This window comes from Hoplias malabaricus, chromosome 14 (assembly GCF_029633855.1).
Source record: "Hoplias malabaricus isolate fHopMal1 chromosome 14, fHopMal1.hap1, whole genome shotgun sequence".
NCBI lineage: Eukaryota > Metazoa > Chordata > Actinopteri > Characiformes > Erythrinidae > Hoplias > Hoplias malabaricus.
In genome coordinates, this window is record NC_089813.1 from 36,282,747 (window position 1) to 36,571,104 (window position 288,358).

The 288,358-nt window shown below is 43.3% G+C and overlaps 5 protein-coding genes across 11 annotated transcripts in view; 2 read left to right on the forward strand and 3 right to left on the reverse strand.

The window, feature by feature from the left end:
• Positions 1-4,914: 4,914 nt before the first annotated feature.
• Positions 4,915-92,144, reverse strand: kcnd1 (potassium voltage-gated channel, Shal-related subfamily, member 1). Its single transcript, XM_066643693.1, has 6 exons — positions 90,558-92,144; positions 25,774-25,936; positions 23,966-24,049; positions 9,526-9,621; positions 8,952-9,190; positions 4,915-6,860 (listed from the first exon to the last, which is right to left on the reverse strand). The coding sequence occupies exons 1-6, from the start codon at positions 91,670-91,672 to the stop codon at positions 6,653-6,655; spliced, it is 1,905 nt and encodes a 634-aa protein (XP_066499790.1). The 5' UTR covers positions 91,673-92,144; the 3' UTR covers positions 4,915-6,652.
• Positions 92,145-130,685: 38,541 nt separating this feature from the next.
• On the reverse strand, positions 130,686-189,019 carry gripap1 (GRIP1 associated protein 1). Of its 3 annotated transcripts, none has more exons than XM_066644099.1 (28): positions 188,774-189,019; positions 186,970-187,036; positions 185,508-185,569; positions 184,026-184,052; positions 183,442-183,549; positions 182,627-182,783; positions 181,746-181,912; positions 181,485-181,533; positions 179,933-180,003; positions 179,634-179,681; positions 179,508-179,539; positions 178,364-178,411; positions 177,997-178,096; positions 176,456-176,533; positions 174,043-174,135; positions 172,132-172,266; positions 170,969-171,064; positions 168,830-169,042; positions 168,031-168,144; positions 167,661-167,738; positions 166,746-166,841; positions 164,888-164,944; positions 164,192-164,291; positions 156,496-156,629; positions 152,900-153,016; positions 152,224-152,317; positions 136,970-137,136; positions 130,686-133,364 (listed from the first exon to the last, which is right to left on the reverse strand). In XM_066644099.1, the coding sequence occupies exons 1-28, from the start codon at positions 188,813-188,815 to the stop codon at positions 133,284-133,286; spliced, it is 2,631 nt and encodes an 876-aa protein (XP_066500196.1). In that variant the 5' UTR covers positions 188,816-189,019; the 3' UTR covers positions 130,686-133,283. The 3 variants fall into 3 exon arrangements, with proteins under 3 accessions (XP_066500196.1, XP_066500194.1, XP_066500197.1); XM_066644097.1 differs by having other exon boundaries at positions 174,043-174,141; XM_066644100.1 differs by lacking the exon at positions 174,043-174,135.
• A 608-nt stretch (positions 189,020-189,627) lies between these two features.
• On the reverse strand, positions 189,628-196,771 carry mon1ba (MON1 secretory trafficking family member Ba). Its single transcript, XM_066644505.1, has 6 exons — positions 196,460-196,771; positions 196,016-196,064; positions 195,209-195,730; positions 193,077-193,869; positions 190,064-190,211; positions 189,628-189,819 (listed from the first exon to the last, which is right to left on the reverse strand). Exons 3-6 carry the CDS (start codon positions 195,585-195,587, stop codon positions 189,631-189,633), a joined length of 1,509 nt encoding a protein of 502 aa, XP_066500602.1. The 5' UTR covers positions 195,588-195,730; positions 196,016-196,064; positions 196,460-196,771; the 3' UTR covers positions 189,628-189,630.
• Positions 196,772-199,507: 2,736 nt separating this feature from the next.
• Positions 199,508-231,789, forward strand: ptpn18 (protein tyrosine phosphatase non-receptor type 18). Of its 4 annotated transcripts, none has more exons than XM_066643680.1 (17): positions 199,508-199,740; positions 215,216-215,324; positions 215,890-215,963; positions 216,174-216,260; positions 216,345-216,383; positions 216,624-216,692; positions 218,352-218,414; positions 218,688-218,830; positions 219,272-219,338; positions 219,444-219,521; positions 219,598-219,687; positions 221,506-221,603; positions 224,604-224,902; positions 227,502-227,527; positions 228,889-228,916; positions 229,381-229,470; positions 230,233-231,789. In XM_066643680.1, exons 1-17 carry the CDS (start codon positions 199,651-199,653, stop codon positions 230,304-230,306), a joined length of 1,524 nt encoding a protein of 507 aa, XP_066499777.1. In that variant the 5' UTR covers positions 199,508-199,650; the 3' UTR covers positions 230,307-231,789. The 4 variants fall into 4 exon arrangements, with proteins under 4 accessions (XP_066499777.1, XP_066499778.1, XP_066499779.1 ...); XM_066643681.1 differs by having other exon boundaries at positions 228,892-228,916; XM_066643682.1 differs by having other exon boundaries at positions 221,512-221,603.
• Positions 231,790-258,563: 26,774 nt separating this feature from the next.
• plxna3 (plexin A3) overlaps positions 258,564-288,358 on the forward strand; it is a 587,367-nt gene continuing 557,572 nt past the window's right edge. For both annotated transcript variants that reach the window (XR_010795288.1, XM_066643219.1), the window contains exons 1-3: positions 258,564-258,725; positions 272,095-273,390; positions 279,048-279,230. Coding sequence is in view for 1 of the 2 variants with exons in the window: in XM_066643219.1 (XP_066499316.1) it covers positions 272,200-273,390; positions 279,048-279,230 (1,374 nt within the window). In the remaining variant the exon portion in view is untranslated. The remainder of the gene's footprint in view (positions 258,726-272,094; positions 273,391-279,047; positions 279,231-288,358) is intronic.

The window sequence follows — 288,358 nt, forward strand, 5'->3', positions numbered from 1 at the left end:
AAGTGCAAGGCTTTAACTGTGAGGTAAGTTACTTACGAGAAGTTTGTCAGCTGAACATGGACACAGTTCTGCTAAAAATTATAGCCATTAACTCTGTGTTCACGTGGGTTTTATTTACTATTTATTTGTTCGTTTTGGTTTTTATTTTTCTTTAATGAGAATGTAACCTGGACAGGAAACTCATTCATATTTTTCTTTGTAGAGAGATGTGCAGAATTACACTTGAAGTTATTTTACTGTGTGGCCTATGTTTTTTTTTCTCTTCCTGTCTTTCTTTCTTTATTTATTTTTGGCAAAATTGTTACATATTTATTTTGTATTTTGACAAATATAAGACTCATCAGTTGTAGAATTGTAAATTGTTTAGTTGTTACATTCTTGTAACCTAATTATTGACATACTCTTGTGAATGGTTTATTTACAATTGTCCACAATATTTGACAACAAAAACAATACAATATGCTTCTAATGTAAAGAAAATGTATTTATTTATAATAATTAACATTATTAATTTAGTCTTTTCTTGATAACATCACAGTGCACCCAGAAATATCAGATATTTCCATATCACGTCCAGTTTCAAGAGTGTTTAAACTGCAGTAAATATATATGTAAATGTGGAGATGGTGAATGAGCAGCAGTCAGAGACATATGCTGCATCTTTTTTTTAATTTTCTTTAAGATTCCAGGATAACTTGGTACACCACCAATGCTGCCCCCATCAGATAAACATCATTCATATCTTTCATCTTTTAGAAGAAATCAAGCAAAATCCTTGCCTTTAAGAAAAGAACCAAAACATGTGTTTCTAGCTACATCCCACTCAACTTTATGGGTCTGAAAGAATGTGGTTATGAGGTCAATAAGCTGTTACTGAGAAAAGGAAAATAGGGACAAAATAGAATTTGCATTACAGCATCGAAACTGGATATATACGATGTTAAGGGAGGTTTTATGGACTGATGAGTCTAAATCGTCTGATCGAATTACTTTGGTCATGAAAAGCAGAAACTGAGACTGACATTTTAATTAATATTTCCTTAGATTCCTTTGAAAAGCTGAAAGCATGACTTCTAAAAAGTGAAAGCTGTAAAGTAGTCTGTAGACCCAAACTGACTGTTATTATTGTGATTAGTACCCTTGAATTAAACTGCTAAAGCAAAATGATGTGATGAAACAGCAAAATAAGTAATATTTACTCAATTACTTGTGATTGTTATGTATAGTATCTGACAGTGGCAGAGTACTGTTGATACAGGACAAATACAGGGTGGGCCATTTATATGGATACACCTTAATAAAATGGGAATGGTTGGTGATATTAACTTCCTGTTTGTGGCACATTAGTATATGGGAGGGGGGGGGGGGACTTTTCAAGATGGGTGGTGACCATCAAGAAAAGCTTCAAACCCTGATAGCAACACCGCAGGAGAAATGCTAGCACAGGCTTCCAGTATCAGGTGCTGCACATCTTGATGAAGTGGTCAGAAACTTGTAAATAACTCATGAAAGAATACAGTTACGTTAAAACAAAGAACACCATTGTTTTTCTTGTGAAATTCCCAATAAGTTTGATGTGTCACATGACCCCCTTCCCATTGAAAAAATAAAAGTTGGATCCAAAATGGCCGACTTCAAAATGGCCGCCATGGTCACCACCCATCTTGAAAAGTTTCCCCCCTCCCATGTACTAATGTGACACAAACAGGAAGTTAATATCACCAACCATTTCCATTTTATTAAGGTGTATCCCTATAAATGGCCCACCCTGTATATTCAAATATATGTATAAAATACACAGGTGCAGCCTCAGAAGTGTATGTGAATATATTGTATGGAGATACTGCAGCAGACATATGTAAATGTTTATGCAGGCAGCAGCAGAAAGCAGATTGAAAACGTTTCTCCTCAAGGTTATGAGTCTGAAAAGGGCTTTTACCTCATAAGTGTTGCTTCCTCTACTTTTAAAGGCAATAAAGTGGTAGAAATAGCAACTGGGAGCTTTTTAAAACCACTTAACGATAGCCATGATTCGCAGCGTTGATATACACTTGCAGCCGAGAGGAAGAGTTACTAAATATTTCTGTAAAACAAGTCTAGTGAGATAAAAAAAAAAAAGAGCCTGTCCATATTAAACATGTGAGCACACTGTGGTTTTGTGGTTTCTCTGAATGCAGAGAGAGAGGGAGGGTAAGAGCGAGAGAGAATATCATAAACGCTGAAGTATTAAAACCAGTATTAGATCTGGCAGTTTCTCACAGATCTATTTCAGGGAGGTCACCTTACAGGGGGAAATGTGTTTTACTGAAGCAGCATTTCAGTAAACAGAGTGGGAATGGTTTAAACTTCACGTCAAATATTTGTGAACAGCTGAAATGAAAGCTATGTTTTTTTCTGAATAGAGAGAACACTTCTCCTGCAATCTAACACACAATTCAAACTTCAGTCATTATAGAACTCTGCAGAACAGTGCACTGCTGTTGTGAATTAATTATGTTATTTGCTATTTTATTTATCATATGTCTGTCGATTGATTCCAATACATTTGTGAGAGTTACAGACATCAGGTGCTTCGTATATAGTACAGTATATATGTTAATATGTTGTGTAGGGTGACAAGATCTGAGATGGTGAAAAAGAGGACACATCTCGGGGGTATGCTTTGCTGAACCTATGTGTGCTTTTAGGTCTTTTAAACCTTTACTTGTGACACAAAACATAGGTATTTCTTTTTTAATTCATCCGAGAACTTACATTTACGTTTCGGCATAGCTGCTCAAGATGAGGGTAGGTACATGAGCTTTGCCTGACGTAAACAAGGACTACTGACGTGCAGACTGACCAATTAAATGTTTACAGAGAAGGTTATCGACCAATAACGGTAGCTCTACAGTCAGACCGTCCAATCAGAAGATTTTAGGCTACTTCACCACGCCCCCTTCTCACTCAATCCAACCAATCGGAGTAGGGGAGGGCGGGACTAGTTTGTGAATGAAACGCTTCTCGAAGTTCTATGTAAGCTCTAGAAAAACAAAATCCCAGACGTTTGTGAAATTCCGCCTGGACATTTATGAAGTCTATAAAAGAGGACGTCTGGTCACCCTAATGTTGTGTAAATGCACATGTTGATATTGAACCTCTTTCCAAGCTGTGCTCAGATTGTATCGTGTAGACCTTCACCGTTTCATTTCACACAACTGAACTGCGTTGTTCTGACAAATCAAACTACCTTTGTTGTGAGAATACAGAAGCCTCTTTGGTGGCCGTCTTTCGACTCTACACTTCCAGTAGATTTAAAGGTCTACATACTGTAACCTGCACTGAAAAGTTAGCACTAACATTTTTGTCCTCTGTCTATTGTAAATATAGGGCAATGCACTGAGCCGTAGACGTGTCAATCACGGTCCTTACTTTTGGAGTGGTAACAATGACAACAGGGTGTAGATTGTGTTCCTTTAAATGAGAATGAGCCACAGCTCAGTTCAGCGTGAAGCCCCAAGCACTTTTGCATGGATGAGTTTGTTGTGTTTCCGTTTCTCGGTTTAACCTTGTCTTTGCGCTCTCACATAAACGTCGGTCCAGTGCTGTGATTGGACAGACTGCTAACAGTTTATCACAAACAGACTGATTACATTGTTGTATTTCAGTCTGTGTGTTGGTAGGCTCCATATCCCCAGATACACATGCATTTAACAGATGTTATTTTTATTTTATGTCGCCTGTAGAATGAGCCGGTCCCCACTTTGACAAAGTAACAGTCTGCAGTCCTCTAGAGAGACTTTACACTATGAGTAGGATCTATGCTGTAACACGTTGAGGGTTGTGAAATAAGTACCGATGTTGGATGATTAGTTCTGGATCACAAAATCCACTCCAGCTCATCCCAAAGATACTTAATGGTGCACCATCACCACTCCACAGCTCCAATGCTGTCCAAGGCATGTTCAGGCTTGGCTTGTTAGTTTTAGACAATGTGCCTTGTGCTTACGTTTTTTTCTGGATGTCATGTAGATGTGTCGCAGCAGGTAGGTGTCACAGTCACACAGCTCCGGGGGCCTGGAGGTTGTGGGCTTGATTCCCGCTCCGGGTGACTGTGAGGAGTGTGGTGTGTTCTCCCTGTGTCTGCGTGGGTTTCCTCCGGGTGACTTCTGTGAGGAGTGTGGTGTGTTCTCCCTGTGTCTGCGTGGGTTTCCTCCGGGTGACTGTCTGTGAGGAGTGTGGTGTGTTCTCCCTGTGTCTGCGTGGGTTTCCTCCGTGTGACTGTCTGTGAGGAGTGTGGTGTGTTCTCCCTGTGTCTGCGTGGGTTACCTCCGTGTGACTGTCTGTGAAGTGTGTGGTGTGTTCTCCCTGTGTCTGCGTGGGTTTCCTCAGGGTGACTGTCTGTGAAGAGTGTGGTGTGTTCTCCCTGTGTCTGCGTGGGTTTCCTCCGGGTGACTGTCTGTGAAGAGTGTGGTGTGTTCTCCCTGTGTCTGCGTGGGTTTCCTCCGGGTGACTGTCTGTGAGGAGTGTGTGTGTGTTGCCCTGTGTAGTTCTGGCGCCCCCTCCAGGGTGTATTCCCGCCTTGCGCCCCATGATTCCAGGTAGGCTCTGGACCCACCGCGACCCTGAACTGGATAAGCGCTTACAGATAATGAATGAATGAATGAATGAATGAATGTAGGTGTGTTTTCATTTAAAAAATGTGTCATTTTACCCAGCATTCTCTGAAATTAGGCAATTAATATATAAGCATTTCATATAACAGTTTCTGATGGAGACGTCTGGTTCCCGTCATCAACACCGTGAACAATTCCGTTTTTTTGATGGTGTATTTGACATGACATAACTCCAAAAGGCTCCATCTAACAAACCCGTGCACAGCCAGCATTGTGGAAAAACTGGACACACTGATTTTTGTTCACTTTATTTGTGGAATAGACTATACACCTCTGTGCTTTTTCATATCTAACTCATTCATCCTCCTACTGTGCTGTCCATAAAGTTTCTGTATGCTGAAACCGACCAGGTGTCCGAGCCCATCCCAAAACACAACAGGATGGAAAAACAAACAAACAAACAAACAAACAAACAGAAAAAGAATTGGGAACAATGCCCGTAAACAGAGTTACATAAAAATCCATATCTCAATCACAGTCAAGTGCAAAGTTTACGTCATTTTCATGTAAAATTAAGTTAGCTTTTGAGTACAACATGGACATGTTTATTGCCGGTTTCTGCGATGTGTGAATAATCAGAAACATTGTACAAATCAGCAGAGAGACGAATGAAAACAGAGAAAATAAACGTCTGGCAGCACTGATGATAAAACCAAAGCAAGGCCAAAGTGACAGGCTTCGAATAAATTAATCTCACAGTTATGAGCTTGGGTGAACTGAATGACAGTGGTCAGTCACGTTATCCACCTCCGATCACAAGTAAGGATCTGTAAAATCTCTCGTCCGCGAGTTACGTCCCCAAAGGAGCGAACACTTTTTAAAAAACTAACCGAAGTAAAATAAAAACATACCTACAACGGTATCCATGCATATTTGTGATCAATGTACACAAGTCCTATTCACCAACCTCATACACTCTTGCTCTGGCTCTCACACTCTCTCACACTCACGCTCTCTCTCTCTCACACACACACACACACACATTGCATACACCGGGGCTGAAAAGTTTCCCAAAGAACATGCCTGAATGTTTTTTATTATTTTTATTTTTTAATGTTACTGTGCACTTACTGGTGCAGCGAGTTTGATCAGTAGTATTCTATAAATGATTTTCTCTTCTTCACCAATGTCAGGAAAGGAAACAGAAAGAGATCCAAAGAAAACCAGAGGGAAAAGTATTACCATGCAAAAATAAGTGGGAAAGCATCTTTAGCTGCTCCATTCTCTGCAATCTACTGTACAATGACATGCATGTCTGAGAAAGGGAGGGGAGGAGGGGGTCCAACAAGTCGCTGTCTCCATCTCTCTCTCGCTCTCCTGGCTTTTGTTTTCTGGCAGGATTGGAAGATGCATGTGAAGTATGATACAAATTATGATACATATATACTGCCGCCCTCATTTTCTGTCCATTGTTTACGCGAGCACTTATATTGCGGAATACAGCATTCATACGCCCTTCTCTCTCTTCCTCTGTGTATATAGGAATATAACTTTGTACTCTTTATAATCTCTCCCTGCAGTTGTACGTACACTAAACATATAGGCAATGATTCCTATTTGCATATCTGGTAAAGAAAAAGGCCTTCAGTGCCACCAGGACTGTGTATGGATAGATCGGTTTACAATACAGTGTAACTGACCATGCCATCTTACTTATGATTTTGTTTCTTTTTAAATCCCGAAACCAAAATCCTTGTCCAGAATCGACAGTGGTGGTCTGCGAAAGAATCTCCGTCCAGTGAACTCCCAATAGTCTTTCATACACCACACAGAAAGAGTTCCTACACTCTTGGCCGCCATTTTGTGTTCATCGTCTTCGTCACTTGGGAGCTCTGCGTCTGGATGAAGGATATTGTTTGTTTATTTGAGTTTGAGGGGGGGGGGGTGTATCTTGACGTCTGTCAGGAGAAGCCCCGCCCTCTCTCCCTTGTTGTGCGGCGAGGGTTAAGCCCGTGTGCTTTGGGGGTTCAAGGGGCAGGTGGTTGGAAGGGGTGGTGTTATAAGGAGGAGACCTTGAAGGTCTCATGGGTGAAGGAGGCGGTGCTGCGGGAGTTGCGGAGGATCCCCGGGACGGCGGGAGAAGGAGGAAGGCTCTCGTCCGGTGTGTTCGCAGGGGGAGTGGGTATGCTGATAATGGCCGCAGTGTAATCACGCTGGTCACAGTTTAACTTCAGGTCCTCCGTCCTAGCGTTCAGACTGGAGCGGCTATGGGAGAGAGGACACAGTTGGGGTTACATTCTTTAAGCACGTTAATAGTTATACGTAGGTTTTATTCGTTGTTTCCTTAGTAAACAGATCAACAGTTGGGTATATCCTTTATTTAGCTTCCTACTGTATGCCAGCATTTGGACACATGTTGACAGTGTTGAGGGGTTATTTTAAAAATGAATGCAATGACAAAATACATGCTCAAATAACTTATTTGTAACATATTCCATTAGATATTGTAGTGTGAGTAATACTTGGGGATACTTCAACATTTTTTACAATATAGCACTTGTGTTATTTTACTGTAGCAACAATGCAGTTTTCTTTTTCTCCCTTAAATAAATACCATGACCCAATATTTCCTCCATTATTTCCACTGCTATTGGGTGTGGAAAATGTTAAAAAATATAAAATTATCTGCTTTTGTTTAGACTTTATTGTTACTATTGCGGTGGCACGGTGGCGCAGCAGGCAGTCACACAGCTCCAGGGGCCTGGAGGTTGTGGGTTCGATTCCCACTCTGGGTGACTGTCTGTGAGGAGCTGGTGTGTTCTCCCTGTGTCTGCGTGGGTTTCCTCTGGGTGACTGTCTGTGAGGAGTGTGGTGTGTTCTCCCTGTGTCCGCGTGGGTTTCCTCCGGGTGACTGTCTGTGAGGAGTGTGGTGTGTTCTCCCTGTGTCTGCGTGGGTTTCCTCCAGGTGACTGTCTGTGTGGTGTGTTCTCCCTGTGTCTGCGTGGGTTTCCTCCGGGTGCTCCAGTTTCCTCCCACAGTCCAAAAAACACACGTTGGTTGGATTGGCCACTCAAAAAAAAAAAAAAAAAAAAAAAGTGTCCGTAGGTGTGAGTGTGAGTGAATGTGTGTGTATTGCCCTGTGAAGGGTGTATTCTTGCCTTGAACTGAATACCCTGAACTGGATAAGCGCTTACAGATAATGGATGGATGTTATTATTGCAGTGTTAGCAGTTAAATAACAGTTCAGCTACTTAAGTGCATTCTGTGCTGCAATCCACTGAAAATAAAAGCAGCACCAGAAAAATAACACCAGCATTTTCCTTTACTCTTTTCTGCACATTATGAGAGGTTTGTTCATTTCACAATTTGCGTGGGAATGTGTTTAAATGTGATTTAAGTGGAAGTTTGGAGTGGTAAATGTCATACTTTTCAGTATTTAAAATGGCAAAACCACACAAATATAATTGCAGCACAGTTTAAGGTGCATCCGAGGGCCTACAAATAAACAGCTACACTTTTTAAGGTGGAATGGAGCGGTGTCTAGAATGTATTTTTTTCTGTACTAGACCTCGTGTTTTTTGTTAAAATTACACGAAACCACTAAACTATCACATTTGCAGACCCAGTGTCTAACAGCCACACCAAAAGGTATATTTACGAGTGCTTATTTTTCACATCTTCAGTTTCGAGATTCAGTTCATCGCATAAATTTGTGAAATGAACCACAAAGAAATGAAGGCTATCAAACACACTGCAGACAAATTTAGCCAGGACAAAAATATAACTTATTCAAAGAGTCTATGGACAGTAACAAATAGAGATTGTACCGTACAATGTTACTCTCTCATTTTTCTTGCTTTTATGTGGAAAACTGTTCGAATTTTCTAGAAAATGAACACACTTCTCTCCTGTCTGTGTCAGTTTCCGTTTCCTGTAGTGAGCAGGCGACTAACGGAACTGCAAGCGTTGAATGTTTTTAAGGGCTTCTAATACAGAGAAAATAAACATGTTAAACAGGTAAATCACACGAAAACTCACAGTTGTGACACGCCTCTATATTTATTCCGTTATTCCCCAACACAGTGGGTTAAATATCTTTGAGGAGTTTGAATTTGCGAAAGTGACCAGTAGAGGGCGGCATTGTATTGCGCTCTGACACTTCCGGTTACAGCTGCAGTTTACAGACCTCTTACTACATTAAGATACAGTGAAGCAGTTTATAATTTTCAGGCCCCACCACATCCTGATTTCTCTGTCTATCACGACACTAAATAACATGCATCACACCGTATAGTGAACTGTGTATAATGACATAAACGGTGATTGATGAGTGTTTAATTCATTGTTATACTGTACCTCTGAGGGCCAGCTGTGCTTTTCTGGATCTGCAGTGTGTCCAGCTCCTGGACGCTGCCGCGGCTGACCGACACTGTGGAGTTGGCCAGACGGATGGCTCTCCTCTTGGCCCGGCGTGGACAGCAGGATGAGGACACTGCCTGCTGGCTGGATATAGAAGTGCTACGGCTGGTGCGGTAACCCACTGACTCGGTCATACACATCTCACTGTAGGTAAGCTCATCCGTGAACTCATGGTTCTGCGAAGAAATGGATATCAGGGACATAAGAGTAAGAGATCTAAGGCTCTTTCACTCCAGGGCAGACCTTAATTGGTGATTTCTAGGTTAAATCCCCACTGAAAAGGGGAGCTGGAACCTCACTGGAAGCAACACGTGGACTACATGAATTCACACAAGCTTCAGTTCCACCTTTTGTACAGATAATCGGCTAATGAGGTGATTCTGAAGCCACTACTGATCTTTTGTGTACATTCTGGCAAACTATGTCACATCAGGTCTGGCCTTTTGTAAACGTAGTGGTTCCACATTAGTCGCCTAAGGCTGCCTCGTGGTCTGTTAAACGTAAACCTCACCGTGGTCTTCTCCAGGCAGTGTAACAGATGGTGGTGTTGGTGCTCGAAGGACGATCTGTTCTTCAGACACAGAGCAGCACTGTCACTGTCGTGATCCTGGAGAGAAAAATAACACACACACACACATATATATATATAAACCCAGACTCATGAGTGTTAATGAGGCTAGTACACAACTAAAACACAGTCATTTACAGCAGCTCAGATTAGCTGAACTAGCCTAGGGTTGGTTTGCTGTTATTTTTAAAACATACGCAGATAAGATTCTGTATTCTGCTTTAAATAAAACTCCACTGCCTTCGCTTGATTCAGTTCGGTTCATTGATGGAACAGGAATCAAAATCTCTTCACAGCAACAAGTGTTTACGTGTTTTAGGTTCTGTGTGCTGTTTATACGCTAGAAGACGTGTCGTGAGTGAAATAACTGTTTCCACTTAGTCTCACATAGGTGATTTCAGACAGCCAGGGTTTCTTACATCATAAACCTAAGCAACCAATGCAGTCAACTTTAAGGTTGGGGCTCTTGAACTGGAGGGGTGTGTGGAGATAGAGGCCGGGATTAATTGCATATTTGTGGGTGTGCGCATATTTAATTAGATGTTGAATTACATCTAAACCACCTTTAAGGCTTTTTTTATCTCTTGAATATAACTTCTACATATGGTATTTGTTTCAAACAGATGAGGTTTTAGGGTTTAAATCAATGCCCAGGGGATATTTACTATGGTGGAAATGGGTGATTTTGAGGAACAGTGTTAACAAACAAATAGGGTCTGCTAATTACATAATTGTTCAAATAGAAAAGTGATGCCTTTAGTGCAGGGCGGCATGGTGGCGTAGTCACACAGCTCCTGGACACAGGGACCTGGAGGTTGTGGGTTTGATTCCTGCTCCGGGTGACTGTCTGTGAGGAGTGTGGTGTGTTCTCCCTGTGTCTGTGTGGGTTTCCTCCGGATGACTGTCTGTGAGGAGTGTGGTGTTCTCCCTGTGTCTGCGTGGGTTTCCTCCGGGTGACTGTCTGTGAGGAGTGTGGTGTTCTCCCTGTGTCTGCGTGGGTTTCCTCCGGGTGACTGTCTGTGAGGAGTGTGGTGTTCTCCCTGTGTCTGCGTGGGTTTCCTCCGGGTGACTGTCTGTGAGGAGTGTGGTGTTCTCCCTGTGTCTGCGTGGGTTTCCTCCGGGTGACTGTCTGTGAGGAGTGTGGTGTTCTCCCTGTGTCTGCGTGGGTTTCCTCCGGGTGCTCCGGTTTCCTCCCACAGTCCAAAAACACATGTTGGTAGGTGGATTGGCGACTCAAAAGTGTCCGTAGGTGTGAGTGTGTGAGTGAATGTGTGTGTGTCTGTGTTGCCCTGTGAAGGACTGGCGCCCCCTCCAGGGTGTATTCCTGCCTTGTGCCCAGTGATTCCAGGTAGGCTGTGGACCCACCGCGACCCTGAACTGGATAAGGGTTACAGATAATGAATGAATGAATGAATGCCTTTAGTGCCCCTTCCTTACACAGATCACCAGGTTAGGTTTCTACCTCTTTGTGTTCTAGACCCTGTCCTGTAGTGTAAACTGTAAATCTGAGAGAAAAAGCCACAACAGCTAAGAGAAGTGTGACTACTGCAAACGGTCACTGATTTTCAGAAGTAAATGAACCTAAAGGCAACCGTGACGTCGATGTGCTGTATTTCAGTAACGTGTAAATGGCGTACACATTTAGATAAAGCAAATTCCAACGCTTCCTTCAGCGTACATCAGAAGTCGGGCTCTGAAGCGCTTTAGGACGTCCAGCTCTGATCTATTAAAAGACGCCTTTATCTATTTGGGGACTTCAGAGGATTATTTCCACCGTTTGCAGAGATAAAATTAGCTGACCTTTTCTCCACAAGCACCAAAGGCAGTCAAAGAGAATACATGCATTTAAAAATACATCCAGGGTGTTGTACTATTTGTTAGACTTGCTTTTCCGGCTCAAGATACCCACCCCTAATGTGACTAAATAGTCAAAAAATCATACAAGGTATATATAATTGTATTTGACTTTTGTAATTTAATAATAGACACTGAAAGTAGTCAATGCAATATAGTTACCACTAAATGGAAATACACTACACTCACACACACACACATATATATATACACAGGGGATAGACAATGAAACTGAAACACCTGTCATTTTAGTGTGGGAGGTTTCATCTTCATTAACTTCACATTGCACCAGTAAGACCATGTGCATCCAATGGTTCAAACATTGTGTCCTGAAGGCGGTGCCGTGTATCAGGACGACAACGCACCAATACACACAGCAAGACTAGTGAGAGATTGGTTTGATGAACATGAAAGTGAAGTTGAACATCTCCCATGGCCTGCACAGTCACCAGATCTAAATATTATTGAGCCACTTTGGGGTGTTGTGGAGGAGCGAGTCAGGAAACGTTTTCCTCCACCAGCATCACGTAGAGACCTGGCCACTATCCTGCAAGAAGAATGGCTTCAAATCCCTCTGACCACTGTGCAGGACTTATCATGACGTATATGTCATTCCCAAGACGAACTGACGCTGTATTCGCCGCAAAAGGAGGCCCTACACCATACTAATAAATTATTGTGGTCTAAAACCAGGTGTTTCACTTTCATTGTCCAACCCCTGTATGTATATATATATATATGTATAGCAGTATGATTGGAGAGTTAGAGTGGTCTCTAACCTCATCAATCATTATACACATTAGCTTCCATCAAATTCTCACAGCAGTGTTCCGACATCTAAGGTCAAGCTTTCCCAGAAGGTTGCTAAGTGTAGCACTCTAGAGCAAATCCATGACTGAACAGCTTCACTTTGAGCACCATTTAAAAGAACTGTAATAATAACAACAGTTAACACATTGATTTCTCAGTTTGCTCAGGCTTTGGCAGAGTCTTGAGCATTGGAATTGAAGCTTGTAGCCTCCCTTTGCTACAGCATGTGCTGATGGAAAAACTGTTAGTAAGCATCACTGGTAGTGTTTGTACTGTCACTAAATGCTAAGTAAAGAAGAAGGAGGGTTTAGAAAGGTAAGGTTGCCAGTCCGAACCCCTCATCCATGAACCAAATGAGGGTGGGGGACTGAAGGAACAGTGCTGTCTCCTCCTACAACATAGGAGGCACCTGGCCCCTACTACACTTTGGGCTCTGGGATGTGTGTGTGTTCACTGTGATGAGTGTGTTAAATGCAGAGTCACAGTTTCAGTCTCAAGACAAATAATATTGATTTCTAAATGCAAATATTAAAATGTGACGAGGTCTAAACACAGGGACTTTGTTTCTGTCTGTGTCAGAAGAGCACAACAAGGATTCAACATCAGGCCTAAAATCTCCTGTATTTTTTTTTTATCCCCCAGATAGAATCTGCCCGAAAGCGCCATGTATTTTATTTTTTTCAGGTCAAGGTGCTTCATCATGGCCAAGAGCAGCCCTAATCAGAGGCCCATCTTATCTGGGATGTGGTGGATGGTCCTCTCAGAGTAGTTCCGGCAGCCCCTCCACTCCTCAGTGGGCCTCAGGAAGTGCCTCGTCAGTGGAAAAACACAGGCCACCGTTGGAGGAATCGCACTTTGGCCTGATAACATCATCAGAAAGTAAGCTTTCAAAACAATCAGGCTGTTTTCGCCCGTTTGAACACTGGTCTTCCAGGAATGACGCGGTCAGGAGCTTCCTTAAATTCCACATAGCGTGGGAGACGAGCAGGAACTTAGATTAATTTCACTTCCTAAAATCAGAGGCAGAGACACCTTAATCCTCTGCAAAGTCCAGGTAAACAAATGGAGAGGTGGTGCCGTGATGGAGGGACACTCAAGGAATACCAAGCATCTCAGGGCTGACGTTTCCGAAGCAGATGTGCTCTAAAAGTAATCTTGATCTGCTCTAAAAGTGTTTATTCTGCACAAAGATTCAGGGTAGGCTCCAGACCCCTGATGAGGATGAAGCTATTACACAAGATGAATAAATGAATAAAATGAATGCCTTCCCATTACACTGGACCAGATTTAATAAGTTCGAAAGCGTGATTTATATTTAGTCATTTATAAGATAGCATTACTGTACTTCATCAAAATGCAATAACTTTTACCTTCACCTGTAATTTCTGAGTATTGATTAGTTCTTCATGGACCATGCATCAGTAAAAATAGTAACTAATAATATGCTCTACCTCCCCCACAGCCACCCCAACCCCAACACACACACACACACACATATATAACAAAAACTCAAAGCTATAAAGGTTATAAAAGGCAGGAATGTGTACCCAGGAAAAGCCCACCTGTAGACAGAACCTGGCTTAGTGGCTGTAAAACACCTACCTCCTTTAAGTTATTTAGGTACTTATTTCTTGTTTTAGTTTTTGTGATAAATAATAATCACAATATTAAAGTAAATATCAGTATCGGAGGACAGTCTCACAACTTTGAGTTAGGGTCTGATTTAGGGTTGTGGTTAGGGGCCTTTTTTAAGCTCATATTTTTTTTAATTGGCATTAGAAATGTACAGGGTGGGCCATTTATATGGATACATCTTAATAAAATGGGAATTGGTTGGTGATATTAACTTCCTGTTTGTGGCACATAAGTGTATGGGAGGGGGAAAACTTTTCAAGATGGGTGGTGACCATGGCGGCCATTTTGAAGTCGGCCATTTTGGATCCAACTATTGTTTTTTCAGTGGGAAGTGGGTCATGTGACACATCAAACTTATTGGGAATTTCACAAGAAAAACAATGGTGTACTAGCATTTCTCCTGCGCTGTTGCTATCAGTGTGTGAAGAGTGGGAGAAGAGGGTTGCATTGACAAAACAACACAATGGGCAACACTTTGAACACATTTTATAAGTGGTCAGAAACTTGTACATAACTTATTAAAGAATAAAGTTACGTTAAAACCATTGTTTTTCTTGTGAAATTCCCAATAAGTTTGAGGTGTCACATGACCCTCTTCCCATTTGAAAAACAATAGTTGGATCCAAAATGGCTGACTTCAAAATGGCCGCCTTGGTCACCACTCATCTTGAAAAGTTTCCCCCCTCCCATATTCTAATGTGCCACAAACAGGAAGTTAATATCACCAACCATTCCCACCAACCATTTTATTAAGGTGTGTCCATATAAATGGCCCACCCTGTATATATACATTCTTAAAATAAGTATTATATGTATGCATTCAAATCGAGGCAATGCTGGTTAAAAAGCTTGCACTGATTGGTTAAACTGCTGGAGACAGATGTAGTCTAGGTCCAGGTTTGACCAGTGCTGGTTTATAGGATCCCCACAAGATCCCTAAGAACTAAGAACATTAAACTGAATCGTCTTGCAGCATTGTTTGCAAATTAAGAAAGCCCATTTCTGTTTGTCTTTTTGTACTTTCCTGAAATCATTAGTGCAACAGCACAGAGGGGAAAGTGCGGCCTTCAGCACAAAACAGGACTGGAAATTAGAAAAAGGAAAGTTATTTCTATTGGTCGTGACCATCATTTTTCCGCCTAATCGGGAACCTGTGGCGGCCTGTGCTGCCCCATAATTGTAATTACTTTGGTAATAAGTTCAGTTTCATTGCCAGCCACTACAGGGTATGTTTGAGACGCCTAAATGCCTCTGCAGCAGTGGGTACGTCCTCCCTGCAGCAGATCCTCCACCAGAATTAACCCATCAATCAGCTGCTCCATTGTTAAGAAGTGCTGATGGGGATGTCACATTAACGACACTATTTTCCCTGTAGAGACAAGAGATCTAGGCCGAGGACCAGAGAGCAAGCGATGATTAACATTTCCACAGGTCGGGGCCGCATTTAAAAATGTATGCGTCAAACTCAAACGGCTGGTCTCCGCTGTGCTGCTGAGATACAAGGGTTTAACTCCATAGCTGGAGGTTGTGCAGGGTTTCGATTCATTTAAGACAGCAGCAGTGTGATTAAAGGAAAAAACTTGGGTGAATAATCTGATTTACACCACCACCCCCCCACCCAAACCGGTCGGCAAATAATGATCTTTATTAGCCTTCCCAAGTAGCACTGTGGAAAACTACGTACCCAAAGCATCACATGTGTTTGTCGACACGTACGTTCCTAATACAGATACAACTCCAACCCCCATTTGCAGTAAAACACTTGCAGGAAGGTTACACCAAATATTATAGCATTTCTAGTAGGATTTGATTCCATTCAGCCACATTAGTCATTTTTTAAGCTCTTTTTTTTTTTAAATTGGCATTCGAAATGTACAGGGTGGGCCATTTATAGGGATACACCTTAATAAAATAGGAATGGTTGGTGATATTAACTTCCTGTTTGTGGCACATTAGAATATGGGAGGGGGGAAACTTTTCGAGATGGGTGGTGACCATGGCGGCCATTTTGAAGTCGGACATTTTGGATCCAACTTTAGTTTTTTCAATGGGAAGGGGGTCATGTGACACATCAAACTTATTGGAAATTTCACAAGGAAATCAATGGTGTACTAGCATTTCTCCTGCAGTGCACGTTAGTCTAGTTTTTTTGTCATTTTACCACCACAATGGGTTTAAAACAAAGTAACCAAGAAAGGATAGAAGGGTAATAATAAAATAATTTCATGTACACATTAATTGGCGAATCTGGAACCTACTAGTCTCAGACACAGACACTTCACCTACAAGTTGACAGAGAGTCTTATACTTCCAGTGTGTTAAGCTGGCCTCACTCCCTGTTGCATTCTGATTGGCTGCCTCTTCCTACACGTCGTTCCCAAAAAGCAGACTTGTGATTGGTCCTTTAGCATGTCACTCGCATTCCTTTTCCTGCTGTTGTAAGCTGTGCTTAAGAGCTGAAAGGTACCAGACTCTCCCTAAAGGGTCTGGCAGTTCAAGACTAGGTGCCTACCAACCCACAAAGACCACCACTCTGTTTCTTTTGAGCTATCAGAGCCTGAAAATCAGAAAACGTGAGATAACAGGAGTCATTTGGATTTTGCTCAACTCCACGGATCAAGCGCAGGGTTTCGAATGGCCCCGCCTCCTTGTCCTAGTCTCTCCAATCACAGTGCTAGAACTGCGCTGGTTAAATATGAAGAAGACCAGAAAAGAGAAGAAAGAGAACCAAGCAAAAATGGCTAAAAACCAGAGCCTCTGCTCCTCCCTCCTGGGAATTACAAGCGCAAACAAAACTGGAGAATGAACTGGAGTTCATCAGGTGTGGCCTTTTCCCTTGTTATTTTAAGGCACATTAATGAGGTATAAAAGGTCTGAAGCTGATTCCAAATATTGAATTGGCATTAAACTGCATGGAATCTCTCAAAACGTGAGTCATATATGTGTCGGTGCAAATGAAGGAGACCATCACTAGACTGAAAAAAACCTCATGTCCAATGACTTCTAGACTGCACTTGTTTATTATGGGATGGTGATGGTATTTAATGCAAATCACTTCCACTGGGGTTGCATTACTGAGAGGACTGAGGGCCAGGGTGAGATGGTAAAAAGAGTAATGTACTCAAAGAGGGTTTTATTCACACACAGTGACTTTTTCAGAGCGTATATCTTCTGAAACTGAGGCTGCAGAGCTGGCTATAAGTCTTCATAATAAATCCACAGCCCAGAACATGTTCGAACAGAGAGAATCCAGCACAAACACAATAGAATCATATAAAACAGGTCGGGAACTACAGAAAATTTTGTAAACGAAGCTGGGCAGTGGGGACTAAGGAGCTGAGAAAAATACAGAGCCTTGATAGACTTCAAGAGAGGGGAAAAAAATCCTTGCATGGGTTTATAAATAGCACTGCAGGCCTGTTTGTAATGGGTTTATAGATCCAAGCTGGAAAATACACAGTAACACACAGTGTCTCTCTCTCTCACACACACACACACTCACATGCATACACCTCCACTCTGGGATTGTAAATATTGGATTATAGTGGCTTTTTCACAGGCTTAGAAGAAACAGAACAAAGACTGCAGCCAGCTCCTCTGGTCACATTTATCAGGATAAGAATTCGCAATGTCTTTCTTCCTCCATCTATCTCCTTTCCTCACTCTCCTCCTTTCCATAACTCACTGTTTAATGTGTTTCTTTTTCTGCTGCCCCTTTTTTGATGTGTCCTTTGCAGAGAGCGAACTCCTCTCGTGATTCAAAAAAAGCATTTCACGTGAGTACAATACATGTCTTGTACATGATGCATGTGCATAGAAATAATCAATGAAATTCAAGTGAATTAGAGCAATCAGGTGAAAAGGGAGAGGGGGGTTTCTATTACAGTCTACAACAGACAGTGTGTCCTGTCTCTGAATATCAGTTCATTAAGTGTACCACCGGGCGGCATGGTGGCGCAGCAGGTAGTGGTGCAGTCACACACTTACAGGGACCTGGAGGTTCTGGGTTCAAGTCCTGCTCCAGGTGACTGTCTGTGAGGAGTGTGGTGTGTTCTCCCTGTGTCTGCGTGGGTTTCCTCCGGGTGACTGTCTGTGAGGAGTGTGGTGTGTTCTCTCTGTGTCCACGTGGGTTTCCTCCGGGTGACTGTCTGTGAGGAGTGTGGTGTGTTCTCCCTGTGTCCACGTGGGTTTCCTCCGGGTGACTGTCTGTGAGGAGTGTGGTGTGTTCTCCCTGTGTCCGCGTGGGTTTCCTCCGGATGACTGCCTGTGAGGAGTGTGGTGTGTTCTCTATGTGTCTGCGTGGGTTTCCTCCGGGTGACTGCCTGTGAGGAGTGTGGTGTGTTCTCTATGTGTCTGTGTGGGTTTCCTCCGGGTGATTGTCTGTGAGGAGTGTGGTGTGTTCTCCCTGTGTCAGCGTGGGTTTCCTCCGGGTGACTGTCTGCGAGGAGTGTGGTGTGTTCTCCCTGTGTCTGCGTGGGTTTCATCCGGGTGACTGTCTGTGAGGAGTGTGGTGTGTTCTCTCTGTGTCTGCGTGGGTTTCCTCCGGGTGACTGTCTGTGAGGAGTGTGGTGTGTTCTCTCTGTGTCTGCGTGGGTTTCCTCCGGATGACTGTCTGTGAGGAGTGTGGTGTGTTCTCTCTGTGTCTGCGTGGGTTTCCTCCGGGTGACTGTCTGTGAGGAGTGTGGTGTGTTCTCTCTGTGTCTGCGTGGGTTTCCTCCGGATGACTGTCTGTGAGGAGTGTGGTGTGTTCTCTCTGTGTCTGTGTGGGTTTCCTCCAGGTGACTGTCTGTGAGGGGTGTGGCACAACCTTGAACTGGATAAGGGTTCAATGTATGAATGAACGTTTTGTGAGAGACTCTAGTTCCTTGATTAATTTGTACACTGCAATGTGCCAAACAAGTCGACTTATCCATCATCACATTGCCACTCTCCTAGAGTTTGGGGAGTGGGGGCAGTATCCGCCACTGCTTATTGTCATTTTCTTATTGTTTTTATTCTCAAAACATGCATTATATACAACGGTAATGGTGATACAGATGGGAAGTTTAAATGCAAGTGCAGGAGCCAGTAATAAAGAAAACAGGTGAAACAACACGTGCTATGAACAGAAACGGAAGCGTACACAAAGAACACTGTCAATACAGCTGAAGAGAGACAACCCTAAACAAAACACTGGGAAAACATAGGGAGTATACACACGAGGAACAGCTGGTTGCCATATGTTACTATGGAAACAAACTGCAATCAGGCACCACTGATGATGAAGGGCGTCAATGACCAAAACACAGGTGTGATGGGTCTGAAGCCTTAGACAGGACACCATTCCAGTCTAGTACAGCACACACTCGTATATGAGTTTTACACACTCACTCAATGTCTCTCTCTCTCACTCTCTCTCTCACACATATATAATGCAACTATCTACTCTAGACTGAATTTGGAGGTGTTGACAATACATTTTTTTCTTATTTTGAAAAATTGAAATAAAGTCTTTAAGAGACAAAAGAATGGAGGCAAAGTGTAAATAAAAAAAAATTCTGTTGAACTTGCCTTCCGCCATTTAGCTGATGATAAAGATCTCTGACGCACAGTCACTTTTCCGAGTGGTACACTCCCTAAAACACTTTTCCTCATGTACTACTATCTGTGGAGTTTATGCATCAGCCTTTGAACAGCCTTGAATTTTCCATTAGGCTAATGGGAAAATCCATAGCCAGTATTATTCCTCCAGTATGTCTTCATTTTGGGCCCTTACCCATGGGGTGCACTTTGTGTTCAGAAAAATATTAACAAAGCAATTCCACCAATGGCAAAGAAACGAAAAAAACAAAAAAACAAATCAAATGCTTTGGAGCAAAAGGATACGCCACAGTATTAGGATGTTTACATGGGATAAAACCATCAACAGAAAGAGCACTCCTGAAGGATTTGCTTTTCCCTGTAATGCCAATTAAGTTAGAATAATGTTAAAGTAGAAGTAACTCCGGGAGAGAAAAGGGTGTGATTTACCACAAAACTAATATAATCACCTCTCTCAGGAACAGAAACATGAGCCTTAATATTGTTAAGTTCTACAATCATTTCCAACATCTTCAGTTAGTCTTCAAAATGAAATACTCATTAGCCTCAAATTCCTTTCAGAAACATCCAAGCACATTGTACATTTGGGTTTAGTGCCTTAAAAACAGTCAGAAACTTAAAAACAACCCCAATTCCAATTGGACGTTGTGTAAAATATATATAAAAACAATACGACGATTTGCAAATCCTTTTCAACCTACATTCAATTTAATACACTACAAAGACAAGATATTTAATATTTAAATGGATAAACTTTGTGGGTTTCTTTTGCAAATATTCACTCATTTTGAAATTGAGGCCTGCAACACGTTCCAAAAGAGTTGGGACAGGGGCAACAAAAGACTGGGAAAGTTGAGGAATGCTCAAAAAACACCTGTTTGAACATTCCACAGGTGAACAGGTGAACTGGAAACAGGTGAGTGTCATGACTGGGTGTAAAGGGAGTGTTTCATAAGAAAGGTTTCTCAATGTACAATTACAAGGAATTTAGGGATTTCATCATCTACAGCCCATAATATCATCAAAAGATTCAGAGAATGTGGAGAAATCTCTACAAGTAAACATTGAATGCCCGTGACCTTCGATCCCTCAGGCAGCACAGCATTAAAAACCGACATCATTCTGTAACGGATATTACCACACGGGCTCAGGAACACTTCAGAAAACCATTGTCAGTGAACACAGTTCCTCACTCCATCTACAAGTGCAAGTTAAAACTCTACCATGCAAAGCGAAAGCCAAATATCAACAACACCCAGAAACACAGCCGGCTTCTCTGGGCCCAAGCTCATCTGAGATGGACGCAAAGTGGAAAAGTGTCCTGTGGTCTGACAATTCCATATTTCACATTGTTTTTGGAAATCATGGATGTTGTGACCTCCAGGGCAAAGAGGAAAATGACTGTCTCTGATGGTATGGGGGTGTGTTAGTGCCCATGGCGTGGGTAACTTGCACATCTGTGAAGGCATCATTAATGCTGAAAGGTACATACAGGTTTTGGAACAACTTATGCTGCCATCTAAGCAACGTCTTTTTCAGGGACGTCTCTGATTATTTAAGCAAGACAATGCCAAGCCACATTCTGCACATGTTACAACAGTGTGGCTTCGTAGTAAAAGAGTGCGGTCCAGACCTGTCTCAGATTGAAAAATTGTGGTGCATTACGAAGCGCAAAATACGACAACGGAGACCCCGGACCTTTGAGCAAATGAAGTTTTACATCAAGAAAGAATGGGAAAGAATTCCACCTATAAAGCTTCAACAATTAGTGTCCTCGGGTCCCAAACAGTTACTGAGTGTTGTTAAAGGGATAGGTGATGTAACACAGTTGTAAACATGCCTCTGTCCCAACCCTTACACACACACACACACACACACACACACACACGTGCATTAGAGCTCATGAATTTCTAAAAAGATGGAGCAATTGTTAGCCCAGGAAGCCCTGTCCTAGAGGAAAAGTAAACCATACACTAATGACTTCAGCTACACTTTCCCAGCATAACTCAGGCTCTAGTGGACTACTGATGACCAGTTAAGTGAGAGGACCTCATTGTGATGAATTTTTAATCCATGTCCAACATTAAGCCCAGCTCCTCTGAGCTCCTTATGACAGAAGACGTGTCTGTGGTGCCTCTGATTATTTTTCCCATTCATACAAGAGTTCTCAGAGCTGTCGATCAGTCCAGAACCTCCCAGGAGGGCGCGTGCTGGCTTTAAAATGGATGAAAGCAGTGACAGATAGGGGGGAAACATGCACTAAACATAGTTTCTCGGTTGGAAACACACGGCTCAGAGGCAAAGCCATTCGTTTGTTGGTAAGGTGCTGTCGATGTGGTCATTAGTGCGCGTGCAGAAGCTACAGATGGAAGCTCACGTAATGATGGAGTCTCATCAAAGCTGCCTCCCTGCATCCCCACAAATGATAACGCACCAGAGGCTTTGTCTCCACTACACACTGCGATACACTCTCGAAAATGATGTTTCCAGCCCCCCTGGGGCTTCATGCTAACGTTTGAGGAGGCAACACATTTAAACTCATTAGCTCTGGAAAGCCTCTAAATGTCAGACCTCCATTACAACCACAGCACTATACGATGAAAAAGCAGCATCAGAAACGCCAATCCGTCACTGCCTTTGCTTTCTAGACGTCTCCTATTAAAGTCATGCTCCATTGTTTATTTAGGTTTGACGGTGTATTACAGTATTTATACTTTTCTGCGAATCCCTCAGCCATGGGGAATACAGCATGAGATGTAAACAACATCCTTCAATTTATCCAGACATGAACAAGCACACGGGTGGGCACTATAGCCCCCAGGTAGAGAAGAAGATATCTCCTACTGATATTAATTGTCTCTGATATAAATCTTTGAATCCAAGTGTGACATTAATCTCAGTTTCTACATGGTGTATGTCAACATTTGCAAGTTGTATCTCAAAAGAATTACTCGCTGTGTCCAAATAATGACGTGTTTTCCAAGCTCAAAATTATCTACAAAATAATGACATTTCAAGGTTGTAGGGGTTTTTATTTGTGGGGGACAGGGGTTGTATATTTTTTTTAAAAACAGCAGAAATAAATCAGTGCACCTCCATCCTAATCCTACGCCTAAACCCAACGTTAACCATAACCCTAACATTAGAACTAGGTAGTACCCTATGTAACATCGTTAATTACAGATTCAAAATCATTGTGGGGCGGCACGGTGGCGCAGCAGGTAGTGTCGCAGTCACACAGCTACAGGGACCTGGAGGTTGTGGGTTCGATTCCCGCTCCGGGTGACTGTCTGTGAGGAGTGTGGTGTGTTCTCTCTGTGTCTGCGTGGGTTTCTGCTGGGTGACTGTCTGTGAGGAGTGTGGTGTGTTCTCTCTGTGTCTGCGTGGGTTTCCGCCGGGTGACTGTCTGTGAAGAGTGTGGTGTGTTCTCTCTGTGTCTGCGTGGGTTTCTGCTGGGTGACTGTCTGTGAGGAGTGTGGTGTGTTCTCTCTGTGTCTGCGTGGGTTTCCTCCGGGTGACTGTCTGTGAAGAGTGTGGTGTGTTCTCTCTGTGTCTGCGTGGGTTTCCGCCGGGTGACTGTCTGTGAAGAGTGTGGTGTGTTCTCCCTGTGTCTGCGTGGGTTTCCTCCGGGTGACTGTCTGTGAGGAGTGTGGTGTGTTCTCTTTGTGTCTGCGTGGGTTTCCTCCGGGTGACTGTCTGTGAGGAGTGTGGTGTGTTCTCTCTGTGTCTGCGTGGGTTTCCTCCGGGTGACTGTCTGTGAAGAGTGTGGTGTGTTCTCCCTGTGTCCGCGTGGGTTTTCTCCGGGTGCTCCGGTTTCCTCCCACAGACCAAAGACACACGTTGGTAGGTGGATTGGCGACTCAAAAGTGTCCGAGTGTGTGAGTGAATGTATGTGTGTGTGTCTTTGTTGCCCTGTGAAGGACTGACGCCCCCTCCAGGGTGTATTCCCGCCTTGCGGCCAATAATTCCAGGTAGGCTCTGGACCCACTGGATAAGGGTTACAGATAATGAATGAATGAATGAAAATCATTGTGATGCTTCCCTGACTTTAAGCTTAGTTTTTACTCTGACCCTAAACTTAAATCCAAGTAGTGAAATATGTGTATTACACACTTTATCTTTTAGTGTGGGCTGAATAAACATGTAAATATGGTTTTAGAAAAGTATAAATAAGGAGACTGTAAGGATTTGAAGAGCATCACTGATGTCAGGTTTTGATGACGGATGATTAGCTCTTGATCACAAATCCCACTTCAACTCGTCCTGACTCATAAACCCCGTCATTTGTGGCCCTGCTGCATTTCTCAGTATCAAGCCAAAGACTGGGTTTACTGATAAAAGTGGGTGTGGGTTGATGTTCAAAAGGGAAACAACAGGATCAGACGTATCTGACTTCAGTATTGATCCAACCGTCCCTATTTTCTAACACATTTTGGGTACTTTTCTTACTCCAAAGCCACAGAGATATTGAGTTTCATCAAAGTGCACAGCCAGACTCTCTTACCTGCAGCCCCCCTTCCTCTTTGTACTGGAGGAATGCGTTGGTGGTCCCTTTCTTAGCCAAGCGAATCCGGGCAAGACGCACTTTCTGTAAAACAGAAGACACCTCATTTCAAACGGACTGCGTCAGCACCCGTGTGCAGTGAACAGGCAGCAGAGCTGTTGTCTCTGGCTGCTTTAAAAACAGGATACTGTCTGCTGCAAAGCAGTAAAATTATATCCATACTACAGTGCATCAGATTAGAATGGATGGTATTCGGTTACTTTCCTCAGACTCTTTTACATGCTGCAGAGAGACACCTCAGGATTGCTTAGCATAGCTCATTACATATGCACGACACTCAAAGACTTTATTTCTTAAATTGAAAGCTTTGTATTTATCTATATCTTTGTATTTATCACAGTTTCAGCCAATCACATGACGCTGAGCCAGCCACTACTTCATATAGAACTGCTACATAACATAACATCATTGGCTTCCTCAACACGCTTGGAGGAGATCACTATGTGAGGTACTAATATTGTGATGGGTGATGGGCAGAGATAAACTCCCCTCACCAGGGATTGAACATGATTATAGGGCCCCACCACAGAAGGCATCTTAGTGGAGGAAGTAAGAGGATATGGTGCCCGTGTTATCAAAGAAATCGCATTAGTGTCTTGGTTTATAAATGGGAGCATCCAAGTGGAGCAGAATGTATGGTGAGTGGAGATCAAAGGCAACAGTCCATTAGTACTTTCTTGCTATCAGACCATCTACAGCAAACCCACAGCACTGTTAAAGAAGAACATAGCCAGAAGGACAAACAAACTGACACACGGTTCAAAGACTGGTGAATCTAAGTCATCTCCAAGTCTTGGGCGGCCACAACGTCAAACCTCTTGACCCAATGGGAGATTGTTGCCCTGAGACTGTGGTTGGTAACTTTGATGACTAATTAGAGGGGGTATTTATTCAAACACACAATCACGTGTCTATGTTTTGTGGGGACATTTTGTAAGGACTTGCCATTAACTTTTAAAAAAGTACTACTAGATTAACCCTAAAACCTGTTCGCTTTATAATGTAGTGATTTACGGTGTGGGGACCATTTGGGGTCCCTACAAGAATGGGTATACAAGTTTGTGTGTGTGAACTAGGATTGGGCGGTATAGTGGTATATCTCATAACGAGGGCGGTATTTATTTAATTTCTGCATTTAAGAGAGCCACTGGTAGGGGGCGCTGTGGGAGCTCACTGATTGGTGATGTCACATTCTGAAAATGAGTTGAGGGAAAAAAAATCCACAAATCCATTAGCTCACCGAAGTTGTGAGTTTAGCACTGAGTTTGGGTTAAAAGAGAGAGGGAGGAAGCTGGAAACCCACAAAATACCCTTCAGAAAAGCCATTCACTATTTTTTGACTTTGTGCTCACAGGTATGAGGCTTTAACTGATAAATATGTGTGCCCTGAACCTCAATTAGCTGGAAAACCGTCTGCTCTGGTGTGCTAAACCACAAGTGCCTGTTAGCTGAACAGTGTAGAACCATCTTATTTGGCTTATTTTTAAACGTTTCCGTACCTCCAGCACCAGATGCTGAAATTGGCTCTCTCAGAAATTGTTTTTTTATTGCAGCCCAACAGCCACCCCCTCTCCACACCACAGTAATATTGTATACTGTGTTAATATGTTGAGACTCTATGACGGTAATAAAATCGTGGGATACCACCCATCCCTAGCGTGAATACGATTTGGTCCCCACAATGTAAAATATATATTCCTGGTACAACGCAAACACACACACTGCAACATACATATTCCTCTTTGTACCTGCTGTGCGCGCATCTTGTCTGCCCTCTGGTTCTGGTGGTAGATGCGGCTGAAGTTGGACACTATGACAGGAACGGGCAGAGCTATGACCAGCACTCCACTCAGAGAGCAGATTGAGCCGAAGATCTTCCCAGCGATGGTGTTAGGAACCATGTCTCCATATCTGCAGAACACAAACACACACACACACATTAAGACACAGGTCAGTGCATCACATGACTTTAGTGGATAATGAAGCAACACAAATATATTGATGATAATGTGATTAAGCTGAAATGAGAAAGTGATAAACCAATTATGAGGTGTGTTATACACTTCATTGAGTCTTAATGATAGGAAGAGAGTCCCATGTGTGTGTGTGTGTGTGTGTGTGTGTGTGTGTGTCTATATTAACACTGCATGTGGGTTGAAGGAGAAGTTCATCAGTTTCTGTTTCATTCGACTGTGAGTCACTGAGAGTGGACAAACGTTAGACAACTCGGTAAAAGAACGTAGCCAGTTGCGAATGTGGTAAAAGGAAACAGGGATTTGAATGCCTATGTCTTAGTTTTAGTCCAATACCAATAGTGAACCTGCACTATATCTTGGCTGTGGACTTATGCAGAAATTGAAAAAGGATTGTGGAATTGGGCTTCAGTTCTAGGATCAGATGACAGTGTATTAGTGTGTGTGTGTGTGTGTTGTGGAGGATCCCAGGAGTGCTACTACAGGTTTTTTCATAAATGGAGAAAAAAAAACTCCTTTGCTGAAGCATTTCAGCTAATTGTGTAAATTGGTTTGGGAAAGTATCTATTGGTATTTGAATCCACAGGGCTCCAGAACTCATCTCTGTAACACAAGGCACCCTCATTTAGCACAACTCATTTACCACAGAGAATCCTCTTTAATAGCCCTCTGATGTTGTTCGTCATTCTGTAGACACCATCATGCTCATAAAAGGCTTTCTGGTCTTAGCTGCCCACGTAGCAGACATATCTGAGCCAAATTCGAAAACACCAGCCCAAGTCACCACACACTCACCCAGTCACTTACACACTCACACCTGTGAACAGCTTCACACACTCACCCAGTCACTCACACGCACTCACCCAGTCACTTACACACTCACACCTGTGAACAGCTTCACACACTCACCCAGTCACTCACACGCACTCACCCAGTCACTTACACACTCACACCTGTGAACAGCTTCACACACTCACCCAGTCACTCACACGCACTCACCCAGTCACTTACACACTCACACCTGTGAACAGCTTCACACACTCACCCAGTCACTCACACGCACTCACACCTGTGAACAGTTTCACACACTCACCCAGTCACTCACACGCACTCACCCAGTCACTTACACACTCACACCTGTGAACAGTTTCACACAATCACCCAGTCACTCACACACACTCACACCTATGGACAGTTTCACACACTCACCCAGTCACTCACACGCACTTACCCAGTCACTTTACACACTCACACCTATGGACAGTTTCACACACTCACCCAGTCACTCACACGCACTCACACCTGTGAACAGTTTCACACACTCACCCAGTCACTCACAGACTCACCCAGTCACGTACACACTCACACATATGGACAGTTTCACACACTCACCCAGTCACTCACACACACTCACCCAGTCACTCACACCTATGTACAGTTTCACACACTCACCCAGTCACTCACACACACTCACACCTACGTACAGTTTCACACACTCACCCAGTCACTCACAAACACTCACACCTATGGACAGTTTCACACCCAGTCACTCACACATAATCTCCCAGTCACTTACACACTCACACCTGTGAACAGTTTCACACATTCACCCAGTCACTCACACATACTCACCCAGTCACTTACACAAAATCACCCAGTCACTTACACACTCACACCTATGGACAGTTTCACACACTCACCCAGTCACTCACACGCACTCACACCTGTGAACAGTTTCACACACTCACCCAGTCACGTACACACTCACACATATGGACAGTTTCACACACTCACCCAGTCACTCACACACACTCACCCAGTCACTCACACCTATGTACAGTTTCACACACTCACCCAGTCACTCACAAACACACACACCTATGGACAGTTTCACACCCAGTCACTCACACACAATCACCCAGTCACTCACACATAATCTCCCAGTCACTTACACACTCACACCTGTGAACAGTTTCACACATTCACCCAGTCACTCACACATACTCACCCAGTCACTTACACAAAATCACCCAGTCACTTACACACTCACACCTATGGACAGTTTCACACACTCACCCAGTCACTCACACACACTCACCCAGTCACTTACACACTCACACCTGTGAACAGTTTCACACATTCACCCAGTCACTCACACATACTTACCCAGTCACTTACACAAAATCACCCAGTCACTTACACACTCACACCTGTGAACAGTTTCACACACTCACCCAGTCACTTACACACACTCACACCTATGGACAGTTTCACACACTCACCCAGTCGCTCACACACAATCACCCAGTCACTTACACACTCACACCTGTGAACAATTTCACACACTCACCCAGTCACTTACACACAATCACCCAGTCACTTACACACTCACACCTGTGAACAGCTTCACACACTCACCCAGTCACTCACACATACTCACCCAGTCACTTACACACTCACACCTGTGAACAATTTCACACACTCACCCAGTCACTTACACACAATCACCCAGTCACTTACACACTCACACCTGTGAACAGCTTCACACAATCACCCAGTCACTCACACCTGTGAACAGCTTCACACACTCACCCAGTCACTCACACAAAATCACCCAGTCACTCACACCTGTGAACAGTTTCACACACTCACCCAGTCACTCACACCTGTAAACAGCTTTACACACTCACCCAGTCACTCACAAACACTCACCCAGTCACTCACACCTGTGAAAAGTTTCACACACTCACCCAGTCACTCACACACACTCACTCAGTCACTTACACACTCACACCTGTGAACAGCTTCACACACTCACCCAGTCACTCACACAAAATCACCCAGTCACTCACACCTGTGAACAGTTTGACACACTCACCCAGTCACTCACACACATTCACCCAGTCACTCACAGCTGTAAACAGATTCACACACTCACCCAGTCACTCACACCTGTGAACAGTTTCGCACACTCACCCAGTCACTCACACACACTCACTCAGTGACTTACACACTCACTCAGTCACTTACACACTCACACCTGTGAACAGTTTCACACACTCACCCAGTCACTTACACATACTCACCCAGTCACTCACACCTGTGAAGAGTTTCACACACTCACCCAGTCACTCACTAACAATCACCCAGTCACTCACACCTATGGACAGCTTCACACACTCACCCAGTCACTCACACACAATCACCCAGTCACTCACACCTATGGACATCTCCACACACTCACCCAGTCACTCACACACAATCACCCAGTCACTCACACCTATGGACAGCTTCACACACTCACACCTATGGACATCTCCACACACTCACCCAGTCACTCACACACAATCACCCAGTCACTCACACCTATGGACAGCTTCACACACTCACCCAGTCACTCACACACTCACACCTGTGAACAGTTTCACACACTCACTCAGTCACTCACACATACTCACCCAGTCACTCACACCTGTGAAGAGTTTCACACACTCACCCAGTCACTCATTCACAATCACCCAGTCACTCACACCTATGGACAGCTTCACACACTCACCCAGTCACTCACACACAATCACCCAGTCACTCACATTTATGGACAGCTTCACACAGTCACCCAGTCACTCACACACACACTTTCCAGCAACATACACACAATCAAACACACATGCAATATGTGTATATATGTTATAGAGTACATGTAGTTGCACACATACACACACATTCATCCAAACAGAGTCACGCACACTCAATCGCTCTCTCTCACACACACACACTCCCAACCCACAGCCCACAGCTGTGTTCCCGCTATAATCATGCTTGTCCTCCTACGCGCTGGTGGCTCATTAACTTCCTCGCAGGGCCAGTGCTGCTTTAGCTTTAACCCATAAATCAGGCCGGCGAGTCGAGAGGCAACAGAAAGAAAGGAAGGGAGAGTGGAATCAGACAGGAGTAGCCGAGCCGCATTACCACTGCAGCAATCACGATCAGCTTTGGGCTCAGATGTCTATCTGACGACTTTTTAATAGTCACTGCCATTTTTAATAATGCCTTCCCACAGGGTGCTATTGCCAATGTTTGTAAATAGATCTGAGAGCTGTCTAGTGATGCAACAGTCCTGATATATTTGGGAGGCTGCAAGAAAAGTCTCGGCAACGGCACCAAAATCTTGGACTCCAAGAGAGCATGAGCAGCCCCACTCGCCTTTTCATCACTCAGCATGATGCTAACCAATGCATCTTCAGTCAGATGATGAATTACAACAAGCAGTTAGTGTTCTCCTGCAAATGTGTTAAAATGTTGGTCCATATGGCATTGGCACTGCACACGAAAGAAAGAAGATCATCAAGCATCAACGGGTAAACTGCAGAGTAAATAGGATTAAGGTTTTGTTGATTGTGACCGTGGGCTTGTAACAGTGCTCTGTTCATGGTGATGAAGGGGATTGTAGAACCCATATCTGACTCATTCCTATCACAGTGTTTTACGGGACAGTGCTCATATGTGTAGTAGCACTTTCCCTGCATTTTGCCTGCCGTTGTAACACGTCTCCAGCTTGGGTTGCCAGATCCTGTACTCATTATTAACCTAACAATGTGCAGAGAGATGAAAATGTGATTGTTCTGCTCCAGTCCGTCCAGAAGGCAGCGGTGTTTACGACACTTATGAAATGTTAGTGTTAGCCTCCGACGTTGCTCTGACAACTGACTCACTCAGCACTTTATACGGCAACAGACATACAAGAGCGAGAGAGAGAGAGAGAGAGAGAGAGAGAGAGAGAGAGAGAGAGAGAGAGAGAGAGAGAACTTAGACATTTAAAATGGGTGCTGCAGGTTTGCTGGAGAGAATGTGCATGTGATTGAAATTAAAGCGGTATTTGTCTCATTGGTATTCTGAGTCTCAACACCCACACCCCCACACACACACACACACAGACACACCAACACACACACACACTAATATACATTATCTAACATTTACATTAGCTACGTTAGCCTCACCCAGTCACTCAAACCTATGTACAGTTTCACACACTCACCCAGTCACTCACACCTACGTACAGTTTCACACACTCACCCAGTCACTCACACACACTCACACCTATGGACAGTTTCACACACTCACCCAGTCACTCACACACACTCACACCTACGTACAGTTTCACACACTCACCCAGTCACTCACACACACTCACACCTATGTACAGTTTCACACACTCACCCAGTCACTCACACACACTCACACCTATGTACAGTTTCACACACTCACCCAGTCACTCACACACACTCACACCTACGTACAGTTTCACACACTCACCCAGTCACTCACACACACTCACACCTACGTACAGTTTCACACACTCACCCAGTCACTCACACACACAATCACCCAGTCATGTACATGTACATTATCTAATATTTACATTAGCTACGTTATCTAATGTAATTAACTAATGTAGTTCCAAGACAAAAATAATTCATCAAACATGAAGTGGTTCATTTGCTACATTTGGGTTAAATCAGAAATAAGGTATAAATAGATAATTAGATCCTAATAATGCTACAGAGCTGAAAAAATTAGCTTCACTTAAAAGTTCAAACAAAAGCCTAACTCTTCATTTTCAAGCCTGGATTACAGCCCTGGACTGAGGCTATGCTGGAGAGACTGCGCTACAACGTCCAGTAGTTCTTCTCTCAGAGCTGTGGGGGAGATTAGGACTCAGTCCACAGGAGAATTAATGGACTTTCACTGGGCAGAACAAACGGTCAAACATCTCTCCTCATTCTGGAAGTGTCCACTGGTCTCCGAATACAAGAAAACACCAGCACCAGGGGGTCATCTTATGGACTTAACCCAAGGCCTGGTCTATTTGATCTCTCCCAGAGTAGATTTGGGGATTTGGGACAGACTCCACCACATCACTCTCCGACATACACACTCACACACACACACTCACACACACACACTTTTGCAGGTTTTGCAATAACAAGGAAATTCATTAACTTTAAGGTGTCTGCAACTTTGTAGAAAAAATTTAATGTAACATTCTCAATGGCAACTGGTGACACTTCTCTCTCTCTCTCTCTCTCTCTCTCTTTCTCTCTCTCTCTCTCTCTCTCTCTTTCTCTCTCCACCTTTGTCCATCATCCCTTCAGGGGGCATCAAGATCTCAACATCCCTGGACCAATTTCTATCAGTGCAACTCCAAATCTCTTTCTGAGCTGGAAAAGCTCCAAATTATGGAAAACTGGGCGATGGACAGATGGCTGGAGGCTTGTAGATAAGGCCGAAAACAGATAGAGATTTCTATAATGATGATCCCCCTTATCTTTGCTTCGCTCTCTGCTGTGTTCTTTGTGCAGTGTGTTCGTTAACGTTACAAAGCAGAAGCAGAACCCTGTGAAGTGGAGTTTGTAAAGTCCCTCAGCAGATCTTCTTCACAAGTCTGGATGACTTTAAAACACTCATTACTGCAGTCTGCAGAGAACACAGACTGTGGGTTGTCTTTCCCTGGCTTTAACAATGAAAAGCACTGATCTGGGATCAGGTTTGAGCTTTTTACTCAGTTGGATTTGACTTAAATTCCTGCTCTAAACAGGTGGCTATCTGTTAGCGTTTGCTTGTTAGCTGTAACAACACACACTCATGTTTTACTTAGTACGGTACTGTACTGTTCTCTACTGTAGTATAAAGATAAATCTGCATTCCCAGTGATTCTGGGTAGGTGCCGGACCCACCATTCATTCGCTCATTCATTATCTGTAAGCGCGTATCCAGTTCAGGGTCGCGGTGGGTCCAGAGCCTACCTGGAATCATTGGGCGCAAGGCGGGAATACACCCTGGAGGGGGCGCCGGTCCTTCACAGGGTAACACACACAGTTACACATCCACTCACACACTCACACCTATGGACACTTTGGAGTCGCCAATTCACCTACCAACGTGTGTTTGTGACTGTTGGAGGAAACCGGAGCACCCGGAGGAAACCCACGCGGACACAGGGAGAACACACCAACTCCTCACAGACAGTCACCCGGAGGAAACCCACGCGGACACAGGGAGAACACACCAACTCCTCACAGACAGTCACCCGGAGGAAACCCACGCGGACACAGGGAGAACACACCAACTCCTCACAGACAGTCACCCGGAGGAAACCCCCGCGGAGCTGTGTGACTGCGACACCTACCTGCTGCACCACCATGCCGCCCCCGGTTACAGACAATGAATGGATAAATTGAAGGAACACTTTGTAGTTATTGGAGCTTAACATTACAGTTTCAAAATGATTGTAATGCCTCACTGACTTGAAATAGGGAGAACAGAGTCTCTGTTGTTCGTACTTCAAGATAAGCACTACAGAAACGGCACTATGTAACTTTTGGAGAAAGATAGGAAGCTGAACTTTGACCCCATCCAGTAGTTCGGTCAGTTCAGAAAATGGCCAAAACTTAAAATAAGCCGCACAGTGTTCAGCTTAAAATATCTCCTGAGCAACGATTACATCATTCTGCACCATGGGGTAATGAAAAATAATATGAAGTAGTTAAAATTAATGCATTAATGCTTCAGTAAGTTACAGTCTACTGTTTATACTAAAGTTGCATTCAGAAGATAGATTACATTTTATTTTTACTAAAATATATCATAAATTATTTCACTCAGTTCCTCCTCTGTTTCTCTCTCACACACAGGCAGAGCTCCTGTTTCATCATCTACCTCCTTTAACCCCTCCATGTCTGAGCTGTCATGAGTTGTGCCATAGCATGAATTTTCCCCATTAAAGATTCTGTGTCCGATACTAAAGCTCTCCCTGAAACATTTCCATCCAAATAATAGATTCCAATTTTAAAAATCACTAAAACTACACTGATATATTACAATAAATTAAAAAAGAATGGGTGGGTTTCCTCCGGGTGACTGTCTGTGAGGAGTGTGGTGTGTTCTCTCTGTGTCTGTGTGGGTTTCCTCCGGGTGACTGTCTGTGAGGAGTGTGGTGTGTTCTCCCTGTGTCTGTGTGGGTTTCCTCCGGGTGACTGTCTGTGAGGAGTGTGGTGTGTTCTCCCTGTGTCTGCGTGGGTTTCCTCCGGGTGACTGTCTGTGAGGAGTGTGGTGTGTTCTCCCTGTGTCTGTGTGGGTTTCCTCCGGGTGACTGTCTGTGAGGAGTGTGGTGTGTTCTCCCTGTGTCTACGTGGGTTTCCTCCAGGTGACTTATATCCTTATTAAAAATCATGAGAAAGGATAATGCAATTCATTACATTTAATCAAAGCAAATACTGCAATGAATTAGTTCATCTTTTTATATAGATTGACAACCCTAATATGAAGAACATATGTCATATGCCTCCTCCCCCTCCCACGACCTCCAACCATCATCGAGGCAATATTTCTACAAAGTCTAGATAGCCCCCTATTGTTATAGAATTCAGTTATTTTGACTGTGCACACACAGCTTCTATAATCTCAACACAAAAGCATGGAATTAAATTAAATTCTCAAAGCCAAGTGTTGTCTAGAGGGGGGGGGGGGACCCTGCACTGGGCTGTGGAGCTGTGAAACAGTGTGTATTCAGAAATGATGGAGCACCAGTCAGCCCCCGTGGGATAAGCTGAAGTGGCGTTTGTGAACCAGGACTAATCATCCAACATTAACATCTGACCCTGCTAATGTTCTTGTGGCTCTGTGCCATCAAATCCACTCAGAAATGTTCCAACACCTAGTTTAAGTTCTTCTCATGAGCTGGGAAGTTAATGCCAAGTGTAAACAGGGCCTCCAGGGGCATTCAGAGCTGTAAAATGGCTGTACTCCCATGTATTTTTTGTTACTGCATCACTATACAGTCTACCTGTCTATCTGTCTCTCTGTCTCTCTACCTGTCTTAAGTCCAGACACATGGACTTCACTGCAGATCAAAGCTCGTAAGCTGAGCCACAGCTTGAAGCCCTGCAGCTCAGTGCAGTAAAGCTGGGGCTGTAAAGAGGAGGATGTGCAGGTGACTGAGGAGTGTGCTGTAATGTTTTATTACACAGCATTAATCCACACCCTGCTGCAGCTCATCTCTCTCTCTCTCTCTCTCTCTCTCTCTCCGTACGACCCAGCCCCTGCCACTGCGATGGCTTCCTTTAATAGAAAAAGACCTGAACAGACACACTGTGGAGAGGAGGAAGAAGACTGACCTAGATGCATGTCCAGAAAGGGGTCAAGGAATAGAGAGAGAAACAGAGAGAATATTAGAGAAGGTATACACAGAAGGTGTGAGAGTTTGTGGGACAAAGAGCAAGAGTGAGAAAATCTGGGACTGAAGCTGAGAAATAAGAGAAATTAGCAAAAAAAACAAAAAAACATGGTGAAAACAAAAGTGGAGATGAAAAGAAGTGAGATTACTTTCTTGTTTCTCACTGCTGCACACACAGGGTGTGAGGGGGGAGCTGTATATGGCTCATTCTCATTTAAAGGGACAGGCACGGGGGTGGGTGATGTTTGATCCTTGTGGTATTGTGTCCCAAGCACATCACTCTCGGGGTAATATCTGATACTGAGCACGGCTGAAAGGTGCAATTAAGGCCACACAACTGTTCACTTGTGGAGGAACTGTGTAATAAGTCCCCTATAAACATATTCAACTTAGTAGAAGACAAGATAATATATACCCTATCAGAATTCAGAGTGAAACGACAGTAAATTGCGGGCTGTGTTCAATGCTGGTGGACTGCAGGTTAGTGTGTGTGTGTCTCCTGCTCTCACACACACGACTGAACTCACATAGAGCTTCATAATGAGATAATGAGATAACTGAGTGGGGAATGCAGAGAAATATGCGTGTGTGAACTGAGGAACTCTTTCAGAGGCCAGAAAATAGCTAATTGCTGTTAACTCTTTCAAAGCCAGGCAGAGAGCAGCGATTTCGGCCTTTTAACCCTTGGGATGCCTAGATTTTCCTGAGGATATTTTGCTACCGTTCACGTTTAAACTCATAGTGGATGCAGTATGCTATTGCTGCATGTATTAAGTGTCTGTGATACTGTAAAGCACAGAGTAAAACCACTTGAAACACACTTTAGGTCTTAAACCATTGGAAAAAGCCTTACAACGAGTCGTAATGTAACATGATATCACTTCTTTAATAAAGAAATATGTGAGGAAATAACATATAGCTCCAACTCTAGTGCAGACCTGTTGTTTTATAGTTTATTCTATAAATAAACTATAGCAGGAGCGGCAACACACACACACATTCACTCACTTTTGAGTCGCCAGTCCACCTACCAACATGTGTTTTTGGACTGTGGGAGGAAACCGGAGCAGCCGGAGGAAACCCACGCAGACACAGGGAGAACACACCACACTCCTCACAGACAGTCACCCGGAGCAGGAATCGAACCCACAACCTCCAGGTCCCTGGAGCTGTGTGACTGCAACACTACCTGCTGCACCACCGTGCCGCCCTTTTATAGTTTAAATAAATGGAATTAAATAAAGAGAAAGCCCCCTTCTCCAAGAGACTAATATGTGGAGTACATCCTCATAGCATTTTAACGACAATAAATTTACAGCTTTTGATTAGCTCCCAGTGTCATCCAGGGCCCAACAGGGCGTACATCCCTCGTGATTAACCTCCTTGTGGTCATGGGTCATGTGATGTACCCTATTGGCTTTTATATTGGTTTTGACATACAATGTGGTTCAGAGAGACGGCTTCGTTTTAACCTTCATAACCTCTGGCATTCCATAGAAAACCATCTCAGACCCACCCCTGAACGGATCTGATTTAAATGCATCTTGGGTGTGTTTACATATGTGGAGGTAATCCTGATGCATGAAATGAGTACGTGTAAACAGGCTCCAAATGTAGCACTCTCGTAGTGACATTATAGAGTGTGTAATTGCAGTCGCAGAAGGATTTCTTGAAATAATCACAGAAATAATTTCTAAAAATATCCTTCATTCGCACCTCTCTCTCTCTCTCTCTTTCTCTCTCATTTTTGGACAGTAGAATGAAGAAAGGCAGAATAATCAGCATCCTCAGACAGGGCTATTTTTGGCCTCTGTGATTCTGATGAGATCCTATTTCTCTCGGCCCTGAGTCTGTTCTCTAACATTTCCTTTAACACTCAGCACTTTTTCTTATTTATAGCAGCAGCAGTAGCACAACGGTTAATCCGCACAGACCTTTTAAAGGTGGCCTGTTCTCACGTGTGCAGCAGTGGAGGCTGAAGGGTTAAAGGGTGTGTAAAAGGTGTGTGTGTGTGTGTGTGTGTGTGAGAGAGAGAGAGAGAGAGAGAGAGAGAGAGAGAGAGAGAGAGAGAGAGAGAGAGGAGTGGAGGGGATCACACTGTGGAAACTCAACACATCACATCTATATGGATTTCTCAGAACTCCTATTTCAGTTTCAGATGGGCATTTTGCCTCCCACCCATCTCTCTCTCTCTCTCTCTCTCTCTCTCTCTCTCTCGCCTTGTGATTTATCTCTCATTCTCTTTTCTATGTTTGGCTTGTTTTTCTCTTCCTCTCTCTCTATTACTCTCCCTCCTTTTCCGTTGCATTCTCGCTAACATTTTCCCTTCATTTTGTCTATTTACCGCCCCCACTGAAAACACCACCTATTGCCTCTCTGTGCTTCTATCAATGAAATCAATGCGCTGGCAGAGGGAGACGGTCCTGAATGCTGATGCAGGCAGAAAAGGGACTTCAGAAGGAAATGATAATATTTACTTCCTTAAGCCTCTGAGCAGTGGATGAAGAGTCTGTTGTTGTAGAGTCGCTGCTCAACACCAAACTCTCACACAGCCACATAAGGATTAACAATATGTTGTTTATGGAATCATAGCTTCACAGATATCATTGTCACCTTTCTATAAGAGCATGGTTTTAAAGCCTGTATATTTTTGGTGGGTGGACTATTACCAATCCTGCTGTGACTCTGAGGGGTTTCAAAACTCAAGTAGCAATGCTGTGTCTGATCCAATCGCATTAACACACTGCCACTACATCAGTGTCACTCAATCTATCAAGCAGCTTTACAGAGATCCGAGTTCAAGCCTCCTCTGAGCGAGCCAGGGTCAACAGCGGCAATGAAAAACTCCCTCAGCACACGAGGAAGAAACCTTGGAAGGAACCAAGACTCATACGGGGAACCCATCCTCCTCGGGTCGACACCGGAGACACGACAGAGAACAGAACAGAAGTTAAAGTGAACTGATGACAGATGAAGGGGTTGTAGTAATGTGAATGTAGAATATTAGTGATGTATGAGTCTGAGGAAGGAGGAGGTGGTAAAAGAGATGCAGAGTTAATTTGAGATAAATCAGCATGGCCAAGCACCTACTGTAGGTGAGACAAGGCCAGGATCTTGTACAGGACACACAGGGTCAGGGGCTGGATCAGGGCAACACCTGGAGAGCAGCAGGACATCTCAAGGCATGAGAGAGACAATAGAAAGAAAACCAAACAAGGGTGAAAAATACAGAGAACCCAGCAAAAGACAGTGGGTGAGAGAGAGAGAGAGTGCAGTCTGGTTGGCGGCTACCAGAAAACTAACTAAAAGAGCTGTAGCTATGGTCGTATGACCGAGTTAATGTGAAACCAGCTCTAACACCAATAGAGAAAGAGTAACCTGGAAGTGAGTGATTAACCAAAAGCTTGTTTGAAAAGCATTCACAGGGCAAGCAAGAGAACCCAGCAACAGACAGTGTGTGTGTGAGAGAGAGAGTGCAGTCTGGTTGGCGATTACCAGAAAACTAACTAAAAGAGCTGTAGCTATGGTCATATGACCGAGTTAATACAAAGTAGTGATAATGTGAAACACCCATAAAGAAGGAGTAACCTGGAAGTGAGTGATTAACAAAAAGCTTGTTTGAAAAGGTATGTTTTTAATCTAGATTTAAAGACTGAGAGTGTTTCTGAGCCCCGAACAGTAACCGGAGGCTATTCCAGAGTTGAGGAGCTTTGTGAGAAAAGGCTCTTCCTCATGCAGTGTTTTTCTTAATGCGAGGAACTAAGAGTAGACGGGCGTCCTGTGAACGAAGTGTACGTGACGGGAGCCTAACCCATTTAGAGATATATAAGCTAAGAGGAGTATTTTATAGTCAATGCGAAATGTTATGGGTAGCCAGTGTAGGGACGAGAGAACTGGGGTTATATTGTTGGATTTTCTAGCTCTACTGAGCACTCAGGCTGCTGCATTTTGAACTAACCGGAGCTCTCACTGCAATACTGAATTTGGGCTTAAAAGGATGCACAGCAACAGCCAGACTACAGTCTGTAATTGTAGTGCTCCAGTAGCAGAGGTCATATTAATGCTTTGATTGATAGGTGTATATGTATTTATATTTATAGCATGAAAGAATTGCAACATAGAGAGTTATTGACTATGCTTCATCAGCTATCAACCATAACAGGCCATGTCAGCATGACACAGAGCATGGATTAGGTATTAAATATTCATGAGATGCTATTTACTGCCATTACTAGTTTCCTTAAGATGGAGGATAGGGTGCACACAGTAGCCTCACGCAGTAAACATAGTGAGTGTGTGCGGAAAATCGATGCGATTGTGTATGACAGTCGTGATTAACATGAACAAGTTGTTTCAGGCTGACAGGTTCTTCACCAAAACTGCTGCTGGACATGCCTTCCGTCTCGGTCTACAGCTGTTCGATCATCCGAGACCTGGCTTCATCTCACTGGGGTAATTACTGCTCGGGTAATGAATAGGTGTCAGTGTTGGAAACTAAATGAGGTGTAGATGGTCCAGCTCAACGATCAAAGGACATTTACCGCCACGCTTTATCACACCTGGTCAACACAGCATTAGCCACGAGGAAACACTAGGAGTCAGCTCAAAGGAAACCGGGATCATGACTTTTCATTTGATTAATAGGTGTGTGTGGGTCTGAAGACAGGGGTGGACTTTGCTTTTAAAATCACAGCTTCAAAATCAATGTGAGATTCTGTCCGTATTACTCCTAGTTCAGCACCGCACAAACTGCACTGTGTAACGTTTGGAAGAGGGTAGGTTTCAGAACAGTGTCGGAAAAAAGTGAATTACACTCTGCAATTGTTGGAAGACTCCAGGGGCCTGGAGGTTGTGGGTTCGATTCCCGCTCCGAGTGACTGTCTGTGAGGAGTTGGTGTGTTCTCCCTGTGTCTGCGTGGGTTTCCTCCGAGTGACTGTCTGTGAGGAGTGTGGTGTGTTCTCCCTGTGTCTGCGTGGGTTTCCTCTGGGTGACTGTCTGTGAGGAGCGTGGTGTGTTCTCCCTGTGTCCGCGTGGGTTTCCTCCGGGTGACTGTCTGTGAGGAGCGTGATGTGTTCTCCCTGTGTCCGCGTGGGTTTCCTCCGGGTGACTGTCTGTGAGGAGTGTGGTGTGTTCTCTCTGTGTCTGCATGGGTTTCCTCCAGGTGACTGTCTGTGAGGAGCGTGGTGTGTTCTCCCTGTGTCCGCGTGGGTTTCCTCTGGGTGACTGTCTGTGAGGAGTGTGGTGTGTTCTCCCTGTGTCTGCGTGGGTTTCCTCCAGGTGCTCCTGTTTCCTCCCACAGTCCAAAGACACACGTTGGCAGGTGGACTGATGACTCAAAAGTGTCTGTAAGTGTGAGTGAGTGAGTGAGTGAATGTGTGTGAGTGTGTCTGTGTTGCCCTGTGAAGGACTAGCGCCCCCTCCAGGGTGTATTCCCGCCTTGTGCCCAATGATTCCAGGTAGACTCTGGACCCACTGCGACCCTGAACTGGATAAGAGCTTACATATAATGAATGAATGAATGAGTACATGACACACAGTTGGGACATAACAATAATTGATAATCGAAAAATAATCAATATAAACAAAACTATGTCGATCAGAAGTTGTGAATGTGGTTTCGATTAATTTTTGATTAATTGCCCAGCCCTAAGGGCATGTGTTTTTAATAGAGTGGCCATTACCTCTATGGATAAAAACATGCCCCAGACAAGTAGTGCATGCCCTTTGTCTTTAGTATTCCACCAGGCTGAGACCCTGCAGACCTCCAGGTTCCTGAAATAGGCAGAAACTCCCAGTGGCAATGAATCGAAGCCATTCCAGTCTATTTTAATGGCTTGCCATTGACTGTTTGTGCCCTCAGCGGACCGAGCTCCTCTCTTGTTGTGAAAGTGAAGGAGACTGGAGCTAAATCGTTCTAGTTAATCAAGCTGTTTCCAGTGGTGAATGACAACAGTTCCCTACGAGTGCTTTTTATTTATTTACTTTCTTCACCACATGCTGTGGAGGCCTTTCCTCTGAGTCCTCTGAGAAAAGTGATGCCTTTCTCTCTCTCTCTCGGACAAACACACAGAGTCCTGCCCGTCACACAAACACAGTCTTCCCTCTGCCTGGAGAAGTGTGGTCAGCAGGGGAAGATCGATTCCTAAATATCAATATACACAATCGATAACACTTTCTAATTTCCATTCGATAGTGAAATACGAATATTTATCGTTTTGAATTTGATCAATATAAACCAATCATCAGCCCTAATATTAAAGCAACCTCCTTGTATCTACATTGATTTTTAATTTTACCAGCTCCACGGCCCATGTAGGAGCACTTTGTAGTTCTAAAACTAGAATAAATATTGTTCATCTGTTGATTAGACACAGCTCCAGCAGCACTGCTGTGTCTGATCCACTCGTACAAGTGAGACACACACTATCACACCACAGCAGTCACCCAAAACATCAGTGAGAATGATCCACCACCCAAATCATACTTGTTCTGTGGTGGTCCTGTAAGGGTCCTGACCATTTAAGAACAGGAGGCTAACAAAGTATGCAGAGGAACAGATGGACAACAGGTTGTAACAGACAGTGCCAGGCAAACAATGACATGTGACTGCTTTGCTGTAAGGAAATTATTTCATGTTCAATTGAGCACACTCTTTGTATAATCCCCACAAAATAGCACTGACCAATAGAACGAAACACATGGAGCAACTGTACAAGAGCGTAATGTCACAATACTCAAAGCCAAGCATGGGAAAGGGGACCATAAATCCCCCCGGCACTGGGCTGTACAGCAGTACACCTGCATTTTTTCAGGGAAGGAGCTTCATCCAATAAATTTGGGATGAGTTTGAGTGGTGTTTGTGATCTCAAACTAAATCGTCCAGCATCAGGACTTGATAAAACACAAAGAAAATCCCTGAGCAGTGACCTCTGTATCAAAATAAGAATCGGTGCTCTCAGTGGTTCGAGCCGAGGAGTGTGCGCTCTAGTGAGAAGCCGGTTTTCTGGGCTGTTAGGAAAGCAGCGCTGCAGTGATCTCTGACACTGAGCAGTAAATTACAGGGTTATCAGCGGAAGCCATGCGCCTTTTCTCCAGCAGCTCCCTGCACTCCTTCTCCAACTGCTCGCAATCACCTCCAGCACATTGATCGAAGGGGTGGGGGCTCGAGGAGTCAAAGCACGAGGCCCGTTTTCGCACCACCCGTTTTTTACGAGCCTCTTTGGAGGCGCGCGTTATTGAATTCCTCGACGACTTTACACAAGTGAACAGAGAGGCAGGTAAATGTTCGTCATTGTTGGTGCTTTAATGGTCTCCAGGGCCATGTCAGGGCCAAACTCATAAATCCTGAGCGTAATATGAGGTGCGTGAACGTAATCACCCTGATTTCTCGGTTTTCTGCGAGGGGAGATAAATCACCAGCTTGCAAGAACGCTGGGAAGGCCATCAAGTTCCTGTCACAGAGCCACGTATAGAAAGCCGGGACCAGAATGGAGCGCTGAAATAGTGCGAGGTGCTTCACCTCCATGATTACAATTGTGTAATGGATTCGTTCTTGCTTCATGCCAAAAGGAATGCCTCCAAACCCATCCGTCTTTGGAACACTGAAAAGGAGGAAGTCCCCGATTGAGGTCCTTTTATTTTGGGTGAAACGGTCAGCTTCAAGCTTTCAAAATAAAGACCAGAATGAGAATAAGGCCAATGTCTGCGCAGGTAAATATATAACGTTAGTAGCCAAATAAGCATTATTACTAATGATCCATGCCAGACGATGTTTCTACACTCATTGTCCGTTCACTCAGCTCCACTGGCCGTAGTTACAAACTAGTCCATCTGTTGCTCTGCATACACTATCTGCACCCTTTCATACTGTTCTTCATTGGTCAGGACCCCCACAGAGTACATATGATGTGGCTGGTGGATCATACCAAATGCATCCAGTGACACTGATGTGGTGGTGATAGTGTTAGTTGGTATTGTTTTGGTATTAGTGGATCAGACACAGCAGTGCTACTGGAGCACTGGGTCATTGCAGAGCACATTTGTCACAAAACACAATCATGGTCAGAAGAAAAGTGTGAAAATGAGTGAGCAATGGCTTTAAAATTGAATTGAGGATATATTGATGTTTTATATAGTTGTTTTTTAATATCAAATATTACTACTTAAAAGGCGATGTTCATGACTATAATCAAAAACCCCAACATTTGCTAGTTCTCCAATCTGTTTGCGCGCTGGAAACTGATCTAATGATTTTACAAAGCCCCAGTGTCTGTATAAAAGTGGAAAAAAGAATGTGTCTCAGTCAGAAATGATAGATTTTCTCTCTCTCTCTCTCTCTCTCTCTCTCTCTCTCTCTCTGCTCATGGCAGAAAAATAGTAAAAACCCTGCAAACATTGAAGATCATGAAAAGAGATTAGGATATTGCTCTATTTCTCCGGGTGACTGTCTGTGAGGAGTGTGGTGTGTTCTCCCTGTGTCTGCGTGGGTTTCCTCCGAGTGACTGTCTGTCAGAAGTGTGGTGTGTTCTCCCTGTGTCTGCGTGGGTTTCCTCCGGGTGACTGTCTGTGAGGAGTGTGATGTGTTCTCCCTGTGTCCGCGTAGGTTTCCTCCGGGTGACTGTCTGTGAGGAGTGTGTTGTTCTCCCTGTGTCTGCGTGGGTTTCCTCCGGGTGACTGTCTGTGAGGAGTGTGGTGTGTTCTCCCCGTGTCTGCGTGGGTTTCCTCCCACAGTCCAAAAACACACCTTGGTAGGTGGATTGGCGACTCAAAAAAGTCCGTAGGTGTGAGTGTGTGAGTGAATGTGTTACACTGTGAAGGACTGGCGCCCCCTCCAGGGTGTGTTCCTGCCTTGCGCCTAATGATTCCAGGTAGGCTCTGGACCCACAGTGACCCTGAATTGGATAAGGGTTACAGATAATGAATGAATGAATGAATATTGCTCTATTTCCTGCTCTATAGGTGGGTTATATCGACTTATTTTTGCTGCTTCTAATTATTTAGGTAGGAACCTTCTTTTAATTTGGCAGAATGCTAACATACAAACAACAGTAATTGTTCTCCTCAAACACACAGTTCCACCTTTTAAAGACATGGAGCTTCTGAACGTGAGCAATCCAGAGAGAACTGCAGTTTCCCACAATCGTAGATGGTGCCTTTAAAACCACTCAAAATTGTGTGTAGATTTCTGAGCCATATCCTACACTGCCATTAGAGATCGGAAAGGTATAGTAATAAAAGATAGCACCTAATAAAAAATAAAACAAAGCCTTATGCAGACACAGATATCAGAACTATAAAGCTGGCCAACTGATGAAACTGGTGTGTTTCCCAGTGAGGGATAATTCTTTGCATGTTTGGTGTCTCAGACCAAAACACAGGCTCATTTTAAAATCGCCCATGCTTGGTCTTTAATGCCAAAAACCAATGTGCAGTGTGTTTATTGAGGTGTACAAAAGCTTTGAAGCAGCGTGGCAGATCACAGCTCTCTTTTAAGTGACTGATTGTTTTAAACTTTCCTTCGCGGCACTGGCTGCACAAGAAAGGGAAACAAATGTTGGATTACAGCATCCAAGCAAAGCCAGAAACACAGCCAGGAGGAAGAGCGTCTAAACAATTCTGCTTCTTTCTGCACATGTCTACACCCACGTGCTCCCTCTTTAGCTCCGCATGCTCACCACCGTTAACTTTCAATTAGCGAGTAACCTAGCGCTGCACAGCAAAGCAGGCTGCGAGCTACCACAATCTGAGGGGTCAAAGGTCACCTTTACCGGGCGCAGAGCTATATTTGTCGTCCTCCTTCTTGCTCCAGCCCTGGCAACGAAAGCACATGTTCATACCATAAAAGTCATTCTACAGTGACAGACAATTACTGCCTACAGGGTGAATCACATTCAGTCGTTTACTGCACCATAACAGTAAAACAGCGGCAGTACACAGGGACTTCACACTGACATGGAGCACTCTGATTGGCTGCATTTTGAGGTGCTTTCATTCACAGCATTATTACAGTATTATCTTTTTAGCAAAATACAGTTTAATATATAATTCAGAAAAATGTATATGAAATTTAATGGGAAAATTAATACATTTTACACCCACTCATTTTACACACACTCCCAGTCACTCACACACTCACACCTGTGGACAAATGCAGTTTGTTTACCATCATAGCACATGCCTGAGGCAAACTGTGAGGTCACAAACACTGACTCTAAGAACCAGTGAACTTTTATCCTTTTCATCCAATGGCATCAGAGCTATTTTAAACCTTTACATGAAATTAATTCTCACAGTAATTCCCATGGGAGTTGAGCGTATGACACAGTAAAGCTCTGTATTTACAGAGAACAGAAGGCAGACTCTATAGATCGGAATACGGTGTTATGCAGTCACTTATTCCAGTCCTAGGCCTGAATAACTGGACGTATCTGTGCTTAGATACAGCGCCTAAAAGGGAGCAGGAAGCTCCCTGGTCTTATAAGATGAAAGTGATATGTATTAGCTATGTATATTACTGTGAGGATTGTGCGAGGCTTTACAGTGAGCCGTGAGGGAGGTGGTGATAAAGCCAAGCTCAACGGTTTTCCATATTAATGTGACAGAAGAGGATTGTCTGGATCCTGTCTTAACACAGCGCAGACAGAGTTGTGTGGAACTGCTGGAGAACTTTCAGGGGATGAGTACTTTGAAAGTGCTCAGAGTTAACAGCTCTCCACTGGCTCGTATACACCCCGAAGAGTCTGTCTACACTGAACAACTCGCACAAAATATATTCAGTGCACGTGAACACATGCAGCCTGTGCTTAACTGTGTATATATGTTTGATAGAAGTCATGTCTCTGAGTGTACATTATGAATTATTCGTGACTGGGTGAATGTACACCATAACACACTCATTGCTGTGGACGGTTTCACTTGACTTTGTTCACTTTGACAACTACACACGGCCAGTCCACCTACTAACATGTTTTTGGACTGTGGGAGGAGCCAAAGCACCCAGAGGAAACCCACACAGACACAGGGAGAACTCACACAACTACTGACAAACTGTGACCCAAGACCAGAATTAAACCCAGGACACAGTGTGGTCCAGTGAAGTATATATATATATATCCATCCATCCATCCATTATCTGTAACCGCTCATCCAATTCAGGGTCACGGTGGGTCCAGAGCCTACCTGGAATTACTGGGCGCAAGGCGGGAATACACCCTGGAGGGGGCGCCAATCCTTCACAGGGCAACACAGACACACACACATTCACACCTACGGTCACTTTTTGAGTCGCCAATCAATCTACCAACGTGTGTTTTTGGACTGTGGGAGGAAACCAGAACACATGGAGGAAACCCACGCAGACACAGAGAGAACACACCACACTCCTCACAGACAGTCACCCAGAGGAAACCCACATGGACACAGGGAGAACACACCATGCTCCTCACAGACAGTCACCCGGAGGAAACCCACGCAGACACAGGGAGAACACACCAACTCCTCACAGACAGTCACCCGGAGGAAACCCACACGGACACAGGGAGAACACACCACACTCCTCACAGACAGTCAGCCGGAGGAAACCCACGCAGACACAGGGAGAACACACCACACTCCTCACAGACAGTCAGCCGGAGGAAACCCACGCAGACACAGGGAGAACACACCAACTCCTCACAGACAGTCACCCGGAGGAAACCCACGCAGACACAGGGAGAACACACCAACTCCTCACAGACAGTCACCCAGAGGAAACCCATGCAGACACAGGGAGAACACACCAACTCCTCACAGACAGTCACCCGGAGGAAACCCATGCAGACACAGGGAGAACACACCACACTCCTCACAGTCACCCGGAGGAAACCCACGCAGACACAGGGAGAACACACCACACTCCTCATAGACAGTCACCCGGAGGAAACCCACGCAGACACAGGGAGAACACACCACACTCCTCATAGACAGTCACCCGGAGGAAACCCACACAGACACAAGGAGAACACACCACACTGCTCACAGGTTTATTACAGTTCCTCCAAGTTAATTGATCAACAATTCAATGGATGCATTAAACAAAAGTAAAGATTGTCTTTACTCTCTTCACTGTATTGATACAGTACAACCCAGTATCCTATGAGTAGAGTCATGCTTATTTCACATTGTGTTTGTGCTCACAGCTCAGTCCGACCCAAAGTCCCACAATGCACCAAAAGAAAAAAAAAGGCCAATGAAGAAAAACAATTGGCCTTGTTTTGTTGCGCTGGCGGTCCTCAACTTCTTGGTCCAGCACCCATAACCATTGCATTAGGGCACTTCAAATACCTCCAGGAAGTTGATTTTCTCGGAATGTGTGCGTAAGCTCAACTGTTCACATTTTCCAGTGTTGGAAAGAATCATAACTCTTGGGAATGGCCCCCTTAAACTCATTCAATGCTCGAGCGCTTCATCAGATTGAGGGCATAACTCAGCAGGTTCCTCTGACACACCTTTACACCTGTTTTTTGTGTTTCTTTTTTTGTTTGTTTTGGGGTTTTTTGGTTTATAATTCTTTGCAACTCCACCATCAACGTTTGCACATCCTTCTTTTCATCTCCAGGACTTATATATTATATATTATATTCTTCTAACTTACACAGTTCTGTAATAAACGATTATAAACATTCTCCTCTCCTTCTAAAGAAGAGAATGTAATGTACCTTTAGGGAGCAAATCAGTAGCAGAAAGTTTTTAACAACACTGTTGTACCTTTTCAAGGTACATTTACACTGTTTGTACATTAAGTGACAGTAATGTTCCTCTACCGTTCTCCCTCTGCCCTTCACTGGAAACTGACAGATGTGAGAATTAAGCCTTAGGTCACCTGTTTGATCCTCAAGACCGACTGGAAAGATGGGGTGGGTTTGGGGTGGGGGTGATGGTGAGGGAGTGTGAGTAAGTTAAGATTGCTAAATTATTAGCTACTGTTTTTTTTTTTCCTGCAAATAAAGCATCTAATGCTTGCAGATGGCAGGGCATTACAGCAGATCTCTGGCCTTAATAATCACCCCAGTCCTGCCTTAGAACACATCATCCACCTTGTTAAGAACCAAATGATTTTGTGCATTGCTAATCATAAATAATAGATGATATAATGCAGGGCATTCGGTGGCTTTCTTTGAGCTTTTAGCCTTGCCCCTCTGGCTACCCCCAGCCTGAATGGAGAAAACGCAACCTAAGCCCTCAGACAGAGGCTCGGGGGCTTGCTTGGCCGCCGTCCCAGAACTAACGGCGATTGCAGTGTTAGAACACACCAACAAGCCACTTAGAGTGAAGGTCAATTTACATATGTAATATGTTAGCGACAAGAAGCTAACAGCTGATTTAATGTTCCAATTACGGCGTAATGCCTGCTAGTGACGACCTATCGAGGTAGTGGTCTTCCTGAACAACACACACCTCTTATCAAGCGAGACAGATCATCTAAATCTACCTGAGAGTGTCTGTGAATAATGTAAATAATTGTGATATACTCACATTGTCATAATGAGAAATATTAAATATATTGACTACACTTAAGATGTTTTCACTTCATAAGAGACCTGTATTTTTTTTTGTTTTGTTTTTGTTCTGTGCAGCCTGGCAGGTGCCAGAGGGAATTCAATACTGGAACGCATTTATGGAGGTGTGGAGGCTCCAAAAGGAAGTGAGCATAATGGACTCCTTCACAGAGGGCAAAGTAAAGGAGAGAACAATTACGGCCGGGTGGAAGCCGGGATCGAGACGATCCATCAATGCCATAAGTGCATCGGAGCCCTGTGAAGTACAGCATTCAGACAACAGGACCCCACCCTCACAGCTCTTCTCAAAAACTTACTACTCACACATTAAGAGTGACACACGAGTGAGGCTGGGTTGTCCAGCGTCCATCAACCACAACCCTTCTGTCTTCTTCCTCCCCAGGTTCAGAACTTCCCACAAAGCTCTCTTCACCTGGAACTGTCTGATGTGTGGCATTCTATTATTTAAAAGCCCCACCCTGAAAGTTGATGGAATGGGTTCCTTAGGTTTGTGATGTAAGAAACCCTGGCTGTCCAAATCCAGGTTTTTTGACTGTCCTCTGGAGCATAAACACCACCACAACCACATGCCAACAAGGTTAAACACTTGAATTTCCCTGGAGGGGGCTTTAAGGTTAATGACTAGACCACACAAATATCAGGTTTATTAAACACTTTTAAATTCCGGCAAATGTAGTCCATATGGAGGCTGACGCTCTTAGAATAAGTCAGGGTCAGTGGTCATTAAAGACTAATCCAACCTTATGAGCACTTCTCTATAAAAAGCCAACAGTGTAAACCATATAAATGACCCATTGGTAGGTGGATTGGTGACCGAAGGTGTGAGTGTGTGTCGCCCTGTGAAGGACTGGCGCCCCCTCCAGGGTGTGTTCCTGCTTTGCGCCCAGTGATTCCAGGTAGGCTCTGGACCCACCGTGACCCCGAACTGGATAATCGCTTACAGGAGTGTTTTATAATCTGTACTTTGGACAGTTTCTGGGGGTTAGTTTTGATTATTCCTGAAAGTTTCACACAGTCAATAAGGCAGCTGTTATATTCAGACTGTGTGGAGATGTATGGCTTGTTCAAATGGTGGTGTGTATTTTCATGCTCCCCATGCCCCCATTCCCAGAACCCTAGTCAGTGAACCTCACACAGAGAGTGGAAGTGTTGAGAAGCTGGCTCTTTGCCACAGTACAGTGTTTAATACAGGGTTCACCCGGGCATCCCCACCCCTCTTTACACTAACTGTAATACTGCATCTCTCATTCTCTCACTCGCTGTCAATTTCTCTGTTTGTCTGGGTGTGTATGATTGTTTGGGTGTGCTCTCTCTCCACTTCTCTCTCTCTCTACTCTCTCTCTCTCTCTCTCTCTCTTTCTCTCCACTTCTCTCTCTCTCTCTCCAGTTCTCTATTTCTCTCTCTCTCTCTCTCTCTCCACTTCTCTATTTCTCTCTCTCTCCCTCTCTCCACTTCTCTCTCTCTCTCTCTACTTCTCTCTCTCTCTCTTTCTCTCCACTTCTCTGTCTCTCTCTCTCTCTCCACTTCTCTCTCTCTCTCTCTCTCTCTCTCTCTCTCTTTCTCTCTCTCCACTTCTCTATTTCTCTCTCTCTTCCTCTCTCCATTTCTCTCTCTCTCTCTCCACTTCTCTCTCTCTCTCTCTCTCTCTCTCTCTCTGATACTGCAGGGCTCTGTCAATAAGAGAACAGCTAAATGACAGGTTAGAAGAGAGTGAGCAGTGAAATCACTAGCTATGCCTTGTATCAGACCTGGAACAAAAAAATCGCACCAGACACAAGAAAATGAGAGGGGAAAAGAGAGAGAGGGGAAACTGAGAGAAATTAAAACGCAGACTAAGGGGAGAGATGATCTGAAGGCGGAGACATGAAAATGAAAACTGACACTGGCAGTCCATTAGTGACAGATAATGAGATGCAGACTCTGGGAAGGGGAGGATGGGGGAAGTCAGGATGGTGAAAGGGAGGAAAGGAAGGACAGAGAGGTCAGCAGAAAAGGAGAGAAGGACAGAGTGAAAAGAGTAGTGAGAGAGAGAGAGAGAGAGGGGGGGGGGGCTTTTAAGTAAGGTCCTTGGAAGAAGCTCTCTCTCATTCCCTTAGGATTTATAAATCGTGTACAAGGTTTTTCAGCAAGGTTATTAGCATTATTACTTAATTATGTTTACACTTTCACTGAATAAATTTAACAGTGATTAAGTTTTAATAAAATACACATTTTAATTATGTTATAAAAAGAACATCATAAATAATTGTAGAAAACAGCTCCAGGATCTTGGGTTCCAATCCCACTTTCTGTGACTGTCTGTGAGGAGTGTGGTGTGTTCTCACTGTGTCTGCGTGGGTTTCCTCCGAGTGACTGTCTGTGAGGAGTGTGGTGTGTTCTCTCTGTGTCTGCGTGGGTTTCCTCCGGGTGACTGTCTGTGAGGAGCGTGGTGTGTTCTCACTGTGTCTGCGTGGGTTTCCTCCGAGTGACTGTCTGTGAGGAGTGTGGTGTGTTCTCCCTGTGTCTGCGTGGGTTTCCTCCGGGTGACTGTCTGTGAGGAGTGTGGTGTGTTCTCTCTGTGTCTGCGTTGGTTTTCTCCGGGTGACTGTCTGTGAGGAGTGTGGTGTGTTCTCCCTGTGTCTGCGTGAGTTTCCTCCGAGTGACTGTCTGTGAGGAGTGTGGTGTGTTCTCTCTGTGTCTGCGTGGGTTTCCTCCGAGTGACTGTCTGTGAGGAGTGTGGTGTGTTCTCCCTGTGTCTGCGTGGGTTTCCTCCGAGTGACTGTCTGTGAGGAGTGTGGTGTGTTCTCCCTGTGTCTGCGTGGGTTTCCTCCGAGTGACTGTCTGTGAGGAGTGTGGTGTGTTCTCTCTGTGTCTGCGTGGGTTTCCTCCGAGTGACTGTCTGTGAGGAGTGTGGTGTGTTCTCCCTGTGTCTGCGTGGGTTTCCTCCGAGTGACTGTCTGTGAGGAGTGTGGTGTGTTCTCCCTGTGTCTGCGTGGGTTTCCTCCGAGTGACTGTCTGTGAGGAGTGTGGTGTGTTCTCCCTGTGTCTGCGTGGGTTTCCTCCGGGTGACTGTCTGTGAGGAGTGTGTTGTGTTCTCTCTGTGTCTGCGTTGGTTTTCTCCGGGTGACTGTCTGTGAGGAGTGTGGTGTGTTCTCCCTGTGTCTGCGTGGGTTTCCACCGGGTGACTGTCTGTGAGGAGTGTGGTGTGTTCTCCCTGTGTCTGCGTGGGTTTCCTCCGGGTGACTGTCTGTGAGGAGTGTGGTGTGTTCTCTCTGTGTCTGCGTGGGTTTCCTCCGGGTGACTGTCTGTGAGGAGCGTGGTGTGTTCTCACTGTGTCTGCGTGGGTTTCCTCCGAGTGACTGTCTGTGAGGAGTGTGGTGTGTTCTCCCTGTGTCTGCGTGGGTTTCCTCCGGGTGACTGTCTGTGAGGAGTGTGGTGTGTTCTCTCTGTGTCTGCGTGGGTTTCCTCCGGGTGACTGTCTGTGAGGAGCGTGGTGTGTTCTCACTGTGTCTGCGTGGGTTTCCTCCGAGTGACTGTCTGTGAGGAGTGTGGTGTGTTCTCCCTGTGTCTGCGTGGGTTTCCTCCGGGTGACTGTCTGTGAGGAGTGTGGTGTGTTCTCTCTGTGTCTGCGTTGGTTTTCTCCGGGTGACTGTCTGTGAGGAGTGTGGTGTGTTCTCCCTGTGTCTGCGTGAGTTTCCTCCGAGTGACTGTCTGTGAGGAGTGTGGTGTGTTCTCTCTGTGTCTGCGTGGGTTTCCTCCGAGTGACTGTCTGTGAGGAGTGTGGTGTGTTCTCCCTGTGTCTGCGTGGGTTTCCTCCGAGTGACTGTCTGTGAGGAGTGTGGTGTGTTCTCCCTGTGTCTGCGTGGGTTTCCTCCGAGTGACTGTCTGTGAGGAGTGTGGTGTGTTCTCTCTGTGTCTGCGTGGGTTTCCTCCGAGTGACTGTCTGTGAGGAGTGTGGTGTGTTCTCCCTGTGTCTGCGTGGGTTTCCTCCGAGTGACTGTCTGTGAGGAGTGTGGTGTGTTCTCCCTGTGTCTGCGTGGGTTTCCTCCGAGTGACTGTCTGTGAGGAGTGTGGTGTGTTCTCCCTGTGTCTGCGTGGGTTTCCTCCGGGTGACTGTCTGTGAGGAGTGTGGTGTGTTCTCCCTGTGTCTGCGTGGGTTTCCACCGGGTGACTGTCTGTGAGGAGTGTGGTGTGTTCTCCCTGTGTCTGCGTGGGTTTCCTCCGGGTGACTGTCTGTGAGGAGTGTGGTGTGTTCTCCCTGTGTCTGTGGGGGTTCCCCCCGGAGGCTCTGGTATCCTCCCACAGTCCAAAAACACATGTTGGTAGTTGGATTGGCGACTCTAAAGTGTCCATAGGTGTGTGTAAGTATGTGAGTATGTGTGTCGCCCTGTGAAGTACTGGTGCCCCCTCCAGAGGCTCCGGACCCACCACAAACCAATGAATTGGAGAAGTGGTTACAGATAACGAATGAATGAATGAATGAACTTAACAAGAACAAGATTATAATAATAAAATGATATCATTGTTATTGTCATTATGCTATTCATTTATTCTCCATAACCAATAAGGAACCACTGGGGAAGTGGGAGGAGAACACACTGGACAGGGCACCAATAGATCACCTGGCATCATGCTCTCCCAGCTGTGGATAGTTCCACACACTCACACCTGTGGACAATTTCACAGCCAGTCCATCCACCAGCATGTGTTTTTGGGCTGTGGGAGGAAATCAGGGCGGCTAGGCAAGCTGACCCATAATGAGAATCAAACCCGGGACCCCCAGACCCTAGAGCTGTGTAACAGTGACACAACCTGCAGCACCACGTTCACACAACAGAAACTTTACCCCACTGCAGAGCATGTTTATGACTCCTTTTTGGTGTGTACTATTTAAATGGAAGTGGACAGTAAGTTGTACCGAGTGTGTGGTGTAACTGCTTTTTCTTTTCTGACCCTGTTTACAAAAAAAAAGTGGAGGTCAGTAGAGATGTAGAACTCGTTTGTAATGATGACACTCAGAGAAATAAGTGGGAGGTTCTCACACACCACAGAAAAGAGGAGAGGTCAAAAGATGAGAACAGTACAAAAACAAAATGCTGACCACACACACACACACACAGAACTGCGAGGTGTTTGTCCGACCTGGGTTTCAGAATGCATTCATAACATCTACACTCCGCTGGAGACTGAATCACTGGAGGAGCAGCTGGTGGTCTTTAATGTTATGGCTGATTAGTGAATGTTGGAAATATGAAGCCGTATGCATGCATTCAGAACTCATTAAAAACACAAAATGAATAGACCATGTATGTAAACGTACACCAATGTAAAAATCACCTGGCATTTTCAAATAAGGTCAGTACAAAACGAGAAAATCCAGATAAAAGGGTTTTATCTGACAGTTGTGATATGAAAAAATCAATTATAAAATTAAACAAGGGAGAAAGTGACCTTGTGTGACAGGACAGAGAGAGAGAGAGAGAGAGAGAGAGAGAGAGACAGAGAGAGAGAGAGGGACAGAGAGAGAGAGAGAGAGACAGAGAGAGAGAGAGAGAGTGAAAGAGAGGGTCAGAGAGAGAGAGAGAGAGAGAGCGACAGAGAGAGAGAGAGAGACAGAGGGACAGAGAGAGAGGGACAGAGAGAGAGAGAGACAGAGAGAGAGAGAGAGAGAGAGCGACAGAGAGAGAGAGAGAGAGAGAGAGAGACAGAGAGAGAGAGAGGGACAGAGAGAGAGAGAGAGAGACAGAGAGAGAGAGAGAGTGAAAGAGAGGGTCCGAGAGAGAGAGAGAGAGAGAGAGACAGAGGGACAGAGAGAGAGGGACAGAGAGAGAGAGAGAGAGAGAGAGAGAGAGAGAGAAAGAAAAAGAGAGTGAGAGAGAGAGAAAGAAAAAGAGAGTGAGAGAGACAGAGAGAGAGGGACAGAGAGAGAGACAGAGAGAGAGAGGGACAGAGAGAAAGAGAAGGAGAGAGAGTGAGAGAGAGAGTGAGAGAGAGAGTGAAAGTGAGAGAGAGAGTGAAAATGAGAGAGAGAGAGAGAAGTGAAGTGAACAAGGGAAAATAAGATGATGATGAGGGTGATGATGAGGATGAGTGGACATGATTTTATGGAAAGGTCAGAGACTGAGGGATAAATTCTGGAATAGATTCTGGAGCTCAGATGGAGCAGATGAGACCGATCTGTTAGAAAGGCGTTAGCGGGGGTCCACATCTACTCTATCAAACAAATGACAGGCCCCAGTCTGAAGCAGACTCACTACGCAGGGAGCAAATCAAAGAACAATTACTCTGAAATTCTGCTTCTATTTTTAAAGCCCTGGCCTTGATTCTCTGGACTGGACACATCATCGCTCTGACAGATGAAGTGAAAAGTTAACTTGTTAGAAGAGGTTTCAACTCAGTGACAGTGAGGGCAGATCTGTTTAAATAGAGTCAGTGTTATCTGACAGAAGAAAGGCAATGTGCCGCCTTAAAACCGTTCAGGTACAATGTCCCACTCTATAGATCCAACACATTTCCTTCCATTGAGCTTGGGGATGTCGGGCTCATGTGCAGCTGCTCTAAAGCATTCCATACTGTTGACAATGTGATTCTATGTAAGCTATGAATGTCTGTCCAGAAACAACTAGGTTCACAAATTATAAGTAAGTCAGTATGTAATATTTATTTATAACAATTAAAATCAACGAGGGGATTTGGTGTGTTCTCCCTGTGTCTGCGTGGGTTTCCTCCGGGTGACTGTCTGTGAGGAGTGTGGTGTGTTCTCCCTGTGTCTGCGTGGGTTTCCTCCGGGTGACTGTCTGTGAGGAATGTGGTGTGTTCTCCCTGTGTCTGCGTGGGTTTCCTCCGGGTGACTGTCTGTGAGGAGTGTGGTGTGTTCTCCCTGTGTCTGTGTGGGTTTCCTCCGGGTGACTGACTGTGAGGAGTGTGGTGTGTTCTCCCTGTGTCTGTGTGGGTTTCCTCCGGGTGACTGTCTGTGAGGAGTGTGGTGTGTTCTCCCTGTGTCTGCGTGGGTTTCCTCTGGGTGCTCCAGTTTCCTCCCACAGTCCAAAAACACACGTTGATAGGTGGATTGGTGACTCAAAAGTGTCCGTAGGTGTGAGTGTGTGAGTGAATGTGTGTGTGTGTGTTGCCCTGTGAAGGACTGGCGCCCCCTCCAGGGTGTATTCCCACCTTGCGGTGGCTCTGGACCCACCGCGACCCTGACCTGGATAAGGGTTACAGATAATGAATGAATGAATGAATGATTACAATATAATAATGTCTAGGAGTGTCTACAAACTTTTGGACACATTAGAGTTGCTGTATAAATAAAAAGTGAAATCACTTAATAGGAAGCTACATTTCAAGGAGATAATAGAGAAAGCCCCCTGATTTTTAAAAGTTCTGTAAAACAAGTCAAAGTGCTTACGAAACACTTACCTCTGGAGTAAGAGTTCTCTGAAGAGTTCTCTGTGGTGGTGATAGGAACCAGACGTCTGAAGCACTTCTAAAGGCTCTTACGGAATGTTATTACATAACCCTGTTATGAACACACCGCCCGATGACCGAGACATTGTTTTACAACAGTGGGAAAATAGATTCTGGCCTGAGATCTATCATCTTTAATCCATTTAATGTGGAGAGGTGCATGTGGGATGTAAGGAAAAAGCAAGCCTTCAAAAAAATTCAGGTTTACCACTGTCTCTGTTCTACCAGCATCAAGAAGGTAGGTGTAGGTTCACTGGATGCTTTTGGAGAGTAAATAAAATGGTTATATTTGTGCTGCAGACTTCAGCTGTGCCTCTGATCCTAGGCTGCAGCTGAGCTGGGCTGCATGTGAAAGAACTTTACAGAGCAGGATGGTGTCACTGTCGCACATCTAAAGGCTTTGGGTCACTGTCTGTGAGGAGTTTGGTGTGTTCTCCCAGTGTGTGTGTGGGTTGTCTCTGAGTGGTTTCCTCTGTCAGTCCAAAAACACTGGCTGTGCAAAGACGTGAATGTTTAAGTGACTGTGAATGGCTGAATTTGTCCAAGGGCATGTGTAAGTTACTGGGTGAAACCCTGCAATGGATTGACGTCGTGTCTAGGGAGGGTTCCTGCCCTCCACCCAGGTAGGATTCGGACCGACTATGATTTGAAAGAAGATACAGCGGTTACAGGGGATGAACGAATAAAGGTGTGAATGAATTAACTAAAAGGTCCTTCATATAGAGCAGGTAAATCCAGCCTTCTCTCTGAGAGAGATTTGGAAGGCGCTCCTGGTGTATTCTTTATATCTTTCTCCTACCCACAGTTCTACTACATCACAGAAAAATAATACTCTGAACTCGGTGGAGACCAAAGTCTCCAGATTAATACCCTTTTATGCTTTTAAATTGGTCCAGTGCTCTCTTTGAAATTGCTTCTCAGCTTTGTAAGAAATTACAGAATGGGACCCAAAGGGAGCTTGCTTGGCTGCTGCACTCAGTGGCGTTATTGTCATAATAAATGGTCCAAAACCAGGTGTCTACACTTCAAGTGGTTCGGTCTTTTTATAATGGCAATTACACCACTGACTGCAGTAGCTATGCAAGTGGGTCCATTACTGTAATTTGTACAGCAACGGGATGTGGTGCATTTGCACTGTCATTAGCATGCTTCTTCAGTCCATTTAAAAAGAGAGATGACAGCTTCTCAGGGGGAGTCTTCTGAAGACTTTCCTATTGAGGACCCACCCTTCTGAGGCTGCAGTCATTGACCCTGGTTCCTATCACAATGATTGTAAAGGAACAACAAAGGATCCCCGACATCAATACTAGCTTTAACTGCATGTAGCTGGGCTCAGTACAGGTCCACACTTGGGTCCAGCCATTTGTTGATTCATTCATTCATTCATTCATTATCTGTAAGCGCTTATCCAATTCAGGGTCGCGGTGGGTCCAGAGCCTACCTGGAATCATTGGGCGCAAGGCGGGAATACACCCTGGAGGGGGCGCCAGTCCTTCACAGGGCAACACACACACATTCACACACTCACACCTACGGACACTTTTGAGTCGCCAATCCACCTACCAACGTGTGTTTTTGGACTGTGGGAGGAAACTGGAGCACCCGGAGGAAACCCACGCAGACACAGGGAGAACACACCACACTCCTCACAGACAGTCACTCGAAGCAGGAGTCGAACCCACAACCTCCAGGTCCCTGGAGCTGTGTGACTGCGACACTAACCTGCTGCACCACCTCATTTGTTGATGCCTATTCTAAACAATTAACTCTTTCAGCAGGCTGAATGTGTTTTGTTCTACAGGTGCTACAAGCTGACAGTGCTAAAGCTAGCTATGAATTAACAGACATGTGTAAGTGAAAACCCACCAGTTAAACTTCTGAAAGGTCTTGTGCATCTTATTAAGTGGATTATAGCATCCTTTCAAAAGCAGCCTCAAATAAACAGTACGCCACAGAGGACGGTGTACATTCAGATAATAAAAGTAGCTCAGTTTCATTACCTGGGCTTTTGGGTTTTCCATACTCCCTGACAGATAAATACGAAGCGAGGGGTGTGAGAATATGACACAGTATGTTGCAATGTAAAAATAGCATTAGCAAAAATGTGGATGCCTTTCTTCTGAAATGAAGAATATTACCAGGTATGCTGTATCTTTTCGCTGTAGTTACAGCTTTTACTGTTCTGGGAAGGCTTTACTCTAGATGTAGCAGCATTTCTGAAAGGATTTGATGACACTGAACCATGAGAACATTAATGAGATCAGAGCTCATCGAGAGTCCAAAGCTAAGGGGCATTCCGAGGGGCTAAATACTGCTCTAGCTGACACTTAGCGCTGAGCATGTTCACCTTAGACTACATCTATGCATTGCATTTATCAATGTTTGTATTCAGTGTCATATAACACACCTCCATCTTATCCCACAGCAGCATGTTGAGTGCCACTGTCCAATTCCCAGCTGTGGGTCTGCTTCCTGCCAGCACTGCACTCATTAAGAGGGTGTGTAATATCATGAATGCAGTCAGAGATGCATTAATTTTTATTCCAATTCCTCTCCAAATACTGCAGGGATATTGAATTATTACCCAGTATCAAGAACCAAATACTTAAACCAGGCCCAGTACCAAGAATAGGTTAAAGGCCACCCACAAATGCATGTTCTGGAGTGATGATGCTCTATCCAGTACCTTTGGGACAGGACTGTGTAATTTCTCATGGCTAAACACCATCAAATCTTCTTAGCAATGTTCCAACACCTAGTGTAAAACCATCCCAGAACTGTTACTGCAACAAAGGGCTTATTAATAGCTTTGATTCAGGAAGAAATGTTGGATGAGCAGGTGTCCACAGACTACAACGTGTCATAATTTGTGCCATGTGCTGTACGCAATGAAAGCAATGAGAAATCAAAGACGACAAAGCCACAGAGGCGCTCTTTAGCAGTTTCAAACAGCTCTTCTCTCACTTCGGCTCCAGGCGGCTAAATTTAACTGCCTCCACCTACAGTCCGTCAGTGCTATTAAACTCAGTGTCATTATTAATAAATGCGATTGCAGGAGGAATGCACGCCTTGCGCATTAGCTTCTACTTCCACTGCATATTTCACCAGCAAATACCAGTTAAGCTTCTAGTTGTAAGGCACATAGCATACGTCTAAAAGAAAAAAAGATACTGCTGGAAAGGACTGTATGTGCTTATGGATTGTAGTCACTAATGTCACTTCAAGGATCTTCCAAATACAGAGCAGCTACATGGGCACCATTCACATGGATGTAATAGTCATTTGAATCAATATTTTGAAAAATGTAATCATATTTTGACAGGCATCTGCAGCAAGAGTGTACTTCCAAACAAGGTTTGGGACAAAGTCAATAATTTCATGAACTGGTGAGGACTTGTCCCCAGCGTCCACTGCCAGGACTGTCCCTAATCTGCACATATAGCATGTAAGAATATGTGTGTGTGTGTTTGGATTGAATGTTGAATGGAATGGTATTCTGTGAAGTGTTGATTATTTCTTGAAGAGTATTCATTCATTCATTCATTCATTCATTATCTGTAACTGCTTCTCCAATTCAGGGTTGCAGGGGATCCAGAGTCTACCCGGAACACACCCTGGAGGGGCCACCACACACTCACTCACACACACACACCTACGGACACTTTTGAGTCGCCAATCCACCTACCAACGTGTGTTTTTGGACTGTGGGAGGGAACCGGAGCACCCGGAGGAAACCCACGCGGACACAGGGAGAACACACCACACTCCTCACAGACAGTCACCTGGAGGAAACCCACGCAGACACAGGGAGAACACACCACACTCCTCACAGACAGTCACCCGGAGGAAACCCACGCAGACACAGGGAGAACACACCACACTCCTCACAGACAGTCACCCGGAGGAAACCCACACAGGCACAGGGAGAACACACCACACTCCTCACAGACAGTCACCTGGAGGAAACCCACGCAGACACAGGGAGAACACACCGAACTCCTCACAGAAAGTCACCCCGAGCGAGACTCGAACCCACAACCTCCAGGTCCCTGGGGCTGTGTGACTGCGACACCTACGTGCTCCACCACCGTGCCACCCTTTCTAGAAGAGTAATAAAGGTAAAACAGTAGCATGTGTTCATATCCAACAGGGTCAATTCAGGCAGCATTAACTGAACGGTGTAAATGAACTGCTCAATTATAAAGTCCATATCATCTTTATAGTAGCAACTGAAAGCCTAGGGTACTCTCCAGGACAAAATATGAATGAGAGGGCACCATATTACAAAAAAAAAGAGGGAGGAAATTGCTCCCCTGTGGGAATGAGCTCCTCCTGAAGAATGGACAGTGAGCCACAGCAAAGGGAACTTAACAATTACGGTCTTCTCTTCCATGCCCCTCTACTTGAACTTCAGTCTCCCTGAAATCCCCACAGGGTATTTCAAGCAGACCTTGTCAATCCTTAAGCTTTATATTCCACTGACAGGTCCATCATACATATTACATTGTGTCCATGTTCTTTGTAGCCTTTTTACTCCAGGCAGAAAGGGCACGTGGGACTAGTCATGCTGAGACATATTTTAATATTGATTTTTATGACACTTTATTCAGACTATACAACTTGTCATTGAGGGCTAATGACATATCAGTAGTTTGGGGAGATGTGTAATGCACTATTACTGTACCTTGATGCTTCTATATTAGATGTCATTAGAATCATTAAGGGCTAATTCATTATTATACGTTCTACTCCATTTATTAGTGTGTAATGGCAGTATTTAATCCTGCTGCCTAACCATGTATACCAAGTGAAACAATCTGGTGCAGATGGGGATAATGGCAGATTGGTGTTATCTAAGATGCTGGTGCAGGCAGCCCTCCAGTTTGAAGTCTGGAGCCCAGTAATCAACCTAGCTTTAGCTTAGCTTAGTGAAACTGAATATTAGTTCAGTTAGTGAAGAATATTACCAGGTATGCTGTATCTTGTCGCTGTAGTTACAGCTGTTACTGTTCTGGGAAGGCTTTACTCTAGATGTAGCAGCATTTCTGAAATGATTTGATGACACTGAGCCATGAGAACATTAATGAGATCAGAGCTTATTGAGAGCCCAAAGCTAAGGGGCATTCCGAGGGGCTAAATACTGCTCTAGCTGACACTTAGCGCTGAGCATGTTCACCTTAGACTACATCTATGCATTGCATTTATCAATGTTTGTATTCAGTGTCATATAACACACCTCCATCTTATTCCACAGCAGCATGTTGACTATTTAAAATGGTCACATGGTATATTATTAGCATTTTGACTGGATGATTCATGTATTATTATATCCCAAGGATATGTGCAGCTGTCATGACTGAGTTTCAAGTTAGTTGCAGGATGCTATACACTATGCCTAAGTCAATGTTTGTCTTCCGAAAGTTTTAGTAAGTTTCACTACATAATGCCAGAAGATTCCAGCCCTCCAGTTGCTAGCTAAAGCATTTTTTTTACCTCTTTATTGATTGAACCCTGGGGGAAAACAGATTGTTAACTGTATATATTAAAAAGCAATCACAGTGTTTGGTAGATTATAGGCACTAATAACACAAAGTTAACAGTTGATGTAGCGCAGTCGCCAACAAAAAGCAATAAGAGCTAATGTGCTTTTCTGCCTGTTCCAACAAAAATGAAAACCCTAAAATCCAATGTGTCAGTTTATAGTGGCCAAAGGTGAAATCTGAGCCATGCCTGCTCATCAGAGCCAGTTCAGCCAGCTGTGACCAGACAGCATCATCAATTTAATTGAGTGAAAAATTGTCTTTTTTATTGAAGAAAGTGGCCAGAGTTTTAATGAGAATACGGAAATAATGGACAGGGACTGGAAGGTACGCAGATGGACAAAATTGCTGTTGTATTCCTTGCACAAAACCTCAAAAACATTACAGACATCTAACCCCCTAACTTTCTGAAACCAACTTTTTGACTGTGAGGAGTTTATAAGATCCATATGCGCTAGTGAATGTCAGTGGCTGCAGCCATAGCGTTAAATCAGTGGTGAATTTGCACACTCATGGCAATAGAGGCCTACTCTTTCTCTGCTGGGTATAATAACATCTTTTCAAGAAGAAATAAGGGAGCTGGAAAACAGAAAATATATTGAGTTAGCGCTAGCATCTCCCTTGTCATACAGTTTCCTCATCACGGCTAGCGTAATATTTTGCAATGACTTATTTATGGAAAGGCCATAAAAGTTGTAGGAGGAGGGATTGGGATTTCATGTTTCTCTTTCCACCTCCTCAGTGCATACTTTACATCATCCCTTCTTCTTTAATCTCAGGCAACCACACTGGAACACTGTACGGCTACATTGTTTTGACGAGCTAGCAAAGGCTGCTCACTGCACTAGCGGTGGCTTTAACCCTAGCATCTATTGCTTAGCTTTTGGCTACTGTATTCTGACTTTGTCTCAAAATGGAGTCATCGTTACTAATGTAAAGACTGAATAGGTACTAAATAAATACCTGTTTTGCTTAACGTCCAGGCAGCACAGAACCTTGAGCAACTTAAAAAAAGATACCAGCACCAGGCACAAGCCTACCACGACTCCTCTTGTGGTATAAATAAATGAAATGTCCCACTTCCTACTACTTACAATTAATACTTAATACCAAACCTTTTAACTGCTCAGTGCCTGAAGTCTCCAAAAACAACACAAAAAAGCACCACCATGTGAGAGCAATAGAGCAGTGAAGGATTCCTGTTCCCCAAATGCCACAGCACAATACATCATTCCCGCAACAACTGCTACTGCAAGATATGGCTTCAAAGTACTGATATCCCAGCCTAACCAATCACTGAAGATTATGTTGTATGCTGTGAGCACTGCTGACCAAATAAAGGTGATTTTGGTGTCTCTGGATGAAGTAATACATTCCAACAATACAAATATAAAAAAATAAGTTTGGTCAACAAAAATACAGGCAAATTTTGAAAGAAAACATTTTTCTCCAGTGATGATCCTTCTATGAAGCAGCCATTATACTGACAACTAGTGGCCTGGATGTATCAGAAAATCTATACCAAAATTAATTGGCACATGCTCTTATGCTTCTTCTTGTGTACTTGAACGCTTTGTACCTGAACACATACCGCTCCATCGCATCACATCGCTCGGCTAGCCATGTTGACATTTCTCGGGGACCAAGGGTGTAAGAGGTCTGCCTGGGGCTGGGGCGAGGCTGCCTGCTAACCCCAGTCACTAGAGGGAGACAGAGACACTCTTAATTTGGGGCAATTGGTTCCACCTGGGCTACTCCTACTTAGAGGAAGCCAACAGACACCTCAGTGCTCAGTCTTGGGTTTCTCTTTTTAGAGTGCCGTGCAAGTCTGGCTGGTAATTTGGTAAAGGCTCTTGAGTTTTCTCCTGGGTCTCTCTATCTTCTGTTTCTCCACCAGAGCTTTCTCTCTGAGGGTTTCAATATTTTCTTTTCTTTACCATTTTTTGGTATAAATAAATTAGAAATAAAATAAGTTGTTAATATATCTTTAATTTATTTTGTCTCGTCTTGTCCTTCCCTTTTGTTTTGGGAAACTCTCTTGCCTTTGTTTTCTTTTGCTCAATTTTGAGCTGATCAGTTTTCCCCTGATATCTTAAGTTTTCCTCTCTTGTGTTTCGTGTTGTCTTGGTATTCTTAACATCCAGAGGTGTTGTTTGTGTGTCTCTGCACTTGAGGCCTGTTTCTCTAGTGCTCTGTTGGTGGCTTGCCCTGTTCCAATCCACCCCTGGGTGAGCTGCCACATTATAATGGGAATAAGTGGTCAAAGAAGTTTTCATATATATTTACACATGGAAAATGTTAAAACTTCTATTTTCCACCTGGTGATTTTGCCCACTCTATATTTGACAGTGATGTGATGCCATACAGTCCTCCACTAGGCTTCTAATGGGAAACCTAGCTAAGCCCATGTGGGGGAGCTGCTTTGTGGAGAATAATTTGGTTCATTGTCAAAAGCAATTTGATTCCTAAAATAAGAGTTCCAATTTATATTAAAATGTAAAGCAAATTATCACCTTCACAAATATTTTTGGCAAATTTCTGGTGGTAAAAAGCAGGTATTTCTTTATTAGAATTTATTGCTGAAATGTAAAATATTGCAGGGCACCTTTTTAATCCAATACCTTGTTCAGCCGTACTCTGGGCACTGTGGCTGAAGCTGGAAAAGCCACAGCTCTCCTGCAAAACCTCAGATAAATCAGCAGCTGGTGAGGAAGTGGCAGCTTGGAGTGTTAGTGTATCCAGCAGTCAGTTTCTCTCCGGCTCTGTGCAGACACTCGAGGGCATGCTTCAGTGCTTTGAATTAAAGCTTCTCTCTGGGTGCAGACACTGGGCTGATGCCTGCTTTGCCTTGCCTGTGAAATGAAGAGGAGGCATGCCAGCGCTGTCAGGAATGGCAGCGTCTATAAATTAAAATCCCCATCCCCTCCAATAGCGCGGAAAGGTGTTAATGGTGTGAAATAGAGAGGAGATGGCTGGGAATTAATGCCAATCGGCAACGTTCCATTTCAGTGCATCAGGAGAAATGGACGTCTAATTAAAGATTACCGGTGAGCATAAAAGTCCAACTGCCATGTGCACAACCGACACCATTGTTTATGCTCATGTTGGAGGACGTTCAGATAGAGACTCATTCTTCAGCTATGTTCTATAAATGATTGCAGGCAATATAGACCCACACTGCAGGGATCAAGCCACATAGTCTGCTTCTGGAGGTTGTGTAATGGAATTTGAAGAAAAACATAACACTGCACATTTTAATGTTTTCAGTTTTTCAGCATTGACGTATTGTTCTAAAAACATGGATCTTAAGCGGTCTTGATTATATACAATACGTTTCTGAAAATAGTTCTAGACAGCATCAAATAGGGTTCCTTTATTGTTACAAGCTGGAAATTGTTTGTAGTGTGGTCTGATGTGTAATGAAATCTACCAATTCAGAAATGAGTCTACTTATTTACATATGATCAGGTGTGTTAGATTTAGTCAAGGAAATGACTAAAATATAGTTAATAAATAGGCGGCACGGTGGTGGAGCAGGTAGGTGTCGCAGTCACACAGCTCCAGGGGCCTGGAGGTTGTGGGTTTGATTCCCGCTCCGGGTGACTGTCTGTGAGGAGTGTGGTGTGTTCTCCCTGTGTCTGCGTGGGTTTCCTCCGGGTGCTCCGGTGTCCTCCCACAGTCCAGAAACACACGTTGGTAGGTGGATTGGCAATTCAAGTGTCCGTAGATGTGAGTGTGTTGCCCTGTGAAGGACTGGCGCCCCCTCCAGGGTGTATTCCCGCCTTACGCCCAATTATTCCAGGTAGGCTCTGGACCCACCGTGATGCTGAACTGGAAAAGCGGTTACAGAGAATGAATGAATGAGTAGTTGACTATTTGTGTTAGACAATATGAATTTGGTTTTCATCCATTATACTGTGTGTGTGTGTGTGTGTGTGTGTGTATAGATATATAGATATATCTAATTTGTAGAACTGCTTGCCTTCTTAATGTCTTAGAGACCATAACTTGTCTTGTGCCAGTTGTGGGCTGATACACAGTTCTATACAGTGAATAGTAACCAATGACTAATGAGATGTGTCCAAACTTTTGATGGGTACTGTATGTGCTTCCAACCTGGCTCAGATAGTGAGAACTTTAGTTTTTACAGGTCAGCTTCACTAAGCCTTGTGCACTGTGTAAATAAATTTCAAAACAAAATGAATCACAGAATTTGTGTTAAACTGAATAATACCTGGCTGATTACCGAGTTGGTCACTAAATAAATACATTTCCTTACTAAATTTGCCCCTAAGTTTTGGGTCTCCTGTAGACGAGCCTCGGTAAAGATAGTGGTCTGAAGTGGGATTTGTCGGTTACGCAATGATAATTTCACATTGTGTACATTACTCATATCATATTTCAGCAAAGTGTGTAAGTGAGATGTTCGGTTACCATTACTTAACACAAGACATTCTGAATGACACTAAACCCTGTCTAAGTGACACCAACAGAGTCAGTGAATGAGTAACGGCTGAGTGAGTGAGTGAATCTGAGAGAATGAAAAAGTGAGTGAATGCATGACCACCCCTGACCCCTCACTGTACATTCACATGTCAACACAAAACACTCAGGACACTGCACTGCAATGTGAGGCTGTACATAAAATACCAACTAAGAGCAGGTTTCACTGGCCCCCTGAAGCCAGAGTCTACCTCAAACTCTGATTAAAACAGTGACTGAGTGACAGAATGAATGGTGACACGTTTGAGCGCTCACAGGTCTAAAGACAAGTCCGCAGACGAGAGTTTAGTCGGCAAGTGAGAGACGCCAACTCAAAAAAGAAAAGGTGTTTCTGGCAGAACATACCGTGGAGAGTCAGGAAGTGGCATTTCTGCTGAGACAAAAAAACTTGGTTCTGATGTAAAACTTCCTCATTGAAAGTCTAAACAAAAAACGTGGCCTTTGAAAGTTGTCCCAAGTGGCCCAAAGCTTCCAGGGGGCTTTTACCAGGGGGCAGAGATTTCTGAAACAATGACCTCATGCAATCTCAAAACACTTGGCATTTGCAGAGGTTGGATACTCTGTGTTTTGCGCATCACCTGCAGGCAGCCCAATTCTGCACATTAACATTTCAGATACAACAGTGATGGGGAAAAACACAGCATGCTGCGCAGACAGGGGTTCAAGTCCACACCATTGCTATAGTATTACGTGTCCTTGAGCAAGACTCCAGAGCACTCATTCATCTACATCTGCACTCTGACTAGAACATGATTAGATGCAAATATAAGGATTCTGATCAGGCCACAGGGCCTGGAGGTTGTGGGTTCGATTCCCGCTCCGGGTGACTGTCTGTGAGGAGTGTGGTGTGTTCTCCCTGTGTCTGAGTGGGTTTCCTCCCACAGTTCAAAAACACACGTTGGTAGGTGGATTGGTGACTCAAAAAGTGGCCGTGAGTGCGTGTGTGTTGCCCGGTGAAGGACTGGCGCCCCCTCCAGGGTGTATTCCTACATTGCGCCCAATGATTCCAGGTAGGAATCATTGGGCGACCCTGAACTGGATAAGGGTTACAGATAATGAATGAATGATCAGGCCACGTTTTTATTGTATTACTTTATTCTAATATGTTGAATTCAGCAAGTATACAGTGCATTAAAATATGCTGAGGACATGTATTTATTGCCTTTAGAATATCAACAAATCAACAGCATTGATCAGGGGCGGCAAATCTTTTACATACTTCTGTATCTCTGTGCCAGGGAGACATCAACCTGCATCACCACATCTCCTCTCAGAGGACCAGCATTCATGACAGCGTAATATTAAACTCATCCACACACACACACACACACACACACGTATCAGTGTGCAAATGGAAGATGGAGGGATGTGTGGCCAGGGCCCAGAGGAATTGCAGGCTGATGTGGATGTGATTGATTCTCGTCCAAAATGTTTGGCGCGAATGGATTCTTCCTGCAAATGTCTCAGGGCAGGGGTCTCAAGTGATTCAGGGATCCATATAGAGACTAGGTTTTTCAAACACTGGGCTGTAGACCACCCCACCACTCCACCCCCAAGTGGTTAATGTTGGTCCATATTGAATAGAAACAAGTGGATGTAGTAAATTACTTGATGCCAGCAGAAGTTTGTAGAATCTATGAGTAGGACTTAGTCAGGTTCACATTCAAAAGCCCTTATCATTGGAAAACTATATTTTCATTAACGTATGCTTCACAGGAACATGGTGGGGAAGAGTGTAAAGGGTGTATCCCCTGCAGATTTAGACACAGTTCAACACCAGACATTGTAGAACAAGTTGTCCCTGTATGTGAATTCTTATTACAGGATCACGTCTTGCCTTGCGAAACTAGCCACCATGTTCCAGCGAAACCAAACCTCCATTTCCCTCAAAAAGCACATCCCCTCACACTCACCCCACACCAGCATCCGTGCCTCTCTGCTCCAGCAAATTAAAAACATCATTCACATACTCTGGCAAATTCAGATTAGCCAACGTTCCGAGGCAATGAGATCTATCGCTCTTCTCTTCGTCTGCCTGATCTCGGGAAGAAACGCATAACAACCGCAAACTGGCACCATCCTTCACTGTTTGTCTGATACGAACACGCAGTGATTATTTGGTGTGAAATTGTCTCCCATGGGGTTCTGGGGCTTAAATTCTGCTTCAGTCAGCTCTGACAGATGAAGCGCCGGAAAGGGCATGCCAGAAAATAACAGCACCTGAGTAAAGGGGATACGTAAAAAAAAAACGAAGAAGAAGGAGAAGACGGGGGGGAAAAAAAGGCTGGGATGAATTGCATTACGCTAGAGAGAACATTTCCAATCCAGAACAGCTGCACGAGGCAACATCTGAGGAAATTGATTTTGTTAAAGCACTCTGAGCATCCAGTTTGCGCCCTGCTCGCTCGGCTGAAGTTGAGATGGAGTTTTCGTCCTGTCCTACTTAGAAAGAGAAGAGGCAGACAGACTGACTGACAGACAGACAGGTAGACAGGAGCTTTACAGACGGACACATAGACAGACATATACCGCAGGATTGCGTGCAGTCAGAACGACAGGTAAACAGTAGACTTACAGACAGACGGTAGGGTTAGACACAGGCAGACAGACAGCTTATAGAAATTTTAACATCAGACAATGAGTGGCATTATAGCTCTTAGCGTCCAATATGCCACTGTTTACTGTTAGCTTGGCGCTAGCAGATGGGCTGTTGTTGAAGTACTACAGACGGGCACTGCCTGTGAGACTAGAATTCAAAACGACTTCATTAGTTTAATGATGTTTATTTAGTTACGATTCCATGATTAGATTTGATGTATATTGCAAACTTTTACCTCTTTGAGAAAACATTCACAATTCATTTATCATTGGTGAAACATTGTGTATAATGGACGGATCGTTAGACAAGCACCCGAACAAAGTGAAGTCATAGATTAGCTAACCTCCTCGTACATATAACCTGCCCATGAGAATGTCTTATTACATACCTCATTAGCATACTCAGACAGCATAAGTTAACTTTTGTGTAACAAGTACTATGTTTGAATGCATAGGCATTCTCAAAGTATTACAGTACCATAACACATTTTAAACTGTTAAAATTTTGAATAGCCTAATGCATGCTAAAGAAAACCCAAACAAGTGTTAGCATACTGGTCTGAACCTGCTGAAGTGATGATGCTGGTGTTAAACTGTGGCTCTGCAGACAGATATCATTGTGGATATTCTTTCTGTTTTCTTTAGGGGTGGGACATTAGGGCATTAACTTTGATTAATTAATTACGGGGAAAATAATTAAATAAATTAACGAATTTTAATCGCACTTTGCACCATGGAAAGTTTCTCAGTGCATGAGTTCCAGGCGTACAGATTATAACAACGCACAATGTGATGAACATGATGGAGATGACGGAAGACACTACGCTGGTGGATCAGAAATTTAAATACAAGAAACTTCCAGATGGAAGTACAAACAAATGTTGTTATTTGCACTTTATTTATGCAGGAAGGAGTTTGCTTATCAGAGAGGTACTTCCACCCGTTGTTACCATCTCAACGCAAAACATGTTGGGGCTAGCGCACAGGTCAGTAATGTTAACAGTACAGTGATCCCTCGTTTTTTGTGGGGGATGCGTTCCAAGACCACCTGCGAAATACGAATTTCCGTGAAGTAGAGGACAGATATTTTTTTATGTATTTAACGAGTATTTGGACTTTTAAAACCCTCCCTGTTACTGTTAACAACCCACCCATTGCATTAAACAGTCATTCTATAATGTTTTTCAGCTGGAACTACATGTGATATCCTACCAGTTTCTTTAATAGAGTCATTCCTAAACTGTGATTTAGCATCATTAAATTTCACTCGGATGTGGACATGAACAATACATGTACTGTACGTAGGAAATACTTGTAAATGATATTTTGTCACCTACAGGCCCAGTATAATACATGTATATAATAAAAAAAAAAAAACCCGCGAAGTAGCGACTCCGCGAAAGATGAACCGCGAAGTAGCGAGGGATTATCGTAATGCAAACAGTGTCGCCAGTCAACACTCGACCACATGTCGGGGTTCACATTCAGAAACAAAATGTCAAAGTCCATGGTGGGAAAATAGACTAAAATAAAACTAAAAGATTTTGAATTTAAGCTTATGTTCGTTGATTCATTCATGAACCAAACTTCAAAATCAACATTTCTCATGCTAAATATTGAAATATAATTAAAATGTGATTAATTTCAATTAATTATTACAAGGCTTCTAATTAATTCAATTAATTTTTTTAATCAAGTCCGTTTGTTTCCGTTTTTGCAGCAGGAACATCCTCTACTCTTCTGGGAAAGCTTTACGCAATAGTGGAACACTGCTGTGAGGATTTGATTGCCACCACATGGAGTCAGGTTCTGATGTGGCATAATTAATTCTATATCACAAGCACCACTTTAACAATACTGAAGTTGTGGAATGGAGGTGTATCACTATAGATAACAGTTACAACACCTCTTGTCAAGGATTAGCATGATCAAGCTTACGTGCATGTCTCATTCCAACACCAGTGCTTTCTTTGGAGATTATACAGAGGTGTGAGTTTGACTGCAATGGAATATGGTAGAGTTATTCTCCCTAACTGTATTGCAGAAAGACTAAGTAGTGAAGTAACCACTTAGGTCCAGCTGACACGCTCTTCTTTACTGCTAATGCCTACATCTCTTCCACAAGACTACGTAGCTGCCACACTTCAAAACAGGCACCATGCTAAGCTAAGAGTAATGAAGTTTTATTAAACATCTTATATGGGATGTGGACTTCTCCAGTGATGATAGCATTTCAGGAATGCATTACTATATTTGGGTCATCTGCTATGATAATTGTAAAAATGCACTCTGATTGAATGGTTGATTTATATTAAGTCCCCAAATCTTGTGCTATATTGTGCAGTACTGTGTTTAATGCTGTAATTCATGTATCAATCCCATTTTACAAACTTTCCCATCACTCATGAGGAGAAAGACTTTGACAGAAACTCACAGAATGATCCAGTGCTTCATTGAGTTGTGACACCAAAGAGATTTAAGCCAAAGCTCGGGGACAAGAGCTTAGTTCAGGACTTTGTGTTACTCCTCAGATGCTTACATTCAAAAACATTGAAATACAGCCCTCCTCTTGCCAAATGAGCCATATCCTCTCCCTCTCTGAGATGTAACAAATGCTCAGCATGTTATCGTCCAGAGACCCACCGCCCTGCTGTCATTGAGTCATCTGGATGAATATGGACGCTACATCGCACCTTTTGACCTCTCCTGTCTGAATCTTTAATATGATTTACGGTGTGGGTGAAATAATCTCTGACCCATAATCAGATACATTACAAAAGGCCATGTAACTGTCTCAGAGCAACAGCACATGTTTAAATTTTGTGGCTGTAATAAATAAATGCTTTGTAGAAGAAGCTTTGAAGTAGTTTAATTAAATTACAGTGTATGTTAGAGCCCGTACCATGGGAAATTTCCTTTTCTGAAATAAGTTTTTTTTGTGTTCTTCCAAGTAGGGAAACTCAACAACAGCTTATTTTGAGTACATTACGTACACTGATCAGACTTAACCTCATGAACAATACCTACTGACCTTTCAATGTCAATGAGGCGGAATTTAATTCCCATTCTGGTCTGTTTATCATGGAATATTCACACAATGTAAAAGATGACTGTGATTGGTGTGGTACCGTGGTAACGCCATTGGCTCCTCTGTGAGAGATCTGGGTTTGATGCCAGGTCTAGGCAACCGGTCTGTGCTACGCCAATAAAAGCCCTTGGACAAGACTCCTAATGCTGCATTGGCCTAGCTGTAATACCAGTGATTTTGTAAGTCTACCATCTACCAAAAAAACGACTGCGGTCCTGTTAAAAAACACACAGATTTAATTTAATTTCCAGAAATCTTCTAGAGTTAATGATGGCAGTTATTTGAAATTCTCATTCTTGAACAGTACACTCACGTTCTACATGGATCCCCTGATTCCAATTATCAAACAGTCGTCTTTTACAACTAAAGGAACGCTAAAGTTTTATCATCTGTGAGAAGCAGTTCAAATGAGACTTAAAGTGAGTTTTTTGCGCAGCTATAAGATGATAATCCCTGCAATGCCAGCCTTCTCTTTACAGCTCTATGGGTCAACAAATCCTGTTAAGCACAGCAAATCCAGTTGTAGACTTTCTTCCCTGAAGAGATTACGCATTGCCTATTACTGCTCGGACCCTGAGAGCTGTCCCAACACTTAATGCATAAACACTATCAGTTCAGATTCATTCCATTACACACAACCTCCTCAACTCCACATCACATTATTACAATGACATTCAGCTGCGCATGTCATTACACTATTTACCAGAGCACAACACATCACACAGTGCTCACCAGAAACACATGTCCAACAACAGTGTACACATCTAATAAGAGAATACAGCTATATTTCAGAAAAATAAAGAAGGAAAGAAATTTAAAAAGAATGTACAAAAGACAAGAAAGAAAACAAATATATATCAAAGAAAAAAGAGAAAGAACAGAAGAGAAGAAAAAGAAAATAGTTGATCAAAGAAAGAGGAGAAGGAAAGAATTCTAAGAAGAAAAGTAAATCAAAGGAAGAACAAAACTAAAAAGTTAAAAAATTTAAAAAAAACAAAGCAAAAAGAAGAAAGGAAACAAAGAGGAGAAGAAAGAAACACAGGTAGATGAAAGAAAAATAGATGAAAAACAAACTGGAAACAATAGAAAGTGCAAGAAAAAAATGAAATATGAAAGAATAAAACAAAGGAAAGAAAAGTTAAGGAAGTGAAAGAGGTGCAGACAGTAAAATTCTGGGGCAACGTAAAAAAGGATAGTAAAACAAAAAACTATAAGTTAAGCAGCTCTGGACCTGGCCACGACTTGGAAGGGAGGCCTCTGAGGAAAGCTATGGTGGCTTCTGAAGATAGTGCTGGTGGAGCCAAGATGGGACAATGTCCCTGTAATCTGTGTGGATCCCAGTGTCCATGTGCAGTGACAGGGACACTGTACTGAACAAATAGCAACTCCTTAATGTTCCACAGAATGTATATGTACAGAAAAGTGTTAATCTTTAATCTTTTAGCAATTCAAAAAACAAGCTATAGGAATATTACAGCCCTGCAATCACAGGTAAAAAACCTACAGATTGATTCCAAGTGAATGTGTGCTACCATTTTCTATCATATCCTGATCCCGGAGGGCTGGATTGCCATTCTGCAGATCCTACACACCTGGTCCACATCTTCATTACCCACAGTTATTATCTAGCTCGAAAGAAAACATGTGGAATTGGAGGAAAATGAAAGAATACGGGGCATGCTCCAGGCCTGGATTAAGAAGCTCAATGCAGACTCAAGCTCAACTCAAATTAATGTTTGGTTATTACTTATTAATGGAGCAAAATCTTCAGTTCTCCTGAGGGCGGAGATCTAAGCTCATTGCAAAAGTAGCAGCAATCTCCCTCCAAAACGTGCCTCAATTTCCTCTGCCTAATAAAACAATATTACACATTATTAGATGATCAGTTATGAGTTAGTCCTATCTTTGCCAGCGTATCAGCCTCTAGCCTTCTGGAGCGATTTTACACCTGAAGTTTGAACACTTTTGTGAGGAGTGCATGGCATACAGCCACAAAAGCATCTACAGTCAAGGGCCTTACACCCATTCTGAGCCAGGATCCCCTATTCTGAGGTGAAAGAGCAGGGATTTTAAAGGGTGTTTCATAAAGTATGCAGTTTTTAAAAATGCAATAAATCAGTCAAAATCGAAGCAAAATTCAAAATTTTTATTTAATTTCATTCAACATATGCTTCAATTTAATAATGAAAAATGCTATCGAGCATATGACCACCTCCACTTTCTCTGCAGGCAGTCATCCGATCGTTGAAATTAACGATAACTCATTTTATCGTCCTCTTGTTAAGTCAAAATGTAATCAGCGAATTCTCACTGTTTTGCATGATCAGCTGGTTTCAGCTCTAAATCTAAATCTTGTAGGGGTGAATATGAAGATCTTTTTTCAGTATTCGATGCACAGATGACGTTGACATACCCAGCTGTTGTGTACGACGGCGAAGTGACTTCACGGGGCTCACTTTAACATTGTCTTGTACTACCGCAATGTTTTGTTGGTTTCGAACATTACGGTTTGGTTTCTGGTTGCAACTGACCCAGATTCTTCGAATTTCTGTACCAACCTCGAAACTGTTGTTGCGGTGTGGGCATTGCCACGTCCAAAGATCTCGTGAAGTTTACAGACAGTCTCTGCGTAGCACTCCCCGTTTTTGTAATGAGTTTTCACAATAAGAATGCATTGCTCGATATTGAACCACTCCATGGCTACAAAATGGAAAAACGACAAATGATCTTCTAATCAGAGCGATAATAGATGACGAAAATGGTAGGACAAGTGTTGACAAATTTCAAACAAAAAAATCCTGCGAAATTAAAAAACTGTGTACTTTATAAAACACCCTATAGAAACTGTGAACCCAGCTGAACACCTGTGTTTTATTATAGCATTCTGTCTTATGTACCATGATTATTTATTCATTCATTCATTAACCTTCAGTATCTGCTTCATCATGATTGCGGATGACCCATTCACTTACACCCCCATGGACATTTTAGCCCAGCCAATCCACCTAGCACCATTTTGGGACCATAGCAGAAAACCAGAGCAGCTGGAGGAAACCCATGCAGATACTGGGAGAACACAAGAAACTCCTTACGGGCAGCGACCTAAGTTAGGTCTGAACCCAGGACCCTGAGACACTGTGGCTGTACGGCCGTACAATTCAACCCAGAGGTTACAGCAGCCGAGTAAATAACTGTTGTCCTTAGAAACTCTGACTGAACTCTACCTCTAATCTTACATATCAGCCAGATTAAGCCACTGTGTGCTCAGATCATGTTAAGTAATGGCTTATCTTGGAGTGGGATCACGTAACACACACACAGAACAGCAGCTGACTTTGCTGACCTCCCACTCATTACTCATTGCCATTGTGTTCAGGGCCTTTTGGGAGGGAACAATCTGATAGTAGTTTGTTCTGATCACATATAAGGGGGAGTCCATAATTGTGGTGCTATGCGTTATAAGAAAAAAAAACATGCTCTTAAAATATCTCTCCACCTTATCTGCTTGTAGCTTAGCAACAACAGCTGTATGTTCAGAAAGTAAGTGTCACCAGAAAGTTACACTGTTAAAAGAAGTAAGAGTCAGCAGGGTTCAGCAACAATCAGCAGGGCTCCACTAACATTATCCATCTCACGTTATCAAAGTCTGACTAACATCAGCTCCAAATAAGAGCCCACTCACTGATGATACAGATCTGTCTCTCGGCTTTGTAACTCATTACAACACATTAGTGAGTAAACATGACACCAATTGAACTCTGTTTGTCTACAGAATGAACTACCACCAACTCTCAGTGTCAAAGGGGTACCACTCTTCTGCTTGTTCTCTACCACAGTCCCAGGTTTAGGGCAGTATGATCCTTAAAGCACCATCATTACCCCAGTGGTTCTCCTATTCTCCATGCTCCATGTCCCCTTACTGAGCCCACAGTAGCAACAACAGAGACTCTGTTCTTCATAGTACAGGTCAGTGCTGCATCACAATGATTTTGAAGATGTAATTAGAGTGCAAAATGTAAAACTACTACCTAGTGTTTCTTTAAATACTTACACATAATAATCTCACGATTGCAGTTACTTTAAATGGCTAAATGCATGATTTTTGCACTCAGTAGGGTTGCATGACACCACAGTTACGGAATCTCCCATCAAAGGACACACACTCACACACAGAGTGCTATCAGTCTTTAGGAAGACAGTCCCGATGCTGATGGTGAGTGCCTGATAAACAGTTTGTGCTCAGCTTGTGCTCAGCTTCTCGTCGTGAAGAAAGGCTCGATCAAATCCGTCTGACAGCAAGAACTTTATTACATCAGATAAATTCGATATGAGAGCTTTTTATTGAAGAGTGCCTGTGCGTTTGAACAGAGCTGCTCCTGACCAGAAACCACCAGAGTAACGGTACACCTCGTCCCGTCTGAAACCCTTCCCTTAAGTGTTCACTGGTGTAAACACAGTGGAGGTCCCACCGGTGCGGGCCTGCAGCTCTGGGACATGTCAAAACGACCTGGAATAAATTTCAGGCTTTATGAAGGGTCCCATATCCAGGGTGGTTTTTCAGAGACTTTGGAGGCCGCACTGAAGACTGCACATGTATAAATCAGTTATAAAAATGTAATCCGACCGTACACAATTCAGTATTCATAGAAAACTGAAGTGTTGGGTGGAGAAGCCCAAATCCATACACATGTAAATATATTTTACCCACTCTAATCTGTTATGTTTTCAAAAATATATGCTAAATCTAAATATAGATGTCCCTAGGGCAGCTTGCCTTGCTGAACACAAGCCCAGTGCACGTACACGTAGACACACATCCACACACAAACATGTGGAGGATAACATGTCAGTCAGGAGAAATCACATCAGTGGTGCTGGTGTTTTGAAATCAGTGCCCCTGATCCCTCAGGTGCCACAGGCAACACAAAGCCACACTGAGGCGTGACGTCATGCAGAGGTTCTGCTGCACTGTGTACACAACCACTGCACAGTGTGTTTGGAATGTGCCATGACTATTGGTGTACCTCTCCAGATCTAAGCCCTATAATCTGTTGACCTCAACAAAAACTCCATCTCTCTCTCTCTCTCTCTCTCTCTCTTCTGTGTGTGTGTGTATAAATCCTCAGCCAATCATAACAGATCCCTGCTCAGTGTAAAACCAGCCATGTGTTGACTACTGTCTCGGACAGAAGCTGGATTGCGTGATCTGCTATAAACCCATAACCTCATTACTCACTATCACACCGCTCCAAACGCTCATGCAGAGATTAGAATAAGACAAATTAACTGGGCAAAATTCAATAACACAGTAACATTCAATAACAGAGTTCTGATATGAAAATTATAATTGATAAAATTTATATTAGATATTATATAATTTAAAAGGAGTTCTCCAAAATGACATTTAAAAACACATCAGCAGTGCCTCGTCTGCTGGACCACTGCTGATGTTGATAAAGCTATAGGATCTTAATATCAGTCTATCTGGGGAGTTATTGATCAGTTATTAGGCTGTATGTTGGTCAGGTCTTAACCAGACTAATTGGAATTTAATTACAATCCTATGCCTTAGGGTTGGACTGTAAACAAATCAGTTAACAGTTTATCGTTCCATAGTGTTTAAGGTCACATCACATTTTTGTGGGCGGCTGAAGCCACATAAATTCGTTTTGATTATGTGCTGCTTTCCTGTAGCGTGCAGACACTTTAAAGTTGACCCGCCTCCTCTTGTGAGTCTCTCCAATCATAACGCTGGAGCTGTATTTGGTTAAACTGAGTGCTGATGAGAAATGACTACTGATAAAATATGGTGAGAGTGAGAATGGAGAAGAAAGAGAACAAAGCAATAATGGCTAAAATAAAACTATGCCTGGTTTCATAAAACACCTTCAGATTTTCCCTTAGCCAAGGGAATTCCTTAAGTGTGTTGCATAAAACCCTTCAGACGCTTCACTTAACTAAGCGAGAATGGTAAGTGATTTAAACTGTTTCCATGACAACAACAATAATGCCGCAAACACGTGGAAAGCCCATGTTCTGACGAGTTTCCTGCCTTGTCGAAAATGCTCTCCTGAAAAATTCTGCATTTATTACCTCTTACTCAACCCAGGACGGACATGTAACTACTTTACCTTGTCACTTGGAAAGAGCGTCTGCCACTCTGTGAACAACCTGGCACACGGAAGACTTGTGGAAATGGAAAACTTCTCCCACCACTAACTGAAAACTCCCAGTTGCAAAAAGCTAAAATCTTTTAGTTCGCTAGCGCTAGTGATTTCATAAATTGAACGATGGGCAAATCTGTACTCTCTTAATAACTGTTCATCACTCAAATGGTCTAGAGGATATTCTCTATTTCAAAAACTCTCCTAGGTGCATGATCATCTTCAAAAACCTCAAAAAATGAAGCCATCTTCTGTTAAGGTGAGGTTTTGCGTCCCTTGACTAATTCTAAGAGAATTGACAGTTAAGGAACTTTATGCAACACTTAACAGTTTTTAGGTGTCACTTAAGAGATATTCAATACTTACGGGAATATTTAAGGAGTTATGACAAGTTCGCTTAGGAAAGCTCTTAGGTACCACTTTAGGCATTTTTTTTCTGCAACATGCTTATCTTTATGGGAAATCTTAAGGGAAATATTCACTTAAGGTGTTTTATGCAACCGGGCACTGCTCCTCACACCTGGGCTTTTGTGCTGAACTGAGTTGTGGTTCGTTTACATTTAAAGGGTCAGACTCTGAATCTGCGCATTCTAAACAGGCCAGTTTAGAGAGAGAATGCAGCTGTGATGTTTGAGCCTTGTAATATTTTGACCAAAGCAAGTCCAGGACTCGGCACAGTGGTGCAGCAGGTAGATGTCGCAGTCACACAGCTCCAGGGGCCTGGAGGTTGTGGGTTTGAGTCCTGCTCCGGGTGACTGTCTGTGAGGAGTGTGGTGTGTTCTCCCCGTGTCCGTGTGGGTTTCCTCCGGGTGATTGTCTGTGAGGAGTGTAGTGTGTCCGCGTGGGTTTCCTCCGGGTGACTGTCTGTGAGGAGTGTGGTGTGTTCTCCCTGTGTCCGCGTGGGTTTCCTCCGGGTGATTGTCTGTGAGGAGTGTAGTGTGTCCGCGTGGGTTTCCTCCAGGTGACTGTCTGTGAGGAGTGTGTAGTGTTGTCCCTGTGTCTGCGTCGGTTTCCTCCAGGTGACTGTCTGTGAGGAGTGTGGTGTGTTCTCCCTGTGTCCGCGTGGGTTTCCTCCAGGTGACTGTCTGTGAGGAGTGTGGTGTGTTCTCCCTGTGTCTGCGTGGGTTTCCTCCGGGTGATTGTCTGTGAGGAGTGTGGTGTGTTCTCTCTGTGTCCGCGTGGGTTTCCTCCGGGTGACTGTCTGTGAGGAGTGTGGTGTGTTCTCTCTGTGTCCGCGTGGGTTTCCTCCGGGTGACTGTCTGTGAGGAGTGTGGTGTGTCCGCGTGGGTTTCCTCCAGGTGACTGTCTGTGAGGAGTGTGGTGTGTTCTCTCTGTGTCCGCGTGGGTTTCCTCCGGGTGACTGTCTGTGAGGAGTGTGGTGTGTCCGTAGGTGTGAGTGAATTTGTTGCCCTGTGAAGGACTGGCGCCCCCTCCAGGGTGTATTCCTGCCTTGCGCCCAATGATTCCAGGTAGGCTCTGGACCCACCGCGACCCTGAACTGGATAAGGATTACAGATAATGAATGAATGAATGAATGAAAGTCCATGACTGCATTCAACTGTTGAAAAGGGTTAGAATATCTCACCTTTAAGTAGCGTTTTAAGAGACATTAACAGTGCAGTATCTGTGGGTTTGTTGTCACTTCCAATAAACCCTAGCCCTCAATATCAGTCAGTCTGAGCAGTTACTGACCAGTTATTAGGCTGGATATTGGTCAGGCCCTACTAGGCAGACTAATTGGAACTGGGAGATATTTCAGCGAAAGGGGGAAAAAAAAGCATCTCAGCAGAAATCTCTGGGCATGCCACTGTATCACTCGGCTGAGGCCATGGCCCCTATGACTCAGTTCAGGGATTTCCATTATTCTAGGAATCACTCCCAATCCAGCGGCGTCCGTATTCCCTCCCTTGGCCTCATCCTTTTATTTACTGAACTCATGTGATCGTCGGTACTCGGAGGTCCTCTGGGTCTCGCATTGTTCAAGGACGCACTTTTCCCGGTAGACTCTTATATAAGCCAGCAGCAGATGGTGACAGAACAGAGACCGGAGCTCCGGAGCGAAGTGGTGATGCAACGAGACTAAAGACTACAATTCCTCTGGTGAAGGAGAGGATTAAGCTCTTACTCCCTGAACCACGATTTCCCTGGACAGCACAAGACACATCCAGAGCCATCAAGGAACCATTGGGGGATGTTAATTGAATTAAGAATGCATGCGATTGCCTTTTTAAGGCTCATTGTGATAAGTCTTTACTGCAAATCCTATAATTGTTTGGGAAAACACTTCAAGCCTTAGATGTTAAGGTATTATTGCTGTATCTTTATTATCATCATATTACATCAAATATATATTTAATAACATCATTATATTTTTTTAATTAGTCTTAAATTCCTTTTTTTTGCACTTTCACTTGCTTCACTGCCACACAGCTCCAGTGTCCTTGTTCAGTCCTTGCCTTGGTCAAGTGAGGGGTTTGGTGTGTTCTCCCTGTGTCTGTGTGGGTTTCCTCCCACAGTGAGTGTGTGTGACTGAATGAGTGTGCGAAAATGGGCACGTGTGACGGTGTAGGTGAGTGGTGTCCTTAGATGGACCCGCACCATGTCCAGCGTGTGTTCCTCTTTCTTTGCCCCATGATTCAGTGTAGGTTCTGGACCCATCACTACCTTTACTGTGATGAAAGGTTCACAGAGGATCAACGAATGAAGGAATGGTGTCCACCTGCTTTTCTGACCCCATGCTTGGATTGTGGTGTTTTCTTTTATATTCTACAGTATGTGTGTGTGGCGGCACGGTGGCGCAGCAGGTTAGTGTCGCAGTCACACAGCTCCAGGGACCTGGAGGTTGTGGGTTCGATTGACTGTCGGGTGACTGTCTGTGAGGAGTTGGTGTGTTCTCCCTGTGTCTGCGTGGGTTTCCTCTGGGTGCTCCGGTTTCTTCCCACAGTCCAAAAACACACGTTGGTAGGTGGATTGGCGACTCAAAAGTGTCCATAGGTGTGAGTGAATGTGTGTGTCTGTGTTGCCCTGTGAATGACTGGCGCCCCCTCCAGGGTGTATTCCCACCTTGCGCCCAATGATTCCAGGTAGGCTCTGGACCCACCGCGACCCTGAATTGGATAAGGGTTACAGATAATGTGTGTGTGTGTGTGTGTGTGTGGTGGTGGGGGGTGGATTTACAGAGACCCAGCTCTACACATCTGTTCTATTCTAAGTTTGGCCTATTTATTCATGTCACTCAGCTGCTGTTCACGATTCTAAAATAGTGAAACCTCAGCAGGTTTGGGGTCAAAAAAGGGTCATAATGTCAAAAGGTGAATAACACAACTGTCTTTGTTTCTCTCTCTCTCTCTCTCACTCACACACACACACACACACACACACACACACAAACAATAGCTTTCAACAGATTGTCTCCACAAGTTTCAATGAAATACAAGATACAACTAAATAACACAGACCTTTAGCTATTTTAGTTGTCACGGGCAATAACAGCAGCTGCTATGCGTGAAAGAAATCTGCTGCAATTTGCTTCCCAACTACTCTCCCCACATCCCTGCAGCAGCATTAAGTAATAACTGGCATAAAGTGCATTAAATATACATCATAGCAGCAGCCTAAATTTGGCCAGACTTCACAAAGTGGCCGTAAAATCACTGTCCTGTCCACGTGAATGGACCAAGGTCAAACTGAAGGGGCCAAACCAGGTACAAAAGAGAAAGGGGGTGGGGAAGAGAAGACATGAAGTCTTTTTAATGAAAATTCTAGTCATCTGCTGGCAGACACTGGGTCAAATAATTGCAAATAGAACGGAAGGCTCATTCCGAAGACTCTCCGAAGAGTTCCTTCTCCGCGGCTTTGATCAGCATACATTACCAGCGCTGTTTTTCTGCACACTAAGGCTAAAGTGGAACGTTTAAACGGACTTTCGGCGCCTCTGCAAGTGACGTTAATGCATCTGGTGATCTTTGTGCTGCGTCGGCAGAAATGAGCACACACACACACACACACACAGACATACAAATGTATTCATTCATTCAGATGAGGGTTCATTAGCATGCACGCTCAGCCCTACAACCTGCTGGAACTGTTTATCTGGAAAGAGGATTCGCATTTTAAAAGGTACATTGTGCATTAGTCATAACAACTACAGTGATTTTTACACTTTCCTGCTGCCAGTGAAAAGGCAGCTGTAAAACATGTGGCGGCGAGTGCTGACTGATAACAGTATCAACGCCACAAAACAACAACACGCCGTCCAAGTGATAAATAACCCAAATTAACTCAGTGGAGGTTACTACTTTGAGTATTACCCAGTGACTCTAACAATACAGGTGTTTCAGACACTATTATAGTATGAGTTTTTAATTTAATTTATGATTTAAATATATCCTGATTATACTTGGCATGATGCACATAAGCTGAGGGACAATAACAACAAAAGACTGCATTAAAACAAGACTGCGAGGCTTTTATCAGGAGCAAATTCATTAGCATCCATGTCCTTCCTCTCTCTCTGTGGGTAGAGCGGCCCACTCTTTCCCTCATCACTCAGTAGGATGCTATTCTCTGCAGGTTTCTGTCCAGTGTGAATTCTAACTGTGTAAAGGACATAGATTGCTTTTCAGGAATGTACACGATTTTCTGACACACACCCAGCTTTAAATATTGTCCTTAAACCTAAACCTAATCATCACCCTGTCTTACACCATCTGTCTAACCCTAATTCTAACCTTAACCCCAGCCCTAGTCACTTAGTCTGGTGCCTTTCGGCATTTGACAGTTCATTTGACCGTGAACTAACTACTACTGCAGGAACAGGAATTTGATTGGCACACAGAAGGACCAATCACAAGTCTGCCATTTTGGCTTGATGTGTAGTCTTTATGATTCATGTCAAACCAGTAAAAGCCAGGAAAATAAGATACACGGAAGTGGATATACGGGGAGCCAATCAGAATGCAACTGATAGAACTCTGAGACCACCCCACCCCTAACAGATAGTTTTGGGTTTAGTAAAACATTGCCACTATTGGATGAGAGTTCAGTAGCGTTGTAAAACATCCATGAATCATAACATTAATAACTTTGAAATGTTATGATTATCTTGGCTGTTTATATGTCTTAATAGTTTGTATTTTGTTGGTCTGTTAGGTGGTGCTCTCCTCCAACTTTCCAGTGATGTTGGGGGCAGCCATGGCCTGGTGGTTAGGGAACTGGGCTTGTAACTGGAAGGTTGCCCAGAGCTGGTAGGTCATGACTGAAGTGCCCTTGAGCAAAGCAACAAACCCCCAACTGCACCCACCACTAGGACTACCCACCGCTTAGTGCATGTGTGCTCACTGCCCCTAGTGTTCACTAGTGTATGTGTAAATGTGTGTTTCACTTCACGGATTGGGTAAAAACGCAGAGAACAGTGACCAATAAAGTGATTCTAATTCTAATGTTGTGTTATGGTGTGTGTGCATCATGATAGAGACCTGGAAACTGAAGGTAAGAAATATCAGTGAAAAGCACTGATATACTGAATGTAATTACTACACCCAGCATTCATGCCGAGAGAAAGTGTAAAATCAAAATTGATTTTAGCATGTTGTCTGTGTAATATCCTCAAAAGCACAACTCCAGATGACAGGCCTTTAACTTGTAGAAAGTTGCATGGTGCGCTGTGGGTTAGCGGTGTTTGCAAAAAGACTTTGGCAAAGCAAAAGTCTTTAATGAGGTTTTAAAGTTATTACATACAGTAGCTAACTGGACAAGTTGGCACCACATGGCTTTCTTCCATGTTATCCTGCCAAGGTCGGTCATAAAGAGGACAAACCGCTACTGGCAAGTTGATAATCAGTTCCTTATATGGCCGCATCCGCCTCAGACGAGCACATTACTCAAATACACTCATTCACACACACGTACACAAACACAAAACCCTGTGTGACGCTGTCATAGGCCAGGTACCGGTCCCTATAGTGTCTAAGAACACCACTCAAGGCCATTTTAAGGGCAGACGTCTTCTGTATCAAACATGTCAAACTCCATCCTCCAGGGCTACATGGCTGTATGGTTAGATGCAATTTCTGCTCCTATCACATTCATCTGCTGAATCCCACATGGCTCCCTACTCACTGTATATTGCAATAGGAGCTGTAAGACTGGATCCTGCACTGAAACAGTGGACAAATTGTCTTTCATATCTCATATAGTAAAATATATAGTGAGGATCAGGTGGACAAATACTAATCTCCCTTAATATGGCCAAGGATCACTCACATTCACAGTGGAAAGCTGTTCAGAGACATACAAAATGGCATGATGTGTAGGGCAGATAAAGTAAGATAAAGCAGATCCATGGGAATGATACCTGAGGCCATACCCTCAAGTATACATCCTAAGGACCTTTAACTAAGAAACAATTCTGAACCATATACTCACCCTTTCTTTTTCACTCCCCTCATTGCTCACTAGCAGCTCAACATAGTGTTTGATAGTAGAGATATAGAGATAAGAGGATAATGTTCATATTCTGTAACCGTTTCATCATGGTCAGTGTTGCTTTGCATACCTCACCTCCCTAGAGATGTGTGTCACTGTGTGTTTGGGAGAAAGCATGCTATTAGATGTTAAACCTGACTAATAAGATGAGATGTTTTTACATTTGCATAACCACACCCATTCTGTACTGTCTATGGATATCTGTGTATTTTATTGCATCCAATGTTAGTGTTTGATATAAGCTTGAGGTTAATAAAATAATAATAAATCAACCAAAAATGTGTAGTGTTTTTGCTGTAAATGACCAGATGAGTCAAATGTAGTGCTAATGTCTATTTAAACAGTGCATTGGGGCAAGTGACTCATCTGTTACATCACAATGGCATCAAACGCAGATTAAAAAACAGAGAAAACATGATCATTTATCAAATTATATCAGCTTCAGAATATCACTTATACATGGGGATAGAAGCCCTGCATTCGTTCTCACGTAGATAGAACACTGTCTACAGCGTACTGCACTGCTGGGACCCAAGCCCTGCTCTGTACAGTGTTGAGACGCATGCAGTGGTGAGCAGCAACATACGTGCTGAAAATGCATTTGTGGAAAATGTGATTCCGCTCTGGACTCTTATCTCTCTGTCCGTGAGACAAGCCATAATAACACCCCAGCACAAAAGTGCCAAATAAGGCCTTTCCTGAAATTGGTATGCAACTGTGCATTTAACTACACACAAGAAGATGGTGTTCTTTGATCTAATACTACTCAAAACCTGTTACATATGACTCTCTCTTTCTCTGTGTGTGTGTGTGTGTGTATTGAGGGTGTGTGAGCTGTATGAAAAGCAATCATGCGAGGAAAATGATGTATGAGCTAAAAGCTGAATGCTCAATACCCAGATCCCGACAACTATACGATAAGCTGAAACAGTATGATCGATGTTACAATTCATTTATTGTCCGGATGGTAATGGACAGTCAGATTAAGGCTCCTGTGAAGAAATGGATTGTGGTCATTAACACTAATGTGAATTTGATATCTAAACCAAGCAAATTCATCACAGTGTCTTAGCACAATTTATCAGCCACCATTCACTACGCCATAAACTAAAAGTAGAAATGCATAAATTAACAATAAAAAAACTATATGAAAATAAAAATATGAAAACAAATTACAATACCAATGAAAAATGTAGAATCAATCATTTTAATCAGTGAAGTCCTGTGCAATGTCCCTGCAAAGGGTTAATGATTAATTTTACCATATCAAATACCATACTGATGCCACCACAAGACATACCTAATACACACTAAAGTACCTGCACCCTGCTCCAAGATGATGCTGTAAATATGATGTTTATGAAAAGTAGAGCATGACACTGTTTGGATTAACCCATGTCACATGATCTCCAGTCTTGTCTATTACAATATATACAGTTAAAGCAAAACATTTCCATACACCTAGGCTAAAGACTTTTCCCAATCAGTTTCTCACAACTCCATCAAGTTCATGATTTGTTTATATTGGCAAAAATCATTCATTGTCTGTAACTGCTTATCTAATTCAAACCCTGGAGGGGGCGCCAGTCCTTCACAGGGCAGCACACACTCACACACACCCACACACACACGGACACATTTGAGTCACCAATCCAACTACCAACGTGTTTTTTTTTTTTTTTGGGACCGTGGGAGGAAACCGGAGCACCCGGAGGAAACCCACGCAGACACAGGGAGAACACACCACACTCCTCACAGACAGTCACCCGGAGGAAACCCACACAGACACTGGGAGAACACACCACACTCCTCACAGACTGTCACCCGGAGGAAACCCACACAGACACAGGGAGAACACACCACACTCCTCACAGACAGTCACCCGGAGGAAACCCACGCAGACACAGGAAGAACACACCACACTCCTCACAGACAGTCACCCGGAGGAAACCCACGCAGACACTGGGAGAACACACCACACTCCTCACAGACAGTCACCCGGAGGAAACCCACACAGACACAGGGAGAACACACCACACTCCTCACAGACAGTCACCCGGAGGAAACCAACGCAGACACAGGGAGAACACACCACACTCCTCACAGACAGTCACCCGGAGGAAACCCACGCAGACACAGGAAGAACACACCACACTCCTCACAGACTGTCACCCGGAGGAAACCCACGCAGACACAGGGAGAACACACCACACTCCTCACAGACAGTCACCCGGAGGAAACCCACGCAGACACAGGGAGAACACACCACACTCCTCACAGACAGTCACCCGGAGGAAACCCACACAGACACAGGGAGAACACACCACACTCCTCACAGACAGTCACCCGGAGGAAACCCACGCAGACACAGGGAGAACACACCACACTCCTCACAGACACCCTGAGCGGGACTCGAACCCACAACCTCCAGGTCCCTGGAGCTGTGTGACTGCGACACCTACCTGCTTTCAGCTTGAGTTCACTATATCAGAATTTAGTAGTGCGTTGAAAGTTTAGATACACCAAGCTGACAGTCTGAGGGATATCAGAAATAAACATAATGACTTTCTGAGACATCTGATTGGTCACCTGCCAAATAAGGAGTTAATTGTTGGAAGAGGACTATATTTAAGGACCTGCCTTAACAGCCAATGATTTTTGATCCATAAGATTCAAACACAATCGTAGATCGGCTGGACCCTAGTGTTTTCCAGGTCATTGATCTGTGAAGCATGAGGCTGGAAGTGTCATTCTGTGAGGATGTTTTGATGGGAAGGGGGATGGTGCACTTCAGAAAGTACATGGCACCCTGAGGAAGGAGGATTATTTACAAATAGAAAGCAAGTCCAGCACGACGCTGATGTGTTCTTCCAAATGCAACAAGGTGAATGTATTAGTGGCCCTTGCAAAGGCTTGACCTTGGAGTGTGTGGAGTTGTGAAAAATAAGAGTTTGAAAGTCTTTAGTCTGGGTCTGTGTAAAGTTTCAGCCTGAACTGTAATGCTCTTTTGTAAATCATGCACTTTCCTCGAAGGCCTGAATATGTTTAACATATGACATAATCATATGTAAAGCAGGGAATATTCTTAGAGCAGCTGCTGGCACATAAATCTCCATTTGCATACACACGTGTCAGGAGTTATGAGAACACACACTTGGGGCTATGTAAGTTTCTTAATTTCTCTCAGTCATTCACACACACACACACACACACAGGCTCTTTATTCTCACAACCCAACTGTTGTGACACAGCAGTCCGCCTCCTTCCATCCATCACTGTGAGAGATTATAGATTATGATGTGTCAGACACACACACACTCCACTTCACTCCTTTACAGTGTTTTCTCTACAGCAACCTGTTCCTAATCACTAGGAATAAAGGGAAGCGGCCTGCAGAGTTCACATATTGGAATTTTGCCAACTTTTTAGTCAAAAGAAGATAAATTATCCACAAGTAAACACAGTTCCACGGTCTTAACCAAATACCTGTGGTGTGCTTTGGTCAAAATACCACAAGGATCTAACACAACCCTTGCCTTCTTCCTTGTCTCAACAGTTCGGTTCAGAACGACCAGTTTCAGTGCCTGTTCCTTTAAATGAGAATGAGCCACACACAGCTCACACACAATTGTGAATTAGCTTGGTTCTCTTTCTTTTTCATTCAGAAGAATACACAGTTTCGCGGCTCGGGACCGAGGAGGATATGTGTGAGGATAGGATAAGTGCTTACAGTATGTTATTTACGTACAGTATGTACGTATGTTCCGGTTTACGATGCGACGTAGTAACGGATCAACGTCGTAAGTCGAGGACCCCCTGTATATTCTTTTTATAATTAGTGATATGATGCTAATACAACAAACACATTTTAGGGACTGGTTTCCAAGACAGGGATTAAGCTTAGTCCTGGACTATTTAATCCTTTCAATGCAAGGTCACAATTTAAAATGCTGTGTAGCCCAGGACTAGGTTTAAACCCTGTCTGGGAAACCACCCTTAAAAGGCCATGGTCACATAAACAATTAAAATATTAAAAATGCTTAAAACAATAAGAAGGTTTGTTAAAGAGTGACAGACATATTGATATGGGTTATGACACAATATGACTTTGGATTTTCTGGAAAACCTTTGCTTGAAAAAGCAATGTTTCATCTCAAGGAGCTTTCAAATCTAAACCTGAAAGTGCAGACCTCTTTTTAATCTGGATGTGAATTATGTCCCAGGAATTCAGACCATTCCACATTAAACTGGAACCTCTACTGGCAAAGACATAACACCATAAATCTTAGCACACTCAGCAAGAAAATAAAGAAAGTAAGGTGGTGTCATAACAGGCTGACCTCCAATCAGCTGCTGTGTCGGTGATACCTACAGTACACTCAGAGATGAGTACTGAATGTTATCTATCACATAATATATTGACATACTGCCCAGTCATACCTGAGAAGAAGAATTACCATTAGGTTTGGACCAGGCGGAATGGCTTTTAAAGGATTGGATTATACCTTCTAACATAAAAAATATGCCTAGATAATCAATCAAATACATATCAATTTACAAATTGTTTGTGGGTCTTTTAATGTGTAGCAACTAGAAACAAAATGCATTAGTATTAGTGGAGCTCAGGGGGCACCTGGCCAATTCCTTGCATTTCTATGTAATGGGTGATAGTCCATGGGCCCACACACACATATGCACATTCATTTGTTGCAGACCAGTTCAATAGTCCTCTTTCAGAGTCATAAAATATCAATACGATCCTAGAAACGCAATTCTCCTTCGCAGTTGTGTTCATTTGCACCTATCTGCTCTCTGCGATAAAATGCATTGAATTGAAAGTATCATATACTGCAGCAAAATACACACACACAAAAAAAACACTCCCCAGAATAGCCCAGTAAAAGATATGTGATAACAAACCAATCTCAGTCCTGTGGACCTGTGCATTTCACACATTATGTGTTGTATTTTTGCTGCTGTAAGACACCTGAGCCAACTCACGTGGGGCTTTTTCATTACTTCATGAGCTGTAGTTTAGGGAGGAAATGTGCAATTGCGCAACACATGGCATCCCCAGCCCTGGGAATCACTGCAGTGTTTTATATTTCCTAAGTCACTGCGGAGGTTTTTTGAGAATTTGTATGTAAGGACACTGTCAGCAGCATGCATGAGAAATGAAACTGTAAGTGGATTCGAGCACGGGGGAATTTTCCAAGAGTCCTTAATGGATCTCAGCGCCTTCTTCACAAGCTGCCATAATGCTGCCGCATAGCCTGTGCACTTCAGTTCACCAAAGCACAGATCTTGTTTGCGTATGCAGTTACGGTGTTGGTGCAAGGAAAGGGTTGCAAACTATAAACCTGCAAACTTTGAGTTTCTCACTGCTGTAAGTTAGAACCAGACCGGCTTCAAATGCAGTTCAGATCATTTGAGCAGAATTGGAAGCAGGGATTCCCAACTCTAATTCAAGTGTACACCCTTTCTGGAACATTCTTGAGGGTACTTCAAGTGTGGGGATGAAAACTTAAAAAAGAAGGGTCTGGATTGTCATTTTGCATTTGACCTAGAAGTTGCCAAAGATCTGCTTCAAACCACAAACTTTTAATGCAACTTCAAAAACACTTCATTTTGTAGTTGTAGACATGAGGTGTCATGCCCTAAAAATTGACAAAAATCAAGTCTAAAATTTGTTTGTGATTTGCACTTTGTCTGTACTGAAGAGTTCCCTATGCCAGAAAAGCCACTCCACATGGTTTGTCAAGTATAAAATATATGCAGTGATAATTGCTCAAACTGTTCCTGTAAAGTGGAGAAAATATGTAGTTTTGCAACAAACATGTTTTCATTCTGAAAGGCCATGTCCTCGATCTAAGTTCTGATCTCCACATCTCTGTAATAACTAACACTTCATAAGAAGCCAAGAAAAAACAGATGGACTAACCCCAGTGTTGTCATGGTGACGATGGTGTACCAGAAGGAGGCTGGGATGCTGGTGAAGTTGGTTCCCTTGGTGCCTTTCTCAGCGTAGAACATGACGGTAGCAAAGATGATGATTGCCATGGTGAGGGAGAAGAGGAGGAAGCCGAGCTCAGAGGCACAGCTTTTCAAGGTGTAGCCCAGGATTCGCAGGCCCTGCGAATGGCGAGAGAACTTGAAGATTCGGAAGACACGGAAGACACGGAGCGTGACAAAGGCACCGCTCACGTCTTCGTTCTCGGGCATGACCAGGCCGATGTAGTAGGGCATGATGGCCACCACATCAATGACGCTCATGACCGAGCGCATGAACTTGCAGCGGCTGGGTGCCGCAAAGAGCCTCATCAGGTACTCAAAGGTGAAGATAAGCACGCAAGCCGTGTCCATACAGAAGAAGGCCACTTGGTACTTCTCACCACAAGGCAAGTTCTTTTTGCTGCCTTTGAGCGGCTGGCATGGCACCGTCTCCACCACGTTGGCGATGACTGACACTGCAATGAAGAATCCTGTGACATAGTAGAAGACCAGCGCCATGGTGCTGGTGTGAGGATTCTCAAAAGCTCGCCAAAGGCGCTCTCGAGGTGTGCTGTTTGGGGGTAAAGGAGTGTCTGTGGCCATCTCTGCTTCTGTGTCCTCAGCTAGCCGCTCCTGGTTTTCTTTCTTGCGGTCGCGGTACTCTTCCATGCAACAGTCTCCGATGATGTCCGGTACAATGCCGTAAAATGCCAGCTCCTCGTCAAAGGCCTGGATGCACTCTTGCCTTGGGTAATGTAGCTTACCCGTGCGGTAGAAGTTCAGGATATGACGGAACATCTCCGGGTCCCTGTCGAAGAAGTATTCCTGAGTTTCCTCATTGTAGAAGAACTCCTTTTCTGAGCTTCCCAGCAAGGTGTCGGGGTAACGATCCAGGGTGTTCTTCCAGGTCTGGAACCGGAGCCCACTCACATTGACAATCAGGATCTCGTCGTTGCGGCTCTTCTTGTCCACAGGTGGCTTGGGCATGGTCTTCTTGGCCAGAGGAAGCCAGCCAACTGCGGCTGCCCGGGCAAAGGGCAACCATGTTGCCACTCCAGCTGCCATCTTTGTTTTTTGGGGACTGCAGTTTTTTTTACCAGAGAAATTGGGTGTGCGTAGAGAGTGGTGACAGGCCCTGAGTTGGTTTCTCCAAACCTTTTCGAAGCAAGAGGAACAGAAAAGGTTTTTCCAAACTGATCATCCGAGCACTGGGCTTCAACAGCCAGACCGGTTTGTCGAATTTTAGTCCCTTTCAGCTTGCTTGTCCATTGTATTCACAGGGGACAGATCCTGTGACTTGAGTGGGTAGAGGCAAATGCAATTTCATCTTCAGGGGCTGATACAGCTATCCCTCTGGATTACCATGGACAAATTTGACCCCGTGGAACTCACATGACAAGCTATCTTCTACAGACCCAAAATAGAGAAGATGGGCCCAAAACAGACCTGGTTTAGATATGCCTCTTCCTTGTGCTTGAAGAGGAAACCTTCCGTGCTTTGGTAATATTCATAAAAAGCATCTAGAAGTTTGCGGCTCTTCCGTGCAGACCCTGCCTAAAGAAGGCAGATTTATTGCAGCACTGTCGCATTTTAAACTATTATTAAATTGTGATGATGGTCCTTAAAGTTGCAAGATCAGGCAAATCTTTTACTGTTGCCCTCTCTCTCTCTCACTCTCTCTTTCTCTCTGGTTTTTAGAGTGTCTCCCCTCCCATTTAGGTGAGCCTTAAGTGGCTACTCGATTTCACTGGTGGTTGTCGAGGCTTTTGAATGGATATCTCAGGGAATCACAGACACCTCTATCCCATAAATGGGGGCTCCTTTTTTCTCCCTGTCAAAGCAAAACAAAAATGCTTTAGATACCGTACAACTCTGATTGTTAAGCTCTGCATTTTATACCTCTGCTTTTGCACTTTTCAAGTTTGAAGAAACGCTGTAGGATCAGCTTGCAAAAGGCTCCTCATGAGGAATTTAAAACTTTCAAAAGATTTGATTGTGCACAAGACAGAGCGAAATTACAGGGGTTTTACCCTTGTTTACGCATCTCAAAACATGGTACTACTTCTGCACCAAGTACCAAGTTATAAAAGTGAAGAGTAGGGCTGTATACCCACACTTCAGTACTGTACAAACAATTCAGCCAGTTGATGAGTAAAACAGAATCAAATAGACAGTTATCTAAACTAATTCTCAACTCCCAAACTTCATGATGCATCTCAATCAATGAATAAATAATTCATATTCCATCAAAAACAACTAAGAAAGAATGACGACAGAGCAATATTAACACTGCCAGCTCGAAGGAGTCCTACTGAAGGGCAGATGACCCACCCCAGACCGATCCCAGCACACTTATCACACATTCACACAATCAGAAATCAATATCGGCTTAGACCACACTTCCTGCATCACGTACCAATTATATACACAGAATTCCCAGAAGAAAAAGCACAACATTCCAGCGAAAACAGCCAAGAAAAAAGGACTATGCAGCTCTTTATCCACATGTTAATTTCCTTACATCGATTCCCATGCCATGTCAGTCCAAGACATAGCTTGTTGCTCAGAACTCTACAGTACACTGCCGTCATCCAAGAAGAAAGGTATAATCCTGACATTTTACAAGGAAACAAACTCTGGCATTCAATACCTGCACTCTCTTTAACATCCCAAAGCTCTTGGAGTAAATTAAATTGGGACAGGGCGAGCTGACGAGGTGAAAAGTCCTGCCAATCTGTAATGAAGTTATGAGCAGTCAACAAGCCCAGTAACTCAACGTTCTAATGGACATCTATTTTTTAAAAAATAATAACCTATTTTGAAGGTTAGTAAGGATCATAGTTACCTCCCATTTCAGACGAGCATCCAGGAAGGATGGATTGGTCCTGTGTGACAGGAAGCAGATGAAAGAAAAAAAAAGAAATTACAAGAAAAAGAGGGACAGGCTGGAAAGAGCCAATCCTCTGCAGCACTCTTGGCATATCACGTACGGGGTAGAGAAGAAGTGATTGTAATGCTTAGCCCTTCTAGCCTCTCTCTCTCTCTCTCTCTCTCTCTCTCTCTCTCGCACACACACACTCCCTCTTTCCACTTTCCTCCGCTTGCGCTGCTCCACTCCCGCACTGCTTCTCTCTCGCACGCTCTCATTTGCTTGCTCAACCCCCACCCTCTCTCTCACTTTTCTCTTCTTTCTCGTACACTGAGGCTTTCTCTCTGTCTCCCGTGCGCTCACACATCCATCCAAAGCTTAGAAGTTGAACAGAATCAATCATCGTCCCTAACCGTGCAGTACCTTTAGTGTAGTCACTGGAATTGGTCTGCAGTCCCAGTTCTGTTAATGTCAAGTGTAATTTTCACCACAAAATTCGTTTGTATCATTCACTTTCAGAATCATTTTAGGAACGAAAAACAAAATAAATTTGAACTGTGAGTCGAAAATGTAGCGCAGCACAGTTATGTAATAGTTTCAGTCATCATCTGGAGAGTGTAGCCACATTGCTTTGGTTTTGGACTTCAGACTTTAATCACTCTGTCACTGTATGGACTTGAAATGAACAAGCAAAATATAGCAAGACTTTGTGCTACAGTTATTTTAACAATTTTTTGGGGGTGGGGAGGGGCTGTTACTAAATATGCCATGTTCAAAGTTACACATACATCTTATGTTTGTTATACTTTGTGAGCAAATACTTCAGTACTTGTTGTTATGTTCTAGAGCAGCAAATCAACTACAAACGAGGAACAGCTATTGCATGAGTTTTCTAGTCAAATGCTAGTTCTCAGCTAGCCGCTCCTGGTTTTCTTTCTTGCGGTCGCGGTACTCTTCCATGCAACAGTCTCCGATGATGTTCGGTACAGTGCCGTAAAATGCCAGCTCCTCGTCAAAGGCCTGGATGCACTCTTGCCTTGGGTAATGTGGCTTAGTTCAGTATATGATGCAACATCTCCGGGTCCCTGTCGAAGAAGTATTCCTGAGTTTCCTTATTGTAGAAGAACTCCTTTTCTGAGCTTCCCAGCAAGGTGTTGGGGTAATGATCCAGGGTGTTCTTCCAGGTCTGGACGCCACTCACATTGACAATCAGGATCTCGTCATTGCGGCTCTTCTTGTCCACAGGTGGCTTGGGCATGGTCTTCTTGGCCAGAGGAAGCCAGCCAACTGCGGCTGCCCGGGCAAAGGGCAACCATGTTGCCACTCCAGCTGCCATCTTTGTTTTTGGCTACAACCACAGAGCTTAGTGAGGACCACTGGTTGCACACTGTTGCCGCTCACAAGTCTGAGAAAGGTTATAAACCCATATCCTTTTGTTTCCAAGGGCCAGTGGCCACAGTGTAAGTCATAATCAAGAAGTAGATGTAGTTCGACCTGAACACTCTCAGGAATGTGACCCCTGGGCTGGTAAGCAAGGTAGTGCAAGGAGCCAAGGCCAACCTGATAAATCAGAGCAATTCCCGTACTAAAAGCGTAAATGGTGGCATCTAAAAGCAGATGCTGCTCAAGGCTGGTACGTCAACAAAGGGGACTCCTTTGACATTGTGAAAGCACATGGATTTTCATGGATGAGTTGAAAATGAAGTTGTTTGGATACAGAGATTTGGTTTTCATTCAAGAACCAGTCAAGTACGGTGGTGGAAATGTAATAATTTGGGTTGTCTTTCATCCAGCCGGCCACACATCCATTAAATAAATTAAAAAATTTAAATAAGACCTTGAGAAAAGGGGACTTCATTAAGACCCTGGAGGAAACGATCACACTCAGAGACCTGTAGATCTTTGTAGACGAGAAGTCAAGAATCCAGTGGAGACCTGCAAAAAGCTTATTAGCAAGAACTGTTTGATGGCTGTGATTGCAAGTAAATGTTTAGATGTTAATCCCTGAAAAAGAGACTGAACAAACTCCACTTGCCTCAGTCCTAAAATGGCCTCTGACTAGGTGGTCTGAGATGTTGTTTTAATCTGAGGCTCAGAGACAGAAGACAAGACCCAGACACTGTAGCTGTTCCTCCAAGTGCACGAGGATGATGCAACCACATTATGTACACGGTGAGATGTTTTTTTAAAAGGTTACCACACAGCAAGGCATTTTCCTTCTTAAATTTCACGGAAACTAACCAGCGATGTTTGGGGAGGAGGAGGAGGAGGAGGGCGGTGATGACGAAGGTTCAGCAGGGGAGGCGTTTTGTGAAGGTTTACATTCACAAGCTCCACTTTAGCCTTTACTCTGAATAATGCATGAGGACTACAGCTGAATACAGCAGACTGACACTCATTCACCTTACCGTTTATTACGAGGATTCTCTAGCCATCCGCACACCAACATGCTTTGGCCACTGCAGTCCCACACGGCTTATTGAGTTGCACCTAAAATAGAAGGATTTGGTTACAAGGGTATTTTTAGCAGCACTGTTTACCTTCAGCACTAACAATTACAATGCGCTTGCAGTAGAACTGCTATGAATATGCACATATTCATCCATACTCACATACAACGTTGCAACACTCTGGAGCTCACAAAGACGTCTGATAAACAGCGGTGTATAATGTCACCGTTGAACAACAGACTTTCATCTACATTTGTGTCATTTTTTTAAATTGTTTCCCATATTTTAAAAATTCCATCTTTACACTGTGTTTAAACACAGCATATGACAGCAGTCTAAAGGAAAATATAATGGGAGGAATATCTCAAGGTCCCCAATAATGGAAAAACAAACAAACAAAAATGATAAAGTATAGTAACAATGTGTGCAACTGGAGACACTGTTCATTGAAGACCATGTTTTCTGACATTGCAGTGAGTTCAATGACCAAGAGAGAGAGAGAGAGAGTGAGACAGAGATGTGATGGCTAGATTGATTACTGCATTCTTCAAGTCAATGTTATACAAAGCCATAAAAAGAGAATCAACAGAACTCAGCTTAACTGCAGCACAAACATAAATAAAACACTTTTGTTCTTCTTTATAGGGTAAAGAAAAACAAAGCCATGACTTAATTAATTCGTTTCCTGTAACTGCTTTATCCTCTAGCCTGTCGAATGTGTTTGACAGTCTTTGAAAGTAGCCAGTTAACTACATATTCATTCATTCATTCATTATCTGTAACCCTTATCCAGTTCAGGGTCGCGGTGGGTCCAGAGCCTACCTGGAATCATTGTGCGAAAGGCGGGAATACACCCTGGAGGGGGCGCCAGTCCTTCACAGGGCAACACAGACACACACACATTCACAAGTCACTAATCCACCTACCAACGTGTGTTTTTGGACCGTGGGAGGAAACCGGAGCACCCGGAGGAAACCCACGCAGACACAGGGAGAACACACCACACTCCTCACAGACAGTCACCGGGAGGAAACCCACACAGACACAGGGAGAACACACCACACTCCTCACAGACAGTCACCCGGAGGAAACCCACGCAGACACAGGGAGAACACACCACACTCCTCACAGACAGTCACCCGGAGGAAACCCACGCAGACACAGGGAAAACACACCACACTCCTCACAGACACTCACCCGGAGGAAACCCACGCAGACACAGGGAAAACACACTACACTCCTCACAGACACTCACCCGGAGGAAACCCACGCAGACACAGGGAAAACACACCACAGTCCTCACAGACAGTCACCCGTGTCACAGACAGACTGCAACACCTACCTGCTGCTGCACCACCGTCCCGGCCCTAACTACAAATTATTAAATATTATTATGATAAATTCTGAAGCATCTTTTTCTGACTTTTAGACTTTCCTGACAGTAAACATACTAGAGATAGAGCATTGTTTTTGTTTTTAATGCAAAACTCCAGCATTTGGACACGAGCCACTCCTGCAGTTGGTATGAAGCCATCAATAATTCACTCTTTTTGAAAAGATCCGGCTTTGAGAGGAGGAAATGGGCTGAGAGAAGACTGAGGTAGAAAAAGAAGAAAAGGAAAAACCTCAGGCTTGCCGTACCTCAGCTCTGTTGTCTGCTGTTATGGGGGTTATCACGCTGCTGGACGCAGTTCATAGCTTTTAATTCTCACAGTTACAGTCACACAGCAGCAGCTGACCCTGATTCCTGGAGTAAATGAGTCCCATGGGTCAGTGTTTACTGGACTCAGTCACACAGCTGACCTCAGATCAGATTCAGACTCCCGTAAAAGTAGGAGCAAAAGTCTGTTATAACACTAAGAATTACCAAACACCACTTATACATTAGCCTTTTAACTTTAAAATGCAACTCATGAGAAACAGAATCAATCGCTTTGTGGTCCCTGAATCAACCAGTTTATGCTCCACCGAGTGGGACCCCTGTGGGGAGCAGCCATATTTAAACAGTTCAAAGACCCAGGTCATTAGATGAATAGTGAACAGAGGAGAGTCTATAGTCATTCACCCAGTCACTCACACATTCACACCTGTGGAATGTCCCACACAGCCAATCCACCTATTAGCATTTGTATTTGGACTGTAGGGGGAGACTGGAGCACCGGAAGCGAACCCATGCACACACTGGGAGAACACAAACAGTGGCATGAAGTGAGGAACTAACTCTGGACTCTGAGATCCTGGAGCTGTGTGGCTGTGACACTATCCATAAAGATAAGTCATTAAGTAACTCATTAATCTAATCTAATCTAATCTAATCTAATAAATACCAGGAACACTATCAGTGCTATACGTTCATGTTAAAGTTGCAGTACCTGTTTTGTTTCCAGTTCAATGAGTCTGTTTGTAGATGAATAATTCCTATTCTAAAAAGAGACACCCCAAAAAAAAAAATAGCTCCACTGCCCATACATATTCATACAAGAAAAATGAGGGGGAAAGAACGGTGACATCAGTGTTGCCTTATAAAATACTCTTCCCCCAAATATCTTATTGTACATTTAACTGGGACAAATCGCCTCACCACGCACCAACTTCACCTACTTACTGAGCCTCCAGAACTCAGCACCATCCAAAAACGAGGCAGTGCTAGGAGTTATTTTTTGCACACGTACAGTAGATCTTAATTACAAAGACATGGAAACCTCTGAAAAAAAAGGTGCTATTTGGTTTCAGAAAGTTGTTTTTGGAGCAGTGCCATAGAAAACACTGCTAGGAAAACAAGCACATGCCAAACATAAGCCAGTCACCAGCAAATTAACTCATGTGTAGACTTTAAGGACACATATGGTATGTTGCTCATATAGAATGACAATACTGGGCCATAGCAGCTTCATTCTGGACTAAACACTTTATTCTGTTATTGGTAAAGCTCCAGAATTAACAGACGTTCCAAATTTTAATATATTAATGCTGCTGCTTTAGCTTAATTCTTAGCTAGCTAGTTGCTACACTAGCTAACACAGCTAGCACTATATTTAGTTTTTTAAAAGCTTTAGCAAATACATTTTGACTAGATTTTGACTAAAATTATTCTAAAATAATCTAAAACGTCTAATAAAATAATCCAAAATAATAAATAATAATAAAAATACTGTTTAAATAATCATCTTTAGTATGGTATCGATCTAAACCAATAGAGATCAAACTGGCCGTTCTAAAAAGTGCCGGTTAAACCCGAAACCTAATGTGTTGTTGTTTGTTTTTTCCCCCTTGTGGTATTTTGACAAAAGCATCTCACAGACATTTCATTGGGAGCCCAGAACTGTGATCATTTTGGGAAAAATAATATAATTCCATTTTAAGCGGCACCCTTTAAATATGCAATGAATGTTTTAAGAACTTGATTAGTGTTTGCTCTGTTGGTGCTAGACTGATTCTGTGGAAACTGAAGTAAAGCATTTTTTTATTTGTGTATATAGATATAGTGTATATAATCAACAGATCTAAACAATCAACTCCTGAAAATATTCAACATTGCATTTCAACCATAACCACAGTGAAAGAATAGTGCAGTGGACCTACTATTCAAATCAATCAAGAAAGAATATACGCCATAGATCAGCGTAGTTATTTCACACTGTGCCTCATAGCATCAAACCATTTTCTCTAACGTTGTCATCTTCCCTCTCCCTTTCACTAATAGCTTTTAAATGGCTCCATATGAGAAACAGTGTTATAAATGAAGACACAATAGCTGTGAAACCCCCAGCTCTGAAATTCCCACTCTGCACAGTCCATTGCCTGCTGAACTTTTCTCAATCCAAGCCCCAGAACACACCCAAGTGAGGCAGCCAGCCAGTTTCAGTTCAAATCAATAAGTGAAATATGAAAACCTATTCTAGCACTAAACCCCACCCCAGAAAGGGCTCCACCAAAAACCAAGGCTAAAAGCCTCAACCCTGAGCTCAAACAGCCCTTATTGTCAACTCAAAGGTCAAAAGCTCCAGAATTAACAGACGTTCCAAATTTTAAAACATCAATGCTGCTGCTTTAGCTTAATTCTTAGCTAGCTAGTTGCTACACTAGCTAACACAGCTAGCACTTTATTTAGTTTTTTTAAAAGCTTTTAAATGGCTCCATATGAGAGAAAGGGCTCCACCAAAAACTAAGGCTAAAAGCCTCAACCCTGAGCTCAAACAGCCTTTATTGTCAACTCAAAGGTCAAAAGCTCCACCAAAGTCACAAGCTAAAAGTCCTGACAATGGAACACAAAATGGCTGTGAAATCACCTATGACAATGCTCTTAAAATCCAAAACCTCCTTTTCCTCTAAGAGGACAACACTGTTATTAAGACCCCAACTATTAAGTTCAACTACTTTAAAGATTTATAGCATCTCTCGATTTTTACTTGTGTCTGAACAAATCTTCTATGGCTTTCGTTACATCTGTTGTAAATCCTGAGGTTTTCCATTCAAATTGAAAGAAGCAAAAGTGGGCAAAACCCTCCCAATAGGATTTCCCCACCTTTGACAATTTCATGTCTGAAACTTACTAAAATTAATAGCTATATTATTTCTCCCAATATGTTCATGTTTTCCCTCTGTTCACGCTGTTTATGAACTGCATCAAACTACCCCCACTGCAGATGTGCACCATTCCCTAGTCAGTGTCAAATGAAGGGATCGTGACTGTGGAATGAATGAATGAATGCATGCATGCCCTTATCCAGCCCTGTACCAAAACAAAACTGTTTCAAACTGTATTTGTTGCTGTCTACTGATCAGTGGATTACCCAAGATGTATTAATTCCTTCGGGGCCCTAGAGTCTTAAGAAAGAAGCTCATAAAAATGACCACCTTGGTTTTTGGCCTGATTCAACGTATTGCTTTTCAAAGCATGGGTCTTACAGGAATGTTTACCTAGCAGATATCTGTAGTCGTGTCCTTTCAGGATTGATTGGTAGGCCTTAAATAGTCAGCAGCTAATTAGCGATTTAGGCCACGTGTCCTCTCAGCTGTAGGGTTACCCTATGGGACCATGGAGATGGTGGAGAGAGAGAGAGAGAGAGAGAGAGTGTGCTGTCACCTCTTCGCTAGCACACCAGGGTTTCCTGGAAGTATTATTCCTCTCTTCTTCACCTAGTTCTTTTTTATGGTTCCTTTAGCTAGAGTAGGGATGTCCAGGTACAGTGGAGAGGTCTCTGCTCTAACAAACCCTTTACACCTTGAGAAGGGAAATCAACAAGCGGCTGGATGCTTGCTCAGCTCAGACTGAGCTAAAGTGTGAATGGCCAGGTTGGGGCTAGGATTAGAATTAAGGGTTTGATCAAACCCAAGAGGAGGATTACCACCCATAGGTTGGCATTTACAATACACTCTTTAAAATAAAGGTGCTAGAAAGTGTTCTTTAAGCGATGCATTAGAAGATCAACTTGATTCCATAAAGAACAATATGTGGTTCTTCTATTGCAGTGCACAAAGAACCCAGTGTAGGAACTTTATTTTTTAAAAGTGTACTGGAATAAGATTTTAAGACACTTTTAACAGCCACTGAAAAATCCAATCACATGCTAATTTTATTTCAGACATGTTATAACATGTTAGGCTGATTTTTTTAGGGGGATACCAAAATACCACAAGGTACAAGCAACACAGCAACATTCTCCCCCTGACTATTCAGCCCAGTTCAGGAGAGGCAGTCTCAGCATCTGTTCCTTTAAATAAGATTGAACCACACCTCAGTTCAGCACAAAAGCCCAGGAGCAAGGACAAATCGGTCTCACACCTACTCATGATGTAGTCACACATATAGGAAACTGCAATTCGTGACATAGTCGCATATTTTCGACATTTTATGCGCCAATATCACAATCGTAAGTGTACGGGTAATTACCATAGAAACAATACGCAACAGTAACACGACAACACTTCCTCATTAAGGCGTCATCACCATCCGTTAATACCACTGTCTTAGTTTTATTTACGGAAAATATAACGTTACTAATATATATACACTAATATAACGTTATAACGTTAATTCATTATTTCCGAAAATATTGACGCATATGGCTAGAGAAATGTCCTTTTCCGTATTAACCTTAAACATATTTAAAAATTAGTCAAAATAGCGTTAAGTGAAAGAAATGTTCTTGTTAGAGTTAAAGCTAAAGTAGGACACCAATAATAATCATTGCTTAGAAGAAATATTATAATAAAATACTTTATGCCTTTGTTGGAATATAAACCTATGTTGTGTAATTCGCATTATGCCTTTTTCTATGTTATGAGTAATGACACCTGTAATGAGGAAGAGTTTTCTGGTTACTGTCGCATACTGTTTCTATGGTAATTACCCATTCACTTACGATTGTGATATTGTCGCAGAAAATGTCGAAAATATGCGACTACGTCACAAATTGCAGTTTCCAAAAAACATGACTATATCACGAGTATATCATGTTCATTCAGTCTCTTCTGTTCTAGTTCATCATTTTCTCAATATTTAATCTATACACTTACTTCTATGTACTCATTGTGTTTGCTTTGCTCTGTATAACTTTGTCTTTAGTCACTCACATTGTGGTTCCAGCGCTGTGATTGGAGCTACTCAGATGAGAATGTTAGACAATTCTCTAGTCTCTACACGAGGCAGCACAAAATCTGAGTGTCTCATTTTATCCTGTGTTTTCAGACTTAGGCTGTCCACAACTGGGTTTTTCTTTTATTTCACAGTTTGTGGGTTGGTAGACACTCCAAGTCTGCCTAAACTTTTGCACCCTGAGAGTTAGGGTTAGTTTACACTGACCCACTATGTCCACAACCACTGAAGCTCTTGAGTTCAGCTAATGGAATAAAAGAGTGTTGGATTGGCTTGTTCTGCTGTACACAGATGCTAATGCGATTAGCAGTGTTCCATGTGTTCCAGTAATTACACACAATCACCTTAATGTTGCTATGCAATATGTATGAGCTACAGCAAATGCAGAGAGTGCATGGGAGACAAGGACAGGGGCAGGAACAAAGTTTAAAGAAACACTTGTCTTAACTGAGCTAGCATATGTCAGAATTAGCACATATAATTAGCATAAAAAGGAGTGAGAGGTATGGAGAGAGAGAGAGAGAGAGACATGGCATGCAGGTTCTTGTGCTAGCTCATCGTATTCATGTCCCACAAGAGCAGTACTTAATCAAAAGGCCAGTAGCCCCCATTAGTTGCAACGTGATGGATTTACTCAACACAGGCTGCCGTCACACAACCAGATATTATCATCACCGGCACATACACACACACACACGCATTCAAATGGTTCTTTGTTTCTGTGGACCACTGTTGAGCCCATAATGTTTACAGTGATTTGAAACCTAAGCAGCTCCACATCTGAATGATTCCACTGTTGATGTGGCACATATGTCTATAGATGGGTGCAGTCATCCAGAGAATGCAAGTTCAATGCTTAGTGACAATGCTCCCATCCAGACCCAGGAATCCAGACCCAGTTGGCCTTTCCTGCCCATGAGCACCATGCTAGCATATGTCTACTTAAAAATCATAACATAACTGAGCAATTAGGCTTCTACTCCAAGTGTGCTTAGTTCCAGTGACACTGTTTTGGTAGGACTTTACGAAGTCCGTGGCTAACATGAAGGAGTGAAACTTGTGTGTGTGTGTGTGTGTGTGTGTATGATAGTAGAAAGTACATAAGTGTTTGAACAAGAGATAACTGCAAGTCCTAAATGTGCCTAGTTGCTATTTGACTTGTTATTGTTAGAGAGCTATGCTAGCAGATGTTCCTGTTCCCTCATTGTCTGGTTGATTACGGTGCAAGAAAATGACTATTTTTCCTCCATATGGCTCCACAACTGTCTGGAAACAGACGAAAATTCATTTGGCCAATTAAAGTTTCAGTTCGGAGCAGCGTTCTGTGAAGAATCTTCTCGGGAAAGTCATACTTCATCCAAAAATGCTAACGTTGCTAGCAGTGAAGAGGAGCTGGAGGAGATGAGCTAGCATACCTGTAAGTGGCTGTTGCTAGCTTTAATGTATTATTAGCAAGTGTACAATTTATGTGGCTTGCTTCTTGAATATAACATCCATTGATCCAAACAAATAGATCTTTCTCACTGCAAAAGATAGCCTCTTATTAAGAGGGAAACAATGACCACCCAGGATTTTTTTTGAATGGATTAATTCAATAAATATTATATAAAATGCATTGTTCTGATTTTGTAGCGCTTTTTACATAGAGTGCAGGCATATCAGAATTGTCCTACCTTCTCATCTGATTACAGAGCTGAATCCGCGTTTATGTAAGTGCACTAGGATGAGTACTGATTAAATATGGAGAATTCAGGTATGTACTAGAATGTATGTTCAGGTATGTACGAGAATTCAAGTATATTAGCTATATTAGTGTGATTTCACTTGCTATGGCATCCTTTTCTTCAGTGTATGTAAAGTAGATTTAGGTTGTATTACCGCACCACCATGGGTTTTTGGAAGTGTTTTAGACCAGGCCTACTATTGCTAACACAGGAGATAAAACCAAGACAGAGTTGGAAGTTGTTTGGGGATTAGCTGCCATAAAGCATAGCACAAGCCACTTGCTTTACAGGATTACACAGCTACATGTATTTGAAAGTTTCACATGCAAAGAGAAACATTCAGAATGGTGAAAATGAGCTCAGAGAATTCACAATTCAGCTCAGGTTTGACTTTTTGTTCTTTACAAAGCAAAGCAGTTTAGGCAAAATAATCATATCTGGGCAAGAGCTTGAGATTCGTTATGCAGCACACCCCCACAAACCGTCTATCCTAAAGCCAGCTCGACTGAACCCCAGCTCCAGCTTAATGATCTCTGACAGGAGCATTTCCACTCTTCACGCCGAGGAAGCAGAGAGCACTTTAAGTGCGGCTTAATGAGATCATTTCCAGCACAAGAGCCACAACAAAGTAATTAAAGCCAAATGGGCAAATGTACGCAAATGTAAACAGCTCACAGAAAATGTTTAAATAGTTTCTCTTTTTCTGCATGAGTATCTGACCATGAGCTAATACACCTGCGTGTCCAGTAGTGTTACAGACACTATGCTTTGTTGATGTGCGATGTGTGATGTTGTTGCCACAGATGCCACAGCCACAACCTGTCGGAGAGTGTTATACTTTAAGTGCGTTAAGCTGGCCTCACTGTCAGGATTATGCTAGATGCGTTCTGATTGGCTGTCTGTCGCCTTCTACACGTCATCTCTAAATAGCAGACTTGTGATTGGTCCTTTTCCTGCTGTATTGGGCAGTATATGACCACGGTTAGTACCAGACTTTCCCTGGAGGTGTGTGGAAAAGGTAGGGTAGACTTGCCGTGTAAAATTATTATTGAGTGAATGGGTGAGTGACTGGGTGAATGTGTGGTGCCCTTCCTGGTGAAAAATCCAGCATAAGACCAGCTTTAGCTGGTAGCTGGTTTTTAGATGGTCAAAGTGGTTGGAAAGCTGGTCATTTAGGCCAAGCATACCCTATACTGCTAAGCTAGCTGGTTAACCAGACCTTGACTAGCTTAGCTTATGTTGCATTTGATTTTGGTCATGCTTGGTGGTGCTGGTCATGCTGGTCAGCCAGAATCTTTATGCTGGTCATGGGGGTCAACCAGCATGGTTCAGCGTGGTCTAGCTTAGTCAGGTTGATCATGCTTTTTGTCCAGCTAAACCAGGGGTGCCCAACTCCAGTCCTGGAGGGCAGGTATCCAGCAAAGTTTGGTGATTGCTCTGCTAAAGCACACCCCTTAAACCTGGCAATTAACAGATGAGTTGACTCAGGTGTGTGAGCAGAGGTATAACCAAAATTAGCTGGATACCGGCCCTCCAGGACTGGAGTTGGGCACCCCTGAGCTAAACCATCAAATTACATGAAAACATACCCTTAGCTGGTTAAGATTTACACTGGTCAACCAGCTAAACCAGAATGACCAGCTCAAGTATTTTTTCGGCAGGGCTCTGATTGACCAGGGCATGTGTTCCTGCCTTACATCCAATGATTCCAATAGGCTCTGGGCCCATCGCAAAACTTGAACAGTAGAATGGCAAACCAACAACGTTGGCTATAAACGATTGTGACTGTTACATGGACCTTGAATCTAGTTTTTCTTTTTTAAAATAGAAAACACAATGTTATTGATATGGTTTCTTGTCCATCAACCGAGACGTACTGACTGTGAGAGATTGGTCTTGATTTGCTGTTTTCAATGCAGTTGGGAGATAAGATCTAATTTCTTGATGAGTAATGGCCACTCTGTAATGGTTATGTCCTCGACAGCTTGAAGATGGAGTCTCTTTCAGTGGAAGGTGGGAAAGTTCGTTATTACAGTGACCAAAGCAGGTCGAGATGAATGTGTTTCCAAAAGGTAATGACTGCAGTGTAGATTTATAGAGTGGGTTCCATTTCTTGGCCTTCATATACATTAAGCAGTAGCACCAATCACACTACTCCATTCTGTCGAGTTGGAAAAATGACCCTATTTCCTCCATATTCTTCCCATCTCTTTTTCCCCTACATCTCCCCCACTCCTCCAGCAGTAGACCAAGTCCTTCTCACTTGCCTCATCGACTTGATTAGATTTCAATTAAGTCTCTCTCTCGCCTTCTAGATACAGAGAAACTCTGGGAAAGCAAGAGGAAACCCTGCTGAGAAAGAGAATGGACAAAGGAGAGAGGGAGAGAGAGAAGAAAGGAAAAAAGACACATTATTTATTCATGATGCCTCCGTAATGATTTCTATTACCAGATAGACTGCCTTCTGATAATGGCCACTCTCCTTTATCCCTCTCTATATTTCTCTCCAGTCATTTTTATGCTCCATGAAGAGAAAGCAGGATCAGTGCTGGATCAGCAAGTGGGGGATGGTGGGAGGGCACTCCCCACTGGTGGGGGCAATCTTCATTAGAGCTGGGGGGCACTCCCCATGCGTAGAAGAGCATCTGGGACTGTTTCCTCTCTATGTCCTTAGAGGTTGTACTGTTTATAATGGGACCTCTTTCTTACCCCTGTTTTTGTTGACAAAGATAAATAGTTCAACTAAGTCTCATACATTTTTAATCCCCAGTGAAACAGGAGCGTTAAATCTGACAGAGCCACTTTTTCTTTTGCTTAACAGTGTTAAGCCTGTTAAGCCTGGATTTGTCGGGTGTAGGTGTTGTGGGAAAGTCAGTGGACACCTGCTCGTCCACAATTTCCTCTGAAATCAAGGGTGTCGATATAGAGTTTGCCTTTTCTGCAGCTTCAAAATTATTAAAGCTATACATGTTACTACACACCACACTCCTCACAGCCAGTCACCCTGAGGAAACCCATGCAGACACAGGGAGAACACACCACACTCCTCACAGACAGTCACCCGGAGGAAACCCACGCAGACACAGGGAGAACACACCAACTTCTCACAGACAGTCACCCGGAGGAAACCCACGCAGACACAGAGAGAACACACCACACTCCTCACAGACAGTCACCCGGAGGAAACCCACGCAGACACAGGGAGAACACACCACACTCCTCACAGCCAATCACCCGGAGGAAACCCACGCAGACACAGGGAGAACACACCACACTCCTCACAGACAGTCACCCAGAGTGGGAATTGCCCCTGGAGCTGTGTGACTGCGAAACTACCTGCTGCGCCACTGTGCCACCCCACATTTGGACTTGTAGAGTATTTATTTGGCACTCTGTTGTTGCGTCTCATTTGTCGTGTGTTTAACTGCATGTCAACGACAAATAAAACCTCATTTATTAGGATTAGGCAATTTAACACCATAGGAATACAGCTTTAATAGATAATTAATTGCATTTCTGTCACAGAGTGGACTCATAAGCCTGGGAATGACTGCTGAACGAACCTATTTAAACTGCATGACATCATCCAGAATTACCGGACTGTTTATGACTACTGTTCACTGAATGCTGGCTGTTTACAGGCCTAGTAATGTAAATATATATAGCCCTTCTTGACGTCTCTCCGTTTAACTGGGTTCAGCGTTTTCAGCAGAGTCTGGGTCAGAGAGCTACTTCTTCACCTGAGCAGGCTTATTTGGACTGGACTTGATGGGGCATTGTGAAGCTGTACATGCCTCAGTGACCCGGCCTCTGCGGCAGATTAGTAACTCAGCACCAGCAGGGATTTGTTTCGGAATATTTCATGGGTACGTCCATTATCTGCATGTCAGCTCAGTCTGTGTGTGTTAAATCCAGCACATCCCCATTCACTCTTCAATAACCCCAGCTCCATTCTGTTTTTCCCATTGGCAAATAATGCATGAAACTCACCCTGCTCTGATTCACTAATACACTGCCCGTCAAATGTCTGCAATCTCACGCCCTATTAATAATGGATATTTTGTTATTTTGTTCCAATTAATATTAGAACTTATGAAAATGTAGATAAATTACTGTTATAAAATTCATTATTTTGTGGCTAAGGAACTATATATTACACTGTAAGTTTAACTAATTGACACTAGTCGGTGTAATTTAAACAGCAACTTACACTATTCTAGGTAACGTAAACAATAATGTATGCTAGTGTAGATAAACTTGAATAACCGAAGCTAGTGTATATAATTTTAACTATAACTTAGGGTCCAGAGCCTACCTGGAATCATTGGGCGCAAGGCGGGAATACACCCTGGAGGGGGCGCCAGTCCTTCACAGGGCAACATACACACACATACACGCATTCACACCTACGGACAACGGACAACCTACGGAGTCGCCAATCCACCTACCAACGTGTGTTTTTGGACTGTGGGAGGAAACCGGAGCACCCGGAGGAAACCCACGCATACACAGGGAGAACACACCACACTCCTCACAGACAGTCACCCGGAGGAAACCCGCACAGACACAGGGAGAACACACCACACTCCTCACAGACAGTCACCCGGAGGAAACCCACGCAGACACAGGGAGAACACACCACACTCCTCACAGACAGTCACCCGGAGGAAACCCACGCAGACACAGAGAGAACACACCACACTCCTCACAGACAGTCACCCGGAGGAAACCCGCACAGACACAGAGAGAACACACCACACTCCTCACAGACAGTCACCTTTTCTTTGAAAGCAACTAATTTATTTAATAGTGACACAGTTTAGAAGTCAAACAAGCCTTCAAACTAAGGGTCGCAACCCCATGTGGCAGTGCTTGATTTACAAATGGGGTCGCAGGGGAAACTGACCTGCCCTTTTGTTTTATTCATATATTTTTAGTGGTGTTCAAGATTAACGCGTTGAATCATTAATGAAATTATCCACGAGACTGAAAATTGTTTCCTGTTTGAATTTGCGGATCCCCCTCAAATGTCACCTGAGGAACCAGGGAGAGTGTAATTACATTCTGGTGCATATACAGGGTTTTAGTCATACTGGAAAATATACTAAAGATTAAATAACTAAAGTATACTGAAATGTACCCTTGAGGGTGACACTACAGAGATCATATTTATGACAGTGTAGACCCTTGTTGTTCGCCTGAAATTGCTTTATAACTCTACACTTAGTTCTGTTTTATAATTTGTTAGAAATGTTGCAAAAATCACAGTTTTGTTCTGCTTAAATGGAGGATAATGTAACTCACTGCCTCTAAGGGAGCTGCAGAATGCTTCGCTGCCTCTGAGGCAGATTCTAAAGAAGTACATTATTGCTGCTACTGAAGAAACTGCAGAAAGACATACAATAATGCTCTGCTTCCTCAGAGGCAGCAGGGTGTTATTGTAAAACAATCCGTAGCTCCTTCAGAGGCAGCGGTCTCAACGTGTGCAAGAAAGTACTACTTCAGAGGAATCTCCTCTGAGGCAGCGAGTTACATTCTCCTCCATTCCAGTAAAACAAAATACTGAGATTTATGCAGCACTTCCCACAAATTATAAAACACATTAGTGTACGGTGGTACAGCAGGTTGGTGTCGCAGTCACGCAGCTTCAGGGGCCGAGAGGTTGTAGGTTCAAGTCCTGCTCCGGGTGACTGTCTGTGAGGAGTGTGGTGTGTTCTCCCTGTGTCTGTGTGGGTTTCCTCCAGGTGACTGTCTGTGAGGAGTGTGGTGTGTTCTCCCTGTGTCTGCGTGGGTTTCCTCCAGGTGACTGTCTGTGAGGAGTGTGGTGTGTTCTCCCTGTGTCTCAGTGGGTTTCCTCCAGGTGACTGTCTGTGAGGAGTGTGGTGTGTTCTCCCTGTGTCTGCGTGGGTTTCCTCCAGGTGACTGTCTGTGAGGAGCCCCCTCCAGGGTGTGTTCCTGCCTTGCGCCCAGTGATTCCAGGTAGACTGGGTGAGTGTGCGAGATGCCCCATGATAGAATGGCACCCTGTCCACAGTGTGTTTCTGCCATTAACGATAAAGTAGTTCTCAATTATGAACCTGGAGATTTATATATGTTTAAGGCTTTAGATATTTGGGATCACAGAACATTCATAGCATCAACTTGGGGCCTTTCACAACAGATTATTAATCTTTTTCCAGAACAGCCTCTTCTACTGTAGTTACTGGGTTACAGTGCTGCTTAAGAAATGTGTCACAGCGAAGGCATCTTCACCTCGGAGTGACCGTGTGTTCGAGCAGGATCTGGTTGTGCTACTCCAGTGAGTCCAGAGCACACTGTGACCCTCCTGTCACTCTGATCTGTGGATCTGTTTCATCAGCATGTCTGTCTTTGGCATGTCAACCTTTCTTAAGCCTCATCTGCCCACTGGATAATGGATGAAGCCTCGGGTGGAGGGCGGAGGCAATTTAATCTCCAGCCAAAACACAGACTGCATTCTTGTTTGTTTAAACTGTGAGGTCCAGCGTCATCGCGTCGAACGGACACACAAGGCCAGCAAGAGTAAACACATTCTGTGATTTCAAACCCACACCGAGGCTCAGCTACACCCCAGCGACACTTTTAACACCACCGCAGTCCAGCTGAGCGCATGAAGGCCTTTTATGGGTGCATTTTTCTGGCTGAATTCACCACACACAGATAGATCAGGGCTCTCACTGTCCGAAGACCCCCCCCAGTCCAGTGACAGTCCAGTCCCATCTGAGTGTGCGTCCGGTTCCAGTGTATGGCTCAAGTGACAGATCCAACCTTAGACAGTCGCATCCTCTCGTAGCTCTTTAAAGGTGATGTGCTGAGAGCTGAAATTACATCCAGCATTGCCAAAGGAAGACCTGCTTCACTTACAACACAAACACACACACACATCAGAGACATACAGAGTGCTCGGAACCTATTGCGTCTACTGTATCACCGCATCTCTGTATCTACTGTACACACATACACACCAGCACCATTCACTTCCACCGAATGGAGGATTAGGGGGGGCCTTAGGGGGGCCTGCAGGAGTATATGTGTGTATACGTGTGTGGGCAGGGGGTTTGGGGGATTAACAGAAACCAGAGCAGAGCTATTCATCTGGACTGAGCTCTGAGGCTTTGGTTTCAATACCATATTCAGCCAGTTTCAGACGCACTCAATGGATAATTCAGCATCAACTGAATTGAGCTTGGGCTACAACACTCCATCAGAGTCAACTGATGTTGAAGAGCAACAGGGATTTGTACTCCATCTGAGCTATTCTTTCACATGTTGTTTTCCTAAGCTCCATTTTCAACTGCGAAGATGCAGCACGTAGACGAACACGGAGCAATCCAACAGATAAACAGCCAAAGCAGAGGAAGCTTGTTATCTTCCAAACACCAGCAATGACTCAGGAGATTAAAGCATGGTTTTAAAATGAATATTCATCAGATAAGCAGTCGTTTGCATATGTACGCTATAGAAACAATATGCCAGTACACGTAGCAACAGCTTGGCAGGGGCTTAGTGAAAAGAGTGAGCCTTGGAATACATTTGACATGTTCATATGTGGAGATTTAAATGCTAAGGTGGATCTTACCAGTGGACTCATGCATCATCATCATCTCATGTGTGAATTAACCTCTGCTACTAATGCTAGCATGACAACAGAGAACAGCACCTGCATTAGCTTAGCTCTGAGAGCTAGTTTCAGAAAGACTCAGTGGATTGAGTCAAATAAATCACTCAGTGTTCCATTAGTTTTTCCAAGTCCTGCCAATTGACCAAGCATCGGCAGTTTAAAGATGACATTTATGATTTCAATCCAATACACTTCCAATTAAATTCAGAGAATGTTTTCTCGCCGTTTGCTAGCTCTCTGGTTGGTTTGCGTGCTGGAAGGTCTGGGGTTTGCACACAGCCCTGGCTCAGTAAATGGGGAACAAACTAAGTGTCTCTGTCTGAACCGGCTCAGGAGCTCTCTCACTGTGTCGCTGGCACAGGAACGGCATCTGGAGGCGTCTGGATGGTGGAGATTCCCTGATTCTATGAAAGTAAATACATTGGAGTTTGAGTTCCTAACTTGTTTATTGATAGTCAGAAAACATGTTATTTCTTACTAATTCAAGGAATAAGGTTTAAAAGACCGTTGCCCCCCCCCCCAAAACGGGCACTTTGGAAAGGACCATCCGCTCACTCCGTTATCTGTAGCTCATTTCACTGGCGCTTTTCCAACAATATGGGCATGTAAGGACACCAACGAAAGGTGTTCAAGAGCCTCTGTAACATGGAGGTAAATAGGGTAAGGACACTCACTTCGCCTGTTTTAGTTGGTGTTAGTTAACATTAGCTTGACTCGCTAAACTCGGTGTCTCAGATTATACTCGGCTACGTAGCTGCATTACGGAGGTTTATAGTGTCGGATGAATTCGAGTTCGACTTAGATCACATTTACAAGAATAACGGTACCTCTACATTTGAGTTTAGCTTATTGCTAGGCTATTGTCATGAATAATGTTGGTTATTTAGCTAGATACTGTCATAACAGTCGGTCATAACGGTGTTTTACCGCGGCGTTGTTCAGCTGTTGTCCACCAGTGACGTCACGGTTGCGTTCAAGAATTTCCGTAGCAAGCTCGGGTTTTTCCGTCAATTTAATAAAATTGTCAGTTTTAAAGCAAATTAAGCTGCATTTTAATTCATACTTATATCTGTCAGTAACTTAAATAATGTGGAATATTCATGGAGGTCAATTAAGTGGTGCTTAGCCTTTAAGGAGACTTAAGGAAACGGACTCCAAATTCGGTGAATAAAATGTTGCAGGCAAGAAACTTCAACCACACACAAGCTTAAAACACACAAATCTACTGAATGTCCACAAATGGCAGTGGGAGTTGAGTTTGTGGCTAGTATAAGGGTGATCTATACCGACTGAGCCTCTGTGGTACACTTACCATAGTCAGAGAGTTCTTTTCCCTACCGACTGATACAATGGGGTCTGTTTTCTTTGTTGTACATTTGTAATTGACTTTGAGACACTACAAAACCTGTATTTTCAAGTGGATCAGACACAACAGTGTCACTGCTGGACAGAGAATAGTCAACCGACCCAAAATATCCAGCCAAACGCATCCTGTGACCACTGATGAAGAACTACAGGATGGAAAAACACTAACTGAGCAGCAACAGATGAGCCGCTCTCTCTGACTTTACATCTATAAGGTGGACCAATGAGGTACCTCTGTCTAGTAGAGTGGACAGAGAGTGGACACAGTGTTTAAAAGCTCTAGCAGCACTGTTGTGTCTGATCCACTTGTTGAGAATAATCCACCACATCATTCCAGCTCTGTGGGGTCCTGTGGGGGTCCTGACCCACATTGAAAAACATGGTTAAAGAGTATTAACAAAGGATGCGGTGCAACAAATGGACTTCAGTCTGTAACGGTATAAAAACAAAGTGCTCCTGCATGGTTAGTGGAGCTGAGAGAATGGACAAAGCACGTAGAAACAAAGAGCTGGCTTTAAATATATGGCTGATTGATGTATATGGCCTATAAAACAGAACCACCTGTCATAATTAGTCTTTTATGAATCCTGGCAGTGGGCTCCTGCAAAGGCTTCTCTGTGGTTTGAAGCATCCCAAAGAGGTTTAGCTACCAGTGACCTAAGACCTTGGTGCCGAACGGCTTTTAAAACAGCAGATATCTTCTCCTTTCTTTTTATTTCCAATGGCTTTGTTGAAAAATGAAAAGAGGTTTTATTATCAGCTGCTGGGCGAGATTTTAGGGCGTTTGCATAGGCCTATCATGGAAAGGAGCTTTCATTCACATCTGCCCTGGACCGACACAAAGGAATCAGCAGAGAGAGAGAGAGAATTTAATAGTCTATTCGACTTTCTCACAGTACTGTAAATGGCTCTCAGGAATGGATTTCAACCTACAGCCCTTCATCCCTTCATTCTTAGATAGGCAGACCATTCTTCTTTCTGTCTGTCTTCTTCCGGCTTTCTTCTCTTTGTGTCACACACTCTCTCACTTCCTCTCCCCACGTCATTACCACTTCTGTCTCCTACTTTTCTTCGTTTTTTTATTTTTTCATTTATGTCTTTTCTCTGTTACTCTTTTTCTCTTACACAGGCACTAGCACTCTCCTCCGACTGCGTCTCTGCTCTCTCTCTCTCTCTCTCTCTCCTGTCCATGTTCTCTTTTTTCTTTGTCTTTGCTGCACATGGTTGCTCTTTTCTCCTATTCTTGAATCATTCTTCTGCTTCCTTCTGTCTCTCACAGCACTCCCACTCTGCCGCAGTGACACACACTCGTCTGGTCCGGCAGATTTTCTTACACACAGATGATGAGGGTCAATTTGGGTCTGTCCTGTATCTCTTTTCCCAACGGAGGAGCACACACACACACACACAGAGCTAAAGACAGAGAGAGAGAGGGAGAGAAAGATAGAAAGAGGGAAAGAGAGAGAGAAGAGGGAGAGAGAGAGAAAAAGAGGGAGAGAGAGAGAGAGAGAGAAAGGGAGATAGAGAAAAAGAGAGAGCGAAAGAGAGATAGAGGGAAAGAGGGGAAAGGAGAGAGAGAGAGAGTGAAAGAGGGGCTCAAATCATGCAGTGCCCCACTAGTTGAATTGCACTGAACTAATTTAAATGTTGGTGTTGATTTTCCAATTAAAAACCAGCATAAACACTCTACACAGAGAACATCCATCTGGATACCTTTGATGACAAAATGCAGCATAAAATGGGGTTTGATCGTAAGTTATGGCACATTTGATATGGAACGTTTTCCCCAGTACATTAAACTCAGCAAATTTATAGAAACGGTGCCATAAAATTGGCTGGAAATGCCACATTGGAACAGGGAAGGGACTAGGAGACAGGATGCAGATATGAATGTGGTTTAATGTACACAAAAGTGAGACACAGAGGATAACAAAACACTGAACAATGTACAGACCATAAACAACACAACACAACTAATACAATAACACCACGGCTGACACTCGACTGTAACCAGGCATTGGGCACAACATGAAAACCAAGACAACAGCACACGGTTGTGATGTCTTAATTGACCAAGGGGTTCAAAGTATTGCTTGGGACTGTTTGGTTAACTCTACACAAAGGTGTTGTGTTGTTTTCCTTGGGATGTTCTGTTGTGATTTTAGTCCCGTACGAGTCTGCAATGTCTATGGTTTTTACAACACAGCTGTCATCTCTAAGTATTCAAATACAGCAGAGCTTGCTTTTCCTGTTGCAGAAAGCACTGTAGTTTCATTATGATCTTCTTGACATTTAGAAGAACAATTCATCACACACACCATTCCTTAGAGTGGCCCACCCTTTAAATCTGTTGACCACCAATCAGAACGAAAGCCGAAACTGAAGTCAACTGAACAGTTGATGGCTCAGGACACATAATGGTGATTGGTACATGCATCTTTAGCCTAATGCTAGCTAATGTAACAGAACTGGGAGTGAAGGGGTCCCCCGGTGAGTGCGGCGAGAAATTTAAGTAAAGTACATTCATTCATGTCAGATTCGTATTCGTCTTCTGATCAGGAAACACAGTGGGTCTGGAGCTTACCTGGGGAGGACATCTTCGGAGGGAACCCACACAGACACAGGGAGAACACACCAGAGAGTCACCACCAAGATTGAACCCAAGGCAAGTACTTCCCAAAACTGTGTGAGAGTGACCCTAGCTGCTGCGCCACCATTTTGCAAGTACAATATAATTAAGTAAGGACATGTATGTGATTATGTAACATTAACTGATCACAGCTGGGCACCTGGGCTCTGAGATTCAGTCTCAGACTTGGGTGACACTGCACTCCGCTGTCTAAGCTGTCGCGCTGTAGATGAATCCTTCAGGTGAAGCCCAGCCCTGAGACTGAGAGACTCACCCTGCTACAGACGTCCCGTGCCGTGAGCTTACTTCACCACTGCAAAACCCAGAGAAGAGCCTATTTATAGATGCAAGTATAAAGCAAACAGGAGACCGGTAAATTTTTAAAGTCCAAGACTCAAGTCTCCATTTCCAAGCCCAGACTCGGCCTCTCTGTCTATTGCTCCTTCTCCCCCACTCTCACTCCCTCTCGGGCTCCAGTGGTGGGCTGTAGCCTCCACGACTAAAATAGCCCCTCGGTTACATCACAGCTCCACAGCTTAAACATGTTACTACTAATCCCCATCTGCTTCCAAAACACAGGCTCAAGAGATGGAGGAAGGTTTTCATTTCTTCAACTGCTGAATGTCTGTTATGGGCTGCCGCCCGGTCCTGGGTGTGTTACTGCCTTGTGCCCAATGATTCTGGATAGGCTCCGGACACACCACGACCCTGATCAGGTCGAAGCAGTTACAATAAAAATTTACTCAGCAATCCAGTAATTCATCTTGTGTGTGTGCACCTGAAGGCATTTCACACAGTGGTGGGTTCGACGTGTGTAGTTATGTACATAAAAATTCCCAAAAGTTGTAGGCAGCAATAGGTTACCTTTTTGACCTTAAAATTACAGAATCAAAAAAAAGTGTAAAGCTGGACTGTGTAATAAGGGAGAATAGAGCCTCTGTCATTGCTAATCTGGGGTCAGCACTTCAGAAAATGCACTATGTAACCTTTGGAGGAAGGTAAGAAACCACCCCATCACTCTTGATTTCAGGACAGTGAAGATGATGATGATCAGGGGAAGGAGAAGAAGAAGAAGAAGGAGCAGAAGAAGGAGCAGAAGGAGAAGAAGAAGGAGCAGAAGAAGAAGAAGAAGGAGCAGAAGAAGAAGAAGAAGGAGCAGAAGAAGGAGCAGAAGCAGTAGAAGAATCAGAAGAAGAAGAAGCAGGAGTAGAAGCAGAAGAAGAAGCAGAAGAAAAAGAAGCAGAATCAGAAGAAGAAGAAGAAGAAACAACAACACATTTATTGACCCCTTAGGGAAACTGTTTCTCTGCATTTGACCCATCCATGATAGTGAACACACAAACACACCACTAGGGGCAGTGAACACACACACACACACACAGCCGGAGCAGGGGGCTGCCGACCACCTCGGCGTTTGGAGAGAAGTTTGGGGATTAGGTGTCTTGCTCAAGGGCACTTCAGTGGTGAATGAATTTTTTTTCTTGCCGGTCCCAGGAATTGAATGTGCGCCTCAATGGCCTCAAGCTCACTTCTCTAACCTCAAGGCCATGACTGCCCCCAGTTTTAATGTGAATTACATTCTGCAACTGTATAAAAATATGTTTTTGAAGTAATTTGTGTGTCTCAGAGTACAAATGAGGGCACTGCAGAAAATATTTGGGAACCAGTTGTTCTGACCGTACCTAACAAAACATAGCTTTCAGGTAGAGTTCTCCTCTATGTGTGATCAGCTCCAGCGGTTTTGCAGCAGTCCAGAGCGGCCCTCCCCCTCCAAGCTTGGTAGCAACATGTGACTGAGGGGTGGATCTAGCAAGTGGGTGGAATTTGCAATGTTCAAAGTGGGAGATATATGAGCAAAATAATATTCCAGCACCTCTCCCTGATTATTCCAGTGAAGACACAGCTTCAGTAAAACCAAAGCGACAGAGTGAAATGTCTTTCCATTTCCACAGTGAATCAGAAAGCCAGCGCCTCCAGTTTATCTAACGCTACGTCCTGATATGAAATTTCATATTCATATCTCGTGATAAAAAGAGGGGGAAAAAAAAGATGGAGTCACATTTAGTGATGACAAGCTGACGCCAGATGAGTTATTGCTCCATTTTCTCCCTCCGTTGATATGGTCTGTTTATTTCATATGACTCACATTCTGCAAATCCCTGAGAGCTCCAGCTACTGGACACACACACACACACACACACACAGGTTTCTGCTGTCCCACAATCACATCTTCCCCTCCTGTTGGTCTGTGTCCTGAAGGCAACACACAACAATTGCGTTAGAACCACAGTGAAAAAGTTGAAAGTTTGCCCTGTTACAGACACTGCACTTGTTTGATCGCCATAGAAATGCATTGCAAATTAGCCTAGGGTTACTACTCCAAAGTGCAGGGGTATAACCCCCCACAGCATTGGTCTTTGGAGCAGTAGAGCTGTGTTCTCTGAAGTAAGTGAGCCATCCAAAACCTGGGATGAGCTGAAGTGGCATCGTCTTTAGCCTAGACTTCATCCAACATCAGTATATGACCTTGCTAATTGTCTCATGGCTAAATGCAATCGTATCCTCACAGCAATAGTACACTGTAAAAAAATTGCTGTAAATTTACAGCAAGTCTGCTACACAATTACAGTAATATGCTGTAAATTTGAAATACAGCAGTGTTCCTGTAAAATTACGGTAAATGGCTTGGAAATCTGCTGCCAGTATTTTACTGTAAAATCACAGTATTTACAGTAAATTTTTGTATTATTCAATTACAGTAATATGCTGTAAATTTGAAATACAGTAGTGTTCCTGTAAAAATACGGTAAATGCCTGGGAACTCTGCCGCCACTATTTTACTGTAAATTGCAGTATTTACAGTAAATTGTTGTATTATTCAATTACAGTAATATGCTGTATATTTGAAATACAGTAGTGTTCCTGTAAAAATACGGTAAATGCCTGGGAACTTTGCTGCCAGTATTTTACTGTAAATCACATTATTTACAGTAAATTATTGTATTATTCAATTACAGTAATATGCTGTAAATTTGAAATACAGTAGTGTTCCTGTAAAAATACGGTAAATGCCTGGGAAGTCTGCTGCCACTATTTTACTGTAAATCGCAGTATTTACAGTGAATTGTTGTATTATTCAATTACAGTAATATGCTGTTAATTTGAAATACAGTAGTGTTCCTGTAAAAATACGGTAAATGCCTGGGAAGTCTGCTGCCAGTATTTTACTGTAAATCACATTATTTACAGTAAATTATTGTATTATTCAATTACAGTAATATGCTGTAAATTTGAAATACAGTAGTGTTCCTGTAAAAATACGGTAAATGCCTGGGAACTCTGCTGCCACTATTTTACTGTAAATCGCAGTATTTACAGTGAATTGTTGTATTATTCAATTACAGTAATATGCTGTTAATTTGAAATACAGTAGTGTTCCTGTAAAAATACGGTAAATGCCTGGGAACTCTGCTGCCAGTATTTTACTGTAAATCACATTATTTACAGTAAATTATTGTATTATTCAATTACAGTAATATGCTGTAAATTTGAAATACAGTAGTGTTCCTGTAAAATTACGGTAAATGCCTGGGAACTCTGCTGCCACTATTTTACTGTAAATCGCAGTATTTACAGTGAATTGTTGTATTATTCAATTACAGTAATATGCTGTTAATTTGAAATACAGTAGTGTTCCTGTAAAAATACGGTAAATGCCTGGGAACTCTGCTGCCAGTATTTTACTGTAAATCACATTATTTACAGTAAATTATTGTATTATTCAATTACAGTAATATGCTGTAAATTTGAAATACAGTAGTGTTCCTGTAAAAATACGGTAAATGCCTGGGAACTCTGCTGCCACTATTTTACTGTAAATCGCAGTATTTACAGTGAATTGTTGTATTATTCAATTACAGTAATATGCTGTTAATTTGAAATACAGTAGTGTTCCTGTAAAAATACGGTAAATGCCTGGGAGCTCTGCTGCCAGTATTTTACTGTAAATCACATTATTTACAGTAAATTATTGTATTATTCAATTCCAGTAATATGCTGTAAATTTGAAATACAGTAGTGTTCCTGTAAAAATACGGTAAATGCCTGGGAACTCTGCTGCCACTATTTTACTGTAAATTGCAGTATTTACAGTAAATTATTGTATTATTCAATTCCAGTAATATGCTGTAAATTTGAAATACAGTAATGTTCCTGTAAAAATACGGTAAATGCCTGGGAACTCTGCTGCCAGTATTTTACTGTAAAATTTACAATAAATTTTTTACAGTGTAGGAATGTGAAACTGTGTTTGTGTGTATATCTGGTGTTTTCCACATGTAATAATCCACCTAATGTGTCTCAGTCTCGGTCCACAACCTGCTAAAAATATTCTCCATGAAATATTTAGCCCAGTGTGGTGGCCACATGGAAAGAGAATGGGAGTGCACAGCGAGAGGGGAGGAGACGGGGTCTTATGCAGCAGAAAACCATTCTTCATGACAAATCTTACTTTCTCTCTCACACACATGCGCACACACACACACACACACAAAGCACTGCCGCTTCACACCAGGCAGGAAAATGCTGCAGGCCATCCTCACTTTTCCTCTGAATTCCCCTCATTTGTCCAGCTGTCATCTGCGGAAAACACATCTATCGCTTTATTCATCAGCTGCACTTTTCTCTGGAACAATGACAGAGAAGAGGAGGTCATACACAACAGTTTACAGTAGCTCAGATACCAGCACAAGGTTACAGGGATACCGGGGCTCTGGGGGCTCAACTATTTTTGGGATAGAGGGGTAGGGCGAAGTGTGAGGGTGACATGGCCCTTCAAATGGAGATTTCTCAAAGGCACACCCCAAACAGTGTGTGTTATTAATTCCCTGAAAATCACAGGCAAGATTGAGATCCTGCCTCAAGTGGAGGGTTTCAAATACCTTGGGGTCTTGTTCACGAGTGAGGGAAAGATGGAGCGGGAGATTGACAGGCGGATCGGTGCAGCGTCAGTAATGCGGACTCTACCAGTCCGTGGTGGTGGAGAGAGAGCTGAGCAGAAAAGCAAAGCCCTCGATTTACCATTCGATCTACGTCCCGACCCTCACCTATGGTCACGAGCTTTGGGTAGTGACCGAAAGAACGAGATCGCAGGTACGAGCGTCTGAACTCTCCCTTAGAGACAGGGTTAGGAGCTCGGACATCCGGGAGAGACTCGGAGTGGAGCCACGGAGTGGTTCGGGCGTCTGGTTCGGATGCCTCCTGGACGCCTTCCTGGTGAGGTGTTCCGGGCATGTCCAACGGGGGTGAGGCCCCAGGGCAGACCAAGAACCCGCTGGAGAGACTACATGTCTCGATACACCTCGTATACCCCTGGAGGAGCTGGAATCAGTGGCTGGGGAGAGGGAGGTCTGGGTTTCTTTACTCAGACTGCTTCCCCCATGATCCGGACTCGGATAAGCGGTGGAAAATGGATGGATCACAGGCAAGATGGTTACCCAAGTGACCAAAGAAACCCACAAATGTCAGTGTTTTGAGAAATGGGATTCACCCTTACAGTAGTACACTAGGGTAAAAGGAGGCTTACACTAGCCTTTAATACATTGGTTATATACACTCCGAAAAAATATGGTGGGCTGCATGTTGTGGCTTTAAACCCCACCTGTGTGAGGTTTGGGGCATTCAGGCACATCACTGAGGGCCCCAGCACATTGAACTGTAAATCTACCATCACACCGAGTTTCACGGAGAGTGTGTGTACAGTACGGACAGAGCAGGGAACGGTATGTTTTTGAAATCCTTCATTAGGTTTTCCATGGCAGGAGCTAATTAAAGCCGGGAACAATATCCAAATAAGTGTCTTTCCCTAAATCTACATGAGCTATTAAAATTACAACCTTCAGAACTGTCTCAGCAGTGGCCATTCCACACACCGCTCTTAATCTTACAGAGTCTAATTACAAAAGTCTGAAAAGTCCAGCAGCAGACACCTCCAACGCAGCCTTTAATTACCAGCAGGTTTGAAATGGAGGGCTGGAGTGTCAGCTCAATTAACCCTAGCTTCCAAGCTCGTCAATATCTGCTGCCAGCCCAACTCGCCTGAAACTTATGCTCACCTTAGAACACTTTGACTTCCCCAGGGTGCGGAAAATACAAGAAAAGCAATTAGCAACACTTAAAAAACTAGCCCTGCTCACATGAAGGTCAATTACCCGCTCACAAATCTCACTAATTAGGCAGGAGAGGGGAAGGGCTGCCTTGCCTTGTTTTTGCCTTGTTTTATGATGGTTTTCCTGGTCCTTGAGTTATATTAATTAAGTTTAAAAGATCAATCCAGATTTAACAATAACTGGCAACCGAGGAGGGGCTGTTGCATGGGTCTAAACCACAGGAGACATGTCAAGCACTGCAGGGGGGGGCCTGCTCTGAGGCTAGGCCTGTCAATCAAAACGTTGTTCAGTGTGGTAGCAGAGGTGATAAATACCACACACGCATTTTGAAAGCCAAACAAGGGTACGCACTGAAAGTACAAGAGCATGCAGACACTACTTTGAATTAGTGTGCACTACAGTGAAACTACATCTAAGGTGCACATGCTGTATTTTAGAGTCTAGTGTCCTGGTGGATACAGTTTGTGGATGATAATCTACGTAATGAATGTGGTGCTCTGAACAGCCAAATATGAGGACATTATGTCCAATACCAAGGGTTGGCTACAAGAGTCTGAAATCACTGGGGAACTGTTCTCTGGAGTGAGAGAGCTCCAATAGGTTCAATACCTTTGAGATGTGGTGCTGTGGAATTTCTGATCCTGAACTAATCACCCATTATCAGTCCTTGATGTCATCAATGATTAACCGGCTGAATCCAATCACATTCTCAGAAAGCAGAACCCAGAAAGTAGAAAATTCATACCTAACGCACTTTGAAATAACTACAATATGTAAGTCCCCTCCACCCCTGCGCCAAAATGGAAGTAATAATAGAGGCAAAGGGTGGACAGATGAATGCTATTCTCAGCCACAGATGCTCCACCCACAAGTTGACGGAGTGTGATACTTCCAGTGCATTAAGTTTGCCTAACCGTGGCTGGTCCTTTTGCATGTCGAATTTATTGTCCTGCTGTAGTAGGCGGTTCTTGGCAACGCTAAGTGACCAAAGCTACCATTCATTCATTATCTGTAACCCTTATCCAGTTCAGGGTCACGGTGGGTCCAGAGCCTACCTGGAATCATTGGGCGCAAGGTGAGAATACACCCTGGAGGGGGCGCCAGTCCTTCACAGGGCAACACACACTCACACATTCACTTACACCTACGGACATTTTTGAGTCGCCAATCCACCTACCAACGTGTGTTTTTGGCCTGTGGGAGGAAACCGGAACACCCGGAGGAAACCCACGCAGACACAGGAAGAACACACCACACTCCTCACAGACAGTCACCAGGGGGAAACCCACACAGACACAGAGAGAACACGCCACACTCCTCACAGACAGTCACCCGGAGGAAACCCATGCAGACACAGGGAGAACACACCACACTCCTCACAGACAGTCACCCGGAGGAAACCCACACAGACACAGGGAGAACACGCCACATTCCTCACAGACAGTCACCCGGAGGAAACCCACGCAGACACGGGGAGAACACACCACACTCCTCACAGACAGTCACCCGGAGCGGGAATCAAACCCACAACCTCCAGGCCCCTGGAGCTGTGTGACTGCTACACTACCTGCTTCGCCACCGTGCCGCCCTCCAAAGCTACCAGACTCTCCCTAAAGAGTGTGGCAATGTAAAATTTTCAAGGTGGGTTCCTACATTGCGTTCAGTGATTCCAAGTAGGTTCTGGGCCCAACAGAAGACTGTATGAAGAGTGAGTGAATAAATAAACGAATGTTATACAATGGTGTGGAGAGAAACGTGAGGGACTTGCTTATATGTAAAGGAAGGAAGTGAACATCATTTGTACACAGACAGTAAGGGCTAAGACAGCGCAGAGCCAAGACCAATATACGACTTGAGCATGAATGTGTGTGTGGTCGGACTGCCTGTGCTTGAGGGAGGCTCTGATTTATATATGATGCTGTATTTTGTTTGGAAGGCAGCAGCTCAGGCTTCAAAACTGCTTGCATCTCCTAACGGCTAAAGCCACATCCCACTTTAACATGACCACCACCTATCTGCATTTAGCGAGAGCCTCTAGCTCCACCTCCACCCCGTCACCTGGGCCCACAATGTTTTCCTGTTTTTTTATGTAATTCATTTAACTGGCTTTTCTTTGTGGTGCTCACATTCAATATTTCATACCTTTCACCCCTGTGTTAAACTTTAATGACCTGTCCTACTTCGCTCTCTGGAACTTTCTTCTAGCTCACGTGTGTATGGGTGTGGGTGTGTGTGTGTGTGTGTGTGTGTGTGTGTGAGAGAGCACTAGGGCTTCATTTGGCTTGTCCCAAACTAAGGTCATGTGATAGATCATCCCTCTTTTCCTCTTTAAAAGGTTTAAATACATCCCACTCTGACACTTAACACCCAGAAGCCCTTGGGAAAGGACAGGATCAGTTTGCTTCCACTGTAACGGAAGAAAAACGCTGGCAAAATATTTAGAGATCTTGAGGGCACAGTGACACCCTTCTCAGCCTTATTGAATGACCTGGTCAATACTGGGCAAAAAAATACAGAACAGGAGATCAGAAAGAAAAGGGAGAGCTTTGACACCTTAAAGCTCATTGTTTACAACAGACTATGTCCTTGGTTTAGTCTCTTGAACTGAAGACGTAGCACTGTGTCATTATTCATAAATTCCACCAATCTTTCAAAAGTTCATTCATTGTCTGTAACCCTTATCCAGTTCAGGGTCGCGGTGGGTCCAGAGCCTACCTGGAATCATTGGGCGCAAGGTGGGAATACACCCTGGAGGGGGCGCCAGTCCTTCACAGGGCAACACACAAACACACACACACTTTTGAGTCGCCAATCCACCTACCAACGTGTGTTTTTGGACTGTGGGAGGAAACCGGAGCACCCGGAGGAAACCCACACAGACACAGGGAGAACACACCACACTCCTCACAGACAGTCACCCGGAGGAAACCCAGGCAGACACAGGGAGAACTCACCAGACTCCTCACAGACAGTCACCCGGAGGAAACCCACACAGACACAGGGAGAACACACCACACTCCTCACAGACAGTCACCCGGAGGAAACCCACACAGACACAGGGAGAACACACCACACTCCTCACAGACAGTCACCCGGAGGAAACCCACACAGACACAGGGAGAACACACCACACTCCTCACAGACAGTCACCCGGCTGGGAATCGAACCCACAACCTCCAGGCCCCTGGAGCTGTGTGACTGCGACACCTACCTGCTACACCACCGTGCCGCCCTCTTTCAAAAGTTGCTTCATTTAAACTTTAAGATGTATAAAAAACTTTGAGATTACACCACTTAGGAGAAACTCCAATTTTTCAGAGTGGTGGTGATAGTAACCAGATGTCTGATGAGTTTAAGGCTAGTGTTGTTAGTGTCCATTGGTGTTGCCTCATCCTGATCAGGGTTGAGGAGTGTCTGGAGCCTACCTGGCATCACTGGGTGTAAGGCAGGAACACACCTATGGACACTTGTGAATAGGCAGTCCACTTGGTTGGTTACTGGACTGTGGGAGGAAACCCATTCGGACACAGAGACCACACCTAGTTCCTATCAGCACTACTGAAAATTTGAGTGGGTGAGATCAGAAGAAATCTGAGTTGGTTAAAGTTAACTATGTTTCTAGTGTTGAGTAAATTCTCCAAGAGCTTAAGGCAACTGACATGAATTATTTAGTCATGACTATGTAACTGATCTGATCTGTACTTTCTGTAGATATGAGGAGTCCTGGGATTAAAGAAGTTACAGAGAGTAAGAGATGATCAGAAGAGACAATGTGGGTGAGGGATGTATACCATCAGTTCATGAAGCTGGAGCTCCTAGATTCACTTTGAAAATCGGCAAATGTTAAGCCCCTCGCAGAGAACCCCGTTATCCCAGACGCTCTCAAAACCATTAAGATACTTCATCGATTTATAAAACATCAACATAAAAATCCACCTTTACCCTTGCATGTATCAGCATTTTAAAAATCAATCACACATCACGCTCCTGACCCGAGTTGTTCCTGCTGAAATAAATAGCTGTCATGGCGTAAACTAAAGTTACTTTAATTACATTTTTCTTTTCGTTTGTACTGATCACTTCATCCCGATCAGGGTCATGATGGGTTCAGAGCACACCTGATATCACTGGGCACATGAGAGGAATACACCCTGAACAGTAACTCATGTCAAGGATTGAACCTAGGACCTCAGAACCCAGGAGCAGCGTGGAAGCATTACTACCTGCAGTGCCTTTGCCTTGACCCTGAAAGGGGATGAGTATGAAAAACCTAATAAAAAAACAGGGCATGAAAGAGAACCTCAAACTCCAGAAAGTTTTCAGTTTTTCCCAGAGTCAGAGAAAGAAAACAGAAATCCAGAGCAACTGCTGTTCATCACTGGTATCTATAATCACCCGCATATTGATAAATATAAAGCAAAGAATTGATTGGGAGGATTGATTTCTACAAGTGCTTTTATCTCTGTAGCGGAGTGATCTAAAGCACTGGGGGGAAATGGATCACTCCTAGTGGGATTCCATTCAAGAGGGTGAATGAGTTCTTACACATTTCACTGATGTTTACCTGGAGAAATTTCTCTGGCGCTACTTGCAGCTGAATTCGGTAAAATGTCCCGGAAAACTGTGGATAGGAATAGTATGAATAGTGGGGATGTAATTTCATAGCCTCCTACATTAGATGAGTGAGGGTAGCCTGTAAAATGTAGCTCCGGCTTCATCTGAACCAGGCAGAAGAATTACGCTGCAATGCAAATGCAGAATTCAGATGTACCATCTGCCAAGATCAGGAGGCTCAGCCAGGTCCTATAGGGCCACACTTCTGCAAAAATTGATGTTTTACCTTTTTCACTACTCTGAATTTAAAAATAGAGGTTGTGGGTTGGATTCCTGCTCCGGGTGACTGTCTGTGAGGAGTGTGGTGTATTTTCCCTGTGTCTGCGTGGGTTTCCTCCGGGTGACTGTCTGTGAGGAGCGTGGTGTATTTTCCCTGTGTCTGCGTGGGTTTCCTCCGGGTGACTGTCTGTGAGGAGCGTGGTGTGTTTTCCCTGTGTCTGTGTGGGTTTCCTCCGGGTGACTGTCTGAGAGCAGTGTGGTATGTTCTCCCTGTGCCTGCGTGGGTTTCCTCCGGGTGACTGTCTGTCAGGAGTATGGTGTGTTTTCCCTGTGTCTGTGTGGGTTTCCTCCGGGTGACTGTCTGTGAGGAGTGTGGTGTGTTCTCCCTGTGTCTGCGTGGGTTTCCTCCGGGTGACTGTCTGTGAGGAGTGTGGTGTGTTCTCCCTATGTCTGCATGGGTTTCCTCCGGGTGACTGTCTGTGAGGAATGTGGTATGTTCTCCCTGTGTCTGCGTGGGTTTCCTCCGGGTGACTGTCTGTGAGGAGTGTGGTGTGTTCTCCCTGTGTCTGCGTGGGTTTCCTCCGGGTGACTGTCTGTGAGGCGTGTGGTGTGTTCTCCCTGTGTCTGTGTGGGTTTTCTCCGGGTGACTGTCTGTGAGGAATTGGTGTGTTCTCCCTGTGTCTGCGTGGGTTTCCTCCGGGTGACTGTCTGTGAGGAGTGTGGTGTGTTCTCCCTATGTCTGCGTGGGTTTCCTCCGGGTGACTGTCTGTGAGGAGTTGGTGTGTTCTCCCTGTGTCTGCGTGGGTTTCCTCCGGGTGACTGTCTGTGAGGAGTGTGGTGTGTTCTCCCTGTGTCTGCGTGGGTTTCCTCCGGGTGACTGTCTGTCAGGAGTATGGTGTGTTTTCCCTGTGTCTGTGTGGGTTTCCTCCGGGTGACTGTCTGTGAGGAGTGTGGTGTGTTTTCCCTATGTCTGCGTGGGTTTCCTCCGGGTGACTGTCTGTGAGGAGTTGGTGTGTTCTCCCTGTGTCTGGGTGGTTTTCCTCCGGGTGAGTGTCTGTGAGGAGTGTGGTGTGTTTTCCCTATGTCTGCGTGGGTTTCCTCCGGGTGACTGTCTGTGAGGAGTTGGTGTGTTCTCCCTGTGTCTGCGTGGGTTTCCTCCAGGTGACAGTCTGTGAGGAGTGTGGTGTATTCTCCCCGTGTCTGCATGCGTTTCCTCTGGGCGCTCCTGTTTTCTCCCACAGTCCAAAAATCCCACGTTGGTAGGTGGATTGGCGACTCAAAAGTGTCCGTAGGTGTGAGTGAATGTATGAGATTGTGTTGCCCTGTGAAGGACTGTCGCCCCCTCCAGGGTGTATTCCCGCCTTGCGCCCAATGATTCCAGGTAGACTCTGGACCCACCACAACACTGAACTGGATAAGCGTTCACAGATAATGAATGAATGATTTTGTGTTAAAGCAATGGCAAGCTGAAAATCTTAGTGTTAGTTCATCAGCCACGACATTGTTCATAGTTTTGTAGTTTGCTTCTTTAGTTTTGCACTAGAGCTGCGATGTTAATGTACTTGACTTAGACAAAAGTAACAGGGAGTTTGCCTCACTTTGCTGCTGTACAAACATCTGCTCTTCTGTAAAGGCATTACACTAGATCAGAGGTCTTCAAATTCGGACCTTGGCTCCAGTTTGAGATTTTAAAATGGCCAGCCAGTATGACATTACAGTTACAACTGCCAATGCATGTTACAGGCCAGGTATAGTGTGATACCCACGGCAATTGTAAAACCCCAAAATGGAACCAGGAAAGTCCAGATTCTAAGACTTCTGCACTAGATGCAGGAAGATACTAGTTTTGGATGACTAAATGTAGATCCCAAATGCCTCCCCAAATTATCCTGAATGTACGAGGAGCATTCATTTAGTTCACTGTATAAATATACTCTACTAATCCTACAGGAAAGTTTAGAATTATTCTAGGAAGTGACATTTCCTGCCGTATGAAAAAAAACCTAGCTAATTTGTATCTTTTGTTTTGTTGCAATCGCCACTAAAACTGAACCATTCTGAGTAACACAAAGATGTTTACGAAAACTGAGAATGTGCATGACTAAATTCCAGGATATTATCAAACCCACAGCTCAGACTTAGCCCAGAGGGATCGTTACCTGTTCCCGAACTTGAAGAAACATCAGTGGAAAGTGATTTCCTGATAAGATCAATAAATGACAGCTTGTCGAGTGAAGATGTAATGTCAGGGAATTGAAAAGTTAAGATGATTACATACAAAAAAACAAAACAAACTTCATGTGTTTTATTTCATACCAATCCAGAGATCTTCCTGACGGCCCCTCGTATTGAACGGTGCTCAAGAAAATGTAGTTCCACTGCTCCACAGCCCAGTACTTGAGCGATGTATACCCTTTCAGCTGGTGCTAGGTACCGGGCAGAGTGAACGTAGGCTCATGTGCAGCTGCTCCAGAGAGTTCCTGATACAGTGAACGACATCCACTTTTCACGTTATTTCGGAGTAGTTGGCGTGATGAAGAACAACAGCTCATGTTTACTGAAGATGTGACACAGAAATCAATAAACCATGTTTCAGTATCAATAATTCATTTTCATTTTTTCCTCACTGAATACAGAATTGCTGCTTCTTGCAAAGTCAAGCTGTCCAAGTTCTCCGTCAGCCTCTCAGAGGGGCTTCATTCAACAAAAACTCTGCTTACGAACACATTAGCCTGTCGAACAAGACGAACCCGAGTTCATCTAGTTTAGCTCTCTCCAAGAAGCAGAGCTGATCGATGTGAATGACGATTAAAGCTGCTGACAGAAAACAGTTATGAGAAAAGGATCAAACGGAGAAGAAATGCTCCAACATAAAAGCACAGCAGGCACATTAAAGTTCCACCATGATCATATATTATATATACAGTTCATACATTCATTTCCTGTAACCACCTCCTTCTGATCAGGGTCGCAGTGAGTCTGGAGCCTAGCGGGAACGACGGCACTCGTACAGTCAGACCCCAGACCCCAGGACTGTGTAGTAGAACCCCATTAGAGTCAAACTGAGATGATTCATATATCTCTTTGTATCTATATATTTGTGTTTCAACGCGAGAGATCATTTGACAACTCCTGCTAATCATTTAATAAAGAACGAACCAAATGAAAACCTCAGATCTCTTAATCAGACGCGGGTTTTTTAATGACAGCGACAGTGTTGAATGTTGTACCTGTAACGAACAAAACAAAGACTCACCGAACAGGTGTTGTTGATGTTGTTGTTTCTGCAGAGGTCAGGTTCCCTACACTGGTCTTTGCCTTGCCTGATAACACCAAGTCACAGGACTGACCAGAGCTGAGAGTCCACTCGAGAGTGACAATCGCAATGAATGAGACGCCAAACACTAGACAAATGAAAAGGCTGTTCAGTGGTTCATGTAATTTGTTTACATGGCCGTGCAGTAATTGGTAACGCTGCAGCAAGTGGAGGCTACTCACACACTCTGGCGAAGGAGGATAACGAAAGACAATGCAGGGGAGTGAGTGCAGAAGAGTTAGGGGGTCAGTATTCATAGCAGCACTTCATTTTTAATGCTGCATGGCATTGAGAAGAGCCCAGGTGATCCATCAACTCCACCGATGATGTACACTCGTATTGTCCCTGTAGAACACGCTCCTAACATCGACGTTTCTGTTCCAATTCTAGTAAACATTACAGCTGCCGCATTACTGCGAAACCAAACGTCTCCAGGCAAACTTCAGTGTGTATTAAAAAAATACTAAATCACCAAAGTAGTTTCCAGCCATTCTTTTATTGACGCTGTAAGAAGTCCAAGGAAGTCTTGTTGCAGAACAGGTGACAAACTCAGGTCAAATAAATTAAATAAAAAAGGCTAGAGAGGGGATTCGGAAGTACCAATGTTTCACTTTAGGTTGCTGAGTTAGTGAATAACAGTTTTGGCGTTATGAAATCAAAAGGCAAAAGGAAACGCTGCACATGTTTAACATAGAAGAATACTAAAATATCACTGACGATATGCTCCGGATGAACATCTTATTACAAGTAAAAAGAGCTGGTTCACCATGACACGGCATAAATAACGAGCCCGATCTACGCTAGATTAAGGATGGTGTCAATAAGGTTTTTTTCTTAGTTAGTGTCCAAGCAAAGAATTTAAAATACATATATTACAACATGCAAATGATTATGTATAAATAATATCAAATCAAAAATACAAAGTAAAAGGTCATCAGGCTTGAAACAAAACCCAGTGTAAACACACAACGGATTAGTGACCGACTATCACCATCGGGCCAACTGGGTTTTACCAAATGAAGAAATGTGTCTGTATACAGGGCTATGGTTTAATTAACGGTTTCTACTAGACACTACACACCTCCCACTCATTTGCGTCACAGAGATATTGCAATGTTTCAGCCAACAATCAACATAAGCTATTAGAGAGAAGCCACTTCTTAGGCAGTGAGCCTAATTAGAGTCATTATAAACTTATTATTTATTCGTCTGTGTACGGTTTGGGGAAGAGACAACAAAACATTGAAGCTGCACCCATGTGTGTTCTTTCATAGCAGCTATTTTTAAAAACTGCCACTCAGTCTAATGAGGAATTGTAGCATATTAGCTTGATCTTTCACAAAGCAGAACATATTTCGTGTTATAATTAATGTGTACATATGGGAACATCTGTTACAAATCTGTTTACAAAATATCAGGGGCCGAGTTAAGCTAAGCTTTATTACATTTGCTGCATTTAGCTGAAAATCGAATTCAGAGCAACATCCAATTCCAATCGCAAAGCTAGGCACCTGAAGTATTAGGAGTCTTGCCCAGTGACTCTTGCTGAATGACCCTGGATGAAGTCGCCAGTGGTGCACACTTTGCCACACCACCCACTATTTAATTTACAACAAACTGCCAGTTGTGTGAAATATGAGGAGTCCATTTGCTTACTTTTCAAATAAAGAATAAGAATGATACTCTGTAAGAAACTGAAATGAATGCCTTTGTAACGAAATGAAAGGACACTCTCCCCACTGCCACTAAGAAGGTGGATATGGAAATCAGAATTTGAGCTGTAAATATTGCTTATAATCTTAAATACCCAACCATCTCTAAAGCAGGTTAGATGTGCAGCCACAGATACGTTTCCTAATCAAACGCCATGTACAGCAGAGCAGCTTAGTGGCAAAAGCGAAACGGCTGCTAGGAAAGAACACATTTTTGGGCAGAGCTGGGGTTGGTCAATTACAGATGAGCCTGTCAGCGCAGGTTTTTGTTATACATACAGGAATGGCTAAGCTGCAGACGAAGCGAGATACACAGGAAATATCGGTCAGATTCTTGGTCTTAAAAGAGTACACGGTTGAGCTCAGCTCAAACAATAGTGTCAACAACATTCTTCATTTAACATGTACAAGTGGAATGACATAACATCCGAGTCTTTCTGAGCCTGTGGGCTAGAAACAGCTTAAAACAGGCCGAACTGGATTGGACCACAATGTGGCAGAAGGAAACAGAGAGAGGGAAAAGAGGGGTGCTGGTTAACACCAGGGAGGCCATGGGATGCATTCACAGCTGTGCTCTGAGCAGACGTGCGAAATGCTCAGACAATTATCAGCGCAATTACAAGCACTCGCATGTCGCCAAAAAACTCAGTTTAATTTGTTGACATAATGAACTTAGCCAAACTCATCCCTCTTAATGAGCTCTACTTCATCCTCCACCTCCACTGCGGCACAAAGCAGCATTTCTCTCCTCGCCAGGAGACTACTACAATTGTGTGGAACCAATAAATTACTGTGTCTTTTGCATGTTCATATTTACACGAGTCAAACATATGAACAAATGATAATAATAATTTAAAAAAAAAAGAGAAACAGAAGCAGACATACAGGACACGTACAGGCAAAAAGCTGCTGGGACAGGGAGGAAGCTGGTAGTGACCACAGTCTTTGTTGGGTGGAGAACTGGAGGAAGCCCCTTCAAATTTATGCAGAAAAAAGGACGTCACGTAGCTAAGAACACGAGACGAAGCCGTCCTAAACCTGGATATTGTCAGGGATTTTGTCCCACAGGGCTGCACTACTTCTCCCAGCTGGATGGATCAGGGACGCAAAGCCGTGCGGGGCAGGGGGCAAGCGATCGTCCAGTTCTCGTAGCGTCAAACCAAAACAAGACAGGGTGTTGTTACAGTGTAAATACATTCAGTAGTACAGGACTTGCGAATGGACACACTCCGCCTCTTCCTCCAGGTCTGTGGGAGGTCTGAGTCAGTCACCCAGTTTGTGTATTGAGAAGGTGCAGCATTCTCTCTTCAGCCATGGAACGATGAGCTAGTGGAAGAAGAGTTTTGACCGAGAGGCTGGGAGCCGTGGTCGGTTCTAGCCCATGGCCTTTGGACTTCCGGTAGGGCCAGAGTCTTTACTCAAACGCACAATCTCCTGAGACAACATCTCCAGATCCTGCAGGGGAACAAAGCAAGAAGCAAGCAGTGAGCCTCTTCCATTTACATTCTTCTAGAATGATCTCCTATTAGCCTCGTTCTTATTCACACCGTTAATCGTAAGCTCTCTCATATTCACAGTTCCAAAGTGTTCTCCAAATTCCCACGTTCCTGACATGTTTCCCTTTCATTCCTACACTTCCAGAATGCCTACTTTCAGCTTTGTTTTTGGGGATTACTTTTGATATTGCACGAACGGGCATTTCAAAAATCAATGCTGTTGACTTGCAACCTTTAGATCGATACGTCATGAGGCACTGATTCATTTCACACCACCTGCGCTGTGTCCATCAACAGCGTTCTAATCATCTGTGCTCATAACAAGCCATTTCAATTCCAAACAAAAAGCCAGAGAGAAGAGAGGGATGTTGAGCAAAACAGGAACAGAAAGTCTTCTCTCTTGCCCACACACAGGTGACCGAGTGTCATCAGGCAGTTAAATTTGAGTTTAGTGAAAACCTGTACCTCCATCCCTTTCTCTCTGTAACACACACACACACTCACAAACACAAACACACACTGGGTTCTATACCCAAATACACAGGCAATGTTCCATCTGCCATGTGCTCACTCTAAAGCCATCAAATATTAAGTGGGCTGTTTGTTTCTGGGCTGGCGGCCCCAACTGGCAGCAAATATGCATGAGGCCACTGCTGCTGGAGCTGCTCTTTTAGCCGGGGCGGAGCATTCCAGCAATGAAGTTCACCTCAGCAGGTGGCGGCCATTTTCCTCTGGCTCTGTGTTCTACTAGAGCTGTGCACTGACTGCCTCTGGGTAAAAATGTGAGGGGGATAGAGTTAGATTGAGAGAGAGAGAGAGAGAGAGAGAGAGAGAACAAAAGATATTAAAGTGAGAAGTGTGTGAAAGACAGAACGACAGAAGGTGTGATTAGGGGCGGGGAGTAAGATTCCTCATTGGCATGCAATGTTGGTTGCTGCTAATTTGTAATGAATCAGATTATGCATATTTTAAACTCTCAGACTGGTCTTTTTTAGTAGGACACAATTAGACAGAGAAAAAGACTGATGGAGAGCGAGAAGAATTGGCAGGATTCTGGAGGACTGGTCTTTGGCAGCAGCTTTCCTTTCATCTCAAACAGTTCCCGCTTCCCTTAATGAGCTCAACCTCGCCTGCCACAGGGCAGTGGCAACTACTGAACAGCAGCCAGCACAGCCGTCATCTCACCACATCACAGGCTGCGATTTCACCCTCCACACTCCAGATATAACCAGGGCAAACCAGCCGAAGGACAAAAACCTCACCGTCTAGAACCAAATATGTGGGGTTCACTGCAGTGGTTCCTAGCGAAGAAGAGAAGCACTGCGATCTTACTATGCTGTAGTCTAGCCAATCAGCGGCTCAGCAGATAAGCCCCTCCACCAGTGCACGTCTAAATGCTGCCGAGTGACCCTGATGTCCTTTAGGGGAAACTTTCTCAGTCCTCTCCTCCTTCAGTTTCTCCTTCATCTTCTTCTGCTTCTACTTCAGTGCTATTTCCTTCTGCCAAGGTTAAAGTAGGGTGTTTGTGTAACCTACAACTCCCTCTGGGCACCAACAACGCCTACACACCACTCTGCCAAGGATCCAGACCGTCTCCGAGCCTCGCACGGCCAGAAAGGAAGGAAGGAGAGAGAGAGAGTGAGAGAGAGGGAAAAAAAACAACACCCCCTCAGTGTGGACAAGCAGCTTATTCACGACCACGTTTTCCAACACACACAAAAACGACAAAGGCATATGTATCTCAGCAAACGTGCATACAGTGAGCACACCTACGCAACAAGTATAAATACATGCAAATCCATATTAACACACACAGGCAGTAATTGCATAAACAACTTTGTATATCTACGTTTTTCTTTATTTTTTTTTTAATCAGACTTTCTGTGCGCTGCAGTTAAAATGGCACACGCAGCGCCCATGTTAGAGGTTAATTGTCATTAGTGGATCTGTGTGATGGTGTAATCCCATCAAATGCATCGCCCGGCAGGCCACCCGGGGTGTTGTTTCTATTCCTGTGCCCCGAACCGTTTCATCATTCAAAAACACACCCACCCGTTGGCTCCCGATGAATAAGCCCCCTTCGGTGGAGTCTCAGGGCTGCGTGACAGTGAGCCGCCTCCACACACACACACACACACACACGCACACGCACACACACGCGGCCCAACACACTGTTCGAATCCGCACTGTCACACAGTCCTCCTCCAACATGCTTAGAGCTTATGCAGCTTATTAGGCAGCAGTAGGAATCCATGGACTCCTGTCGGCTGAGCTTCAGTTCTCTTTACCCACCTGAAGCCACTGTCACCTAATATGCATCAGCTCTTAACGCACCAGCCATCAACCTGATCTCAATCGACCGCATCTGGACCTCTGTAGATTCATGGATCTTACTCAAAATATAAGGCAATGATCAGGTGCCGAATTCAACATGTAAGTGTATAATGTAAATCTGAATCTACAACATGAAACGCTCCAAAAATGTCTGAAAAGACCAAACAGTTCTGGTTACTTTTACGGATGGAACCTGTGAAAATACAGTGATGATTTATCAACCATTTTCTCTAGTGTTAAGTTAGTAAATTAGGTAATGCTTTAGAATAAGACTACAACATATAAAGGTTTAGAAATGGGTTACAATCTGTTTATTTATTGCTTTAGTGAACACATAAAAAGTCATTAATACTTAATAATTAACACACCGTTAAAACTCAGATCTGAGACCCTCAGCTTCAGCCTACATTTATTAATAAGTTTAATCACCAGGTTTATCCACCATTAATTAACCAACGATAGATGATTAATGTCTTTTAAAACATTGATGATGATGGTAAAGTGTGTACCTCAACATATGAAAAGAAAAAAATTCACATCTCATCCTGATGTACAGTAATCCCTCGCTACTTCACGGTTCATCTTTCGCGAGTTTTTTCAAGGGGTCTTATGACCGCTATATCGTGAATGTTGAGGGAAAATCTAGGAAAAACGTAAGTATTTCTTACGTACAGTACGTGTTGTTCACGTCCACATCCGAGTGAAATTTACTGATGCTAAATCACAGTTTAGGAATGACTCTATTAAAGAAACTGGTAGCATATCACATGTAGTTCCAGCTGAAAAACATTACAGAACGACTGTTTAATGCAAAGTGTGGGTTGTTAACAGTAACAGGGAGGGTTTTAAAAGTCTGAATACTCGATAAATACATTAAAAAAAAATATCTGTCCTCTACTTCGCGGAAATTCATTTTTCGTGGGGGGTGTGTTCCAAAACCATCGAGGGATCACTGTATTTATTAAGTTACCTGCCACTTTCAGTATTTTTCAGACAAAACAGAGGACACTGTTGGTATCTGTGATATGAATTATTATTAATAATAATTGTTAAGGTGTTTACAACCTAATTAGTAACATGTAGTCTTACTTTAAAGTGGTGCTGTAAATTCAGCTACTTCTAAGAGCTTTCTTTGCTGAAAAAGTCATGAACAGCACTTCCAGCCTCTATTAGATGATTAGTTAACGCACACTGCCTATGATTATGAGTGTGTTCAGTGTCAGCTGGTACCTTCTGTAGGTGCATGTTCTTGGTCAGTTGCTCTTCCAGCATGTTCTGCAGCTTTTTGTTCATCTCCCGCAGGTTCTCATCTCCAGGCTTGACCAGATCTCTTAGCACTGAACTGAGACCACCTCTCTCTGCCTGGTGACCAGCATGGGCTGCTGACACCCCTCCATCTGAAAGAAAAAGAGAACAACCCGACTAATAAAATACTGAGCAACTGGATAAGGCTGAATATAATGGACAAACTGCTAGCTTAGCAACACCACTGCTACATTTTACAAAATGTGATAAAGTATTAATAAGTTCATCAGAAGACCCGACTTCTCTTAAACTGTTTGTTTAGAAGGCTCATCTGCATATTGCAGCCTATTTTTATCTCAGTATTTTAAAGGCCATATATAGTGTAATAACTAAACAATACATTGCATTACAGCGCATTTAACACAATGCCCCCCCCCCCAACCCATGGGAAGATCTCAGCAAAACGCAGGGGTTTTAAGAAAAGACAATTTTTCCCATCTCGGAAACTTTGCAAACATTAACAGAGTACAACTAAGGAAATCAGTTTCCTCAGTCAAATGGACCTGAAACTAATTAACAAGCTAATAATTTCAGCCCAGCACTGCTGACCAAAGCCAAAGTCAGTGTAAACCAAATTATCAAACAAAGCAGATCACTGGGGCAATGTTACCAAATCAAGTATCTAATGAGAATGCTACTGGACCCTAAAAAGGAATAATGGATTTCATTTTTAATCCCTTAAAGGTGCTCTACTCAATTCTGGACAACGACTGTAGGTATTTGAGCAAAAATACAACAGCAACAGTATAAACAATGAACTTTTCATTGTGCAGTCAGACCGGCGAGCTAGAGAACCGTGAGGAAATATACCATGAGCTTTGTACGGGATCGAAATCATAAAATCATATAAAGTACCTTTAAATATTTAATATATAAATCAGATAAATGGTCTTTACATAGTGTGGCTTCTGGACCACAGTTTGCCTATCGCAAAGGCAAATATTCAGCTAGTGTTCTCCCCGTGTCCGCGTGGGTTTCCTCCGGGTGACTGTCTGTGAGGAGTGTGGCGTGTTCTCCCTGTGTCCGCGTGGGTTTCCTCTGGGTGACTGTCTGTGAGGAGTGTGGCGTGTTCTCCCTGTGTCCGCGTGGGTTTCCTCCGGGTGACTGTCTGTGAGGAGTGTGGCGTGTTCTCCCTGTGTCTGTGTGGGTTTCCTCCGGGTGACTGTCTGTGAGGAGTGTGGCGTTTTCTCCCTGTGTCTGTGTGGGTTTCCTCCGGGTGACTGTCTGTGAGGAGTGTGGCGTTTTCTCCCTGTGTCCGCGTGGGTTTCCTCCGGGTGACTGTCTGTGAGGAGTGTGGTGTGTTCTCCCTGTGTCTGTGTGGGTTTCCTCCGGGTGCTCCGGTTTCCTCCCACAGTCCAAAAACACACATTGGTAGGTGGATTGGCGACTCAAAAGTGTCCGTGTGTGTGTGTGTGTGTTGCCCTGTGAAGGACTGGCTCCCCCTCCAGGGTGTATCCCTGCCTTGCGCCCAATGATTCCAGGTAGGCTCTGGACCCACCTGCTACCCTGAATTGGATAAGGGTTACAGATAATGAATGAATGAATGAATGAATGAATGAATGAAATATTCAGCTAATACTAACACACAGACATCTAATTTGGAAGAAAACTGGACACGAGACAGATCTTGACGTGTACATTTTCCTTTGAAAACATTCAGCACACTTGATTTGTTTATGTGGAGGAGTAGAAAAAGAAACAATTACCGTGACTCCAGAGATAGAGACAATGAAGCTGCACCAATAAGATGAGCGTGCACAATGTACTGCAGGAAATACCGAAGTGAATTGAAAGATGTTTACGAGAAAGGAGTACAGCCAGAAAGAACGGGCGAGAGAAAGATAATTGTAATACACAAATGGCCTTCTTAATGTAAATGATTTGAAAAAGAGCACCATCCCAAAACAAACATGAATAAAGATGCTTCTACAAATGTGTTCTCCAGTGTATGAATACAAAACAGCCCATACCAGGGAAGCATTAGTGTGTGAGATAAGGAGAGTCAGAGAAGAGAAAGGATATTAAGCTCCACTTTTCCCTCACCTCCAACCCAGCAACACCGTCACATCGGCCCCACATCAATAAACAATTCAGCATCAATTATAACCCAGAGAACCGGGAGAGACAGGAGGGGCATAATAAAGAATAAAGGGGAAGATCAAGGAAAACAGCAGAGGACTGAAAGCAATAAAAGACAAAAGAATAAATGAAAAAAAGAAAATATCCAAATTAAAAGACAGAAAGGGGGACGGTGAGAGAGAACACAGGAGGGAAAATAGACACAAGAAAGAAAGTTAAGAAAAAGATAAAGAAACAGAGACAATAAAGCTTTAAAGAAAACAAAGGAAAGATGAAACAAACAAAAGGGCAGAAAGAATAAAAGACAAAAAAAAACAGGGGGGAAAAACACCAGCAGTCAATTAAATGAGTAAAGTAACGATGAACTGAGAGGGCAGCTCGCTGACTGGAGTTCAGAGTCTGATGGACTGCGGGAGAGCAGCAGAGCAGAGGCCAGGGGTTTAGACTGTAACTGGAAGAAGTGGCTTGTTAAAAAATGAAAGGCGGGTTCGTAGGCGATGATGTCCGGAAGACAGCTCGTGTGTTAATGAGCTAAACGATACAGCGCGGACACTCCTTTAACAACAGGAGAGCACAGGACCGCCGGAGCTCCAGGTGAAGCACGGATGCTGCGGTGCAGTTTTACTGAAGGAAGCTGGAGAAGAGAGCGGAGGAGCGCCTGCCAAGCGTGTCAAGGGCAAATGCTATCAGTTCGATCGGGCTGCGTCTCTCTCGAATATCACTCTATCTGGTTGAGTGGAGAGATTCAAGGTCAGCTCACAACACCGGGACTGCGACGATCACTGCAACACGGCGGTGGTAGCAGACTGACTGCAGTGGCCACATCAATGCCATAACATGCATTTCCTTTATGCTTAGAGATCTAAATGAAGTGTTACCGACAGATCCATTATCCAGGTGACCAGGAATTCTTTAAATAAAGTCAAATTTCCTTAAAAAAAAAAAAAAAAACTGCAGGTCAGTGTCAGAACTCAAGATTATCATTATCAGTATTGGAAATTAATAATCGATAACGTCATCTCCAGCTGCAAAGCCAATAGCCTTTCTAAAGGATGTTTGCAAAGACAATCAATCAATAAAATTATATTTATATAGCGCTTTTCACAACAGAAAATTGTCGTGAAGCAGATTTAAAGATCCAGGTCCAAGCCTCTTCTAAGCAAGCCAAGGGCGACAGTGGCAAGTAAAACCGTTCCTCAGTTCACAAGGAAGAAACCTTGGAAGGAACCAAGACTCATTAGAGGGAACCCATTGTTCTCTGGTTGTCACTGGACACCACAACAAAGAACAAAAACAGGCCAAAATAGTGAATTGAGAAAGCTAAACGAGTTATAGGTAAAATCTGTTAAGATGTATGAGGAAGCAGGAAGTGATTCTCTGGGAGAGTAAAAGCCAGTGCAGAGGCCAGTTGGGCATCGTTGGATGGCTAAAGATTATGATGTAGGTCAGACGAGGCCAAGATCTTGTACAAGATGCATAGGGGTGAGGGCTAGACCAGGGCACAACACCAAGGAGAGCAACAGGAGAAGGAGTGAAGTGTACGTGATGGGTGATAAGGCATGAGAAGTGCAGTAAGACACTGCAGACCTAAGCCATTTACAGATCTATAAGCCTAGGGTAATATTTTATAGTCAATGAAGAATCTTATGGGTAGCCAGCGTAAGGATTGAGAGAACTGGGGTCAAATTTTCTAGCTCCAGTAAGCACCCTCACTCCATTTGGAAGTAAGTCAAGCTTGTATAACACTTTGTACACCGTTAGAAAATTATCACTGTGGTCGTACCAAAAGGTACATATTTGTACAATATTGTATTAGAAATGGTTTTAAAATTGTGTTGATTTCATACGCCCCATTTCATCTACAGGACTTGTGTTAAATCAATAGTGTCACTCTCTAGTGTGGTGAATTTCTAATGCAATCTAAATGTAAAGTGAACTTGTTAATGTTGTAGCTATTATTTCAACAAATGTAGAGTTTCATAGATTTCCTCCGGGAGCCAAAGCCATTCCTTCCGTCACTGCTATAAGTCACCGTTATCAAATTCAAAAGCTAACCGGCAAAAGATGTACGGTAAATCAGGCTGAATTCTACACAAAGACTCTGGCTTAACCACCTACAAAAGCTTACCTGTATCACAAATGTATCCCACAGGTGAAGATAAATGTTTGTGATTTCATCTGAGCTTAAGGAACTTGCCCTAGAATAGCATTTATTAAAAAAAACCATTCAAGATCCTGTATGAGACTAGCACTGAGGTTTAAGGAGGAACTGCACTCTTTACACTGAAAGCTTGCATCAGGGAGATATTACATAGTAAGGGACAAGTCATTGTTAATGGAGACATTAACCCCAGCCAGAGGCGTGCTCAACCTTTGAGTGTGTGGCTTTCGGCATCTGACATTTCGCTCACCCGCGAAGGGTGACGGTAAACAGCATGAGAATCTAGATCCGCCCTCTTTGCTCTCGGTTACGATGCTAGCAGGGGGGTGAGCCTTGGCAGCTCTCTGAGACTTTTAAAAAGAAGCAGTGAGGAAGGTGCCAGATGACTCTGAGGTGAATGGATATGAATGCAGAGACGCCTGATGCCTTTTGTGGAATTACATGTAGAGGTTATATGTAAAATATTCTATCAAGGACTTTCGGCTACCACGCGTTTTATATGCATTGTGCACAGCCAAGAGCAGGATTAAAAGCAGGAAACACAATGCTGCTCACAAATGAGTGCAGGGAATAAGAAGGAAACAAATACATACATTTATTTATTTATTTCTATCTTCAGTGGCTTTAAACCTGAGATATGTTTCAAATTGATACAAGGAATGGGTCTTTCAAATTCAATGGTCACAAAAAGGTGATTTTCTTAATGTCACAGGCAAAAACATGACTGAAATTATGAATACTACTGCAAATTACACCACAGTGTAATGATCAAGAGGTGGGCAGACACTTTTGAAATCATATTTGAGTGGTAATTTAATTTCATTCATTCATTCATCTGTAAGCGCTTATCCAGTTCAGGGTCGCGGTGGGTCCAGAGCCTACCTGGAATCATTGGGCGCAAGGCAGGAATACACCCTGGAGGGGGCGCCAGTCCTTCACAGGGCAACACACACTCACACACCTACGGACACTTTTGAGTCGCCAATCCACCTACCAACGTGTGTTTTTGGACTGTGGGAGGAAACCGGAGCACCCGGAGGAAACCCACGCAGACACAGGGAAAACACACCAACTCCTCACAGGGTAATTTAATTTAATTTCTTAAATTTAAAACTTTAAAAAAAAAATTGCGTAAGGGTAGTGTGTCTTAATTCTTGTTGGGACAGAAGGGTAGAGTGAAGTGTCAGGGCAACATGGCACTTTAAGCAGAAATGTTACAGAGGCACACTACAAAAAAGGTTAATGAAGGCCTTGTGAATCACTGGCAAGACACTGCCCAAGCAAACAAAACGTTCATGTAGTTTGATTGTATAAAAAAAAAAAGTATCCAGTTCCAAGATATATTCTGATGCTGGATATTACTGCAATATTTAAGGTGGAACTGGAAGTTTCTAAGGAAAATCTGCCAAATTAAAATCTGAATCAGCTTCATAACACAGAAAAGTAAGGAGTGAGTGGTCATCTACTAGTTTTGAATGCTTCTGAAGTCATACGATGCCCTAAATTTAAACTCCAGCAGCGAGATTGCCACACTGTACCACACCTATGATATCACTGCAGACTGGCGGAGCTGCTAAAGATGTATCAGGCTCTTGAAGGGTTCTCCCATTTCGTTAGGTAAGATTTTAGCAACACAATTCCAAGAGACAAGATGATACTTAAAAACATTGGGTACTGGAACCTCGTGTGATTAAACACTCCTGCTGACTCCACTATACTCTTTGTTGCCCTGATTAAATAACACGTTGGCATACCACCCACTGAGAATACCAGTAGGAGGAGGGGTAGAATCAGACATGCTTAAATGTTATGATTATTTGCTGAAATAGGTAAAAGAGGCAGATTTATAAAATATATAAACGCGTGTATATTTCAGTGTATGATTTCCACTCAAACAACCACACGGGCCACAACCGAACAGAATATATTCAGCTTTGGGCCATAAGGCCAGAGAGGTCATCCAACTGAAGCAACACTTGCTACATCAACGTCAGCGGTAATGACAGCATCGATGGGAAAATGCCACACCTGCCTGTAACTAGTAATTCTTACATATTGATCAGCAACATTAATTCTAATTTGCTGCAGCATGGAGGCAGAGCTCTATTGAAAAGCTTTGATGAATCCACAAAGCAGATTTACAGAGAGGACTCCCTCCTCTAATGGGTGGAAAATGCTGCGGGGATGGGTTTCAGAGGCGTGGACCAGCGCCAGAATCACTCTTCCGCTTAGTGCCCTGCCTCCGGCCAGCGGGAGGACGTTAAACGAAGAAGCCAGTCTACTCAGAGGCACCAGATGAAGGAGGAGACGCTGATGTCATCAAGCTCCCAGCTCAGGGGATCCCCGACCACAAGCCTGGCTGGAGAACCGCTGTGATTTTTTGAGGACGGAGCGAACACTAAAGAAAAGTAGCAAAGTTTCAAATTTAAAGTTTGTCCACCTTTGAATTTCCAGGGGAGGTATATTATAAGACAGGATCTCTCATTTAGCGAACACAACATGTCTCAGTTAGCCACATAAAATAAAAGTCGAGCCAAAGAGGAAGGACATTCCATTTGGGCAATCCTCACTTTTGGGATTGTTTTCTGAATTTTACTGCATTTAACAATAGGTTTAGTTTATAGACTTTATTTTTCATTCATTCATTCATTATCTGTAACCCTTATCCAATTCAGGGTCGCGGTGGGTCCAGAGCCTACCTGGAATCATTGGGCGCAAGGCGGGAATACACCCTGGAGGGGGCGCCAGTCCTTCACAGGGCAACACAGACACACACATTCACACCTACGGCCACCTTTGAGTCATCAATCCACCTACCAAGTGTGTTTTTGGACCGTGGGAGGAAACCGGAGCACCCTGAGGAAACCTACGTGGACACGGGGAGAACACACCACAGTCACCCGGAGCGGGAATCGAACCCACAACCTCCAGGTCCCTGGAGCTGTGTGACTGCGACACCTACCTGCTGCACCACCGTGCCGCACTAGACTTTATTTATTTATTTTAATAATTTACAATATGTTGACATTATTATTATATGAAATGTGATTCAAACATTTGAACAGTATGTGTCATGTTTGGGGTGCTTCGGACAGTCTGCTTTGGAATATATGGTGCAATTGGATTTGTCAATACCGTTCAGTAGTAAATGTAGATGGTTGGATGATCCAATACAGAGAGGTCGGTTCAGACACTGGGAGAGACTTTAAAGCTTGGTTGGGTTGGTATTGACCAGTAGTCAATGTTTCATCAGAAAAGAAGAAGTGGTATTAGATCATTTCTGACTGGCTATGACCTTCAAAGCAAGTGTAAAACCCAGTCTTCTTTGATTACCTTCTCTGAAGCTCCACTGAGACTAGAGGGGGCCAGTTGTTGGGAAGCTTCATTAGGATACTCCAAAGGCTTTTCCAGCAGGAGATGCTGCCTGACTCACTGGGCGTCTACTGCCTACGCAGCTAACTGCAGCCCTGCAGCCAACTCCCACTGGAGCGAGACAGGTTAAATGGAAAAAGGACCAAGGGGGGGAGGGGGAAGCAAGCTATTTCATCTCCACAACTAGGTTCCTGCCTGTTCGCTGCTGTGTGTCATCCGCTGTCATGGATCTGAAACCGAGCATGTGCTTTTGCATTGCAGCCAGAAGATGAACCACATGAGATTTCTCTCTCTTTTCTCCTGGAGAACTATTCGGTATCAAAAAAAATTCAGTCTTATTTTCATTTGCTGCTCCCTATAAGCAACAAGCCCATTAGTGCTAGCTTCCATTTCTTATTCAGCTAATGTCAGATCCGGCATGAGTATAATTGAGGGATTCACAACAATTTGCTCCAGTGATGCAGAGCTTCCAAGGCCATTCAAGTTTTGAAAGATGTGAGCTTTTGGAAAAACCTTTTGTCTCCCCTTTAGATGCACAGTAGGAGAGATGGTGCAAAGCGAAAGGTTAGCTTACTTCATGCACCAGTGCATGTCCACAACAGGACACGTAAGGGCTGGGGTGTGGGGTGGGGGGGTGTGGGTTGGGCCACCAGACTGCAGCAAGTCTTGTGTTTGCCTGAGAGTGCTACCCTGGTTGACTTCTCCTGCAGGGAAGAGCACTTAGCAAGAGACAGCGCTTCTCTCTCTTTCTCACTAACACACACACACACACATACAGTGTCCCTGCACACACATGACTGCAGTGTTTACCTGGAAACAAGATTAGCCCACTCCGCCTGTAGAGACACCCTCTATCTTACATCACATTCGCGCACATTCATAAACCACAAATCTGCATTTCTGAGAATGGAAATCGGAGAAAATGTCTCTCAGCGAATAAGCAAAACACGGCATGCGCCAAAAATGGAAATGCCAATACCGAGTCGCATGAACACGTGGCCTTCTGACCTATTGATTACTCAAGGCTCGGGATGGATCAGGCGCTAGGTTTCAAGAAGAAAAGTAGCAGAATCATTCAAGCATGGACCAATATCTGTTCACAGTGAACGCACTGAGAAAGTGCTTCTCCCACCTCTGTCTCCGTCACAAATCAAAGAGCAAAACTGATCACAGATCAGAAAAAAAAGCATTTCCACCGCCTCCTTCACTACTGAGGGGAGAGGGGAAAAAAAAAAACACACAGCACTAATTAAACAAAAAATATCCTCACAGATTTTTAACGTCTAACAGGGGACTACTTACGTGGACATTAACTGAGTAAATATTAGAAACTACAGCCAAGAAATTTCCACTAAGAATTAATTATCATATAAATGATTAATCATTTGTCATTTCTGTTGCAGCTGTTGAGACTTATTAGCTGTCTGCTGACAACAGATTCAGCAAACTTCACATAATCAATCACACCCTGACATTGCCCTGTAAACTTGTTCTCGGACCAAGCTAGAGTGCGGAAAGTTTTTTTATTTAACACATCCACAGAACATTACTGCAGTCAGCTTAAATAACTGTGACCGGGCAATTATATAATAGTTGTGACAAGCACATTAGCGATGTTAGCATTTGGATTTGATGCATGCCTATACTCCCTTCCGCTAATCACGCTTATGTTAGTGTTAAATCACTAATGGGTTGTGGCCAGACGCAGCAGCCTTTAAGGCTCCAGTGTAGTTTATGCAGAAGTGCCTAGTCCTATTTGTAGAGCTCACTTCCTGCCTAATACACCTGCCCCCAGCTCAGCAAGTTCTTCACTTGGATGCGCCTACTGTAAGATGGAAGGGTAAGACAGGGAAAGAAACTGAAGTCTAGAAGGAGTATAAGGACTGAGCACCCCTGCTGTATGGGTTCGCCCAAAGCAGGATGAAGAAGGGGCTGTCTCTCTCACCCACTCTCTTGCTCGCCCCCTTGCTGCATTATTGAGAATGAGTGTTGAGTTCACTCAGGCATGTCCACATGCTGAATCATTTACATCCCTGCTAATGTCAGTTCTCATCAAGGACCGCCGCCTTTGGCTCCCGCAATCCCCCTCTCTTCTACTTATAGTCATCTTCCTTTATTGTCTGCACTGTCCCTTAGCCTGTCTCCAACTGTACAAAGTGTAAGACTGCATTCAAAGCCCCGCTGCTGGTGGACATTATTTGAACAGGCAGTTCTTGGTGGAAATATGATTAGCAATACATTTTTTTTGGGGCATGATTATTATGATTGGTAAAACACTGCAAGCTGAAAATTAATGACTTCATAAATTCACCGGACCTCAAACAGTCTGGAGTACACCCCCCCCCCCCCCCCCCCCCCGCAGGAAGTGATAATGCTCCAAATCCCTGCTGGTTCCTCCAGCTCTACCCATGCATTTAATGAACACCATGAAAAATGATAGTACCTTCATGAAAATCATAATGATGCATTACAATACAGACTTATTTTACAACCACACCGTGTCTTAGCTCTATTAAACAAACGGTTAACACACGGTTAAGACTTGTATGGCCTCCAGATCTTTAGTTGTCAGCCTAGAGTTCTTCATGGAGCATGGGTTTGAACTTGCAGTGATCTTTGTAGGACACCGATTCCTGGGAAGAGTTGCAAGGATACTGCATTTCTAATTCGTTCTATTTATAAGCCACCTGACTGTGGACTGAAGTAGGTTCAAGTCTTTAGAACCACTTGGTGAACCTTGTTGTGAACCTGTGGTTTTATCATTTTTCAGAAATCTTTTTGATGTAATCATAATGGAAAGAGCATTCGATTAGGGATGAATGAGTAACTAAAACTGTGGTCCGTTGAGTGAATGAACACTTGACGTCAAGAGGTCATTACTGCGATTTTATTTTTTAAAGAAATTACATTTTTTTAAATCGTTTGTGGCGTATGGCCCATGCAATGGGTCCTTTAATTATCACATTCATAAACCAAGTTTAAGAGCCATTCCTCCAGAAATCCAGATCATTCCCAGGGGGGTATAAACTTCACTGCACTTTCAATTTTTAAAACCAAACTAAAGAAAGTGATAAGGTGGAAGAGTCTGTGTAGAAACTACTAGAAAAAAATGATTGGGGGGAAAAAATCTTTACCTCTGTCAGTTTTAGCTACTTTTCAGTCATTTTCTCTGAACTTTGAATATAAAGATTAATGATACACTACCACAGAGCACAAGAAATTGTGCAAAAAAAAATACTGTTATTGTCTAGACACATTAATTCAGTCAACAAAGAATGGGGAGTAAATCTGAACATGACAGTAGTGAACGGAAGCTAGCATTCCCAAAGGTTCAGAGACCTTCAACTTTTATAGCACAATATTTACAATTAGAAGACACTGGCCTTAATAGAATCTAGTCTGGCATTAAATGTTAAATCAGTCAGTCATGAAATTAAAACAGGAGGAAAGCACATAGGGGAGGTAGGAGGAAGCCACATCATCTTCCTTCTCTACTGGGGATGAAGAAAAGTAACCTATTTTCCTCTAATGCAGGAGGGGGCACTTGCTTGAAATGATGACCATAATCTTAACAAGACCTGGTCAAGGTCTTTTATTCTAGGGCACATGAGGTAAACACATGAGTATTCCTCACTAAAAGGAGCACCACTGTGTGCATGCCTGAATGAGATGAGATGAGATGAAAGGAGCCAGGTCAAAGGGGACTCAATCTCTGAGGAAAAATGAGTATTGACTCTTATTGAAGGCACTCAAGACCAAGTCTTAATTCAAGCTGAAGAGAGATGGCCAAGGTAGGTCAATTAGGGCCTGGTCAGAGAAGTGTACTTGGCAGGATACTTCAAGTAAAATATATATATATCAATGTTTATTAGAATTGTTGACAATTTCGAGAAAGGCAAATTCACCAGCGCACTTCATCCTTACTCACTGCTACCATATACTGCATTTGTGTATAGAAAAGATTCAGCATTTTTATAACATTAGTACCACGGTTCAAGACTTAAAATAAAATCATGTCAAATGAAACCTTTTCTTTTCTTACACAGGAAGAAAGCAGACTCGTAGACAGAATGACCTTCAGAGAATTAAATATTAATTTGGATGCGTTTAGGTCTAAGTTGCCAAAAATGTGGCCTGCAGTCCAGATGATCTGGCCCACGGAATATTTGCTTTACCCCAACCCTCTGTCACAATCAGAGAAGATATTTAACACTATATATAGTTTATTAAATTCTCACTTTAAAGGCTAAGCACCACTTAATGGACCTCCATTAATATTTGACATTATTTTAGTTACTTTAGTTGCTTTAAAACTGACAATTTTATTCAATTGACGGAAAAACCCGAGCTCGCTACGGAAATTCTTGAACGCAACCGTGACGTCACTGGTGGACAACAGCTGAACAACGCCGCGGTAAAACACCGTTATGACTGACTGTTATGACAGTATCTAGCTAAATAACCAACATTATTCATGACAATAGCCTAGCAATAAGCTAAACTCAAATGTAGAGGTACCGTTATTCTTGTAAATGTGATCGAAGTCGAACTCTAATTCCTCCGACACTATAAACCTCCGTAATGCAGCTACGTAGCCGAGTATAATCTGAGACACCGAGTTTAGCGAGTCAAGCTAACGTTAACTAACACCAACTAAAACAGGCGAAGTGAGTGTCCTTACCCTGTTTACCTCCATGTTACAGAGGCTCTTGAACACCTTTCGTTGGTGTCCTTACATGCCCATATTGTTGGAAAAGCGCCAGTGAAATGAGCACTACAGATATTTTGGGATCTTTGGGCCATTTGTTCACAGATGTCCCACTGTACATTGAATGATTGCAGCCAAAAACAACACACCTTTTCGTCATTTTGCATTAAATTAAGTGCAGCTTCTAGAGTTGTTGTCCACCATCTACGTCACAGGCAAGACGCCCATTAGAGTTTCCGAACACCTTTGGGGGGGACAACGGTCTTTTAAACCTTATTCCTTGAATTAGTAAGAAATAACATGTTTTCTGACTATCAATAAACACAAGTTAGGAACTCAAACTCCACTGTATTTATTTGTTTGACACTTTCATGTCGCTGGTGCTTAGCCTTTAATATTTTACATACGCACATACACGAATTATAAACGCGCTAAAAATGTTAATTATCATATGTGAAATCTCTCTAACTTTTATTTAACTGAGAGGCATAATCCTATACAAGAAATAATGTTCTGGAAGGTTCCACAACTAGCAGTTTAGTCCGTGTGTGTGCGTGCACGTGTGCCTGATCTGTCTCCTACTGAAAATGTACGCATTATATAGTGGAGAATCAGACAATGACAACCACAGTGTGTTGAGCAGCTCAAGAACGGGCAAAAATTGAACTTGTAAAACTGCAAAAATTATTATCTTCAATTCTCAAAAAAAGCTCAAAAAAAATATTCAATCAAATGAAAAAGCGATGTGACCTAGTGGTAAACATGCCTCTGTCACAGCTTCTTTTTTGTGTGTGTGTGTTTTACAGGCACCAGTTTCTGCATAAAAAAATAGATAAAAGAAAATCAAGAAAATTAACAAATTACAGATTTGACTTAATTATAAATATATATTTTTTAAAAATTCTATCATCTGAAACCTTAATTTGCAATTTAAACATAGTGCTCAGACCAAAGACACAAACGTTGTGGCACATCTGTGGAAGGTGTGTGAAGCTGCTTTCCTTAATGCTTTTACAATTAACAAACTTAAATAATCGAGAAATTAGGAAGCTGATAAATCCTTCACATACAACATCCCAAAGCGAATAGCGAAGGTATGGCGTTCTCATCCTGAAACGTTTTATTTTCTGCTCCAAAGAAGATGTACTTTTACAGTTAACCAGGAGTTCTGGAGATGGACTCCAAGGAAGCTCTTGAATTTCTGTCACATGTTCAAACGTAAGTTCCCCTGAGGCTCGCTCTACCCTCTGCCTGAAGTCTCTACGACTCTGGCCAGACTTTTATGAGATGAACCCTGGCAATATTATTGAGCTCCACCTCCTCGCACACAAGAAATTCCAGATGTCAAAAACTCCCGCACTGAATTATGAGGAGATCTGACCAGTTCCAGTTTTTAAAGTGGGTCATTTTGTGTCAGGGGCACTGTCTAGTCCTGGAAGTAGGACTTTGTTAAACTAGAATTTTATCTGCAGCAGTGTGCATTGGGATTGGTGAATTCAGTAAAAACGCCCTTTAGGGCTTGATGAGATTTCTAAAAACTTAACATTATTACGCCACCAAAACAACAGTCATTCATCACCACCAGTCATTTACATCATTTACATAGAGATTGCTTTGCTCTTCAGATGTTCCTGACCTTGAAACAGATGTGGCATTTACAACAAAAGAGTCAACATGAAGCAATTTAAACATTTAATTTAGATTTTTTTTCATGCTTATATAAGGCTATCAATCTACATCTATCTATATGTCCATCAATTTCTTTGACCAAACGCTGCTTCCTTTATGCCATTAAATTATTCTGCAACCCAAAGGACATGTCACGTCTGTATGCTAGTTAGCACTGGTAAATTTCAATCAGGAGTTGATTTAGTATATTCAGTCAGCAGCACACAGCTAATCAGAGCACATGCGTCCATATAATCTCCCTAAATGGTTTTCTAATCAGCACCGAAGTGACAAAAAAAACAGCAGAAAGAAGGAGAGGGCCCCCATTCGTCCTCCAAGTCGATTTTCATTACAGTAATGTTCATTTGGCCTGGAAGAGAGGCCAGTGAGGCAGACAGATAACACAGAGTGCCGGTCTGATGCTAATCTAACTAAAGGGAAGAGCAGAGGAGATGTTACAGGAGGATCTTAAAAACCACAGGCCTCTACAGTCACACTGCCTTTATTAAAGAGAAACCCATAAAGCCTGGAGGAGGGCCTGGAGCTCAAATCGCAAGCTTATTAGATTCGTCTTCTTCTTCGTCTTCTTTTTGCAAAGTGCTGCTTCAAAATATATCCAAGAGCGGTGCAGGGGCATGCCAAAAATAGCACCATTATAAATAGATGATAAAACATTTAGAGGGAGTAAGACAGCAAGTCAAGTTCAAAATGTAATAACACAAGTATGTATGCCAGTTGTTTACGTAGAGTTCTTTTGTCATCCTGAGTTCATAAACTGAAGCGTGACTGAAGAAAGTGGAACTTTCTCACCGAAGACAACGTCAATCCAAGTTTCTTGAAAATATTCGGTGCTTCAAACACAACGCATCAAAGCTTCTGAAAAAACTGAACTTAAAAACGGTATAGTCTCCAAAAAAATTGGAGAATACTGCAGAACTTTCAAGGAATACCTGATTACAATCCCCAACGAGATGCAGATGATGCTACAGAGGGACGCATCGTCACGACAGCCTTTCATTTCATGCTCCCAAAGCTGTCAGTTTTTTTTCTCAGAAATATGAATAATGAAAAAAGGAACTGAGGCATGACTATCAGCTGACCAAAACCGCTGACAATGAAGCGTTACTGCTCAGGAAAAAGCAAACAAGCCTGGGGCCAAAAAAATAAACCAAGAGACAGCGAGCTTCCTACCTCTCCTGCTGTCCATGACGTATGTCTCTATTATAGCACTCTTCTTGCAGATGTCCTCAGCCATTGAAGAGCAGCTGACCTCCAAATGCTTCACCTTGACACAAAAACAAACGCAGGTGACGATGTACCGACTGCTCACTGCGCAATTCGCGTCCATTAATCTAATCTAATTACACACAAACCTTGGAGCTAACGGGGTTCAATTACTTCCTGAGATTCTTCAGCGCAGCTTAGGGCTATTTTAATTTGTGCACGGTATTAGCTCGCTAACCCCTGACCAGAGCTTTCTGAACGTTCACATCTCACCGCTAAACAGAAAAAAGGATTTGTGAACACTAAACACTAAGTGGGACCGACACAGTAGAAAAAGACACAGTCTATTTGACCAAGTATCGATGTTACAACCACAAACACTGAAGCAGTACTCAAGCAATATACACACATTACTCAACGATGAGGAGACAGTCTGCGAATTTTAGTTTCAAATACAAACACTCCCCTTATTAGGTAAGAAAACAGAACCATCACTTCACAGAAATGTCTAACGCTCCTATAATTAAACATCCACCTCATTCTTTCCGCTCAAAGTTGATCAAAATCCCATTTTCCCTTCTCAATAAGAAACACATCAATATTCTTGTTGAGCAGCGTCAATACAAAGGGTGAGGGGTCATACCTTCTCTTCCAGGAGCCATTTCTCCTGCTGTACTTCAGCCAGTCTCTGGAAGAGCTCACCAACCTCATCGTCAGAAAGGTCAGCAGGTCTCTGAGACTGAGGACTGCTGGTGTTGGACTGCAAAGAATAAAGAAAGAAAGAGAGGGAGTGAAGGGGAAAGGATGGAAAGAAGGAAGATAGCCAGGAAGAACGTATAGAAAAGGAAACAACAAACAATGGGAAGGAGGGAATAAAGAAAAGAATGATAAAAGAAAGAGGAACATCTGGTCAGGATTCCACCTTTACTTTATGGTCACTTTTCCTCTCAGCTGTAACACTGGGGTTGAGACTGTTTTCAAGCTGTCTTGATCAGACCGGTGTAATTGCAGCGTGTCGAAGTGGAGAGTCGGAACAGACAAAACTCTTCTACAGATTGTAAACACTCAAGCTCCATTACATCACACCTCCATTAACCACCCATCACCTGTCCGTCCGTCCATCCATGTGGAAAACTACACACTACACAAACAGGGTGGGAAGGTGCTATGGAACCAACTTGTGACTGCACTGCTGAAACTACTGATAGAAACTTTATTCATTCAGGTTTGGGGCTTCTAAGTTGAGCTAAAATGGGCTTAGCACAGACGACCTGATGATAGGCTTTCTAACCATTACTAATATTAAAGATATATAAATTGCATATTAAATAAATTCATTCATTCATGCATTATCTGTAACCCTTATCCAGTTCAGGGTCGCGGTGGGTCCAGAGCCTACCTGGAGTCATTGGGCACAAGGCGGGAATACACCCTGGAGGGGGCGCCAGTCCTTCACAGGGCAACACACACACACACACACATTCACACCTACGGACACTTTTGAGTCGCCAATCCACCTACCAACATATGTTTTTGGACTGTGGGAGGAAACCGGAGCACCCGGAGGAAACCCACGCGGACACAGGGAGAACACACCACACTCCTCAAAGACAGTCACCCGGGCGGGAACCGAACCCACAACCTCCAGGTCCCTGGAGCTGTGTGACTGCGACACCTACCTGCTGCACCACCGTGCCGCCCCATATTAAATAAATGTATAGGTTTATTCAAATACGTCTGCTGAGTAGATCTTACTGATTAACATACTAATTAAAGCAGACTAATAATCAGCAGAGTGTTACTGGGATCTCTGGCAATATCAATAAATCTGTGCAATACCAATATCGACAAATTAACGTAGTACACATTACCATGATAACTTTCACATTTCCCTGTCAAACCCCTGGACCGCGGGGCTGATCATGATAACTACACTGATTTCTGAGCCTTAAACACTTCTTTCATCTCCACTGCTGGTCTGTTTGTACAGTTTACGACTGCTGTTTTAACAGGCATCCAGAAGTTTGTTCATTTAAGAGGAACTGGAGTGTATCCAATCAAAAGAAGGTCAGCTCGTCCCAGAGACTGGAAACAGTCCCCTGCGATTGCTTCCTTCCCCCCGGAGTCTTATCTTCCCCTCAGGCTTATTAAATGAGCTTCTTTCACTGAAGGACAAAAGACAATTCCACTTAAATACAACGTTCACAGACTTTTCTGCTTTATTTCAGCGTTACTGCTTAAAAATGTGGGTAGTGTGGGAAAAATGTGAGAACTTTTTTGTTGCTCTAAATGAAAAATCTTTCAGCAATGAACCGAAGTATTTTAAAGCTTTAGTGAGTCATGTTTATTGCTGTACCATCCTCCTGACTGTTCTTTCATTTGCTCTCGGTCTGTAAAGACAAACACACTCTGTTGCAGTGTTTATTTAAAGCACTGTATTTATAGTTCCTACACTATACAGGAGTCTATTAATAAACTACAGGGGGACAGAGAAGTGCATATGAGCTCAGGGAGCTGCCGAGACAAGTAGTTGTCCATGGCAACAGAGTTAGCAGAAAGTGTGTGCATGTGTGTGTGTATGCTCAGCTCTTGGTTTGCAGAGTTTTTTTTGAGTGCTCTATCCATCACAACAGAGTTTGGAAGATTTGGGGAAAAGGTGGGAACAGTGTGCACTCAAATGCATGCATAATATGTTTTTTTTGGACAGTTTCAGGGAAGGGATACCTTAGAAAGCTGAAAAACGTAGGGTTAAATTACACAACCAAACATGGAAACATTGGACTTTGAAACCATGGAAAATACATTTTATAAAAGTTTAAAGGCTAAGCACCAGCGATATGAAAGTGTCAAACAAATAAATACAGTGGAGTTTGAGTTCCTAACTTGTGTTTATTGATAGTCAGAAAACATGTTATTTCTTACTAATTCAAGGAATAAGGTTTAAAAGACCGTTGGTCCCCCCCCCAACGGTGTTGGGAAACTCTAATAGGCGTCTTGCCTGTGACGTAGATGGTGGACAACAACTCTAGAAGCTGCACTTAATTTAATGCAAAATGACGAAAAGGTGTGTTGTTTTTGGCTGCAATCATTCAATGTACAGTGGGACATCTGTGAACAAATGGCCCAAAGATCCCAAAATATCCAGAAAATGGACTAAATTTGTCAACTTTAAACGGGCATTTTAGAAAGGACCATCCGCTCACTCCGTTATCTGTAGCTCATTTCACTGGCGCTTTTCCAACAATATGGGCATGTAAGGACACCAACGAAAGGTGTTCAAGAGCCTCTGTAACATGGAGGTAAACAGGGTAAGGACACTCACTTCGCCTGTTTTAGTTGGTGTTAGTTAACGTTAGCTTGACTCGCTAAACTCGGTGGCTCAGATTATACTCGGCTACGTAGCTGCATTACGGAGGTTTATAGTGTTGGATGAATTCGAGTTCGACTTCGATCACATTTACAAGAATAACGGTACCTCTACATTTGAGTTTAGCTTATTGCTAGGCTATTGTCATGAATAATGTTGGTTATTTAGCTAGATACTGTCATAACAGTCAGTCATAACGGTGTTTTACCGCGGCGTTGTTCAGCTGTTGTCCACCAGTGACGTCACGGTTGCGTTCGAGAATTTCCGTAGCGAGCTCTGGTTTTTCCGTCAATTTAATAAAATTGTCAGTTTTAAAGCAAATTAAGCTGCTATTTTCATTTTAATTCATACTTATATCTGTCAGTAACTACAATAATGACAAATATTCATGGAGGACCATTAAGTGGTGCTTAGCCTTTAATGACTTTTTTTTTTTAAAAGCATTACTTTATTGCTATTCACGTAGATAAAAATTCAGATCATGTTTAGATTATATTTCCTCATGTTTATCTTTAGGGACAGTTTTTCAGATATGCTTTAAGGCTAGCATTGAGCTAGACTATCGCATCAAAAACTTAACAGATAAGTTACAAAAAGTATTTTATTAAGATTCCACACCTTCACAGATTTCAACTGAGTAGTAGGCCAAAAGAAGTATAGATATATCCAGCCTTATTCACTACTAAAGATGACTATATATGACTCTACAGCATGACATGCATGTGTGTGGGCTAGAGATGGGGAAGGAGGCATTTAATAGACTTCAGGGGCTTCATGGTCAGGAGAGTGTGCGCGCCTCCTTCAAAAAACATGTTTGTGCGCGTGTGTGTGTATATATAGTGTGTCCCTGTGCATATGTACGGTGAGTCTACCTTATTAGTGGTCTGCGCCGAGGCACCTTCCTTCATCATCTCTCTGTAACTGAAGGAAGAGATGCTGCTGCTGTCTCCTGTCTGCTGTGTCCGACTCGGAGAACTGATCTCAGACAGCACCAGTTCCTCTAGACCTACACACACACACACACACAGGCATAAAGAAATATTCGTATATACAGAAGCTTGCACCAAAGTCCAATAAACAGCTCTTCTGAATGGAGGAACAACAAACAATAAAAACAACAAAAAGTGTCAAACTGATTCATTATTAACAGCACCTTAATGCCATCAACAGTTTTATCAACTTAGTTTGATCCTTCAAAATAAAATTTCAAAACTCCATAAGTATTCTAGGATTAAGTCTAGGTTCTTAAGACACAGGGCAAACACACCACACTCCTCACAGACAGTCACCCGGAGGAAACCCACGCAGACACAGGGAGAACACACCACACTCCTCACAGACAGTCACCCGGAGGAAACCCACGCAGACACAGGGAGAACACACCACACTCCTCACAGACAGTCACCCGGAGGAAACCCACGCAGACACAGGGAGAACACACCACACTCCTCACAGACAGTCACCCGGAGGAAACCCACGCAGACACAGGGAGAACACACCACACTCCTCACAGACAGTCACCCGGAGGAAACCCACGCGGACACAGGGAGAACACACCAACTCCTCACAGACAGTCACCCGGAGGAAACCCACGCAGACACAGGGAGAACACACCAACTCCTCACAGACAGTCACTCGGAGGAAACCCACGCAGACACAGGGAGAACACACCACACTCCTCACAGACAGTCACCCGGAGGAAACCCACGCGGACACAGGGAGAACACACCAACTCCTCACAGACAGTCACCCGGAGGAAACCCACGCAGACACAGGGAGAACACACCAACTCCTCACAGACAGTCACTCGGAGGAAACCCACGCAGACACAGGGAGAACACACCACACTCCTCACAGACAGTCACCCGGAGCAAGAATCGAACCCACAACCTCCAGGCCCCTGGAGCTGTGTGACTGCGACACTACCTGCTGCGCCACCGTGCCGCCACTTATTGATTTAGTAATTTAAATACATTTTGATTAAGTTGCTATACTGTGAACGTCTCTAGTTTATCAGGTGCTTTAGAAGCAGAGGATGCCTCAGATATTGCTTGTAGAAAAACTATAAATAAATATAAATACATTAAGAAAATAAAAGCACAGTAGACGGTTATACTTCCTTATAAATGTAGCCTAGCAACATAAAAATAATATTCTGTTAAAGAAGCCAAAATTAACATTAAATTACTCAATTATTGAAACTAATAAACACATTATGATTTTCTGGCTTTTTCCATTTCTATGGCTATAAGAAAATGCATTGCATTTTAAATAGGCAATTAACAAATTACTGTAAATAAGACAAATGTTTGACAATACAATCAGCTAAACAAATCTTATTTTGTTTCTGTTTTACGTGTTGCATTATTTAGTCTCACTCGTTTTCCCCTGAGCTCCGCACGCCACACTGCAGTTAGTCACTTTATTTCTCTGGAAATCTATGTGGCTTCACTCAATAACACTGATGCTAATGACTCTTTCTTTAACTACCACAACAAGGAAACACAGCTTACAATGGACTTGAGTCACGAGGACTGGATAGACTCTTGCTAATAAAGAAAAAAAAAAAAAAAAAGCTAGAGCATTTGCATAATTGAATTTGCAGTAGTAAGACTTTGATGTGCTTTACAGATAATAATGGGACGAGTACACAAGCTGGTAAACACGGTGTCAAATAATTTCCTATTTAGCTCTCAACCCCATTATAAAGTACAGCCACTAGTTTCAAACCGCACTTTGTAAAAACGCAGCTAAAATTTGGCAGTAAAAATTATGCACCTCTTCGATGTGACATTTTAAAAGTTATGTTAATAGTATTGAGGGAAGTAATAAAACTATGCAGAACATCAAAGACAGAGCTAGTTTTACCACCAGGAGAGATACGCAGAATTAAAATATGAGCACTGCACACTGTAGCTGTATAAAACACAGCCTTGATAGCAAACGGAGATAAATAAACATCCAATAGAGAAAGATATGATAAAAATGTCCCATTCTAAACTATGGCATTACGTAAGGATTCTCAGAGTTAAAGGGATTTCAATTCATTTTATTCATTTATCTGCTGCAACTGCTTCATTGTGGTTAAGGCTGCAGTGGGTCCAGTGCCTACCTGTAATCACTGGGATCAAGGCAGAAACACACCCTAAACAGGATGCCAGTCCATCACAAGGCAACACTAACTCACACCTGGACAACCTCACAGACAAACCACACACCATTTTGTAGAAATCCACACAGACACAGGGAGAACACACCACTCACAGTGATCCGAGGTGAGGGCTGAATCCAGGACCTCTGTGGCATTTCCAGTTAAATTCAGGTTTTTACAAAATATTACTAGCTACCACTGCTAGCTTAGTTACATAATGAAACTGAGCAGCAATGCAACAGTGCTTTGATATCAAATGTGATCAAATCAGTGAATGCATTCTATTAAGTTTTAATTCAATAAATCAATTTAAATATAATGTTAAAACTAAACAAGCTACTTGTTCATCAGTGCCCTGCCCTCTGTTGATGTATAGGGATTTTATGTTTCTTAAACATGAGAACCTATAATGTAAAACATATTTAAACATTCCTCTCACATTTTATAAAAATATCACAAACAGCATGCCACCCTAGAGAACCCAATGGCTCAGTCATACATAACAAGCACTAGGTGCTGCTCTGTTCAAGGTGCACAAGGGCGAACGTGTGTGTGTGTGTGTGTGTACACCCAAATTCGCAGACCCTTCTGGACAGTGGACTAAGATAAAGCTCCCTACTTTAAAATGTCTGATTCTAAACTTTCTGTAGAGCAACCATTAAACATTTACAGCCATTTAAATAATGGATGACCCAAAAGAGGAGTGCCCTGGCATCACCAACAACCTACAGAGAGAAAATGTGCGTACGTGTGGCGCTGTGGCACATTTTTAGAGGGGGGCACCATCAATTATTTATATCCTGGCCTCTCCTTGATAGTTATGTGCTGGAGAGGGGTGGGGGACCCCAAAGGAATTAATGTTTTTATAAGACACCAATGCTGATTACACCAAGTTTTTCCTGAAGTAGGTGGTTGAGGTAAGAGTGCTGCCACACTGATGACCCAAAATAGGGGTTCAGGCTGAAACACTGCAGCATTTGAAAATGTGGGCCCTGAGCAAGACATCCAGCTGCTTATAATACTGGATCACATTCAGAGGTTTTTTTTAAAGAGTGCTTTGTCAGAAAGACAGTGGTGGTTAGAAGACTTCCCAGGGAGCCAAGTAACATTAAGGGCCAATTAGTTGTTTAGGGGGCGGCACGGTGGCGCAGCAGTTAGCGTCACTGTCACACAGCTCCAAGGACCTGGAGGTTGTGGGTCAAAGTCATGCTCTCGGTGACTGTCTGTGAGGAGTTTGGTGTGTTCTCCCTGTTTCCTCCCACGGTCCAAAAACACATGTTGGTAGGTAGATTGGCAACTCAAATGTGTCCATTGGTGTGAGTGTGTCCCGCCTTGTGCCCAGTGATTCCGGGTAGGCTCCAGACCCACCGCAACCCCGAACTGGATTAGCCAGACAATGAATGAATGAACTGCTTTAGGGTCAATTCTAGGGCCTGCTTTCCTTGTGGCATCTGTAAACAACACAAGTCTAAAGCTGCATTCCGAAGCCTAGGCTGCAGCACCATAGAAGACTCTTCCAAAGTGAAGGATCCTTCGTATACATCCTATAAATGCAACATTCGTTCAGAGGGATTTCAAAGACAACTTTGATTTACAGTCTTGTTAATACATCGAGGCTGATAAGACGTTTCCAACAACATCACGACCCAGCCTCCTCGGTCTGTTCCATACGTGTGACCTAGGTTACTAAGGAGGAGTCTTCATAGAAATGCCCTATCAAGGACTTGGCCATGCCTTGGCCTGGGCTTTAGAAACGCAGCTGATCTCAGCAGAGATAACGTGGAATCCAAAGCATACTATCTGAGACATACTCAAGTCAATAAATGTAACACTATGACAGAAAGATCTTCTTTAGATAGCAATGTTTCGACGCATAATATCAAACACCACAGCAGAGTTCTCCCTCTGTCTAAACTAGGTGTCCAGCACCTGTTCACTTAAATGAGAATGAGCCACAGCTCTGTTCAGAATGAGAGCCCAGGAGTTAGAAGTGAAGAGCAGAAGCTCTGTTTCTTAGCCATTTTCTCTCTGTTCACTCACCTTCGGATTATTCTAAAACCTCTGCTTGACAATTAAAATGGCTCGTTTTATCCTCTGGTATGTGTGGGTATCCCAAATTAAAATTTTTAATCGTAATATGTCCTCTTTAATGAAGCAAGCTTGGCAAAGCATTTGTTTCAGAACGCTTTACTTGCAACAGAAAACGTTCCTTTACTGACTCTTTAAAAAGCATCAATTCTAACATCAATTCTAACTAGAGCTGGGCGATATGAGCGCAAATCAATATCACGATTAATTGTACATTTTACCACGATTACGATTAATGAACAACCTTTTTTTTTTGTATGTTGCAGGGAGCGTGTTCCTCTCTTGTTTGAGCACTGTTTATATTTGGTGTGTGATTGTGCTTTGGTCGCTGAATTTCTCTTTCTCAGTGTTTACATTTGACTTCTGTTTGTTCAGTGTTGTCTTAATTATAGTCAAAACACTGCACGTCCACACCACAGTCACTGTGTTATTGTTTGGTACGAACTGCTCGAGTCGCTTGGTCAGCCTCTGCGTTTAGGTTGCTTCCATGTCGCAGATAGGGCCAAAATCACATGACTACAGCTGGGTAGCGTGGTTTTAAAAAGGACAGTACATGAACACAGAGTAGTAAAAATCTTTAAAAATAATTAATATAATCCATATAGACAAGATTATGTCGATTCTAAATGCCGATTTCGAATCATTTTCAATTAATTGCCCAGCCCTAATACTAACCGACTACATATTTCACCATTTCTTAAAAGAATATATAAGCAAATGTTACTACACAATAATACAATCATTTATTTTACTCTGTTCCAATCGCAAACTCTCAAGCAAATGCCTTTAGCCATTTCAAGAGTGCATTTGCTCAGATGAGACTCCAGAGACACCGCACTGGTAATAATCCCTTTGAAAGTCCAAGCAAGAACATGCCACAGTAATGCAGGCTCATACAGAGGTATGCAAGCGAGTAAATAAGTACAAATCAGTCCAACCCAGGGCTTCATCTAATTTTTCCAGCAGCTGTTGGCAGAGAGCACGAGGCAGTTTTCATCTGCTGTCTTATTTATGTGCAGCGTTGCATATTCACTTACCTGCTCTAAATCTTTCATGCCGCATGAACGAGATGTAACAGCAATTGCGCTTCCTAAAACAGCCCAGAGCATCCAAGGGGACAGTGGACAATCTGACATTCCACCAGGTCAGCCCTGCCCTTCCTCACCCTTTGACTCTCTGACTCTGATCGTGGGGCTTTCCTGCCCATGGGGGAGAATGGGTTGGGGGTGGGTTTTATATAATATTCATGTAATAAATATTGGGACACTGGACGGGACGGCAGAGTTTACATCTCTCAGTCATGGCAGGGATTAGGACACGGGAGTTGGTGGGGTAGCAGATTTTATGGAAATATATATACACAGTGGAACCTCTACCTATGAACTTGATCCGTTCCGTGACCCGGTTCATAAGTAGAAAAAGTTTGTTTCTCGAGTGAATTTTCCCCATTTAAAATAATGGAAAAGCAATTAATGCATTCCAGCCCCCACCCCGAAAGTCACCCTTTTTGCACTGATATATGTTTACAACACTCTCAAATTAGTAAAAAAAAATACATGTAGCGTTACTAAAAATAAAAAAGAAATACAGTGGTAACAGTAATAAAAAAAAAGAAGTGGTTACACATCGCTACCTTGAAGACGTGACGACTGGCTGGAGGAGTAACACAGGCACTGGCTGTATGAGGGGAGGTGGGGGTGGGGGGAATAACGGAGAGTAGGCGGTGAATGTGGGGAGATGAAGCGTAGATATGGCTTAACTTAGCACGAATTTCGATGTCTGCTATTTACACTAATGCTAAAGCTACAATTTGCAAATCTTAAAAGCTCACTTCAGTCTGGGCGCTGGGAGACTCGCCTATTGGGGTCAGTGGCCATTTCCAGCCGCCGGCTCGGCGGAGGCTCGAGTTCATTTCTAGAGTCGTGGTTCGTTGGTGGAGGCAAAAAATATTCAAATGCCCTGTTCGTATCTTGGAAAGTTTGTTAGTAGAGGTTCCACTATATATATATATATATATATATATATATATATATATATATATATATATATATATATATATATATATGGGCAATGGGGGGAAATGTGGAAGAACTGTCGTGTTCAAAGTTACTGTCATCAGTAAGTACACCATTTTTGTTGTGTTAATATATATCTATAAATATATACACATTTATGCAAGATTATAGAGATCTTATTATACTGCTTGTCCCATTTCCTGAAAATAGTAACGTTCTCTTTTCAGTAGAAGTTTAAACATCTTTAAACTAGTGGAGTACAGTACATTCCAAACCTGCCTTGTTTGGTGTGGGCTTTCGGGTTTTTCAGTTTGGTCTAAAAACAAAACGCCATGTGAATGTTGCCTTTCTCCATGGTCTGGAGCACAGAAACCAAGATTTCTTCCAAAATTTGGTCTTGATCAAACTGAACCAAGGTCTAACCCATGTGCTGTGTGAAAGTCACTTTTTTTTTTTAGACGGCTCCACCACAACCACATAACTCTACTTCAGTGAAAAAGGTGTCATCATTAATTAGCGAGCATCATGTGATATTAATTTTTCTTTTCTTTTAGGGTTTGTGTGTGTATTAAGATTCAGACTGTATCAAGTTTTACTGTTGGAAACATAAATAAAAGCTAAAAGTTAAACAACAGAAATTCCCACTGCAATATTTCTGCTTTATCCCAAAGTGAACACTATAGCACTACACGGAGAATAAAAAAAATGATGGCATCATTATTAGAATGAGAGACTAGGATGTCTCTGATGACTAGGATGCAGGTGTAGTTTGGGACACAGCACATCACTTATGGTGGAACAGAAAATACAAATAAGGGCCTGCTAAACAAGCAAGCATTGGAAATGTAAGCCATGTTGGTGTTGCGTCTTAGCAGAAATAAGTAGTAATAGCAAATATTAAACTGTAGAAATAAATCTGTTCCTTCAGGAGAATAAAGCCCACATATGTGACGAAGACAGGGCATAGGAAAGTCCTTTAGTCGTCTTGCTAAATAACCAAAATTTAAAAAGTAAATATATACAATGTAACAATCACAAACCATGGTTCGGACTTTGGTCTGGATTTTCATGTGTGGACTTGCACTTAGGTAATGCTGACCGATCGAGATACTTATGTGGACACAGCGTAAAACCGAGAACTAAATTGGATCCTAACTGAAGTTGTTGTGGTGACTAAACAGATAAAACACGATTTCAGAGGCGGGATACTGCTCTAATCCAGCACCAGATCTTTTGGAGTACATCAAACAAAGCAGTAAGGAGCAGACTTATCCTTCTCTGAGCTGGGCTCTATGACCGGGAGGAACAGCTTACCTGTCCTGGTCTTGGTATTGGTCAGAATCTCCTGCAGTCTTTCCTGAAGTTTATCGGCTCTCTTTCGCTCCAGATGGAGCTGACGCTTCAAGTCTTTCAGCTACAAATGCAGAGGGGGAGATGTTCTAGTTAGAGAGTCAGCACTTGAACAAATGCTCATTATTTAAACTTACATCCTCATTTGCATTTACCACCTACCCACCCGTTTAGATACTCTGAGGAACAGCGGCTGGCAAAAACACACAAGCAGCAGAAGGCACGGAACCCAAAGGACGCAAAGAATAGCAATGATCCAAAGGAAAAGAGCTTATTACAGCATTGCTCATTCTGATTATTCATTTGGAAACGCTAAGACGTATTTTGGCCTTTGTCAAGCCTCACTTGTGTGGGTTGTTTGTTACTAATAAGCAATATTTAGACTTGTTTAACATTTTGTCTCACACTATAATTAACTATAGATTTAGATGTGCTTTTTTCTGGACAGCGGTAATAAGAGCACTGAGTCTGATCAGTGAATGACCCCATCTGGTGTTTAGCGCAGAGAAGTGAACTGGCCATCACCTGTGTTTAATTCACTTTCTGAGAAGTGAAAAGATGGAAAGACCTGACTCATCACTTACTCTCTGGCAGTGTATGAGTGTGTAAGTGTGCATGACAGAGAGAGATGGGGGGGTGGTGTATGGTAAGCCCACTTACCGCCGAACTGCCCTTCTTCTCCAGAATTCTCTGTTCATCTACCGTGTCTCTGATTTCCTACACTCGCACACACACAAGCAGTAGAAAGGTCAGCGTTAATAAACCATCTAATGGTTGAACGAGCTCATGAAACGCCAATTTCTTGCTGCTCTGAAAATGTTACATCCCAGAGGAGTCTGTTCTTCTTGCAACAGATGGAAGTGATACAAACTCCATGAGATGCACACACGTTCATACACAAAATACTGTGCTGCGCAAAAGTCAAAGACCACCTTTCATTTATGTAATTTTCAGTCAAAACAGACATTGAGTGCAAAATATTTATTGTTCAGCATCGGTAAATGTATGTTAAAGGCTAAGCACCAGCGATATGAAAGTGTCAAACAAATAAATACAGTGGAGTTTGAGTTCCTAACTTGTGTTTATTGATCGTCAGAAAACATGTTATTTCTTACTAATTCAAGGAATAAGGTTTAAAAGACCGTTGGTCTCCCCCCCCAACGGTGTTGGGAAACTCTAATAGGCGTCTTGCCTGTGACGTAGATGGTGGACAACAACTCTAGAAGCTGCACTTAATTTAATGCAAAATGACGAAAAGGTGTGTTGTTTTTGGCTGCAATCATTCAATGTACAGTGGGACATCTGTGAACAAATGGCCCAAAGATCCCAAAATATCCAGAAAATGGACTACATTTGTCCACTTTAAACGGGCACTTTGGAAAGGACCATCCACTCACTCCGTTATCTGTAGCTCATTTCACTGGCGCTTTTCCAACAATATGGGCATGTAAGGACACCAACGAAAGGTGTTCAAGAGCCTCTGTAACATGGAGGTAAACAGGGTAAGGACACTCACTTCGCCTGTTTTAGTTGGTGTTAGTTAACGTTAGCTTGACTCGCTAAACTCGGTGGCTCAGATTATACTCAGCTACGTAGCTGCATTACGGAGGTTTATAGTGTCGGATGAGTTCGAGTTCGACTTCGATCACATTTACAAGAATAACGGTACCTCTACATTTGAGTTTAGCTTATTGCTAGGCTATTGTCATGAATAATGTTGGTTATTTAGCTAGATACTGTCATAACAGTCAGTCATAACGGTGTTTTACCGCGGCGTTGTTCAGCTGTTGTCCACCAGTGACGTCACACGGTTGCATTCAAGAATTTCCGTAGCGAGCTCAGGTTTTTCCGTCAATTTTATAAAATTGTCAGTTTTAAAGCAAATTAAGCTGCTATTTTCATTTTAATTCATACTTATATCTGTCAGTTACTACAATAATGTGAAATATTCATGGAGGTCCATTAAGTGGTGCTTAGCCTTTAAAATGTTCAGTATTTTGTTAGTTGCATAATTCTTCTCCTCACGATACAAATATCCCCATATATTCAATCATTTTTAGGTGTGGACTCAGCTGCTTTCCAGTTTTTTGTTTTCCTTCTTCTGAGAACTCTAGCAGCTTCTTTGATTGATTAATTATTCTTTTTATCCATTTCTTAAACATCTTTTCAGAGCCACTGCAGGGGTTATCAAGGGTTATTAAAATTGGTGAAAAAAAACAATGGGCTTTATCCGTTCTTGAAGCAAGAGTCAAGCTTGATTTTTCCTGGATTGTAAATAACGAAAAGTGATCTATTTCTTTGGCCCAGTATTGGATATTTGTTCCTCTTTTTCTAAATCACATTTGAAGTGGTCCAGTGATCAAATTTCCATAATGTGCTTTTTTTTGGGACTGGGCTGCATTTAGTTTTGTAAACACAAACATATTAATCCTCACTGGATCATCGTCCATTACGTCTTTCGCCAGCATTTCTGAATTTTATAAAGCATTGAAAAAGATGGTAAGGTTCTGTTTGGTACCTGTTTGAGTTTAGTGATTGTGTTGTTTAGCTCCTCTTTCTCGTTTTCCATGGCGACAATCTGTTGCTTAACAGCTTCAATCTCCCCTGCTTTCTCCTACACAAGGACACACACACACACACACACACACACACACACACACAGTCCTGAGTGTAAATAAATGCTTCTCGCATATTAAATTCAAGCCCCACTGATGTGTGTAATTTGATTACTGCATATGCATTCTGTAGGGACAACGTAAACGTTAGCTCTATTACAGGAATACATTAGTTCCAATTTAAGGCACATTTTATACACTTTTAATGCACATTTATAAGGAAAGGGATTTGTGAATTACAGCTAGTATTTCACAAATCCCTTTTCTTATCCCCTTCTAAAGATGTATCCAATGCCAACAGAGAAAGTCCTACAAAGAAGTCAGAATGCGTTTTTCTCTATAACCTGTTAAATGAGAAAATAGTCAGGGTTGCCTTATACAGCTTTCCCATTCATGATTTTGCTGCAATTAGGAAAAGAGGAAGGTATTGTGAAATCGAATATTTGTGTCAAAAGAAATGTTTTATTCCCTTCAAAAGAAAATCACTAAAGAGTACGCATATTTGCACATTTCAGCTTTTTTCCCCTTAATTCAATTATAAAACATGGTCTGGGATTTTCATTTTCACTCCATTTGTGGAGCTTTGTAATCATTTAAAGAGGATATAGAGGTGGTTTCCCAGACAGGGATTAAGCCTAGTCCTGGACATCATTCTCCATTCTAAGGAAAAGCACAATACAAAATGCTGTGTTGTCCAGGACAAGGCTTAATCCCTATCTGGGAATCCTTCTCATAGAGTTTAGTGGGGGGGGTGACACTATCTTCACAGACAAACGGCTTTACTGTCTGACTGGCTCTGTACCATTTACATTGTTTACCTTAAGCTGGAGAGCGTGTTCTTGCTGCAGTTTCTGAATCTCCTCCGCATGTTCCAGGCGGTTCTTTTCCATTGACTCCTGTACACACCCAACACACACACACACACACACGATTACATTTTGTAGAATCTATATGAAAAGAAAAAAAGTGTTGCCAAAATATTTAAAACATAAATCAGTTTTAAGCAATCAAGCTTGGATACGGAGTCTGGTCAAGGCTTACACACAAAAAAATAATAAAAAAACAACACTGACATCAAGTGGCCAGACTGATTATGTTGGATCCCTGCAGAGCAAAGTAAACACAGAAATTAAGCGTTTAGGAAATGAAAATTCCTACTGCAGTGTATTAAAAAAATTCCCCAAATACCTCAGCTTCTTTGAGCCTGCGTTCAAACCAGCCCTTAGTGCCCTCCATAGATTGCACTTGGGCCTGAAGCTCTTCCACACTCTGCTGCAGACCCTCCAGCTCTTTGGTACGTGCCTATAACAGATTTTGAGATGAACAGGTACATGTTTTAGGAAAGCACTACTAAAGACACCAAACTACAAAACAGTTTTTATTAGGCCTGGGGCGGTAGAATGATGTACCAAGGGTTTAAAAACCTTCAAAATTGAATGGTTTATTTTATCCCAACCATAAGCAAAAACTAAGGATTTCCACATGTGAACATAAACTTTAAAACTGCTTGGATGATTTGTTATCCTACGTTGTGGAGCTGCTCTGGTGGAGCACAACTGGGACGGGGCACTATGGGCTTTGAGGCAGGCTGATCATTTGCCGCAGCCACCTATGCTTTGGTGCATGCTTCAGGACTTCCCTAGATCAAAGCTCTGGGCTTTACACATCAAACAAAACAGCTTTGAGAAAAACACTCATGGTTCAGCCCTTGTACAAAAGGACATCTAGCAAAATGGTGGGGTAAAATGTAATCATCAACAAACACCACAGCTTCAGATGTGTGTGACATTCACAAAAGCAGTTTTCTGGGGAACACTATACAATGTTGTTTGACAGATTTTACGCTTCACCTCACATGCCATCACTGTGTCTGTGTTCTCCTCATCCTGTGTGTGTGTGTGTGTGTGTCACACACACGGGTCTTAATTTTCTCTCATTACTCCCACTGCTTATTTCCTACTACTCCTATTCCATCCAACTCCTTCACCTTCTCTTCTCGTAGCTGAGAGCGGATTTCCTCTTCTGTGCGGTTTTTCTCCTCGTGGAGGCCACGGAGCTCCTTCTCATATCTTGCCCTGACACTCAGCACTTCCTTTTCATGCTGAAGGCGCAGGTCACTCAACTCCTCTTTGTGTCTGGACTTCTCCTGCGCCGTCTCGATGGCCAGCTCATCCAGCATGGCCTTGCGCTTGTCTGCAGTCTGCCACAGTAACGAAACACCATGAGACACTGATGATTCCCATTAGCATAAATACAGCACTGAAATTCTCTCAGTACAGGAACTAATTTTAATAAAAATAATAAATACCAGTAACTGTTCTCATTTCAACAACCGTACCACACACTGCGCTACTTCTGGCTTATTTCTTTGACAACAGACAGAATAAATCAATAAATCACTAGTCAAGAAGCATTACGTTCCTAAGGAGAGGAATTAATAAATGTAGGTACTTATTGGCCAAGCTTTCACTCAAAATCACTTCTTTCTCTTTAAGCTTCAATTTAGAAAACATTTATTAGATTTGCCTGGAACCCGAAACATTAGTCTGGCAACCAGCTGATGCTCTAAGCTACTCTCTCACAAAGATTACAAAAGAGAAGGCTGTCTTTAAAGGCATGTCCTTCAACAAAGAGGTTTCACTTCAATCTAAATGAAAATCTCCAACAGAGATGTGGAAAAAAGTCTTAATCCACAGATAATGGACTGAGTTCAGGCTAAATCACATAGTTGTAGAGAGTATTCTATAGAGTTAATAGAGTCGCAATTATGATCAAGAGTTCATGACACTTATTAAAGAGACAGTGAAATGAAGCAGGCTTAACACAGAGAATGATCGATGAGATAATGATGGTAAAATATCTTCGGCACAATTTCAACTCTGTTAATAGTCCTAAGATCAGAAAATGTGTACGAGTCTGTGAGCATTTCCCTCACGTTCATCAGAGCTAGACATTTCCGTTAGTGCCCTTATGGCATTTGTAACGATGTTTACATGCTGCTCTCGAGTCTTGGCACAGACGCTTCCATTTCTGACTGAAATCCATTTGGACTACTTTATGTTTGTAATGACAGATTTACACAGTACCTCAACTTGTAAAGTTTAAAGGCTAAGCACCAGCGACATGAAAGTGTCAAACAAATAAATACAGTGGAATTTGAGTTCCTAACTTGTGTTTATTGATAGTCAGAAAACATGTTATTTCTTACTAATTCAAGGAATAAGGTTTAAAAGACCGTTGGTCCCCCCCGGGTCTTGCCTGTGGACAACAACTCTAGAAGCTGCACTTAATTTAATGCAAAATGACGAAAAGGTGTGTTGTTTTTGGCTGCAATCATTCAATGTACAGTGGGACATCTGTGAACAAATGGCCCAAAGATCCCAAAATATCCAGAAAATGGACTAAATTTGTCAACTTTAAACGGGCACTTTAGAAAGGACCACCCGCTCACTCCGTTATCTGTAGCTCATTTCACTGGCGCTTTTCCAACAATATGGGCATGTAAGGACACCAACGAAAGGTGTTCAAGAGCCTCTGTAACATGGAGGTAAACAGGGTAAGGACACTCACTTCGCCTGTTTTAGTTGGTGTTAGTTAACGTTAGCTTGACTCGCTAAACTCGGTGGCTCAGATTATACTCGGCTACGTAGCTGCATTACGGAGGTTTATAGTGTCGGATGAATTCGAGTTCGACTTCGATCACATTTACAAGAATAACGGTACCTCTAAATTTGAGTTTAGCTTATTGCTAGGCTATTGTCATTAATAATGTTGGTTATTTAGCTAGATACTGTCATAACAGTCAGTCATAACGGTGTTTCACCACGGCGTTGTTCAGCTGTTGTCCACCAGTGACGTCACGGCTGCGTTCAAGAATTTCCGTAGCGAGCTCGGGTTTTTCCGTCAATTTAATAAAATTGTCAGTTTTAAAGCAAATTAAGCTGCTATTTTCATTTTAATTCATACTTATATCTGTCAGTAACTAAAATAATGTGGAATATTCATGGAGGTCCATTAAGTGGTGCTTAGCTTTTAATTTTTTTATCTCTTGAAATTCATTGTACTTAAAAATCTAACAGGACATGGAGCTTCTCCAATGGTGCACATCTATGTGTGTTAAACACACCTTTTTGGCTTCCTCTAGCTCTTGTTGTAGCTTGTCTTTGTCCAGGCCCAGTTCAGAAATCTGCTCCAAAAGTCGACCGTTGGCTCTGTTTGCCTCCTAAAGAATACAGAACACACACACACACAAAACAGTAACTTCGATTGCATACTCTGAACCTTATTCTTCTTCATCTTTCAGCAGCTCCTACAGGGAGTCATCACAGGAGATAATTAAAACCATACACACACACGATTGACCAGATTTAAGCCTGATGCCCTTTCTGATGCAATCCTCCTATCCATCCACGCTTGGGACCAGCACCAGCACATTCATGCACACACACACACAAATGAGCTATTTTGAATAGTCAATCAACCTACCAATGTAATGGTTATGGGAAGAAACCATGTAGTTTAAATGTAAAGCTTGTCCCGCGACCCTGAACTAGATAAGCGTTTTACAGACAATAAATGAATGAATGTAAAACTTGTCAGCTGGGGATATCATAACTTTTTGGAAAAGATAATGTTTGCAAAAAGTAAATACTATTTGCTCATTTGGAAAATAATCAAACATTTTTTTTAAAGACCTACTTTCCATAAGAAAAGCAAGCAGTGAAACATTTCATGTTGTGCATTCTACAAATATACACTTCCTGTCCCGTATAAAAAAAAGCACTTAGAAACAAATTTGTTCCAGCAATAGCTGAGGGGCAATTCCATTTCAATTCAATATTCAAGAAACTGAGAATGAAAATCTATTTGCCAAGTAAAACGTATTCACCCATAAATATTAATACCACTCCTATTCTGTCTGAGTTTAAACTACACAAAACAAAACAAGAGTCAGGGGATCAGGAGGAGAACTTAAGCCAGAAAGCAATGCAAAGATTAAAAAGTAAAGAAGCAATATCTTGGGCCTTCTAGGCTTCAAAATCCAAGTATTAAGTGAGGCATAGGTTACCAGAGCAGCTTAGGTATTGTGCTTTGTGAAATCCTCCCAGTTTTGTTAATTATGACGGATGATTGTTGAGTATAGTTTTAATCACAGCACTTAGTATAAAGCCATGGGTAAGTCAAACAGTACTGAGGATACATATATGAAATCCACACGACATGTTCACACACAGAAGGAAATGTAATGTCTGATTTAAACGTTTTGTCTTGAGGTCGGTGTATAAAGACCTGTAGCTGGGAGCTGAGGTCATCTTTCTGCGCCAGTAAACTCTCCTGCTCAGTGCGCCTCTGCTGAAGCTCCACATTCAGAGCCATGTTCTGATCCCTCAGCAGGTTCTGCTCCTGAGTCTTCACGGTCTGGATCTGTGGGACATACACACAGAGGATGACGCCCAAACATAAACATATTAGAGTTTTATTCTCTCTACATCTGTGAAGTGCATCATTAGTTTTCTTCAGTGCATTCACACAACAGTAAATATACCGAGAGTTTATTTAAAAAGAATATTAAAATATTCCAAGACCATCTTAATCCTGTAATAACTGCCACCACCGTAGATATTTCACCACATCTTGGGAACATTTTATTCTATTTAAAATAAATGAATAAATAAATAAATAAAATATTTGTCAGCAGCCAAAATTTTGCAACTTGGAAATTCTTTGTTGTGATGATTAGAAATGTCCTCCTGTTAAACTGCATTGACCCACCTCAGCAAGTGCAATTAATCCAATCCAAATTGTGCCAAAGAAGTGCTGCTTAATTAAAAGTGAAGCATGAGTGAGTTTAGTGAGAACAGTAGAACAGAAGAAAAACCTGAAACTGAGTGAATGAAGTGGAGCAAAATGATCCAAACAGGTGTTTTTTGAGCATTCCTCAATGTGTTTTGTTGCCCCATCCCCAACTCTTTTGCAATGTGTTGCAGGCCTCAAATTCACAATGAGTCAATATTTGCAAAAACAAAATAAATAAAAAAACAAAGGTTTTTTGTTTAATGTTCCGTTTGAACATTAAATATCTTGTCTTTGTAGTTAATTCAATTGAATGTAGGTTGAAAGGGATTTGCAAATCATCGTATTCTATTTTTATTTATGTTTTACACAACGTCCCAACTGGCAGCACATTGGCACAGGTGGTAGTGTCGCAGTCACACAGCGCCAGGGGCCTGGAGGTTGTGGGTTCGATTCCCGCTCCAGGTCACTGTCTGTGAGAAGTGTGGTGTGTTCTCTCTGTGTCTGCGTGGGTTTCCTCCGGGTGACTGTCTGTGAGGAGTGTAGTGTGTTCTCCCTGTGTCTGTGTGAGTTTCCACCCACAGTCCAAAAACACACGTTGGTAGGTGGATTGGCGACTCAAAAGTGTCCGTAGGTGCGTGTGTGTGTGTGTCTGTGTTGCCCTGTGAAGGACTGGCACCCCCTCCAGGGTGTATTCCCACCTTGCGCCCAATGATTCCAGGTAGGCTCTGGACCCACAGTGACCCTGAACTGGATAAGGGTTACAGATAATGTATGAATGCATGTACAAAGTCCAAACTTAATTGGTGTTGGGAATGTAAGGTACTGAATGGTAGTCCTACAGTGAACAAGTTTATTATTGTATCAGAGATACTGTTTATCAGTTTTTATATGAATACTATAATCTGTTCCATGGAGAATGCATGGTAATGAATTAAGGATGAAAATATTATTTGTTTCTAAATAAATGGGCAATCCTACTACATAACCATGTCATGGCAGTTGTCAGTTTTCATTTGATAACTGTCTTGACCGATGCCATATAAACTTATGTCATGTTAATTACTATCAAATGCTGTCTTGTCATCTGACATGAAATCCAATATTATCATAACACCGTCACATGACAGTAGCATACCGGCAATGAACCAAGATATCTATTAGTACTTAATAGGTTTTAATCAAAAGCCTCTGCATGGCTTGTTGATGCTCAGTCAATTATTATGGCTTGGAAAATTTATTTTTTTAACAATAACAAGTTATGAGAGGCATGCAACAGATAGCTATGGATATGTATAGGAATGATTGAATGAATGAATGGCTGGATGGCTATGGATACTGGATGAGTCTTAATGGCATCACAGTATGAATGAGATGGATATTTAAAAGACACTGAAATACAGATACCTGTTCTAGGGCAGCTAGGTTAGTCCTGAGTGCATCATTCTCACTTAGCATGCCCTCCACCTGCTCCTGACTGACCGCACTCTGACACGCTACCTGCAGCTCCACCAAACAACAAACACACAGCCAGCAGAGAGAGAGAGAGAGAGAGAGAGAGAGAGAGAGAGAGAGAGAGAGAGAGAGAGAGAGAGCAGTTGAGACATTGAAAAGTGTCAAATCATGCAGAAATGAGCAAACAAGAAATGGAAGGGTAAAATATGACCATAAGAAACGAGTAGCAGGGAACGACGAGAAACAGGAGGAGAAGACAACCAGAGAGAGAGAAATTAGAAAGACACACAAAACAGAATATGCATTAAGAATGACGCGGTACAGGAAGAGATAAAGCAAATCACAGTAAGAGGGGTAAAAACCCACAGGCACATTTGGAAAGTGTAAATCGAACTGAGCTTGCCAACATAAAACAGCTTCTTAGAGACACACTGAAAGGCCAAAGGGAAAAGAAGAGAAGGGGAAAAAAACAGGGCAGCCAACTCTTCCCGCTAATCTCTCTGAGCTGCCCATCACAGAGAGGCCCTTAATTAAGATTTGTGCCCTCACTGAGGAAGACGGTGACACTGCTGGTACCCAGACCAAGTGCTTTTGTAGACAGAGACATGGGGGTCCTCCCACAGGGCTGGAGCCTATGCCAATAAGCCCTGCGGCCCCACTAATCCTTAATTATTCAGGTGATCTTTAGCACGCTCTTCTACTAAAACCCAATTACGAATGCGGCTCTCCTGATGATTCTAAAACTTCTCAAAGTTTTTCTTTATAGGGCTTGAGTACAGGAAATAGCAGGGAACACCACTTTAAAATGTGTAGCTGGCATCGATTTTGTGATCAACGTATCAATTTTTACACATCAGAAGGATTACAGTAATGTTATATTTATTTGTCTATAGATCAGTCACTGGCCACTGACACCAATAGGCAAGTCTCCCAGCGCCCTCAGACTTGAGTGAGCTTTTAAGATTAGCAAATTGTAGCTTTAGTAATTTAGCATTAGCATAAATAGCAGACATCGAAATTCGTGCTAAGTTAAGCCGTATCTACGCTTCGTCTCCCCACATTCACCCGCCTACTCTCCGTTATTCCCCCCACCCCCCACCTCCCGTCATACAGCCAGTGCCTGTGTTACTCCTCCAGCCAGTCGTCACGTCTTCAAGGTAGCGATGTGTAACCACTTAAAACTTTATTAGTTCTTTTTTATTACTGTTTCCACTGTATTTCTTTTTTATTTTTAGTAACGCTACATGTATTTTTTTACTAATTTAAGAGTATTGTAAACATATATCAGTGCAAAAAGGGTGACTTTCGGGGGGTGCGGGCTGGAACCCATTAATTGCTTTTCCATTATTTTAAATGGGGAAAATTGACTCGAGAAATGAACTTTTCCACTTACGAACCGGGTCACGGAACGGATTAAGTTCGTAAGTAGAGATTCCACTGTATACACAAAAACAGAGGTGAAACAGGCTGCATTAGAAAGATCATTTTAGGCCAGAACACCCCTTACAACAATTACTACTCGGTAAATTTAATACATTAAAACATACATTTAAAAAAAATCTAATCAAACAAACAAACTGTAAGGAAGATTAACAAACCACTGCCCCATTCGCTCTGTCGTAATTACTCCACCTTATTATCCCTTTTAATAAGGATTTATTTCACATAACACCATAACAAGCCTCTTGAATCTGATTTATACGAGACAGGGTGGAACGTAATCAAGCATGCACATTAAGACAGGAATCAAAGCCCACATTAGCATTTACATAGACCTATAGCCTCTTTCCCCGGGTCAGCTCATTTGTAAACAGTGCACTGACATTTAGGGAAATAATCGCCCCAATCTCCAGGGCTATGATAATGAACATCTGTTTCTGAGTTTACACAATCGCTATACTTTCAGAGAGACACCCACTGCAGTCAAACGTTAAATTATTTCTGATCAAATGCAACAGTTCAATGCCGTAGTTTTGCCGTTTAATCAAAATACGGAGAAAACCAAATGAACACATTTAAAAAAAGTAAATAAAAACTCAAATATGACATTTGTTATAACACTTTTTATGTCACAGAAGACAAAGATTAATGTGAGATCAAAGGTAAAGCCAAGCAAGACCTTTGTGTAAATCATAGTTCTAATGAATTTTGTATATGAACAGCTTGACGACACATGCTTAAATAATGAAAAAAACTTAGTGGACATCAGTCAGAACCATTTCTAATGGCTATTCATTTTCATTCAGCTTAGTTTTACAGACTGAGCCATCTCTGGAACATAAAAGGAGACCTTCGCTTATGTGTTTTAAGGAAAGGGAAGAAAAAACTAGATAAATCTGGACAGAAACGGAAGGGTCATTTTTACCTGGTCTTTGAGCGCATGGAGAGCCACCTCATGCTCTTTCTGCTTGCTCTGCAATTGCTCCTTCAGCTCAGCAACATTCTGCGGCCACACACGCGTGCACACACACACACACACACACACAGTCATTGAAATTCAGTGAGCATTGGGTGTGACAGTGATTCAGTAGTGGGTGAAGGTCCATTAATCTGTACAGTTTGCTCCTGAGAGTCTAGGCCTCGTACTAAAGGCCTGAGTGCAGCGGCCAGCTCATCATTACACCACTGACCATCCATTCACTGCTGTCATACCTGCAAGAGAGGCGTCCTAACTACAGATGCATCAATGTGGCAATTCAGGGCCATGAAGAGGATTTGTTAACTTGTTTTCACCAAGAAAAAACAACTGATCTGTTATTTGACTCGGGTGCCCAAACTTCTACATACAACTGTATCTGTAGATGCCAATACCCACGTATATTAGGAATATGTGTCACCTGGGAAAACAATACACAGTTATATAACATTTATCTCTACAGAACGACAGCTGTATAATAATTAAAACTATGGGAGCTCTAGCCAATGAAATGATGCACTTAAATAGGATACGAATGCTGCTGTAATAACAAAGGTATTCTTTCTCAATATTCTACAACACACAAGATATAACCAAGCATTTACATTGATGTATAATTATAAGTGCACTGTGTCTTGGTGGGCGGCACGGTGGCACAGCAGGTAGGTGTCGCAGTCACACAGCTCCAGGGGCCTGGAGGTTGTGGGTTCGATTCCCGCTCCGGGTGACTGTCTGTGAGGAGTGTGGTGTGTTCTCCCTGTGTCCGCTTGGGTTTCCTCCGGGTACTCCGGTTTCCTCCCACACGTTGGTAGGTGGATTGGCGACTCAAAAGTGTCCATAGGTGTGAGTGTTGCCCTGTGAAGGACTGGCGCCCCCTCCAGGGTGTGTTCCCGCCTTGCGCCCAATGATTCCAGGTAGGCTCTGGACCCACCGCGACCCTAAACTGGATAAGCGCTTACAGATAATGAATGAATGAATGTGTCTTGGAGTAGTATGGACCTGTATAGTTTTCACCCCAAACTGTCCACAGTTCTTATATCAAACTACAGGAGGTCCTCGGGTTACGTCAGACCCAAGTTACGATGTTTCGTGGTTATGACACTTACTTACGACATTTACTGTATAAAGCCTTGTTTCGACTTAAGTGGTTTTGCGTCGTAACACGAGCTTCGTGTTTGGTGTGCGCGGCTCGGGACCGAGGAGGACGGCATCACCCCAGTCGCATTGTAGGATAAGTGCTTACAGTATGTTATTTACGTGCAGTATGTACATATGTTCCGACTTACACTGAAAATCGGTTTACGACGCGACATAGGAACGGATCAACGTCGTAAGTCGAGGACCCCGTGTAATTATCTGGTTTTTCACATCATCCAAAGACTCTGGCCTGTTCTGTAACTGAGGTCATCCGTAGTCTTCCTCAATATAAATACTGCAAACATAACAATCAACTGCTCCTTAAACGTTAACCCAGGTCAAACTAAAGTTACCTGGTTAGCTGTCATTAAATCGTTCTGCAGTTTCTGTACTCGCAGGTTTATAGATTTCAGCTCCTCCTCTTTGCGCTGCTGAATCTCCTCTATTTTAGTCCTGGAGCAAAACACACAAATGCAAATCATTTATCAAGAGATGTAATCTGACACATACAATATTCCCTACTCTGGGGGCATAAGCAAATGAGCACCAGTAGAGCTCAACAAAATGATTGCACGATATGTTTGGGAAGGAGTTATAATATATCCTTGTTTCACATTAGTTTCTGTAGTACATCACCCACAACTAATGAAGTCATTTGTAAATGGGAGAGAGAACAGAGGGGAAAAAAAAGCTTGCAGCATATTGTTCTCTTCTTCATACCTGCTATCGTTGTAGAGAGCCTCCTTTTCGCCCTGGAGCCTCAGAAAGCTGCAAAAGGAGAATAAAGAGAGATTAAAACAGTTCACAAGTACATGCAGAAAGGTGTACGGTTTAAATTAAAAAGTACAAATAGTCTATTAACATTAACATTGTATAAGGCTTCAACATGCAGGGGTCTGTACAACAATTATGGCTAAATGTCTGTCCGAATTTAACAGCAACAAACCACAATGTTATATGCAAATAAATGCAAATGTACTGCAACTAAATTGACCATAATATTAGAACAAATGAAAGTCTTAGGCTATTAAGACCATATAAATAATCTTTATATTTTGTTTTTAAATACAACCGTATAAACTGACAAATACATGCAGCTAAGGAGGGCGACGATGATGATGATGCAGCCATTATAAACATAACACTGGCAGTTTTATCATTGGTTTACGGCCTCCAGCAGCGGAGAGAGCCACTGGGCGACAATGCAGAGGTCCGGTGCTGGACAGAGGGTGACACAGCGACATTAGCCTTCTGCTTCTGCTAGTGTCAGCACTAGAACTAGCTCCTGTTCAGAATCATTACACCTGCCCGCTGACTGTCCGCTGGACCAGAGCTCGGTTGCCACAGTGCCCTGTGAGCCACGCCGCAGGGTTGTGATGTCACGAAGAGCACATTGCTGACTGGCTGAGAGACCACAGCACATTACAGAGACTCAATGCCTCGTCATGGCACAGCGAGTACGAGGCAAAAGGGTGAAGGAAAAAATGGCAGTCATTTATCTTCTGTGAGAAGTGGCTGGTTTAAAATAGAATGCTGTACCACTGGTATGGGACGAGGCAGAGGACAGAGCAGTCTCAATGCTGTGGATTTCTTTTTGTCCGCTGTTAGGACCCTGCAAGCTTATAGACAGTAACTACCCTTTTTGAGAAACCTGAAATAGCAGAAATTGAATATGTAAATTCAGATTAACAGAGATTCTAATCCTCAGATTTAAGCAGCCATGTGACTATGTAAATTCTGACCCAGAGTGGGACGTCACCGGTATTCTGATCGTACTGGTATAACAGATACTCATAAGAAGCTTGTGCAAGGAGCCCCCTGATGAAGAGCCTGAAGATCAGAACTGAGAACACGTGGCACTTACCTTTCCTGTTTCTTCTTCAATTTGTCAGACAGCTAAAAAACACAACGTCAAAAAGACTTTATTTATCACAGCAGAAGCAGAACTGAGAATGTCCGATATTTATTAATCAATCCATTTAACATTTACCTTCGCGATCTCCTCCTGAAGTCGACTCATTTCAGCCTGCTTGGAGGCCTGGAAATTAAACAAGCAACAAATAACTCCACATACGCTGACACTGCTACTGTAATTAGCATCAAACCATAAAGCAAAATGTTCCCCCATGCCACATAAACTGAAAGAACATTCTGAAATACAAGAAAGACAAAAGAAGTACACAGTCCAAGTGCTAATTCAAGCAGAGCTCCCAAAGCCCTCCCCGGAGCCCCCAGGTTTAGAAAGTGCTGTGCTGCTGAAGCGGACATTTATTGAGAACAAGCACTTACCTCTTGGGCCTGAAGCTGATCCTTCAGTAAGCGCTTCTCTTCCATCTCAGTCTGAAGCTTCAACTCCACCTCTGGGGGAAAAAATAAATAAATAAAAAAATAGAGAATATGCAGAGGTGAATGTGAGCATAGAAATATGAGGCACTGATATAGTAACACAGCAATAAATAAATAAATAAAACAAATGTCATATTTTACAGCTTGGAACAATCATTGATTTATTGATAATTATGAAAAGCATCTGTGAAATTGCTGTTGTTTTTTATAATCCAAAACAAATCAATCTGGTGTGTTTTTGAGAAGACGTTAGAGGAAGAAGAAATTAATCTACCAGGCAGTAAGAGCGACAAAGCTATCACTCTTGTTTTAGGGTGAATTTCTTAAAGAATTAAACAATGGAAGACTGTTATATTTTGTGTCAGAAAAGCTCAGATTCTGAGGCTTTGTCTCCCCCTCTGGTGTAAAAGGAGAGTGTCTTGTACACCTATAAAATACCTGAGGTTCAAGGTAATTAAGATATCAATATTATTGATCAGTGTGTCTTCTAGTACAGGGGTTAGACAATGAAACTGAAACACCTGTCATTGTAGTGTGGGAGGTTTCATGCCTAAATTGGAGCAGACTGGTGGCCAATCTTCATTAACTCCACATTGCACCAGTAAGACCATGTGCATCCAATGGTTCAAACATTGTGTCCTGAAGGCGGTGCCGTGTATCAGGACGACAACGCACCAATACACACAGCAAGACTGGTGAAAGACTGGTTTGATGAACATGAAAGTGAAGTTGAACATCTCCCATGTTCTGCACAGTCACCAGATCTAAATATTATTGAGCCACTTTGGGGTGTTGTGGAGGAGCGAGTCAGGAAACGTTTTCCTCCACCAGCATCACGTAGAGACCTGGCCACTATCCTGCAAGAAGAATGGCTTCAAATCCCTCTGACCACTGTGCAGGACTTGTGCATGTCATTCCCAAGACGAACTGACGCTGTATTGGCCGCAAAAGGAGGCCTAAAACCAGGTGTTTCACTTTCATTGTCCAACCCCTGTATATCAGCATGCAATGACTAATGGCATCCAAAAGCACCGTGCGGTACCTGGGTATCTAGGAACTGAAACATAGCAGGGCATGTGGATACAAGAGAAGTCAACTGTAACTGTACAGTCTTTCCTCAAACCATTTGGAGGAAGCCTCAAGTCTAGCCAACGATGCCCTGATTTTAATAACGCATTTGAGAGCTTTACATAGTTCACTGTATTGCAATTCATAGAATGGGAACACGACAATGATATGGATCAGTCATAGACATACGACGGATCCTCTAGAATTTAATAGTAAGGATTAATATGATTAAAATGAGAAACTAACTCTACTGCTCTTTCAGTCCCAATCAAGCAACAACTAACATTTTATTGTTTTTCCAGGAACTTCACCTTATTAGAAAGACTTTGAAAATGACTAATGAGTGTAATTTCACGCCACGCTCTCAGACCAATCGATAATGTTGATTATGCGTTTCAAAAGCTGTAAATGTGGAGGCTTATCTCACCACTTAGGTCATTTGCTCTCTGCTCCAGTGTGTCAGTCTTTGTCTCAGCCTGCGCAGAAAGAGGGCAAAAAGAAACACAATTAAGGCCTACTCTGCAAATGCTCTGTACAAAATGTGTACTTATTTTCACTTCAGCGAACATCAACAAAGTACATCATTTGATTAAGTGTAGCCAAATATCGCAGAGAACTGTAGAGTACTGAGAAAGACAAACAAGAACAAGATCCCCTGTCAATGCTTTCTGTACCAATCAGCGCTCACCTGCTGCAGTCTGTCATTGGCTGAAACATCACTGGGCCCTGCAGGGTCAGTGTGTGATTGGTGGATGCCATTGGAGTCATTTTGCCCATCTATTACTACTTCTTTCCCGTCATTAACATCTGTTCCCCTTGAACGGTTCAGCTCGTAGTCATAGCGATCCTGAAGAGCTTCACACACACAAACACACACACCAATATAACCATCCCTGCAATGACAGCTCACATCCATCAGAGTTTGTGGCCAAATAAACAGGGCTAGATTGCTGACATTAATATTGTCAATATGCACTTTTCTGCCATGTTGCAGATGCAGGGAAAACTCTTTTAAAGGTGATAATCTGTGTTTTAGCCTAAGCTTAGCTGGCATTCATTCTAATAAAGGAACCTATGAGGGGATCAGTATTTGCTGGCACTGCAAAATAAAAGTAAAAAAAAAAAAAAAAACAGGCATGGGAGGGGAAAAAAATTGTTTTGAAAGAATGAAACTGCAGACTTGGGTGTTAATGGAGAAGCTGTAGACAGAAAGGAGAAGGAAATAATACACAATCATTTTCAATGCCTGCAGAGTCATGGCCAACGTTAGAAGGGTTTCTGCTGGAGTACCTCTATTTATTTGTAGTAGGTTTGGTTTATATTTAAAACGGCATGTATTTCTCCAATACGATAAACTCTGAAAACAAAGAGTGCCTACTTTCATTAGCAGAAAAGACCATGTCTAAGCTCTACAAAGACTTTTAGTTGGAAAAGCAAGAAAACATGGCGTTTGACCATGTCCCAACTGTACAGAATATGAGGTTTTAGCTCAACACACTGATATAAAGTCTGTTTGTGAATGCACTTTCGACCAATTCCAACGTTCCAGTCATTAGCTGGGTCTCTTACCTGCCAGTTTCTTTGTAAGGGCGGAGTTCTCAGCCTGAAGACGCAGCAGTTCCCCATCTGATGGTCTGGAGACAGGGCTGGTGTCTGGGGCTAAAGGACCTTTCCTCTCCTTCAGCCCCTGATTCTCCAGCTCCAACTGTTCAATCTGTGAACATAACTAAACAGAGACCACCAACCACTGATCAAGGTTGATTATCCATACAAGGTTTTTAAAAATGTATAGGACAAATACATTTTATTACATTAAAATTAAAACGTGTAATCCTGTGATGTTCTCTGCAGATAGCTCAGAAAACAATACCTCTTATAAACTACTGTATAATGCCATTTTTATTCATGGAAAAAGCTATAACAGAAAAAAAGCTAACTATGTATCTACAACAATATTTAATGTAGAGATCAGTACGTAATTAATTTTCATTCTTTACGCCTGTCTAGAATAAAAACATATCAAAAATGATATAATCTGATAGATAGAGAGAGAGAGAGAGAGAGAGAGAGAGAGAGAGAGAGACAGAAAGAGAGACAGAGAGACAGACAGAGAAAGAGAGAGAGAGAGACAGAGAGAGACAGAAAGAGAGAAAGACAGAGAGACAGAGACAAAGAGAGAGACAGAGACAAAGAGAGACAGAGACAAAGAGAGAGACAGAGAGAGAGACAGAAAGAGAGACAGAGAGAGAGACAGAGAGAGAGACAGAGAGAGAGACAGAGAGAGAGACAGAAAGAGAGAGAGACAGAGAGAGACAGAGAGAGACAGAGACAGACAGAGAGAGAGACAGATAGAGAGAGAGAGAGAGAGACAAATAGCCAAGTACCTTGGACAGTTCTTGCATGAGTGTGCTGTTCTGTAGCCTGAAATCATCCTCCTGGCTGTGGAGCTTACCCTGGAGCATCTCATTTTCACTCAGTAATGCATCCACCTCCTACAAGGACAATAAACTTTAACAAACTGTAAAAACTAACACTATGCCATTACAAAGCTTTGTAAATAATAGTGCATTCCTGCCAAAGGGGAAAGACACTTGAAAGAAAATTAGATGAACAAGCTACACAAATTACAGGCACTATTTAAACCATAAAAAATATTCATGCACATCTGTGCACCCCTTGGGAAAGAGGATGATCTTTAGCAGAAACAATAAGGGGAAATATCAGACTCGTAACTGCAATAAAGCATCCACCTGGTATCACTTAATAACACACAAACGACGTGATAGACAACAAAATCAGTCCAGTAAAGGTCCCTGATCCAGTCCACGAAACCAAATGTATAAGCACCACATGTTAAATAACCTTACTAGCGATTCTGCTACCTTTAATGGCCTCTGTGACATTTGTTCTTGTATAACACCACATTTCAGAAGGGCTATTCTCTGGAATACCATGGCGAAAAACTTACCTGTGCTTTCTTGCTCTTATTAAGGGCCTATAGAGGGGAAAAAAAGAACACATATGAGAGTGTAAATCAGATTAATCTACACTGTGATGGAAAAACATTCAGGGTAGGTTCTGGGAAAAGGCGATTGCATTAACGCTGATTTCATCAGCAAATGGCCTTCCTCCAGTCAGAACAGCTACTTTGATCCACATGAAGCTTTTACACTCTGTCTCCTGTATCCGCTGCCTATAGACACTGAAAGGAAGGACTACTTAAAGGTGGTGGTTCTTAAGAGTGATCATAAAACCTTGAAAAAAGAAAGAAAACTGTTCATTTGGGTTTTACAGAGCCATAGCACTAAGACACTGTGCTCAGAAATTAAGAGTTTAAGGGTTAATAAATCTAGTTTTTCTAAACACCGTTTTTTTTTTTCTGTAAAGTTTTCTGTACCTTCTGGCTAAGATTCTGCACCATTATCCGACAGTGTAAGAATGTGTGTGATCAAAGGCCTACATCAAGTGCTGCAGTGTCTGCACATACACACTCCAAAGGTACATCAGCCAGCATTTTAAATGTAATAGAATATACAGGTCAACAACATATACCTGTAGATACCATAAGGATTAGTGAATTTTTGTGGCTGACATTCTAGCTAGCTTTTAATATAGAATAAAATCACTAAATTGTGTTTATATTGGGGCGGCACGGTGGCCAGCAGGTAGTGTCGCAGTCACACAGCTCCAGAGACCTGGAGGTTTTGGGTTCTTTTCCCACTCCGGGTGACTGTCTGTGAGGAGTGTGGTGTGTTCTCCCTGTGTCTGCGTGGGTTTCCTCCGGGTGACTGTCTGTGAGGAGTGTGGTGTGTTCTCTCTGTGTCTGCGTGGGTTTCCTCCAGGTGCTCTGGTTTCCACCCACAATCCAAAAACACATGTTGGTATGTGAATTGATGACTCTAAAGTGTCCTTAGGTGTAAGTGTGTGAGTGAATGTGTGTTTATGTCTCTGTGTTTCCCTGTGAAGGACTGGCTCCCCCTCCAGGGTGTATACCCGCCTTGCGCCCAGTGATTCCAGGTAGGCTCTGGACCCACCGTGACCCTGAATTGGATAAGCGCTTACAGATAATGAATGAATGAATGTGTTTATATTTCAGATTCAAGGTTAGCTGTTACTTTTTTTTGTCATGAAGCACACAAATGTTTGACTAGAGTGTTTCCTTGAGGCTTACAGTGATTGCAGTCTGGAGAAATGCATGCACTAGTTTAAAGCTCGCTTTCCTTAAACACTGCTGCTGTGGTCACACAAGCTGATCCTTGGTTACTCATTCATTGCACAAACAGGAAATCCTTCATTTTTTACTTGACAGGCTCCATTACTTCAGGCAAGCCATTGATTAACATACACATCACACACACTTCAAATAAACCGTGTGCCGTGCTCATAGCCTACAGGCACCGTGATACAAACATAAATTGAAGTTTCAGTTTTATAAAAGATCTGTGCCTACCTTCTGTGCTTTGACGTAATCTTTCTCCAAGGTTAAGTTCTTTTGGCGGACATTGGTGAGCTCTGCAAAAACATTAGAACACAAACTATCAATAAATACACAGAGAAACACAAAATAATATGACAATGACAGACTAAATACATATAATAGCATATGAAGTGTACAGTACAGATGAGTGTGGAGCACCAAAATATGCTCCACTGCTGTGTGGTGTTTATTAGATCTTTATACAACGAGATCTCCATCATATTTATGCCCAATTATTATGACATACACAAAAAGGAGTCATTTACATTTATCAATGTTCCATACACAACCACAGCTTTGACCTATTTTTAAGAACATGACCTTGATTTTAAGGGCTATTTTCTATTTCCTTATACGTGTTTGATTTTATGAAGTAGGTTATTTTAAGAAATGTAATTAATCGACTACTGTAGCCTGGACCGTGTAATCAACAACGCTAAGAGAGAACAGCAAGGAAAGAGAAACTAGGGAGCCGTCACATGTGGGAAAGGAGGATTGCAGGTCATTGCAAGACAAAGTACAGTCAGATGCATTTAGTGTGAGTGTATAGTTAGATATTTGCTAGAGGGGTGGAGTCCCAGGCATGGTCTTAATCACTAACTACAATAACATACGTATCACGCGGTAATCAGCACTTCTCTATTATCGCAGTAAACACTGTACAATGTTACAGCCTGCTGACTGGGAGAAATCAACCTGCTCTATATTTATTCAGGGTAAATACTGAACAGTGAGAAATACTGATAGGAACAGTAGGATTCCTCTGTAGAGGCAAAACAAAGATTGCATTCACTTCAATGAAATGTGTTTCCACCAATGAACGCAAGCTCACTCTTACCACTCCAAGAAAAGCAACTGACTGAGCCTTCTACTCCTGTGCTTTACAGAAGATAGAAGAAGAAAAGCTTGACCATCACATTTTGATTATACTGGCGTTCCACATCCAACTGGGGGTGGAGTTAGCTCGATCCACACTTTACTGAGTTTATCAGGGATTAAAACTTTAAAAGGGGCCATTTCCAAGCCCTGGTTCCAGAAGTGAGCACAGTTTAGGGGTCTTAATATACATTCTGTCACATGCTCTGGTCAAAATGCCCCTGACTAAGCAGTCCTGTTCAGAATGACCATTACTGGTGTCTGTTCTTTTAATCAAGAAAGGGCCACACAGCTCAGTTCATTGTGAGAGTCCAGGAGTGAAGGGTAGGGAGCAGAAACCTTGTTTTGTTGTTGTTGTTTTCCCCTTCTCCATTCTTGTTTCGCTGCATTTAATCAGTACTCTTAATACTCCATGCTCATTTTTGCCCCATAATATGTCTCCTTAAATGGGGGTTTAGTAGCTGAACGTAAGGTTGTCTTCCACTGTACTGTCCCATGTATCGAACGCTCACTCATGAGCCTCCTATACTGAGTTTAACCCCATGTGGATTCTCCTTACCTGCAGTGTTCTTCCGCAGGTCATCTGACAGCTGGTAGTTCTGGGATCGCAGCTCTAGCAGCTGAGCCTGTTGTAACGAAAACAAAAGCGTCAGAAAGGAATTACAACCTAATTAACGCGCACTGAAAAATGATGCATTGCATCAACAAGCGTGGCCTGGACACGTTCATCAACTCAAAGAGGACAAAGGCACTTATTTATTGGGCATGACTCCAGCATCACACACCTTCCACCATTCGCGTGTTTGTTTGTCCACACTTATGCTAGTCATTACTAGACGCTGACACAGACACTTTTCTGCGAATGCAGTAGTGCTCAGATATAGAAAACATATCATTTACATTTGAGGTGAATGAGGTCAAGATCCTTGTCCCCTAAAAGTGTTGTATGAGATCTGAGGCACTGATCTGATTGTAGTCGGAACGACCAGTATGTGTTCTTAGTACGTTTACACTCGATTTTAAATACAACCAGTGCGAACTGAGGTATCTGCTTCCACATAAATGTAGCCTTCGTGCATATGAAAGTCATCCACTTTAGCAATCATTTATTGGTGAGATTAAGCTTTGCCTTGATGCTATTTTTTAATACATACCTTTCATATTCACCTGCTTATAGTAAAATTTTTCAAAATGGCGTAACTTGAATATTCTCTAAACGTATCACTAGTTTCACAACAACTTTTCTGGAGTGTGTTGCAAGCATCAAATTCTAAAGTTGCACAAAAAACAATCTAGTTGATCAGTGCATACACTGAACATCTTTTTTCCTATTTTTTTATTTTTATTTTTATGATAAATAAAGAATATGGAGGTGGCATGGCCTCCTTGTTATATGTTTTCTTTCTGACCCAAACAAACATGTAGATGAAGTAACAAATATCCACATCTCTTATACATCACTAACAAAAACACGCTTACCCCTGGTGTAAAAAAACTCAGAGCACAATTATTACAGTGCAGCCAAATATTCCCTCAAATATAACTGCCTTAAAATTGAGGTTACTGCAAACCCCAGTTTAATAAAATCATGTGGATGTGGACAGTTATCATGTGATGTGGCTGTTGTTACTGTGGAAAAGAGGAAAACACTAATATCAGCTTGATTTTTCTGGGTAGTTCAGCTAACTTATCTAATTGTGTTAGATAATGGAAAATGTTAAATAATTCGCCCTGTGCCCCGTATGTAGCTAGGAAAGTGGGTATCAGATTAGCCAGCTACATTTCACCTCAAGTTGCACATTTGCCAACAAAACCTGAGGCTGAGAGAAAGAAACAGGCCGTTGACAGCTGTGTTTTTTGCCGTACTATTACAGCTTGCGGATGCCGACCGTATTTTAAACGCTCTAAATGTTTCTTGAGTGATTTAAATCTGATTCAGATTTGGAGACCAATGTAAACAGCTGCTGCTAGGGAAGGGAAGCTGGCTAGCCGGCTAAAGGGGGCGCTTACTTATTATTAGCAGGATAACGTTGCTTTAAAAGCAAATATCCGAGCCAAAATGTACTATAAAGAGGTCAAGCGCCTCCGCGGAGTAATAAATTGCTTAAATACATGTGTTAAACTACACCACATCTGCTTTTTATCTCTTAGCTTGGACGCTTTGCTGAAGCTAACGTTAGCCTCCCTGACTCCTCAGCAGAATGTAACGTTACTGTTACAGGGGCCTAATGCTCTAAACACGGCAAGTTTCTTGAAAACACAGACACGACTCGTTTCGGAAACACCCAAACAGCTTGACACGCTAACCCCAAGCCCTGGAAGTGAGTCATTAAAACTGTAAGGTGCGTTAAAAATGCACAAACCTGCATACGGTGGAACTCCTCCTCAGACAGAGCCTGCGCCATCTTCGAGTTCCCTACTGCGTCCACGGAGAATAACACACACAGCACAACTGCACTCTTCACTCACAGTTTCACATCGTTTATCCGCCTCTTTACACTGCATTTATAATATTTAAACGCTATTAAAGTGAATAACTCGCGTCTAAAAGCTTCCTATCCTTTCCTATTCAGCTGCAACCTTGTCTCCTGGAGCATTGCTTCAGTGCACAGTCGTTCATTACTCACCTGTCCTCAAGATGGCGCTGTAATATCTACATTTCCAGCAGCTACACTATAACAAATAGTACACAATTAGAAGTCCACTCATTGCCACAGGATGTGTAGTGTAGTAGTATGCAGTTTAGAGCACAGCCTCCATTTTAATCCTGGTATATTTTATAACTTTACATGAACGTCAAATCAAAGACTTATTCACTAGAAGACTGGTATTGAAAATGATAAGCAATCAACTCTATGACTGAGCTCTTCCTAGTGCAACTGCCATGTTCCAAAATAGAGTCAAACATGTACATTCCGCCATCTATGTCTATGCCTATGTTTATGCCACAAAATAAGGAACCAGTACCCTCAGCTTTTGAGGTGGGAGTTTGAGCTGCAGATGAGTGGTGGAAGGGTGAGAAGAGATGAGTTTTCTGAAGGGTTTTAATCGATGACCAGGGGGTACTTTCATGAGAACCACTAATAATTATTATTCATACTATTAGTAGCAGTGAAAAACTTGGCACAGTATTTTAATTTGTTTATTAAATCTTAATTTTTTCATAGAATACACTGGGAATATATTTGTTTATTGTCATTCAGGAGTTTATTGAAGGAAATCACACAAAACTGCCATTGAAGAAGCTTCTGGCTGCCTGAGGGGTCGTGGAGTATTTTGGGGGAGAACGGATAAATAGACAGTCTTCTTCCTTCTTGATCCACCGCAGTAGCTTAGTGACTGCTCCAATGGCAGAGGATTTGGTGACCAAGGGACTAAAGCAAGCATACATCTCAAACTTGCTAGTGGCCTGTGGAGGAAAGGACAGAACTGGCGTTAATTTTAAATGGATGTAATTTTAAATGGACATTTCCTTTTCTATGTTTTTGGGCTCTTGGAGCAGTGGGACTGTTCTCTTTGGAGCGATGGACCACCACCCAATACCTCTGAATATCTCAGCTGAAGATGAATGCGTTCTATCAGAGCAAAAACCTGGAACTCTGCAATACACATGTAATGCAATGACACAGACACGGCAGCGTGAGAGGAGGTACCCATGCCAGCAGGGTCTCTCTGTGGGTGGAGTGGTAGAGGAGTTTAAGGGGTCGTGTGGAGCTGTGGATTCTGCTGTGGAGATGGCGGTACAGGTCCATCAGATAAATCCGCTGTTCCTCAGTGCTGTAAGGAGCCTCCACTTCTGGACTGAGACACACAAATATAGCGGTCAACGTCATATCACCGTCAAAATGAATTTTACAGTACTGTTGCTGAAAGAACAAAATGTTGTATCTCATTCATTCTCTGTAAGCGCTTATCCAATTCAGGGTCACGGTGGGTCCAGAGCCTACCTGGAATCATTGGGCGCAAGGCGGGAATACACCCTGGAGGGGGCGCCTGTCCTTCACAGGGCAACACAGACACACACACATTCACTCACACACACCTACGGACACTTTTGAGTCGCCAATCCACCTACCAACGTGTGTTTTTTGGACTGTGGGAGGAAACCGGAGCACCCGGAGGAAACCCACGCGGACACAGGGAGAACACACCAACTCCTCACAGACAGTCACCCGGAGCAGGAATCGAACCCACAACCTCCTGATCCCTGGAGCTGTGTGACTGCGACACTACCTGCTGCACCACCGTGCCGCATGTTGTATCTCCAAAATGGTACATTAATAAGAGACAAACAGGGTCTTAAGTTTTAATGGAAGTTAATAAAATATGGTATTTCCCTCAAGACATTTTGAGGGATCTAACAGGGCGTGAAACTGAGAGGGGTTTAAAATACAGTTAAAATATGGAAAATTACGAAATTCGAATATTTCAACATTTTCGTTTGTTTGTTTTTTAAAACATTGGCAATATGCTGACCACTGCAACATTTTTGAACAAAAACTTGAATGTGAAATTTGTGTTAGTGGTTTGTGGTTTGTGTGTGTGATATTGGGAAACTGCAAGAGTGTATCAACAGCTACAAACAATACATAGTTGGTCTGCTGTATCACAGACTTACGCCTGTAGGCGATTTCAAGTCAATCTGCCTTCCAGCATGTGTTTCTGGACGGTGTGAGGAAGCCAGAGCACCCAGATGAAACCCACTCAAGACACACAGAACAAACCAAACCTCTCACAGGCAGTGAGCTGAGCTGGGGCTTGGACTCACAACCTCAGTATTCAGTATTGGGTTCAACCAACCGTGGATTGAAAATATTCAGAAAATAAACCCAGGAAGTCCTAAAAAGCCTTGAATTTGCAGCTTGTCAAACAGAATTCACACGAATAAAGTGAAAAAGTTCAGAATTTGTACATAATATTGGACCTATAGGTTAGTTTTAATTATGTAATAAAATGAAGTTAAATATAAGTTGATATACAGTACTGTGCAAAGGTTTTAGACACCAGAGATGATGAGATTTAAAAAGCTATTTATCTGAGCAGTAAGTGTTTATTTGCTAAAAACAAACAAACTGAATGTGAATGTGTTGCTTTAACTTTTTCCAAATCTCTCCTCGTGGAGTCCGTATTATCTGAGGTTATCATCCAGTACCTAGTTTTAACGCTTAATAAATAATGATTTTAAATAATGTGTGCTGTTGATTGAACAAATTCATGCAAATCAAGGAGAATCTGAGCGAATCATTGTTCTTCAAACTCACTCTCACCTACTACTTTATAAAAAATATGATCTTATATTTCTTATTTGTTTTTATATTATTTTTTTTTTATATTGACTGTGAGTATATATAACTTTATACAAGCATCACGCTGACTGAGAGGTCATTAGTTTAAATGTATATAATTATCTTGGGTGCCTAAGACTTCTACACAGTACGGTATGTAGCACAGTGTAATATCAAATACCAAGTTTGTATGGATCAGTGGCTTTTGCGCCTTCTCACTAGGAATCTCTGTCTAAACATATCCAGGTTACATAGAATGGCAGAAAATGTGTGACTGTGGTGGTACCTTCACCGATATGTATTTGTACCTTTAATTAGGGGACATATTTATACCTTATTTTATTGTAATTGTAGATTTTTAAAATTGTGTTGATTTCATACGCGCCATTTCACCTCCAGGACTTTTATTATGTATTTTTATATATCACAGTTCTATAACGATCACAGACGTTTATCTCTCCTTCTGGAAAGGAAAACGTAAGGTATCTTTAAATAACAAAACTGGACCTTTAAACAGTTTTAAACACATTTAAAGGTACATTTAAACATTGTACCTCTACCCTACCTTGTTTTCTGAGAGTGTACTGACTGATAGACACCAGTCGCGCATTTTCGATGTGAAATAACTGCAGACCTTTGTATCATGTGACTTATTCACAGAGAAACCGTATGAGAAAGAAAACATTTCTGTTTCCAGTGCTGTGCTTCGGTTATCTTTAAATAGCTCCAGCAAATGTGGCTGAAACAAAGAGTCTTTAAGTTCTATCACCTCAGGCCCCACACCATGCGCTGGCTGTTGATCATCAGGACCTACAATGTTCCACTCACAAACCACAGCAAGCCGTTCAGCCTCATCAGCCCAGCCTTATCTGATTACTTTTGCATAAAAGGTGCCCAGCATTTCATACAAGTGCTGCAAGTGAATACACCTCATTATGAGTATAAGTACAGTATGAGTACAGTACCCTGCAAATTCAAATACTCTTCACTTATTTGTTTTCCAGCAATAACAGTTGCTTTGCATCCACTTCAGTTAAGAAAAACAGGGCCAAAATGGCGACCAATATTGTTAAAAGAGTCCACATTTTTGACTTTTGTATTTATTGTAATTCCATTTGTTTTTACGAGTGGATCAGACACAGCAGCACAGCTGGAGTTTATAAACACTGTGACCTCTCCCATCAACTCATTGGTCCACATTGTAGATGTAAAGTCAGAGATAGTGGTTCATCTGCAGCTGCACAGTGGTGGGGTTGGGGGTGGGGGAGGGGTTGGTGCGTTTAATGACTCCAGTAGCACTGCTGTGTCTGATCCTCTCAAGCACACAAAGACACACACATTCCCTGGCTGCCTTATGACCCACATCCCCCCTCTTTTTCACCTGGTGAACTGTGGCAGTTGACTGTGATGGTCTGGAACATCAAGAGGCATGTAGAGGAAGTGCCTCAGTTCTGCCACTCCAACTTGGCCTACTTGACACAGTTGTGCTTTAGAGACAGATTGCAGAGCGTTGTTGGTTCTGACAGCCTCCTCAATCCTTCTCCTACATTCAGCCCCAGCATAGAAGGCCTTTTTATCGGTGGACAGTAGCACCAGACAGACAGTGCACTCCGGAGGGTCCAGGTAGGCCACGTAGGTGTAGAAGTAGCAGTCTGGATTAAAGCGTGGAAGGCAGATGGGGGTCCAGATCTCTCCCGTCTGGAAGGCCAGGGAGGCTCGAATGAGGTTCAGAAGGAGGTGTAGGTCACTCGGCTTAAGCCTGGCATCTTCAATGACCATCTTCTCCTGGACGATGGAGACTAGCTGCCCACTGGAGAGCAGGAGGGTCAGGACCAGGTTTGTAGTGACAGCCCTCTGCAGGATCTGATTAATAGTGTCTCGGGAAGAAGGGGCCAGAGGCAAACACTGGACAGCTGACAGCAAGAAGCCAGCCTCAGACTCTATAACATCTAACAGAGTATCTAGAACCTTCTCGGAGCCCAGCAGGAGGCGGCGCAGGTCGTAGTTCTTCCTGCGCTGGAAAATTCGATGGATGCTTGCCTGGGTGAGCATGCTGACGATCTGATGGTAAATGTGCAGAAGCTCAGCGCGAAGCTGCAGCTCAGACTGGCGACTCTTTGACACCGAAACAAACACCAAAGGCCCCTTCTGCATGAAGACTATCCTGCGCTCATCTGAAGGAAGAAGACCAATGGAAAATGCAGTGAAATCCAAAAAAAATACCTAGACTAATAGATGATTTTCATTCATTGTTTGTTCAGGGTCGCGGTGGGTCTGGAGCCGAGGTGAGGCAGGGACACACCATGGAGAGGGCGCCACACACTCACACATTCACTCACACACTCACACCTATGGACACTTTTGAGTCACCATCCCACCTACCAACGTGTGTTTTTGGACCGTGGGAGGAAACCAGAGCACTAGGAGGAAACCCACGCGGACACAGGGAGAACACACCACCTCACAGACAGTCACCCAGAGGAAACCCACGCGGACACAGGGAGAACACACCACGCTCCTCACAGACAGTCACCTGGAGGAAACCCACACAGACACAGGGAGAACACACCACACTCCTCACAGACAGTCACCCGGAGGAAACCCACGCGGACACAGGGAGAACACACCACGCTCCTCACAGACAGTCACCCGGAGGAAACCCACGCGGACACAGGGAGAACACACCACACTCCTCACAGACAGTCACCCCTGAGCAGGACTCGAACCAACAACCTCCAGGTCCCTGGGGCGGTGTGACTGCAACAACTACCAGGCCACCCTGATTCACTCATACTCTCATGTGTTTTTGGACTGTGGCAAGAGTCAAAGCACCCAAAGGAAATCATACAAACACAGGGAGAACACTTTTAACACTCACCTTAGGCAAGGATTAAACCCAGAACCTTACAGACCATGGAGCTGTGTGGTAGAGTACCTTTAAATTGTAGAGTCTGCAGTGCAATATCTCTGGCTTCTGGGTGGGCTAGCCCTAACTTATATAACTTGAGGCATGTTTAAAATGATGCCCTATTCACAGTTTCCTACATAAATCGCTATACACTGATGAGGGCCTTGTGTTGCTACATGAGATGACCAGAAAAATAAAACTGCCCCACACTGTGTGTCAATGTCAATTAGTTTCCTGATTAATGTGTACACTGAAGTTTGCCCAATTAAACTAATTACTTTAATGAATTTCCCCAATTAATGAATCATCTTAGATATCATCGCAACAATTGCCCCACCTGAGAAATTTGTCAGGAGCCACCACTGATTTAAAGCTTAATAATGAATGTAATGTACGTCACCCAAATTTGATTTAATAGTTCCATTAGTTACCTTACATTATATAAGTGCCAGTGCAAACCCCAGGAAGCTGACTCCAGACCCCTAATCTTGGTCAATTGTGTTTTGTAGCACTGGTGGAAACTGCATAATGTCGTTTCTCTTTGGACAGCTGCGATAAATCAGATTCTTTTCCAAATAATTTCTTTATATTGCTATAAACCTGACCTGAGTAAATGGACTGAATGTTGTTTCCACCAGCCTGGACAAAGGATACCAGAGCCATCATGACCCCCATCACAGAAGAGAGCGCCTCCTCGCTGCCATAGCGAGAGTAGATAGGTTTCCCCGCCTCGCTCAACACAAACACATGCTTCCTGTGGCTCCTCCAGCTGTCCGTCATCACATCTTCATTGTGACTGGATTGGCTTTGGGAAACTGCTGAACAATCAGCTGGAATACATGAGGAATTCTCATTGGACATCAGTTCTTCTCCAACTAAAAGAGCTGTGAAGTCACTGGATTCTTGCAGAGTGTCTGTGGGTGAAGGAGTGTCAGTGTTCTCGGGTAGTAAACCTCCATTTCCTCCATTCTCTCCCTTAAACATCCTCACTTCTTTCAAAACCTCTCAGATCTGGATACTGGAAATGCTTCTTTCAGAGCAGCCCTTCTTCCACTGACACTGGACAAAGCCTCACTGTGAAGTCCATTACAGGTTAGTCAGGCATTCCAGGACTAGTCAGATGATGCCTGAGGTTTACACACAACACACAGAAACATTCGCAGAACTGAATATTTAAAGATCCACGATGACAGATTGTTACATAAATGTCCTTTGCAGTAGGAATATGATCGTTCATGTGTGCCTGCTAGTGGGGTACCACTGTTCTGCTTGTGCTACCACAAACCCAGCCCCATGGACTCGAAACTATGAAGATGGGAAGCATTATGAAGCATATTTGCCTGATCAAGTTGTGTTCAGGTTCTGCTGAGTGCATGGCTGCACTGTTCCTCCAGGTTGGAATTCCCACTCACCAGTAGCTCCCACTTTCCAGGTTTTGGAGTCTCAGGAGTTCCTCTGAATCTGCGGGGCACCAGAGGATGAGAACATCTTGTATTTAGTTCATTTTACACAGTTCTTCAAAAAATTATTAGTTTTCAAATGATAGAACAGTTTCAAACTGTCAGTAATATGTCATAATATTGTTGTAAACCTAATAGTAATAACTATTACTCCTGTTATAATAGCAAATGTTAGACGTTCCAGTGCTGTTATAATACAACTATAATATATGATGTTAATTATATTGCTAGAAGTTATCAGACCATATGGACAGATATAATTAGCTATAATTCTGATAATATTTCAAATTCAGGATTTGCTGATGTAATTAAATAATCGCAGTCAAAAGCATACTAATCATTTGTAAAATGCCTCATTGCAATAACAGTATAATGTCTCCAAGTTTGGATACTCACAGGCAGTTTGGCTGGAAGACGTGATGACACAAGCTGTTTGTTGTGACTTGGTGAAGGAGGAGAGTGTTGTGTTTCTACCCTTAACTCTGAGGTCTGCTGTTCTCCCAGCAGTGAATATAACTCTCAATGGCTGTTTAGAATAAAAGTCCCTCCCTAAGAGTTGATTTGCTGAAAAAAATATATCCATGATTTTCCTGTTGATTCCAAATACATACAGTCGGCTAAGAGTTTGTTTCAGGGACATAGCAAGAAATTGACCTTTGGGTGGGCAAAACCCTACTCCAGAAGTTAAATAGGGGGGTGATAAGGTCCGTTGTATGCTTAGCTGAACCTATGTGTGCTTTTAGGTCCTTTACACATTTATTTGCTACACACAACATAGGATTTTTTTTTTTAATTAATCCGAGAATTTACATTTATGTTTCGGCATAGCTGCTCGAGATGAGGGTAGGTACATGAGCTTTGCCTGACGTAAACAAGGACTACTGACGTGCAGACTGACCAATTAAATGTTTACAGAGAAGGTTATCGACCAATAACGGTAGCTCTACAGTTAGACCGTCCAATCAGAAGATTTTAGGCTACTTCACCACGCCCCCTTCTCACTCAAGCGAACCAATCGGAGTAGGGGAGGGCGGGACTAGTTTGTGAACGAAACTTCTCGAAGTAGTGATGGGAATTTCGGCTCTTTTTGGGGAGCCGGCTCTTTCGGCTCCTAAATGGCTCTTTGTTTTACCACATTTTTCCACTGGTACAGAAGAATATTACCTACATTTTACATGACTATATGGACAAAACATTATTTTTCAATATTAAAAATAATAAATAGTGTTGCAATGGCCGTTTGTTTTTATGGCTGTCTTGTAATAACTCACTGATTGCACTCACACATTCAATTGTATAAAAAACTGGATTTTTATTTAAACACCTCAATAAAAATCACTTGTAAACTCTGATGTATAGCCAGTGGAACCCAAAAGGTAGATATTACAAAATAGCTTATTAAATTAAAATAATCATCCATTTCTGGGTAATAAACTAAACAAATACTCTGCAAAGTGCAAAACAGCAGCATTCAACTGTAGTGATTAAAAAAACCACAACTGTCAACAAACATTTAACTGATTTAACATTTTCTTCAGCTATTTTTAGGAAGGCATTCAGGAAAACCAAGTGTCTCAGCTTGGAGGGGTTGATCCGGTTTCTTCTCTCTGTCCTTATCTGCCCAGTTTTTGAAAATACTGCTTCTTTTCCTTTCGGTCATTTTTCTCCCTTCGGTTCTCCCTCTTCACTTTCCTCCTGTTTGCCACCCACCCCTCCCCTCCCTGCTTGGTGGTATAACCCTTCGCTGATTGGTACCTTTGCTTGTTGTTCTCTGATTGGTTGAATGACTATGAAATCAGATTTGTGCCAGAAAGAAATTCATCTTAAACGTAAAACTTATAATTTTCAAACAAAATATCCAGCTCTGACCTTTGTGCTCCATGGTTTTAGTGCGCGAGCTCTGAGTTCTGCGCGTGCTCTCTGAGTTTTGTGCGCCAGCTGCACGAGTTTTGTGCGCCTGATCCCTGAATTCTCTTTGTACTTTACTGTTTAAAAACTATGAAATATTTGCAAACTCTGACAATAAATGTAGATATTGAGGTAATGTTCTGTCTAAATCAAAACATTGAAGATTTTACTGTGAAAACAAACCTGTTTGTCTCTCGTTACCAGATACTGATCTGATGTGAATGCACACCGATGTCTGTTTACTCAGCGTGAAACAGAATAAATGAGCATTTATTTGTAAAATATTATTTATGAGTGCTTGATTTTATGTTCAGAAACCTATCCTGTACTAACATCACAGTTAATCTGTTTTTAACAAATGCCTTATGTGCATTTTGTTACAGGAGGAGGTCTCAGAGAAAAGAGAGACATCACATACAAGAGTGTGTGTGTAATGCGTTATATTCTGCAAAAGCGGAATCCCAAAGCCGAATACACACGCTTCCTGCACTGAGTCGTGAACAACGTTCAGGGCACTAAGTTGTCACTCAAAAACTCATTAGCCAATGGGAAGGCACCAATGAGAAGTCCCGCCCACGCGAGAGCTTTGTGCCAAAACTGCTCGCAAAACTCAGAGAGCTCGCGCACAAAACTCGTGCAGCTGGCGCACAAAACTCAGAGAGCACGCGCAGAACTCAGAGCTCACGCACTAAAACCATGGAGCACAAAGGTCAGAGCTGGATATTTTGTTTGAAAATGATAAGTTTTACGTTTGAGATGAATTTTTTGTGCGATTCTTTTTGGCACAAATCTGATTCCATAATATGACAAGCCTTGGAAAAAATGGCTCGGTCTTAGACGGGAACCGGCTCTCATCGTTCACTTACAAGAGCCGGCTCTTTGAACCGGTTCGTTCGCGACCGACACATCACTATCTCGAAGTTCTATGTAAGCTCAAGAAAAACAAAATGCCGGACGTTTGTGAAATTCCGCCCGGACATTTTTTTAAGTTTAAAAAAGAGGACATGTCCGGGTAAACGAGGACGTCTGGTCACCCTAATGTTGCAGTGCTGGGCCCGGAGTAGCATCGACAGATTCTACTTTCTCCCTATTACTGGCCAGTGAAGCATCACAATGATTTCAAAGCTGTAATTTTAAAGTAACATATCGCAGAGTTCCTTTAACTATACAGTGTTTTAACATACTATCATAATTTCCGTATCATGCTACAACCAAGGACCCGTACTTTTACTTTTACTTTAAAATCACATGCCTCAGGCTTTCTTTTCCAAGCATACTACCATTAACAGTGTATGTAGAGTGCATGTGTAGTGTAGTGCTGAGTAAATTGATACACAGCCCATCTGTAGCTCACTAATACGCTGTTGTAAAGGTGTAATCTGTTCCCTGTAAAAGGGCGTGGCCAGAGCGAGATTTTAATTCAAAGCTCACTAGTTACAACAGAAGTGTGCTTATTGGAACACGGCCCAATGTACACTAAACTGAAGTGAATGACTGAAAGATAGCGTCCACCCCCTCCCTCCCTCCCTCCCTCCTTTCAAGCTCTCCGCCTCGCACTCTCGCAGGTGTCTCTCCATGGTTTATCCGCTTTAAAACATGAGAAAAACTCGGGCTTTCTCCGTGCGACCGACGAAAGCTCGCCGTGAGGTGTTTGTGAAGAGGTTCTGAGGGTTGATAAAATGGAAGCGCACTTGGCGAAGTTCGTGGAGCGCGTGCGGCGTCTCTCAGAAAACGACAGCGATGGGGATGTCATAGCGTCCGAGTATGCGGTGAGTACACGACGGCTTTCTCGCCAGAGAGACACGCTCATGTAACAAAATATATAAAACCGAACGCTTTAGACCAGCTTTCTCCTCAGTTTTGTGGTTAGTTCTTTTTTTTAAAGCTCTTAATATATACAAGTACTGAGACTGCAGAGAAGTCATACTGAGAATAACTAGAACAGGCCGTTTTTTTCATGTTTACAGTGCATTTACTGTTTTACTGTCCGAGCAAAGGAAAAAAAAAAATCACCACAGAGTGCTGTAAAAGAAATTCACAGTTGTGCTGTAAACACACACAAAAAAAAGCGTGAATGTGACTGCTTTAGAGTGTGTAGTGTTTTTTTTTTCAGACGCTGCTGAGACTAAAGTGACCCAGGCCTACAGTTAATGTACTAACTTCAATAATATGAGGAAAATTTGCTGTAGTTATACCTTATTGTCTCGTAGTAATAACTTGCTACCTCAAAACACTGAGTTAACAACCTGAATGACTCATTTAAAGGCTTTTTGTCTCATAGCAATGGCTTGCTCTCTCTTCATAACCATTTACCCGCTCTTAATTATGCGCTGTTACGTCATAATCATGAGTTCTCATTATTAGTTAAATTAAATTGTCTCATAGCTATAGATAGTAAGTCGTTATAATGAAGTGCCAAGGTTGTTATGAGAAATTGTCTCAGAATTATGATCTATTAAATGTATTTTATAAATGTAACACATAAAAGGTAACTTATGTGATGACTAGCATATCTTTATTCAATTAAAATAGAAAGGTGAATTTCCGGTGACTGTACGTTTAGTAGCTTAGCTGTGCAGTACCTTTGTTTCTGAGAATATTCCAGAAAATAATGTACACGCCGTCTACAGAGAACAATTTGGATGCGGTTACTAATAATGAATAATAATAAATAATAAAAAGTTCAGGCAATTAAAATTATTTGCATTTAAATTAAGCATGTCATTTCACAAGTGTAGTTCAAACCTGAGCATATGACAGTACATCTCACACAGGTACAGTTTAGTCACCCACTATTAGTTCCTTGTTTTGTTTTCATGGTGTAGTTTCATTGTGTTCAGTGTTGCTGTTTTATTCACTGCTCGCAACTTCAAGATTGATATATTCAGTATCGAGCCAAACAAGAAAAATAGCACCCAACATATTACAGTTTATGTTCTGACAGGTGCTGTATTAACAGAGTAGAATCCCCTGCTATTCTAATGGGCTTTGCTGGCTGAAGTAGTGTGATGGTGTGTGATTTAGGCCTCTATTCCATTTTGAGGGTTTTTCAAAGCAACTTCAAATTCATTAAGTTTAGAAAACCGTGAACAAAACGTCATAATATTTCAGTCCCATAGCTTCCTCTTTTCCCCCCAAAACACATATAGGTTTCAGTGTTATGAGTTTTACAGAAGTTCCTCAGTCATGGCTAGAGGCTACATGAGGGTGCACTGTCATACAGTGAGTGTTTTTTTATTGAGCCCATAAACAGTGTTTGTTAACTTAAGGCACTGGAGTCATGTGCTATAAAAATAGAGTCATGCACTTTATGAGGATACAAGAGTACGCCGCTGCCTCACTATATTTGAATATGTTAATGCATATTCATGCCAAAAATGGCATGGAAATTTGCATGGAGCCGACGTTTCTCAGAGACGCAAACAGCACAGCACAAGCTGGAGAGTCTGGTTTTAAACCTTCTGTGGTGATGGGAGGTTAATCGGGATTTAGTCTGAAACCTGGTGATTTAGAGTGTTACTGTTTTGTAACCGTTGGTATGATACCCGTTCCCCAGTGCTCTCCAGCTGTTTATTACCCTACACACCACACACAACAAATTCACCAGTGTTAAATCAACTCTATTACTGTTAACACTGAGAGTTGTTAGATTATTACTCTAACGGTGTTAATTTAACACTAATGATTTATGATTTATGATGAGGTTCTAAATGTTGACTCGGTCATCTTGCTACTACGAACAGAAAGACATGCAAAGCACATCCCAGTGTGTGGGTGTGTGCTATTTTAGGGTACAGTTGTTACAGGACGGGAGTCATTATTTTTGATATTCAATCTGCTGCTATCCAAATACTAATAGCGTTAATGGAATTGGTTTTAAGGCTAGTACATTTCAACTGATTACTTTGTAAAATTGAACTAGTGGTGAACACAGTCTCATGCGCGTATATCTGACAGCGTCTGTGTCACAGTGCCGAGAATGATCCACCACCCGAATCATACCTGCTCTGCCGTGGTGCTGTGGGGGGGTCCTGACTGTGAAAGAGCAGGGTAAAATGGAAAGAAAGTATGCAGAGAAACAGGTGGACTACAGTCTGTAATTGTAGAACTACAAAGTGCTTCTGCTACTGTAATTACTGTGTGTGTGTGTGTGTGTGTGTGTGTGTGTGTGTGTGTGTGTGTGTGTGTGCAACATAACCCATCTATAAAGTAAAGCAACACTATGACCACCTCCTTGTTTCCACACTTACTGTCCGTTCAGTTCCACTGACCATACAAGAGCACTTTGTTGTTTTAAAATGACAGACTATAGTCCATTTGATGCTGTGAACACTTTGTTTTTGACCCCTTTCGCCCTGTTCTTTGACGGTCAGGACCCCCACAGGATCACCACAGAGTAGGTAAGATTGGGCGGTTGATCATTCGGTACCACTTTAAAATAAGAATACATTTATAAAAGCTTATACATGGGTAAATTTCCTGTTTATTATTTTTGTCTGGTTATTAATTAAGTTGTAAACCACTTAAAAGTCATTAATAATCCTTTGTAACAGAGATAGGACATGCAACATTGACCTCTTTTTTGTGTCTAATGCTGAGTGTCAGAGAACTTACAAAAAATATCAGGGGAAAGAAATAAGCTGTGAACTGAGAGTGTAAATTTAGTCATTTCACATGTTAATGTACACACCACGTTATCATTAATGTGTGAAAAAACACTCTGTTGGTGGTTAATTCTTTAAATGGCTAAACTTATTAACAAATATGTGCTTCAGCTGACAGGGTTAATGTTGATAAAGTCAGGAAAAGATAAAGTGAGCTCAGTATCTGGCAAGATCTGAGGTTTAGCAACTGACTGTGGTTGACTATCTGACAAACAACAGGTCACTGCTGCCCTTCTTATCTGTGGGTTATAACAGATTCTTACTGACTATTAATATATTAACAATATAATTAATAAATAATAAAAAAATGTGCTGATCATTCCAGTTGGCTGGATATTTTTGGCTGGTGGACTATTCTCAGTCCAGTAGTGACACAGAGGGCTTGAAAAATTCCAGCAGCACTGCTGTGTCTGATCCATTTGTACCAGCACAGCACACAATTACCTACACAGAAAATTCACCAGTGTTAAATCTACACTATTAGTGTTAAATTAAGTGTAAAAAAATGTAACCCTTGTCAACACTCTCAGTGTATATATATATATTCATTCTCTGTAAGCGCTTGTCCAGTTCAGGGTTGCGGTGCAGAGCCTACCTGGAACCATTGGGCACAAGGCGGGAATACTCCCTGGAGGGGGCTCCAGTCCTTCACAGGGCAACACAGACACGCACTCACACATTCACTCACACACTCACACCTACGGACACTTTTGAGTCGCCAATCCACCTACCAACGTGTGTTTTTGGACCGTGAGAGGAAACCGGAGCACCCGGAGGAAACCCACGCAGACACAGGGAGAACACACCACACTCCTCACAGACAGTCACCCGGAGGAAACCCACGCAGACACAGGGAGAACACACCACACTCCTCACAGACAGTCACCCGGAGGAAACCCACGCAGACACAGGGAGAACACACCAACTCCTCACAGACAGTCACCCGGAGGAAACCCACGCAGACACAGGGAGAACACACCACACTCCTCACAGACAGTCACCCGGAGGAAACCCACGCAGACACAGGGAGAACACACCACACTCCTCACAGACAGTCACCCGGAGGAAACCCACGCAGACACAGGGAGAACACACCAACTCCTCACAGACAGTCACCCGGAGGAAACCCACGCAGACACAGGGAGAACACACCACACTCCTCACAGACAGTCACCCGGAGGAAACCCACGCAGACACAGAGAGAACACACCACACTCCTCACAGACAGTCACCCGGAGGAAACCCACGCAGACACAGGGAGAACACACCAAACTCCTCACAGACAGTCACCCGGAGGAAACAGACACAGGGAGAACACACCAAACTCCTCACAGACAGTCACCCGGAGGAAACCCATGCAGACACAGAGAGAACACACCACACTCCTCACAGACAGTCACCCGGAGGAAACCCACGCAGACACCGAGAGAACACACCACACTCCTCACAGACAGTCACCCGGAGGAAACCCACGCAGACACAGGGAGAACACACCAAACTCCTCACAGACAGTCACCCGGAGCGGGACTCGAACACACAACCTCCAGGTCCCTGGAGCTGTGTGACTGCGACCACCGTGCCGCCCCAATATATATAGTTTTTTTATGGTAGGAAACCTGCAATATGCAAATAAGCCCTCCAAATAATCACAATCACGATCTCTTGTTTACTGTGAGCAGTATACATCCTGTCATCACAGTCCCAGATGAGTTAGCTCTTTAAGATGCAATACATCCTTAAATAAGTAAAAAGTAAACTATATAGGTCAACACACAACACATCAGGCCAAATTATAACTGTAAACATGAAAACAAATGTTGTTTTTTTTAGTTCATCACCATGTTTTTAAAGCTTTGCAGGGCTGATGTTTTGCACAGATCTCACAGTCTGGCCTGCAGTGACGAAAAGCTTCAGTTTTTATGAGATATTTTTATGTACCATCGCTCAGAACAAAGCTGCACGATACTAAAACTACACTTACAAAATGTGCTTCCTCATAGAGCACATTTTCACTGGGACACAGCTCTTGTTTTTTTATTCTGCTCTGCGGTTTAGTGGTTTAGTGCTTTGTCTGATGAGCACTGTTAATAGAATTTGCTGGTTAAAGTTCACTGCCATTATCTAGTACCCCTATCCTTCATTCGTCCTGTTCAGGTAGGAGCTCTGCCCTGTTTACTGTTCCGTACAGGAAAGGTTTACCACAGGTGAACGTTAAATGTACTGTCGCAATGTCTGAGGTAATATACGGTCAGCTCGCAGTCCAGGGTAAAACTGAAAGTGGGACGCTGCACTCTGCGCTCATGTTCTCCTTTTGCAGCAAGGAAGTATGAAATACTCTGTGGCTTTCATTATGACATGGATAAAGCATAAAAATCCTCTTGGTGTTCACTGGTCTCTCTCACAAAAATAGCGTACTCTGGAAAATATGACTCATTAAATATGATTTGTATGACTCATTAAAATCACTCAATAATATTAGCAATTTTTTAAACTAACAGGCAAGACTGTGTGGATGCAAATTCCGTGCACAGCTGAAGTTACTGCTCTTAAATCAGTAGTTTACAGCACTTAGTATTTCTCTGCATTTGACTCTAAGAAGTTCAGCACCTGAAGGACTTCATAGTAAAGTCTGAATTTTATGTTATATATAATTATTAAAGGGAACGTCTACAATTGTGGGCAATCGTTGTACTCTCCGCTGACTGTCTTTTAAGGTGGGATGGTGTGTTTGAGGGGAAAAAAACAACTGAAGTTTTAACTTGTCTGTAAGATTTTATTCACTGATTGGATTATCACAGAAACTCATTTGTAACTGTTTACTTTTGTAGTACTTTTCGTAATGCAGTTAGCAAGCTCCCACACTTGGAGACATTTCCACCTTAAGTGATCAGAAACAGCAAAACAAAGTCAATATTTTCCATATATGGAGCAGGAATGGAGCAATATCCTCATTTCAGTTCATGCTTTTCAGTGTTTGGAGTTCTCTTCATTGTCAGAAATAGCCCCGGATGCCTCTGCCGTGAGCAGAGAGAGAGAAAGACTAGTATACTAGACAGAGCTAGTCTGTCTTTTCACTCATTTAGAGACACTGGGGCTTTAGACTAGTTTTCACTCATTTAGAGACACTGGGGCTTTAGACTAGTTTCCAGAATGACAACAGACTGGAGAGCAGCAAATGGTGAGGAAATGTTTATAAAAAGCGTGTTTTGATTACAGTCATCCTAATACACAATCAAGTAAAAATACTGGGTGATTTTAAATGATTTGTTTCAAGGGCGGCCAAAAACGTGTTTTTGGAGCGTGGAAGGAAACCGGAGCATCCGGAGGAAACCCACGCAGACACAGGGAGAACACACCACACTCCTCACAGACAGTCACACGGAGTAAACCCACACAGACACAGAGAGAACACACCACACTCCTCACAGACAGTCACCCGGAGGAAATCCACGAAGACACAGAGAGAACACACCACACTCCTCACAGACAGTCACCCGGAGGAAACCCACGCAGACACAGGGAGAACACACCACACTCCTCACAGACAGTCACCCGGAGGAAACCCACACAGACACAGGGAGAACACACCACACTCCTCACAGACAGTCACCCGGAGCGGGAATCGAACCCACAACCTCCAGGCCCCTGGAGCTGTGTGACTGCGACACTACCTGCTGCACCACCGTGCCGCCCCCATTAAGAATTTATTGGTCCGTATTTAGTAGCATGTGGTCCTGGCCCAGATGCAGCAAACAGACCAGTGCTACCACCACAGAGTTTCAGAGAGAGGATACAGTTTTTAGGCTGAAGTGCTGGGTTTTCAGTTCTCCAGATGTAACACTTTCTCTTTAACTCATAACTGTTCACAAAATCTTTAGCAAACTGAAAACTACCAGGCAGCAGGGTGGTTGTTGGAAAGCAGTCTCCAACGTTTGCAGCCTTGCCATGCACACAGGTGTTGTTCAGGTTTTTCTGATTAAAGGCTCAAGAAAATTAACAGTACCAAATGTGAGAGAGGCCTTTAGTTTCTTAGAAGCTACGCCAGGTTTCATGACCTTACACACACACCTTGCCCTCAGAGTAACCTTAGGTGGTTGGCCACTAAGAAAGTCTTCCTCCATTTGTACACATTGTATCTGTCTTCCTGTGGATTGGTGAAGGCCAAACTCTTTAGAGATGCTTTGTAACTGTTTCCAGCCTGAAGAGCATCAAAGCTATTTCTAAGGTCCTCTATGATCTGTTTCAGCAAACACATACCCTGACTCTGAGTTCACCTTCAGATTAACTGCTAATCCTAGAGGTTCATTATCTTCTGCCACTTAGAGATCTATGATATTGGAGCATTTACTCAATACAATCAGTTGCCTTAGGATTTTTAAGTTCATAAACTCAAATGTCAGAAGTATGCATACACGTTTACTTTAGGTGTGTAATACTTCATTTAATGCTTGACACAACTCAAAACATATGCATTTATGGTACTTAATATTATTAATTACTATTAACGGGGTGGCACGGTGGCACAGCAGGTAGTCTCGCAGTCACACAGTTCCAGGGACCTGGAGGTTGTGGGTTCGATTCCCACTCTGAGAGTGATGTGTTCTCCCTGTGTCCGTGTGGGTTTCCTCCGGGTGACTGACTGTGAGGAGTGTGGTGTGTTCTCCCTGTGTCTGCGTGGGTTTCCACCGGGTGACAGTCTGTGAGGAGTGTGGTGTGTTCTCTCTGTGTCTGCGTGGGTTTCCTCTGGGTGACTGTCTGTGAGGAGTGTGGTGTGTTCTCTCTGTGTCTGCGTGGGTTTCCACCGGGTGACAGTCTGTGAGGAGTGTGGTGTGTTCCCCCTGTGTCTGCGTGGGTTTCCACCGGGTGACAGTCTGTGAGGAGTGTGGTGTGTTCTCCTCGTGTCTGCGTGGGTTTCCACCGGGTGACAGTCTGTGAGGAGTGTGGTGTGTTCTCCTCGTGTCTGCGTGGGTTTCCACCGGGTGCTCCGGTTTCCACCCACAGTCCAAAAACACACCGCAACCCTGAACTGGATAAGCGCTTACAGAGAATGAATGATGAATTAATATTAACTAATCTAACCATAAATTCATTAAAAGTCTGTAACCCAGCATCAGTTCATTACACATTCACACCAGTCGACACTTTTTTGCAGCCAGTCCACCCACCCGTTTTTGGATTGTGGGGGAACACACCAAACTTCTCAAGGCAGAGACCCAACGTAGGCCTCGAACCCACAAACGCAGGACTCTGGAGCTGTGTGACAGCGATATGAACATCACTAAAAGCAGTGAAACCCAGAACATTCGTCATTGTGGCTGACAATTGCTTCACGGTGGTTCTAGGTTTATGACTTCAGATGCCAGGCTGCACAAACTCATAACGTTTAGGTTCTGTTAAGTCATATTCTGCTATTTTGACTTAAAACCACAAACAGGAACTCAAAATCAAACTCAAAAAGAAGACATAATTGAAGATAACTGAATTGTTAAATTTCAACTTTTCAATATATTTTGAGTTAAAATTACTCTATCCAGTTAATTACTTTGAACATTAGGGTTTACAGTGTAGACGAAGAAGTATCATTTATTTTGATCTCATTTGTTCCCTCAATTGTGTCCTTTTTATCCAGTTTTTAGAATTGTGTGAAAATCAGCCAATGTTTAAAGGTCATATTTTTGAAGAAATATAGTAAATTCTACTATAAAAGTAAAGTCGACAAACTAAAAATGAACGCGGCATGCTCAGTGTGACCTGAAGCAGGACAGGCTTTTTTAACTTCTCACTCTGACTCAGTGGAACATTGGCACCTTCTCAAAAAAGAAATAGCCAAAGCCGAGACTATCACAGAGAGAGATGAGAGGTCTTTACTCAGACTCTTTTTCTCTCAGATTGCCTACATTTGAGTAAAAAGCTGTGTTTACATTAATTGAGCTGTTTTGCCAAGATGCTCTGCCTGGATAGTCCAGTGAATGAAGGGAGAAAAGACCAAATACAGGTGCATCCATCATTTAGACAAGGACGTGTTCTTTTAATTTCATTGGCCATGGGACCCATTACACAGTCTCAATACCAATGACCAATCATTTTTATGAAGAAATCACTTTTTAGGCTTTTTTTCTGTGATTTGCCCAAGTCTGAAAACATTAGATAAAGTGAGCCAGTTGGAATTCTTATGTGCTTCTTATGTAGACGGCAGACATTTCAGGATTGCCCCGCCTCTTTGTTTGAGTCTGTCCTATCACAGCGCTGGAACCATGTTCATGTGAGAGCAATAAGGTGAGGTTAAATGTAGCAAAACAAACACAACAAGTGCAGAGAAATAAAGTTACAGATTAAATATGTGGGAAACAAGATGAGAGAAGAAAGAGAACCAATTGAAAATGCATAAAATCCAGGGTTTCTGCACTCGCACTGAACTGAGCTCTGTCCCTTTCTCGTTTAAAGTAACTGACCTAAATATATCACAGACATTTCATTAAGAACAGGGGTAGAATATTAATTCATTCATTCATTATCTGTAACCCTTATCCAGTTCAGGGTCACGGTGGGTCCAGAGCCTACCTGGAATCATTGGGTGCAAGGCAGGAATACACCCTGGAGGGGGCGCCAGTCCTTCACAGGGCAACACAGACACACACATTTACTCACACACTCACACCTACGGACAATTCTGAGTCACCAATCCACCTACCAACGTGTGTTTTTGGACTGTGGGAGCACCCACAGCGGACACAGGGAGAACACACCACACTCCTCACAGACAGTCACCCGGAGCGGGAATCGAACCCACAACCTTCAGGCCCCTAGAGCTGTGTGACTGCGACACTACCTGCTGCACCACCGTGCCGCCCGGGGTAGAATATCCCACCTTTAAAGGAACAATATGTATGGTTTAGGTTGTTGTTGGGCTCCCCCTACTGTTGCAGAATAAGTGGGTGGTTCCCTACCCTATTAAAAATGTACATAGAGCAGCTTCTGCAGTGTTGGGCTTGGAGTAGCAACAACAAATGCTCTGCTTTCTTCCTGTTAGTTGTCAGTGGATCATCACCATTTTTAAGCTGTAAATTTAAGGTGAAAAATACTACATAGTGTTCCTTTAAAGTCAGTTTGTAACTCTGTCAGCCAAACTACAGAGTAACGTTCAAGTTTGGAAACCCTTCCTGTTTCTTTAGCAGACAGCGTAAACACAAATGCATTGTCACGACTAGCTTCCTGAGCACTGTGGGGAGAGGTTGAGAATTCTGGTGCAAAGTGTTATCTTCCTTTGGTTCCTGCAGATCAAGTGTGATTTCACTTGATGTTGTGTAGAAGAACCTCTCAATGCAGAGAAAATGAGACCTGTCCTCAGAGTAGACCATGCTTTACCATAAATAATCAGCGGTGGTTTCTCGGCAAGGTGAATATCGATTTAGGCTTCATGTGACTCAACACAAATGCTATTTTCTTTCATATGTTTGGTTTTAACCACAACACAAAGCCTGTCTTATGGAACAAATCTTTTTTTATAGTGTATCTCAGCCCGAGTACTCTAACAAACCTCATACAAACAGATACAGACTTCCTCCAGTTTCTGTTTTTGTGTTTGGTGACCTTTTTTCTACTCTGTACTAGTTTACTGTTGGCTCTGATCGTTTATTTTTAACTTTTGAGGCACTTGTCATTACCACAATCCTCTCATGATGTTATAACTTGCTCCATTGGTCATTTATAGCAGTGTGTGGATTGCTTGTAAAATGATATTATAAAAATTGTTATTTATAAATGTTAGTGTTTATTGTGTATATTTACAATTATTTATAAAGAACTATTTATACACACAGCTACTAAAAGTGCTTTATATAAATCAGTAAAACAGTATTCAGCCTGAAATCATAGATCAAACGGTCAATAAATAATATACATCACAATTCAAACGTGGACAGGGCTTGACGGTCAGTGAAAGAGGAACAGAGTTAGAAACGTAATCACAGACAGATTCTCTCCATTCCTAGAGTTTACAGAAGGTATTTGAAGAAGGGCAGAATATACACAACCGAGGTAAACATTACAGAGACCATTTAGAGCTTTAAAAACAAGGAAAAGGACTGTGAAATCTATCCTAGAAGATAAAGGCCACAGGAGAACTCTCAGGACCAGAGTGTTATGAGCTCCCAGTTCTTTTGTGGGTAACACTTTATTTTAAGGTCTGCTTCTTAACATTTTATGAACTACTAACAAGATGTTAATTAACAATAAATAAACAGTTAATAGTTACTTATTTAAGATGAACGCAGCATTTGTAGGAGAGCTTACAAACATGTTATAAATGTATTTATATAATGAGTTGAATACTGGCAGCTGAACAGACATTCAGAGTAACCACTTTACTAAAGTTTACTAAAAGACAAGGCATATCCACTATTCGTGTAGATATTATAGTTTTTTTTTTTAATGTTCATGGTCTGGGGCGGCATGGTGGTGCAGCAGGTAGTGGTGCAGTCACACAGCTGCAGGGACCTGGAGGTTGTGGGTTCGAGTCCTGCTCCGGGTGACTGTCTGTGAGAAGTGTGGTGTGTTCTCCCTGTGTCTGCGTGGGTATCCTCCAGGTGACTGTCTGTGAGGAGTTGGTGTGTTCTCCCTGTGTCTGCGTGGGTTTCCTCCAGGTGACTGTCTGTGAGGAGTGTGGTGTGTTCTCCCTGTGTCCGCGTGGGTTTCCTCCGGGTGACTGTCTGTGAGGAGTGTGGTGTGTTCTCCCTGTGTCTGCATGGGTATCCTCCAGGTGACTGTCTGTGAGGAGTTGGTGTGTTCTCCCTGTGTCCGCATGGGTTTCCTCCGGGTGACTGTCTGTGAGGAGTGTGGTGTGTTCTCCCTGTGTCTGCGTGGGTATCCTCCAGGTGACTGTCTGTGAGGAGTTGGTGTGTTCTCCCTGTGTCCGCGTGGGTTTCCTCTGGGTGACAGTCTGTAAGGAGTGTGGTGTGTTCTCTCTGTGTCCGAGTGGGTTTCCTCCGGGTGACTGTCTGTGAGGAGTGTGGTGTGTTCTCCCTGTGTCCGCGTGGGTTTCCTCCGGGTGACTGTCTGTAAGGAGTGTGGTGTGTTCTCTCTGTGTCCGCGTGGGTTTCCTCTCACGGTCCAAAAACACACATTGGTAGGTGGATTGACTACTCAAAAGTGTCTGTAGGTGTGAGTGAATGTGTGAAGGACTGGCGCCCCCTCCAGGGTGTATTCCTGCCCTGCACCCAATGATTCCAGGTAGGCTCTGGATCCACCAGATAAGGTGGGTTACAGATAATGAATGAATGAATGAATGAATGTTCATGGTGTAAAAATTTGAGTACCCATTAGATTGAAGGATTTTTACTGCCACTGCACAACAGATGTAGAACATACTCAGTCTCAATTACAAGCACTTCTCTGTTTGTGAGTGTGTATTAGTGCTGTGGAAGTAGTTCATAAAGAACAACCTACATTAGTAAAGAAATTATTAAGGGTGGTCTTTGCAAGACCATTACTAAAGTGTAACTTATTCACCTTTTATAACTACAGATCTCTTCTTAGGAAGTGTTCATTAATGCTATAGTTCATAGCAAAAATACAATAATGCAGTTGCATACTAACCTGGTCTTTGTATATATATTGCTGATTCATATTCATTTCTGATCAACGCCCGAATATATACTAATCCATATTTTCATTCCAACTAGCAATAACTACCATATTAGTCTGGATTTAAGTATTTTTAACCTGTTAATATTCTAGGGTCAGCTTGGCATTTACATTTGTGGTCTGCTTGCAGCTGAAGTATTACAATGCGTTTTAATGTTTAGGATATTAGTAAAAAAACGGGTAATAACCTATTTAAAGACTTAAAAATACCTTATACAAATACATTTTCTTTGTCCACATTTGTAAGTGCTTACAACGGATATGTTACTATTAAACATGTATTTGTAAATGTCTTGTTAACAGTTAATTAACAGCAAAGAACTGACCTTAAAATCAAGTGTAACCCCGTTGGGTGCGGATCTGGGCTGCTGTGTTTTATGTAAGAGAGGTAGTTCTCTTGGGAGGCTTAGTTAACAGGGCCTTACAGTAATCAGTCCTGCTCCTAACACACGCACGAGCAAGTCCTTACTTTAGCAAGGTATCGCAGTGCTATGTTTACAAGGATCTAAGAAGGATTTGTTCTTAATACATTTGGTAAATGAAGCAATTGAGCAAAGTTTCTCTTAAAGCTGCTTGTTTACTGTAGCAGCAAGAATCAGCATTTCAGCGTGTTCTTGACTGTGGAAAACTTTGTGACGTCTCTGAAAGCTATCTGATGCATTCTGGTCGGCCTATTTACAGTCTTGATAAACCGAAACGCAAGTTCTATTTATTGTCTCCACACCATTTTCAAAAGGAAGTTTGTATCATGAATAAATAATTTCACCAAATACATTTGCACAGTTTCCATTTTACTGCAAATACGGCTGAATAGCAAAGGCATGTTTACTTGTTTAGTATTTCACTGGAGTGTCCACAAAATATGTTTGTGGGCAGTCTCTGCAACTAGTGAATTCAGCTACTTTCTTGTACATTAGATGTGAACACATAGATTGTATAAGTGTGGGCTATGGAGGTAATATAATAATCATACACAGGATAAGAGGTAAATGGCATTCCATTAGAGCTTCACATAGGGCCCATCCTACTCTCTTCCTACCTGCAGTCACATCATTTAAATCCTAACCCAAACCAATAGGGTTGCTGTGGCTGTTTACAATCAGAAACCAGCTACACCCAACAATGGAGTGTACTCACGTGTGTACCCAACTCAGCTCTACACAGGGGTCATCAGGGAGGCACTTCCCCTCATCAGTGTTTCGCTGAATTAAGCCGATTACACCTCCTCAACAGTGAAGTCTGGCGTTCCGGGACCCACCCGCTCCAAGCCCTACACAGTAAATTCACCAGTGTTAAATCAACACTGTTAGTGTAATAATTTAATAGCTCTCTGTGTTAAGTTAAAACTAATAGTGTTGATTTAACACTGGTGAATTTACTGTGTGCCATCCACCAACAACTGTAAATCCACACTAGCCTCCCTGGTGACTGTACATAGCCCCACTGGCACCGTTAATGCATGCTCAGTGCCACCAAATTCCATTTGAATTTTACGGAATGTATCACCGGCAGACACAATAACACAACACAGCACCTGACTCACCTCACCTCTCTTGTCCTCCTTGAACCTGTGACACATTTATAAACCAGTCCCAACTTTGGCTTTCACACAGATTTTAAAGGGGACACATGATGATAAAAATCACGTGTTCACTGCATGTGCACGTTCATTTGGGAATCTGGAGGGTCTTCCAACTCACCAACTGTGAAATAAGACGTTCTGATTTTGTTCTGATGTCAAGAGCAGAGACTAGGATTGAACCTCCTCCTTGTCTGAGTCTGTCTAATCACAGCACTGGACCCGTGTTTATGTGAGAGCCCAGTGAGGTTAAGCAGAGGAAAACAAACACCACTGCCTTATTACTGCCTTATCTACAGGAATCTTATAGCTATCTAATATTTTGGGAATGGGGGGCTTTGACTCAGCAAATATGTCGCCACACAATATCAGACTCACTCCTATGCCCTGCATAAGTAGGCCAGTTTTCTGTATTTTTGAACATTGATGTTATTGTATCTGGGGTCCAGTCCTTCACAGGGCAACACAGACACACACACACACACATTCACTCACACACTCACACCTACGAACACTTTTGAGTCACCAATCCACCTACCAACGTGTGTTTTTGGACCGCGGGAGGAAACCGGAGCACCCGGAGGAAACCCACGCAGACACGGGGAGAACACAAAAATGTAACTGTTTAACTGTAAATTAACTGTTTTTTTTCTGTAAAGCACTTTGAATTGATTTTATATGAAAGGTGCTCTATAAATAAACTTGCCTTACCTTGCCTTATTGTGTTATTTTGACCAAAGCGAATCACAGATGTTATTAAGACCCCAGTACTGGTAGAACTGCGGTGTAATATGTCACCATTAATCATGAGAAGAAATAAACGTTTCTTCAATTAGTGGTGAGCACGTTTACCTCCCAGCGCTGGGACCTTGGGTTCAAGTCCCATCTGGGTGGAGTTTCCATGTTCTCCCTGTGTCTGCGTGGGTTTCCTCCGTGGTCTCCGGCTTCCTCCCACAGTCCAAAAACATGGAGGTTAGGTGAACTTGCTTCTGTAATAACTGTCCTGGTTTGTGAGTGAATGTGTGTGTGCCCAGATATGGATTGGCGCTCTGTCCTGGGTGAAACCCTAGTGCCCAAAGCAGTTCTCCAGGTGGACGGTCGTTCCTGGTCGAGAGTACGCTGTGCGTTTGGCCGCCGCTTCTCGCCAGTGTGTGTGTGGATTGAGCGTTCTGATCAGTGAGAATTGTAAAGCATGCTTGGGTGTCTAGAGAAGCGCTGTATAAGTGTAACACTAACTAACTAAACTGTAAATTCATGATTCACTGTTGAAGACTGTTATAGATTTTGATATTTCACTTTAACGCTGTACATATTCTGAATGTTTTCAAACGTATTTCTGTGTTTTTTCCGTAAATGCAGCGGATTCGACAACAGAATGGCAGTATGAAAGAGATGTACAGTCTGACCAATGAGAGTGGGGGAACCAAAGAAAATGTGAAGAAAAACCGCTACAAGGACATCCTGCCATGTACGTAAACCTTTAAATCTGTTTCAGAGGGTACACATTTCCTGGGTCTGTGAGGAGTTGGTGTGTTCTCTCTGTGTCTGCGTGGGTTTCCTCCGGGTGCTCCAGTTTCCTCCCACAGTCCAAAAACACACGTTGGTAGGTGGATTGGCGACTCAAAAGTGTCCTTAGGTGTGAGTGTGTGAGTGAATGTGTGTGTGTGTCTGTGTTACTCTGTGAACGACTGGCGCCCCCTCCAGGGTGTATTCCCGCCTTGCGCCCAATGATTCCAGGTAGGCTCTGGACCCACCGCAACCCTGAATTGGATAAGGGTTACAGATAATGAATGAATGAACATTTCCTGGGTGTGATTTTGGTTATTATGCTGTCCTGTTTAATATAGTGCTAAATCCTGCTTAAACAGTGTGTTAAAACTCACTCTACTACTTTACCATGGTTCATTTGGTTAGTGTCTAACTCTTACAGCTCAGAAAGAAATATTTTCATGTGCATAATGAGTCTAATATCTAATCCCATGTTAATCCTGTTCCCACTGAACTTTTAAAATGAGTTGCTTCTTTATTCTCAGACGACCAGACCCGTGTCTTTCTGGATCCAACACCTGACTGCACTTCTGATTACATTAATGCCAATTTTATCAAGGTAAATCTCTCATGGGAGCTCTCACTGACCACTGGGGATGAGCATCAAATGACCAAGACACTGAGAAATACATTCATTCTGCTTTCCTTTTCATACAAATAAAGTGTAATGGTACATCAGAGAAGCAGCTCTGTGCAGATGTACATCGTGTGCAGAGTCAGATATTGTTTTATTGTCACTGGTGTTGTAATATTCATGTGTGTCCACTAGGGGGGCAAGACATACATCGCCACTCAAGGCCCCCTTAGTAACACAGTGGTGGATTTCTGGCGCATGATTTGGCAGTATAATGTCCAGGTACATAGATTTTAAAATGCTTTTAGCCTGTTAATATGTCCAGAATTAATGGTCCCTCTGTAATGGTGTGTCTGTATTTTGCAGGTCATAATCATGGCGTGTAAGGAGATAGAGATGGGGAAGGTAAAGAGCTTCTTTTTTGTCTGTAGAGTCAGATCAGTCAATAAATTATAATTCATTTTAATACTTAATTAGTGTTATAAAGTAACTAATATGTACTTTATGAAATTATAGGGATATATCAAGTGAAATGTGGTTCCAAATAGAGGCCGTTGCACTTTGCAGCATTAAAAGTTACACAGGCTTTTTTGTAGTTGACAGTCTTATTGAGTAACTTGTGATATTGTTTTATTCTCTGTGCAGAAAAAGTGTGAGGCCTACTGGGGTTCTCTAGAAGAGCCATTCACATTCGGACCTTTTACTGTCTCCATTGTATGTATCTGCAAAATCATTCATTCATTCATTCATTATCTTTAAGCGCTAATCCAGTTCAGGGTTGCGGAGGGTCCAGAGCCTACCTGGAATCATTGGGTGCAAGGCAGGAATACACCCTGGAGGGGGCACCAGTCCTTCACAGGGCAACACAGATACACAGATACACACTCACTCACACACTCACACCTACGGACACTTTTGAGTCGCCAATCCACCTACCAACATGTGTTTTTGGACTGTGGGAGGAAACCCACGCGGACACAGGGAGAACACACCATACTCCTCACAGACAGTCACTCGAAGCGGGCATCGAACCCACAACCTCCAGGCCCCTGAAGCTGTGTGACTGCGACACCACCTGAGGACCACCGTGCCGCATCAAAAAACTTTGTTGTCGAGGTACCCTTTTGTGTCCAAAGGTTTGTAGACACTTCTTTAGTGTACTCAGCTACTTTAAAGTGCACACACCAGATGTATAATCTCCATAGAAACGCTTTGGAGCCTGTGGTTACCTTGCCAAATGCCAAATGGGCTATGGAGCAGTGGCTCTCTGGTCATTTTATTCCATAACAAATCTTCCAGCATCTGTGCCTGACCGCAGTAACGCTCTCATGGCTGAATTTCATCAAAACTTCACAGCAGTGTTCCAACGTTCGGTGTAAGTCCTTCACAGAACAGTGGGAGCTTTAACTGCAACACAGGAACAAAACTCCCTATTAATGCCTTTAATTTGAAAAATGGGGCAGCACGGTGGCGCAGCAGGAAGTGTCACAGTCACACAGCTCCAGGGACCTGGAGGTTGTGGGTTTGAGTCCCGCTCCGGGTGACTGTCTGTGAGGAGTGTGGTGTGTTCTCCCTGTGTCTGTGTGGGTTTCCTCTGGGTGACTGTCTGTGAGGAGTGTAGTGTGTTCTCCCTGTGTCTGTGTGGGTTTCCTCCGGGTGACTGTCTGTGAGAAGTTTGGTGTGTTCTCCCTGTGTCTGTGTGGGTTTCCTCCGGGTGACTGTCTGTGATGAGTGTGGTGTGTTCTCCCTGTGTCTGCGTGGGTTTCCTCCGGGTGACTGTCTGTGAGGAGTTTGATGTGTTCTTCCTGTGTCTGCGTGGGTTTCCTCCGGGTGACTGTCTGTGAGGAGTGTGGTGTGTTCTCCCTGTGTCTGTGTGGGTTTCCTCAAGGTGACTGTCTGTGAGGAGTGTGATGTGTTCTCCCTGTGTCTGCGTGGGTTTCCTCCCACAGTCCAAAAACACACGTTTGTAGGTGGATTGGCGACTCAAAAGTGTCCGTAGGTGTGAGTGTGTAAGTGAATGTGTGTGTGCTGCCCTGTGAAGGACTGGCGCCCCCTCCAGGGTGTATTCCCACCTTGCGCCCAATTATTCCAGGTAGGCTCCGGACCCACCGCGACCCTGAACTGGATAAGCGCTTACAGATAATGAATGAATGTATTTGAAAAATGTTGCATGAGTAGGTGTCCACATACTTTTGGGCATATACTGTAGGCTTGAATGTGCTTGCATGGCTGTGACAAAATACACAACCCTTATGTACAGAGTATCTTTGCATCCATTACATGATTTCAATGTTAGTGGTGGGTGACACGTGAGGCGTTGGAGGAAGTCTTGTTGCTGATGTCCCAGTGTGTGTGTTGTCATTGTTCTGGCAGGCTGAAGAGTCGTTCCCCAGTGAGGAAGTGATAGTGCGGACGTTGACAGTCAAATGCTATGAAGTATGTGTGACCTCCTGTTCTATGTGTGCAAGCTTTACATTTGTTGAAGTCAATTCTTTCGATAGTAAAACTGTGAATGTCATGCAACAATTATTTAAAATTCCTGGCAAATGCCTTCATACTTATAAAGGGGGCTATAAAGGTCTGATTAACCTTGTGAATCTAATGTGTTGAAGTGAGTTACATAGCCGGTGGTAAATCACCACTATAATCATACAATTATAAACTATATCAGTACAGAATGACTATTTATTTATGTATTTCTGTGCGCAGGAAACTCGCTCTGTGTCCCATTTCCAGTACACAGCATGGCCAGATCACGGAATCCCATACATGCCGGATGGCATCTTAGGGATGATGGAACTGGCCAATGTCAGACAGGCGAACCACACAGGACCTATGCTCATCCACTGCAGGTCTGTCACACAAACGTACACAAAGATACGCTCTAATCAAATCATCAACCGTTTTTCTCACTCACACACTCCCAAACTGGTCGTCCTGGCCATGACTAACCGACCATTTTTCACCACCTCTGACAAATGACCCATCTGCCCATGAAAATTCATCAGAGCGAGACGCTCTCTGTACCTCCCCGGCCCCATGCATTTTAATCCCGCTATTTAAATGAAGCGAGACATGTTAAATATTCAGCACCTGATGTAGCGCCGCGACAGCCAGTTAACTCACAGGCTTCTGCACAAATTCACTCATTACCCCCGCTGCTATAATGTATGGACGACGCTCTGTCCGACAATATGGACCTCAGTTCCTCGCTGACCTCGAGAGCCACGGCGCAGGCAGGAATAGGCTCGATTGTGTTGAGTGATTGAGGTTGATTGCCTTTGCTTTTGCAGCGCCGGCTGTGGAAGGACTGGGGTGATTTGTGCGATTGACTACGTTAATGACCTACTGAAAAAAAGGGTATGGAAAATTCCACAAAAACCAGTGTATTTTTTTTAAATATATGTTTTTTTTATATATATTCACACAAACACATACCACATACCAGTGTACTTTCTGTATCAGAGTATTGGGGAAGATTTCAGCATAATGGACATAGTTCTGGAGCTGAGGAGACAAAGACCGTCAGCTGTTCAGACTAAGGTAGTGTGTTATCTATAAGCAGCTGTTTAACATTTTATCATTTACAGAATTGTAAAGCTTATATATTTCCATTCAGGAGCAGTATGGCTTTGTGTTTCACACTGTGGCGCAGATATTTGAAAAGGCTTTGCGAGAACCTTCACACCCTCAGCTAAATCAGAGCAAGGTAATATTTGAAATATATTGCTCACAAAAAAAAACAGCTGTGCCATATACACCTAATTATATCAAAGGGTTTTTCGGGTTCTTTCAGATGCACATAGCAGCAGATGGGCTACAGTCTGTACCTGTAAAGCTACTTCAAAGGCCGTTTACTTAATTTCCAGTCAAAATAGGTCCACGTTGCTAATCTTCATATGATTAAAAAGATATAGAGAAAATCTTATTTGGCTGTTGCTGGTTTGTAAAGCACTTTCAATTGATCTACCATGCAAGAGTCTATAGAAGACCAGAACCTTGTCAGATACACAGTACATACACTTGGAGAAGGGTGTCTCTGTCCATACTCTTACTGTGAGAACTCAACTTTATGGATCTGAAATATGTGAGCTGTCAGGCAGACGTAAGCTGATAGTGTCAGGCCAGACCTCAGGAAGACTGATTGTTTTTGGGAATACAGTGGAACCTCTACTTACGAACTTGATCCGTTCCGTGACCCGTTTCTCGAGTCAATTTTCCCCATTTAAAATAATGGAAAAGCAATTAATGCGTTCCAGCCCCCACCCCGAAAGTCACCCTTTTTGTGCTGATATATGTTTACAACACTCTCAAATTAGTAAAAAAAAATACATGTAGCGTTACTAAAGATAAAAAAAGAAATACAGTGGTAACAGTAATAAAAAAGAAGTGGTTACACATCGCTACCTTGAAGACGTGACGACTGGCTGGAGGAGTAACACAGGCACTGGCTGTATGACGGGAGGTGTGGGGGGGGGGGGGGTGGAATAATGGAATGAGTGGTGAATGTGGGGAGACGAAGCGTAGATACGGCTTAACTTAGCACGAATTTCGATGTCTGCTATTTACGCTAATGCTAAATGCTAAAGCTACAATTTGCTAATCTTAAAAGCTCACTCAAGTCTGGGGGCGCTGGGAGACTCGCCTATTGGGGTCAGTGGCCATTTCCAGCCGCCGGCTCGACGGAGGCTCGGGTTCGTTTCTAGAGTCGTGGTTCGTTGGTGGAGGCAAAAAATATTCAAATGCCCGGTTCGTATCTTGGAAAGTTCGTTAGTAGAGGCGTTCGTTAGTAGAGGTTCCACTGTACTTGGATAAGGAAAGGCATAACATTCAGGCAATTTCAAAGACTTAATAGAAGTTGTAAAGAGAAAGTGCACACACAACACCCTGACATGTCCAGCCTTCTGTCCCTTTTACTTAATCAATATATGATTTATTTCCAGTGAAAAGCATTAGGTTTCCAGTTTCAGACTAGCCAGCTGCTCTATAAAGCGTTAGCTTGTTTTTTCTCATTAAATGTGCAAGGTGTGTACATGCAAGGTTGGTGAGATAAATATAATGAAATGGCAACACAGCGTTTGACATGAAGGTGATAGGAAGCTTTGACGTTACGTTGTGAGGTCACCATTTAAAGTGAGGTCTATAATTTTAATCCTAGTTTGTGTTCTATTCCACCTCAGTCAGGTGAGCTGTATTAGGTGTATTCAAGAAGTGAAAACACCATGCTGTAAACAAGCAAAGAGAGCAAGGGGGAGTTTTAGTCTCACATTTTAAAGCTTGACTGATTTATGTTTAAGGCCAAACCCCTCTCTTATGCCATCATTTTACTTCCTCAATGTGTTATGCTGAGAGCACTTAAATAAAACAGCCTACAACAGGAAACATACTAGCATTGTGCTTCCTCTATGCAAATACTGGAGCACCCGAGCGGACTGCTCCTCACACGGCTGCGTTAACAAGGGTTGCATTCTTTACTCTTGTCCTCTGTTGTTGTCCCTCTGTTTTGTTTTCTTCCGTTCTTTCGAAGTCTCAGGGTCCACAGTCTCTCTACTCCAATGTGATTCCCCCAAAGCCAGCGCTGAGGTCTGTCTCCATCTGTAACAGCAGCTTTGACTCCAAAGCGAGGTAATAACACACACACATACACGCACACACACAGACAAACAAGCAGGCATGAGCATACTGACTGTTTGTGGCCTCTGTGATTATGACCACAGGAAAAAGCACAGTGAGTGATCAATTTAAGGAAAAGCTGTGCTACAAAACAAACGGTAAACGGGGAAAAGAAATAGCCCAGATTAGGACTGTCAGAGATGTCTCTGCCTCTCCAGGGACAGAATATAAACACCTGGTGATTGCTTGGACTTCTGTCTTCTGTTTATTAGTGTGCAGTCTAGTGTCGTGAGTGGGTGTACTTCATTATCTAATGAACTAAACGTTGATATTGGGTTCAGTGTATTATAATATAATATAAAATACAACACTGAGCATTTTTTCCATACACCATGTGCCTTACAATACTTTCCTTTTTGTATCCTATTATCCATAAAGCTGAAAAATTAAATATGTCAGGGTTTGGTGTTGTTTAACTGCTTAAGGATGTGTCAACCCACTCCCTCTCCCATAGAGTCACTGTCCAGCTGAAAAACATCACAAGACATCAAGGAGTGGCTTCCCACATAGGGATTAAGCCTAGTCCTGGACTAAACAGCATTTTGAAATGTGATTGTCCATTGAAAGGAGGATATAGTCCAGCACTAGGCTTTATCTCTGTCTGGGAGACCACCCCCAAATATTTGTAGGCACCTTAAGCTCGAGCGGTGTGAAGCCCACAGCCTTGGAATCTGGAGAAATGTAACTGCGTTCTCTGGAGGGTTGATTAGCTGTGGAGTGTTATTTTCTTATGCAGAACTTACCATCCAACATCAGTAGCTGACTTCACTAGGATTGTCATGGCTCAATGTTATTAAATTCCCACTGAAATGTTCCAGCATCTGGTGCAAAGTCTTCCCAGAAGGTAGATGGTTTTTTTGCAGCAAATGGAGCCAATCTACCTTTTAATATTATTAATCCCAAATGAAATGTGTGCAGAAATGTACTGACTACATTTATATATGTGTTAAAGCCACTGTTAAAATATTAATGTGCGAACATTAAGCCTTGATTAGGTCAAGAACATCTTTTCCCCATGTGTTTTTTGTTCAACTTTAATGGAAATCTCACTTTAAAACTGTCTTTTGTGTTTTGACTCAGTTGTGTTTGAAATACTGAAGGAAAACTTAATGAAAATACTTATTTCCTGCTTTTGATTCTGAAGACTTGATGAAACACATCATCTGCTCCGTCTAAAAATGGGGCTTTTACACTTTCATTTCCAGACAACGAAGGCTGCCTTCTCTGTCTCGGAGGTTCATGAAATGCTGTCCCTGTGCATTTGCTACTATCTGAGTGAAATAATATATATGGGAAAAATAAGTGTGTGTGTGTGTGAGGACTAGAGGATGACTAACACAAATGCAACACACTCACACTCCATTATTTCTTCAGTGTCACTGCGGTTAGGGCAATGATCCACCAGGTTTAATGTATTGGCTGGTAGTTGAATATTTTAAGGTCAAACAGTATTGTTCATTGACGATTATAATAATCTGTTCAGTAAAACCTTGGACCATGTGTATATCCGATATGTAAATTGGCCTTTTGAATTTCTTGTAATTAAATAAAGAAGATGCTAGCGTCCCTAAAAAGTTAGAGTAAACAAACTAATAATAATAAGCTAAAAACAAAAAACTGATTTTTGTTCTGTCGACTTATTGAAATGTCAGTGACTTGCTCTGGTAAAAGTAGCACCGGATCAACCACAACAGCAGTGTTCTTCCCTTGTCTAAACAGTTCTGTTCAGAACGACCGGTTTCAGCGCCTGTTCCTTTAAATGAGAATGAGCCACAGCTCAGTTCAACACGAGAGCCCAGGAGTGAGGATTGAGAATTGCTGTTTTATTTTTTTTAGCCATTTTTGCTTGTTTTTATTTCTTCTATGGTTTTGCCATTTCTCTGAGCTTGTTTTATCCCATGTTTTCTGGCAACAGACAGCATCTATTTTCACATGTATATGCACTGAAATATTTTTTTTAATTATATGTGGCCTTGAAGCACTTTAACGTTTTTTTTGCTAGTACGGACCATGCGCAGCAGGTAGTGTTACAGTCACACAGCTCCAGGGACTTGGAGGTTGTGGGTTCGATTCCCGCTCTGGGTGACTGTCTGTGAGGAGTGTGGTGTGTTCTCCCTGTGTCTGCGTGGGTTTCCTCCGGGTGACTGTCTGTGAGGAGTGTGGTGTGTTCTCCCTGTGTCTGCGTGGGTTTCCTCCGGGTGACTGTCTGTGAGGAGTGTGGTGTGTTCTCCCTGTGTCTGCGTGGGTTTCCTCCCACAGTCCAAAAACACACTTTGGTAGGTGGATTGGCCACTCAAAAGTGTGTGTGTGTGTGTGTGTGTTGTCTTGTAATCCCACCTTGCGCCCAATGATTCCAGGTAGGGTGTGGACCCACCGTGGCCCTGAATTGGATAAGGGTTACAGATAATGAATGGATGGATGGATGGACCACTCCCGTAGAGGCTGAAACGGGAGGTGAACTCAGAAGTCTTTGGGGAGGAGTTCAGGGCGGCTTATGAATGTGTATGAAGCCGGACCCCCCGTTGGATAAATGAATATGAGAAAAGGGTGGAGGTGGGAGCAAGTTTTAAAACAGGAGGCTCGATGGGCTTGATACACGGCTCTGAATATGGGGATCAGCAGAAATGACCCAGCGCTGACGTAGTGAAGCAGTCGAGATCCGTCTCCTGAACTAAATGAAGCGTTTTTTGTCTGACGCGGAAATAACGTGAATTTGCTGGGTATATATAGAGCTGAGAGGAGGAGTTCGGGCGTGGTCCTACTCCCAAAATTATGTTATTACACTACTTCAAGTTGAAACTGTTCATTGAAACTATCATTTTTGACACTGTATCGGCAGGTTTCAATTTCTACATTTGTTGTTTTACCATATATACACACACTTTTGTGTTCAGATCCTTTATAGCTCAGATAATCATAACCACTTTATAAATATTCCCTATCTCCGTATAGAAAACCTCCAGTTCTCCGGCCCAGGTCCTCGCATCCTCCTCCATCCAGCAAAATGAACGACACATACGCTGTGGTCAACAAGTCCAGACCGCCAGCAGCTGCACCTACAGCCCACCACTACGACAACTTTAACTTAGAGAGTAAGAAGAACCCTAACAATGCCCTGTACAGCGCTGTGAAGCCGAAGAACTCCAGAGCCGCTGCCCCAGTGCCCACATACAGCAGGCCACTTCCTGTCAGCCAGAGACAGTCAATGCCATCATCAGAGACTGAACACAGCGGATATGAGCTTTTACCAGGTGAGGTCATCGCTCACGTGAACCTTCCGTATATATATATGAACCACACATACGCTGTGTATATATATATTCTCCAAGACCACACAGATGTAGCATGGGGGAAATACAATATTTTTTATTATCACTAGCAGTTACTAATAACAGTGATTGCTGTTTAAACATTTAAAGAAATCAGAGGAAGTTACAGCTTGCTCAGTGGAATTTACACATCTAAAAATAACTGCTTCTGCATCTGTTTAGGGCCTTTAGCCTGAATCACGAATGGAACTGACACTGCCTTTCAGTGTTTCAGAAATACTGACTTTAAATGGATTCAGACTCTGCAGGATTTAAAGCCATATTTCCCTGTGTTTGCTTTGAGGGGAATAATGTGCGGCTGTTCTCTGTGGTGCTACGTAAAGCAACCATGAGGCTGCTCGGAAACTTCAGTTTGAACTGTTTTCAGTCCTCTCCCCTCTTTATTACTTCTCTATTTGAATTCCTTCCTTTCATGTGATCTTCGGGGTATTCAGAGCGGCAGGGCTTGATGTTTATTCTCTCTCAGTGTGAAAGAGTTTAATTACATCTCTAATGCACTGCCAACCGAGAAACAGATGCAACTTTCATTCCAGGTATAAAAATGTTCAGAGAGAGAGAGAGAGCAGGGTGTAAACAAAGTAAAATGTCTTTACTGTCAGAGTTGTTTTTTTTCCCCTTGACCCTTAAAAGCCAGTGATTAAAGCTGTTTTGCTATGCTTTTAAAATTTAACGCTACACTGAATTAATATTCTGTATCATCTACACAGTCCTGGTATGAAAATATAGAACCTGTACTTCCCATTTATTGAATTTCACCATGCTTTTGTTATCCTCAATAATAACTGATAATATAAGAGCTACATGTAATGTTTCTTTAATCGGGCGATGGGGTGTCGCTGCCAGAGATGGGACTCGAACCCTAGTCTGCTGTGTGAAGGGAGCCGGTGTATTGCACTATATTATACATTAGCGCCAGTTAGATCAGGGATCCTTCTCTTCTGAAATGTACTATGCATTGGATGAAAAGCTCAGTAATTACCAGCCGAGCTGATCCAGGCGTGTAAACCATGCAGTGCTTCTACTTCTCATGGATTAATCTGAGAGACAACATCCATACACATGCTTGCATGCTCAAATCCAGAGGCCTCAAGCTGCTCTTAGCCTGTGGTCCTTGACGATTTACACTGCAGTTAATATTTCCTACACAGCTATGGTTTAGCTAACCTTAACCCTCAACTTGTGAGAGGAGTTGAAAGCAAATGTTTTGGACCATAGTGCTTTTTTTTAACTTACTTGCTGATTAGAATAGATAGAGTAGTAAATAATAAAGTTTTACCATATCAGTTTTTACCAGCCATTTAATGTTATTCATTCATTCATTATCTGAAATCCTTATCCAGTTCAGGGTCGCGGTGGGACCAGATCCTACCTGGAATCATTGGGAGCAAGGCGGGAATACACCCTGGAGGGGGCGCCAGTCCTTCACAGGGCAACACACACACACTCACACATTAACTCACACACTCTCACCTACGGACACTTTTGAGTCGCCAATCCACCTACCAACGTGTGTTTTTGGACTGTGGGAGGAAACCGGAGCACCCGGAGGAAACCCACGCAGACACAGGGAGAACACACCACACTCCTCACAGACAGTCACCCGGAGGAAACCCCCGCAGACACAGGGAGAACACACCACACTCCTCACAGACAGTCACCCGGAGGAAACCCACGCAGACACAGGGAGAACACACCACAATCCTCACAGACAGTCACCCGGAGGAAATCCACACAGGCACAGGGAGAACACACCACACTCCTCACAGACAGTCATCCGGAGGAAACCCACGCAGACACAGGGAGAACACACCACACTCCTCACAGACAGTCACCCGGAGGAAACCCACACAGACACAGAGAGAACACACCACACTCCTCACAGACAGTCACCCGGAGGAAACCCACACAGACACAGAGAGAACACACCAACTCCTCATTTAATGTTATAATTTTCCCAAAATGTTAAACCCAGTAAGCAAACAGTTTTTTGCACATTGCACTTTCATTTAGAACGTTAACGAAGCCTGCCAAATGACCAGACATTTCCATATATCTGGAAATGTCGTTTTGTTGCTGGAGAGGAAAAACACTGTATCTCCATTTTTGTCATTTATTCATTTAAAAGGAAAAAAAAGAAAATTCCAGTTGCTTTTTACAATTTGTTTAAATTTCATGATGAAACTAAAGGAAATTTAATGAATTAATTTCTGTTCATTTCTATTCAAACTACAAGGTTTCCATATATCATCGCTGCCCAAAGAAAACCATGTGTCTCCGAAATATTAAGGAAAAAATCATCTTAACTTTCAATGGGCAGTGTACAAAAGATTATATATAAATGATTTTGAAGTATTTCTACTGCTCCATTCATGGAATTTTCACAGTGAAGGACAGCTGCTGTGTTCAAAAATAGCGATACATGTTTTTGTTTTTTTGGACAGCTACGGCATGTGTCATGATTTAAGAAAATGACTCTTTAACTCACACTTTACATGTGTTTTTTTATATTTTTATCCCCTAGCGGAGTTCCAGAGGCCAGTCTCACAGGTAACATTCACTTTCCTACACTCAAATCCCACATGGGGAGCTATCAAAGCTGTTTATGCAGCAGTTTAAAGGTCTCTGGTGTTGCTTTTTTTACGGCTAACCGGCCAATGAATACAATTATCCCCAACTGAAGCTGTTAACCGTTTCCTTTCATTGTGTACAGGTCTCTCGTTTCACAAGCACCACTTCTTTAATAGTGTACTCTCACAGGTTCCACAGCCTTCCATTCTCAAACCGCCATTCTGTTCTCATTCAGCTGAAGTCAGTCTCACAGAAAGATGTTTATCATGGTCTTGTCTGCACTCAGCGTCATCAGATCGTAACATTGCTTTATTCCGTTTCTGACACAGCTAAAATATTCACGTCTTTCAGATCCATTTAGTAATAGTAGCTGTAATGACAGCGTTTATGATACCAGCAGGTTCCTGTACGAAGTTACGGTTAAAGGTGTGGCTGACTTCTTTTTTATTTTTATTTTTTTTCCTTTTACATTTTACTCTTCGCTTTACTCTCACAGTTTGCTGATATTTTGCACTCTTTGACACTCTTGTCTTCCTGTGGAAGGAAGTGTAAAACTGTTTCTTGTTTGTGAAACCGAGCAGACCTGTCAGTGTTTTAGAAACATCCACCATGTACAGTACTGCTCACGGGCCATAGACCTTTCATTTACTGAATTTCCAGGCTGTTTTCCTGTGAATTTTCTGTGGAGATTAGACGAGAAATAATCAGCTTGCCACGGGATGATAGATGAATTTAAAATCTGAGGTTTCCAAAACTGGAGTCAAGTATATTTTAATTGTACAGAGAAAGACCTGGTAGACCACCAAACCAGAAGACCACTTACTAAAATGATCGAATGGACTGTCTGTATTTACACCGTGAGGACTCGGTTCATCTCTGTGGGTCTGAAAGGATGTGACACTGTCTAGAAAACCTCATGGACATTAGGGGAAAAACACAAAAGAAGATAAAAATGCCTGTCAAACTGCACTAAACGCTGCAGGACTGTACTCAGGCCAAACTTTAGCATCAGTGAACGTGCGTGAGATTATGAAATTAAAGGAAGCTGTAATAAAGGCAGAAGTTACAGAATTAATGCTGAAAACGTGTGTCCTGTATTTACTAGTTAAGGGCTTCTGCGCAATTAAACGTATTATATCTCTTTGTTTCCTGAAAGTAAATAATGAACGGTGAATAATGAAATGAATGGCCTTTAGGGCTCTGGATGATAAATAAATGATGGCGAGTCTCTGGATATTAAACCAGCTTTAATATTTTTGACAGTTCTGGTTGTGTCTGCACTCACGCTGAAAGATTAAGACATACATTTTAATAAGTCTAATCTTCTCTGTTTCCTGCAGCAGTTCCCATCTCCAACACAAGGGCCTTGTAAGTACTTTACAGTTTTTTTTTTTGTTGCATTCAAATTTTAAAAAGCTTTCATTTGGGAATCTCTACATTTTTATAGTGTTTTAATGAGGGGGGTGGGTAAGGAAAAACAGAAAGAAGATAATGAGTCCTTTACCAACTCAGGCACAAAGACTGAAAGAGCTGTGAGCCTTTGCGTGTGTGTGTGTGCGTGCGTGTGTGTGAGATGTCAGTCTGAGCTGAACTGCTGTGGAGTCGTCCTTCCCCTGGAGACTTCTTATCAACTGCACCAGTGTGAAGTGCTGTGAAGAAATAAACAGGAAGGACTGTTAGATTAGTCTCAGTTTCTGTCTCTCTATCTCGCTTGCTCTTTCTGTCGCTTTACTCTCTCACGCTCCCTCTCTCTCTCTCTCTCTCCCTGTCTTCCTTCCTCACTCTTTATACAAGGTTAAGATGACCTGCTTTTATTTGTGTTGCCTCCTCAGCTGATGACCAAAGCTCTACAGATGACGATTATGAATATGTCACCAAACCACTGCGGGAGGAGTACAGCTACAGCAGCCCTGGTGGCATGGGTGAGGATTCCCTAAGGCCTCACACTTGTTTTTTCATGCTACAATGCTTTTTAACCTTTAAAATATGATTACAAATAATTGTAATAACTACTTACAATCTCATAAATGATACAATATCATTTATTAATTTTAGCAATTAATGACGTGTTAATTAAGGTTAGTTTAGAGAGTATTGTGCAGTACTACGTTTAAATAATTCGCAAGTTGCATAACATTAATTAAAGTATGAGGAGCTGTTCATTAAGGCTTTGTTTAAAATGATTACGTTTAATAAAGATGTGTCAAATGCATTGAACACAAACCTAGTGTTTGACATTCATTAAGAGTAGGTTATCATTTTTTTCTTATCAATTTATTAATGTCTGTTGCCATTAAGAAAATAAAGCATTAACTATCACTCAATATCACTCATATATAGGTATTTAAATACATATAAACAGATGTGTAGTTTATGGTATAAACAGCTGTGTTTCTTGGATACATCATGGGTTTTCAGAATAGATCTTGAATTCTCAACCTTCCCTCTCCCACTGAGACCTAATAAATGACAGTCATTGTCAGAAAGATTCAAAAGAAGTACCTGAGATATAATAAAAACTCCTCTGCCGTGGTTCGAACCTCACGTCGCTCGTAGCTCTCACCTTGAGACAAACATGAAAACCTCAAACACTATTTGTGCATTTCCTTCCCTGTGATTAGGAGAGTCGTGTGAAAGAGCAGTGTATTCATTTCTGTTTGCATTTTGTCGTTCTGTGCTTTCAGGCTTTAATTGCCGAATAAAGAAACCCAAAGGACCCCGAGACCCTCCAGCGAAATGGAATCGACTAGAGAGATGAGCCACAACGTTTGAATGTACCTGTGTGTAAAAGTCAGAGACCGCTGTTTTGTTTATATCACGTGCAGTCCAAACAGACCTTATATTTAGGTTATATGTTTTACAGAGTCAAAATAATGTAGGAAACTTCCAGGAATGTTCCACAGAAAATGTAACAATGGCCTCCAACACTGAGTCTTCCTAAATGAATCAAGTTTAATAAAGGCTGAGACAGGACACACTAAATATAAAATCTCATATGATTCGATATGTGTGGGTTCGATTCCCGCTCCGGGTGACTGTCTGTGAGGAGTGTGGTGTGTTCTCCCTGTGTCTGGGTGGGTGTCCTCCGGGTGACTGTCTGTGAGGAGTGTGGTGTGTTCTCCCTGTGTCCGCGTGGGTTTTCTCCGGGTGACTGTCTGTGAGGAGTTGGTGTGTTCTCCCTGTGTCTGCGTGGGTTTCCTCCGGGTGACTGTCTGTGAGGAGTGTGGTGTGTTCTCCCTGTGTCCGCGTGGGTTTCTTCCGGGTGACTGTCTGTGAGGAGTGTGGCATGTTCCCTCTGTGTCTGCGTGGGTTTCCTCTGGGTGACTGTCTGTGAGGAGTTGGTGTGTTCTCCCTGTGTCCGCGTGGGTTTCCTCCGGGTGACTGTCTGTGAGGAGTGTGGTGTGTTCTCCCTGTGTCTGCGTGGGTTTCCTCCGGGTGACTGTCTGTGAGGAGTGTGGTGTGTTCTCCGTGTCCGCGTGGGTTTCCTCCGGGTGACTGTCTGTGAGGAGTGTGGCGTGTTCCCTCTGTGTCTGCGTGGGTTTCCTCTGGGTGACTGTCTGTGAGCAGCGTGGTGTGTTCTCCCTGTGTCCGCGTGGGTTTCCTCCGGGTGACTGTCTGTGAGGAGTGTGGCGTGTTCTCCCTGTGTCTGTGTGGGTTTCCTCCGGGTGCTCCGGTTTTCTCCCACAGTCCAAAAACACACGTTGGTAGATGGATTGGCGACTCAAGTGTCCGTGTGTGTGTGTGTCTGTGTTGCCATGTGAAGGAGTGGCACCCCCTCCAGGGTGTATTCCTGCCTTGCGCCCAATGATTCCAGGTAGGCTCTGGACCCACCGCGACCCTGAACTGGATAAGGGTTACAGATAATAAATGAATGAATGATTCGATATGATTTGTTGTTGATCATTTCGGTGTGATTTTCCATGTGATGGTCTAGCACCCCATGAACAAGTAAATGAATGTTATGTAGTTGTTGAGGCGACCTGTTAAGACTTTCATTAAAATTCTGCTTTCCTCCGTACAGGTTATGATCACTTTAACTGGGCATAAATAAATGAAGGAGGGGTCTCTGACTTATTGCACAGTGCTGTAAATATACCTCCTGACCATCTATAGCTTTAGTATTGTGTGTGTTGTTGTTGTTTATTAATGAGAGAAGTAGTTTTGTGGATTGGTAGTGGTTGATCATTTGATGTACATGTCTAATTTATTGTAATGTATTATCATGTGTGTTATATAATAAATATGTATAATAATAATATTGTGTGTCTGATTTCATCAGGGTTCTCTCGAAGTGTTGCGCTTGTTGTGATGCATTGCTCTTACCAGCAGAGGGCGCTATTGTTATTGTGCTGCCTGGAAGGCTCACAAACAGGAGTAGGTAAATTAGGTCACCTGCGTAATTTGCACAGCCATACAGTCATTTGGAAGGAATATGATTCATATCTTCTTATTCATGCTTCAAAACCCATGACTGTATTTATTAATTAGATCTTTAAAAAGGCTTGAAAATCAGTGCAGAGTTTGTGTTAGAAATAGAACATTCCAGTCAGAAATCACAGCTGCAACGTTTGACCTGTGACTCTGCAGCTATTATGTTTCAGTCATGGAAATCTCTGGAAAACCAAGCTTGAATCCGTGCAGAAAGCGCACGTTTATCCAGATGCACAGCCACAGACCCCAGATCAGGTTCTATGGCCACACAAACCTGGGAGATTTAACACGGTGCGTGTTGCAGGTCTAGGATCAGTGAATAGCAGTGAGACTCGACAGCAGATCCCAGATCAGCACTTCTCCTCTGAGCCACGAGGTACATTGAGCTTATGATACGAATCCATGCTGATCTAGGGTCAGTCACTTATTACAAATATGCAACTGTCAGAGTAGACAGCTGATTCCAGAGCAGCGCTTCTCCTTTGAGCCAAATGATATGCATGGGTTATGATATATGGGCGGTAATGTGAGAGCGTATTTAACACACAGCGTTTGAAATATTGTTTAACGTACTGCTACACAGTCTGGCCAGCTATAGAGTTTCACATGTGCAGGTAATGCAGTAAGCATGAAATTCTGCGACTGCTGGACCTAATCGTTTCTCGCCGGCCACAGCCAATAAACAATGATAAACGTTAATCCTCATCAGAGTTCTGGAGCTGTAATTGTTCCATAGTGCGTGATGTGTTACGTTTGTGATTCATCAAATCCAAATGAGTGTGCGCTGGTTCAGTCAGCCTTAGGAAAAAAGAAACCACCAAAAGAATAGTAAAAAAAAACTAGCCGTGCAATTCTTTGGCAATGAGAGCCTACTATTATGTGAAATGATACTCGAGCAAGTGTTTTAGCCTCGTGGGCTTTGTACGGGTTCACAGTAGCTTGGGGAGGCTCCTTTTTCTCCTCGTTCCATGAGCAGAATCAGTATTCATGAAGCTGAGCGCTGGGTCCATATTGATCAAGAGAAAAGAAGCTCATCAGGAATCAGCCGCCCTCTGTCCAGATTATATTTTATTATTGTTATTATAATTATTATTATATCATTCATATACTAAAGTCTAGTACAGTCTTTACCTATAATGAAGGTCACACAAATCCGCAAACATTTAGCACACGTTACTGAGTGTGTTTTGTGTTTTGTCACAGCTGCATTTAAGGAGAGAGAGAGAGAGAGAGAAGCTGAAATGTACAGGGTGAAAGATCACGACAAAAACCAATGAGGAGAGAAATTGACGCAGAAATGAAGAGGAAAATGGCGAGAAATGAAGAGAGACCGAACGGAAAGGTAGAGAAAGTGTGAGATGAGAGAGAAACAAGTGAAAGACAAGAATCAGAGCAGCAACTTAAAAAGAAAATGAAGAGCAGGAGAAACAGCAAAACAATGAAAAATAAAGAGGGAAATAGAACAGGGAGAGAGTGAAAGAAAGGAATAAAATGAGAATTAAACAAGCAGGAGAGCAAGGGAAAGAGCAAAGAGAAAACTCAGGGAAATGAGTGGATGGAGGGCAAGCAAAATAGAAGGAGGGGATAGAGAAACAAAAGAAAGAAAAGAAGTGGGAATAAAAGAGGATGAGAAGCAGAGAAAATGGCAAAGAGAGCGAGAAACAAAAAAATGGAGAGAGAAAGAGCGAGAGAGAGAGATGTATTCCAGGGTTGAACTAATGACTGCTGTGATAGTGCTGGTGCCTGTAGGGTATGTGTGCTGTCCTCTGGGCTCACTGACGGAGTAAATCCCATTCAGCACATGCTAATGTGAAACCAGAATCTAATGACCTTCTGCCATGGCTTTTCAACCTGAGCCTACAGCAATCTCGTAGCAACCCCTCAACCCTCCTCATGTAGCAACACCACCCCCCCCACACACACACACACACACTGCACAAGAAATCTATTGTCAAGGGACTCACTTGTCTTAAAGTTAAGAAGCTCTGAACATGCTAACCGCAAAAAAAAAGATACAGACTATGGGGAAAACGTTATTTTTATTTTTGGCAGAAAAAAAGACAAGCTGAAGTGTGTTATGGGGTAGGATTCTAACCCCAGCGCAGCAGTTCATCCCTGTTACTGTACACTAAAAAAACATGTACATCTTTTTCACATAAATAAAACATTACACCAACACAGTTTTGTCTTCCAGTTACTGGCACTTATTTACAGCAAGAACAGTCAGAAGTGAGAGAGAGAGCAGGAATTTTTTAGAATTTTTTAACAATCATCTAATTCGTCCACTATAATTAGATTCATCCACTCGGGGAAGGGGTCCAAAGCACTACCGACATTACACAATATCCGTCCACTTATTGTGTGCGATTACATATTTCCAGAGAGGCTCATTTGTACATCTTTAAGCTTTCGTGGCTGGATTCTATTCAGTTCCTCCCCCAGTGTGATCCACCCACTGGATACAACTCCCTCTACAGCACAGGACACAGCTTCAGACTTCTGACCACGGAGACCTGTGCTGTCACTGGGATCTGATCTCAGGATCTTTAGATAATGAGGCAGTTATACTGAGATGTTTATGTACCTCTGTCCAGAGAATTGACCCTTATATAGCGCTTACAGTTAGAAATTGAAAGGCGCACTAGGTAAGATCTGGTATTTTTGCTCCTGGGCTCCCCCTACAGCACTGTCCTGAAATTAAGGAGGGTGAGATAGTTTCCTACCCTCCTCCAAAAGGTACATAGTGCAGTTTCTGTGGTGCTGAGCCTGGAGTAGCAATGACTATTCTCCCTATTACAGGTCAGTGGAGCATCAAATTGAGTTTGAAGTTGTAACTTTAAGTCGCCGTCACAAAGCTGGTGGTGAGTGTTTGAGCTCTGCTCCTGGTGACCGTGAGGTGTGTTCTCTCTGTGTTTGTGTTGGTTTCCTCCCACAGTCTAAAAACATATTAGTAGATGGCTTGGCGACTAAAAAGTGTCCATAGGTGTGAGTGTGTTAGTGAATGTGTGAGTGTGTGTCGCCCTGTGAAGGACAGGCGCCCCCTCCAGGGCGTGTTCTCGCCTTACGCTTGTGCTTGCTGAAGAAAATTAATTCTAAGCATTTTTTCCTCATTCAATTATTTTTTTTTATGGATTTATTTGGTTTAGTTGCTGTTGTTGTTGTTAATTAATTTTATTTATTGTCACAGGTAGCTGTTGTTTATGCAAGCAAAAGGAATGCTTCCAGTGTGGAAATGAAGAAGTGACACTTGTTGGAACAAGCCTTTGTCCATCGACGTTTACGTAGCTTCAGGTCACTGTTCATGGGAGGCTTATGTAGGTGCCATGTAACCGTCTAAATAATGACCTGCAGTGGTGGGTGACCCTATGTTTAATGTGTAAATCATGTACAAAGAAAGTCATTACTTTACTCAGAGCAGTACCACACATGTAGACAGTTAACACAGCGCGAGAGAGGCCTGCTGTATTTTCTTTATAATCAGACTCGCATTCATCAGGACGATCAATAGAAGCAAATAAAAGGAAGCTGTAACAGAAAGCGTTTACTGTCTTCCCCATAAACTCATACATCATCCCCTGACCTCCCAGGATCATGCCTCTCTCTCTATCTCTGAGTATCTCTCTCTCTCTCTCTCTCTCTCTCGAACATCCGTGCTGACAGAATGGTCAGTGTTTGGAGGAGACAAAGCTGTGCCGTTGTGTTTTGGAGGGGAAGGAGCCCAGTGTGGCCCTCAGGCTGGGCTCCGTCCAGGAGACAAGAGGAGCCAGTGTTCAGTGGAGCACATGGATATCGATCCACTCCACGCCATCTTACTCCCCATCTGTTTGGGTGAGGACGCCGTTACCCCATCCCGCTGCTCCCGCCAGCCGTCTCCATGGAGACCAATCCATTTATCTGCCTGAATTACAGTACCCGACAACTTTGTTAACAGCGCAACCATTTCGTCCTTGTGATTTTTCTCTTTCCCCTTGATTGTCAGTTTCATTAGTAGCGTTAACAAAGGGCAGTCATATGTAATATACGCAGTCTTCTCGGGGTCCTTAGCCAGCAGGGGGTGCCAAGTATTTATAGGTTGTTTTTATTTTCTTTAATAAAATATTTCATATAAAAATCCCAGAGATGTCCTTAGTTTTTTCATATGAATCATAGTTCAGTTTCACTGTGATTAATGTGGGAGTGGGTAACCACTTGAGGGTCCTTAAATGTAATGTTCAGAAACGGCCAAAGTGCATACGTTTAACCTTGTCAACAGTAACTATAAAGTGCTTTATCTGCCTGCATTTTAAGCTCCTTTAGGAGAACTATGTACTGTTCAGTTATAAGAATCATCAGCCATTAACATTAAACGTATATGAATTATAAATACATATACAATTAATGTCACACAGCTTCAGGGGTTGTGTGTACAAACCCTGTCTCAGGTGGCAGTCTGTGAGGAGGGTGGGGAGCTGTTTGTGTGGTGAGCTGTGAGTGCTCTAGTTTGTTTCCACAATCCAAAAACCCATGCTGGTAGTTAGATTAAAGTGGCTACAAAAATTTTGTATCAGGAATGTATCATCTACAACCCAGGATACAAACTGAATTTCACTGTTCACAAATCTTTATCATTTTTAGAATGGCAGTTTACCTTTATATTTGTGCCCTGTTTAGTCTCAGCTCTGTCATGTTTTTAAGTAGGAATTGTTTTCTCCTCTGGGGATATCCATGACTCTGTTTTATTTCTTAGTGCTTGCTAACAGCTCTATTTAAAATCACAAAATTTCACACAGAGAGCCATCAGTGTACAAAAATAATTCAGTTCTGTTGATTATAAATATGAGCTGATTTCCAGTCCCTTTTGCAGAAAGGCCTGTAGGGGGACTACACAGTTACTGAGGAAACTTAGCTTAGCTTAGCACCTAAAATGTCTGCTAACCGAATTCAGCTACATGGTGTTTTATTTATTTTTGTACTGCACAGTAAATCAGTCCCACGCTATTTGTGCAACCATGAGGAAGACCAGGATTTGATTGAGTTTTTGTGTGTGTGTGTGTTTATGGAAAGTTTTGTGTGACTCTTGATTTTTGTTAGCTAGCTAGCCACCCGGTAGCTAGCGCCCCCACTAAATGAACCAAAATCTCGGCACCAAACATGTCTATGCTGAGCAGCTACGTTTTTAGGTAAATATCAAATCAATGTAATTTTATTTATAGCTGAACCATTTTTTAGTTCAGTCACTGGAGGGCGTTGGCTTTATCTAACTCACTTTAAACCAATAGCTAACATCTGTGGCTTGGAGGGGGGGGACCATTTCTACTTTGTACACGTTCTGTCTCAATTACTGCAGCGTGTATCTCAATTTGACTCTCGATTTCTCTGTTTTTGTGCAGGAGAGCACATTGGTTCCAGATCCATGTTGCGTGTGTCTCTAGCAGCTCCTTCTGTGTGTGTGTGTGTGTGTGTGTGTATGTGTGTGTTTGTGTGTTAGGAATGAGAGTGTGTGTGTGTGTGAGAGAGAGAATGAGTGAGTGTGTGAGTAAGAGAGAGAGCTGAGGCATTGTTGTGTACAGTAGGAGAGGGAGGGGAGCTGGGTCAGCTTTGGGCCTTTTGATGAGTTCTTTTGGACTCAGATGAGAGAGGAGTTCTGGAGAGAGCATTTTTTAACGGAGGTTCATGGGCCAAGTCAGAAACTGAGAGTGAAAGAGGGAATGAAGGAGGGAATAGGGAGGAGAGAGAGAGAGATGAAGGAAAGAGAGAAGATGACATGTTGCTGTAGGACAGGCAGAGAGGGGTTCAAGGTCTGGTTCTGATTAAAACACTGGACGGTTTCTTAAAGGCCTGTTCGTTTGGCTCTGAGCAGTGGAAGCACAAATTCAATAACTGTAATAATATCCAGATAATGAAGTGACACACAGGGAGCAGAAACACACTCAGCTTTCTCTAATGCTACAAAATACACACTCATCACTCAGCACATGCAAACACACACACACACGCTTGTATTTGCCCAGTGTAAGGACATGAGGTCATTCATAAGACATATATATATATATAGATAGACATGGAAACACATGGTAGATGTGCAGCCATTGAATAAAACCTTGTATTCAATGTTTATTCAATTTTAATTGTAATTGTTATGTTTTTAATGTTATTTTTGGAGTTCTGTTGTTGTTGTACACGGCTCTTTACAAAATATTTGCATTATTTTTTGAGATTTAAGATGTACAGAAATAGACACACACACACACACACACACACACCCTGGCTGCTGTATTTTGATGAGGTTATGAACTAAAAATAACCTTTTTGCCATCTCACAGCTCCATCGTTCTCCCCTCTCCCTCTCTCTTTAATCATAATCAGCTTTCTCTTAATTACCTTGTCAGACAGCATCCCTCCTTTCTATTTCTTCCACACACTCACTTTCTTTCTATTCTTCCTCTCTTTCTCTCTCCTCTCTTACCCGCAAATAGACTGACACTTTCGCTCACACTCTCTGTTCTCTATCTCTTACCACAAAGACACAGACTGACTCTCTCTCTAATTATGATCCTCTTTGTCTTAATTGCCTCGTCAGGCTTTTCTGACATGTGCGATTCGCTCAAATTTCCTCTGTGTGCCACAAGAATAAAGGTGTTCCTTTATGCTCCTCAGGTTGAGCAGCGTTTGGAGGTGGACTCATCACAGCTCATTGTTCCCTGGGTCGACAGGAAATGAGAAGGTCCATGAGATGCTACACGACAACTTGAAAAAACAGTTCCACCCCTCAGGTAAAACTGATCACACAAAGAGAGCGCAAAGGACAGTTCAGAAAGGTGGGAAAACACAATCAAGACTGAATTTTAATCTTTTATTCTTTCTTATTCTTTAAATATGTGTGTTCAGGCATGGATTTCATTGGAAAAGTTGATGTTGGAGTGAAACAATTCTGTGTTTTCAACTTCAAATATTCAGTTGTATATACAACTTCAATTCTGTATTGACACTGTGCCTGGGCCTGCACTGGCTGCACTGGCTCAATTTAATAACGGTCCATTAAGTAATAATTGCACTAATAAATAGCTAAGTTATGTCTCAGATAATCATTAATGAATGAGAGTTATGATTCGTTACTGTCCTGCACCTGTCTCTCTGGTTTTCTTTCTCATTCACCTCCCCATGTGTTTCTGACCATGTGCTTTTGTTTTGGTTCCAGTCACGACTGGTTCTCTGCCCTTGCTCTTCTCGTGCACCTTCAGATGACCTTTGATATTCTTCGCATGCAGATTTGCTTTTGCAAGAAGACTTAGAACTCAAGTCCGTCTTTCATGTTCTTGCCACAAACACACACACTCATTCTCGTTGGGAAATCACATTCATTCATTATCTGTAACCCTTATCCAAATCAGGGTCGCGGTGGGTCCAGAGCCTACCTGGAATCATTGGGCGCAAGGCGGGAATACACCCTGGAGGGGGCACCAGTGACACACACACATTCACTCACACACTCACACCTACGGACACTTTTGAGTCGCCAATCCACCTACCAACGTGTGTTTTTGGACTGTGGGAGGAAACCAGAACACCCGGAGGAAACCCACGCAGACACAGGGAGAACACACCACACTCCTCACAGACAGTCACCCGGAGGAAACCCACGCAGACACAGGGAGAACACACCACACTCCTCACAGACAGTCACCCGGAGGAAACCCACGCAGACACAGGGAGAACACACCACACTCCTCACAGACAGTCACCCGGAGGAAACCCACGCAGACACAGGGAGAACACATCACACTCCTCACAGACAGTCACCCGGAGGAAACCCACGCAGACACAGGGAGAACACACCACACTCCTCACAGATAGTCACCCGGAGGAAAACCACGCAGACACAGGGAGAACACACCACACTCCTCACAGTCACCCGGAGGAAACCCACGCAGACACAGGGAGAACACATCACACTCCTCACAGACAGTCACCCGGAGGAAAACCACGCAGACACAGGGAGAACACACCACACTCCTCACAGTCACCCGGAGGAAACCCACGCAGACACAGGGAGAACACACCACACTCCTCACAGACAGTCACCCGGAGGAAACCCACGCAGACACAGGGAGAACACACCACACTCCTCACAGACAGTCACCCGGAGGAAACCCATGCAGACACAGGGAAAACACACCACACTCCTCACAGACAGTTACCATGAGGAAACCCACGCAGACACAGGGAGAACACACCACACTCCTCACAGACAGTCACCCGGAGGAAACCCACGCAGACACAGGGAGAACACACCACACTCCTCACAGACAGTCACCCGGAGGAAACCCACGCAGACACAGGGAGAACACACCACACTCCTCACAGACAGTCACCCGGAGGAAACCCACGCAGACACAGGGAGAACACACCACACTCCTCACAGACAGTCACCCGGAGGAAACCCACGCAGACACAGGGAGAACACACCACACTCGTCACAGACAGTCACCCGGAGCGGGACTTGAACCCACAACCTCCAGGTCCCTGGAGCTGTGTGACTGCAACACGGATATTTTCTGAAACACAGCGCACCTGTCTCTGGCTGAAATTCAAACACCTCCTCACTCCTCACTCCCTCTACAGTGAAGTACATTAAACTACAGTGTACATGCAGCTAGCACTAGATTTCAGATTCCCATGTATAAATAAATATAAATGATCCTGTGTTAGAAATATATAATGCACTATTAAGATCTAGATTCAGTAATTTCTTGCTACTCTTGCTATTCATTACAGCAATTAATCATGATTAATAGTGCCTTAACCCGACTTTAATCATTGTATAAGACAAAAAATAGTCTTATTTATCATCAATTCATTCATTACAGTTTTTCAGAACTGCCTCATCCTCTATCTGAACTCACTGGGCGTAGGGCAGGAACAAACACCCGACAGTGCACCAGTCCATCACAGGTTAGTTGTCTTGACTTTCATTATTTAATAATTAATTGAGACATGGTTCAAACTTTTGTAACGACCTGAATGCTCAATTAATAATGTGTTCCTATTGTTAAGTGTCAATGTACAAATCAGACAATGAATTACTGTTATTTGTTGTGTCCTGTGCTCCTACTGACCCCTGGTGTGCAGGATTAAATAAGTCTTGTGGATGCAGAGATGCAGTGGAAGGTGTGTGTGTGTGTGTGTGTGTGTAAAGCGGGGTTTGGATGCGGAGCTGCAGTGAGTTAAACACAGATATGATTTTAGCTGAGGAGAGAGAAAGAATGAGAGAGGAGAGTGTGGTGGGTGGTGAGTTTACTTCACATTATACTCCTCCTGGGACTATATCACCACACAATACTACACTACACTAGAGCTGTCCCTTTCTCCACAGAATACACACTCCCTTTATATCTCTCTCTTTATATATATATATATATATATATATATATATATATATATATATATATATATATAGCTTTAACCCCCTCTATCCCTCATTCATCCACTGTCCTCTACTCTTTTCCTTCTTTTCTGTTGTGTGTGTGTGTGTGTGTGGGGTGGGTGTGGGTGTGTTTGTGTGGGTGTATGTGTGGTGTGTGCATGTGCATGTGCGTGTGTGTGTATGGTGGGTGGGTGTGTGTGTGTGTGTGCGTGCGTGTATGTGTGTGTGTGTGTGTGTCTGTGTGTGTGTGCGTGTGTGTGGTGGGTGTGGGTGTATTTGTGTGTGTGTGAGTGTGCGTGCGTGCGTGAGTTTGTGTGTGTGTGTGTTTGTGTGTGTGCGTGAGTGTGTGTGTGCGTGGTGGATGTGTGTGTGTGTGTGTGTGTGTGTGTGTGTGTGTTTGTGTGTGTGTGTGCGTGAGTGTGCGTGAGTGTGTGTGTTTGTGTGTGTGTGTGCGTGAGTGTGCGTGAGTGTGTGTGTTTGTGTGCGTGCGTGTGTGCGTGGTGTGTGTGTGTGTGTGTGTCTGTGTGTGTGTGCGTGGGTGTGGTGGGTGTGGGTGTATTTGTGTGTGTGTGAGTGTGCGTGCGTGCGTGAGTTTGTGTGTGTGTGTGTTTGTGTGTGTGCGTGAGTGTGTGTGTGCGTGGTGGATGTGTGTGTGTGTGTGTGTTTGTGTGTGTGTGTGCGTGAGTGTGCGTGAGTGTGTGTGTTTGTGTGCGTGCGTGTGTGCGTTGTGTGTGTGTGTGTGTGTGTGTGTGTGTTTCAGGAGCTGTGTCAGAGCCGCTGGTAGCTACAGAATCATTCAGATCTGAAGACATTCAGCTACTGTCCAGACAATGGTCAGAGCTGCCAGCTCCTGGACGAGTCACCAGTCAGTGACCCCTTCCCCTCCCCTCCACCCGCCTCTTTTACTCTCTCTCTTTTTCTCTATGTATCTGTTTATCTCTCGTCTCTCTCTCAAAATCACATTTACACAGCCTAATCTCTGAAATCTCACCATGTTCGTAGGAGAGCCCTGTCGTCTCTAACATTGCCTGGCACCTTGTTCAGTGACCCAATCAAGATGTTACAGCCAAAGCTTCACTCTGGAAGCCCTAACCCACAAGAAAGGCCCAGCATTAGTCAAGTCCTACATTGAAGGGCCTGTATGAGCAGTGCAGTGGTCTAAGCTTTGGCTCTATCACCATGAGAGTGTTGACTGTATCCCAGTAGTGCCTCAGACGTCCAAGGCCGGGAGTCCAAGAGAGCACAACTGACCCTGCTCTCTGTGGGTGGGTAGGATGGCCCTCATTCTCCCCTCATTATCTGCACGATTCTAGCCAGTGTGGGCGACTTTCAGATGACACAGCAGATTTGAACAGTTACTAGTAGAAACTGTCACTTTCCACCAGTGTGGAACAGGTTGGTTCTTGTTCACAGATCTAATTTGGAACCGTTCTGAACATCTCCACAAACATAAATAGCTTCTGGGACCAGAACAGTTTGTTCTCAGCTGGAACCAAAGATTAGTAGAATCTCCAGAAGGAGCACAGAGCCTCAAATAAAGCAGTTGAACTGGCAACACCACCCCGGCTAATGACAACCGGAACAGAACAGGTTCAAGAAGCAGAGTTTGACTGGAGGAAACGGGTGTTTGTGTTGTCCTCCAGGGGTGTTGTGTAAGTGCCAGCTGGAGAGGAAGTGATAGTTGGATTAATGAGTGGAGTTGTGGGACTGGAACTTTGAATGAACCAATTAAAAGCTGGCTTTTGACCACATGAGTAGCCATTTTTTAAAGGCAGTATATTTACAGTGTAGTGTAATAAACGGGTTAATACAGTTTATTAGATGCTAGAAGTTGTTGAGAATTTCCAATGTGTGTGGCCCCTGAGTTCTGGTGTGTGTGTGTGTGTGTGTGTGTGTGTGTGTGTGTAATAGAGAGAGAGAGACAGGCAGTGTGGCTCAGGCCGTGCTTTTACTCAGAGGCTGGTTATTACTCCTCTCCATGGTTAGTCTAAATGGCAGACAGCATTTGTGCTTTTTTCTCTTCTTTTTTTTCTTTTCTCTACTTTTCTTTTCTCTTCCACAGCCCTGCGGATGGGACGTTACTGTTCAGATCGATACTCCAGCCCCAGTTCGCTCTGGTTTTTCTCAGAGAATCATTTTAGCTCTGTTAGAGCCATAAGCAGAAACTTCTCGGCAAAGACGTGGCGCTCTGGCACTCAGATTTCCTCCCACAGTCTAAAAACAATTTTCGGTCGGTGGATGTGCTGCGTGAGTGATTAGGTGTGTGTGTGAAGATCTCCACAGATTTGAGTGTGTGTGTGAACGTCTGTTCTGTCCAGGATGTGTTCCTACAATGACTCTGACATAGGCTCTGGACCCACCATGAATCATTCATTCAAACTTCATCTTCATAGGCATCATTCATTAATTTATTCATTATCTGTAACCCTTATCCAGTTCAGGGTGGCAATGGGTCCAGAGCCTACCTGGAATCATTGGGCGCAAGGCGGGAATACACCCTGGAGGGGGCACCAGTCCTTCACAGGGCAACACAGACACACATTCACTCGCACCTACGGACACTTTTGAGTCGTCAATCTACCTACCAACATGTGTTTTTGGACTGTGGGAGGAAACCGGAGCACCCGGAGGAAACCCACGCAGACACAGGGAGAACACACCACACTCCTCACAGACAGTCACCCGGAGGAAACCCACGCAGACACAGGGAGAACACACCACACTCCTCACAGACAGTCACCTGGAGGAAACCCACGCAGACACAGGGAGAACACACCACACTCCTCACAGACAGTCACTTGGAGCGGGAATCGAACCCAAAACCTCCAGGTCCCTGGAGCTGTGTGACTGCAACACCTACCTGCTGCGCCACCGTGCCACCCTCATAGGCATCATACTCATTTTAATATTCAATTATACATTCATTGTAGAAGCAGGGTTTTCCAGCCAAAAACCACATTAGAAAACCTGGCTGTTGTCTGAAAGTTGTTTTCGTTCATAATGAATGGAGATATAGCATTACTGCTGTGTAAATGTATCCCTGATTGTGGCCCGAGGCCCCTCACAGCCCGTGCTGGTTGTTTTTGCTCACATACCGGCTCTGTTTCTCTGATTCATATGAGCTTATTTCCCCCCTGTGTTTGCTTGCTGAACTGCGTGACCGTTCACACGTAAACTTGCGTGTTGTTTCTAGGGGACAGGTCAACTTATGCATGCGTGTTAATGAGCCACGGCGACGGAACCCAAAATTCAGCCAGAGACTCGAAAGATGTGCATGTGCTTCCCGCAGAGATCTGTCCTACGATTGGACAGAAAGGGATGACAAACCTATTCAGCACTGAACATGACTAGTTAACAGTCACTGAGAGCCCACCTGGGGGGGTTATGGCAGATCAGAAAAGGCCATTTTCACTTTCGTGAACTCTTTGGACAGGATCCGTTTTTTCAATGAGGAGCTGTCGGGATCAAAGAAAAATCCTTTGTGCTTTTGGAAATTACAGTCATCGAATCCATCCCCACACGCAGTCCTCCAAAGTGTGGAAGACTTTTCTTAAAAGTAGTAAACTAAAGTATTAAACAGAGCGGCACGGTGGCAGGTAGTGTCCCTGTGACACAGCTCCAGGGTCCAGGGGGTTGTGGGTTCGAGCCCCGATCCGGGTGACTGTCTGTGAAGAGTGTGGTGTGTTCTCCCTGTGTCCGTGTGGGTTTCCTCCGGGTGAAGAGTGTGGTGTGTTCTCTTCGTGTCCGCGTGGGTTTCCTCCGGGTGACTGTCTGTGAGGAGTGTGGTGTGTTCTCCCTGTGTCTCCGTGGGTTTCCTCCGGGTGACTGTCTGTGAGGAGTGTGGTGTGTTCTCCCTGTGTCTGCGTGGGTTTCCTACGGGTGACTGTCTGTGAGGAGTTGGTGTGTTCTCCCTGTGTCTGCGTGGGTTTCCTCCGGGTGACTGTCTGTGAGGAGTGTGGTGTGTTCTCTCTGTGTCTGTGTGGGTTTCCTCTGGGTGACTGTCTGTGAGGAGTTGGTGTGTTCTCCCTGTGTCTGCGTGGGTTTCCTCCGGGTGACTGTCTGTGAGGAGTGTGGTGTGTTCTCCCTGTGTCTGCGTGGGTTTCCTCCGGGTGACTGTCTGTGAGGAGTTGGTGTGTTCTCCCTGTGTCTGTGTGGGTTTCCTCCGGGTGACTGTCTGTGAGGAGTGTGGTGTGTTCTCCCTGTGTCTGCGTGGGTTTCCTCCGGGTGACTGTCTGTGAGGAGTGTGGTGTGTTCTCCCTGTGTCTGCGTGGGTTTCCTCCGGGTGACTGTCTGTGAGGAGTGTGGTGTGTTCTCTCTGTGTCTGCGTGGGTTTCCTCCGGGTGACTGTCTGTGAGGAGTTGGTGTGTTCTCCCTGTGTCTGTGTGGGTTTCCTCCGGGGGCTCCGGTTTCCTCCCGTGGTCCAAAAACACACATTGATGGGTGGATTGACTACTCAAGAGTGTTAGTGAAAGTGTGGGAAGCACACCCCAGTCTGAACTGGACAAGCAGTTGCAGACTATGAATGAATAAATTATGAAAGGTACTGGACCTGACTTCACTGTGCATCGCAGGTTGTTTGTGGTTCAAACGCTCTCAGGTCAGAATTGCAGATGTTATCACAGTCACAGTCACTTTCAGTACAGAGCTATTGGTTAAACATGAGTGAGAGGGTTAGTGACTGAGTGAATGCATGAATGAGTTACCAGTCTTTTCCATGATGTGACTCTCATCTAAAAACAGGAAGAGAAGGCAGGTCCAGTTCTCTATTGTTAAAAGTACAATGCAGTCAGAATGAACCCTTGCATTATTTCACTCCCATGTTAACATTCATTCATTCATTTTCTGTAACCGCTTCATCCTGTTCAGAGTTGAGGAGGCTGAAGCTTAGCTAGAATCACTGGGAACAAGGCAGGATCACACCTGGGCATCACACCTTTGCCCAATCCATCTACCGACATGTGTTTCCGGACACAGGAGCTGTGTGACACGGTTTTATTCCGAGTCGTTTTGGGGTTGTGTTGTATTCCTATTCAGTGTTCAGACTGCGTAAACGGCTGCTAGTTTAGGTTTTGGTGTGAAGCACACGGGAAGAAAACAGCGATGGCTTTTGATATTTGGATAAGAGCGCAGCAGTAAGGATCCTACATCGAGTACAGTGTCATCACGGCGCCATCCCCAGGGTTTCTGCTGAATGGGTTCTTTTACAACAGCGTTGGGGAAATCATCAGAGTGTGGCCTATGAGAAGTTAGGAGGGATTTTTCGGTTTTGTCCTTGTTTCCTCTTTTCTGGAAGCGCCTGGGAGTGCGATGCCGGGCGGGAGACATATAAGCAGGTTCCTGTGAGCTGCCATAACTAATTCCCTAAGGTCTACCCCACTGACAACAATAGAGCTGGAGCTGCTGTTGGGGTACAGCGTCAAAAAAGAGAGCGGGAGGAAAAAAAAAACACGCATTGTTGCTTGGCAACTGTTTGAGCTCCACTTTGAAGTTTTACACACAGCGAGGCGAGAGAGAAACAACACGTTCAAAATGAGAACTCTGCGGCAGGAATGAAGCTACGGCGAAGCGGTGCCGCTCCATCCGGACGCTTTAAATGGCTTTAATTATTTTAATCAGATCCAGATCCAAAGCTTTCTGTTTACACCCAAAAATAAAACACTAAACAAATGCTGTTTCAAAGGAGCATGACCCACCAGATGAAACAGGCCAAATGAGAAATGCTTTAGAGTGATACAAGGGGGAAAAAATAGAGCTACTGACTGTGTGGGCTGAACAAACCCTATCATCAGAATCAGAGAGAGAGAGAGGGAGAGAGAGAGAGAGAGAGAGGGGTAGAAAGGGTAAAAAAGAGATGGACATGTAGGGAATTTAGAGAGAGATATGTAGAGAGAGAGAAAGGGAGAAGAGAAAAATAGAAGGGGAAAGAAAGTTTGACATATAGGGAATTTAGAGGGCAAGCGAGATATAAAGAGAGAAAGAGAGAGAGAGAAATAGAGAGAAAGAGAGAGAGAGAGAGAGAGAAATAGAGAGAGAGAGAGAGAGAAACCACCTCTCAATAAACATTCAGGAAAAAGGGAGTGTGTATTCTGTGGTAACGAAACAACCCTCCAAAATGCACACACACACACACACACACACACACACACGCATAATTACAGTAACAGCTGCAGTGGCTTTATAGAGTCCAGATGTGCAGCTTTAAGAGAGTTAAAGTCTCTGAGCCCGAGAAAAGGTTGTGTTAAGGGGCAATGGAAAAGAATGGAAAAGAGAGAGAGAGGGGGGGGGGGGGGAGGAGAGAGAGAGAGAGAGATTTAATTGTTCATACTTATTCATGTCAATAAACTGCTTTAATTGGATTTAAAAGGGAGAAAGAGAGAGAGAATATGGAGAGAGAGAGAGAGGGAATATGGAGAGAGAGAGAGAGAGAGAGAGAATATGGAGAGAGATAAAGTCATTGTTATGCGTGCTGCTGTCATTTTTATGGTGCCTTTAGTAAATTAGAGAGGAGTGGGCATCAATTTTCACACAGGCTCGCTCCGTCACGGCTGGACACCAGTGTGTGTGTGTGTGTGTGTGTGTGTGTGTGTGAATGCCTTTGTTTTCACTGGGTGAAAGGGTGTCTATAAACTTGAAGTCACACCATGTGCTTTAAAATGTGTTTATTACATATTTATAATAATTTTATCCCAAAATTATACACTTAGGCATTAAACTCTTCAGACGTGTGGTTACCATCGCCCCACTGTAAGCGGCTCGGCTCGGACCACGCTGAATAACTGTTTACATCTTGGTCATTAACTGATGCAAAAACCCATGCATTCCTTTAATGGGTCACTCGAAGTTAAAGTCGTACCGGGCTCCACATTCAGCACAACAATAACAAACCGGGCGGGACTGCTGCTGCTCTGTGATTGGTCGGTTCAGTTTTGAATTCTGCACTGATTGTAATGTAGCTGAACTGACAGAGTTACATGCTCTGCAGCAATGTATAACATGCTAGAAAACACGTATCATTATCCCTGTTTAGCGCTGCTCCCGGGAGATACGTGGTTCTGTAATGAAGGAGGAACGAGAAGAAATACAAACACACACGGAACACAGAGCTGTTTATATACAGTGACCCAACGACCAGACAGCAGTGAAGAACCGGTACTGAGAGAGAGAGAGAGACACACAGGGGGAGAGGGAGAGAGAGAGAGAGAGACAGACGGGGAGAGAGAGAGAGAGAGAGAGAGAGGGAAAGAGGGAGATAGGGAGAGAGAGAGATAGAGACAGGGAGAGAAAGAGTGAGATAGGGAGAGAGAGAGACAGGGAAAGAGACGGAGAGAGATAGACAGGGAGAGAGAGTCGGAGAGAGATAGACAGGGAGAGAAAGAGAGAGAGTGACAGAGAGAGAGTGAGACAGGGGAGAGAGAGAGAAAGAGAAAGGGAGAGAGAGAAAGAGACAGATAGAGAGACAGGGAAAGAGAGAGGAAGAGAGATAGAGTGAGACGGAGAGAGAGAAAGAGTGAGACGGGGAGAGAGACAGAGAGAAAGAGGGAGAGAGAGACAGAGAAAAAAGAGAAGGAGAGAGATAGAGGGAGAGAAAGAGAGAGAAAGTGAGAGAGAGAGAGAATTCTAGATGTGTTTATTGAGGATTTGAATCATTTTTATAGAAGTCTGTCCCCAGGGAGAGGGGAGCGTTGGAGAGATGAAGATGTAAAAGAAGCTGTAATGAAATGGTACAAATGGATGTTGTGGCGAGTCTGAACTGACCACTGAAGATGTGACACACTGAAGCCATTTGTAACAGTAACTGTTTCCCATTCAAATGCAGGGTCAACACCCACACACATACACACACACACACACATTTATACACCAGCAGGACGTGAGGTCAAGCCTATGTCCCATAGGTGTTATACACAACGGTCAGCATTAACATCACAATGACCTCTCCCTTTCTATTCACTCTAGGTCCATTTCATCAGCCTCACCGACCACATAGGTTCCCTTTGTAGTGCTGCAATTGTGGACTGTTGCTCTGCATACTTTGTTAGCCCCCTTTCACCCTGTTCTTCAAAGGAGACCCCCACAGAGCAGGTATGATTTGGGTGATGGATCATTCTCAGTGCTGCAGTGACACTGACGTGGCGGTGGTGTGTTAGTGTGTGTTGTGCTGTTACAGGTGGATCAGACACAGCAGTGCTGCTGGAGTTTTTAAAGCCCTGCAGTGTCACCGACCAAAAATATCCAGCCGACAGCGTCCTGTGTCCACTGATGTGGGACTAGAGGACGTCCGAAACACACTGTGCAGTGGCAGATGAGCTACTGTCTCTGACTTTACATCTGCAAGGTGGACCACTGAGGTAGGAGTGTTTAAAAACTGTGTGCACCAGGTTCTCTGGGGGTTCTCTGGTTCTCCGTGTGGTTAAGCAGGACTCTTAACAACCACGGAGCCCCCTCCCACTGAACCAGTGCGTAAATCTTTCATCTTTAACCTCTTTCATATTTAAGAAAGGTCAGCCATCATCAGCCACATCAACCTGAAACGTTCATGCTTTGTTTCGCTCAGGCACACGGCTTCAAACAGAGTTTAACCAGAACATATGTGTTCATACATGCCACAGTAATCTCCAAAAACGGAGATAGCATTCTCAGCAACAACATGTGGCTCATCTTCAAACTCTTTCTCAACCTCTTCCTGCTTAGCTGCAGTTCAAGCACTGACGAAAAGTAAGCTGAGTAAGGGGCACTTTTGATGTAAAAAAAACTCCAGCAGCACTGCTGTGTCTGATCCACGAGTACCACCACCACCCACAGGGAGTCCTGGCCATTGAAGAGCAAGGGGAACCAGGGCAAACGAAGTATGCAGAGCAACAGGTGGGCTAGAGTCTGTAACTGTAGAACTACATAGTGCTCCTGTTTGGTCAGTGGGGGAACAGGGAGGTGTATTTAATGTTATGGCTGATGTGTGTTGTTAATACAGCTACACTTAAACAGACACAGCATTTCGGGGTGTGTCTTACACACACACGGCACACAAAAGCATCCTGCATCTCCTTCAACAGCTACATGACAAATAGAAGCATGCTGTTGCCAAGGATATGAAATAAATCTGTTACCATGGAGACCCCAAGCCTGAGGGTTTTGTTGTTGTTGTTGTTGTTGTTTTAGTTTTTTTTGTGTGTGTGTTTTGTTTTTCCTGGAAAACTCAGAAGCTTCATGAGGGTTCAGAATCAAATGAAGAGAGAGAGAAAAGAAAGAAGGATTGAAAGAAAGATCAGGCTTTCAGTGTAATCAGCAGCCTCCACCGGCCACCAGGAGGCAGCGGAGGGCATGAGCGGCCGCCCAGCTGATAGAGGGGTAGAGCTTAATTATACAGGCAGGAAGTAGGAACCTGCTGCCTGAAAATAGGATCTGAACACTCCGTAGAGATGTCAATCAGCGTGGCTGGGATCAACTGATTCTGTAAGGCGTTTATTTATTTATCTGCAGGAATCTGAAGTGAATTAAGTCTGAAGGTAAAGCAGCACATCGTCATTGATCTTAAAGCCACCATTCTAGAGCACCCATGTAGCCACATACAGGCAAGAAGAGTGTAAACAGAGCAGTGGAACTATGTTCTCTGGAGCTAATAACACTAATGTACTTGTGGTCATTTACATATCTCCGCCTGCTTAGTTTGTATCACTTTAGCCCTACCCCTTCTGGCTGAAGTTATAAGGAGTGTTTCAGCCCAGACTGATGTTTCTGGAAAGGCCCAGTATCAAATAGCAGAGATATTCATGATGTGGGGTGTCCTCCCTAGTGGTGTGCAAAGAAAATTGCAGGAGCGCACTGTTAAAAGGTTAGATTTTGAGGGGAAAACAATAATTAAAGGAACACTAGGCAGAATTTTCACATTAAAATAACAGCTTTAAAATTTTTGTGATGCTTCACTGAGCTGTAATTGGAGAATAGAGCCTCTGTTGTTAATATTCTGGGCTCAGCAACTGTCAAAACTGTACTGTGTAACTTTGGGAGGAGGGTAGGACACTTCCTTTCCCTTCCATCTCCATTGATTTCAGGAGAGTACTGTAAAAAAAATAAAAAAAATTACATTAGGCATCTGTAGGTGGAACCTAGGATCAAGAAATCTTTAAACTAGTCTGTCGTAAAATGTTTTATTTCAGATTCGGATATTTGTAAAATTTTTACTAATTTAATTTAGTAATATTGGTTTGATTTGTTTTAATAACAAAGCATCAGAGGCGGGGTGGTGGCGCAGCAGGTAGGTGTCGCAGTCTTCCGGGTGACTGTCTGTGAGGAGTGTGGTGTGTTCTCCCTGTGTCCGCGTGGGTTTCTTCCGGGTGACTGTCTGTGAGGAGTGTGGTGTGTTCTCCCTGTGTCTGTGTGGGTTTCCTCCAGGTGACTGTCTGTGAGGAGTGTGGTGTGTTCTCCCTGTGTCCGTGTGGGTTTCCTCCGGGTGACTGTCTGTGAGGAGTGTGGTGTGTTCTCCCTGTGTCTGCGTGGGTTTCCTCCGGGTGACTGTCTGTGAGGAGTGTGGTGTGTTCTCCCTGTGTCAGCGTGGGTTTCCTCCGGGTGACTGTCTGTGAGGAGTGTGGTGTGTTCTCCCTGTGTCTGTGTGGGTTTCCTCCGGGTGACTGACTGTGAGGAGTGTGGTGTGTTCTCCCTGTGTCTGTGTGGGTTTCCTCAGGGTGCTCCGGTTTCCTCCCACAGTCCAAAAACACACGTTGGTAGGTGGAGTGGCGACTCAAAAGTGTCCGTAGGTGTGTGTGTCTGTGTTGCCCTGTGAAGGACTGGCGCCGCCTCCAGGGTGTATTCCCACCTTGTACCCAATGATTCCAGGTAGGCTCAGGACCCACGGCGACCCTGAACTGGATAAGGGTTACAGATAATGAATGAATGAAGAGTCATTAGCTGCTTTTTATTTTATTTTGTAGCCAGGCAATAATACACAATAAAAGTCCTGGTGTAATGGGATAATTTACCTGATTATTTTTACATATTCTGCAGTAGTTCGCAGTTTGTTTTTTTTGAGAGTGGGGAGAGCAGCAGTCTATAAACATGACATTAGAATGTTCTCGTGAATCTCTCTCTCTCTCTCTCTCTCTCTCTCTCTCTCTCTCTCTCTCTCTCTCTCTCTCTCTCTCTCTCTCTCTGCGACCTTCAGGAGCGATAGTAAACAATCTCCACACTAACGTTTTCCAGGCAAAATCAAATAATCCGGGGAATCCAGTAAATCACCACACACTCGTAGATGGTGTGAGATGATAAAAAGCAGCAGCGATGATGAAAAGGTTGCTGTGTTAAAGCTGATCACACATAAACATCTCGGAATGATACAAATGAGGGGTCATTATACCGACCGCGCCGAGCAGCAGCTCAGTGTCATTGTGCCTAAACTAGCTGTGTTCACTTATGCAGGTCATCCTCAATGGGGAAACTGCAGAAGCCGTGGTGGAACACCGTGCCATGCGTAAAAGTGGAGACAAGACGTTCTACGTCACTGCGGTCCAGTGGGTTGAACCGAGGCAGACTCCGCACAATAAATAATAACCTGGATAAATAATATCCAGTAAAACCTGGCCACTCCCACCCTGTGATGTGGCCAGGGGAGGGTCAAAGGGGTCATTTCAAAGAGGAAAAAATAATTCTTACTTTTTACAAATGAATTCCGTGAAGATTTCCATTAACAGACTCGGAACATGTGCTCATAGCTTTGTGTGTGTGTGTGTGTGTGTGTGTGTACTTTTTTTAGCATGTGGTCCAGCAGCCTGACAGTGCTTCACTCTGATTAGGGCCCTGCTTTCAAAAAAAAGAAGAAACCACACTCCTCTTTTCATCTGCTCTGGAGGTTCCCTCCCTCGTTTTCCTGTCCTCCTCCAGCTCCATCCCTCCTTCTACGAAAGGGCCGTGCAGCCACGGAGCTGAGGGCCACAGGCTGCCCGCCTCAAGTGGCTTCAATTACAGATACACACAATTACAGAGAGAGAGGGAGAGAGAGAGAGAAAGGGAGAGAGGGAGCGAAAGGGAGAGAGAGAGACAGAAAGAGAGTGGGGGGAGAGACAGAAAAAGAGGGAGAGAAAGGGAGAGAGACAGAACGAGAGAGGGAGAAAGAGTGGGGAAGAGGGAGAGAGAGAGACAGAAAGAGAGAGGGAGAGAGAGACAGAAAGAGGGGGGGAGACAGAGAGAAAGAGACAGAAAGTGAGAGAGGAAGAGAGGAAGGAAAGGGAGAGAGAGAGACACCCACAGAAAGAGAGAGGGAGAAAGAGTGGGGAAGAGGGAGAGAGAGACAGAAAGAGAGGGAGAGGGAGAAGAATGAAAGAGTTGAGAGAGAATGTTGAAAATGAATGTAGAAAAAACAAAACGGAAGAAAAGGGCGAGGGCATGAGAGACGGACAGAGACATGGAGGGGATTGTATTTAATGGGAGATGAATGAAGAGAAAGAAAGAGACAGAGAAAGAAATATTGAAAAAAGAGCAGGTGAAAAGGGCGTGGGGGAGAGAGAGAGAGAGAGAGAGAGGGAGAGGGAGAAGGAGAAGGAGTAGAGGGAGGGCAGAACATGCCAGACATAAACTCAGAGTGGATTACAGAGTAAGAGTGAGAAGGTTGTTGAGGCCAGACGTCGATCCGTGCCTCACCCACACACAGCCGGACTTTATTGTAGACCTGATGCGGTGGCAGTGTTTAGATGCGGCGCTGATTTGGGCCGTCGGTTTAAGTTGTTAGCACTATGTGCCATGACAAAGCTCAGGCTCCTTCTTCACATCAAAAGCCCTGGCGCCTGCCTCCTCAAACACACACAGCTCAATAACACAGCGGCCAAGTGATCCGCAGGAATCCCCGAGCACCTGGCTGTGAGCTGGAAACATGCCGCACAAAGGTCTGCGTTTGAAAGGATGGAGCGTTTTATTTACATTCCTTTCACCAGTGCTCTCTCATACAGTCCACACATGTAACCGCCATTTAGTGTAAAGACTCAGACTGTCTCTGGCTGTACACTTCGACCAGTGAGTACTCCACTAATTATAATCGTATATGAATCATTTAATGTGATTTCTTTTGTATGTTCTTATTTCCTTAATTATTTTTTCCCTCATATTAATTATCCTTCTGCTTATTGCTTTGGCAACAGTTGCATATAAGAGTTCATGCCAATAAAGCTGAATTCAGAATGAAAAGAAAAGATAGTTATAGAGAGAGAGAGAGAGGTTAGAAAGAGAAATATGACAGAGGGAGAGAGGAAGAAAAATGAGATAGAAACAGTGAGAGAGAAGAGATTGTAGAGAGGAAGAGCTAAGGAGGAATAAAGAAAAGTGTAGAGAGAGAGTTTGGGATACAGGGAGATGGAGAGAGAGAAATATGACGGAGAGGAAGAAAAATTAGAGAAACAAGAGAGATTGTAGAGAGAAAGCTAAGAAGAGAGAAAAGTAGAGAGAGAGGGAGCTTGTGATAGAGGGAGAGAGAGAGGGACAGAAAGACAGAAATAGGTGAAAGAGAGAGAGAGGTTAGAAAGAGGGAGAGAGGAAGAAAAATGAGATAGAAACAGAGTGAGAGAGAAGAGAGACAGATTGTAGAGAGGAAGAGCTAAGGAGAGATGAAGAAAAGTGTAGAGAGAGTTTGGGATAGAGGGAGAGGGACAGAGAGAGAAATATGACAGGGAGAGGAAGAAAAATGAGAAACAGAGAGAGAGAAGAGAGAGATTGTAGAGAGAAAGCTAAGGAGGAATAAAGAAAAGTGTAGAGAGAGAGAGAGAGCTTGGACTACAGGGAGAGGGAGAGAAACAGAGAGAGAGAAATATGACAGAGGGAGAGGGAAAAAATGAGAAACAGAGAGAGAGAAGAGAGACAGATTGTAGAGAGAAAGCTAAGAAGAGAGAAAAGTGTAGAGAGAGGGAGGGAGGGACAGAAAGACAGAGAAAGGTGAAAGAGAGAGAGGTTAGAAAGAGAAATGACAGAGGGAGAGGAAGAAGAATGAGATAGAAACAGAGTGAGAGAGAAGAGAGACAGATTGTAGAGAGGAAGAGCTAAGGAGAGATAAAGAAAATTGTAGAAAGAGAGAGAGTGAGATACAGGAAGAGGGACAGAAACAGAGAGAGAGGGGGAGAGAGAGAGATCGGGATACAGGGAGAGGGACAGCAACACACACAGAGAGAGAGCTTGGGATGCAGGGAGAGGGACAGAAACACAGAGAGAGAGAGAGAGAGCTTGGGATGCAGGGAGAGGGACAGAAACACAGAGAGAGAGAGAGAGAGCTTGGGATGCAGGGAGAGGGACAGAAACACAGAGAGAGAGAGAGAGAGCTTGGGATGCAGGAAGAGGGACAGAAACAGAGAGAGAGAGCTTGGGATGCAGGGAGAGGGACAGAAACAGAGAGAGAGAGAGAGAGAGAGAGAGCTTGGGATGCAGGAAGAGGGACAGAAACAGAGAGAGAGAGCTTGGGATGCAGGGAGAGGGACAGAAACAGAGAGAGAGAGAGAGAGAGAGAGAGCTTGGGATGCAGGAAGAGGGACAGAAACAGAGAGAGAGAGAGAGAGAGAGAGAGAGAGAGAGATCGGGATACAGGAAGAGGGACAGAAACACAGAGAGAGAGTTCTCATTAAGACCATACATTTGAAATGAATTAAATACGTCGTTTCTAAACTGAGTGTAGCTCTGGTTGCAGCACCTTTCCTGTGTCTGTGCATTAACAGGTACGTTTCCTGTATGTTTAGGTCTTATTGAAATATAACTGCTGTATTCACCTGGCGAGCCTCATATCTACCGTATTGTGTTTGCACTTTTGCAGCCCATCGCTGTAATTCAGCTGTAATCTGCCTGAAGCTCAGCTGCCAGGGCCTGCAGTAGCTCTACAGGGTTTTAGTGTGTAGGGATTATTCTGGTGGATATCAGTCTCGATCGAATCCGCCGCGGGCTCCGATTTTTCGCCTCGACTCCCGGCTTTACTTATGTCAGCCCCGAATTTGCATTTGTTTAATGTGGAGTGTCATTTTCCTTAAACAGCCATTTACTGGGGCCACGTGATTTGAAGAAGTGGATCGCTTTGTTATTAGCTGCAAGATCACATCAAACTTCATTAGTGGCAAGACAGGTTAAATACGTCAGTCTGAGATCACGTTCTTCCACGTGATCACCTTATTCCAATGTAGGGTGACACACACTCATACATTCACACCCTATGGACACTTTTCAGTAGCCGAACTCCAAACACAAAAAAATCCTCACAGACAGTCGCCTGGAACGGGACTTCACAGGGACACTGAGCCACCGTGCCGCCCCATATCTACACACACATAATCATTCATTCATTCATTGTCTGTAACCCTTATCCAGTTCAGGGTCGCGGTGGGTCCAGAGCCTACCTGGAATCATTGGGCGCAAGGCAGGAATACACCCTGGAGGGGGCGCCAGTCCTTCACAGGGCAACACAGACACACACACACATTCACTCACACACACACTCACACCTACGGACACTTTTGAGTCGCCAATCCACCTATCAACGTGTGTTTTTGGACTGTGGGAGGAAACCCACACAGACACAGGGAGAACACACCACACTCCTCACAGACAGTCACCCGGAGGAAACCCACGCAGATACAGGGAGAACACACAACACTCGTCACAGACAGTCACCCGGAGGAAACCCACGCAGACACAGGGAGAACACACCACACTCCTCACAGACAGTCACCCGGAGCGGGACTCGAACCCACTACCTCCAGGCCCCTTGAGCTGTGTGACTGCGACATCTACCTGCTGCACCACTGTGCCGCCCTACACACACATATCTAATCACATATTAGTGTGGCATATTATAGCAGGTAGGTGTCACAGTTTGGTGTGTTCTCCCTGTGTCTGTGCGGGTTTCCTCCGGGTGACTGTCTGTGAGGAGTGTGGTGTGTTCTCCCTGTGTCTGTGTGGGTTTCCTCTGGGTGACTGTCTGTGAGGAGTGTAGTGTGTTCTCCCTGTGTCTGTGTGGGTTTCCTCCGGGTGCTTGGGTTTCTTCCCACAGTCCAAAAAAAAACACGTTGGTAGGTGGACTGATGACTCAAAAGTGTCCATAGGTGTGAATGTGTGTGTGTGTTGCCCTGTGAAGGACTGGCCCCTCCTCCAGGGTGTATTCCTGCCTTGCGCCCAGTGATTCCATGTAGGCTCCGGATCCACCGTGACCCTGAATTTTTTTCAAAGCATGTGATCACATGACTGTATATCTCCACATTTGATGATAAAGTTTTTTTATATGTGTGATTAGACATATCTGCACATGACCACATGTAATAATTCATCCATTCATTGTCTGTTACTGCTTATCCAGTTCAGGGTGGGACCACACCCTGGAGGGGGCGCTAGACCTTCACAGGGCGACACACACTCACACATTGACTCACACATTCACACCTATGGACACTTTTCACCAATCCACCTACCAACGTGTGTGTTTGGACTGTGGGAGAAAACTGGAACACCCGGAGGAAACCCATGCGGACACAGGGAGAACACACCAAACTCCTCGGGACTGCAGGACTAGAACCCACAACCTTCAGGTCCCTGGAGCTGTGTGACCGCGACACTACCTGCTGCGCCACCGTGCCGCCTCCACCCACCCACCCACCCCCCCTCCCATGTAATCACATACATGTATTTCCCTGGGGACTGGGATCACATTTTTCATATGTGATCAGACATAAATCCCCAAATGTAATCAGATGCATTTTTAACAAGCAAAGGAAATATCTTATGAAATGTATATAAAAAAAAACCATTATTCAGATGAGGTGGGTTTTTTTTTTTGTAAATCCCTGAACCGAATTCATGAATCATTTTCTTAGACTCTGATATTTTTAATGCCTTTCTCGGTCTGTCTCAGCCAGCTCTTCTCTCTATGCAACATCTGGGTTGCTACAAAAATACTAAATGAAGGGCGGGCCCCGACCATTTTATACAACGTGCCCCTTTGGAAACAAAAGAATGTCGAAATAAATATCTACAGTTAATTAAACGTTATATTTAATAGTCTTGTTCTTTAAAATGTGTCTAAATCGTGTACACAACTTGTATTGCCGTGGTATGTATGCGCTGTGCTTCCATATAAAGCCCAATACAAACGTCCCCCCCCATCCGCTACAAATGGTACATTCCATTTTAAAGGGCCAGCTCCCGTCCCCACGCCGCTGGAGAAAGCGAGACGGTTTCTCGAGGTTATGAGGTTTGCCTCGTCGTCCGGGCGGCGTGCAGCGTGTTTTCGTCCGTTTTTCTCTGCGCAAACGAGGCCGAGCTGTAAGAAAACCACTCGCCTATCTTTCCCAGGGCTTTAGGACAGACGCTGTGGATGTAACTGTTGCACTTTGAAGCCAGGTAAGTGCTCTCAGCTCCGGCTCTCGGCTGAGATTTCCCCTCACTGTGTGATGCTCGGTGTTTTCAGCTCGCGGCGGATAGCACTAAAGGCTGATGACCAAATGGAAAGGGGGCAGCATTTGGTGGCAGAGCAGTTTGCCCTGTTCATTTAGGGGGGGGGGGCGGCTTCGGGCGGCGAGTGCATGCGGAATGGTGGTCCAAATAAACACGCTCCACAGCCAGTACCTTTTAGAACAAAGGGGCTTGGGGTTGTTAAACATCACACTTTGACTAACAGATGTTAAATATGCACGATTATCTGCTTTGCATCTTCAACAGCAGTGTGAAAAACGCGTGTTTTGCAAGCCGTATCAGTTCCCAACCACGCACACAAACACACACAATAGATAATCACAGACCCAGCCTATTGCAGCCTGTGCCGTTTTCCACAGTAAGTTGGGCGCGCGCGTGGGAAGGGAGCCGTCCGTGCTCTCCTTCATTGAAACGTGCTTTCCCTCTCTATGGGGTTGTCTTCACCTCCGGACAGAACTGGAGAAAGCCCAGCCCCGGTACGTGACCACCGAAGTGCTCAAAGACGTGGCCAGTGTTGCTCCAGGCTGCCCACTTTGGCCGAATAATACTGAGGTGTTTCTCTAAACATCTCCACATCTGTATGAGCCTAGAATTCAAGCGCCGTCACGTGACTCTAATGTCGCTTTCTTATTTGTTATTCCGAGATAAACAAGTGGGGCTCGCAAAATCCGTGGCTATTTTCATGCACAAGGCTTCATCGCTGCCCATGCACCAGCATGAGGTTGGATTCTCGGTGCAGCTACTAGGGGTGGGAAAATGCATCAGTTCTAGGGCGCATCGTGATTCTCTCTTTAAAGGTTCAGAATCAGAATTGAACAAACAGACGCCGTGCGTTTGCCCATGTTGTAAAATAAACTTTCACAAACCTTGGAGTAGCAGGGGTTTATTCCGGATCTCACTCACACATATGTTTATAGATAATGTGGTCACAAGTTTTGTAAACATAACATTTATAAAAACCCATAGTTCTGATATAACATTCCCTTCAGTCACAGAAAAGTAAAAATCAAATTTTAAAATACCAAAAATTTGCAGTGGTTTTTAATTTCACTCATTTACGGCAGTCTGTGATTCTTCCAGCAGGTGGTGCTCATAGCACACTGGCACATGTGCGTCATTTAAAGAGAAGTAGCTGCCACTAACGTGCATTTTAGTAGTTACTTTGCAAAGCAGCTTGTAAAATTGAAATACCAGAAATAATAGCGTTGTTATGGTCTTTGATATAGAGGTGTGGTTTTAATTATTAGTCATCAAGGTGCTTTGGGAATGGAAAGGTGTTTCTATCTATCTATCTATCTATCTATCTATCTATCTATCTATCAGTAAATCACCTTAAAATACCCTCTTAAAGCCTGAAAGCTATATACAACAAAGTGCTGTACCAAAGCAGATCTTCCAAAACTAATTAAGGTGATAGCAACTGTATAGTATTTGTTTTCACATTTAGCCTTTTAAATCACAGAGGCAAACACTGTTTTTCCTTGTGTGAATGCCCAATGCATATAAAAAACCCGCTTTAAAATGTATGCCCCAAATACACTGAAATTATGCTAAATTTGAAGAGAAACCACCGCCTCCTCCCTTAGGTGTAGATCCATGTTTTTCTCCGTGTGTCTGTGTGTGTGTGTGTGTGTGTGTGTCGGACGCGTGCAGAAGCTCGAGCACTCGCCGTTTTTCTCCCGTTCACCGACATAAACAGTCTGTTTACCCTGTTTCTGGTTCCGTAAAACCGCACAGGACTCAGAACCGAATGTGTGAAAGGAAAAGTGAGAAAATGCTAGTGTTGCTAGTTGTTTCCTCACAGAAACCTCACGCGCCGCCGAGATAAACAGCGCTCTTCAATGTTCTTCATTCAAATGTACAAGCGCGTCCCACATGAATAAAATATATTGTATCAACACAAATACAGCCAGAAGTAAAGCGAGGGACAGTAATTGTGTTGATGTGGTATATTTTATTCATGTCGAGAAAGAGAACACGTTGGAATGAAGTCGTTTTCCTCAGCCTAAGTGGAGGTTTTAGTGAAAGTGTGTGGACTAGGCTAATACCCTCCATGGCGACGGTTGGCTACAGCGCGTGCGGCCAAAATAGAAAGCTGAGGTAAAATAAGACGGACCACTTCGCCTTGTTTTTAGGGCTTTGTAGTGTTTATTCACGACATTTCACACAAAGTGGATTGTGTTTATAAGTCTCTCAGAAGGCACCGATATGTGGACAAACGGTTATTAACCCGTTCACCCAGTGTTTCTTTCTGAAATCCAGGGAGTTTGTGTTTGTTCGGGGAAGTAACGGCCTCTACTTTTCTGGGAAGGCTGCAGTAGATATTAAAACATTGCTGAGAGGATTTGATGGCAGCCACAAAAATATCAGTGAGGTATTGACTAATTTCAGAGGTACCGAAGAGTGCTCTATCACTACAGAGAGCACAATTTGAAAGGGAATGATATCCACTTGGCATTGTGTATTTATTCATCTCATTAATTTCACATATATTTTCTGTGTTTTTCAGTTGCAATATTTAATATGTACAAAAAGTAGCAACATGTAAGATATATTTATCATGCTAAAACATGCTGGTACATATACATTTCACAGCATTCATTCATTCAGATGTACATTAAATCTGGTGGCTCTCTTCACCAGCAGTTTAGCTGATGAGGAATGGGTGATTAAATCACTCAGTGATGACATCAGTCTCTCTGTTTGCTGAATCACTCGTCTGTGCAGTTCATCCTGACAGATTTCACTTGTATCAACACATACACATACAGTGACCCTCTGTTCGGATAGATGTTAATGTCAGTGTAGCCTCACTGCCTGCAGGCACACACTCAGGCAGAAGGTCATTTGGTCATCCATCACTTAGGTGAGTTGGCGATGTGTCGGCTGTAGGGATGGGAATGGTTGAGAATTTATATCAGAGACCAAAGCAACGGTTGTCATTGTCTTGTATTTTTCTGAATTGTCAAGAACATTCCCACTGCAACAATACATATTGAAACTATCCACTACCAGCTGAGATATCATACATAGAGATGGCAGAGTACTGCTATGTGTTTTCCTATAAAGATACTGATGTTAAAATCTCAGTCTAATCTAATAGTAGGCTGTAATGACTTGCAGCTATAGTGGAATTTTGTGGAGTTCCTATAGAAATCATCATAAAGTAGATTTGGTGGCACTGTGTAGACCGGTAAATGGATACTAATTAATATGCAGCTATTTCTATGTTAATTTTGAAGGGTCAGTCAGAGTGTCATAGTCATGTTTATGGACCAAGATTATACTGAAACTACATGGATTTCAATCTATAAAATACTTAAAAACCCACTTTTAATGTTGGTGGTTGGTGTAGTGAGTAAACCCACTGCTTTCTATACAGTAGACAAGGTTTAAGTCTCGGTTCAGTTAACCACAGATCAATAAGAGCTGATGACTGAAGATTGCTTCCCTCCTCTGGTAATAAAAACCCACAGCCAATTAAGAACCGAAGACGAGGGTTTGACTCCCTGCTCGGGTAAAGCACAAATCAGCAAGATCTGATGTGGTGATATGAGGTGTATTAGCTGTGTATTAGTGAATGTGTATTTTACACTAAAACTGTGTTTGGAGTAACAACCATAGTATTACAAAACTAGTTAAAGATATCATTATTTAATACATATTTAGTAACTTGCGTTGTATCATATGATTATCATTAAAGACGTGTGCTCATGTTTGTTTTCATTGTTACTAATATAACCATTGTTGTATTGCAGCACAGGCACAAGTAGCTAAACCAGAGTTTTCTTTCCGTATCCCAGCATTTTGTGCTGATATTGACCCTTTACCCATTGCTTTCCAATTTGCCATCTCTCTTTATAACATCAACAATGAACAAGGGTTTCAGTAATTATGAAATTCCTTGTATGGTACTGTTTAGTCTTCAGATTATGACTGTGTAAACAACTGTTGTCCGCCTGACGTGTGCCTTTCAGGGGAATTGCAGCAGTAGGTATTTCATTCCGTTATGACAGTTTAATAGGCAAGATTGTAGATTTGAGATGTTTTGATGTGTGTTTCATGTCGTGGTACATCTATAAACCCAATAAAAGCCCAGCCCTGTTTGCATACTGAGCTATTACTGTTAACTCTTCCTTTAGTTTTTTGTCTTTCTGCGAGTGTCAGGGTCCAGAGCTGGGTGCTGAAATGGCAGAGAGTCGTTTGCGGCTTCTCTGCTCCTTTTGTCAGTTTTCTGGGGAGGGATCAAACGGCGCCGGCATGCCCTCATCCTGTGAGTGAGCTTTGAGCTGAGCTGCCATGTGGAGTCACTGGAGGTGGTGATCGCTGAACAATAGCTACTGTCTGTGCTCACTCGCCCTGACTCTCTCGCTCTCGCTCTCTCCCTTTAAGTCAGATGCTCTCTCTTATTCTGTCTTTCTCTGTCTACGTCCTAAGTATAGATTTAATTCCTTTTTAAAACAAAGAAACCAAAGCTATTGTTTGCATTAATGAAGTTAACGAACAGAGCGCTGCTGTTCTGTGTTAAGGGAATGTTATACAAAGCTGACATAGCTTGTTGTGATTGGCCAGGTTTGTTCTGTGATGTTTCTAATCAAATTACACCAAAGAAACCTTTGAGTGGGACATGGACATCAAATAACTGTTCAAAATATTGGTCAAAAGCATCACAGCTGTGCTTCAGTTAGTGCCTCACAGCTCCAGGGTCCTGGGGTCTTGGGTTCGATCCTCTGCTCTGGTCCATTCGGTTCGTTTCCACCGAATGAGAAAAGTTCGCTCCCAGTTGGAAACAAAGAAGAGTTCCTTGAGGCGGCATGTCAGGCTTAAGACTCATCCTCAAAAAAAGTGTTATTGCACAGTTGAGCTGAACAGGGATCATTTACAAGGCATTATATAAATAAATATTTGGAAGAAAAACAGGAACATGCTCTGTTTTGTGTGTTTATCCAGACACGAGGCACACTGGCTACTCTTCTCCGCTGTTCACAAGCTCAGCAGGACGGCCCAGAACTCAACATTTACTCACGTATATCATATATCATTCTGATCATTACCCGCTGTAAACAAAGAATAAACAATGACGCTGTCCGTTTATCTACAGCTCTGGCACTGAATTCAGCCACAGCAACACTGGAACTGAGCCCCCGCTACGCCCCCTGAAGGTGACGTATCCTTGGGTTCACTAGAGAGCCCCATGGTTCTAATAATCAGGAAGGGAATCGGGCCAATAACCAGAGTTCTTTTGTTGGAAACGCGCTATCTGTGTTTGCATGGGTTCCCTCCAGTATCTCCCGTCCAATAATGTCCACCGGTCATTTAAATCAATCAAAAACAAATAGCACACATTAGATTTAACAGTGTATTCAATACCTGTCAATACCCCTGAATCGAAACATCAATACCGCTGCACGGCCCAAGTAGCTGTTTACTGGAATAGACGAGATGTATCACTCAGGTCTATCTCTGGATTTGTTTCTGCTCTGATGTTGGTCTCATCGCCTCCACAGAAGGATCAGCCCTCGCTGATATCTCTAATGAGATCTTTTGTTTTTCTTTGGCGAGGACAGGTGGATTTTTCTTGCTCTCTTCAAACATATGGCAGGAAAAAGGTTATTAGACTAAGCTTCGCACAAGCTGATGGAAGCGATAAGGACAGTATAAAGACGTAACCTGCTCCCTGGATCATGGCAGAGGGTTCAACTGCCTGTACTTTTATTGTGTTGATGAAAAGCAGTGGAATAGTGGCATTGGAAATAGGAGCTGACAGCTGACAGTGCTGACACTCATATCTTTAGGTAATACGGAAAGAAACTGGTCTCAGATCAGTTCTCCACATCAGAACGTGGATGGAGTGTTATCTGTGGAAATGGGTTCAGTTAAGAAATGCTACGACTTCCGTCTAAACCTTGACTTGGAACACTGTGAACATGGTGTTTGCGATAGATATGAGGTTTTGTAAAGACAGTGATGGGTGTGGAATTTGTGCTTAGGCCTGTTTTCAGTGCACTTGTTACAATGATTACATTATCATTGGGCGCAAGGCAGGAATACACCCTGGAGGGGGCGCCAGTCCTTCACCGGGCAACACACACACACACATTCACTCACACACTCACACCTACGGTCACTTTTTTGAGTCGCCAATCAACCTACCAACGTGTGTTTTTGGACCGTGGGAGGAAACCGGAGCACCCGGAGGAAACCCACGCAGACACAGAGAGAACACACCACACTCCTCACAGACAGTCACCCGGAGGAAACCCACGCAGACACAGGGAGAACACACCAGCTCCTCACAGACAGTCACCCGGAGGAAACCCACGCAGACACAGGGAGAACACACCTGGAGCTGTGTGACTGCGACACTACAATAGTGTAAAATGGTATTAAAATGCCAATAATCATTTTTAATGCAATTATTTCTGGGACAATAAAGTCCTAGATTTCAGTTCCTGCAAGATCTCAGAAATGCGCTTGTTACAGTGGCAAATAGTCTCTTTGTTTCAGTCGGTGTGATGAGTGACACAACGAAGGTAAACAGAAGGGCTGACCCCAGTCTCCTGCAGGATGACACTGAACACCAGCATAACAAAAAAAGAGGAAGCAATCCGAGAACTTATAGCGATTCCCCTCGTTGGCCTCTTTTGACCCTTACAGTCCACTTTGCTCAGTACCATTGTTTCGCCGGTCACCGGAGCTCAGTTGCGCAATGTATTTATTGCGGAATTCACTTCTTGTGTCAATACAGAGGCCGTGACCTTCTTTGACTAATTTGAAACGCAGTCGTGCAGGCAGGAGGACGGAGTAGCTCACCAAACGTCTTGCCAAAAGATACAGTTTATAGTAATTGCCTGGGGCCTTGTCAGTCTCCTGCATCAAACGGTTCATTTGTTTTGGCTTTGGCCGCCGTGTTTGTAGAGAAAAAGTATAGCCATGAGAGAAGCATTAACATTAGGTGAAGAATGCCCTGCGTAGTGCCAGTTCACATCAGTCCTGACACATGGAAACACTGCTGAGCTGTAGTTTTCATGCCCCATCATTTCTGTCGGCAGATACACCCACTGAAAGAGAGCTATGTGAAAATTGTTAGTCTGTCAGTGGCAGCGTCAGTGTTACAGAGCTGGACATCAGGGTGTGGAGACAGGAGGCTGAGCACAAGCAAAACCCTCCTCAGCAGGCAAGTCAAGTTTTCAAACGACTGGCTTTTAACCCTATCCTTCCTCATGCTTCACTGATGATCCATTCAGACTTTCAGTAGGTTCGAGTTCACAATGCACTTTATTATAAAGCTACGTAGAATACACATCTCTCTCTAGAGCCTGGATAGTTATGGGGTAGTACTTTTTAAAACCAAACGCTGTTCCACACCAATTGGAAATGTCATTTTATCATACAAGAACTTTGCTATTGGTACCAAGCCAAGCCACAGCTCCAGGGATCTGACTGTATGGTTAGATCCACGTTTATAAAAGTGTAAATACCTGGTAAGTCCCAAAGTAGGTCACTGAATTGAAGTTTGTGTTACAAATGAAATTGAATTACACGTTTTTGACTTCATAAAATCATGATTTAGAATGGACCCTCCCAGCTTTGTAGCATAGCTTAATGGGCAGAGGCTGGTGGTGAACTACCTGGGGCGGATAATGGGGTAAACTTGGTAACTAAATTGAGAATGGTAGATCAAGTGGCTTAAACAGGCAGATCTGAAACCACGTATGTATTCACCGTATCTTCCTCATGCTTGTGTTAGATGACGGAAGGACATTTAAAGGAGAAACCGTGGGTGAATGAGAGGGCAAACTCAGCAGTGTGGGGAAAAACAGTCCTTAGTGTTCAGCAAAGGTTGGGAAGAGAGACATCGGAACACATGCCAAGCTGAGTCCCCCCGGTGCGTTACGCTGGCTGTGGGGATTCAGGTTCAAATCCCAGTTGTGCCACATAACACCTGGCTGTGTTGCCATTGGCTGGAAAGGCATGAGACCATGATTTGGCCGCATTTACAACAAGAGACTACAAAGAGAGCGATTCGTCCTGTCTCCCATTGCAGTGCGCCATTCACCTGTGTACCTGCATGGTCCCACCATGGGGTTTGTACACATCAGTGCACACAGAATGGTGGCATTGTTGTGCGGTGGCTGGAGGCCCCATTGCTGCAGGAAATGACTTTAACTGAATTGGAAGAAGGCAGAAAAATACATAAAAGTGGTTCTAAAAAGATTAAGGGAAGCTACAAATATGGAAGAAGTCTTGAAATCTGATCCTTTGCTCTTTTGGTATTTTTGTAGTCTGGTTAAACTGTGCTCAGTCTTCATGCTGTTAGGGGTGTGTGTATGTGTGTGTGTGAGAGAGAGAGAGAGAGAGAGAGAGAGAGAGGGAGAGAGAGAGAGGCTTCCTAATCCCGTGAAGAGAGCAATTTCGTTTTCCCCCCTCCTTCTTTCTAATCAAGTGCTGTTGACCCTCATTACAAAAGTGGTGTGAAGAGACCAGTGTTTTGGAGTCCTTGATTAGATGGACTAGTGATATCTCTCTCTCTCTCTCTCTCTCTCTCTCTCTCTCTCTCTCTCTCTCTCTCTCTGTGTGTGTTTTCTTTATCTCGTTTGTCCTCTGCGTTGTATATGACAAGGTGCGGGACCTCTGTCACACAATAGAAAGTACAGTGTAGTTTAGAAGTCAGCCTGTAGACACAGTCACAGAAAATCTTGATACTTAATTGTTTATGTATTTTGAACACCAGCTATAAGTTAACTAATAGATCTTTTAATTTTGCTGCTTATTGACTTCATAATTTAGAGCCATGGGTCTCAACCCCACGCCCCACCACTACTCCCTCTGACACACACTTAGAAATCTTTTGCTTCTACACTCCACTGACATTTATTTTAAATGTGTAATTAGTACAAAACTAGGGTGACGGATCTGAGATGGTGACAAAGAGGACACGTTTGGTTGGGGGTGAGGTCACGCCCCTCGCTGCCGTTGTATTCTTAGCTGAACCTATGTGTGCTTTTAGGTCTTTTACACCTTTATTTTCTACACAAAACATGGGAATTTCTTTTTTAATTCATCCGAGAACTTACATTTATGTTTCGGCATAGCTGCTCGAGATGAGGGTGGGTACATGAGCTTTGCCTGACGTAAACAAGGACTACTGACGAGCGGACTGACCAATTAAATGTTTACAGAGAAGGTTATCGACCAATAACGGTAGCTCAACAGTCAGACCGTCCAATCAGAAGATTTGAGGCTACTTCACCACGCCCCCTTCTCACTCAAGCGAACCAATCGGAGTAGGGGAGGGCGGGACTAGTTTGTGAACGAAACGCTTCTCGTAGTTCTTTGTAAACTCTAGAAAAACAAAATGGCGGACGTTTGTGAAATTCAGCCCGGACATTTTTTTTTTAAGTCTAAAGACTCACAAATGACTTTTACAGTGGACTTGACAATAGTGACTTTGATTATGTATCTCCTGCATTAGCCTTGCTGCACCCACCCCCACCCTCCCTTAATATCACCATAACCCAGGCCTCCCAGTTTGGGAAAGGCAGATTAAATCTATAGTGTGTTTAGGACTAAAACTCAAAACGTGTCTGCTATTAATCTCTATTAGACAACAGTCCTAGTGCCTAAATTTAGCTTGTATTTAGGTCGTCATTTAAGTCATTCACACTTGATGGGGCTTAGGTTACAGCAAGTCTTGTAAACGCAGTCGTTTTAGGCAATAAATATTTTGCAACATTGAGACCCCACGCACTTATGTCAGTCCCGCGTGACAGTAACGAAGAGCCGAATGCAGTCTGAGAGTCTTGAGAGAAGACCGGAGATGTATTTTTAAAAAATCAAATATGTGGCTGTTGTTTTCTGGTGAATGTTTGTAGGTGTTTAGCTCTGCGCGTGTCTTCCCTGATCCACTCCATCATGACGGGGTGAAAAATTGGGTATATTACATTTTTCACCCAGCCATTCCTTTAAGGAGTACCAGGGTGATTTTAATCTTGTATTGGACTCGTGTGACAAGCCGCAGCATCCAGCATCATTTTTCTCCTGCGCCTGATTGATCTCGTTGAAATGGTAATTCGTCAGCGTCGTACAATGAGGGCCAAACAGAGGCAGCGCTCGGCTAAAATTAGCATAATAAACAAAGGCCAGGATGAGGACCAGATTCACCTGGGCGCTGGAAAGGTAGGGCGTGCTTGTACCCGGCCCGAACGCTGTGTCTTTCTGCGTGTTGAGCAGCAGAGTCTCTCATCAGGATTCCACACGCTTCCGCGTTTCCAGTGCAGTTTGAGCAGAGGAGTCACGAGGGGGCATTTGTCAGAGATATTGATGTGCCTGAAGAACTTGCAGAGCACTAAAGCGTGTCTGTCACATCTTCAAAAAAATATTTGGGTTCATGCAGAAGACTGAAGTGTCGACGTATGAGTGTAACGTCTTCCCCCGCTCGCTTATTGGTGGGTTCATTACGTTTATTTAACTTGGTCACTCAGGTTTCTTTTTAAAGCATTGAAAATCTACTGAAATGATTTAGTCTTGGATTAATTGGGGCTTTTTTACAGCGCTTCTTTTGACGTAATTAAGACGTGGGCCACCCAGTGAGTGTTTTGACTTCACGAACACAACTGAACGTGCGGAGAAAAGAATGGAGCTAATGGAGACTTATTTGGATGTAAAAAGAAAGCTGTGGCCTGGGTGTAAGGCCTACCTTAGCGAGCGTAATCATTCGACTGGGTGAACAAGTGCCTGCGGTCGCAACCGTCATAGGCATGTGCTCGGAGCATTCAGCTCGGCTCCGAAAGCTGCAGCATCATTCAGCGCTTTCCTCCTGGCACCAGCCTGGGCCTCCACTGCGCTAATCAAATCACTGTGATTGCCGCTCAATAGCATCTTCCACTAGTCAGGAAATGTATTACAATACATCACCGGATTACAATGGGCAATGAACTCCGGCTTTGCGTGAAACCCAAAGGCGGGAACCTGGTGCCGAATCATTTCTTCTGCAATATTTGCATCCGTGTCTTATGGGAATGGGAGTGTATAGGAATGCTGGCTGTGATTAATTAGGGTTCATTAGCGCTGTGAAAGGCCAGTGGTGCATTAGCCTGATGGAGAGCAGCTCAGCAATTTTCACGTTCTCACTCGCTTCGCACTTGAGTTAGCCTAGTTTAGCTAAATAATCCCGGAATGGTTGTTTAGGCTATTTATACACCTGGGTGGATGAAAAGAGCCGGGGCTCGGCCGTGGCAAAAGAGGTTCCTGATAGGATCTCACATGGCTGGAATTCAGTGGTGTTGCCAGCGCTGGCCATCATGCAGCCACTGATTTACAGCACCTCGCTGATGGAAAGTTAAAAGTAAAACAAAATGACTTGGCAATGGCCTGGACGTGCGCCTCCGTGGCCCAAATTTAAGGCCGGCCTGTAGGGCCCTGCCAGCTGCAGGAAGGGAAGGGGAAAAAAAAACCTTCTGAAACCACAAACCACTGAATCTGAGGAGTGTGTAAAGCCTTTTTCTTCCTGTGTGAGCTTAGCGTGACCCTTGCTAACCCAGCTAAGATGGCTAAAATCAGGAGAGAGAACGAGAGAACGAGAGAACAAGAGAACGAGAGAGAGAGAGAGAGAGAGAGAGAGAGAGAGGAATGAAATAAAGAGGAAGACGAAAATACACAAGAAGACCGACAGAGAGGGAGTAAGAGGAGTGGGAGAGAGGGACAGGGAGTAAGAAACAAAGGGCGGGGGAGAGTTGCTGAAAGCACTTTCATTTCTGCCACTGTGCCGTGTAGGGGGAGGTGGTGATTGGGCAGAAGAGCAATGCTTTTGATCTTCGGGGCACTTATGTTAAACGACCTGACCTTTTAACTAGGGATGGGCGATTTGGGCCATAAAATAGTATAGTATAATATATATTCATTCATTCATTGATTATCTGTAACCCTTATCCAGTTCAGGGTCACAGTGGGTCCAGAGCCTACCTGGAATCATTGGGCGCAAGGCGGGGAATACACCCTGGAGGGGTCACCAGTCCTTCACAGGGCGACACACACATTCACTCACACCTACGGACACTTTTGAGTCGCCAATCCACCTACCAACGTGTGTTTTTGTACTGTGGGAGGAAACCCACGCAGACACAGGGAGAACACACCACACTCCTCACAGACAGTCACCCGGAGGAAACCCACGCAGACACAGGGAGAACACGCCACACTCCTCACAGACAGTCACCCGGAGGAAACCCACGCAGACACAGGGAGAACACACCAACTCCTCACAGACAGTCACCCGGAGCGGGAATCAAATCCACAACCTCCAGGCCCCTGGAGCTGTGTGACTGCGACACTACCTGCTGCGCCACCGTGCCGCCCTATAATATATATCATAATATATATATAGTAATATATCAGTACTCTATTGTTTATTGTGTTACTGTTTTTTTCCATTACTTTGTCCAATGCTCAAGATCGTGTGCTGCTGTAACAACTGAATGTGGGATCATTAAAGTCAAAGTCAAAGTCTAGTATAAATATATCAGTTTACAAAAGATCGGTAAACAATTAGGCAACTTTGTGAACACAGTAATGAAGACAGCCATGGCCTTGAGGTTAGAGAAGCGAGGCAGGTTTAATTCAAAGAACCGGCAAGAACATATTCATTCACAGCCCTTGAGCAAGGCACCTAACCCCCTAACTGCTCCCAGGGCGCCAAAGGTGGTCATAGCCCCCTGCTGCGGTTGTGTGTGTGTTCACTACCCCTTGCTTGATTGCTATAATTTTGAATGAACCGATATTGCACAGCTCTACTGTTAACACAGTGTGCCGTGTAACTGTCCAGTTTTTATCTGCCTCTTGCTTTCTCGCTTTAAGTTTGCCCCGGTCCCCTGTCGTCTCGTTTCCCTAAGCCTGGTCAAGTGCTGCCGCCTAATTAACAAATGTACTGTGGATTAGCGTTAGCAGTGCCTGTAAAGGTTTATTAGCAATCCATTGAGTGAAAGGGGTGGGAGTGACCAGGCTTGGCATCAACAGAAGCCACTCAATCAATACCTCACCCCCACTCGCCCCAAATCCCTCTAACACCCCCCAAAACACCTCCCTGCCTTTTCACACAGATGTCTCCTCACTGGCTCAGTGTCCACTCCCAGACATTAACGCCTTTATATGGACGAATTGAGTGAGGTTATAATGCGGGGTTATAAAAGTTTTCCACTCATTGCTTAATGCAATTAAACTTTTGAAGATAAAACATTGCTTTTGCCTGCATAATCCATTTTGAAACTAACCCAGGCATTTCTTTTCTCTCTCTCTCCAGACATGAACTACTGAAACTGCAAAGAAAAGAAAGTCTTTGTAAAGCCTGAGGGAAGAGCTCTGTCTCATTCCCCGCCCCCACCCTCCAGAAGAAAGCTTCGGAATCATGAAGCCCTCATGGCTGTCAACGTTTTGCTATTCATTTCTCTGGGGGATCATCACAGCATTCCCAGCATCCCCCACGGGGGCACCTTCGGAGGCTGGCTTCACCTTCCGGGTGAAGGACACAAGCCTCACGCACCTAACTGTCCACCGCAGGACGGGCGAGGTGTTCGTGGGCGCCGTGAACCGAGTCTATAAGCTGTCGTCCAACCTGACAGAGCTGCGCTCTCACCAGACGGGGCCCATGGAAGACAATGCCAAGTGTTATCCGCCTCCTAACGTCCGTGCCTGTGTCCACAAGCTGGAACCTTCTGACAACGTCAACAAGCTTCTGCTGGTCGACTACGCTGGCAACCGGCTGGTGGCCTGTGGAAGCATCTGGCAGGGAGTGTGCCAGTTTCTCCGGTTGGATGATCTCTTCAAGCTTGGGGAACCTCACTCGCGCAAAGAGCACTACCTTTCAGGAGCCCGTGAGGCAGATGGCATGGCGGGAGTTGTCGTCGGGGACGATGACGGCGGTGATCCGAAGAAGAAGAAGAAAGGCGACAGCAGGCTCTTCATCGGCGCGGCCATCGACGGCAAGTCTGAGTATTTCCCCACTCTGTCCAGCCGCAGGTTGGTGGAGGATGAGGACAGCGTGAGCATGTTCAGTCTGGTCTACCAGGATGAGTTTGTCTCCTCTCAGATCAAGATTCCCTCGGACACCCTGTCTCTGTACCCAGCCTTCGACATCTACTACGTCTACGGCTTCTCTAGCCGCACCTACATCTACTTTCTCACCCTGCAGCTGGATACCCAGCTTACCCAGATGGACGCATCTGGCGAGAAGTTCTTCACCTCCAAGATCGTACGCATGTGCTCCAACGACACCGAGTTCTACTCCTACGTCGAGTTCCCACTGGGCTGCACCAAAGACGGGGCGGAGTACCGCCTGGTCCAGGCTGCCTACAAGCACCGGCCGGGCAAAGCTCTGGCCCAAGCCCTGGGGCTTTCAGAGAATGAGGATGTGCTCTTTGTGGTGTTCTCCCAGGGCCAGAAGAACCGGTCGAATCCACCCAGGGAGACAGTGCTGTGCCTCTTCACCCTCCACCAAATTAACCTGGCCATGCGCGAGAGAATCAAGTCTTGCTACCGTGGAGAAGGGAAGCTATCTCTACCATGGCTGCTCAATAAGGAACTTCCCTGCATCAACACTGTGAGTGTAGAACCTTGATATCTTTTTTCGCTTCCTTTACCTCCTTAACTCTACATTCCTTATTGGCTATTAATTTTAAAACACTTAACAAATCTAAATCTAAATTAGCCTACTAGGAGTAAACCCATACATGCACCTTATCAGTTTAAGCAATTAACAACTGAAATTGTCCTCGGCTGATAAACGACGGCTTATCTGGTCATCTGTTCTGACCACCTCCCTGTGTCTTCCATATCTGTCCTGATCATTAAGCTAAAGTGCTGAGCAAAGAGGGCTGTAACCTTCTAATTCAAAGCAGAATCCACCACGTAAACCTGCTGTGAGGTGTTACGTGTTCTGATATGATTAGTTTTCAAAGTACAATCATAGACTGGAAACATGGTCTTCAATTGATTAATGAAGGAAGTGAACACATTTCTGGGGTCTCAATGAAAGGTTGGTGAGGGTTTTGAACAACCACAGCCTTTTTTCAGAGTCTAAACAGCCCTGTTCAGAACCTGCCAGGATTCATCACCTGTTCCTTTAAATAAGAAAGAGCCACAACTCAGTACAGTGTGAGGGCGAGGAGCAGAAGCACTGGTTGTTAGCCACATTCGCTTGGTTCTCTTTCTTGTTTTTGTCTTTGCACTCTCGTGGGTCCAGGGCTGTGATTGGTGAGACTCAGACAAGGAGGGGGGACGACACTAACTAAAGTACAGGGGTTGGACAATGAAACTGAAACACCTGGTTTTAGACCACAATAATTTATTAGTATGGTGTAGGGCCTCCTTTTGCAGCCAATACAGCGTCAATTCGTCTTGAGAATGACATATACAAGTCCTGCACAGTGGTCAGAGGGATTTGAAGCCATTCTTCTTGCAGGATAGTGGCCAGGTCTCTACGTGATGCTGGTGGAGGAAAACATTTCCTGACTCGCTCCTCCACAACACCCCAAAGTGTCTCAATAATATTTAGATCTGGTGACTGTGCAGGCCATGGGAGACGTTCAACTTCACTTTCATGTTCATCAAACCAATCTTTCACCAGTCTCGCTGTGTGTATTGGTGCATTGTCGTCCTGATACACGGCACCGCCTTCAGGACACAATGTTTGAACCATCGGATGCCCATGGTCTTACTGGTGCAATGTGAAGTTAATGAAGATGAAACCTCCCACAAGAAAATGACAGGGTGGTCTTGTTTCACAGTGTGTGTGCTGGTAGGCTCCACATCCCCATATTAATGAGCACATGCGCTGAACGAGGGATTATTTTATAAAATGGCCCCAATACAATTAAGACTTTGCCTGATGGAGCTGGTCCTGTGCAGAGTAAAAAGCATGTCGTAGCCAGGAGTCGCTATCTTAATGTACCTTACATCCCTATAATTCAGTTTATGGATGTCTTTTGTAATTTAGAGCATGCTTAAGTATCACTCTGGCCCTGTTTAATCAATAATCTGTTGGATCAATAGTTTACGTGCCCCATTTGTTTGTCTGTTTGTTTCCCTGAAAGGCCGGTTTGCGGATGTCATGTATGATGCTCGGTGACCTCATTATGATCCGATGCAGGCTCATCAGCGAGCATGTGTGTGTAAGAGTAGAGCGTTTAACGCGATTACATGACTTGATCTGCGCTAATGTACCTGTGATGAAAAATCCATGGAAGGTAAACAGGATGGCGAAGCCCGGCTTATCACTCCAGGGGAAAGACGATGGCTGGACGTCAAAGGCTCCACCGCTGTGACATTTGAAACGACTGTATGGTGGATCTAATTTACCTCTGAGTACTGTCTGTAGATTATTACTGTTATAAAAAGATTAAATATTTATCCGCCATAATTGACTGAGGATAGATGAATAACAGCTGCAGTTATGATTTTATATTATTTATTTGCCTTCAAGCTTTGCCTCTGGGCTCCTTTTAAAACGAACTGTCCACAGATCCTTTTCAACAGGATGCTGTTTAGTATATATACGTTGGCGAGGATGTTGTTTTTGGTTGGTCTTGACGGATCCTTTGCTGATTCAAGCTACATCCGAGGGTCTACAATGCCTTTGAGGGAGTTGAGTTATATTTATATTTTATTTTATTGGCTATCGCTAACAATTTCCTGCATAACTCCCATCTTTTGCAGAGGTTAAACATATTTTGATGACCGAGTGAGGGCTGTTTCAGATGCTTTGGCTTGCAAATCCAGACAAGGGAACACACAATAGTGGCTCTACCACTATTGCTTTCCAGAAAGGCCATAACATCAACATAATGTTGCACTCACACCCAGCCAAATGAAGAACTAGGACATGGGAAATGTTTTTGAAAGGGTTTTTTTTTTATTGTTAGCGCAGACAATGATTTGTCTAGCTGTGTAACAGTGCCGTGAACAATGGCACAACACCTCTAAGGCCAGTCCGAGCAGATGGACGAGAAGGAGAGAGAGAGACACACAGAGAGAGAGAGAGAGAGGTAGAGAGAGAAAGAGCCCGATGACCCGCTTCCTCTATAGGAGTGGCTGTGCTTGTTTTTATTAGGTAGCTCCAGGGTTCCCCATGACTGATGCAAATGGGTGCCGGCTTGCTGCAGGGTATTATTAGGCCGTTCTCATGCACAGCAGCGGCCCAGTGCCTCATAACGAGGGTGTGCGTGCTCCTGCCTCGTTTAGTACATTTATCCTTCATACACAAGCAGAAAAACAAGGCTCTCCTATAACCTCACCCCTCCCCATTGTCACTAACTCATACACACACTCGTCCCCCGCAACACCCCCCGACACACCCTACGATCTCTAAGATGGCCACTGGAACAAAGGACCAAGCCAAGGAGGCTGAAGCTTTGAGGACAGGGTACAAATAACCCCCAAAAACTGTCCGGCAAATTACAGCAAATGACTCACCCAGCAAACCGAGATGTGTCCAAAATGGCTGCCTATTTACGATTTAGGACACCTCTCTCGAGTGTCCGAATCCTAAAGTCGAATTAGTGCACGATCAACACAATCTCCCACAGTGCACTTGTACTTTATAGTGGATATCATAGCTTAATACACAAGCTCAATGTGGACCAGGATGCATTGCGAGTTTGTTTGTTACTAAGCAACAGAGAGTCCAAATTCACTTGTGTTTCAAGTGAACTAAATAGAATAGCACACTACTAATGAGGGGTTAGGGAGCCATTTTTCTCACAGCCCCAGAGACAATGGTTGTTGTGTTGAACCTGCATCTGATGTTTGGGGGCCTCATTCTCGCTGTTCTAGAATGTTCTTCTCAGTTCATAACGTTCATGTTGCTGGTGACGGTGTTCAGAGTGATCTTCCCAGTCACACCATTCTGTTACACGCTTCTAAAGTGATTTAAGTCTTCACACTGTTCTAGAATGTTCTTCTCAGTTCATAACGTTCACAATGTTGTTCCTGGTGACGGTGTTCAGAGTGATCTCCCCAGTCACACCATTCTGTTACACGCTTACTAGCCTCAGTGTTCTCTTTATCACACTTCTAGACTGTTTGAAGTCCTCACACTGTTCTAGAATGTTCTCCTCGGTTCACAATGTTTACAACAGGTTTTACATCCACATTGTTCACACCACTCTAATATTTTCTCCACCCATTCTCCCACGGTTCCAGTGTTCTCGTTTACACTGTTCTAGAAGGTTCTCCACTTGTTTGTGAATAATGAAAGCATTGGCCATGTTCTAATGTTGTAAACGTCCCATGTTCCAAATGGCTTATATCGAGTGTCTGGTTCTCGTTCTTGATCGAATGTTGTTTGCTGGGTGATTGTGCTCTGGCCTTGCTTCTGATAGAGGTTTAGCTCCCGTTAGCCCCAGCGTTATGATATACAGCTGTATAAGAGAGACACTGACCTCAGATCAGTGTACAAACGGCAGGAATAACTGCAGGAGCCAGATGCTACCCCAGAAAAATATGCTGCATCACCTTCATCCATGAACATTATAGAGCGTCATTAGTGTCTGAGTTATATCTGCCCCCAGGAGGAGCAGGCTGAGCGGAAGGCTGTAGTGTTAAATCAAACGCCTGGGCGAGGGGATGGCAGGGCATTAGTGCTGCTGATGTCATCGGGAGGGTAGACTGACCTCTGAGGAGAGTGAATCTTTATGCGGGGTAAGAGAGCAAGGTGGAAAAGAGAGGAGAGGAGGGACGGGAGTGACGGAGGAGCCGCTGTGACTGTGGCACGAGGCAGTCGATAGTTCACCGGACGATCGGAGGAGCGGGTCAGCGCTCGATGACATCATCATTAGCCCCTGCGATATCCTGCAGATGTCCGCTAATGCTATTGATTTTGGAATACGTCTTCACAAACGACTCGAACATCAGAAAATGGTGGCTCTCCTCTCCCCCAGCCACTTCCACATTTGTTATACCATTTGTGCCAGTGCTGTGGAATTGTATTTTAAGGTTTTAATTGGAAAAACTACAATTAAGTGTCAAAATCCTAAGGTGATCCACAATAAAAATCCTCTGCAATTGAATATAACACCTGTAGTGACCTGTGGGGTACAACCTCAGTGCCACATTGGTCTGAGAGTGTATTCTAGTCTTTGGGAACCGTGTTCTCCGTGTGTTTGAGAGCTGTTTGCCAAACCTTGGAGAATGGCATTGCTGGGCTCCTCACCGTGAGCTGTGGAGCCGGATGATGTCATGTCTGCTGGATGGGTGTGTGTCAGCGGCGCTGTAATCCCACAGCCCTCCCGCTGAGGGGTTCTCTCCTCTCCCCCACTTCCTCCCTCTGATACCATATCTAGCACTTAAGCTTGTCAACAGAGGCCAATATAACCTCCCAAGGTCAGATTAATTGTCTGTTTCTGCCGCTGTGGCCTTCAGCTGAATGCTCTCCCCCACGTACACTTTTCTCATGTCCCTGCCCTCAGTAAACTTAAATAATCACCCGATTTGGGCTCAAAATGATCTTTTAACCTCCGAATGCAGGGTGGTCTGTCTACAGTTTATAAGTACCTTGGGGTCCTTAGAGGCCTAGCAGTCCTAGTAATCTCCTGGGATAGTGTAGAACTGTCAAAACACATTACAGACAAATGACAAATAATAAGATATGTGTACAGTGTTTGTATACAACTGTATTAACAGTGTAGAGCTGTCACAACATTCCCGACAATAAAAAAAAAGAAGAGGAATCAACGTAAAGTGGTTTTAACACTGTTTTATGTTACAATTTTAAATGTATAATGCACTATAATCTGTGCAAGCCACACTTAAATAAACCAGAAAAATGAAGAGAAAGTGTGCTTGTAAAATAAGCAGAAGTGTGAAGCATGGTTTTTCAGTTTCGCTTCTACAAAACATCTTCAAAACGTGCCATTTGGCCATGGGTGCTCTAACTTCTACATACACCAGTTGTTTTTTATCATGTGCTATCCCTTTTACTCCAGATCTCTAACTGTGACAGTCCAGTATTATTTGAGGTTATCATCCAGTAACTAGTTTTACTGGTTAATAAAATTAAGTATGTTAATAATAATAATAATAATAGTGATCTTAGGTGTCTAAGATTTTACACAGTACTGTAAATATAGGTTATTCTTTCATGTGGAAAACGAACCTAAAACAAAATGGCCGCCTCTGTTTCCTGGCTGCTAACTTGCTCTTGTTTATTTCTCTCTCTCTTATCCCTGTGTTAACCTCCCTCCTTTTGCTGTGCTCCCGCAGCCAAAGCAGATCGGAGATGATTTCTGCGGCCTGGTCCTGAATCAGCCGCTGGGAGGGCTCCGGGTCATCGAGGGAACGCCGCTGTACGACGAACGCACAGATGGCATGGCCGCCGTGGCTGCCTACACATACGGAGATCACTCGGTGGTGTTCGTAGGGACTCGCACGGGCCACCTTAAAAAGGTAAAGCTCTACCAGGCTCCATCTGTGAGCCTGTTCTTTTGGCTTTGGATGCCAGGGAGGAGCAGCCAGCTGTGAGTGGAGGATGTAATGGCTGCTGGATGTTGATAAGATTAGCCTGATTGAATTGAGGTTGTTAGAACAGTGTCGGATACAGTGTCTGACTACATATGGCTGTGGAGGGACCTTCCTAATGTCGCTGTAGTTGGAAGTCCTTGGAATTTCTTGGGGTTTTATTGTACAGCAGGTGACTGGTAGATGTTTATGAGGAATGATTCAAAATACATGTAAATAGAGCTAATGTAAAGATTCCAATACAGCATTGAATGTTGTTTCAAAATGTAAAAATACCACAGATACACCCCTTCACCATTCTTTTCCGTATTGTTTTCGGGAAACCAAACATTTGGGATGTGTCATACCTAAGGATTTACAAAGCTAAGGATTTGTGATGTCAGGTATTGGCTAGGAATTTTAAGAATGTTTGGACTGAACCCATTTATGTTCAGTCAATAACCTGAGAAAGTCTGTGTTTTCGCGCTCCTGAAAGTTCCAGACTTTCTTGGACACAAGGATCTTTTACAGAGCAAAGCCAGTCGGATCACCTCCGAGTCCCGTGTTGAGTGTGAGGTCATCGTACAGAAGCACGGAAGCATTACTAGCTTCGGAAAACTGATCTTTGCAAAAAATCCCGGTGTGTAAGCAGTGCCACAGGTGGCTGAGCGAGTGAATGTCAGCCGTGGCAGAGCGAGCGAGAATGTGCCAATGAAGCTTTAGGGGGGTTGAATTGCATTTAATCCTATCATACTGCTGCACATGTGTTCCTCTGCAAGGAGATATACTGCAACCCATAGAAAGCATCCACCCTTCATTCCGAGCAGTACGCGCACACACACACACATGCACGCACAGCCCGCAAGCAATAATAAAAGTCCACCACCTTATGACTCACCATATCTGTGAGCAGGGAACAGCTGGAGATGTTTAAAGAATAATACGGTCACTGCTGAGTTTATGAAAATACCCCACACAAGTTACAAACTGCATTTTTCCTCTATCTTTCTGAAGCCAGGCTACTGACAGACACACCCGAGTGACTCCAGCTGAGCTGGCGTTCAGGCCACAAGGGTTTGGGACGCGTGCTTCTGTACAGAACCGTTCTATGGACACTGAGACTAATCTCTATTTGTTGCATCTGGAGCATATGTTCACTTGCCACTGATAGTAATTTCACTGCGGTCCCTGTACTCACAGAGCTAGATGTAATCTTGTAAAAAAAAAAAGAGAATACACATCTGGGAACAACTTGTTACACATTTTGAGCTGGATTTGAGCACAATTCACCAGAACCAAAACAACACAGTACACTCTCTTATTTGTTTAGAGGTTTTAAATGTGGACTCTAGTAGTTTCTAGTCATAGATTCTGTAGTTGGGAGTAGTTAACGGACCCGTTGACGTAAACGATTGGCAAGCTAATATCGTATTTACGAGCGTGTTACAAAATCTAGGACTGGGAATGACATTCAAGTCGTTTTGCTTCAGCATTTCAATCAATAACGCAAAGCCAAACAAGCCACCGAATGAAACCTAATGGAAATGTTCAAAATAGGGAACGCTTGTAGGGCTAATCTGTTCTCCATACACACAGCACATATGGAATATGTCTACTTTCCACCTCACAGCCACATCTAACCACATCTGTGCCCAGATTAGATCACGTGACTACACTTTACTTAGAAAACGGCCCCAAAACTCACTTGGAACGGTCTCCAATGGGCATTTAACTCGACACTGGGTTTCTGTTCTCTTATTAAGTACAAGAAGACTCCACCGTTTTTGTTTTCTATACACTGCTGTACACTACAGATGCGGCAGATGGAGATTAGACTCTGTTCCGTTATCCAGAACCATTTATTGAAAGGTGCTGTGGGTAACCAAACATGGTTGTCCTGTGGCAGCACTCCAAAAAGCGAGAGATTGAGCAGCAGGCACTCAGGACCTTCGGGGAGAGAAAAATGAGACAGGGTGGAGTCTCTGGCTGTGGGTTTTCTCTCACTGTAATAAATGGTTCAAGCTGCGTGTATGATAACCTCTGACATACATCAGAGATGGGCGTGAGAGAGTAGAGGCGAAACAGAGAGAGAGAGAGAGAGAGAGAGAGAGAGGAACCCCATTGGCATTTGAATTCGACATTTCTCAGCAACATGCATCTGCGTGAAAAATGCATTTCCGCCGGAGGAGGGTTGCGCAGTTCGTCGAGACAATCTCGCATTAAAGAAATTAAATCCGATAAATTCGATGCGAGACACAGGATGCAGAAGAAATCATTCGGAGAAGCTGACTTGGCTTGGCTTGCCTTGCCGCAGACATAATAATTAAAATGAAGTTGAGTTTTGAGGGGGAGGGGTGGGTGAAATATGCTACAGAGCTGTGTGTTCTGCGTCCAAGCACCCAACAGGGAAATATAAATGTCCTCTCATCCATCCTGGTTTCAGCCCTGAGGCCAAAGGCCACTCCTAAGGGACAGGTCCTGTTTTGTTTTCCGTTCGCGTTATTTATTGGGAGTTTGTGTGTTTATGCATGTTATAATATACCTCCCCGCCACCCACAGCTTTGGGATTCATGATCAAATGCGCAGGTCACGGGCTTTCAGCTGGAGTTTCAGTGATTTTTGGCCGTTTTCTGTTTTGGAAAAAGACAGAAATTAGTGTTTGTCGCAGCGCTTGGTATATTTTTTTGTGCTGATGATATTTTTAAACGCTCTCTCCCTCCATATACGCTGCTTAGCGAATGCGTATCATAATAAACACTCATTGTGTGGTGAAATCTTTGTATTTTCAGCTCGGGGTCTTTGGAATGAAGGTCTTTCTCGCTGCTGTTCTGCATGAGGGAAGGTTCTGGTGCTGCACAATTAATTACGTATTACCTCTTATCACACTTTTAGGCTCTAATAAGCTAATCATAATGGACTGCAATTAATGCATGCTATTCATGAGCAGTGGCACAGCATCAGAATCAAGCAGGTGAAAAAAGGTATTAAAAAAAGTCTTTGTAATTAGGGCTGAGCGACGTGTACCGGTGGTCAATGAAGGAAAATATTATATGACGATACTGTGAGATAATTTCACTAAATATATATCGCATTTTTTAATAGTATTTTTTAAATCCCTGTTGATGAAATAATTAAAAAAAATCAGTCAAGCTCTGCCTAAATTGATTAGACACTGCCCTTTAAATGTTGATGTTATTCAAGGTTATGTCCAGAAAAGTGTATTGTAAAACTCACAGTATTATATTGTTCATTCATTCATTATCTGTAAGCGCTTTCCCGGAGGAAACCCACACAGACACAGGGAGAACACACCACACTCCTCACAGTCAGTCACCCGGAGGAAACCCACGCAGACACAGGGAGAACACACACTCCTCACAGACAGTCACCCGGAGGAAACCCACGCAGACACAGAGAGAACACACCGCACTCCTCACAGACAGTCACCCGGAGGAAACCCACGCAGACACAGAGAGAACACACCGCACTCCTCACAGACAGTCACCCGGAGGAAACCCACGCAAACACAGGGAGAACACACCACACTCCTCACAGACAGTCACCCAGAGTATTATATTATATTATATAACATTGTATTGTCTGCCTTTAGCAACAAACTATATTCCTACAATTCTACGTGTTGAGTCTGGCACATTGTTTACATTGGCCAATCAGTGATAAGACACTTAGCTCTGTTATTATTACCAATATTATTTACATTTCTTTTGTTACATTTCTTACACAACATCCACAGACACACAGCTGTGAACTGGGATTGCTCACACGTAGCTGTCGTCATATTAATATTGATATCTGAATTATATCGTATCGACTAAAATTAAGAAATATATCGTGATATACATTTTGTTCGTATCGACCCGTATTTGACCCAAAGCTGAAGTCTTTTGTGTGTCAGGAACAGTTAGTCCCCTGCGAGGACAGGCAGACTGACGGTTCCGCTGTAAACACAGAAGATACGTGTCTTTTTGTTAATGGTGTTGGATAGTAAATGAAATAATTACATTTGAGTTGTAGAAACCACGACTTCCTATCCACACTGCGGTAAAGAAGTAAAGAGTCCATACAATGAGCCGTTTCACTTCAGCTCTCCCATTGTACAGAAGTTGTGAGAAACTTGTGGAATCCCCTATTAATTGAGTCAGTGATGACTTGTGTTCTTGCGTGCACGTTAAAGCAGCACACCAACTTTTGCCTTCACTGAGTTAAGCGGGCTTTCTGCTGTGTGTACAATTATAAGCCGACTGTGGAATGTTGCCCATATCTGCCCTAATGCAGAGCTAATGCGCGAGAGGCGGGCTGGGGTTTCTTCTGCTGAATTAGACAGCTGCTCTCGGCCTGGTGTGGGGGGGGTGTTTGTGATTGGTTTCATGCTTCTGTGTGGGTGTGTCCAGGGCAAGGTCATTAATCAGAGGATCTGGAGCTGCGGTGAATAAGGATAATGATTTTCATCTCCGTATCTGCAATCAATGAAATGTTCGCTCGCTTCGTTTCCATTGGCCGAGTGCCTCGCGGAGTAGCTGTACTTGTTTACACCAAAAAAACCGAAAGCAGCTCGGGCCGGCCCTCCTTTCTGGAAGGCAAACAAATGGGCTGAGATTATAGATCATGTTTCGCCAAACACTAACACTGTAATAATATTAATGTCTCTCCGGATCATTGAAAAAAAAAAAAAGTCAAATTGACTGAACTTGATTTGGGTTTGTACCTTTTTTTTGTGAAGAAAATAAATGACATGACCACACTTTGCTCAACTTTTTGAAGTTTTTGTTCCAGGAATTTTACCATTTATTCCTCTGTGATAAAACTGGTGGTGTATTACAGTTAATAACACCTTTATTAAACAGATCGGTTAGTCTTTACAAATCTATTTATGTCCAAAATTATGATTAAAAAAACAAAACGTAGCATTTTTGAGATGGAAATTCTTCACTTATATTTGCTCATTATTGTGTAGCTTTAATATTTAATCGTACCTTATCAGGAGAGTAAAGGACCTTCTAAGTGAACGTATAAAAGTATAAAAGTAGCATTTCTACCAGTCATTGAACAGGATTTTCACACTGTGTGAGGATGAATTATGGCGATGATGCGACTGAAATGCAGATGACCTAAATGGATGTTACCCGTAGTGAGCATATTTTATTTATGGAACGTTCAGGTTCAGTACGGCGTTATTTTCAAGTTGTGGAGCCAGTGTTAAAGTGTTACCTGTTCTACTGTGGACTGAAGGGTGCTGGTGTATTCTGGGTAATTGCCTCCTATCTCCCCCTGTGATGGCCTGTTTGTTTTGGCAGGAGAATAGAGAGCGCGGGCTGCTTTTCTCAAGCTGCACGGAAATCACCCAAGAGCCGTTAGTGCTTCCTGTCCCTGCAGGCTGGTGCTAGAGTTAACAGGAACGCAGAGCTCCAGGAGAGAGAGAGAGAGAGAGAGAGAGAGAGAGAGAGAGAGAGAGAGAGAGAGAGAGAGAGAGAGAGAGAGAGAGAGAGAGAGAGAGAGAGAGAGAGAGAGAGAGTACTGTTTTCACATTCTCTTCTATTCAACACAAATATATGTATTTGACTGAGGAAGGGACCTTCTAGTCTCTGTGTGGACACTACAGTTTAATACCCACTGATCAGCATTCCGATATTTTGTAGCTACACCAGACTGTGTGTGGTCGTCAAACTTTCCTCCACCACGCCAAAAAACGGTCCTCCCTCTCCTTCATTTTCCACATTTCATTTTTAACCTCTGCTTAGTCTGGAGGAAGATCTCAAACCTTGCACGCCTCCACTTTGTTGTGCTCCGTGGACTCAATCTGGCTTTAACCCAGTTGGGAGATGTTTCCTAAGCCACTTTTTACTTTTAATTAGTGCGTGGAGATGAAGGCAAAGGGTCAGCTGACAGTAAGTTCGGTTTGAGCAAGCTCTTCCAAAATAGAGTCAGAAGCTCCTGATGGAGACTGACGTTAATACCACAGCCACACCACTAGAGGCACAAACACGGCGTGATTGAAATATTGATCTCCATGTAGCTCCACCTTCATAGAACTCTCACAAAAGCTACATTGACAATACTTATCACAACTACTGACGATATTGAATCTCCAATTTCACATTCAGCTTCCTCTGTAGAGGTGATAGGCCACATGTCTTTGTAATGGAGCCTCCTGCTGCTACTGGGCTCTAAGGCAGGGCCCTCTCCCCCTGAATGTAAAGCTAAATGAAAATAAATAGAAGTCGCTATTTCTCCCTGCACCTGTGCCAGGCGCATGCAGACGGAGCGCTATCTGCAGAGCAACCGCAACAGACTCCCCATAATCTCACCTCTGGGAAATAAACCCAAGGTTGTCAGGTTTTTTTTTTTTATGGAACTGTGCAGCGGTGGAGGCTGTGTAGATGAAGGTATGTGTGTGTGTGTGTGTGTACGCATGTGCACAGGCACGTACCAGTTTCATACGTCTGTATATCACTGTGTTATTAGCGAGGATATATGTTGCAGCACTTGAATCCTTAATAAGGACGCTTTATGTAGCTTTAATGTCTAGCTATTTAGCAACTTAAAGGGTCTCGGGGTAGTTACAGTATATCACCAGATTAAACAGGCTGTATTTAGCCGACCTCCAAGCTACCTCAACCTTGTCCTTCCTTTTCCGGAGGGCGAAAGCCATTGTGTATTTTTATGTGAGGAGGAACATCCCATTCCACATGACAGCGTTTATCGCGTTTACGTTTCATGAAGATAAATAATCCGGCCTGTGATTTCTCATTCGGTGACGTGTTGTAGTTGCAGTGCACTTATAAAGAAGACCTGATTGAAAACAGTAGATTAGATCCTGGCTCTCTGAGTTTCAAGTGACTTATAGGATATACCTTCACTCTCAGGAAAAAAAAAAGGGTATGGTAGAGGTACATTATTGTCAGTAAATGTACAAACATTGTTAATGTACCTTTAAAGGCACAGTAGTGGTTTTAAAGTCCAGTTGTGTTCCAGCTGTGTACTTCACATTTACTTCTCCACATGGAGCGGTGAATATTTATAAGCTTTCATTAAAGAATAGAGATGAAATTAGGTATATGTATCTGAATATGAATATTACAACCTTAAATTCTGCAATTAATATAGAATATGATACAATTAAATTCCCTAAAAGTGTTAAATCTTTACTCTTGAGGGCACCACCACAGTGAGATGTGCTCATATTTACTTTCAGTATTATTTTATGCATGATCAGTTGTATATTGCATAGTTTATTATTATTATTACTTTTATAAGTGTTTATCATCCCTTTTTGATGACAGACATCTCAAAGACACTGAGTGACAGATGTGACAGCACAGTTGCATTGCTTCCACACCGCTCCAGGATCTCCGGGTTCTGGCTTTAATCCCCACCGCTTGTCACTGTCTATGAGACTTTCATTGTGTTCTCCCAGTGTCTGTGTGGGTTTCCTCCAGGTGCTCTGCTTACCTCGCGCAGTCCAAAAACATGGGTCTGACCATATGAAACTGTCCACACGTGTGAGTGACTGAGTGCGTGTATGTTCCCTGTGATGGACTGATGCCTGTCCAGGGTGTGTTTCTGCCTTGTGCCCGAGGATTTGACGTATAAGCTCCGGACAAGATAAGACAGTTACAGAAGGTGAATGAATGAGTTGATATCAGTTCAGTGCTGAGTAATTTGCATTGTGTTCTAGTCTAGTGTCGGAAGTCTATCATTCCGATGGTTAGAGTTTACTAGAGTCTAAACTGTTAGTAATAGACAATTCTTCTGAAAAATAAACAACAAAATTGACTAATATTGGAATAATCTGATTTGTTTTGGGTCCACTGTAGATAAAAAGACCCCACAGGTTGACTACTGTACTGATAACTGTACTAAGAGTTAATGGTAGTCTTTAGGCATATTGAGCAATGACTTAATTGAAGTTCATCGAATCGCTAGCCATCTTAAAGCTCGCCAAGCTTTTTACCTGCTCTCCCACGGCCCACCCACGCCAGCCGCTCGCGCCTGAGCACTCCCATCATATTCGGTTTCAAGTCAATAAATCTTAAGTGGCCTGTACTCGCGCAAAATGAGCATAATAAAGCAAGTCATTTAAAATCCATTTCATCAGGATGCAGTGAAAGGGATTTTTATTGTGCATTGTTTTAGCATCAGCCTTTTTTTTTCAGTCCTCACCGTTTCTCAGCAACAGATCCCATCGTCTCATCTCCCTAGATAAGCCTCGGAGCCGGGTGCCGTCCAGTCAATAGCAAAGAGTAGCATTCGCAACAAGAGGTGGGGCAGAACCCAGGTCTGGTGGCCATTTTGCAGGCCTCTCTCGCCAAGCCCTGATCAGCGTGTGATTGGGCAGGAAATGGAGCTAATTCTGTGGTGTAAATCAGCGAGTGGGGCTCTGGAAAGGCCTGCCGCAGCTGATTTACGAGCCGCCTCAGCCCCTGGTCACGTTTGATCACTACGAAATCTGTTTGCCATAAATCCACTGTCATGAAAAAAGCCAGAGCATTGTGTTGTGTCCGGGGCTGGAACATCCTTCACGACATGCTACATGCAGGACACAAGCGATATTTGGAGTGTTCTTCTTGCTATGTATAGTTCTCCTCATACAAATGTTCTGGACCCTCTGGTAGTTTTTGCACTCAGTTGAGGAAGTGACCTGTGGCAATTTTGCTGACAATAGAATAGGACTTGTGATGTAGCAGAGTTGACTGATTTGATAAAACCCAATGGTTCTGACACTTTGTGCACATCTGTTTTCAGTGTGCTCTGATGCTGTCGCCTGACCACACTATGTTACTAATGTTGCTTATGATGAATGGAGGCTTGGAGTTACCATTTAGCATGATGTCATTGTCATGCTTCAGACTAGAGCCTATAGACTTTCACTGTTAGGGGCAGTAGCATTTTGAACTGAGAATTTAACTTCACTTTTAGAAGTTTGGAGAGGGCTGGACAATATGGCCAGTATTTATATCACGATATTTTTCTTAATTTTGCTCGATACGATATAATTCTGATGTCGATATGAACAGTATAAAATCCACTGAAAAAACAAGAACACACAAGAACCAACA

Excerpts from the sequence above, each read along its gene's own strand:
- kcnd1 (XM_066643693.1), bottom strand. The coding sequence starts at position 91,672 with ATGGCAGCTGGAGTGGCAACATGGTTGCCCTTTGCCCGGGCAGCCGCA. Across the intron at positions 24,050-25,773 it reads ACAAGATGCGCGCACAGCAG|AAAGTGCGTCTTGCCCGGAT; the intron begins GTACAAAGAGGA and ends TCTGTTTTACAG. Across the intron at positions 9,622-23,965 it reads AAGAGGAAGGGGGGCTGCAG|GATCACGACAGTGACAGTGC; the intron begins GTAAGAGAGTCT and ends TTTTCTCTCCAG.
- gripap1 (XM_066644097.1), bottom strand. The coding sequence starts at position 188,815 with ATGGCGCAGGCTCTGTCTGAGGAGGAGTTCCACCGTATGCAG. Across the intron at positions 182,784-183,441 it reads TCATGCAAGAACTGTCCAAG|TTATGTTCACAGATTGAACA; the intron begins GTACTTGGCTAT and ends GTCTCTGTTTAG. Across the intron at positions 168,145-168,829 it reads CTCAGCTACGAGAAGAGAAG|GCACGTACCAAAGAGCTGGA; the intron begins GTGAAGGAGTTG and ends AATCTGTTATAG.
- mon1ba (XM_066644505.1), bottom strand. The coding sequence starts at position 195,587 with ATGTTTAAGGGAGAGAATGGAGGAAATGGAGGTTTACTACCCGAGAAC. Across the intron at positions 193,870-195,208 it reads CATTCAGTCCATTTACTCAG|ATGAGCGCAGGATAGTCTTC; the intron begins GTCAGGTTTATA and ends TTCTTCCTTCAG. Across the intron at positions 190,212-193,076 it reads CAACTGCCACAGTTCACCAG|TCCAGAAGTGGAGGCTCCTT; the intron begins GTGAAAAAGAGG and ends TGTGTGTCTCAG.
- ptpn18 (XM_066643680.1), top strand. The coding sequence starts at position 199,651 with ATGGAAGCGCACTTGGCGAAGTTCGTGGAGCGCGTGCGGCGTCTCTCA. Across the intron at positions 216,261-216,344 it reads TTTGGCAGTATAATGTCCAG|GTCATAATCATGGCGTGTAA; the intron begins GTACATAGATTT and ends TGTATTTTGCAG. Across the intron at positions 218,415-218,687 it reads TGACAGTCAAATGCTATGAA|GAAACTCGCTCTGTGTCCCA; the intron begins GTATGTGTGACC and ends TTCTGTGCGCAG.